The following is a 288,358-nucleotide window of genomic DNA, read 5'->3' as shown; positions in this document are numbered from 1 at the left end:
ACTGGACTTTGGCAGTGGCGATCCCTCAAGGTAAAGGATGATTCCTTTCATAGGTTTTATTTTTTATGGGTCTTTTGGTGATTGAAGAGTCTGATCCTTGAGCCACAGGCTTGTTGGCAGATGTTGCAGTTGGTGTTGAAAGTCAGGGTTGGGCCATGATTGCTGCGTGACAGTTGTCTGTCCTTTCTTTTCTGGCATTTTTCTGTGACCAGGGCAAGGCAATTTTCTTTAAAAGTTGACCTTCCTTCTCTGACAAGTCTTTGGCAGTTATCCTTATCCTGAATGACTGTCTCCCAGTGTGTGGGGTCTATGCCATGTCTCTGGGGGTTTATCTTGAGGGTGTCTTTAAAGTATTTCTTTTGGCCTCCCCATTTCCTTTGATGAGTTGGGTGTACAGCATTTGTTTTGGTAAGCATACATCAGGGATGTATCTGCTCCAACTCATCTGGTGCTGAATAATCAGGGCTTCAATACTGAAGTGTTGGCCTCTGTGAGGCCATTAGTGTGGTGATCCACCCACTTTGTGTTAAGGATCTTCAAAGAAAGTGCTGGTGCTGGCATTCCTGGTTTTTCAGGTGTTTTCTAGAGGTCACCCAAGTCTCTCAGCTGTAGAGGAGAATCGGGGTTACCACTGCTTTATAAACTAAGTCTAGTGTCTGTTCTGATGTCATGATTGTTAAACAGTGCTTGTTGAACATGGGCCTTACACTTATATATACATCATCAGTTGCTGTCAAACAGGCTGCAAAAGAGATGGTTCAATATGTCATATTAAATGGAAATCATTTCAGTACAGAAGAGGGTATTTTGCTATAAAATGTATCACTAATCAAGGGTCAAACCCTGCCGTCTTTACTCAAGCAAAATTTCCACATAATTCAATGTGAGTTTTGCCTGATTTAAGATCGAGTAAGGCTCAGTCAAAACAGAGAAAAAGCAAATAGAAAAGTTTTATGGATGACCTACAAAATGTGTTTAAAAATCTCATCTCTCTATGTACATTTTTCAAGGGCTTATCACTGTGGTTTCTATGTCATAAACAGATAAGTAAGAGTTAATAGAACAGACGTACTTCATGTCTCTTTTGCCTGTAAAGGGTTAACAAAATCAGTGAGCCTGGCTGTCACCTGACCAGAGGACCAATCAGGGGACAGGATACTTTCTAATCTTGAGGGAGGGAAGTTTTTGTGTGTGGGCTGTTAGTGTTTGGTTGTTGTTCTCTCTGGGGGCTCAGAGGGACCAGACGTGCAACCAGGTTTCTCTCCAATCTGCCTGATACAGGTTCTTATAGATTCAAAATAGTAAGTACTAGGTAGATGAGGTGAGTTAGGTTTGTGTTTGTTTTCTTTATTTGCAAATGTGTATTTGGCTGGAAGGAGTTCAAATTTGTATTTTGCTGAAAGGATTTTAATTTGTACTTGTATACTTAGGCTGGGAGGGTATTCCCAGTGTCTATAGCTGAAAGACCCTGTAACATATTCCATCTTAAATTTACAAAGATAATTTTTACTGTTTTTTTCTTTAAGTAAAAGCTTTTCTTGTTTAAGAACCTGATTGTTTTTTTATTCTGGTGAGTCCCCAGAGGACTGGGACTGGATTCACCAGGGAATTGGTGGGGAGAAAGGAGAGAAGGGGGAGAGAGAGGTTAATTTCTCTCTGTGTTAGGATTACTTTCTGTCTCAGGGAGAGTCTGGGAGGGGGAGAGAGAAGGAGGGGGGAAGGTGGATTTTCCTCTCTGTTTTAAGATTCAAGGAGTTTGAATCACAGTGATCTTCCAGGGTAACCCAGGAAGGGGAAGCTTGGGAGAGGCAACGGTAAGGGAAAGGGTTTACTTTCCTTGTGTTAAGATCCAGAGGGTCTGGGTCTTGGGGGTCCCCGGGTAAGGTTTTGGGGGGACTAGAGTGTACCAGGCACTGGAATTCCTGGTTGGTGGCAGCGCTACAAGTACTAAACTGGTAATTGAGCTTAGAGGAATTCATGCTGGTACCCCATCTTTTGGACGCTAAGGTTCAGAGTGGGGAATTATACCATGACACATTGAATGGAAAGATGAGTTTTTGTTGGTAGGGTGGTTTTATTGGTTTAAGCCTTGTAAGAAGGCATTGTGCACAAGACACTATGGAGCCACAGAATAATCACAGAAGCTTTTATAACTTACTAAATAAAAGTACCTGAGTAGGGCTGAATGCTGCTGTTAGAGACAAGTGACAGTAGAACATGTACCACTATAATGGAGTCCTACCAGCAAGCAACTGGAGGAATTCCATGGTGAATCAAGCCACTTTTCCTCATCTATAACTTATGATTTTGTGACCCTATATAATTAGGCTTAGCATTGCCTAGCAATTGTTGAAATCCAAGATGCTTAGAAATAAAGGGCATGATTCTTCTGTTCCTTACAGAGGGGGTAAATTAGGAGTGACTATCAAAACCAATGGAGTTACACTGATGGTGTAAGTCAGAGGAGAATCCAGCCCTTGGACAGACACTCAGAGTTTGGATATACATCTGAAAATGGATGTGAACTGATTCACAGATCTTGGATCTGTGTACTTAGTTATCTGAGCCTCAATCTACACTATAAACTTAGGTTGGCATAACTATGTTGCCCAGACGTATGGAAAATTGACAGCCCTGAGCAACGCAGTTATACTGACATAACTCTCTGTGTAGATAGCACTATGTTAATGGGAGGGCTTCTCCCGTCGACATAGCTACTGCCTCTTGGGGAGATAGAGTAATGTCACGGAAGGGAGAACCTCTTATCAGAGTAGGTAAGTGCTAGAGGAGCACACCTGCAGCACTGAAAGTGTAGCCCTGAGCATGTCTACCATGTACATCCCTGTGGTGTCTGGACTTGAAACTTCAAGAGAATAGGCTGTATTAGGAGATTTCCATTATTTCCACCTTTCAGATGGGTTTGAAATGCCAAGAGAACAGCAGTACTCACAGTAGCTTAGCACATCTGAGTCACTCATAGCTGGAACTTGGAAATGCAGCGCGTGGGTTTCACATTATAATGAAAAACAAAAGTAAATCATTTTTTTTCCAAACTTAACAAAAAAAAAAGTTTGGGGTTGAGCTTTGTGTGAAAGCTTTTCTCTGAACCCATCCCTAGCATTCACCAGAGCAAAGAGAATGTGTTCTGTTATCTCCATATTACTAGTTCTAAATGTTTCACTGTACTGTTGCTTTGCTTGTAGCCCTTCACTGTACATACTTTGGATTGTTTATTCAAACTAAATGACAGCCAATGCTAAATGCATTTACAAGAAGAAATATAGTAAATCAAAGTCATGGCAGCAGTATCGCTGTCACTATTAAAGGAGTAAGCTTGCAACCATATCTAAAACACAGTCAACACCAAAACTAGAAACACATGGTTAATCAGTTACATGGTGTTAGTTGAGTGATGGCCTTAGTTACTTCTATTCACCCATGGCTCTTACATACAATCTCAATTTTACATTTCGAATTCAGACTGTTTTCACTTCTCGAATTAGGATTTTTTCAATATATATCACCTTCATGCATTAGAGTTTTGGACTGTGGCTTTGCAAAGCAAATTCTGGATGCTTTATACATATTCATGTGGCTGATCTTACTGTACCAACAACAGCTTGTTGACCAGGGCCTTATTCCCTAACTAGTTTTTTAAACAGAATATTACCCACAACTGTTACTGTTGCCTGACTTGCTGAAACATTTTTCTGGTGGACAGTTGGTTTTCTCCTACACATCCCTTCTTGTGAGCAACTGGGATGGAAACGTGTCTCGTTTCTCTCCCCCTAGAGCCTGCAAATATACCATCACAAAGTTAATGGATGGAGTGGGGTGTCATTTCAACAAGGAAATGAAATTTCGAAATAAAATTTTCTAGGGCTGTCAAGCAATTAAAAAAAATTATTGCGATTAATTGCAGTTTTAATCGCACTATTCAACAATATTAGAATACCATTTATTTAAATATTTTTGGGGTTTTCTGTATTTTCAAATATAGAGTCATGGCTCAGGGCTCTGGGATTCAGCCCCTCTTGGGGCACAGGGCTCAAGGCTCCAGCCCCCCTCGGAGAGCAGTGCTCTAGCCCCTCTGCTGCCTGGAAAGCTACAGGCTGGGGCTGCTCCAGCCTTTCTGCCCACAGGTATGTGATTAACATATTTTTTAAAAATTAACACAATTAATTGACAGCCTTAAACATTTCCCGTTTGACCATGACTGGCCACTGACATGATCATTGGCATGAATTTCATAAATATTACATAACCACACATGTGATCTTTAGCTCAGCAATCACCTGGCATGATCCTGCCAAAGTACAGAAGAAAGCAGGCTGGATACCTAACACATTTTAGAGATAAAATTATGTGGCAGAGTTGTTATTAGCTGTTCTATGCACAGGTGCTAGCTTTCTCATTTCCCTAGGGGTGCTCAACCACCACTCCACCCCTGGCCCTGCCCCCACTCCATCCCTTCCTCCAAGGCCCCACACCTGCTCTGCCTCTTCCCGCCCCATTCTATCTCCTCCCCCCAGTGCCTCCTGCATTTATCTGAACAGCAGTGGCAGGCAGGAGGCACTGGGAGGGAGGAGGAAGAGCTGATCATCCAGGCCTGCTGGTGAATGCTGAGCACCTACTCTTTTTTTCCAGGGGTGCTCCGGTAGCGGAGCACGCACGGTGTTGGTACCTATGGTTCTATAGAGATACCTTACACAATTTAACAAGGAGACCTAAAAATAATGCAGATATTTCCCCTTAAAAGTGCCCTCTCATTGAATTCCATCTGCTAGGCCAGAGTGGCACTACACAGCAAATAATAAAGTCCTAGGACTGATGAGAATGTATCCAAAGCCTTACTAAAATCCAAAGTCTGATGTCTACTGCTTCCCCTCATCCACTAGGTCAGTAATCCTATCAAAGAAGGAAATTAAGTTTATTTGGCATGATTTGTTCTTGACAAACCTGTGCTGACTACTCTATGTAAACCTATTATCTTCCAGGTGCTTACACACTGATTGTTTAATAATTTGCTCCAATATCTTACCAGGTATTAAAGTTAGGATGACAGGTCTATAATTCCCTAGGTCATTCTTGCTCGCTGTTTTATATTGTGGACATAGGTGCTGACTCCACTGGGGCTCTGGTCCCTTTTAAGGTTGCTGAGGTGAGTGGAGTTAGAGCAGTAATTCACACCCCTCTTTTGCCCAGCCAGGTACACTCGAAGTATCACGGGGAAGGCTAGTGGTGATAGACCAAAGGGTAGAGATAGAGAGACTGGGACAAATCCTGGTGCTGCTTATGCTTAGTCTAGTGCCAGCAGAGCTGTGGTCAAGTGCCAGGAGTAGCAGGAGTTAGCATGGTCAAGAACAGCAAGGTAAAGGAAAATGGGAACTAAATGAATTATGTTTGTTTGAAGAGAAGGAGAATGATCTAGCAGAGGAGAAAACATCTAGGGAGTTGAGGGCAAGAGGTGCATTGTGCTGCTGAACTTGATTTGCACCTGAAGGTGTTTTTTTGGGTCTTGCTCCTGAATTCACAGTAGATGAATATTGAACTGTACATATACTATGTGACAATGGTACAGCTTGCTTATACTTGTCCTTCACTAAGGCCTTCTTCACTGTTGTAGCAAAGATGGCTTACAGACTGCAAATGTCCAGCTTCTGCATCTGACCACACAGGAACAAAAAGCAAATGTCTGGGTTTTGGCAGTAGTGAGAAGAACGCCCACGTATTGTCAGGAGATCACATACCGAGCATGTGAACACATCCAAAAAAAGTCACTCAGGACTATTAGATCTTTGTCTTTAAGAAACAGAAAATGCATTGAACAAAATGGAATACACAAAGGTACTGTACTGTGAGGGATACAGTTGCTCTCTCTCGATTCTGTTGCAGTTTGCTAAAGAGAACTGTTGGCGGAAATTACTTAGACAAACGAGCTCATTTAAAGAAAATGTGGTTTTTGGGCTTTCAATGGGTTCAGAAATAGAACTTCACCTGGTGCAAGCAATGTGTACATACAACAACAACAACCACCTCCTAAAGGAAAACAAGTTTTTTTCCCCCTTCTTTAGGCTCTGTTCTGCTGTCAACAAACAACTCCAAGTCAATAGGAGTTTTGCCTGCACAGAACTACAGCAGTAGGCCCTGTGTATAACAGTAACCTCTGAAAGGTGAACATCTGATGACGATAACCAGACTGATATCAGAGATGCTGTGGTATTTTCACTATTGTTAGAACAGGAAATCATAGAATATCATAGATAACTATGGGGTCTCAGATACTGTCCTGTGGTAAGTTTTTGATAGCTGCTGATTTTATTTATTTAGATGTGGACCTCTGAAAATGGCTCTATTTAAAAGTTGTTAAAAAGGGGAAGAAACCCCCTCCTCTGCCTTAGTTGTGAATAGCTGACTTATTAACATTGGACCATCTACTGAAAGACGGACTTCAGGATTTGGCTTATGTTATGATGGTGGTTGGTGGTTAAATTTATATTTACATACACAACAGAGCACGTTTCATCTGAAGGTTTGAAAATCTAGCAGTGAAATGTTCTGGTTCTTATCAAAAACTAACCACAGAATACTTCACTGTCTGGAAAGGAGCTGAGGTGAAAGAGGAAATATTGCTTATATAAAAGACTCTGCAGGGTGCTGATGAACCAGAATAAGCTTCTTATGGGATTTCCATGCCTATTAAAACTTGCTGGAGGTGAGTGGGCATGGGTGGTATCTTAAGATGGAGTGCCACTGAACTAGGTGCTAATGAATGTCCTAAGGCTTGTTGGAAGTTCTCAGAAGGTTTACAAAGTTGGAGGGCGTTATCTTCCCTCCTAGCCCGAGTCCCCTGCTTTCTTCAGTCTCCCTGGTCGCACACGCTACTGCTGATCTCCTAAAGGTTGGATGAGCCAGGGTCGCTTTGTGTTGATCATGGGAGGTGCACAATAGAGAGTGTGTGTGTGCTCGTGCTCACGCATGCAGGGGTGGGAGCTGAGCAGGAGCTTTGGGAATAATGCACCAGAACAGTGATGCATTTCCAACCAACTCACCCCTCTAGAATATATGAATCCAATAAACTTAATTCAGTTGTCTCCCACTGTCTCTCTCAAGTTAGGATTTAGCTCCTCCCTCTAAAAAAAAAAGGAAACAAAAGAAGAAATGCTGTAAGAATGTTCTAGTTGTAGTGAATACCATTTTTTAATGTGTCTTAATTTGTCCGATTCATTTCAGCTTTGGTGGGAAAGTTCTTCTTATTTTCATTGTCAAGTTTACATTTTGAGGTCAATCTCAGCAAGGAAATAGCTAGACATTTTTAAACTGAAATCTTGGATCTCTTGCAGTTATTTGATGCCATTTGTTAAAATTGTTTGAAATGATCCACAAAGATAGTCCTATTTCAAATATTAATATTAAGAACTCTTTAAATTAGAGCTAATAAATCGCTGTTTGCTTTTGAGCTCTGCACGTCAGTTAGAGTCCAGCCTTTTTGTTTTTTGATTAAAGTGGGGAAAATATATTTTGAAGTCTACCGGACACCACTATTTGGTATCATAATTCAGGAGCTCCTTGTTCAATTCTGTGTTGGTGGAAAAAACCTGTTTTGGCCCTATGCCTAATTTACTAATTTTGCAGCTATGATTTTTACTGTGGGCTTATTATTGAAACCCATTGTACCTTAACTATAGAGTGGCTGCTACTGCTCCATAATAGATTTAATTCTACATATTGCCTACACTAGGCCAAATTCTGCTCTCAGTTACACGGCTGGAATTCATCATAGTCAGCGTAGATGCAGGAGTAATGCTCTTGAAATCTACCATTTGGTTTTAAACTTCCTTTTCCCAGACAAATTCACTGAAAAAAGTGTGGATAATCAAACTCCAACGGCACATCAGCTAAAATACTGAGCCCTTCATGACTGGGTTTCAGATTAGATCATGGTGTGAAGATAACCCTGGATGGACTGTTGGATTCTGTTCTTGTGGCTATAGACAAAGGACAAAGTTCATGATGCTCAACATGTGATCAGCTATTGACACAATTCTATCAACCAGATGTAAGAGAGGATGGAGTGCCACTGAACTAGGTGCTTTCATTCCTCTGAAAAGATCCTAAATGGTCGTGATGGGGGATCCTGCTTATCCTCAATATCTTCACATGTATAGTCCACATAGGATTGATCTATGTCTGTGCCTTTTAAACCTATTCGGGCTCAAATGCTACCAAGGTATTGACAAAACCCAGCTTCACAGCTTTTCCACAGAAGACCTGGGAAGCACCATCACACCTAGATGAAAAGCAGATAGGTCAAGCTAAACCTAGAGAGAATGGAAGTTGTGCTTATAGAAAGCGAGACACACTGTGAGGCAGGGCCAGCTTCAGGATTTTTGCCACCCCAAGTGGAGAAAAAAAAAAAGAGACAAAGCCATGATTGCGATCGGCGGCAGCTCCACCATGCTGCTTTCTTCTTCTTTCCTTCCCTCTGATAGGGACCGAGGGACCCGCTGCCAAATTGCCACCGAAGAGCCTGATTTGCTGCCCCTTCCGCTTGGCTGCCCCAAACACCTACTTGCTGAGCTGGTCCTTAAAGCTAGCCCAGCTCTGAGGAGCTAATCAGGACAGAGGGTCAAGATGGTACAAAACCTGGAGTTATCAGATTCTTCACTGCTTCATGAAACTGATAGAAAGAGTAGCAAAACATGACTTCTTGCCAGACAATTACACCTTGGCATCTCAAAAACTTAATCAACATGATCCATACCTTTGTCACTTCAGGGCTGGATTACTCAGAACAACTCCTTGACAGTCCTCCCTAGGTGAAAGAACACAAACTCCAAATGGCATAGCAGCATGTGGCATCTCACCTCTTCAACAGAAAAGGCTGTTTGTTGCATATGATGCCAGTGCTCACTTGCCACCTTTGGCTTCCTGTTAACCTTTCAAATCCAATTCAAGGTTATGATCATGATCTTTAAAGCCCCAGTTAGATTGGCAGTAGGTTATATCCTAGACCAGCTCCCTTTTTTTATGACCCACAGAGACAGCAATGCTCATCAGAGAAGCTGGAGCTATTGGGGCTCAAGAGGAAAACTTTAGGAAGCTGGAGACCTCTGTCTGAGAAATTCCCTTCCAAATTAGAGGGGCAACGTAGTCCAGTAGATATAGCACTGGTCTGGGGATTCTATTTCCAGTTCTGCCACTGACCTTCAGCAGATCATTTCACTTCCCTTGTTTCCCCTTTGTCTGTACATTTCAAGTGTCAGTTCTTCAGGGCAGGCACTGGTTTTAACCATGTATGTACAGTGCCTAACAGAATGAGGTTCTCATTTCAGTTGGGTTTCTAGGTGCTACTTTAATTAAAAAATAGATTACATCTAGTAGAGTGCTAGACTATCATCAGGTTCCATTGCCAAACCTTCCTCCTTTGTGTTTCTGGAATCAGAAGAACCATGTGGAAGGGAAGAAAGGGGGTAAAATAAAATAGCTCATGCCGACCTGGCAAAACCTACTTAGAGAAAAAGCAGGGTTGGTATTCAAATATATGCTAGTATAAATTTCTCTACTCTAGTATCCAGATGCTACAATAATGGATACATTATAATGACTATATATTTGGATAGAAAAGAAAGCAGAATTTGGCTTATATGCCATGATATGTGTAATATTTTGTTATATACAGTAATTCCTCACTTAACATTGTAGTTATGGTCCTGAAAAATGCTACTTTAAATGAAATGATGTCAAGTGAATCCAATTTCCCCACAAGAATTAATGTAAATGGGGGGGGGGGGTAGGTTCCATGGAAGTTTTTCGCCAGACAAGACTATATTACACACTCACTCACTCACTCACTCACACTCTCTCTCTCTCTCTCTCTCTCAAGTTTTAAACAAGCTTGGTTGAGGCGGTGAAGTCAGAGGGTGGGATATTTCCCAGGGAATGCCTTACTGCTAAATGATGAACTAGCACTTGGCTAAGCCCTCAGGGATAGTTAACACATTGTTGTTAATGTAGCCCTGTACTCTATAAGGCAGCATGAATGGAAGGAGAGGAGACAGCATGGCAAAGAGAGACAAACACACACGCCATGTGAGAGAGAGAGATGCACATTGCCCCTTTAAGTATGCTGACCGCACTCTAAGTACAGCAAATTGAGATAGCAGCTTCTGCCAGCAAGCACTCGCCATCCTGAACCCGGTTGTGTCCCCCACCCCTCACCTTCTGTGAAGATAGAGTACAGGAGTAGGGGGCATGGGGACACCCTATCATTAGCACCCCTCTTCCCCGCCCCCCTGCACAGCAAGCAGGAGGCTCCCAGGAGCAACTCCAAGGCAGAGGGCAGGAGCAGCACATGGCAGTGCTGGGAGGGACAGCTGAACTGCCGGCAATTGATAGCCTGCTGCATGGCTGCTGCACAGGGAACTTAGGGGAGTGGGGATCTGATGCAGGGGGCTGCTGATCCACCCTGGTTCCAAGCCCCCACCAGCCAGCTGCAATGGGCGGCTCTTCCTGCAAGCCAGTGGACAAAGCAGGTGGCTGCCAAACAATGTTATAAGGGAGCATTGTGCAAATTTAAATGAGCATGTTCTCTAATTGATCAGCAATGGAACAACAAAACAACCTCAACCGGGACAACTTTAAGTGAGGCGTTACGGTACATTTAAAAATAATTAAATGTTGTCCGTCCTGCAGGAAATTAAAGCTTGTTGTATTATCATAGGCATAAGATGGCATACACTATATGTGCTATTATAATGTTAGCAATATAAATTAACTCTTTGGTCAAGGCCTGTTCTCACTTGCATCTATGGTGAGATGTCTTATTAACTATAGTGGGGTTGCACAGGTCTAACGGAGTGGAATATTTCTATCAGTAAACTGCTGGTAGGGGCAATGGATAAACAAGTAAGTGAATAATATTCTGACTCCTAACTTTACCTCCTAAATATTTTTAGTTCTACCATAAATGTCTAATATTAGAATCTGATGCTTATGGCCGGAGCATGGTTGGAATTTGTTTTTTAAATTATCTGACATAAAAATATTTTGTTGAGCTTATTACTGCAACATATTAATGAGGGTCATAGAAAGATCATGTATTTATCTGAAGAATAGCAGCATCTGCAATTACTCAAGCTAGAACAAAAAATATCTCTAGGGCTATTACCCTTCATGCTTCAGGACATAACTGAGCAAGTGGCGGAGTCAGGAAGAATTTCCCCCCTATAGGATAAGCATGTTGCACAATTCAGTGCATTATGGGAGCTTTAGGCCTTTGAGGTGTCTGGTTTTGGCTGCTCTTGGAGACAGGATACCAGACTAGATGGGCCACAGATCTGTTCTGGTAAGGCAATTATGATGTGCATACACAAATATAGCCACAATAACATTCCCGGGCTGTGTTAGGCGTCATGTGGGTGTTAAAGTCTGCGTCTTCATTCTCTATTTTCCATCTGCTTTGGATAGCCTGAAAATTAGTACCAGCTGAGACTGTGGTTGGATCCAGTACCAACAGCTGGCCAAATTGGGAGACTATGGAGGTGCAGCAGACCGTGTAATGAATAAAGATGTACCACAACAGTGTTTACACCTTAGACAGGATTCACTAAGTGGTGACCATCCTCTATGAGAAACGAAAGATGTCAGCATGGTTTTACCAGAATTTTAGTATCCTTGTCAGCCATTAGGAACATCTCTGTGCTTATCACGATGGAGAACTTCCAGCACTATATTCACCAAAAACAAGGGCGGAACAACAAAAATCTAGCTGGTGGATATAAGTGACTGGTGAAAACATTCTGTGGGCATGTTTGAATAAAACTGTCAGGCCCTACCCTCTGGCTCTGACAGTCTGGCTCCCTCCTCTCCAGGCCTTCCCCCTATCCTCTCCTCTGTTCTGCTCACTCTCTCCCCCTCCTTGATGGCCCTAGCTCCAGCTGTGCTGAAAAGCACCAGGGAAGGACAGCCAGGGATGGAGCTGACTTACAAGATGCTGGCATGCACAGAGCAGACTCTCCCTGTAGCACAATGCCAGGGCCCTATGGACTCACCTTACCATCTGCCGCTGGGCCCTAGGGACTCAACCTCCTGTAGGGTAGCCAGGCAGTTCAGCACCAAGCTGGCACCACTGGAGGCAGTGCTTTGCCTGCGTGCAGGATGCTGTGCTCAAGTGGCAGGGCAGGCTCAGATTTGGGCAGGCTGAGACTTGTCTAGCACTAGTCGTTAATCATGCGGATCACTCAATTGAGTTCAGAGGGATACGCTGCATGAGTAAGAGCTACAGGGTTGGTGCTACTCATTTTGATCTGAGCTGATAATGCAAGGAAATCAGAGAGGAGGATTTCAGTCTGTGCTAGCTTTTTCCTGTTATGCTTAAGCACCAGAATGCATATCTTAGGATTTTATACTGCCACCTATTACCACAGAAAGGTGCTAGATCTAGATGTGAACTTCAGTCATGTTGTGGGGTGTTTAGATTTTGTTTAGGGTCAAGCAGATCTCTCCCAAATACCTGTGCCTTAGTTTGCTAAATTTAACTTGAGTAACCTCTAAACCAGAGAGATAATTTTAGCCGTAGTCTGCCTTCTTCACCGTCTAACCTGTGCACTGAGGACATGAGCCAAAGCCCGTTGAAGTCAATTGGAAGATTTCCAATGGTTTAGAATAGTGAAACTGATTTATAGTGAAGTCCTTTTTTTCTACAAAACTTCTTCATTCTAAGTGGATGTTCACTGGGTCTCTGGATTACTATAAGTGTATTGCAAAGTTTAGGACTTTCAGTAAAATTCACCCTGTTTAGATGTCCATCTAGCTCCAGGACTATTCACCACTTAAACCTTGTTTTGAAGACTTGTGTAGCATGTAGCACTTTTGCCCGCCTGCTCTAGAGAGATGAATTTCAGCTTTGCTGCACAGCCCCATGAATGGATGTAGTAGTGCAGAATGTGTCCACTATTTTTAAAGCTATAGAGTTGACCAGTTTTATGCTATAGATAATTGTTCATAGTGATATATTCCAATTATTGAAAGTGGTCTTCCTGTGATAGAAGGCCACAGGAAAGGAAAGCAACAAAGGAAAGCAAACGAAAAAAGGATAGTTGTGAAGAATTTGTATGTTGACTATTTCTTCCCAGTGGCTTCAGTGAATGGAACTTGAAGAGGAATTCGAGAAAATTTTAAATAACCATATAAGCTTTATTGGTCATAAATAAAACCATTCTGCACTTACCCTAAAGCATTTACTAATCTTACCAGTAAAGCAGTTATAAGAGTTAAGAAAATAATTTCCTGATTGGTTCAGCATTTTCTAGATTTCCGGTAAATATTTTGTGACAAATAGCTTTTTATTTTTCCCTCAATAATCACTGCAGGAAATGATTGGTAGTCACTGTCAGTAACCCATAAGATATATTTTAAAGTGATTTATTCCCTATGTTTGGATTTTTCCCCCCTAAATGACAATTGACCCCAAAGCAATGGACATTGTTGCACAAACTGTGGATTTCTCCATATAGTTAGGAGAAAGGATTGAGGAAACATAATTGATGCCTAAAAGGATGTGTGTGCAGTCACCCTCATTCCCTCCATACCCCCAAATGGAGAAGAACTATTTATAGTGGAACTATCTCAAGTGGCAAGAGGATGAAATTTGAAAAAGGGCAATTTTGGTTCGACAGCTGAGAGTCCTGATAGATTATAGAATTGTTTCCCAAATCAAATGATATGACCACCTCCTGACATTCAAAAATTTGGCCAAGTGGTAAAAGTATATATTATAGATAACAGCCCTGCAGTAGTAGGGACGTGGACTTGGGGATCTAGTAGCTCTTCTCATATCCTGTTTTGATGATACTGTGATGCACAGGGTTTTAGCAAATCTTTCTCAGAATGTCTACAGAATAATAAAAAATGCACTAAGTTAATTAAATGGCATGGGCAATATTCATACTGATCCTTATGGCAGAGTTCTGGGTGGAATGAGGCCCTTAATTACATTAGTTTTTTATCCATTGCATTGCACGTGAGTAATAAAGAACTGTGTCCCCAAGGAGATGCCTTTGGCTCTTAATATAATTCTAGGAAATTACTAAAACTATGAACTAGCATAGAAAAGTGATCCAATGGAAATCGTAACAAAGGGATTAAAAGAAGGTATTTTCATTTAAGAATTACAATAGATGCACTGTAGATTCACATATTATCTTTTGTGAACTAAAATAGGTTATACGTTGTGACAAAGTTCCGAGCCTGTATTGGTGGGTCCCACGCTTCCAAGCAGACTCAGTGGCCTCAGAAACCCACTAAGGCCCCAGTGTGACCTTCCTTTCACAGTGTAGTGGCAAGAGCCACAGTCTATTGAGTTACTTTCATCACAGGCCAGTTTGGGGGTTGGGAAGGGGAACTACCCCCAGGGCCGGCTCCAGGGTTTTTGCTGCCCTAGGCAGCCAAAAAAAAAAAAAGCCACAATCGCTATCTGCCACAATTCAGCGAGAGGTCCTTCGCTCAGAGTGGGAGTGAGGGACCCTCCGCCGAATTGCCACTAAATCCCTGAAAGTGCCACCCCGCTCCTGAGTTGCCACCCCAAGCACCTGCTTGATAAGCTGGTGCCTGGAGCTGGCCCTGATTACCCTCACAGTCTCTCTCACTCCATAGAGCACAGTAGGCACAGTTCAGCCTCCTGACTGGTCCAAGGCCTGCTTCCCCACTCCAGGGGATCTCTGTAGAGCATGGGGAGAGGGGGAGGCCCACCTTCTACTTCAGGTTCCAGCCCAGGGATCCTAATGGTAGCAGCTGTTGGTAGATTTCCCTACACCACTGCAGCTGCTTTGATTCCCTGGGCCACTTCCCCCATGGTCCCTTTTCCTAGCTTCACCCTTACCTTCAGCTCCTTTCACCTGGCCCCGCTCCCCACCCCCAGGAACTGGAAAGGAGAGCTTTTAAGTAGTATGAGTGAGACCTTGATTGGTTCCAGCTGTCTTCATTAGCCTAACAGCCTGAGCTGACCCTTTGCCAGTTAATTGGGGTCAGGTGCCAGCACTAGCCTAATGCCCTTAACTGGTTAAGTGGCATCAGGTGTCTTGATTGGCCTGGAGTAGCCTTTGTTTGGCTATCCAGGGAACAGGGACCTGCTCATTCTAAGGCTGATATACCTGCTGCCTTATCCTTCTGGTCTGAATCTGTCACAGTGTGAAGAACAGTCCTGCTTAAATAAGAGGTGACGATGCAATGTGTAAATAGCACTTCTTTTGTTTGTTTTTTTTTAAATAAAGTTAGCATTTTGTCATTAATTGAACTTTTCAAACCGTGTCAGGCGTCGGGAAAAGAAGAAGCAGGGATAACAAACAAACTAGTCAATTCTTTTTTCTTAATATCTTGGGAATATATTGTTTCATCCTGCATTCAGTTTCCATAGTGTCCCGCTCAGCTGTTCTACATTAGCTGCACACCTCTTAACCTTTGCTATTCCCAACATTGGTGTGTGTGTGTGAGACTGAGCGAGCATGGGATTGGAATGGTGGCATTCTTAAAAAAAGCAGCACTGCCTGAGATGGGGCAAGAAGCACAAGTTGGAACACATCATAAATCTGTAGAGATAAGAATTTATGAAGCTGTGGGAACAAAGCCTTGATGCACATAAAGTATATTCTGCATGAAGTTTTGCTATCTAATATCATTGCTTATGTAAAACATGGCATGCAAAGATGAGCCTTACCATGACATTTCACCACTCACTGTTTACATGGAGCACCTTGATTATCATATCCTTCCTGTATTTGTGAGACACACTTAGGTTCTGAAGCATCCTAAAATATTAACAGCCTTAGTTTCTACAGCTTTTATTTGCTGTAATAAATTAATGTTTCAAGACCATCCTGTGTTTATTGCTTTTTATTTTTTATTTATTTCCTAGCTATAAACTCTGAGGCTTAAAGTGTTTATGCAACTAAATACAGTACGTAGTATCAGCTGTTCTTATTTATTACTTCACTATTTTAGTGATGAAAGGGGAATACGCCATCAAATAGTTTGGGACCAAAAATGCATATTTTTTCGAAGGGCAAGAATTGTTTTGATAGTAATAACACATGTTTCCATGGCTGGCCTTTTTAATAAGATCAATGGAAACTGATTTTAAACATTTCTCAGCAGTGCTGGAAACCCAAATCAAAGAACATTGCACTAATACATGACTGACTCAGGCTATGAACTTGCAGACGCTTACATGCATGCATATGAACTTTAAGCATCTGAGGAGTCCCACTGGCTTCAAATTTAAGCATCTCTGTAAATGTTTGCAGAATAATTTAATTTCAGAAAGGGGAACTACACAAAAATGAGGAACTTAGTTAAACAAAAATTAAAAAGGTACAGTGCCAAAAGTGAAATCCCTGCAAACTGCATGGAAACTTTTTAAAATCACCATAATAGAGGCTCAATTTAAATGTATACCCCAATTTTAAAAAAAAACATAGTAAGAGGACCAGAAAAGAGCCACCATGGCTAAACAGCAAAGTAAAAGAAATAGTTAAAAGCAAAAAGTCATCCTTTAAAAAGTGGAAGTTAAATCCTAGTGAGGAAAATAGAAAGGAGCACAAACTCTGGCAAGTGAAATGTAAAAATATAATTAAGAGGGTCAAAAAAGAATATGAAGAACATATGAATATGAAGAAAAGACTCAAAAAGTAATTACAAAAATTGTTTTAAGTACATCAGAAACCTGTGGGACCACTGACACCAGTGGGACCATGGGGCAATCATGATCCTAAAGGAGCACTTAAGGCAGATAAGGCTACTGCGAAGAAACTAAATCAATTCTTTGCATCAGTTGTCACAGCTGAGGATGTGAGGGAGATTCCCAAACCTGAGTCATTCTTCTTAGGTGACAAAACTGAGGAACTGTCTCAGGTTGAGGTGTCATTAGAGGAGGGTTTGGAACAAATTGATAATGTAAAGAGTAATAAGTCACCAGGCCAGATGGTATTCATCCAAGAGTTCCTTCAGAACTCAATGTGAAATTGCAAAACTACTAATTGTGGTATGTATCCTATCATTTAAATCAGTTTCTGTACCAGATGACTGGAAGATAGCTAATGTGATGCCCAAAACTGGGTACATGCTGTGATGCAATGTACCCCTCTATTCACACCCTACATACTATTGTAATAATCTTTGTAGAAAGTACATCTTATGAGATATAATTTGCTGGTCATTATTGCCTTGGCAAAATATGTGTGGCAACATTGTATGTGAAATTATAAGATTTCCCTGTGTTGTGGTGTTAACATATGTTCCAAACCACAGCCTGGCCCAAGCAGAAGTTGGCAAACAGGTCTGTCCTAAAACAAAGATATCTGTGCTCTGCTTAATTTGCATTTAAGCAGTAAACAGGGTCAACAAGCAGGAAGGGGAGGCAAAGGAAACAATCACAGGTGGTGGAAAAAACAGCCGAGAATACCCTTTCACATACTCTTTGTCTCCTGAATCTCATCTGGAAATGTTTTTGAAGAAGGGGACTGAAACTATTAAAAAGGAGGCACTTCTCTTGCTGCCCATTGTATTTACAGCATCTGAAGTGACAAAGGAAGTGTTTGTTGGACCCCTTTTCCCAGAATCCTAACCTAAGAAGGCTGGTCAGTAAGACTGCTGAAAGCACGTGGAGACAACTTTGTTTGAAATTTAATATAGTTTGTTAGGCACCAGTTGTGTTTTCTTTTATTCTTGCAACCGTTTCTGACTATTCTGCCGCATCACTTGTACTCACTTAAAATCTCTCTCTTTGTACTTAAAAAAGTTGTTTTATTGTTTTATCTAATCCAGTGTGTTTAAATTGAAGTTTTTTGGAGAAGCTCCACTTAGGTTGACAAGTTGTGTGCATATTATTTCTATTAAAGAAATAACTGATTTTCTATAAAACATGTTTTGTCCAAGAGAGGGTTGTGTAGTACAGGTTATATGTATCTTTGGGGAAAATCTAAGATGGGGGTGTATTGTGGTCACCCTGCAATATAACCCAGGCTAGTAAGAGCCAAGGTGAGGCTGGCTGACCACACCACACACCCAGACATACTGGGAGTGACTTGCATGCTGGAGGCTGTTTGTGAGCAGTCCAGGCTGGAGTTTACAGTAGCAAAGTATTGTAAAAGGCACACCAGGCTAAAAGGCAGGGGTGACACAACTACTCATTAGTCTGGATTGTACCCTGGTATGTCTCACACATGTGGTCATGTCAGTTATGAGAGACAGGTTTCTGATGTCAGCTGCAGACCATTCTTCATGCCACATCCACATCATAGAGAAATCTGGGCAGGGCAGTGGGCCCAAAACAGGGGACTCAGTGACAAGCGTGCACTGGGGTGGTTGGAGAGGTCAGTGTATACAGGTAGGATTAAGTTTACCCTCATCTTCTCAACCATTCTGGCTGTAACCTCCTCACAACAGATGTGTGGAGGAATAGTGTTGTTTAACACAGGGCGGCACAGTACTGGCAGGGCCAGCGCTTTCATTAGGCGACCCTAGTCGGTCGCCTAGGGCACCAGGATTCAGGGGGCAGCATTTTGTCCACTCTCCACAGGGCACACAGGAGCTTCTGGTTCTGCTCCTGTCGCGCCGCCGAAGAAGGAGCTTCTGCCAACATGCCGCGGAAAACAGTGGCAGGCAATTGAGCAGCTCAATGACTGCCACTGTCGCCTGCGGCATTTCGGCGGAGGGTCCTTCTTCAGCGGCGCGATGGGAGCGGAACCGGAAGCTCCCATGCGCCCCGTGGGAAGCAAACAAAATGCCTCCCCCTGAATTCTGCCTAGGGTGCCAGAAACCCTGGCTCCGCTCTTGAGTACTGGTGTGGGTCGAATCATCCCAGTTACAGTACATAAGGTTGAATTTAGTGTGTCAGCCACCCTGACATGAGACAAATGAAGCCAGAGTGGATCACAGTATTCTGCTGCAGAGTAACAGAGATCTTACTTGGATGATGGAGAGTTTGACTGTTTGCTCCCCATAAAATGCTGGCTAATTTGCTTAGAAAGTTGTTACATGTTCTCACCTTAGCTGCAGTTTTCCTCAGGTGGTTAAAGTATGTGAGATATCTATCTAGAGTTATTCTGAGATTGCCTGAAACATGAATCCCACTCAGTCTATGTCCACTGAGAAAGATATTCAGTTCTGAGTCTGCTTTAGTGTGGTAAAGATGGAACACACTCGAAACTGTCTTGGTCACACTTGGTTGTAAATGCCACTGCCTACAGTATTCAGCCTTCTTAATCAAGATGACATTTAGTGTGTTTTCAAGTTCTGCGAATGACTATGCTTGGATGCCTAAACAAATGTCATCTATATATGTGAACCTGAAGGACTGGATGTGCAGAAGGCCATCTGTGTACAGGTTGAAAAGCATTGGTGCCAGCGCAGAGCCTTGGGGTAGACCATTGGCTTGTCTTCTCCATGCACTAACTCTGTCTCCCATGTGTATTCAGAAACATCTGCTATGGAGGAGGAGGTCAGCAACACTGACTGCCTGTGATGGGACTTCTTTTGACAATTTGACTAAGAGCTCTGTGTGCTAGACCATGTCATATGCTGCTGTCAGACCCAGAAATACTGCTTCCGTCTTCAGTTTTTTCTGAAAACTATTTTTGACTGATGTTGTGAAAACTAGCACTTGATCACTGGTGTTCCAACCTCTTCGAAAGCCTGCTTGCTGGATGAAGAGTATTGACTCCATTCCTGGGGAGATGCATTGAAGAATGAGACACTCCAGCACCTTAAATGGCACATTGAACAGAGATATTAGTTGATAGTTTGCATCATTATGTAGGTCTTTCCCTGGTTTCAGGAGAGCAATGACTTTTTTTGTGTTTGCCATGTCTTTGGAAGTCACTCTTCATTGACCTCTCACATGAAAAACTGTGCCAGACACTGGTGAGCGGGAGTCCTGAGTTGCTCCAAGAACTCTAGAGACATGTTGTCATAACCAGAGGCAGTGGCTGTGACCAGTGGCTAATACAGTAACCAGCCAGCTTTCATTTAAAAAAAAAAGTTTAATCTTAACAGTAAGGATATGGCAAAGTATAGGAGATACTTTTTTTTAACACAAAAGGCTTATACACAAATATCTTTCTTACCTATGTGCCTAGGTAGCTCTAGCTTACTGTAGACACCCTTAACTCCAGGAGTCTATGTTAGTTTACCTCCAACCCCTGTCTCCTTCTTCAGGGAGTGTCTCCCCTTTTAAAACCAGCCAAAGTCCTTTGTTCTCTCCTCTGTTTCTTTAGCCTTGTTAAGTCAGTTTGGGTGCTACATCGGAGTCAAAAATAGCCTTTGAAGCTGCTTGTTCTGCCTTGATTCAGGTATTTGTGGATCAGGTGTTATTGAGCCTCTGTCTTCTTTTCTGCAAGTAGGTGCAGTCAGAACCTTCTTGAATTAACTCCTTATACTCATGCAGTGAACAGCTCAATATTTAGACAAGCAGAACACATAACATTCATAAGTTTTTGACAGAGGAGCTCCAATAACAATATGCATAGATAGGATGCCGGTTGGGAGTAGTAAGTAAATGGATCAGTTATGGATTTTACTTCGTTATGCCAGAACAGGCATAGGCATATGTCTCATCCGGGACTAGCAGGTGTGTGGGATACAGTAGACCCCTTTCAGCTTTCAGGAAATGAATAAAGTAAAAACATGAGTATAACCTTCACAGTAAAAGTCCTCAGGCTTTTCATATCTGCCTTTTCAAAGAAGGGTTCTTTTCAACGAAGAATCAGACCTTGTCTGTACTACCACATTTAAACCATGCTATGAAAAATTCTCAGCTTAAATTTGTAATATCGCTAATGGGGTTTTCTGCACTATTGCTCTGCAAAGAAGAAGCAGGAGTGTGAGAGAGCTTAGCCACTTTTAAAAATGGTTTCCTATACACTATTCATTATGATACAAATTGTTCTCAAAACCTGTGTCATGTAAACTGTACTCTACACAGTGAAGGATTTTTTCCCCCTAAAAATTGCCCCTGTGCTCCATCAGTGGCACATCTTCACCAATTATAGCAATCATGGGAACACCAGTGTAAACAAGGCATGGGTACTTTTACCACCGTGTTGTCTGCTCTAATCCTGCTTAGAATAAGTCTAGATGATGTAGTGGAAAGAGTGTCAGTGACCACTGTTTCCTTGTATACACCACTGTTCCTACTTGTGCTTTCATTGGCAGAGCTGCACTGGTGATAGTCCAGTGGCAGGAAACTTGAAGAAAAAAACCTCACTGTAGACGTAGCCTTAATAATTTTCAGTCTACCAAAGATCACAATCAGAAATGCTAGCCCTCTAAAAACTAGGGCCAAGCAAATACATCATTCAAACATTTCAGCTATATTTGTACTAGAGATGGTTTGAAACCAAAAGCCTGGGTCTGAGTACCTCCATACTCTGTGAAAGTTTGGATCTGAATCAGATCCAAATGCTGAGGCAGGGCCCTATCTCTATCTTGGACTGAACCAAAATGCTACATTTTAATACATTTTGTTTGGATCATGTTTAGATTCACATCTGAATTTTGCTACTAGGCCCATTTCTTGTTTGTACAGATGAGACAGAAAATCCCATTATGGTGATGGGTTGTATGGGGGAGGGATGGGGGGAATGTCCATTTATTTCTTGGACTATGCTCCATGGAATAACATGTGGTATGAGGAGGAGGAAAATTGTGTACATATTGATTCTGGGTTGTGGGAATAGTGCGGGGGGGGGGGGGGAAGGCAAACTGTACTCTCTTTTAAAACCAACTGGCATAAATTTCACAGTTTCCAGAAGTAATGTAAGTTACTAATGCATAAACATATTGCGAATAGGCCCCACTGTGTTTATTTCTGGTGGAATGATGAAAAACATTGAATGAAGGCCAAATGTCAATCTTACTCAGCCCCTGTGTGGTGAAATAATGCAGTTTGGCTGGTCGTACTGAATCCATCAGTCATTTGTGCCTTCCCAATAATTAAATATTTAATAACCTTTGTTCCTCTGCCACAAAGCATCTGTGGCAAAGCAAAATTAAGAGGAGCAAAATCACTTGAAATAGAAAAATGTTTTGGGTGATGTTTTGAAAAAAATGAATTCCTTGTTGTTGAGGAGTTGGTTTTTTTTGTTTTTTGGTTTTTGCAAAGCTTGATTAAGAAATTTAGGTGTACCAAAACTAGCACCTTCATGCACTTCTGTGCACCGACTACTTTTTCTAAATAAGCACTGTTTGATCGATTATAGCTTCTAAAGGGCTCATAAAGTCTGCATCAAGAATCTGTAGATAGCTTGGACTGTATACTGGGGTGGGGGGAACCTTCCTAAGTAGGAGATCTAGTAGATTATGGGGTAGGGTATCAAGGGAAATGGTGGAAACCCAAGGGCTTGAACTGCCAGAGGGTTCAGAAATGAGAAAGGACAAATGGTCAGAAAATATGCTACATACTTCATGGGTAGGTGTGTAGGATGGTCTATGCTGTTTATTTCCATTTCTAATGTCTGTGATTCTACTACAATGAAAATATCTTCTAGATTTCCATTTGAGATCAAGTCTTCTCCAAAGAAGCCATTATAATCACAGTGGAAGGATTATATATAATATAGACTGAACTTCTATTATAAAAGCAACCCAAATGGAACCCGATAAGGACATCACCTTGAGATCCTCAGATAGAAAAAGGTTCATCTTTTTTGTGCTCCAGGTAGGCACTCCTGTTGCACACTAACTCATATAAATGGGAGAGAACTTCTGTACAAATCATTTTTAATGCAAGGCAGCCTTAAATGGGCCATATTTTCTGGTTTTTCATATGATGCCTTGGTGATCCTAGAACATTTTCACAACAGCTGAAATGTGCTTGTTTTTCATTTCATCAATCAAAATATTTTGTGTGCGTGTTTTTTTTTAAATATATATAACTACAAATTTGTTCTTCAAGAAAACTTGCAATACTGAGTAGTTTGCTCTGTAAGGGGAGGAGGAAGTGAAAGAATTGCAGGTGGATTGAAATCTGGGTTTACTGGAGAGTTGTGTGGGAAAGAACCTGTTAGAAAGTTCCAAGTCTGAAAAGTGTTGATAGAAATGAGGGGGCAATGAGAGAATTACACAAAAATAAAGAAACCATAGGAAGAGGAGGGAATCAGGGAGCTGGATTCCTACTTGCAAAAGGTTTGAAGATGAGGTTCCCACTGCAACACCATCCCCTTTATGTGATGGAAAAGAGGCCTAAAAGCCACAGTTCCAGCTGTGGAAGGTTTTGCATATCAAAGGCACTGCAGAAGACAGCTGTAAGGCTTCCTTCTGAGGACCCTTTTGCAAACCCTGGGGGCATGCTGGGTCCAGGGGTTGGGACAGGAGAGGCATCTCAGGGACAGGGCTGCAACAGGCTGTGCTGTAGACCTTCTGAGCAGCACTGTGATCCTTAGGATAGCCCTGGGAGGCTGCTGTAATTTAGGCCCCCAGGGCTGTCTAAGTTAAGCTAAAGGCCCCAGAGTAGCCCATGATTGGATGAGCACAAAGGTGACTTACATGTCACCTTAGCCCCCACTCCCAACTGCTGTGAGGTTCTGTGCTGCACCTCTTAAAGCACAGCATGGAATTGCACACCTGGATACAATCTGGAGAATAAATGAAGGTTTCAGATTCTCTCTCTTTTCCAAATGACTTTGCCAGCCTTCATTGGTACCATGGTTTCCGCCAGTGCTCTAAGGGGAAAGTTTCCTCCTTTTTAAAACCTCTTCCCTTTTTCTAACCAGCTGTGGTGAACATGTGTGAATGGCATAATCACTAACATGCCTCAATGCACTTTGCTCAGCGTTTCTGCCTTAAAGCAATACCAAGCCATCACCACAATTTGAGCAGAATCATTTTATGGCTCACAAATTTCCTATGACTATATGGCTATCACATAGATTGACAGCTCTGGAAATTCAGCAAGAATCCCCAGTCATCCCTGCAAAACTTCATACTTAGACCACTAGAGCAATGAGGAAAATATACCAAAATACTTCCTCAGCACATTTCCTTTCCTTTTAGGTAACCACATGTGGGTAGATGACTCCTTCACTGCTTTATATTTCAGATTAAACAAAACACATTTATTTCACTTTTTGCCTAATGTAAAGAGTTCTAACTAATTTCTTTCTTTTGGAGCATAGCCAAGATCTATTTCCTAGATTACTTAGTTATCATTTTTCCCTTCCCTCCAGGGCTTGGACTGAGGGCTACGGTACTAACACTAGGAGCCCTAGCTTTATAGGTTGAGACATGGGAAACAGTACTAAAAACATTTTTGTCACACTTAAACATTTCTTTTTTTAATGACATAAATAGTGGTTGTGACAGTGGGTGTGATATAAAGTGCTTATTGGTTCTCATTTTAGATTGCCTGTGTAATCTAGCTGATTAAAACCTTTATACTAGGCTACACCATCATGTGTTCTCTCTCTCTGTACACACACACACACACACAGATGTGCACACACATATATGTGTATTCTCATACATACAAGATATAGGTACACACTAAGAGTTTAAAAAATGACTAGAAGTCTTGGGTGTTGAGCTTGATCTCTGCCAGGAGCACCCTTTCTTTAAGGACCCAGGAAGGAGTCACCAGCCATTTTTGAAATTTTTAACCATAGATTATACAGAAAGAGATGGAGAGACAAAGTGCTCAAGTCTTTTTTGGCTGACTGCAAATAAATGGTGTCAACCTTAGAAATCCATTTAAGTAATTCCAGAGAGGAAAAAGACAAATTCTACTTCTAATATCCCAGTATATAATGATGTAAAAATTGATACTGAAGAGGGATTTCTTAAGTAAATAATTGAAGCTTATGGAATTGTTAAAGTTTCTCTTATACTTTTTTTAAAGCCAATTTAGAAAGCAAAACACTGAGACATACCTAGGCTGAGTGTACATTTCTCTTCCCCTTTAGACACATTTTCTTGCAGGAGAAATGTATCTTACCGGTTTGCATAGACAAAAGCTATTCACCAACTAAGGCCTACTTTTGCTTTGGAAATAGAGCTTGAAAGGGGTCTTAATTAATTCATATGATGTGTTCAGGCCCCTTTGCACTCTAGTAAAGTTCAGCCATGATAAATAGCATATTTTTTCTTCATAGTCTTTCTTCTGTCTAATTTAGGAAATGTTGGTTCATATCCCTCTTCCATCTCCCAGAGGAATGTCTTAATCACTAGACTATAGTCATTCTCGCTTGCTCTTTGAGCCAAAAAGCATTTAAGTATGTATATAAAATGGAACCCTGGAATACCTTATAACCTGGTGGCTAGCACATTTAACCGAGTCGGGGGAGGCTGAGTGCAATGTGTCCCAGAGTGGGGATTCAAAAGTGGGTGTCCCACATCCCAAGCAATTGTCCTAATTGGCCTAAAAGTTATAAAGGAGGGGCTGCAGAAAGACCGCTTGCTGGCCTGAAATGGTGACAATGCTAACAAATTCTGAACGCTTTTGCAACCAAGCCAAATATTTCCCCTGACTTTTCAGTTGTCTGGTGAATCAAAAAAATCACTTATTAGTGCAGCTCTCCTGTTGATAACCATTCCCAGTGCAGCCACTGACTACATTAACATCAGAATTGATAAGATACATTAACCATAGAATATCAGGGTTGGAAGGGCCCTGAGGAGATCATCTAGCCCAACCCCCTGCTCAAAAGTAGTTGTCATAAACAGATAGTTAAGGGTTAATAGAACAGAAGTATTTCATGTCTCTTTTGCCTGTAAAGGGTTAACAAGATCAGTGAGCCAGGCTGTCACCTGACCAGAGGACCAATCAGGGGACAGGATACTTTCAAATCTTGAAGGAGAGAAGTTCGTGTGTGCGCTGTTAGTTTTTGGTTGTTGTTCACTCTGGGGCTCAGAGGAACCAGATGTGCAACCAGGTTTCTCTCCAATCTCTCCGATACAGGCTCTTATAAGTTCAGAATAGTAAGTATTAGGTAGATAAGGCGAGCTAGGCTTATGTTTGTTTTCTTTATTTGCAAATGTGTGTTTGACTGGGAGGAGTTCAAATGTGTATTTGGCTGGAAAGAGTTCAAATTTGTATTTTGCTGGAAGGATTTTAATTTGTACTTGTATACTTAGGCTGGGAGGGTATTCCCAGCATCTATAGCTGAAAGACACTGTAACATATTCCATCTTAAATTTACAAAGATAATTTTTACTGTTTTTCTTTCTTTAATTAAAAGTTTTTCTTGTTTAAGAACCTGATTATTTTTTTTTATTCTGGTGTGAGATCCCAGGGGACGGGGTCTGGATTCACCAGGGAATTGGTGGGGAGAAAGGTTAAATTTCTCTCTGTGTTAGGATTACTTTCTCTCTCAGGGAGAGTCTGGGAGGGGGAGAGAGAGGGAGGGAGGAAAGTGAATTTTCCTCTCTGTTTTAAGATTCAAGGAGTTTGAATCACAGTAATCTTCCAGGGTAACCCAGGGAGGGGAAGCCTGGGAGACAATGGTGAGGGAAAGGGTTTACTTTCCTTGTTGTAAGATCCAGAAGGTCTGGGTCTTGGGGGTCCCCGGGCAAGGTTTTGGGGGGACCAGAGTGTACCAGGCACTGGAATTCCTGGTTGGTGGCAGCGCTACAGGTTCTAAGCTGGTAATTGAGCTTAGAGGAATTCATGCTGGTACCCCATCTTTTGGATGCTAAGGTTCAGAGTGGGGAATTATACCATGACAGTAGTTATTAAAAAAAATCAGTTAAAATGACTATTTTTCTAAACATGCATGAAAATCTTCTGACTTTTAATTTTTTCAGTCATTATTTTTGAAATTTTGGATTTTTTTCTCTTGTTCTTTCCCTTATTCCTGTTTGCCATTAAATTCAACAGACTAAATTGTGTCTGTTTTTTTTAATTTCTCTTCACTTTTTCATTTTACTTTTTTCCCTTTGAAACTTTATAACTTTTCTAAACTTCCTCAGTTTTGGCAAAATTAGAGAATGGAAGAAGGAAACTCTAACTGGCGCTCTGTAACTTTTAGAAAGTTGGAGAAGTTTTGAAATGTAACAGAGTTGCAGAGTTGCAGCTTAATTGTTCTCCTTGCAACTCTGTAACCTTTGAAAAGTTACAGAACAGTGAAAGGAAAAAAGTGAAATATAAAAAGCTTTAACACTTATTTATTGCACTGAGGGGCAAAAAGGAAAAAAAAATTGGAGAACATGGAAAAAATTCATTTTTTTAAAATATATTTGAGAGAGAAAATTTCTTCAATTTCAATCCCTGAAAAATGGAAGCCACTTTGAAAATTTAAATTTTTCATATTGTTTTCTTTCCCATATTCAGCCATCTTTAGTAAATTTACTTGCTTCCATGATGATATTATCTTTTCCCTTATGTTGAAAGAGTTAGATTTCCTAGATATTTTTAAGCTTTCTACTTCTTTTCAGATGTCTTCCTATCCCCTAGATGAGCCAAGTGATATTAACCTAACAGTTTATATCCAGTGAATCAACCCCCCCTTAATACAGGTTTTATACAATGTGCATAATCCATCTGTAGATTGGTAGGCTGCTGGAAATTGGATCCATGCATACCTATGAAAGGGTAACAGTAATGCCAGACAAAACTGGCTGTTTTCCTTCATGCTCAATATTAGTTTTTCTTTCACGAGTATGTATACAATAATACTGTCTCTACTGAAACCATTCAATTTCTGCAAGTGGCCCGGATCCTTTCTCAGGTTGTGCCATGATTAACTACACAAAGAGAGACGTTCTTTAGAAACAAAAATGAGCTTGCAGATTTTTCTAATTTCTTGCAGATGTAAAATTTTGTGATTTTGGAGTGGATTTTCCCATCGTATTTTCCTAGTTATTTATATGCATTGTGATGGGGCAAGGCCAGATGGCTACAGTAAAGTACTGAGGAACAGGTATGTTAGCCCCAGGCTAAACAAATCCCTAGGACCATGGTAACCAAATGGCAGTTGCTCCAGGTTAATCAAGGCACCTGGGGCCAATTAATCTTTCTAGAAGGCAGTGGAGATAGTTACTTTGATTAGAACACCTGCAGCCAATCAAGGCAGGCTAATCAGGGCACCTGGGTTTAAAAAGGAGCTCACTCCAGTCAGGCAGGGGGGAGCCAGAGGAGAAGGAGTGTGTGTGAGGAGCTGGGAGCAAGAGGCACAAGGAGCTGAGACTGAGAGGGTGCGGGGGATTGAGGAATTATCAGATAATCAAACATTATCAGACAGCAGGAGGAAGGTCCTGTGGTGAGGATAAAGAAGGTGTTTGGAGGAGGCCATGGGGAAGTAGCCCAGGGAGTTGTAGCTGTTACAGGAGGCACTATAGACAGCTGCAATCCACAGGGCCCTGGGCTGGAACCCAGAGTAGAGGGCGGGCCCGGGTTCCCCCCAAACCTCGCAACTCCTGATCAGACACAGGAGGAGTTGACCCAGACTGTGGGTTCCACCAGAGGGGAAGATCACTGAGGTGAGCAAATCTGCCAATAAGCGCAGGACCCACCGAGATAGAGGAGGAACTTTGTCACAACTTGTATATTTTTCATTGTTAATAAAGTGAAGGAAAAGTTACAGGGGATTGAGGAGACTGTGGGTGCTGGAGCAGAACTGCATAAATACATGTATGGTGTTCTGTCTTGTTAACATGGCATAAATGCTATGCTTACTGTGATGGTTGTGATTTTTAATTGATCATTACTACTTATACAACATATTTGTTGTTAGTTGTGTTTTCTTTTAACATCTAGTAAAATGTCAGGTGGATATTCTTATGAGGCTTCCAAGTTGAAAAATGTCTTAATCTTCCATAAATCATCACACACACAAAGACATTTCCTTCACCTATTCAGAGAGTATTAAAGTGTACATAAGATATTGGTCTATTTGGAACGCCCAAAGGGCTGCTGATTCTGCTGTAACTATGGGAGCAGGGTCTATCATTGACTGACTGATTCATCCAAAAGACCACTCACATGTTGTCACAGCAGAGATAATCCATTTCTGTGAATCATGAAAGAGAGATTGGGTTTTGTTTTCAAAGACAACTGCAAAGAAGATGAAAGGAAAACACAAAGTCGAGCTGATTGACAAGGTGACAGTATTTCCTATGCTGTTTGCATAGCAATTCACAGGCTGTAATGTTAATCTTGGAGATGCCAGTGGTATTATACTATCAGTAGAAATGACAGCAAAATACCAGATACATACCTCGAGTCAGGTGAAACCTGCTGAAGCCAGCCATTCATTTTGTCTATCCTCAACAGCTACTCATTTTTTTCAAATGGATGAGTATCAACATTATACAATGCCTAAATTCTTCAGAGACCATTGTGTGTGTGTACACATACACAAGTAAATCCCCCATCCAATATATATCACAGACAAAAATATCTGGTGGGAAATCTACTTTCAATAATCAAGAGTTATCCAAAGAAAATCTACAGTTCTCCCTATTTCTAACTGTCCTCAAATATACTGTCTGTAAAGTCCTCATTTATGATGACAATAGGTGGCTTTTAAAACTTATAAAAGAAACAATGTTCTTTATTGATGATAATAGGTGGCTTTTAAAACTTATAAAAGAAACAATGTTCTTTATTTTTGAATAATTTATCTCTTCTCCTCCCCCCCCCCACAACATGTTGGAATTATTTAGAAAATCCTTCTAATTGTCCAGGCTACATCCATTTATATGGTCATAAATGTAAAGGAAAATGTTTGGAAGCAAGAATGGAAAGCCAACGCAAAAGCTTTTGTTCATGTAAAAAGAAATCACATTGGGACAAAAATGTTAAGACAATTATAGAGGTAGATGGGGGGAAGAAAAGAAATATTTTTTTTCCTCTATGCTATAACAGTTCCCATGATTTACCAAAATGTTTTTGTCTCCTGCACTGCATACACTGAAACTAATATTCCCCACAAAGTTACAGAAACTGCTAAAAAGCCGGGGTGGTCTAAACCCTGGCACACATGAGTTATTCCAAAAATTTTGAATAAAAGTGAATGCATATGTGTCACTGCTACCACAGCAATTTATATACATTTTATATATTTGTATACAGCATTATGCTGTACTCAGAAGATGATGGATTATTTTAGGAACAGCTAGATCATGCAGCATTTTTGCAATTTGTGAGCAATAGGTAACATAGGAAATTAACAGGTGTCTGTGCAGCCTGAATTCTTCCCATTTGTGTATTCATCTTGGGTACTGAATGAGGCTGGGGTCTTGTGAAAAAAATAGCATACCATCACGTGATTAAAGACTGTATTATAATGCATATACACCAGGGGGCAGGTTTGCTCACACAACTTTAATTCTGGCATTTCTTAACTTTAGAGTTCTTGACTTTGCAACCTAAATAGTGTTCTTTGAACAGTGTGGTGTTTTTTAGGAAAAATAGTAAAAATCTAATCAACTGTAACAAGCCATCCTGCATTCTCATCAGGATTTGAACCTTGTGCCTTCAGCACAGGTTATTACCATGTAAGCTCTAGGACTAACTGTTAGCTAGTATGGTAGCAGGAGAATGCTGTTAGCCCAGAAGTGGGGATAGGCCCCTAATGTTACGTGCTGGGTTCAGGAGGCTGATTGGGGAATCCCAACCAGCTTTCTCTCTCTTTCACCATCCCCTCCTTGGGAGTATAAGGATGCTCCTATCTGTGGTGCTCAAAGAGGGGGATAGGACCCTGAGACAGCATATAGCGTTGCAGGTGTGAGCTGAGATCAATGCTTGCCATCCTTCCACCCCACCCATGCTGCTACAACTGCTCTGGCAGCCCCCTCACCCCCCAGGTTTCCTGGTACAGTGTACGCTGAGGCAGAGTAGGCCTAGCTTTAGCATATTTGTGGTGGTGTTTTGGCATGCTACCAAATTTTTGCTGACATAGAATCATAGAAGATTAGGGTTAGAAGAGACCTCAGGAGGTCATCTAGTCCAACCCCCGGCTCAAAGCAGGCCAACACCAACTAAATCAGCCCAGCCAGGGCTTTACATTACAAGTGACAGAAGTGAAGTGGCTTTTTGGAATAGTTTATAGCTCAGTCTGACATGAATGGAATTTCATGGGATAAAGCAAAAAATACTTCTTTAGCCCCAGGACTTTGTCTCTGCTGAATTTCATAGGCCTGATGCAAAAACTGTAGGTATTACAATGCCTTAAAAAATACAAGAACTGTTTTTTTCCTTTTTAATGGAAAGTATTAGGCAACCTGAAGATAGAGGTCTCTACCAGTCTCTCTTCCCTCCCCTACCCAAATATACTTTTTAAAAAATAAGAGTACAAAAATGAGAGTCATGCTGAGGTTTTTAATTGCAACATTTAAAGGAAACTATTATTTTGTCCCCCCATTTTATCCTTCTCCTTATTGTATAATTTACTCCTTGAGAGCCAATATGAGGGGTTTCTACTTTCTCGGGGCTTACAAGATCCGCATAGATAGCCCATATACTCAGGGGCAGCTCTAGGCTTTTTGCCGCCCCAAGCACGGCAGGCAGGCTGCCTTCCACTGCTTGCCTGCGAAGGGTCCGCTGGTCCCGTGGCTTCAGTTCTCCTGTGGAAGGTCCGCTGAAGCTGCGGGACCAGTGGACCCTCCGCAGGCAAACCGCCGAGGGCAGCCTCCCTGCAGCCCTCACGGCACCGGCAGAACGTCCCCGCGGCTTGCCACCCCAAGCACGCACTTGGCGTGCTGGGGCCTGGAGCTGTCCCTGCATATACAGAGAAGTGTATAAAACTTAGTAGCAAATTATGTTCTTTCTAAATATTTTTGTTTTAAACCATTGTACAGCATTTTATTGCCATGTATAATTCTTTTACATTACAGAGGAGAGTTCAAAAAGCCTCTTCAAAATTTTTAGCTGTCTGTTAAATCATACAGGGACTTTTTCTTAAGGGATTTGATGTGTTCTTATTAAAAAATGTATTTCTACCTTTTTTGTATTCATTTCATACTTGGATTCAGATCATATTCAGGTCTGAAACTGGACCAAGATATTAACTCCCTGAGTAGCCGGACTGAGTGGGAGAGATATGTAGGGAGATCGGCTCAGATTCAAATGCAAAGTACTGATCTAGTAATAGTTCATACTGAAGAATCAGAGATGTCAGAGACAGAAAAGCACTTAGTCAATCATCTAATCCATAGGAATTCACCTAGCCCAGTATTTCACCTCCAGTGCTGACCAATAAATGATGCTGCAGAGGAAGGTGAAAAGCCTTAGCTTAAAACAAACCTCATAGATTAAATAACGTTAGCTTGCAAGACTGACTTGGTTGGCAAACCCAGCATCTCTGGGGATTTACATGGGAGCATTCTTCTTTTTTTTTTATTTTTAGTTTAGCTGACAACTGATTTCTAAACTCAAATGTCTTATCTACTTGCATAAACGTTTTTCTTCACACCATGTGCTTTGCCCTGAAATCTGTCTATAGAAACCTCCAGCAGGAACAGACGACCTCAGCAGATGTATTCAATACATAGATGAGTAAATTCAAAGTTGACTTAATTTGCTTCTCCAGGTGTTAATGTCATGTGAGCTTCTGTCATTTTCTGGTTGTGTTTCTGTTTCTATCTTGAAGTGCCCTCCAATTACAAAAAAATTGCGGTATCTCATGAAACAGAACATTTACTCTTATCCACCTGTCAGTCCTTTTATTGTTGCAAAACTGAGATGTCTTTTTTTAATCATAGTGAACAATGAACAGACTTTATTTAATTTTTTAAAGACCCACTGCACCTGCCTAAAGGGCCAGATGGTCATAGCAAATTTGTCAGCACAGCATCCTAGAATGCATTCCAGGAGGTTGCTGGCCTCCTAATCCCAGAGTTTAAAAAAAACTGACTAGAGGGGTGAGGAGAGATTTGAAGTAGATGCTTTAAAGGTGCAGCTTTTTTGAATAGTAATGTGCTAAATGATACCATTGAAAACAAAGAAGGTTCCATCTAACCCCAATGTATTCCCACCCTCACCATCTTGTGTCTATGATTTTAATCCATTCAAATCTCCACACCTGTCAATAGAAGTTTTCTCTAAAACCAGCTAAATTGGCTGCCTCTTATAGTCAGGAATTCAAACATAGTTCAGATTTTAATTCATCATATGCTTGCAGATCTTCTGTCAGGGATTGAAATTTACACAATATGGACTGGTCAAATTCTCCATCAATCCTTTTGATTGACAGAAAATTGGATTTTTAATTAAACACATTTTTCAGAAAGTGTCTGTGTTCCACATAAAATTTTGTCTTTTCACTGAAAATCCAAAAAACTTAAAAGTTTCAGTTTAATCCAAAAACATTTTCTATTTTCACCAGAAAGGCAAAAACTTCTGAAGTGGAGGGTGGAGAGCAGGAAGAAACCCATATTCTGAACAGCTCCAATATATAAGTAATAAATATTTTCTATTCACAGTAGAGACAGGCAAATCAGTTTAGATAAAATTAGGCGTCTCCAAAACCTTCTTGCAAACCATAAACATGAACTAAATTTGATTGAGTTTCAAAATCAATTAATTTTACATATAGACCTAACCCAGTCCTCAGATTCAAACACCACCTATAATGGAAGCCACTGGAATCAAATGCTTCCTGTGAAGACTATTGAGCATTAGCGTGTTTGAGAGCTGGAATCAGTTTTGATGTTTGAGTTCTTCTGTTGCTGTTTTTCATTTTCAACTTTCACACTTTGAGATTTTGGTTGGTATCAGAAGAGCTGAAATACCATGGCCTAGGCTGCTCTTGTGATATTTCTGGCCTGAATGGAAGTATTAGTAATCTCACAAAATAACTGGTTCTCATGAGGTTTCCAGCCTAATTTTGAGGACACCAAATATTGCAAGATGTGATAAAACTGCAAGAGTTGGCAACACTGTTAAATGATTGCAGTATCAGAAGTGCTGGTTAAAAGTTGTTGAGGTTGCACACCTCCAGAAGGGCCATCTTCTAATAATATATCATAAGGCATGTCGACATAGAGATGTATAATGTTCAGTTATTTTGTGGGTTATTCATGCATTTGCTAAAAGTGGGTCTGATATGACGTAGGGAATGCTTAGCCATGCAAACATAGTTGGAATCTATTTGTAGATAAGATCAGAAACTGTTAGTACCAGATAGGGCTTTGCTTGTTATTTAAATACCCCACAAAGGATCGGGTATCTGACTATGATCCTAAACCTGCAATTGTATGCACACAAGTGCAACTCAGTGGGACTTTTCACAGTGATCCAGTAATGCCTGTGCAGTTGCAGGACTGTGGACTAAATATACTGTTGTTTCCTTCCCTGTATTATGTTAGACACTGTCTGTATGTCTTTTGTAAAAGTGGATTGCCAACAAGGGGTTAACTAACTTATGTTAAGATATGGTTAGCCCCTGTTACCTTTGATTAATTCTCTCAAACACAGTGGTTTGTAAAATGCCAGTTAGTCTGTCATTTGTTTTCTTTATACCCTTATTTTTTCTGTGTCTCTGGAGGTTTTTCTTTACACTATCCCATCCATATTTGTTTTCTTACTGGTTTCTGCATGTTGTTGTTGCTGGATTGGCTCAAAGGTAGTTTTTTCTGGCAATACGCCCTTTCTTCGGGGGCTTGCACTTGTGTTGTGCTCGTAGGAGATTTTCCTTCATTGCAGGCGATTTCATCTTTGGTTTCTTTGAAAGAAAGAAAATTAATTTGGTTGTGATTAATATATTACTGTTTTGGTATATTTAAAAAAATACTTTAGCTTTGCTTTTTTTATAAATGAAAATTTTAAACAGTGCTTTTGTTTATTTACTAAGTGTTAGAAAATTTGTTTTGAACACATTTTAAGTCCAAGGTTTGGTATTACTTAATGGAACCAAATTCTTACAAATTAAGACTGATGAGGAAGGTAAGATTGTAGACATCCTCCTGAAGAATATGAATGCTGAAAATTATCAGTGTTAATTACTGATTATTCTAGAATTGTAGAACCATATGGTTAGAAGGGCTCACAAGGGTCACTAGTCTAACTCCCTGCCAAGATACAGGATTTGTCGTGTCTAAACCATCCAAGACAGATGGCTATTCCTTCTCCTTTTGAAAATCTCCAGTGAAGAAGCTTTCACAACTTCTGAAGGCAGTCTGTTCCATTGTCCTACTTTTTGTATAGTTTTTCCTGAGATTTAATCTAAATCTGCTTTGCTGTACTTTGAACCCATTGCCTCTTGTCCTGCCCTCTTTGGCAAAAGAGAACAACTTTTCTCCATCTTTTTTTATGGCAGCCTTTCAAGTATCTGCTGACTGCTATCACATCTCCCCTTAAATTCCTCTTTTCCAAACTAAACTTATCCAGTTCCTTTAGCCTTTGCTTATATGACGTATATTCCATCCCTTTGATCATCTTCATCACTTGCTTCTGGATCCTTTCCAGTTTCTCTACATCCTTTCTATACATGAGTGATCAAAATTGGACACAGTACTCCAGCTGAGGCCTAACCCATGCCAAGTAGAGTGGTACTATCACCTTCTGTGACTTTCATGCAATGACTCAGTTAATACAACCGAAAATTGCAGTTTTTTGCAGCATCAGCATCACACTCCACCATAACTCCCAGATCCTGCTCAGCAGTGCTGCTGCCAAGCCAGTTTGCTCCCATTCTGTATTTGTGCATTTGGTTTTAATTCCCTACATGCAGTCTTTGTTGAATTTCATTTTGTTGTTTATAGCCTAGTTCTCTAATTTATTAAGATCCCTCTGAATTTTATCCTCCAAAGTGTTGGCAATCCCCCGCCCCCAGGTTTGTGCCATCTGCAAACTTGATCAGTACGCTCTCTATTCCTACATCCAGGTCATTAATAAAGATGATTCTCTGAAGCACATTCTGCAAATCTTTACTTATAAGAATAGTTCTTCCAATTAATACAGTTAAATAAGTGGTTTTAGTCACATGACTAGGGACTACAGTCCTCATCTAAGTAAAGGTTCCTCGGATTGGGACTAGCATTATTACGTAATACAGATAATATGACTATTATGTATTGGCAGGGACTATGATGTTATGCCTACAGATAAAGAGTAAAGCTGCTACCAGATTCCCCGCCTTTTCCAAAGATTGGTTGATGTCCTAGAGAATAGATTTTATGTGGAACTGTTCAGGGTTATGGATGCACAACAAGCAGTGAACCTTAAAAGGGAGGAGGCCCATCCTACTCGGAGCCATTGCTCACTTGTAGAGGGGAGTCTGCACTCTTTAAAGGGAGATGTTTTGACTAGTTTTCATGCTTCCCCTTCCTACTGGGCCGTGCAGAAGCCTCTCTCTGGGTTCTTTGAGGTTCAGCCTCTGTGGACCAGGAAGGGGGTAGGCTGGTGGCAAAGCAGAGGAACCAGCTGAGGCTTTAACAACATGTGTTGGCTTCTCCATCCATGCTGAGAACCTCCCTTTATGAGACTCGGGGGGAAGGCATATTTAGGGTTGCTCCTGGAAATGTACCTCATGCAAGACACCTATTCTTCAGGAGCCATTGGGGCTTGGCAGTTGAGAAAAGGCAAGGAGTACTTGTATTACTGTGGATCTCCAAGCTCCATGGGTGACTCTTCCAGAGCTTCTGGCTTCTTCCACAGAGGGGAAAATCCCAACCACCAACCAACAGGGCCAGCTCCAGACACCAGCCTACCAAGCACATGCTTGGGGTGGCACCTTGGGACGGGGCGGCGCTCGGGGTTTGTTTTTGTTTTTTTTGTTCAGCCGGGTGGGGCTGGGGGGGGCGGGGTCTTGGGCAGCACAATGTTCGGCGGGGGCAGAGACTTGGGCGGGGGCGGCACAACGCTGGGCGGGGGCGGCAAAAAAGTTAGCCAGCCCTGCCAACCAAATCAAGAGGAAACAACAAGTTGAAACTCACACATAGGAGAGAATACAAGGTTTGGAAATTCAGGTTTAGTTGGAAAAAGGGCTGTAAACATTTTTAAATTTAAAGAACCTTTTCTGAGTTATCTAAACCTCTTGTCTGCAGAACTGGGCTGGAGATCTCATCAGAACAAGCTTTCTCATGAGATCCTTCCCAGCACACTCTGGGTATGGCTACACTTACAGCTGTACAGCGCTGGGAGTTACAGCTGTCTTCGTACAGCTGTGTAGGGAAAGCGCTGCAGTGTGGCCACATTTGCAGCATTTGCAGCACTGTTGGGAGTGGCTGAACAGGCATTCTGGGATACCTCCGAATACCTCTGGAGGCCAATTACGGCGCTTTTGGTGGCCACACTGGCGGAGCAGCGCTGCATCACCAGTGCTGCAATCATTATACCCCAGGCAGAGCAGGAGTGCAGCCAGCGCTGCAGCTAGGGAGATGCAGCGCTGTATGTGCCTTGCAAGTGTGGACAGTGGACAGTGGCCTTGCAAGTGTGGACAGTAAGTTGCAGCACTGTAAAGCCACCACCAGCGCTGCAACTCTCTAGTGTAGCCAAGCCCTCTGCTTCCCAGCAGGCCTGAAAACACCACATGTAGAAGTTTTCTCATGGAACTGCAGCTTTAATTATATCAACTGCCTTCAAACCTCAACAGTTAAAACTAGATCACCTTGAATTGCCCCTTAGAATGTGTGCTGCTAACTATTTATGACAAACTATCTGTTTGATCTTGTATTTAACTGTGACACTCTGAGAACCTTTCCTAAACCTGAGGAAGAGCTCTGTGTAGCCTGAAAGCTTGTCTCTCTCACCAACAGAAGTTGGTCTAATCAAAGATATTCTACCTCATTCACCTTGTATCTCTAATATCCTGGGATCAACATGGCTGCAACAACACTGCATACAATAGCTATTCTGGTCAATTTCCCTCATCTCAAACCTTAAATCTCAAACTTTAATCTTATTTTAAACTGATTCTTTACCAATTTCAATATCAGCAATAGGGCATTCTTAATCTAAAGTAAGGATCCACAACAGGGGGATGCACAAATTGTTTTCTATTCTGATTTAGTTAAACCAGTTCTCAAACTATGTGTAGACAAGGCCACAGTATGTATCAGGAAACCTGTGTTCTACCTATTTTTCTGCTCTTTGACCTTGGACAATTCACATGATAATTTCTATATGCCTCAGTTTGACCGTCTATAAAATGAGAATAATAGTGTTTCTTTAAGTGCTTTGAGATCCACAGGTGAAAAGTGCTGTATGAGTGCAAGATATAACATGTTATGAGAGTCAGATTTTAGTGACAGAGAAACCAGACAGTCTCCAGTGGTAATGTAATGGATTTTTATGGAAGGTTTTGGGAAGGAAGCACAGCATTTGCTTAGTATTGAACAACCTCAGAGTTTCTTCTTCAGCGCTACTTTGAAACAGGACAAAGGTGGCTATAAAGCTATGGGTAAATGATACCAGATAGATAAAATGGATTGTAAGTCAGGTGGTGGCAGAAAGATCTGTGGTAAAAATAAGGGGGAGGGAGCAGGGGCTGGGGTTGGGGTTAGACTTGCCCAGAATACTGTATAATCTAAGGCTAGCCACATATGCATTTCTCTACCATGTGTGTGTCATTGGGAAACAAGTTCATGTCATCTCAGTCCACAGTTTCCTGTTGTTGTTTTTTTTTTTAATGTCTTAGCAGAAATGATTTATTTATTATGCAATCAAAGAAATTAGAGAAGGAAAAGAACTATTAGTATGTCTTGACTTCCAGCTGCTGGAGGTTCTCTGCTAACAGTACATTTTTATATTCTTTAACATATGTTCTCTGTGTACATTATTGTACAACTGACAAATAATATACTATACCAAATGGATTTTAATAGACAACTTAAAACATATTATATGTACCATGCTGCACTACTGGGTATATGTATAGTATGGAATTTGCATCTAAGGCAATAAGGAAAATATAGTTTGAAGATGAAAAATGTAGTGTGTCTGTGTTCTGGAATGAAGATGATTTGCAATCCAGGGTTGCGAGTTCAGTCCTTGAAGGGGCCACTTAAGGATCTGGGGCAAAATCAGTACTTGGTCCTGCTAGTGAAGATGGGGCTGGACTCAGTGACCCTTTAGGGTCCCTTCCAGTTCTATGAGATAGGTATATCTCCATATATTATTAGGTAGGTATAGGTAATGTAGTGAGATTTTACTTCTCTTCAAAGTTTTAAAACTGATCAGAAAGAATCTGACCATCTTCAAGGGCACCTACAAGCTTGTTAAAGAAACATAAGTGTATAAAATGACTGAGATTTGATATATACATCCATATATAATACTATATAGTAATATATACTACTAATAATAATATAATGTGACTGCCCAGGTCAGTTCTAGACACAGGGAAAATGTTCCAGGTTTCCTGAATCCATCTTGTGCTCTATCCTCTCGACCATGCTACCTCTCTGTAAAGAGTAACTTTCCGAAAACAGTACAGTAAATGTAAACATAGAGAAAATCCATGGTGGTGATTGGTGAACCTTAAATGAAAAAACATCAGGCGTGCTTTGGATAAACAACTACAATTTCAAGGGTGAAATCCTGCCCCAGCTGAAGTCAAAGGCAAAACTCTCATTGACTTCAGTGCGCCTGGATTTCACCCCAGATATTTATCCAAACTAGCCAATATGCAACACGCTCGGGGTTGAAAAACATGCTGAATGAACAGCCTTTCTTGTGAAATTTCAATTGTGCTGGAACTAGGAAACAGGTAAGACAAGAAAAAAAGAAAAGTAGTGTTGGTGGGTGGGAGAAAGGGGAAAATAACTAAACGTGTAAGCCAAGATTTTTCAAAAGTAGTTGCTCAGCACATTATGTTGAAGTGACAAAGATTAAGAAAAGATTTCTCTGCAACCATGAATGTTAAGTATATGTTAAAGTGGCCTGTTCTCGAAAGGATTACAAAGCAGCATTCAATGTAGGATCCCAGAAAGTCAAAAATAGATGTGTTCACAGTATCCCCTTCATTCTGCAACACTAGAAAAGATGTATGGGAGGTTTTCAGAGCATGAGCATTGCTGAATTCATTAGGTAAACCAAAAGTGTTTGTGATGGCATGGGGGAGGAATTGTTAGCATGGCTAAAGGCTGCAGACTACAGTGATTAAAGTGGAATCTGATCAGCAATTGCTAGAGAGTTATTTGCAAACCCACCCACCCCTCCCCAATCAATTCTCCAGTCCCAAGGCTGTCTGCTGAGAATGAAAAATTATTACCATTTCTCTTTAACACAAATGAACAGCCCTATTTCTTATCAAAAGGTATCTTGGTTACCCTGATGGGCCTCCTCTTTATTCCAGTTTGCAACATGAAAAGACAATTCAGCGTGGCAAGAAAAACTAAAATAGATCTTAAAGGAGACCCCCTTATAGTCAAGATTTTGAACTCTTTGCTCGCTACCAAAGTGACACTGTGTAGACATAATACCACCTAAAGCAGCGGCTCTCAACCTTTCCAGACTACTCTACCCCTTTCAGGAGTCTGGTTTGTCTTGTGAACCCCCAAGTTTCACCAAACTTAAAAACTACTTGCTTACAAAATCAGACATAGGAATACAAAGTGTCACAGCACAGTATTACTGAAAAACTGCTTGCTTTCTTATTTTTACCATATAAAATAAATCAATTGGATTATAAATATTGTACTTACATTTTAGTGTATAGTATATAGAATAGTATAAACAAGTCGTATGAAATTTTAGTTTGTACTGACTTCACTAATGCTTTTATGTAGCCTGTTATAAATAAACAAGGCAAATATCTAGATGAGTTGATTTACCCTCTGGAAAATTCTACGTACCCCCAGGAGTACATGTACCCCTAGTTGAGAACCACTGACCTAAAGGACATTCTTGAATGTTAAAAAAGTAGCAGTTATCAGCTGTATTAAAGAACAGCTTCATATAATCCACTGAAATTTTCATTAAGGTTATATCTAAACTGCAAAGGAAAACCCATGGCTCCAAGTCTCAGAGCCCAGGTCAATTGACTTGGGCTCATAGGACTCGGACTGTGGAGCTAAAAATAGGGCTTGGGCTCGAAACCCAGCATGTGGGGATGGTCTTGGAGCCCAGACTCCAGCCCCTGTCCAAATGTCTACACTGCTATTTTTACCCACATGGCCCAAGTCCCACAAGCCCAAGTCAATTGATGTGGGCTCTGAGACTTGGCACCACAGGTTTTTCTTTGCAGTGTAGACATATCTTGACAGACAAAGTAGATGAGGTAATATATTTTATTGGATCAACATCTGCTGTTGAAAGAGATCAACTTTTGAGTGCCACAGAGCTCTTTTCCAGGTCTGTGGTGCTTGAAAACTTGTCTCTTTCAACAACAGAAATTGGTTTAATAAAAGATATTATCTCCCCCACCTTGTCTCTCTGATATCCTGGTACCAACATGGCTACAACTACACTGAAATCTTAGTTGGCTGACACTAATGCCTTTTTGTATGAATATTTGCACAATTGGTTTAGGAGTGTGCTAAAATATTAGAGTTGCTTGAATTCCCCCCACCCCACAGAAAAAACAATTTTGTGTTTTTTTTGTGAAACATTGAAAACTGAAATAAAATATTTTGGTCATAACCCAAAGTATTTTGATTTGGAAGATCTGTTACCCAAATCTCATGGACATGGTAGGATGGGTGTTTTTTATGTCCCCATTCTCCTCTATAGGTCAGATTCCCTGGTTAGACTCCTTCTCCCATGATGCACCATGGTCTTCTCTCTTGGTGAAGGGAAGCAGTGCACCATCAGAGCCCTTTGGGGTTCAGCCCATAGAGGAGAATGAGCATATGAGGCATCCAAACTACAGCTCCCATGAGGCACAGTGGAATTTCAATGTTTTTAAATTGAATTTGGAATTTCAATTTTTGAAAGAACTATTTCAGGGTTTTTTTACCAAAATATTTATTTTTCAGTTATTGATTTTTTGATGGAAAATTGAATGTTCCTGCAGAAAGTGGACACATTTTCCCCAAAAACATTAAATTAGTCAAAATCCAAATGTTCTGTCAAAAACCCATTTTAATGGATTTTTTTTTTACTAGCCCTACTAAAAGTGACTTTGGGCAAGATACGTGGGCATTGAGGAGGTATTTAACACACACAATATCATGCTGATGGGGATGGGGTGGGAATGCCCAGTGTGCATTTTTGACATTTTAAATACATTTAGGTAGATAACTAGTGGGATTTTCAAAAGTACCTAGGCACCTATTTCCATCTTTAAGCACCTAAATACCTTTAAAAATCTGGCCCTTAGTACTTTCAAAGGGAAGTATTGACAGCCTTGGAAAAAACAAGTACAAAACAGGTACAAGATGAGCATCAACAATTCAAGGTACCATTTCAGCATGGTTTCCAAGCACATCTCAAAGCTTCCCAACCTGTCTTGCCAATGTGCTTCAGTCCTGACTCAGAGTTATGGATGCAACCATTTGGAGGGGCAAGAGGGACACGTCCCCCACAACTGTTTACTATATCAATAACGCCCCCTCAAGATTCCCCTCAAGTGACATCAGGACTAAGATTCTTCTCCTGTGTTGCATGGGGCTACAGGTACTTTTGGTAGCTGCTTACAACAGACTCAATGGAAGTCAACAGAACTAAGAGGCAGGAGGGAAGAAATAGGCATTTTAAAAGGAAAGCAGAAGTCAAATATCAATCTCTAGATCTAGTGGGAACTACTTAGTGTTCTCTTCTGGGGGTTGAGGCAGCATCTCCTCCTGACAGATACTTAGACTATGTCTACACTACCACTTACGTTGGTATGGCTTATGTTGCTCAGGGGTGTGAATAAGCCACCCCACTGAGCCACGTAAGTTACACCGATCTAAGTGCTGGTTTATAAGGCTCCCTTGCATAAGACTAATGAGGGAAATATGTGTGCACCTGAGTAATTCACTCTTATTTTTGGAAACAGACCTCACTCAAATGTAGCTCCCATGTTTCCCAAACCAAATGGGAGTTCTGCAAAGTCAAACCACCACTTCTCAACCATAGTAAACTAGCTGAATGTGCCAGCACTATTTTATGTTAAGCCACTGTGCTGGCACAGGTTTCTTAATTCTGGATGGAATTTTCCCAGGCAATTTTGCTGATCTGGATAGGTTCCCAGCACACACAGTCCACATATTAAAATATACTTTGAACAGTTAAGATTTGGGGGGATGAAACTGAAACATGTTCATTTGTCCCAAGTCTTTTCTGGAGTATGTTTTTAAATGAATGACAAATCAAAAGACAGTCTTTATTGTATTTGGGAGAAACATGATATTTTCTCTTCCCTCCCCCTCCCCCCCACAAAAGGACTAATTACAATGAAAAATAGCTATCAAGGAAAATGAAAAGTCAGTAAGTTTGGTAGCAGTGGATATAAACCAAGTACTTTTCCCCCCTTGACATTTCCCACCATTACGATCACTAGTTAGCTCAGCTGAGGCCAGCACCCATGGGAGCAGTGGTGTAGATGATAAGTGGCTGCTGTATTGTCTATCCCTGCTAAGAGGAAGATAGATGACAGATATTAAAAACACCAGCCAGTGGTGGGGTCCATCCACATTAACACTCCCACGGTTACATCTATAGCAGAAATGAGGAGGAAATTTTAGAGAGAACCTAGTGTTGTAGACTAATTCTTAGCAAGTTTTGCATTGGTGACATTTAGAAGTGGTGCTGTGGGTAAAGTCTACAGCACCTATCCTGCAACTGACTCTGAACCCATCCATCCATATGGAATCAGTTGCAGGACTGGGGGTCTAAATAAGGAGAAATGAATTAGTTCAGATACAGCCAGAACCAGCCTTCCCTGCTGTTAAAACTCAGACTTGAACCATAAACATTTTTGAAGTTCCCAAAAGTATGATTAAAGGGACAGGGTCAATTTGAAATTGAATCTCATTGAAAATATGAGTTAGAAATACTTTCAGGTATTACACTGAATTCCTCTGCCAAATTTTGTGGTTTTATAATAATATTTTCCTATTGGGAAAGAAGAAAATACCATCAAATTCCTCTCTCTTCTTTCTGATACTGAGTGAAAGACCCACACAAATGAAAGAGGGAAACGACTAATTGACCATTCAGGAGAAACAGTTAAACTGACGTATAAAGTTTTGTCACCTGTGCCATGTAAACAAATAAAAAACACAGGAAAAAAAAGCTTAATTTTTTTTTCACTTCACTTAACTGGTGCTGAATTTCTTGTGCTAGGGAACAGGAGAGAATGGGTCACAGTAAAAGTTAAGACATGTCACATGGCAGGTCTTTTGGTTTTGAGCCTAAAACGTAACTGAGGCCACATGTGCACAAAACCTTGCACCTCTCTTGGTTTTCACACCTCAACTGCTAGAACAGGGCCTCATCCTCCCTGATTGAACTGACCTCGTTATCTCTAGCTTGCTTGCCAGCATATATATACCTGCCCCTGGAAATTTCCACCACATGCATCTGAAGAAGTGGGTATTCACCCACGAAAGCTCATGCTCCAAAACGTCTGTTAGTCTATAAGGTGCCACAGGATTCTCTGCTGCACCAGTTTAGTTAACTGGTGCAAATACCTGTATGGATGCTTATTTCAGTTTGAGTGGCTTATTTCAGTTTAGCTTAAATCCATTCCTAAAGTAGAAAAGTCCTAACTGATTGAAGCTAAATTAAAATACTCCTGGTTTAAACAAAAATAGATTCATAGTTTTTAAGGCAAGAAAGGACCATCTCATCACCTGCTGTATAACAAAGGCCATAGAATTTTATCATGACTAAAGCATATCTCCCAGAAAGGTATCCAGTCTTGATCTGAACACTTCAAAGGGTGGAGAATTCACCACTTGTTTTGGTCATTTGTTCCAGTGGTTAACACACCACTCTTAAAAATATGTGCCTTATTTCTCTGCTTGATTTAAACAGCCTTTTAGTATCTGGTATTTTCTCCCTGGGAAGATAGATACACTCTCTTATCATGTCATACCTCAATCTTCTTTTTGAAGAGTTAAACAGATTGGGCTAGGTAAGTCTCTCATTGTAAGGCATTTTTCTAGCCCTCAAGTCATTTATGTGGCTCTCCAATTTTTCAGTATCTTTTTTAAAATATGGACACCAGAACTGGACACAGTCCTCCAGTTTTGGTCTCGTAGTGCTAAATGCAGGTGTAAAATTATCTCACTACTACCCACTTTATGCATTCAAGGATTGCATTAGTCCTTTTTACCACATCATTGCACTGGGAGCTCACGTTCGGTTTGTCCGCTATGAAATAAGTGTCCACATAGCCTTTTGCACTGGTTTAATTAAAGTTGTTTAAAAATCATATTAGTGAAACAGGCATAAATTGCTGTGTAGTCAAGTCTTGAAATTCCATTTTCAAGCGCCTTTATCCTGATGATGCCTTTGTTAACTTTAATTGAGCTAACCTGAGGCTCCCAAAATGGCAAACATGGAGAGCTTTTTATTTTTATAAAAATAAGCTGAGATTGTTCCCTTGATTTTTCCATTGTTTATCAACTCTAGTGAATATTTGTGGGTGTCTCTATTCATGAAATATTTTATATTTTCATAGGAGTCTCTCCCCCCCCTCCAAAAAGAGAGAGAGGAATATCTGAAACTCCAGCAGCAGCAGCCAATATGCTGAGTCCAGAGCAAACTGTAATATTCATCTTGTGGGGTCTGTTGTTTTTCCTGTCCAACTTCCATTGTCTTTTCTCTGCCTCAAGAACAACATTCATAGTTAAGACAAAGCATTGACCATGCAGTTCTGTTTGCAAAGATGATTGCAGTTTACTTACTGAACAGTTGAACGGGAGTAACCCATCTAGTGGGAAGCAGCCAGACAATCCTTATTAAAGCAGAGATGATAGGAAGGTTTGAGTGGGTTGGGGAACTCAGAATGAGAATACCTTGCTTCTCTTCCTGTCTGTGATATGGACCTCCTTTTTTTGACATTGAACAAATTACTCAGGGCTAAGTTTTCCAATAGTTGCATGCCACATAACTGCACTTTAGTGGACTTTTCACACCCTGAGTATTTCCAAATAAGAGTGCAGTTGCAGCATAAGTGACTTGCTGGTGTTCAGCATTGTATTTGGCATAAGGGGCATTCATTTGGAACATGGCCATGAAAATGCAGCTCATGGATCTTTCAGTAGGGTGCACCTGGCCTGGGTACAAGTGAATAAGGAGTTGGTCCTCCTTCCCCCTTGTTTCAACTGTTTTGTGGGGGGTGGGAGGGGTAAGGCAGTCTCTGAGCACCCCTACCGGATCAGGTTCCCCTATGCGAGTTAAGTGGCTGAACACTTATTTTCCCCCAGTTCATGAACTGCAAGCCAAGACAGTTGTCTTCCTGTAGCCCAGTCTTAAGTTCTGTCTACACTAGAAATGCTAGAGCAGCAGAGTGTAGTGCTGTAGTGTAGTCACTTACTAAAGCAACAGAAGAGGCAGTAGTTAGGTCAATTGAAGAAGTTTTCTGTTGACATAGCAGTGTCTGCACCAGGGCTTAGTTCATGTTAATTAGATCATGCAGGTATGAGTGATTTAGTTAAGCTGACCTAACTTTGTAGTGTTGACCAGCCCTTAGGTGCTGACCTCCAAGAGAGGGACAGGGCTTAGCATTCCACCTCTCTGGTCAGCGGCTCCCACTGGCTAACTTAGATGATTCCCACCTTGTGCGCTGGCTTTGTGGAGTGCATTCTAAAGTGCCTTTTCTCCCTATTCATTGTGTCGGGAGTATAGGTGCCTGACTCAGGTTTTGTGGATCTCAGTGGTGTTCCTGTGATTTTCTAGGCACCTTAAAGCTAGGAGTTACAATGCTGAGCATCACAATACCTAAGTCCCTTTTGTGGATCTGGGCCACTGTTCCTATCCTGCAAGAAACGGTGCTTACCCCTTAAAGACGTGGCTCCTGGCTTTTGGTCTAATCTATATGGAAAGTCATACTGTTGCCCAGCAAACCACCAGGCAGCTATGTTTGACAGTGATAAAATTCAATGTTTCCAATTTAAATGGGGCCACCGAAATCACACCTCTTACAGATGAAAGCAAGCTCCACCTTGCAGCTGCATCAGCCAGCTGTAAAATTTACATCATGACTTGGTCTGCATCCACCCCTCTGATTGTATGGATACATGGACTTAATATGCTATGTGCAAGTGGAAACAAACTAGTCATGAATCAGCCTATTCCATCCTGTGGGATTTTAAGGTCATCAGACATTGTTATAGACTGTGTGGCTGAATTAATATGTAACATCTCTTATCACATAAAAACATGGGAACATTCAATGAAAAGCAACAAATTCAAAGAAAATCCTTCTTTACACAAAACTCAATTTAGCTGTGGAACTCCCTTCTACAGGATATATTGGAGGTCAATAGCTTACCAGTACCAAACCAGGATTGAACATTTATATGGATAATGAGAACATCTATAGTTACGTGAGAGAAAATAAAACATTATAAATGTAGAAGGGATATAAATCCTCATATTTCTCAAAATTAGTCAATCACTAACTGTAAGGGCTTTGGAAGAAACTTCTGCTATAGGAAGATAGTTCCATAATTGTCTATTACAGAGTTTCATGCACCTTCCTCTGAAGTATTTTATTCTGACCTCAGTTTGAGACAGGATACTGAATGAGATGGACCACTGGTCTGAACTGGTGTTATAATTCCTAATTACTGCCACATCTTTTGCTTTTGTGATTGTTCAGTTGCTTTCATTCTAATGTATCTTTTATTGTTGAATATTCTGTTCTCCATTCAGAAGTGCCCAGAGTCTAGGGGTGAAATGCTGACTCCGTTGAAGTCAGTAGGAGATATACCCCTGATTTCAGTGTTGCCCAGGATTTCACCTAAGGCAGCTCCCAGATGTCTATGCCAATCCTGCCCACTAGGACTGCCAGGACTGCGTGCTTATTTTTTTTCCCTCTATTTCTTTCATTTTTCTCTGTTTCCTATTGCCTTTTTACTTTGTTGTTTTATAACATTATGGGGGATTTGTTGGAACAGGAGTTGAACAGGAAACTCCACACACTCTGTTTACATTTCAATGTTTATTTGTTTTCCGGTGTGCCCGTTTTTTTAATTAAAAGTTTTATTGTGCCATTTTTGTGTCCTATGTGTTTTCCAGAAGTTTCTATGGCATAGGCAATACCAGCCCAGTGAAGGCTGTTATTAGGCCTGTTGACAGGACATAGCTCTGCAGGATATTTGTTAATACAGGAATGTACAGGCCACTTGTCAGCTGGTCCCTGAAATGTGCTTCTCTCAAAGGATCCCTTCTTTTTAACACACAACATTTATTTTCCAGGTCAGCTACTGAATAGTAAATAAATGATTATCACTTATCTTTCTTTCTTAGTTAGCTTAATACTTGTGAGCTCAATATTTCCTGATCAGCATGGTCAGGAGCTCCACATCACCTGCAGGACAGTTGTCGAGATTCCTGTAACATGCTCTGGCTTCTCTGTAGTGTGGCCCCTAACATTATGTGGGCTCATGCTGTCTCCAGTTGCCTGTGGAGTTTTTTTAAAAAATGCTGGTGCTATTGCTTGTGAAGAGTGCAGAGCTATATCCATTTCTAGAACTGATCAGAAACTGGGATTTTTTTCTGTGGAAAATTTTGATGAAATGAAAAAGAATGGTATTTGTAGAAACTTGCCATGGAAATTTAGGATTTATTTATTTATTTATTGGGCCAAAAATCAGAAATAGAAAATTTTGGTCTGAAAACGTTGATTCGGAAATGCCATTCTGGTACCTAATTGGAGTTGTAGTTCGGGATGCTTCCTGTCTCTGTCTACTCTATGGGCCTATCTCCATGGCTGAACTCTGTCTGCCATGGTGGCACATGGGCTGCCTTTTTGATAAAGTCACTGTTGTGCATCATGGGAATCCCTAGTCACGGTGCATCAAGGAAGATGTGGGCTGCAAGGAAACCCAAACCCATAGAGTAGAATGGAGACAAAAGGCACCTGAGCTATAACTTTCACAAAGCACCACAGTGGTATTTCCAAATCAGAACTTCAGGTGTTTCAGCCAAAATGTTTAGGTTTTTGATGAAAAGTCTATTTTTTCCATGTTTTAATGTCATTTAGTCAAACCTCCACTCCTTATCTTTTTTGTCAAAAAACAGTTTTGAAGGTAAATTTCCTACCAGCCCTACTCATCTACAACTTTTTTCTCTGTTCATTTTTCTCTCTGAATTTTGGTGGCCCTCCTGTGCATCATCATCTTCTCCCTCCCCATGAAACTGCGAGCAAGCTTACTTATGAGCTTTTCCCATCTGCAAAATGGGCCAAATAACAGCCTTACAGGAGTTAGTGATGCTAAATTAATTAATGTTTGTAAAGTGAACTAGGGTTCTTATGTGGAAGTTGGTGTATAAATGTAATTTTTTATAATGTTTTCACTTAAGGAAACCAACACTGGTAAAAAGCAATGGGCAACATTCCTCTTCAGAGCCAGGAATAAAAACAAGTGTTACTAATTTCCAACATTCCTCTGCTGTCTAGCAAATAGTGGTGTAAGGTATTGTCACATCCCCCTCTAGGGGATGGTCCCCATAGAAGATAACAGACTACTACTGGTACCAGTCACTCCTTAGCTCAAGTGGATGAGGTCTGTGCCGTGGATCTAAGTTCCTGTATTCCATCTCTGCTGATCACCTATTGGGGGGATAAGGAGGGGTCAGCATAGTTCCGCATGATGGTATTTCTGTGTTTTCAATTTGCTTTTAAAAATGTCTAGGAAATTACATATGAAAACTATTACAGATTTGTAAAGTCAAATACAGAGAGGTGAAATGACTAGTCCCCCAGTTACACAGCAAATCAGATTGGGAATGGAACCCAGGCATCCTGGCTGCCAATCCTCTTCTGTGAACATGAAACAACTCTGTTTCTCACCTCTGACTGGACATTTTGTATACTTGGAATGTAAATGAATGTTTTGGTCTATTAGAAAGACAAGGTGAGTCAGGATTAGAAGTTGGTCCAATAAAAGATATTACTTTATCCACGTTGTTTCTCTAACATCCTGGAGCCAACATGGCTAGAACAACCCTGCAAACAATGCTTTGGTGTATGTCTGTTTAGTACATTTTGATTGAGCATAATTGTTTGAAGCAAAAAGCAGTTTTAAAAGAGCTTGAATTCTATTCCTCCTGCATATTTTGTTCCCCTCCAAACTTTTCTCCAAATTCCTAATATTTGTGGCTCGGCAGTTGTCATTCGCTCCTTCTCAGGCTCCCCTGAGATAGCTGTCAATGCAAACAGCCAAACATACTAAACCAGAAACAGTAAGTCCTGTTCTCATAGTGATCCCATTTACCAGCATGTGGTTCTCATTAGGAAAGACTGAGAGGAGCAGTGTTCCCGTAAGAGCTCCAAATAAAAACCATCTACTTAAAGCTAAGAAATAGGCGGAGAGGTGATGTCCTTGGGATTTTTTTCTGCCAGAAATGGTACAAAAAGATGCATTGATTTGCAAGCCTAATCCGCCATAACAGGATGCAGAAGAAGGCTCGTTGCTCACTGCGCTCCATGAACATCTGAAGCGTCTCTAAGACTTTATGTCTGAGAGCATTGGCATCAGGGAGTCACTGGGGTCAGGTTGATTGAGTACTCTTAGTGAAAGTGAAATGTATTCAAAGACTGAGTGTTCTGATGTGCTAATTAAGTATAATATTTCCCAGGTTGCTACCACACATGGAAACACTAAAACTATACTCATCTAATTTAGTGATCTACTGCCAGGAAGCAAGTTACAACCTTGTCTAGGTTTTGGATGTGACTGTAAAATCTTAATTTATTTGTATCATTCCAGTATGCTTGTTTCTGTTTGACTTTACTACATGTACTGTAGACTCCATCATAATTCTGAAAGCTGTTCATAAATATTGTTTAGTATAAAGGGTCTAAATATATTTCCTGTGCATCTAATGCTAATACAGAATCTAATGCATATTGAGTATATGTGGTCTACATTAAACGCATTTTTATTAGTTAGTTTGGGCCTTTAAGTGTTTCAAGTGGCTGGTTTCCTCCTAGGTCACAGGACTTGGAAAGCAGGAATCATGTGACTCAGAGCTACGCCTTTTGGGGTATATAGGGAGCTCTGGCTTTGGCTTTGGCTTTGGCTTCTCCTTAAGGAAGCCTGAGAAAGTCAGGAACAAGGCCTGATGTGGGACTGAAATTGTAGGAAGTAGCCCTGGGAAACAGTAGAGGAAGGTAGTCTTGGTATTAGGATAGATTATTTAGGTTCCCAGGGTGGGAGTGTGTAGTGGAGGAATGGTGTGGGCCTCTGCTTTCGTGCCTCCTACAGGTGGTGCTGTGTAATAAAAAGGATTATGGAAACTTTTGCAAGGTAAGAGGAAGGGCTTAGTTTAAGGGTAGTGAAAAACAACTAGACCTGTTACAAGGAAAGAAGAGTCCCTGCCCTGTGGGAGAGAACAGACTATAAAGACTTTATGATCCTTTACCCCCAGTAAAATGAATGCAGTCAAGGACTGTTTTTGTTTTCTGCATACAATAGGATGTACAAATGTCACACAAGCTAACAAAGAGTTGGGGGAGCCTGAAAACCCAATTAGCCCACCTTTTTGCACTTGGAGGGCATGCAGGCTTAATTCAGTTTCAGACCCAGCTGAAGAGGAGCTGGGTGGCTGCCATTAAGGAAGGAGTCCAGAGTAGTAGTTGGGAGAAACTGAGGGGAGTGAGGAGACCCTGTGTCCCCACCTAAGGAAAAGGGCTAGGGTAAAGGCAAGGTTGAACTTCTCTTCTGGATGGAGAGGTGGACCCACATAGAGGTGGGAAAATAAGAATAAGCTATGGGAACCAGGTTTAACTTCTGTGATGGGCCCCTAAAGAGAAAGCCAGTACTTAAGGAAATGGCCCTGTGGATTGGTATCCTGATGATAAGACAAAAGACAAAGGGGAACCAGGAAAGATTGAAATATCAAAACTGAAGGGATGGGAATGTGCTGGGTTTTGCTTTGCTTTGTGTGATGTTACTTGTAGAGAAACTGGAATTAAGTCCCCAGGTAGGGCAGAAGACTTTTGGGTTTGCTACCTGCATTTAATACTCATGAAAGACAATATTTAGGACATTAAGGACACTGATGCTCTGAGAGGGATGGGGCTCCAGAGGGATATGGATAGAGGGCCAAGTACACCACTGCATGAGATGGAAGATGAGCACTCTATGATGGTGAGTTACAACTGAGCCGTAAGGGGGAGCCCTAGTGTGGTAAGACCATCACACCACCACCTGCTATTTCTTTTAAAACTCATAGACTTTAAAGTCAAAAGGGATCATCATGACCATCTAGTCTGACCTCCTGTACATCACAGGCCACAGAACCTTACCTACTCACTCCTCTAATAGACCCCTAACCTCTGGCTGAGTTACTGAAGTCCTTAAATCATGTTTAAAAGACTTCATGTTACAGAGAATCCACCATTTACACTAGTTTAAACCTGCAAGTGACCTGTGTCCCATGCTGCAGAGGAAGGCAAAAAATCCCTAGGGTCTCTGCCAATCTGACCCAGGGGAAAATTCCTTCCCAACTCCAAATATGGCAATTAGTTAGATCCTGAGCAGGTAAGCAAGACCCACCAGCCAGACACTTGGAAAGAATTCTCTGTAGTAACTCAGAATCCTACCCATCTAGTGTCCCATCACTCTAAGTCTTCAAATCTTCTCCACCTTCTCCAAAACTTAGAGAGTAGCAAAAGGAAAAATGAAGCATTCTCACTTTGCCACTCTCATCAACATAGTTGTGAAAAAATTCAGATAAATAAGAAAAACTTCAAATGAAAACTTTTCATTGCAATTTTTCTGTGGATAAAAATAAGGTCGGGGGAGCTCTACTGGTGGGCAATACTCTTTAATGACAGTGGAGCACTAGGAATGTGTTATCCCAGTCCTGTTCCTAGTACTCTAACAGAGGCCTAAACTATCCTGCCTTTCTGCTGTTTAGATGAATTTGTAGCGTAGGTGGAAAGAGGTGTCTGCACACCAGCTGGGTAAAATTTTTCAACTGAAACTCTTTTTTGGTAAAAAAAAAAAAAAAAATGCAGATTCAGCAACACTGAACCCCTTCCTGAATTTGTGTCACTTTTTTCAAATTGTTTCATTTGAATTGTGGAGCGGGGAGGAATCAAAACTTTACTTTGGAATTTGTAAATGAAATGCGTAGCTTTTTTTGTTTGAAATGTCTTTTAATTTTATGTTGTTAATGCATTAATCAATGCTTAAAATCAAAATAGCTTTCTTTACTTTTCAAATCAATCATTTTGAAAATGGTTGTGTTTTGGTTCAACCTGAAATGAAACTTTTTCTCTCTCTTTCTGAAATAGGTAAACCCACATATCCATTATTCGCACAGCTCTAGTCTGCATCCTCTTCTCTCTCCCTTCCCAGCACACTCAGAACATTTCACCAGGTTTAACCAAATCTCCTCAGGGAGAGGAGGATGAGGATGGGGGAATGGAGCTCTGTCTGATGTTATACTCTTGGTAATATATTTGTTCGTTTACTGCAGTTCCTTTGGATTTTTGCCTTGTTTCATGTGTTGTGAATGTTTGGATTGTTACACAGGAAATCAATAATGAGAGATTTTTTAAATGCAGCAATGAAGCCATCTTCTTCCATGCTTGAGTTATAATGACATTATCTAGTGTAACATAAATCTTAAGAATAGGAAGGGGAGTCAGGTGTTATCCTATTTGTAACTAACACTGCCATAATTCACACTAAATACTGTTTCAAGTTGGCTGACTTTTTAAAATATCAAAACACAGAGCAACCTATTTCCTGCAAGTAGGTGTCTTTGTTGGCAAAATTCAGATTTTACTGATCATGAGTGTGGGTTCTGTGACTGAAAACCAGCCTGGTTTTGAAATCTCAGCTGTAAACAACGTTGTAAGGTAGAGCACCGCATGTTCATAATATACACTTGGTTATTCCAGGTTTGTGTTCCTCATACAGGCATACTATAAAGACCTAACATTTTTTGGCAGAATAAGTCATAAATCAGCACACAGCACATGAATACAACTCAATATATTTTATAGAATCCAGGCTTGAAAATTAAGAGCACACACGATACAATTAGTGTAATTGTATGCTACAATTAGTGTAATAGAAATACCTCTGAGATCCTATAGTCAGCAAAGATAGGAAAAGGTTACCAGTGTTGTCAATGCTTTGACAGGCTCCTTGCGGTCACCAATGCAAACAGGCCTTTCCGTTTTCTGAGCACTAAATTAATCTCATTTCTAGAAGTTGTATTTTAAAAAAATAATTTGGGAATTACCAGAGCTGCTTGATACAAGGTCTGAAAAAAAAGTGTTGAGGCTTGGGAATGAACCATTAAGTTGATTGTTCGCCATCTGCCTCAAAAAATATAAACTTATTATACAATTTCCTGTGGTTTATTTTGGCTGGAAATGGGGTATATGTGCTATGTCCTCCATAGACTTGTAATGTATCTTTTTGCATTTATTTTCACTTGTGTGTCATATTTTCTGTGCACAGTACAAAAGCTAACATCACAGCATTAATAACAGTGTATCAAAAACATTGTGTACGTGGGGGGACCCCAATTCCAGACAAAATCAAATACCAAAATACATAGTAGAAGTTGATCAAAGGCTGTGGGGAGGATGGCCTAATGGCTAGAGCAAGTAAATGAGAACCAGCAATTTAGACCCAACTCTACTGCTTGCAATACCTTAACCTCTTCATTTGTTTACCCATCCATAGTATGTGTGCAATCCTATTTACTTTCCTTAAAGGTGTGTTGTCAAGGGCTTTGAGACCTTGCAGAATTTCAAATCTTATTATACATGTCTAGTGTTCCTACAAGAGGAATGAATAAATAAACAAAAACATAATTCACCCTGCTTAGATGGGCCAATTTTTAGTGTGAGGGGATGCACCTCTCAGCGGACTTCAGCAGAGCTATATCTGCTAACACCAGGTCAGAATTTGGTGCATTGTAGGCAGAGACTTTACACTCATTTGGCTGAATTTATTACAAAAATGTGAGCAAAGCATTTTGTGTTTACTTCATAACGGTTCCCCCTCCCTGCTCCTTATAGCACTATGCCAATCATCTTTGTCTGAGGAGGTCTGGTTGTGGCTTATTTCTGAGGCTCATCCGTGCCATGAGTCCTGGGCAAGAGAAGTTTGTCCAAGAACAGTGTTAGTTGCTCTCTCTTCTTCCCTCCCTGAAAGTTGAACATACTGCTCCTCTAAAGCTAAAGACTTGTAGGTTATTGTTAAGATTCCTAAGCCTCCCTTCCATAAGGGAATGAAACATTGTTCTATTAGGGGAAGGAGGGTTATGTATGTATCCAGTCTACCTACAGGAAAGCTCCATATCCTGCAGCTCTTCCTTATGCAAAAAGATCCTATTTAAGTGATAGTGACTTACAGATATACATACTTTCCTTTGCACTGGAATCCCCCTTGTGCCAGAGGGATACTAGGTGCACAAGCACTTCTCTGTAGCCAGAAGGCCTGGTTGTAGCCATCACAGTTTTGCGAGCTCCCATGATTTTTATCACAACTTTTGTAATGTTGGGATGTTTTTCTAACCTGTCTCATGAAAATATGATGAAAGGTGCCAACTCACAAATTTACCATTATTCAAAATGGTTGCCATCTCCTATTGCTATCAGTGGGGCTCAAGCTGGTAAGATGGCTGTGGTCCATCTGCATGTGGGAGTGAAACAGCACTTCCTGCCATTGGCTGCCACCTCCTGCTGTTTTCAATGGGACTGAAGGCACACCCACAGGCAAAAGGGCTGCCACTCCATGGTCCGGGAGGCTAGGCAAGACTGTGGGGAGCAGCATACACACTGAATGTGGCTGGGGAGTGTTAGCGGGAACAGGGAGCAGATTTGGGGAGTGCTGGGGAATTTGGGGGCAGGAGGGAGGCTGAGGGGGGCACAGTGGATAGGTGTGGGAGATGGAGGGGATGGGATGGCAGCTCTTCCAGCCAGGGGGCATTGGTGGGGAAGGGGAATCTCATCCTAGCAGCCAAGGTAAGACCATATTTCCAGTTCTCAGGAACTGGTCACGAGTCAGGGGATTTTGGCTCCATGACACAAGAAGCGCCTCCTGTTCCTGTGATTTTTTTCAGGGTTGGCAACATTCTGTGCAAGAGCCTCGGGGCTGAGGACACAGACCTGCCTTCGTGTACAGCCCTAGAACAGAGAGATTGTCCTGGGGCTCCAGGATGCAGTGGAGGGGGAGTCAGGGGAAAAGCCGCTGCTGCAGCAACACTCCCTGGCTTCTTGCTACTTTGGGACTTTTCCTCTGCCTGGGAACCAAGCAGAGGAGAAGCTGTGGGGGGCAACAAGGTAGGGGAGGAGAAGAGTTGAGGTGGTGCTGTTTCTGGGTCCAGGGAAGAGGAGAAATCCCGGGGTGGGGGCCAAGGATTAGGGGTCAAGACAGTAATAGGAAGTGAATGGCAGTTTCCATACCTTAGGGTCCAGGATGGGGTACGTAGAGTCTCCATATGAGCAGCCAGGGAGAAGTGTGCATTTTGTGTGCATTACAGGTTGGTTTTTTCCACCTGAAATCATCTCACACACATGGTTTGAGGTTTTCAAAATCTCCTGATTCATGGGAGGGTCTGACTCATGATTATTGATCTCTTGAGGTTGGAAATCCTGTCTGAGTGAATGAATCGAGTAAAGGCGAGTGAGCCACCATTCAAATTTATACAAAAATAAAAACAAAAGATCAGCTCAACATCAGATAAATTGGTATGTAACTGAGCTCAGTAACTTCTGTTGAGTGGAAGGCCATGGATCATTTCAAATGAATAAAACCCTTATGTTGCGTTTGTGGGCTGCATCCTTGATTCAGCATCTTTAATTAAAACAGTACCGCTGTAGCTTGTTTGTTTCATTTAATTTAACTAGGCAGCTTCTCTTCGGTTACTGACATAACAGATGGCATTTCATAAACTGTTCAGGGAAAATTTCCATTTTTATTGTAATGGTAAAAAAAAATGCTACTTTCAAACTCTTGTTTTTTTATTATTGTTAAATGTTTATTGCATTTTCAGTTATGGAAGGGAACCAAATATGCTCAAGCATCACAAGAAACTGCAACAATAGATTAGCACCTGGACAAAGTATGTGCAGGTGAACACAAGAGAAGTGTGCAAAATCTTTTTAATAAAAAGCTGTTTGTTAAATGTCATGGCTAGACTGGCAAATACCATGTATAGCCAAAATATGCTCACCTTAGCCATATAAAGTACCCTACTGACTGCATTGCATGAATGAGACAAGTAGGAGTTGGGGTCAGATCCAGCTCCCACTGAAATCAGTGGTCAGTCATTGACTTTAATGAGAACAGGATCAGGCCCTTTATCCCACAAGGTGAAACTCCATGATGTGCAGGGGAAAAGCACAAGACCCATTTACCAGTCCCTCTTAATTCTTCAAAATAGGATTTAAATGGTGTATATGTCTTATATTGCTACTCTGAACAGGGTTCAATTTCATCCATAGGGTTCAGAGCCTTGGATGGTGTAAATCAGCATAGCTCCATTGACACCATTTGAGGAGCCGGCTTCATAAAGATTAGGAAAGCTAGGTGTTCAATTATCCTGAGGTCTAACAGTAGCGCTTGCTTCGTGTTAAAATCATCCACCAGTGAGATCTTCCCCACTTTCCAGGGCAAAACCCCTCCTCAGTGTTTGAAAAGGAGTTTTACAAAGCCCTTCAATGTACCATTGGAATGTAGAGATGAGTTTGAAAGTCTGATGAAAGGTTTTAAACAAAATTGGGAAGGAATTTGTCACAAATCTAAATTTATAGGTGTATGCATGGAGGTGTTATGTGGTGCAGGGGGAAGGGAAGGATAAATTTTTTTTTAAGTAAAATGATAAGGTACTATATGCTCTACTGTCTTGAAAAAAAATGACAAGCACTTTGAGCTCCCCACCATTCAAACAGCAGCAGTGGGGTTTTCTCTTTAAAGATGTCTTCCAGAATTTTCCAAAAGTCATTAGCCATTTTTAAAGAACCCGCTGCAGTTACAGCATCAGCTGAATGTAAAAGAGCCTGCACAGTTTCACTAAAGGTAAACTTTGAGGAACCGCTGTTACCATTTGAACGTTCCACTAACAATTGTATGTTAAACAGTACAGTGTCCTTTTGGGAAATGACATTTAATACCAATAACTAAAACAATAATCTAAAACACAACAGAATCAGGGTTTGTATGTATTTTATCTATGAAATTCGTATGTGAGAATAAGAGCCTGTGATTGATGGTTCATGTTATGGTCATTAAGACTTAAAAAAAAAAAAGCCATATGCTTTAGGTGGAAGAAGATCCCAGAAGTCAGTATTACTAACTTTGTTATTAGCACTATCTGACTATTTGAGTAATATTATACTGCAGGGGCTGGCAACCTTTCAGAAGTGGCGTGCCAAGTCTCCATTCATTCACTCTAATTTAAGGTTTCACATGCCAGTAATACATTTTAATGTTTTTAGAAGGTTTCTTTCTATAAGTCTATAATATAGAACTAAACTATTGTTGTATGAAAAGTAAATAAGATTTTTAAAATGTTTAAGAGGCTTCATTTAAAATTAAATTAAAATGTAGAGCCCCCCAGACTGGCCAGGACCTGGGTAATTCAAGTGCCACTGAAAACCAGGTCGCGTGCTGCCTTCGGCACCCGTGCCATAGGTTGCCTACCCGTTATACTGCTACAAAATCAATCAATGAGTTAAGTCTTAGGCCAACATTTTCAAATTTGTGTGCCTAAAGTTAGGCATATAATAAAGGTCTAAATTTAGGGATGCTGAGTAGAGCTGTGCAAATAACCAATTTTTCCACTTGGTGGCCAAGCCAAAAAATTGAAGTAAAGTTTGGTTTGGGGGCAATCAGAAACAAAACCTTGTCACTTTTTCTCGTGGGGGGAAAAAGAGTGGGGGTATGTGTGAAAATGTTTTCGGTTGATTCAAAATGAAATGTTTCATTTTATTTTTGAGGGCTTTTTTAACCTTTTTTAAAAATATGTTTTTAATAAAATTGTGTGAAATTCTGAAACAAAACAGCCTTCCAAAGTGAAACTTCAGTGTTTCATTTCAGAAGCTCTGAAATAAACTGTTTTGACATTTCCATAGTGTTGTTATTTGATTGAAACTATTCACTGAAATTGACCCTAATTAATGAATTGTGTCGGTGGACTTGAATCTGCATTTTTTAGCCAAAAATTATTCATAAGAAAAAAATTCCCCAGCTCTCCAGTGCTGTGTTGTGCCATTAAAGTCAATGAGTAGTGCATATGGTTTAGCCTCTGAATATTGGACTATTTATTGAGGTGCTTAACTTCAGGCACCCAAGTCTGAAAACTTTAGCTTTTGTTCCTTCATGTGCTTATTTTTGCTTTCTTTTTTTCTTTCCCTTTAGTTCTTTCCCTCCCAGTGCTGATCTGAATTCTGTGTTTTATCATAATTTTATCAGTAACATCGTGAAAGTTGTTTCACCTCACTGTCAAATGTCAGGAACATTCTGCATTCAAATGTGGGGAATAGCTAAAGCAAAGGAGTATTACACCATTGGACCAGATCCTCATCTGGTTTACACTGGTGTAGCTCCTTTGAGTACAGCTATAGGGTCTGACTAACTTTGAACCATTGGTCTTCCATGTTGACTCAAGCCCTGCTTTAGCAAAGCACTTAAGTAAATGTCTAAAGACCAGATTTTAAAAACTATTTAGGCATTGCTGCCATCACCATCACAACGCCTTCCTGATTTAGGGTTTAAATCTCACTTTCAAAAGGGATTTCGGTATTTAGGAGTCTAATCTCATCACTTGTCTAAATCCCTTTTGAAAATGAGATGTAGGCTCCTAAATCAGTTAGAAGTTGTGATGCTGAGCACAGAAATGCCCGAATAGCTTTAAAATCTGGGCCTAAGCGCTGTGTTGAATTGAGGCCATAGATAGCTACCAGCTAGGCACAGGGGCATCTTCTCAGATGATGAAGAGTATATGTGTTACTGTGTAAAACATAAACTACTAAAAGGAAAACAGCATTTTCCTTCTGCACAGAAAAGTTTCAAGGCTGTGTTAAGTCAATGTTCAGTTGTAAACTTTTGGAAGAACAATCATAACATTTTGTTCAGAGTTACAAACATTTCAGAGTTGGGAACAACCTCTGTTCCCAAGGGGTTCATAACTCTGAAGTGCTACAATAACACATGAAGACATGCAACTGAATATTGACAAAATGTACAAGTGCTTATGTAAACTTCTAGAAGTTTAAATAATAAGTGGGTGAACAAGTGTGCCTGGCATTACATGAGGATATTGATATTATAAGTATCATGGAAATTTGGTGCAATTAGGATAATCAATAGGATGTGGTAATACTAGGGTATACAGGAATGATAGCGTAGGTTGTGCTGGTGGGGGAGTGGCATTGTATGAGAAAGGAAGCATACAGTCAAAGTAAAAGTAAAGTAAAAATCTTAAATTACTCAAACTGTACCATAGAATCTGTACGGATAGAAATTTCTAGGGCTGTCAATTAATCACAGTTAACTCAAGCAATTAGCTCAGAATAAATTACTGTGATTAAAAAAATTAACCATGATTAATCGCAAATTTAATTGCACTGTTAAACAATAACAAAATATAAACTGAAATTTATTATAAATATTTTTGGATGTTTTCTACATTTTCAAATATATTTATTTCAATTACAACACAGAATGCAAAGTGTATAGAGCTCACTTTGTATTTTATTACAAATATTTGCACTGTAAAAAAGAAACAAAAGAAATAGTATTTTTCAATCCACCTCATACAAGTACTGTAGTGCAGTCTCTTTATTGTGAAAGTGCTATATACAAATGTAGATTTTTTTTTTTGTTACTCCTTCACATAACACAAGAACTAGAGGGCACCTGATTAAATTTATAAGCAGGAGGTTTAAAAAACAACAAATGAAAGTATTTCTTCACACAATGCTCGTTCAACCTGTGGAATTCATTGCTGTATGAAGGCCAAAAGTATAACTGGGTTCAAAATAAAATTAAATAAGTTCATGGAGGATAGGTCCATGAATGGCTATTAGCCAAGATGGTCAAGGGTGCGACTGCATGCTCCTGTTTCGTTAAACCTCTGGCTGTCAGACGCTGGGTCTGGTCAACAGGAGATCGATCATTTGAAAGTGCCCTGTTCTGTTCATTTCCTCTGAAGCATCATGCACTGGCCACTATCAGAAGACAGAATACTGGGCTAGATGGACCATTGGTCTGACCCATAATGGCCATTCTTATATTCCTTGTCTTTGTACCTTTGGACTCCTGCTTTTTAGCTTGATGGTGAATGCTATTTATTAGATTATGGTAATGACAGAATCACACAATAAGAGAATCTTAGATGTAGAGTTGGAAGGGACCAAAAGAGGTAATCTAGCCCATCCCGCTTATACTGAGGCAGGACCAAGTAAACCTAAACCAGCTCTGACAGATGCTTGTCTAACCTGTTCTTAAAAACCTCCATTAAGAGAGAGAATGTGCTGACTTTTAATATTGTTTCACTTTAATTGAAGATCAGAGAAAATTGGATCTGAAATCTAAACTGAGCTCCTATGTCTATCATGGCTTGAACTAAACCCCTGCATACAAATATTTCCCCACCCTCCTTCCCACTCCTCAAAACAAAAACAAAAAACCAAAAAAATCCACTTTGGCAATGTTTGCAGCCAATGGCAGATCTGAACACTAGAGATGGGCTTGATTTGCCATTTAAAATTTCAGCTAAGGGTGCAGTTGAAGCTATTTGCATTAATCCACCTTCCTCCCTCATCTCCTGTGCAAAAGCCATCTTGTATATGTAAAATCTTATTTTAGAATTAATAGATTTTTAAGGCAGAAGGGACCATTATGATCATTTAGTGTGACCTCCTGCATCCCACAGGCCACAGAATTAAATCCAGTAATTCCTGCATCAAACCCATATCTCTGGCTGAGCTAGTGCATAAGAGGGGAAAAAAAAACAATCTTGATGTAAAGAGTGAAACCCTGGTCACATTGAAGAAAATATCCAAGCTCCGCCCCCTACGTACTACCAAAATTGTACCTGTTCCGGGTAAGTTTGCTAAGCTGTTGACTGAGACGAGTTTCAAGTAGTAAAGTTGAGTGTTGCAGAGGTACTCCATGACATTGTCTGCGTATCTTTGTATTAGGCATCCCGAGCTATGCTGGCTGATGGTGCAGGCACTATACAGACCTTTGAGTAATGCATTATTTAGACAAGAAGTTGCTTCGAACTAAGTGTATGGGCTATAATCTTGGCAGTAACCAACATCTCTTGCTATAATAAAGCAAGAAAGCAAACTGGCTTGGCTGTATGAGGAACAGCTGATTCAGTGTTTTGTAAGTGAGGAGAAAATAGACCTGAAGTGTGTTAGCATACCTTCAAATAAAGTTTGCAGCACACTAGAAGTACATACATACTTTGAAATGAGTACAAAGTACAAAATTTACAGATGGAAATGAGTGGCAATGTAGCCAGGGCTGGCGCTTCCATTAGGCGACCCTAGGTGGTTGCCTAGCGCGTCAGGATTTGGGGGGCGGCATTTTGTGCGTTCCCCACGGGGCGCATGGGAGCTTCTGGTTCTGCTCCCGATGCGCTGCCGAAGAAGGACCTTCTGCCGACGTGCCGCGGAAAACAGCAGCAGGCAATTGAGCAGCTCAATGACTGCCGCTATCACCTGCGGCATTTCGGCGGAGGGTCCTTCTTCAGCGGCGTGATGGGAGTGGAACCGGAAGCTCCCGCGCAACCTGTGGGGAGCGCACAAAATGCCGCCCCCCCCCCCAAATTCTGCCTCGGGCGCCAGAAACTCTGGCGCCGCTCCTGAATGTAGCCTCTGGTAGCATTAATCATTGTGGTTATTATTTGTGTTACAGTAGCATGTTGGGGGGTGGTTGTACTAGGAACTGCACAAGGAGAGTCATAGGCAGTTTCTGTTCCAAAGAGCATACAATCAGAGACATGACAATGGATGGAGAAAAAAAGATAATATGTAAACACCAGGAAGTTCTGCTTAAAAACTGACACAGCCCATGTGGAAAAATAAGATCTGGGGCCTGATTCTAAATGGTATGGAGGCCCATTTACACTGTTCTGGTGGCATAATAGTATCTTCAAGTAGGCATAAATTCCATTCACAGTGTAAAGATGCTTTAGTATAACTGAGGGAAATATTACAGCCTGAATTACCTTCTGAATTACAAATCTGCTGTGATATGAAGGATGGTTTTATACAGAATCACTGGGTTAAAAAGCAAGTCTTATGCCAGGAAAAATGTCTGTCGATCTCTTAGCTAGGATTTCCCTGCTGCAATTGTTTTCTGTACACAGCTTGTCCTCTACTTTTCATTTACAATAACAGTGTACTGCGGCTTGCCATCTGTATGGCCACAGATGACTCACTGCTATAGATCTTGCATTAGTCACTATTCAAATGGATGAGCAAAGGATAACTAACTTTCCTGCGACATGCATTTCACACACAGGTCAGAACTCTCATTGGCAAGCCCTCAATTTCAAAACTTCTATCTACAACTGTGGGAATCTTGGTTTTGAAGTAAATAAGTAATTAAAATTGAAATCCCTTATAAGTTGATGTACACTAATAATTTCTCTTTACAATTACTGACCATGGGTTTCTGGAACACACAAATGCACACCACAGCTTTTTGGTATGAACAATGGGCTTGCCAGAATCTTGCTTTTATAGTCCGTGCTGCCAGTCGTGCCCTTTACTGGATACAGGGCTTCAGAAGTCATGGTCAATAAAGGCAAAATTCACTCCCTGTGTGGTGAGCCCACACATGTGTTGCCTGTATCTTTTATGGGCTCAGTCACTGCATGGGGTGAATTTTACCCAGTATAGGCAAACATATATTGACTTGTTTAATTCTTATATTTTGGATCTTGAACTTGTTCCTGATTCATCCTTCACAGAATAAGCCAACCTGCTGGCTTTTCACAATATATGGATCCACATTTATTTCCTTCTGATGATAATCTAGACCGTTACATCAGTACTGATGTCTGGATTACGTATCTGAAATTTGATCCTCTCCCTACTCATAGAAAAAATCTCATCATTGAAGTGACTGTTGTCTTGCCCTTCAGATCTCTATCTCTAACTTCTTATTTCTCATTCCCCCAAGAAATCAGCTAATAAGCATAACTCTATGTACACCTGTATCTGGGGCCAGCTATGTACTTGTCTGGGCTTTAGGTGTAAATCACAGAAGCCTGGTGGTGGCCAACCGCTTGTCTCCACTCTATTCACAACTTTGAAGTACAGAGTAAGGCCCGTCCATTTGCTCATGCCTCTACCTGACCCAGTCTGGAAGTGAAAAGTTGTTTTATAGGATTGGTACAGATACATGGGCAGAGAAATTATTCTAGGGACTGTTCTGATGCTGCCACAATGTCATTACTTTCAATTCTAAATGTGTTTTTTATTGAGGGACATGCACCCAGGATATTAGGGAATGGGACATTTTTATAGATATTTAAATGTACATGTCTTCCTTTGACTATTAACTAAGTCTTAAGATAAATGTAACTTAGTATCATAGGTCCACAGGAACTGTGCTATGCCCCAGCTTTTAAACGGTCTCTTGGAGGAACCCTGTCAGCGTGCCAGACCTCTAAGGGGTCTTACTCTTCTTCAGGGTAGGCCCTGTGGTGTCATCGCCTCCAGAACTGAGCCTCTGGGCTCCAGCACCTCTGGCTTCACACCATGAGCTCTTCCTAGTGAGTCCAGCAGAGATCGATGTCTAGTCAAAGACTTTTGCACTCTTCAGGGACCAATGCACCTCTGCAAAGATTTGCAGTGACACCAAGCAACATATTCAAAACTGCATAGGGATTATTGGTCAATTGGAACACAGCGCTGGATGTCCTGTAGATTAGCATAGATAAATAAGACGTAGTCCATCTGGCCAAGCCAGAGCAATCCACCAACTGAGTTGTAAAGGACTCCATTTCAGGTTTTGTGTCTCTCTGACCTTTAGTCAGTCGCAGGTGAGAACAAGCAGCCTCTTCCAGAAGCCAACCCTTTATCCCCTGCCAGTCACTTCTCAGTCCTTTGCTCTCAAGCTGGCCTGTGCTCAGCTTCTCTGATGAAAGTTGGGAAGAGGGGGGTTGGGAACATTCTGGTCATTGGTCTTCATTATTGATTGCTGGGTGTGAACATTCTGGTCACTGGGCCTTCCCATTGTCGTTTTCAAATTCTGTATTGGTCTGGGTCGCTTTCAGCAGGTTCCAGCCAGTTTCTGAATGACCCATTCATTCCAGCCCAGACTGCTGGGGACACACACCTCTCAATACTCCTGCGCTGCCTCAGGAGTAGACTTGATGCTTTTTCTATCACTGAGTAGCAATACAAAGTACAGAGGGAACGTGAGGTGCACATAAGATTCATAACAATATTGCAGGAAATTCCCACTTTGTCACAATTAGTATGTAAGAACTGTTTTAAAGTTGGGGTTTACCCTCATGAACATTATAGCCAAGAATAGCACTGGGCAAAGTATGGCTCTGACACTGAAACTTCCACCTAGACCCATAACACCATTTGTATTCCACTTCTTCGTGTCTTCCAAGCAAAGGCTGCAAGTTATGGCAAATTACCTCATGGTTTTGTGATGTTATGGACAAACGGGGATTAGGATGAAACCAGTAAATTCATTTGCCTTTCCAGACAGGTGCTCTAGTGGTGAAAAGCTAATTTGTGATGTTCCGGAGTACGTCTTAACCACATATTAACCTTCTAGGGCCAAATTTTGTCCACGGAGGTGCATGCAGGGTACTATTAAAGTCAATAGAACTTCACAGGACATGGATTTTCTAAACACTTCCAAGGCAGAATGTGAACTGTTAGCCTTCCTAGAACAAAGGGAATTCCTTTGGTTTTCCTCTGCCTCTAATTAAAAGAAAGTGATTGTTAAAAACATAATTGAAACTCACTATTATACACGCATGAAGCATAAAATGTGAAAGTACACTCCACAAAGCATTGCCAAAAGTATACAGGAAGGAACAACCCTGCATCTTCAAAGGGATGGATGAAATGACTTAATAGGTTTCTTCCATCTCTGCTTTCTGTTATCCAAAGGAGGAATGGCAGCATTATTCATTCGGCAGCAACTGGTACAAGTTCAGTATTTCAGAGTGTCACAGGCTCTATTTGGACCCCAGTGGAAAATTGAGGTGGAGTGAAAGAAGTGGGTAGAAGGTAGGGAAAGTTGCACTAATGGATGCCATCAACCAATGCTGTATATGTATCTCCCTTGTGACAATATCTACATTTTCCACTGGAGAACCAATTCAAACTAAAACAAGACATGGAAATATTTCTGGAATTAAGCAGACATCATTGCTGTTTTATTTCTAGCACTCATGCAATACAGGCTGATTTTCTTAAACAAATAACATCCACAATTATGCTAGGATTAAGAAGGAAAATATGATAATACACTTCTTATGCTTGGTGTTGTGTTTCTGTTGCTAGTCAAAGGCAAAGTTGCATTATAAAACAATTTCTGTTGATCTTCTGTGGCCACCTTCTGCAACATTTATTTAATTCTGTTGTAGGAGACGTGGAATGCATGAACTTGAACTGTGTGTGTTTTCAAATCTCTAAAAAAATACTCTGAAAGCTTCTGATGTATAATAAGAGCCAGGATAGTGTCTGGGTGAGAAATGTATGGAGGGGGCACTGGCTCAGGCTGGCTGAGGGTCAGTGGCATTTGAGCCAGCTATTCCCAAAGATCTGCTTAGGTGGTGGGGATTGCATGACCTGATCTTTACACAGATCATGGTGCCTCTCACCCTTCCTCACTCGGGGCCAGATGCATAGCCCTGGAAAGGCACACCTGCAACAGATCTCAGCAAAAAAAGTGTGTGTGTAGGAGGCTGAGAAGGATGAAGGCCTATTTGATTTAAGTTGTGATGGACACTTCTATTTTTTTTATTACTGCTTTCTGGTCTTGACTACTGCAACTTTGCTCCCTTCAAGCGTATTCAGAATGCTGCTGCTAAAATAATTCTGGCTTACCACTCTAATCACATCACCTCTTTAGGTCCCCTGCACGTCTGCATAAAAAACAAGTGTCCTGCTTTAAGACCCTTCGTTACTTAGCACCTTACAGCTAATTGAGTAACCTATTGGGACATTGACCCCCGCATCTTCTTTCTGCCAGTATTCCCTGCCTTTACTCGCCACCAGTCAGCTTTTTCCTTAACCAACCCATCCTTTCAGTGCTTAATTTGTAATGGAAGGGGTGTCGGGGCTCAAACACAAATTAAGCAATGCATGGGGGAAACTCCCTGATAACTCAAACAGTTGTCATCTTACTCTCGTTCAGATCTCTCCTAAGGACTCACCTCTGCCATGATGCTTACAAAACCCTGCTGGCTGACCAGCTGAAGAGGTGACAGGTGTGCTGCCTTCTTTTTATTTCCTCCTTACCTCTAGCCCCAAGTAAAATAAACAAACCTAGCCCCACAATACATGTAATTAACAAAGCTGTCCCACTTTACCATACTCATTCACTTGCGGGTGGTATCCACATCCCTTAATCTCTTTTGATTGGAAAGCACACAATGCAGAGATTGTCTCTGATCTGTGCACACACAGTGTCCAGCACAATGGGCCCTCAATCCAAGCCGGGGCTTTGGGGCATTGCCAGGATATAAATATTTAAGAAGAAAAGCTTCTGGGTTCTAACGGGTACTGTAGATGTTTTCAGCAAGATTTTCAGCTAAACTAACGAGATAAAGTGTCATATGCAGTGGAGTTGTAGCCTGGTTGGTCCCAGGATATTAGGCACACAAGGTGGATGAGGAAATATCTTGTATTGCACCAGCTTCTTTTGGAGAGAGAGAGATGGTGTAAGCTTGAAAGTTTGTGTCCCTCACCAGCAGAAGTTGGTCCAGTAAAAGATATCACCTCACCCACCTTGTCTCTGAGAGAGCGTTTTTTTTCCACAGTGTATCAGAATGCAATTAAAATCTCTCTCCAAATGAAATGTAAGATTGTAAGCCAGCTTGATTGGACTGAGATTTCTAGACAGGATAGCCTCAACTGATGATCTTTAGTGATCTCTCCCTCTTATCACATCCTTCTTTAAGAAGTGTGTGTCTCTCTCTTTCTCTGCACGTTCTCAGGCCTGCTTTTCCCCTTCCGGCCCTTTCCCAGCTATTTCTGACACACTGGCATCTACACAACTCCATGTGCTATTTTCATGAGACCTGCATGTGTTGTGTGCTGTAGATCATACACACCTTCCATGGCACTACTGAAAATCTTGAGTGGGAAGCATTTCCTAGTATTAGCTATTTTCATGATCATTTGCATGGTGCCAGCAGCGAAAGGCAATATTACAATGTCCATCTGGTACAATCCAACTATCACAGCATTCAGTGCCTTTCAAGGCGTTCCAGTTGGAGCCTCTGATGCTTTCAAAGTTTCCCTGAACACATTTTGCACACACGCTCTGAACTCACAATCCCTGGGTTAGGATGTTGAAAAGTCTTTAAATCATTAGTTTTCAGGCACCCCCAGAGTGAACATAAAGGCAACCACAAACGCCAATGCTCTGTTGTAATCTGTTGCCGTCAATGTGTGGATTAAAGAAAATATTAAACTGTAGGGTATCAGCCAAGCCTTGAGAGGATCTATTGGTACAATGAATGAAATCAAAAAAATCTAATTACATTTTGCGTAAAACTTTACTGCATAAAATATACAAAAGGAAAATCATCTTTGTTGTGGTTAGAATTTCCTCATCCTGTCCAAATCTGCTCCTAATTTAGAAATATATTTTGGTTTCTGCATTCAGATTTTCATTAAATATTGGTTAGACTTCCTGGATCCAGGGATGGCCTCAGGACTGCCCACGAGTACAAAGGTCTCTTCAGACTAAGAGCCACAGCCAATGTAACACATAGGGTCAATGCTGTCCCTGGTGTATTGACGGTGAAGTCAGTTTGGACCCTTTAGGATAGATCCGGAAGGAGATGTAGGCTACTGAACACGTTTCTGGACCTAGGAGATGTAAACTCTTGGGATTCAACCCATTCATGTGTGTGTCACTCTCTTTTCCTCTCTTCCTGCTCTCCCCTTCTCTCAGCCTCTATCACTTTCTGTACTTCTCTTGGAGCTCTATTTCTTGCTCTTTCCATGGCCACTTTTTATTCCCTGCCTTGCTCTCCCCTTTACTCTCCCTCCTTGTTTTTCTCTCCCCTCCATTTTCTGCCTTCAGGGCCCCTATTTCCCCTGTGATTTGTCTTCTGATCCCCTTTCTTTCTCACCCATTGTCTTTCTAACTCTCTCACACACTTCCTTGGTCTCCACTTTCCTCTTCCTGTGTATTCTTTTCAGTCTCTGGACTCCACCCTCTTTCTGTCCCTCTGCCTGACTTTTTCTCCTCTTCTCTAAACCTTTCTTCCACCTTTCCCCTGGTTTCTGTTGCTCTCATTCTTTTTGTCATTCACTTTACCCATTGCTCTCTGATTTACTCATTTCACCACCCCCACCAATTCCAAAAACAAAGAGCTCTTTAAAAGGCAGCAGCTCCATGGTTAAGCTGGGTGGTGCTTTAGGCTAGGGAGTGAGCTCCCTCTCCATGCTTTCAGTGCTAGCTCTGTAACACTAGGAAATGTGCAATATAGACAGAAGGGAACAGGGCTCCCAGCTGTGGGATATGAAAAGACCAGTGTTCTATGCTGAAGGTGTTCAAGCTATCCCCTGTGAAGACAGGGGATAGCTGTTAGGCTAGTTCAGTGTCTGACACAAGCAGAGTGCATTTGTTGATAGAGCGGCAGAACATACATGGTACCTCTCAACACCCATAGTCTGAGACTTGTATTTACTTCCAATCCATTCAAGCATGGAGATCTGTCACTTCTACTGAAAACCTTGTGGATCGTGCATATGGAGTCACAAAACTCAGAATTTGGACTTTGTCACTTATCCTACAAAACAGTGGCTCGCAAGGTTTTTTCCATGCCATAAGTGCCCATATTACAAAGTATTGGGACCCCACTCCCACCTAGCCACAAAGAAAGGAAGGATGGTTGCAAACCCCTCCTTGCCTCTTCATTGGAGCTGTTTGTGATTCCTTTGGGTCACAAGCTCCCACGATGAGAACCCATGCTATGGAGTAATCTCCTGTTTACAGATTCCGGCACTGTTTTCCCTGTGTCCCTTATTGTTGGGTCCCGCATCTGGGCCTCAGTGTAAAGCCCTGGGTACAGAAACACTGCCTGTGGATCAGCTTTGAGTTAACAGGTGTAGAACTGTTCTCTTGTGGCGTGGTCAGACAAGGGTTTGTCAAACAGCAGTCAATAGCCTGGGAAAAGTCTGACTGGAGACGGGAAAGTTGGCATAGGGCCTCGGGTGTTAGCCTGGACTTCGGAAGACAGGGTTCAATTCCCTACTTCACCACAGAATTCTGTGTGACCTGGGGCAAGTCACACAGTCTCTCTGTGACCCAGTTCCCCATCTGTAAAAGGAAGGTAATAGCACTTTCCTATCTCTTGTCAGGGCTGTTATGAGGAAAAATACATTGAAGATAGTGAAGTGATCAGACACAAGAGTAATAGGGGCCATATACATATCTAGGATAGCTAGACAGGCATAATCATGGGTGTACTTTTAATGATGGAGTGAACCTCAGGCTAGTGAGTTAAACCCTTTATTTATAAAATAGTTTAAGAGATACTGATATACTTTTATATGCTGTATACTAGAAATTTTACACTTTAATGAAGTTGCAGCCTTTCCCTTGAGATAGATTAATCTTAATGGGTTGAGTTGTAGGAAAGTTATTTCAGAGTATCCATGGCATGAGGGAGTGGACATTACATCAGAGTGAAGTCATGCAACACACAAAAATCAGTAAGAAACTTTACGTGCAGCACTAATATCAAGAAAAAAAGATGCTCTCCGGTGAAAACAAACCAACAGTTGACTAGTTTACTAGGAAGCATTCCATCGTTCATACACTCACAATGGATTCATCTATCAATGTAGACTCTTTACATGTGCCGTGTAGTATTTCAGCAGTGACATTGGCCATAGGACAGGACCTGTGACAAGATGTGGGAGAAGGAACTTGAGAGGGGGGTCATTGTGCAAATATATTTGTTTCTGCTATAGCTAAAAATGGAGGGTTTTTTCCTGCTCTGTAGTTTGAGGTAGAGAAATATGTTCATTTGTTTGCTGAATGCTTCCCACATAAATCCTTATTTAAGAAAAAATGCCATCAAATAGTGGAGCTTTTTAAACAAAGGACATATTTTTCACTTGAATTGAAACCATTCAAAAGGACAAAGTATACAATTTTTATCACTAATTTACTGTAATCAGTGAAATGCTTCAGACATCAATAAATTTCATTATTTTCCATTTAATGTCAAAGTAAATTACTCCAAAATGACATCAATTTGCCATCTTAGAGAAAACAAAAGTAATAGACCTTTTACTTCCCACATTAAAAAGCCAGACACCCGTTCTTAATATAAAATCTAGTTATATAATACCCTAGTGTAAATATTTTAGATGGACATCTAAATTCTTTGTCAACAAAGATTTCTTAATCTCCACTAATCCACCTCTTATTACCTACCGTTAAAGGAACCCATTAACTAAATAGCTTCTTTTTAATGTCAGACCCTGGACAATTTTACATCTCTCTCACAATGTTTTCCACTAAATGGCCTTTAATATTATTTTGATTCCATCTGCAACTGTCTAGGAATCTCCACCCTCTCCCTTTGCTATTCTCGTTCACTAAGAATATGTCTACATTGCATCTGGGAGCATGCTTCTCAATGTGAGTAGACAGATGTGCTAGCTCTGCTCAACCTTCCATGCTAAAAATAGCAGTGTAGCCGTGGCAGTGACTTGGGCTAGCAACCCGAGTATAAGCCCAGACAATCACCTGGGCATGTATGCAGGTGGCTAGTGCATGCCACTGTGGTCCCATTGCTATTTTTAACATTGTAATTCAAGCTGAGCTATCGCTCCCAGCTGCAGTGTAGACAAATCCTTGGTGTGAAACCCTGGTTCCACTGAAGTTAATGCAAGTTTTGCTGTTCAGTCCAGTGGGGGTAGGATTTCATTCTTAATTTTTAATCTTGTCCTAAATCATCTCTTCCTTCTGCTCCTACTGTTGTGCATTGATGTTTCTCCTCTTGCCTTATAGCCCAATTTTGCATTTGCTACAGGGGTTACCATTCTGAGCAAACATCTAGTCACCAATCCTGCAAAAGGATCCATGCAGGCAGGTTCTTGGGGTCAGCTACACGTTGACTTGAAGGTGTGAATTCCAACTGGAGGAGACATACCCGTCCTATCTTTGACCAAGCTAGTGCTCTACAAATAGGTAGCCACTGCCACCTAAGCACTGGGAGGGGCTAGCCGCCCCAGTACACACTTTGCATCTTGGAAAGATATGTATTCAGTTGCCAGGTGTGAATGGTGGGAGGGACTAGCCTCCTGAGCACATGCCTGGCATCTTGCATGGGTATGTACTTGGGTGGCTAGCTCTGGGGCAGCTGAATAGGTACCCGACCAACAAGCTAGGCATGTACTTGGGAAGCTAGTCCCTCACCCTGGAGAGTTACTCTTCTATTTTTAGAGCACAAACTTGATCAGAAGTTGTGCAGGTATGGCTCCTCAAACTGGAAATTACACCTCCAGCTCAAAGTGTAGACATACCGTTAGACCTATATGGAGTCCCAAAGAAGTCACTGGTACTCTGTGTGGGCCTAAGGGTCTATCAACATAGCTCCCTTTGTAAGATCAGGAACATGTCTGGTTACAAAGAGAGGGCTCAAGCTTCATCTGCATTTCTCCAATTTGTGGATGTACAAGTTAAGGGTCTAAGCTTGTCTCCAAATAGATATATGGGCCAGCACTGAATTTTCCTGATGATCAGGTATGTTATCCTGGGTTTTGCTTTGTGCTCAGCTCTAAATCCAATTTTAAGAACTATGTATTATTTATAATAGTTCAGTTGCAGGACATTAAAACCAAACCATGGTTGTGGCAGGGGAATATTTACATGACTATAATCCCTAAGATTTTTGAAATAACTTCTGAGGTTTTAGTCATGGAATTTCATAAGAGTCATGTTGTTAGATCCCATACTGCTCTTTGGATATTTTGGATAATGATCATAACATTTATTTAAGACTTTAAAAGCACCTAAGACTATCCTTCAAACAAGCTGACTCGAATGGCCAGTGAAAAATTCTTACCCCTGTTTTTGAAAAAAGTGTCATGGAAATTTCTATGGAAGATGGTTCCATTGCATATACATAACGTCTCTTCTGAAGAGCACAGTCATTTAGAGTCAGATTCCTACTTACAAATGCTATTGTTAATCACACTGGGTCCAGTCTTGCTGAGCTTTCTTGAGAGGTGTTGAGTACTTAACACCTTCCAGAACTGAGCCTATTATTTTTACGTATATACCTCAGCTGTGCATTTTACAGACAAGCTGAGGATCTAACCCAAAGTTTCTATCTGGAAGAATTTACAATGTAGAAAAGACATGAACTAATATAAGGTGAGATGACAGTCTGCAAGGAACCCGGAAAAAAAGGTGGTTGAAATGGTATAATGTCCAGTGATTGATTGTAGCCACACCAAACATCATTGTGTTTTATTCTATATTTGTTAAATTATTAAATGTTCCTATTAAGCTGCCTCATGAGGTGTGTGGAAACCAGAGAGATGGGGGCTGTCTAAGAACTTTGATTGGTAGGTACAGAGTGTGGGTGATTGCTGGAAAAGAAGTAGGTTTGGAGGAAAGATTGGAAATGATTTACTTCATTAGCCTCTGTTGTCTCTTAGAGGCTATTCACGTCATAGAATCAAAACAATGAGAACAGGTTTGATAGCATACTAAGCTTTAATCTAAAAAAAGATTAAATTCAAAGTTTAGTATTATAAAAAGATATCAAATTTTGAATAAAAAATGCTTTTACAAAGAAAACACACATTTGTCCCCTCCCCCGAAAAAAACCCCAAAACACCGTAGCATGTTCTTTTTAAAAAAATTCCAATGTATGCACAGTCTTGTAGCAATATTTCAGCATATATTCACATGTGGAATTTAAATGAAACTTTTGTTTCTGTAATAAAGATTTTTCATATGTGAGTCTGAGCCAGGTCATCCTTCTGACTAGCTAATCTATATATTGCTCCTAAGGCAGGTCCTACACAACTGCTGCTCATTGCAACGTGCCCAGCCCTCCATATTATGGTTTTTAGATGCCAGCAGTCCATTTATCACTGCATTGATCAATTCAATTACTTATAATTCATTTTCAAGGTCTGAACCTTTTTTCAAGTTCTCTGCTAGTTCACATCTGCAAGTTCCTGTTCCCTTAAGGCACTCCAAAAAAAAGAAAAGAGAGAAAGAGGAAAACATGACAGAAAAGGTATGAAAACTTGTAGGAACTTCTTCCAGAGAGCAAGAGAATGCCCAAGGCAGGGATTTTTCTGACTACACCTCCTTACGGCAACTATTCATAATTTGTTCTGTGATAGCTTTACTGTCTCATGGACCCTGCAGCACCCCCCAGGAATGGATGGGGGTTCAGCCAGGTGTAGGGAAAACAAAAGACAGACAAGTCTGTTTAGCCTTCTTTGTCTCTTCATAATTAGATTTACAATACTGAACAACTGTGTCCCTTTGCTGCCTTATGCTGACTGCAGGAACATGCTCTAGGACTTGATAGAGGCTAACTTGATGGTACTGCTTTTCAGTTAGTTGCATGACTAATTCAGGCAAAAGGGCATATCCCCCTCCCCATACATGAACCCAAAAACAAACAAACAAAAATCTAAGTCAAATTTATAATGGAAGGCACCTCAAATGGATAAAATACATTTTCCTACAAGAGCCCTAACCATAGAATAGCTGTTGGAATCCTTTAGTGGTTGCATTCTCATTGCATTATCTTTGGAAAGCAAAATAATAAAAACAAAATGTTACCAGCGGGGAAATATCCATTCATTTAGAGGCTGCAAAAATGAGTCAACAGCAATTTTCACACCTCCCTTGGACTTGGAAACATAAAATCTCCAACACTGCTTGCACAAAATTGTCAATACAGTAGATCTTAAGCAGTTTTTCAGCATAACTATGTTTAAATGACTGTATTGGTAAAGAATAACAAGGCATACTACTGAAACCAAGATACCTAGAGTCAGGTTTCTATATTAATGATTGCAAGAAAGCTGCTTAAAAAAAAAGTTTAAATGCAAACTTTTACATCTCCAACACATACAGATTTCATATGACAAAAGAAGGCACATACATTGTATGTGATAATTTTTTTCAAAACTAGCTGTTACATTTTCACAGATTAAAAAAACAGTCTGTTTAAATATCTCATTTCTACAAGGTGAATTTACATTTTAAAGTACAAAGTGCAAATACTATGGTTTGTTTTTTTTTATTGCCTTTTGGTGAGGAAATCTCCCACATGTCAAAGAGATCTGGCTTGGATATGTAAGCTGTTCATCCTTGCTTCTTTGAGCTTTGCTGAAAAGATATTTTTGTAAAAGGTTATATTATTAGTCATGCCTGCAAGTAATTTAATGCACATACCAATGCTTATTATTTATATTCCAGTGCTGTCCATAGTCCCCGGTCAAGATAATGGCCCCATTGTGCTGGATGTTGTACAAATACATAAAAAACAAACCTGGCCCCCCAAAGAGTTAATCTATTTTGCTGTCCATGTAGACTGACAAAAGCAACATCTTTACAACCTTCTACCTATGGCATCCTTGGGTTCTGAAAAACACAGTTCTAGATAATAACAGCTGTGATGGGGCAGGACCACGTATATCTAAACCATCTTTGATGGGTGTTTGTAGACTATCCAGTGCTTAATTACCTTTACAGTTGGAAAGTTTTTTCCTAATATCTAACCTAAATCTCCCTAGCTGCAGATTAAGCCCATTACATCTTCTCTTACCCTCAGTGGATGGACATGGAGAACAATTGGTCATGGTCCTCATTATAACAGCCCTTAACATATTTGAAGATTGTTATTAGGTCCGCACTCAGTCTTCTTTTCCCAAGACTAAACATATCTAGGTTTTTTTTAGCCTTTCCTCATAGGTTGGGTTCTCTAAACCTTCAATCATTTTTATTGCTCTCTTCTGGACTCTCTAAAAATCGGACGCAATACTCCAACTGAGGCCTCCTCAGTGCCGAGTAGAATAGATCAGTTACCACATCTTACATATGACATCCCTGTTAATATACCCCAGAATATTTGCCGTGTGTGTGTGGGGGGGGCGGGTGATGTAAGGAAGCTGATGTAAGGAAGCTGAGTAAAGCAAGTGACATGTGGCTACTAACCTAATTCTTTGAACTCTATTAATGTTTTATTTCAGATTGAAAAGTCACACATGAGACTACATCGACTTTGGTGTATGTGCCTATATCTATATATTCACACAATCTACGTTTCTCAATGTGGGGTAATGCTTTGTTCACTCTTCCAATTAAAAGAGGAATTACTAAGGAAAATGATCCAGTCCTTCCCATGATGATTCTTGTTCAATTGCCCATCTTCAAAGTGGCTGATTTGACTATTCTCTTTTAGGCAGGTGGTTTCTTCTGAGCAGCTCCTAACCAGATTATTTAATTTCCAATGGCTTCCTTTCAAGTCCAAGCTTTTGTGACGAAAGCCACCTTTTCCATATGAGGGACATTTGTAGCTTTGCATTGTTATAGTGTGTGACTGCCAACAGATGGCTTGCACAGCCAACCTTTTAAGATTCGAGGCTATTGTTTCTCTCCAACAGCTTAAAATAATGGATTCTGAGTCAGCAAAAAAAGTAAAGATTTTTTTTTTAAAAAATAGAAACATTCGGGCTCTTTCATTATAGATGTTGCATGTTAGAATCAGATTACAGGAAAAGGGAAGGGGGGGCATGTTATGCTCTGAGCGTTACACACGTGCCAATATTTGCTATGATGTAATTAAAATAACCCTTTGAACGTTTTTTGAGTTCCGCCATAGTCATTGTTTTCAGGCTGCCCTGTTTGAAGTGTAAGTGATTTGCGGGCAGGATTTGAAAAGTTAAGACTGCGAACATTTGTTTAAACAAAGGGAAATTTATTACATCTCTGTAGCTGTGAGAACGTTTTACATTGCTCTGGCAAAACCCACAACAAATGCAGAGCTTGCCTTAGGAAGTGTGCATCGAACATTAAACAAATCAAGAGATAAAATAAATAACAAATTGGCTAGTAGCAATCAAAGACCTTTGCCTTAGCTTTGGGGAATGCTATAGCAATTTCACCCTGTATTTGTTTGTTTGCTTTTTGACAAATTAGGCTCTCCAATAGACAGGAAGTGGTGTTTAATTAACCATAATTATGATCATTCTGTCTGGTTTAATGCTGCTGTTTAATCCCCTAGATTGTTACTTTAAATAATGTATTTTCATTAGTCATTTAAAAGCCAATTCATCACCTGCTTCTGTCTCGTGTACATTAATAATGGTTACATGGCAACTGTCTTGTGGTATGCCTGATATAAAAGTAACCAGCAGTTCTATCCATGATGCCCTCCAGAAGTGAATTGTTAATTTAAAATTATATATAAATATAAATCCATGCCAAAATAGCAACCTTCAATCCCTTCCCGTGGCCTTCCCAGTGCATCCTATCTGTTCAATGTCTGTCTTGTTTTGACTGTAATGTCTCCTGGGTAGGGAGTCTATAACTGTGTCCTGTACAGCACCGAGCACACTGACTCTAATAAATAACAATAGAAATCTAGGCCCCATTAATACCCTGATTGGTCTTGTCTTCACTAGGAAAAAAGTTTTTTCTTGGCATTTGTTATAATCCTACTGAAGAGAAGGCAAATTACAGTTTTAATGTGTCAGCTAATCAAGGTAAACCCGTGATTGCCAACTAAGGTTTACCTCAACCAGCAAATGTGTTAAAACTACAACTGCTGGGGCTACTTTAGGTAGGTTAAAAACACATCTTTGCACTAGTGAAGACAAGCTCTAAATGGGGGATAAGAGGTGCATAGGCTTTGTGTGGGCCCTCTGCACAAGTGAGAATTTCAACCAGTCTGAATAAACAGGCTGTTTGCTGAATATAATGAATCCTTCCACCCAGGTCACAGTGTCAGATGACCCTGGCTAGTATGTGCAGCCTTCAGGATGAAACTATAATAGCTGAAAATACAGCATGAAGAGGCAGAATGGAAAGAGCTCTGTCCAGTACTTACCTGCCTGTTGGACGAAGTGCTTTCAGGATTATTTTTGGGGGCTGGTAGAAGAGAGGAAAAAAAGTCATGAGAATAGCTTGCATGTTGTTTCTGTGCAATACTGAGTATGTTTTTCTTATTGTCAGTGGATAAACGATGTTTCCCTATTACAGAAATAACACCTAAAGTGCTTTCCACTTAAAACCACTACCGTAATATTGTAATCAGCAATGTGCGGCACGTTACTGCAGAATATTGCAATGGTTGCTCAATAAGGACTGGAGAATGCAGCTGAAGTGGAATGGAGATTTTTCTGTGCCATCTGCCTACAGTGTAAAGCAATGTAAATTTGATCAAAGAAAAGTCACCACAGTGTAAAATCTTGTGTCCATGCTGCTTGCTGCTTTTGAAGAATCTAGACCAAATCTGCATTTCTTGTCCACTCCAATGGCACAACTGAAATACAAGAACGGGCCCACTGACGAAACCAAAATGCAGTGGAATGTCTTATCTAAACTGGCAGCATTGTAAAAATACCCAGTGACACCAACAAAGTGGGTGGGAGGCAGCATCTCCTCAGAGACGCCAGAAAACCTGTGTAGAATCCTTGGTTTTAACTGATAGGAACTGCTGGAAATGGACCATGGTTCTAGGTGTTTATAAGACATGAGCAATCATTAATGAAATGCTCTGCATCACAAACTTTCCATGAGGCTAGATGGTTGCTTTGCCTACAAGACAGACTTGATCATTGATTTTCTGTTAAGATGGACTTAGACAGAGAGGCAATGTGGTGACAGCGGCAGGGGACACCTGCTTACTAACACCATTGTTACATCAACTCCATGTGACCTTGGACAAATCATCTAGTGTTCTTTAAACAACAGCATCATGTGGTGACTTTTTCTCTTGTCTGCGATACTATGATTAGTGATAAGGTTACATTTAGTTCCAGATCTATGGAGATTAGATTAATGAACTTCCATTAGACTAGTTCAATAAGGTTACATGAAAATGTTTTCCCTTTGGTTTGCCTAGTATATTTTCACTTGTATTGCTTATGGCAATAATAAGAGCATTCTAGAGAACAGGAAGCTCCTAAGAATGACATTTCATAATAGGGGCAATATAACTTAATATTTTTTCATAAGTGAGATCCTCCATTTCAAGCATCTCACTAAAAAGTGCATTTTCTGCTTTCCCCTCCTAATAACAAAGCTGCCTCTTCATTGGAGTGACTTGAAAGCTGAATAACTGGATTCCTTCCCAGTAAATATCTGACATTTGTTCAGTGAGTGTTGTCATCTATCAATTAATGTTGGACATCTCAAACTCATTTATTTATTGCTCTGGATTTTATTCTAATCTCCGTCAAGAACAAAGAGCATGGAAAACGGATGGCTGTCTGGAGGCGTTTCCTTTTATTTTTAAACACTACCCCACAGCGTATGCCCCACCACCAAGCAAGGATCATTATGATTTAATGTATAAAGGGGAATTTTGTCACTTGCCTGTGAGAGGCTATGAATAAGCATATATACGGATTGCTAATCTGAATGCAGGGAGGAAAGCAGGCTTCATGGAGTCTCAACTCCCACTGCCCTTGGAAGTGACTAGGTGGAGGGGGGGTACGGAGTAGATGGAACCTTAGTTTTGACTCCCAACATGCTGACCAGCAGAGTGAGCTGGTGCAATGGGGGAAGAAACATGTACCCTGTAAATGGCTGCTGGAAACTGCTTCCTGCTGGAGCCAAGGGGAATCAAGGTAGGAATTGTGATTCTCTGGTTTTATATCTGTTGATAGAAGAAATGGTGCCCATATGGCATGTGTTGCACCCATTCAAGATTATGGAATCACCTGTACACATCAGGCCTAATTCCCCTCTCTTACACCAGTGTAACTCTGACTTCAGTGAAGTCATGCCCATTTTACACTGGAGTAAGTGAGAGAAGAATCAGGCTTATCAGTCAGGACACGTTCCCCAAATTGTACAAACTAGGAATTTATTTCTTTTTTAAATTTTAAAGGTGAACCTTTAAAAAAAAACACACACACACACACACTAAAAATGATTAGGGATAGTGGGGAACTTGTTTTCCCCAGTAAAAAAATTTCAGTGGCTTTTTTTATTTTTGTCAAATTTTCTTTCACATTTTTGATTTGACAGAAAACCAGCAGTTTCCAGCAACCAAAATCCATTGAGTGGTCCATTGGGCAGAGCATAGGAGACTGAGTAAAGAAAGCTGGATTTCAGTCCAAGTTTTGTCATTGACTTGCTGTGTGTCCAGGGTCAAATCACTTAGGGCTTGTCTTCACATACAGTGCTACAGGGGCGCAGCTGCACTGATGCAGCTGTAGCACTTTAGTGAAGACACTCCTATACTTGGGAGAGTTTCTCCTGTCAATGTAGTTAATTCACTTGCCTGAGAGGTGATAGCTATGTTGACGGGAGAATCTCTCCTGTCGACATACCTGTTTTCACGGGGCTAGGTTAGTATAACTACATCACTCAGGGGTGTGGATTTTTCACCCTGAATGACACAATTATATTGATATAGGTCTGAAATGTAGACCTGGACTTGGGGCCTGGTCCTCATTTAAACTAAGTCTGCTGTGCACTGCCTGGCAGTGCAGTGGGGCCTTAAAGTAGATGTAAACAGGTAAATTGTTACATTTGCACCTTTGTACACAGCCAAAGGCATGTACAGCAGCCTTAGTGTAAATGAGAACCAGGCTGTTAACTTTCTATTTTGATCTCTGTTAGGTGGGAATAATGATACTTCTGTACCTTTGCGCAATGATTTTTAGATCTGCTGTATAGGTGAAAAGTACTCAGTATTATTATTATTCAATCCACAGAAAATATGTTGGATTAGATACGTTTTACAAAATCCATTTGTTTGCTAATAACCAGTTTCCTTTATGACTGTAATCTACCACGGTTACCCTATTTTCTCTGACTACAATGTCTGGTCATGAATAAAAGCTGTATGGGGAACAATTTGTTTTTGACAGAAGTTTCCCAGTCAGCATGTTCTTCTCTTTCCTTATCACACTTGTGATAGTTTTGTTTACTGGTCTTTGACTGGGGTCCCTATTCTATGTTCTTAAAAATATTAAGCAAACTGTACAGCTATTCTCCAGTCACATTTTAATTACAGCCTCTTATAATATAAAACAAGTGTATAAACAGAGACTTTGTCTCCCACTTTCCAGCATTCTCAGGGATGATGTGGGTGATTTCCCCAGTGCTCCAAAGATCTTCAATTATTTGACTCCCTCTCCATCAATTCTCAAAGTTTCTGTGTACCGGCAACCATTCTATCCGCTTAATGGAGGGAGGGACAGTCTTTCTTCAGAGCCATTCAGTGGTGCTCTAGAAATGGCTCGAGTAGCTACTAGAAAGTGAACTTCCTTCCACAGCAAGACACCAAAGAACAAGCAAATGTATCTTCATTGTAGCCATAACATGTTCTGCTGGAGTGACTCTCTAGTGGAAATTAGTACTAACTTACCCTTTTTGCCTTCCTATCATGCAATAATAACTTCAACAGGTTAGTATTTGGTGATCAGAGAGAGAGGCTATTGCCTTTGTTGGAACTTGAACTGTTGACCATCTGATACAAAAACACCAACCCTACCACTTGAACTAAAGAACCTCTATTAACTAGTCATAGTTGCCATCACTGTTTTTATACCTTTTGCAGGATTCCCAGAAGCTGTGGCCTATCAACTATAAACTTAATCTCTGCCTGATCAAAAAATCTAGTTAAAATGATAGTTAGAAAAGGTTCTTACTGTGGCGTTTCTTTGTGTCTGCTTTACCGTCTTCTTTTGTTACGCCCAGACAACCCATTAATTCTTGAACTGATAAGGATTTATCATTGTTCACATCACAGTATTCTACAAACTTCTTCACACATTTTTTGGGCTTTGACTTTTTTCGTAGGAATCTCTTGAACGGCTTGATTTCCTTTTTGCCAATATCGCCACTGGAATTTTTATCAAGTTGTTTGAAATACCAGTGGACCACTCTCTCTTCCAGAGTATGATTTGGATCAGGTTCTGAAAGCCTGCAATGCGAACAGAACATTACGCTTTACATTTGATCACACAGTCCTCTATGTTACTTATGAATTGTTAGATTAGTATTAGTAGATAAGGGTATTTTAGTGAGGTAGGGTGACTTGAAAAATCATTTGTGACTAACTTCTGATGTTCTGAGGAGTCCAGTTTTACAAGAACTGAACATGAATACCACTATTATACAGTGATCACACTTAAATAAACACTTGAAAGTTTTTAAATGGTGAATCAGTAAAAATGTTCATATTGATGCAAACATTTTATAAATGACCATTATAAATCACACATCCCTACCACTGGTGAGCTGAGACTGGAATTCTGGTTCTGCTGCAAATTCCAAGTCTCTGCCACCTAAACTAAAGAAGACTGTCCACAGACCTAATAGCAGGTCCCTTATATTCTGTGATGCAGCAACTAGAGGGCACCATCGCACAAATACACACAAAGCCAATCATGATTCAAGGATGCTGACATGAGCCAACATCAGAAAGAAAATGCAGGCAGGCAGATGAGAATAAAGACAAATATGCATAATTTCCTGTTTCTCTGGGAAAGATGATGATGCTAAAATATCTTCTTGCCATAACGAAGGGGAAGTACAGGAATTAATAATTCTTGTCTCTGTTATGATTTAAATATACAATCACAGAAGACACATGGTTACCACAGAAAAATATTGAGTGTGTGTGTTGTGGAATCCAGAGGCTAGAAGCCATGGTGTCTTAGAAATAGCTCTGTCTTCTCCAGAGAGAAGAGGAATGGTCACAGCATGATTGCTCTGCTGAAAAACATATACGAGATATATGGATGGAAGGACATTACGTTGTATTAAAAGAAAGGAAACAGTATTCCATTCGGCATAAAAGCCACTTCTAAGATTTAGGAATTGAAACTTCTCATTTACAAACTTTACACTGAGAAATGGAAGTTATTGTTTTCCTTCCCATAGCTTTTTTAAAAATTCCAATTGCAGAGATTCAAATGAGGTGCTTAATTAACTGTCTTTATTGCTTTTGACCATTATATTTTTAGCATCTCCCACTCTCATTGCTATTTCAACATGCTGAATGCTAAATTCTAGACTGAAGATCAGAGTCTGTTTCAGTTACATTTTTGGAAGCCCTGTTGAAATCAATGAGGTAGCCAGAGTATAACCAATAACATAAGAACTGCCATGATGAATCAGACCAATGGTCCATCTAGCCCAGTATCCTGTCTCTGACAGTGGCTAGTGCTGGATGCTTCAGAGGGAATGGAAAGAACAGAGCAATGTCAAATGATCCATCCCCTGTAGTCCAGTCCCAGCTTCTGGCAATCAGAGGTTGAGGGGCACCCAGAGGAGCATGGTGTTGCATCCCTGACCATCTTGGCTACTAGCCATTGATGGACCTATACTCCATGAACTTATCTAATTCATTTTTGAATCCAGTTATAGTTTTGGCCTTCACAACATCCCTTAGCAACAAGTTTCATAGGTTGGCTCTGCATTTTCTGAAGAAACACTTCCTTATGTTTGTTTTAAACCTTCTGCCTACTAATTACATTGGGTGACCCCTAGTTTTTGTGTTACGTGAAGGGGTAAATAACTCTTTCCTATTCATTTTCTCCACTCCATTCATGATTTTATACACCTCTATCATATCACCCCTTAGTCATCACTCTTCTAAGATGAACAGTCCCAGTCTTTTTAATCTTCTCTCCTATGGAAGCTGTCCCATATCCCTAATCATATGTGTTGCCCTTCTGTGTACCTCTTCCAATTCGAATATTTTTTGTGAGGTGGGATAACCAGAACTGCACACAGCATTCAAGGGGTGGGCATACCATGAATTTACATAGTGGCATTATGATATTTTCTGTTTCATCATTTATCCCTTTCTTAATGGTTCCTAACTTTCTATTAGCTTTTTTCATACTGCACATTGTTTTCAGGGAACTATCCACAACAACTCTAAGTTCTTTTTTGAGTGGAAACAGCTAATTTAGACTGCATCACTTTTTAATTTACAGCTGAGATTATTTCTTCCAACATGGATTACGTTGCGCTTATCAATAGTGAATTTCATCTGCCATTTTTTTTCCCAGTCACCCAGTTTTGTGAGATCCCTTTGTTACTCATCATAATCAGCTTTGGACTCAACTGTCTTGAGTAATTTTGTATTGCATACAAATTTTGCCACTTCAGAATTAAACCTCATTTCCTAATCATTTCCCACTTCCCATTTCCACTATTTACCACTTCCCATTATGAAAACTGACCATTTATTCCTACCCTTTGTTTCCTATCTTTTAACCAATTACTGATCCATGAGAGGACCTTCTCTCTAATCTCATGACTGGCTAGTTTACTTAACAGCCTTTGGTGAGCAAAATATGGTCCTAATCCATTAATTTAGTCTAAAGCATATAAAGGAAAATCTGAAGATAGAACTAAATGGGTAAAGGATAGCACCATGGAGAGGAGAAGAACATCAAAACACAATGGCTTACTGGATCAGACCCTCAGTTTAGTTCAGTATCTTGACTCCAGCTGTGACCAATGATCGATATTTTAAAAGAAAGCATAAAATCCCCATAATGTGTTTGAATAGTGCAATACTATAAATTTATTCCTGACTCCAGGTAGGTAAGCAGCTTGTACCCAGAAGCCTGAAGATTGTTAGTATTTAGGCATTTTAAATCCTACCTACTGTAGCTGCAGAGCCCTATTTTTATAAGAAACAGACAAAATTGAAAGGAAAACAGCCCACTTTCTTCAAGTGAAGTTTAGTAAGAAAACAAAAATTTGGAATGGGGTGATTTATTTGACCTGATTCTGTACTGATGATGAGAATTCAGACACCAAAACAACAACAACAACAAAGGCTTTAAGTTTCTGCCTTGTGGATACAGCCCATGATATTTTTTCAGGAGACATTCCCTAACAGTTCTAATGGAATCTGTTTTCACTTCATGGAGACAGAAATAAAATTGCTTTTTAAAAGGGTTTTGTTTTGTTTTTAAATTTCCAAATGCAATCAGAACTCTTTTTAAAGGCACACACTACAGATCTATTTCCAATCACCCAAGTAAAACCCACCTGCTGGAAGACAACGATGGATCGGAGACTGCGTGGACCATATCGGTGGAGAGTGCATCCAGAACACTGGTCAGGAACTCATTCTTCTTGGCCCCTGGACAACCTAGGAGGGAAACAGAGTTTCCTTTTTCTTCTGTTGTATTTTCCACATAACAATTTAACTCCAAAAATATTTCTTTGTTAGAAATGGACCTGAATCAGAACACTATATTTAAGCCCTCCACACACTTTGGGCAAGTTCACATCCTGGTCTAGGTCGAAATGATGGATCAGAACCAGAACCAGAAAACAGATCCAATGACCCTTGAAGTCAGGGAAGTCTGCATTCAGATCTACCCCCCACGGTTTGGATGCTTCCCCTTTTATCTCAAGATTTTTTTTGTTTTGTTTTTTAACACAAGTTTTCTGTTGGTGTGATACATTGGAAAAAACAAGTTATTTGCCATTTGTCAATCAGACAGCTTGACAATGCAGGGTACAAGCCAAGCAGCAATACCTTGGTTTTAGATGTCCTCTTTTGCTACTCTTGATCACCACCACTGCGGTCTGCAGTTAATCTCTTTGTGCCTCATTTTGCCATTTGTGAAATAGGGATAATACTTCTTTTGTCCCACCTTTTGCCTGTTTCATCTATTTAGATTGTAAATTTCTCAGGGAGGGGGACTGTCTCCTTTACAGCACCTAGCAGAATGGGACCTCTAGGTGCTCCTGTGATACTACTTAATAATAAAAAAGTCACTGCCTCAAGGAGCTAATGCTCTAAAATAGATTGACAGCACAGTTCAGAACTTCAGGTGCATAGTTCACCGGACAAAAATACACTGGAAAATTCAATCTCAAAGCAGTGCATCTGGAGTGTAGGGATTCAGCTGATAATCTGACAGTTGATGGCAGATTGATTTTTCACTTACACAATCCACCTGTTTCATTCCCCAGCCCTCCCCCACTCCCAGGATCTTGATCCAAACTTCATACTTTCTCCTATCTCTGTAAAGGCCTGAACTAATCTCCAGCATGAGCCAAATACCCACATACTTTGCAGAGGAGACAGGGGACTGAAACCTATATTTTGCAACTCAAACCTATCTTTAGTATATTAATGGTAAATACTTCAATGGAGGCCCAGTTACTCCAGTGTTTTTCCACAAAGCAGAAGAGGGGAATGCGTAGAAGGCTTGTGAGGAAGGAAGATGAGTGTATCAGTAGGGATTCATTACTTTATTACACTTCACAATGGCCCCCCAAGAAGAAGGTGGAATTATCTGAGATTGAAAAGCTCAACCTTGTCTGGCAAGTTATTGTCTAATATGTCCTGTGTTGATACAAGCAAGTGAGCTGCTGTTATATTAGCCCTGAGCAGTGGCACAGTCAGAATGGGTTAAGCTGTTTTCCTGTTGTGTGCAGCAGCAGAAGCCACTGTGTATTATGTCTAATACATTTATGCAGTTACAAATTCCCTGTCTTATATATTTCCCCTTGGCACTGGGGCTATTTTATTAATGTAAGATGCATGTAACAGGAATTCACTGAAGCAAGTTGTGTTGTACTAAAGGCACATATCTAAAACCAAATGTGACTCTCTTAGAAGAGTTTCTCTTTGCTTTAGTCATTCTCTACTTTCCACTGAACACAATCTGAGAATGGAGACAGTGCTTATGGAAAATAAAATCACTAAGGAAGAAAAATTAGCAGAGTAAACAATAGCTTGAGATGACTTGACCTCCGTGTGTCTGTCTTTCTTTCTCTCTCTCTTTCTTTTTGGCTTATTTTTAATATCCAAATTGGTTAATTTAGGAGCCACGTTTCAATTTTTTAATGTCACTTTGTAACAACTTTGACACATCAGGAAGAAACAAAGGTTATGGGTAGGAATGTTTTCCAGTAGCTATCTATCCTGCTGTCAGACACACATAATGTACACACACAAACTGAAAAATCAGATGTTAGCAATTCATATGAAGCAAAGCCAGACAAGAAAATAAATCAAGGTCTTAATTCACAAGAAATCACAAAAACAAAAAAACAAACAAAAAAAATCCTCTCATAGTTACAGGGCAGTTACAGGCAATTTTGCTTAAAATGAACTGGGGTTCCTAACTGTGTGTTTCATAAAATTGTGAGAGCAGTTGGACAGTAATCTTTGTAAAGAAAAAATCTTACTGTTAAAACAAACAAACTGTTGCTGTGAAACATTTTCAGTTATAACTCTGCTACTTAACATGAATTGAAACCACACAAAATCCTCACCACTTAAGCACAGAGCAAATATTCAGTTTCTCCCAATTATAACTTTTGCTGATGTGAGGGCAGTTACACAGTAATCACAACATAGTCAAACCTCTGTTCTCTGCAGGTGTTATCAACTCAAGAATAATTCTCTGGGGGCCTCATGCTGTGCTTTAATTTCCCACAAGCTTGTGGCAAAAATGGCAGAGCTAGGGGGACGTTTTGTTGGATTGTAATGAATAATTCACTCTCAGTGGACTGCATGCCGAAAGGGGAAGGCTAGTTTGTTTTGAAGGTCTTATGGCTTTTACTATGGTATACTTGTTTCAATTTCTTTTTGTACTGCTGCCTATAGTGTGTGGGTTTGACAGCTTACGTAAATAATTTGTTGTTAAAGGACTGAATTTGAAACCACATGGTGTTATACTCCAAGGTTAGGCCTTGGAGACAAGAGTTCAGAGATGTAACACAGAATTAAGTGTTTACTTTAGGGATAGTTTTACCCACAATTACGTTCTCCAGTCAAATATAGAATAGTCCTTAGAAACCTTGAACCATTCAATACGTACCACACATGACAGGAACACACAAACACCTCACTTCAGCTAGAAACAACAATATAAAAGCAATTAAACAAAATGTATTTTATATTTATGCATACACGCATGTGTGTGCACACATACACACATCTCTGTATAAATATGCCTCCCCTTAGAATTAGCTCTGTGGAGTACCAGCCTTAGTGAGATAAAGTAGCATATTCTCAATCCCAAAAGAAAGGCTTCTGCAGCACACTTACAGGAATGAGCAGAAAAGTGTGTTTGTTCAGTGCTGTAAAAATGTCTAAATGGTAAAAAAAAAAGATAATTAGAGAGGGGAGTCATTTGCTGTATTCACACTAACCCTCCTGGTGCATCAGCAGCCGAGGAAATTGTATCTTGAGTTATTTGTCTCAAGTCTGATAGCATTTAACTTGAGCATGAGGATTTTTTATTCCCTTTTGTTTGTTAATATTAACATTGGGCTAAATCTTGTCCCTAGAAGCTAGTACCCGACACTTACTGAAATCCCTTTGAAGATTATAGATGCTTTTCCATGTGACAAGACTTAAACAACAGGCCAAAGGCTCTTATCACTTGTACCTATGTAGCCCCCTTGACTTCAGTGGGTTTGCACAAGTATAACGCAGAGTAAAGTTCGGCAGAGCATGCTTGTAGTTTTGGTAGTTTTATATAAAAGACTGGAGGTTTGCTTTTGTTCAGGTAAGTAATGGAAAATTCCGGTCTGTCTAGGAACTCTGTGTGACCTGTATCCGTGTGGTATTTGAGCACCTCCTAATTTGTATGTCTTGGTTCAATGCCTTAACCACAAACCCATCCTTCTTCCCTTTTGGTGAAGTTCACCTGTAGTGCAGAGGGACAGGTGAAGTCATTCTCAGCACTTAAACCCTGCAGAGGGGTCATGCTAGAGGTGGGCTGGACACTGTTGAAAGGGTCTCTGTGCCAACCTCATGTGGTCCAGTGCATAAGGATCCAGTGAGATAGGATGGGGATGAGCCAGATGAAGGCTATAGATCCACTATGCTTTAAAATTCAGTTGCCCCAGTATCTCATACACATGGCACAGACAGGCCAGGCTGCTAACCCTGGGCTGGGAGGTAGATTTCAACTCTCTAGTAAACCTGTGTTTTTGCAGGTTTTATGTGAATTTTCTTTGTCTTAATATAAGAAAACCAGAGAGAATAGTAAAGCGAGAGGTAGTAAAAGAAATATCTTTTAAGCTCATATATTAAAATCCAAAATATTTAGCGCTTGGAATATATATGTCTAATTTTGTTAGTCCAAGTTCATTAGACAGACTACTATGTTACTTATATAGTTAAATACACTAAAATTAAGGAGTAATGGGAATAACAGAAGAGATGAGCCAATGAATTAGTTTTTGCAAGTGATGAAATGTTGAAGTTGGACAAAGACATTTTTGATAATGGCAAAAGCAGTTTGCTGAGAGTATATTTTAGCACTATTATTATTCTGGTTATGCAATAAAAGAAGAATCATTAAAATACAATATAAAGAGCGTGAAAAACTGTTTTCTTGCCTTATATGGTGTTGAAGGTTAGTGATGCAACTGTCTCTGACTTTTCAGGGATGTAATTTTGAGGATAGAGCATAGGTGAATGGGACTGAAATATAAGACGTTTCTCAACTGTCATGTAAAATTCAAAGCAAAACTTGAAAAACTTTGGCTGACTTTATTTGTAATTTTTTTTTTTGGCGCACTTCTGTTTTCCTGGTTCTAGCTGGAAATTGAAGCAAAAGCACTGACCGACTCAGAGGAAACATTGTTCTTGCTTTACTCTATGCCTGATTGGAAACAGGGTGTTTTAGAAATTGTCTGAGGCAGTGACTTCCTACACAATATCCAGCCCAGTTTTGCAGTTCTCAGGGGTCTGGATTGTTTGATGAAGCATCTGATATTTTGAATGCTTATGTTTAGATAATATGAACCCAAGCTCCTGACATTTTGAGGTTCATCCAGTATTAAATGGAATATAAACTGCAATCCACCCACATGGATCCAATTGCAGGACTTGGACTGCAGTTTATTTTTCTGAAGCTATAGCATGGTGAGTAGGTCAGTAAACAGAGCAAACGTGATACAGAACAATCATAAGGCCCAGGAAAGAAAAATAACTAGGTGCCATTTTTACAGGATTACATTTGTCGGATATACTGTATTTCAAAATCACCTGTCACTGAAGTATGCAAGTGCCATTTCTGATCATAACCACACTTTGTCAAATTCAGTTTAATAAAAGCACCTCAGCTAGCTGATCCTCTGTGTTGTCACTTAGAATGTCAATTGTTAGGAATGTCAATGTTATTTTGGGTGTTGCAATACAGTAACTACATTTCAATTAAAAACAATTTACTACTTTTAAGTTACTTAGACATTTTTGTCAGGTGGCTATTTCCTTTTAGGAGATGAGTACAAAATATCCATAACAATAATAATAAATTACAACAATTTAAATGTCCATCAAGAAAGAAAAGCAATTACAAAACAGTATGTTGTTGTAATTCCGGAAATGACATGAGTAGCAAGGTGCACAGTTCTGTAGGGAAATGGAAAAATGGAAGTGTAAGGAAATGCTTAGTGGGGATGATTTCCACATTAATTAATTAGTTTAAGCAGACTACTTCTTGGAAACCTGCAGGAAAAATGTGCCCTTTGCTGCAATGTGATATTGTACTTTTACCTCCCTGGATTTCTCTGACTAAGCGAGACGTTTTCCAACTGCAGATGTGAGAATCCCAACTGCACCCACCCTTTGCTAACACAAGCCACAAAAGACTGTATTCAGATACTGGTAATCATCTGCCTTTAAACCAACAGGATGGAGGAAGTTCCAAATAAAGTTCTCAAACTGATTCAGCCCAGAAATATTTGCAAAGCTGGTAGCTTTGCTTCAAGATGTGCTATCTAGAAATGTGTCCTGGGCAACTGCTGAACCCTCCTACTAGACTATGATCCCCATGTGTTGCAGTACAGTACAATGTGGCATGTAAAATCAGCCACTAGTTAAAGAACCTTGCAATACCTCAGCAGTCTGGGGCGGGGGAGGGTGTTTTATGGATGTTTTCAGACCCATATAGGAACTGCCTTTTTTGTGAATGGAAATTGGATATGGGGCAAACCCTGCCCCCACACCACAAATGGGGGGAGTTCCACAGATGCAGCAAAATGGGTGCAATTCTGCTGCTAAAGTGGAAGCAGAAATTTTTGGAACCAACAAAGAATGTCTTCACACTTTGTGCCATGTGGATTCCAAACACACTGTTGGACAGGAGTAGGGTGAGTTGGTGCAGGAATTGGGGAAATAGATGTGAGACAAGAGGTATATGGTAGCCACATGGTGCCCTGGGGGTGGGAGAAGGGAAGGATAGATACCATCCACTTGATAAACTCCAATACCCTGCCAACTGTCTGTTTAATTTATGTTAAAATGTTTAAAGTAGCCAAAGTTATGAATCAATTCCTCAAATTCATGTTTTAAAATTGAAACCATTTCTACGACCAAAAGACATCTGAAACTTATTTCCCACCAGTTTCAATTATAGTACAACTGTGGAGGGACAGGGGAGGAGGGGAGAGACACACTGCTCCCAGGCCAATGAGTTATAGATTGAATTTTACTCCAGAGTGAGTTTTTGCAGCACTAATTAAAACAAGGATTTACAAAATGGAAATGCTGACAGAAACTGAGCTAAAGCAAGAGCTAGCAGGAACCACTAAAATGTTATTTTACCATGGAATGGGCTAATCCTTGGAAATCTGAAGTGATATAGCCTTAGCTTGGAGCTGGCATTTGTGTTACCTTCATGGATACCTGATACTACATTCGACAGCTTGTGGTTTCAGGTCTCAGTGGCTAAACTTTAGTTAAAGAAAAGAAACTGTGAAATGACTAAAACAAAGGAACAAAGAAAAGTCCTACAGTTGCTCAGTGTAGTGGTTTTACAGGATGGGATCTTATGCAGTATTGAGAGTACCTCAACTCCCCCTGGGGTCAAAGAGAGTTGAGGGTGCGTTGGCATGTTGTGGGATCAGGGACTACATCAGTACACAGAATTCATTTGAAAGAAAATGAAGATCAACTAACTGATCAGCATCCAAATAACTACTGCAGGGCACTAACTGAGGTCTGGGTAACTGTGTTGGGCTTTCAAACTAGCCTTTGAAAATCGGCATATGTGTGGAATGGATCCCTGGAACCAAATGCAATATAGTGTATTTTATTGAACAATAAAGTGATGTTTGCATCACATTGGGTGTCTGACTTTTACCCACAAAAAGCAGGGAAATTCTGAGTTAAATCTGCCACTGTCCTTAGCCTGGAGACTGTGCAATAAGAATTAAATAAATGGATACATACTATTTGTCATCCTGCAATGACAGAAGCACAATAAGGTAAATTACAGATGGAGATGAATGAAATTATGGTTCTAAAGTGTATGTCTGCCAGGCTGCAGTGCCGCTGACTTAATGTGAAGTAATTTATGGCGTGCAGTTTATTAAATGTCTCAGATAGTATTACAGTAGGATGATCCAATTACATGATGGCAATCCATTACGGATGACTAGGATGCTTTCTCCATTAGACCACTAATCTGTATGTTAGGTTAACTGTGCCTCCTTGCATCTTCTCTGTGGGAATGTCCTTCAGCAAAACTAATTGTTGCATTTATTCTTGCATGTGTGCACAATAGCGCCTTCCCAACATCTTCAGCAACAGTAGCAGTTTTAAAACTGGTGGCACCTTCAAACACAGTGATGCTGGGCAGGTGCAACATTCAACAGTACTGAGGGAAAGGAAGTGAAGAAAGAGAGAAAGGAGAAAACTGAGTTGGGCATACTGTGTGGGAGTGGAGGACAGAGAAATCATGAAAGAGTGGCACACTCATTTCAGTATAAAATGCTTTTCATTTAGTTAACATTGACCCTTTACCAACTTAACTAATGAATATAAAGGCATTTTACACCAAAATAAAAGTAGCCACACAGATTTAAACTGAAATAACTCAGGGTATGAAATTATAACTGATATTTTTGGTTCCATTCAGCAGGTACATAAGCCCTAAATTACAAGTGCATGCTAAACCAATACAAGCCAGGTTTAAATTTCAGTGAATGTTTACGCACAAGGTTGTGGAATGTCAAAAGTTAATCTACTCCTTGGTCAAAAACTGAAGGTGCCAGAAGCAACACAGAATCAGCAAAAGCCCCTAAACCTTTAAACATGTTTAAGCCTGACTTGTTTCAGTTTAGCTTGTGCCTGCTAATTACAGGAGATATTTAAGAATAGATATATTCATTGGCACAACTACTGGAGGAGATGAGGGGAACATGTCTCTTCACATTTGTATCATCTTGATTTCCCCTATGGGCTGCTACAGTTCTCAGTACAAGTCCCCATATTTTTTTTTGTGTAGATTCAGGTCCCTATTCAAATACATTCATATGGGGGAAGGCAGTTACTGTATCTTACCTAATGTACAGGTAACTAGCTTTGTATGTATTCAGTCCTTTTGATTTAAAGAATTTCTAAAGCTTTATAGAGTCAGGTCCGAACGGTCAAATGTTTCATGAAGTTCAGTCCTGATTTGAAATGCTTTTATTTGAAATCGGGAGTCCAGATGTAATAGACCCATTCAGATAACATTATGATGATAAGAAATACATATTTCTTTTCTCCAGTATACTGTGGTTTTATTCTCTGCTTTCCTGGGGAGATTTTGCATGGGCTGACCTTAGAGAATCAGACCACTGTGCATCTGTTCACATTGCCTCTTCCCTCTCCAACCTTCCACATGAAGTGACTATTAAGTGAAGTCTGCCTGCACGACACTCCACAGCTAGAGATGAATGATAGCTAGCAACAATAAAGCATTCACCCAGATGCTTAGTGAGGTTTCTAAGCTCAAAGCACAAGCAGCTGAGGAATTTGAAAAAACAAGGTTTCACTGTAGAATAAGCAGCCAGTTTTTATTCTCCCAGAACACTCGTGCTTCCCAAATGACCCTGGTTTCACCAAGCCACCTGCCTCTGTCAGGAAAATTAATGAACTTCAAAAGTAAATACAACTTGAGATGAACAGCAAGCCCTGTTTTTATAAACACTGGAAATGCCAGCACCACAGTAGTGCATTTTTTCTTAAACAAGCCATAAAGAGAGCTATAAGTAAAAACATGGCTTCTGGACCTTACATTCACTGCCACTGTATCGTCCATTAATCTTTTTTATAGATTCAGCTGCCAAGTTAGCTGTATGTCTGTGCAATACAGGAATGATCCAGCAGTTTCACTCCCATAGAACTGTGTTTACTGTTAATATAGGAGTCAAGATGTGTATTTCAAAAGATTAATTCTTACGAATACTTCAGACAAATAATTTATGTAGTTCCTACTGGGTTAAACATTTTGCAAGGACAACGTATTTCCTGAACAAAATCTTCCATATCCAGTGAGCTTAATCTGCACAGCCCTGCCCATAAAACATTTATAGATCCTTTCTAAAACATTCATGTAAATTAGATATGCAGAATGGTAGAAGGTAATGAACTGGCCACGTATGTGAGTTTGATGGCTCTGTTTACCCTAATTCTTAAAAACAAAAAAACAAAAACAAAAAAGCAGCAGCAAGAACAAAGTGAGAAGACAGCTAGGGACAAAAAATTACAACAAAGAACATGTTACAAAAAGAGGAGTATTGCTGATACATAGAAATATATGTTTCAACAATTGTCACTACAATTTATTGTCCACAACAAACAGTAAGTAGGTCGACCCCACTGTTTAGAGTGAGAAAACATGTTTCTTTTCTCCTGAAAAAAATTAGGAAGCGAAAAAAGGAATTAAGGGAACAAAAACTGATTTTGGTAGGAAAACCGAGGCATGTATCTTGATTTCCATGGGAGCTGGATCAAGCTGACAATTTGACATCAGGGTTGTATATTTAGTGCTAATTATTTTTATCTGTGACTCTGGTTAAAATCAATATGGCCATGTCAATGCCAGCTAGGGCATGAACTCTCCTTAGGTGCTGTTTATGTAGCTCCGATAATCTCAGTCCCTAGGATTCCAGAGCAGTTATGAAAACTTTTATCCCATTAAATGACTAAAGAAGGACGGTTATAGTTATGAGAAATTCCTAATTAGCTGAGTGCCAAGAGCTTAGTCTGCCCCATGTTCTACGCACACATTCTTCCTTCCAAATGCACAGATTATTATTAGAAGCATCAACTCATATTTTTAGGAAGAGAAGTTCCTGACTTTTAACCAAAAAAAATGTTGGAAAGCCACAGTGATGACTGGAAAGTTAAATTCACCTTCACACTTAAATATGCCAGCCTTTGTTAATTGGTTTCTACCAATCACACTGTACTTTGTGGTGGATAAACACTAATGAGACAGATTCATCCCTGCAGAAACAAGTGCAGAAACATCAGTGTGCACCCAATGGTGCCTACAGGAAAGCTGTGCCTATAGATGATATTCCTATGCCTTCCCTGGTGTGGAAGCATCTTAAATTCCCATCTGCAGTTCCATGGGAGCTCCTTTGGTTGAGGTTCCCAGGAAGATACAGAGATCAGTACGTCTCTCAGACAACCTGGCCTTGCTCACTCCTAGGCTGGCCTTAGCCATATTTGGAGCAAGTGCTGGCTGGCTCTAAGCTCCGTGCTGTAGCAGGAGCTGTGGATGGCTTGTACCTCTATAATCCCACTGCAGGCAGACTTTCCACTGTTAGGGGCCAGCAAGCTGATTTCTGCTCAAACAAGCTGGCAGAACCCACAGAGTGAGTCTGGCACACTATATTTAAATCTTGGAAAATTCAGTGTAGATATTCCAAACTCCTGCACCACCACTGCAAATAAATAAAATAAAAAATTAGCAGCATTTTCTGAGGCATTGTTTGCTTTGTACCCTTCTAATTCTGGACAAACGGTGCCATTGGAGGTTCACAAAATGATCCCATTTATTCCTGGCCTTCTGTGAGTATTTCACTGTTAAAAATTGATGCAGATACAGTCAATATAACAGTCCTCCACTGTTTATAATTGACTCTTTGTCGGGAGGGCTGCATATGCTGGGCCAATTTCTGCTTTCATTTACACCAGTGTAAATCCTGAGCAACTTCACTGACTACAATGGAATTATTCTCAATTCAGAGCAATGTAAACAGAAGCAGAATTTAGCCTACACTTTTTACATTTCTATAACTGTGGAAATGAATAAGAAGATTATACAAATGGGGTGAATTATATAAAATAAAAAGCAAGTAGCTACCAACCATTCCAATAAACCCATATCTAGTGAGCTGATTACAAAGCCACTGTTGAGAGAGAGTGTGTATATAGAATATCAGGTTTAGAAGGGATCTCAGAAGTCTAGTCTAGTGATCTAGTCCAACCCCTTGCTCAAAGCAGGACCAATCCCCAGACAGATTTTTGCCCCAGATCCCTAAGTGGCCCCCCTCAAGGATTGAACTCACAACCCCGGGTTTAGCAGGCTAATGCTCAAATCAATACACACACATGTCTACGTATATTTTATAATCATTTGGATTTAGGGCCTAGCTAAGGTGGTAACAATAAACGGAATTTCTAAGAATTCTGAGGTGATGGTGGATTTGAGATAAGGCAGTGTGCTGAGTCCACTTCTCTCCAGTCCTGGTATGGAGTTAATAAGTAGGACAGCTGCAATACAGAGAAAACTAACATATATGGATGATCTGGCCCTTTTGGTTGACAGCAAAGAGGAATCGGTAACTATGTTATCTGAGTAGGCATCTGTGTTTGAAGATCATGGTTTAAAGGTAAACACAAAGAAAACTGAACTTGTGCAAACAGAGAGGGTGGAAGAAGAGATCTTGATTAAATCATTAGAATCATAAAAAAAAAGTAGTGCTGGAAGGGGCCTCGAGAGGTCATCAGGTCCAGCCCTCTAGGATCAGGTGAACCTAGACCATTCCTGACAGATGTTTGTCCAGCCTGTTCTTTAAACCTCCAGTGATGGGGATTGCACAATTTCCTTTGGAAGCCTATTCCAGAGCTTAACTTAGGTTAGGTTAGATCAGGGATCGGCTACCTTTAGCACACAGTCCATCGGGGAAAGTCCCTGGTGGACTGGGGCAGTTTGTTTACCTGTAGCCTCCGCAGGTTCGGCCGATCGCAGCTCCCATTATAATAACCTATCAGAGGTATAAAGGAGAAGCCTCTTAAAAGGAACAATATCTTATTGTGTGACTCCCAAGAAATTCTAGCGAGGCGTCAGGGATCATTTTTTCATAATGATTACCACACTGGTTGATTGAAATATTTGTATTTTTCCCTCAAGCCACATCAGCTTTTCCTGCCATCCACTATTTGGCAGCAAACATTCAATCTGGACTGCATCATCTTTTTAGCTTTCACTGTTCCCCTCCCTTCACCCATGAATTGCGCCCTAGTTGCCCCTGGTTGTTAGGAGATACCTCTCTCATGTCTTCACTGTACCAGAAATTACAACAGTTTTTCCTGCGTTTCTCAAAGCTTAATAGCTGAGGAGAAAGAGTGTCAAAGTTTGTTCAGTGGGGGGTGGGGAAATATTTTAATCTCTTTTTGGTTCCAGTATGAACCCAGTATGGGTTCTGCACTAGGATTTTATGCCCAGCACAGACAAGACATCAGTATCTACAGTCATATTTCCAAGCAGCTGTTTCTAAGGGCTCTGTGGTCCTTTAACTCCCTAATACAGACTTCTTTCAAAAGAAAGCAGCCATCTTGATTTTTCCCATAACCTCCTCTGAGACCTTTTTTCCTTTTTTTTCCTAAATCAAACACATATCATTCTGCCCTCCCCCTTGGATCCCTTAATAATTTTTAGATTCCCCTATAGAAATAGTATGCAGAATTTCATTTCTCCTTTTCCTGTATTATAGGTAAGTGATGACTAATTTAATGTGCAGGACAAGTGAAGGGCAGATCAGTGTCCTGAATTTTGAAGCTTCTTTGTCTCCAGAGAGATGCAAGTGCTACATGCTTTTAGGCAGCTGAACACTTTTAGGAATCTTTTAAAAAGTCAACAATATTTCTGCAGACTCAATACTTGTCATCAGTAAACAGTGCCAAGTGGGTTCCAAGAAGTGCTGGTTTGGGGGCAGTGAAACCCAAGACTTCATTAGACTAAATGGTACTTGGGGGACATTATTCTTTTTTTTTTCTTTTCCCCCATAGCCCTTGTGTAGGCAATATGCTTTTTCTAAAAAAGAGTCACAGCTATACTAGTGTATTTTTCCAGTAAACTTTAATGGCTTCTTTAGGTTTACTGGAGGTATTTCTCCACTAAAAAAAGCCTCATTGGTGAGCTAGCTGTTTACTATTCCTCACTGGACTTCTGCAAGAAGAGACATTGGCTTCAATCCAGCTCCCACTGAGGTTCACTGTTTTCAGTAGGAACACCATCAGGTTCTCTCTTATTTCTTGTGACGTATAGTGAAGTTAGTTTTGATGATCTCCTCCTCTAGTGATCATTCAGTTACATAGACTGAAAGTTCCTTTTCACCCCTTTTCAATGGGTGTGGATGTTTCTTTCCTTCTCTTTTTCTTGAATGTCATTTGTTTTTTCATTTGTTTCACGGGTATTTTCAGATCCTTTTGAGTGCTGCTAAGCCGGTAATGTACAATATGGTGCAGCTTGTGGGGGTTGCTGATTACAACCTGTTGTTGTTGACTGACTTGCCATGGCATTATAATGCTTTTATACCATTGTGTGATTTGGATGTTGATGGTAGTGTTCATTCAGATCTAACAATTAAATCAGATTACTCAAACTGATTCTTACAATGTGATTCTTGTGTATGTAAGTAAGCAGCTTCTCAATATGAAGCAGAAATTAACAGAGGAGGTTGAAAAGTTTCAAAAGTTCAAATATCCCCTCCCCCCTCAAATCAGGAAAAACTTGACACCTTTTTCAAACAGCTCTAAAAATGGACATCCCCATCCTGTTTTCCAGGAGGATATCATTTTAGATGTGTACAGGCTAACAACAAGAAATCTGTTCCTGTACTGTTTTCTAGTTTCTGGATTTAATGTATTACGTACACCCAGAAATTTCCCAGAATTATGCTTTGTTGTTTTGGAGGGTGTGTTGTTAGTGGGGTTTTTTGTTGTTGTTTGTTTGTGTTTGAAGTTATGCTTTGGTTTTATTGCAAAAGAGGCTTCATTTGGTTTAGCCCAGGCTTCTCACCAAGGAAAAATAGTAATATGCTATATATGTTCATTGCAAGACCTTTATCATGGAAGTCCAGAACCACTGAGTCCTCTCCCCCACCCAAAAATGTTAGGAGGTGAAATCCTGGCCTCATTTAACTCAATGGCAAAATTCCCATTGACTTCAGTGGGGCCTGGATTGCTCCTTAGGTCCACATCCTTAATGGCTGTAAATCAGCATAGCTCCATTTACTTCAATGGAGTTTCAGTGATGTCCATTTGGCCCTTTATTTTCCAGGAATAACACACTTTTACTTAACCATAATTTGGGTACTATACCAAAAATACAACCAGAAACTCATTTATCAGAGGGTCGGAGAGAGGATGATGCAAGGGATCACACCTGTAGACTTGCTGTGTACCAGATTTTAAAGGGAGACTCTTCCATTCTAAGGACAAATAAATGACTGAAGGCTTCCCATCTTAGCACTCATCTGTTTGTAAGGTCACTTTCCCGCAACTATATTAGTTGCCCTCCAGGATAGACACATTAAATATGGAATAAAGCAACACACACTTGGGAAGACTGCAGTATTCAACAGGAGGTCCAGTATGAAAAGCTCTTATGGGAAGGTGGGAGGGCAGAATTTATAAACTTTTCCCTCACGCCATACAAATACAGTTTTTAAAAATATGCTGGAAAGCAAATACAGTCTGAATTTACTGCTCCCAATTTAGCCCTTTTAAAATTTACATAACATTTAAAAAAGTTATTAATTGAGCAGTGAAGGAAATGCTGTGGCCAAGCCAGTAATATCACATTTTAATTAGCCAGCTTTTCTCTTTTGCTGCCATTGGCACAGCTCTGTCTTCCAATGGTGCTTTACTGCTAGCTGAATTGCTTTTACTGTAAAGTTCACTTAGTATTATTCTGCAAACTGTCACTAAACTGGAAGCATTAAACAGCTCTGAGTTAGTTAGGGTTTTGGTGATTTTTTTTTAAATAGTCAATGAATGTTAATTGTGGTGATATGGCCAGGCCAGCACTGGCTAAGGGGATCAGGACAGGATAGCCAGGAAGCAAGAATACTGAATGAGAGTTACAGAGCCTTGAAAAATAACTACAGGCTTTGGCTTCCTGTATAACCTAAAGCCTAAACACCTAAAGTGTTATATTGCTATTACAATCCAGGTACTATATCAAAAAATAGTAACACTTTGTTCTATTTTGTTTTGTTGTTGTATTTTCTGTTCTCTCTCTTCTTCAAGTACTCCTCCTTGATCTGCCCATGGTAAGATCAAGAAAATAATGATCATCTTAATGAGATTAGAGCCAGATCCTCTTCCCAGCACAAAGCCCAGCTAAACAAGCATAGGCTGATGAGGACAGAATCCTCTCCCCTGATTCAGTTGCTCTGGAGCTACTATTGCAGACTCAGAGAATGTAGGGCTTATGGCTGCTTCAGTCCCACACTGTGCTAGGGTGTACGGAGCCTTGCTGAGCAATGCTCAGACTACTCCCCAGGAAGTATGGATGCTCTGTGCAGATTCTCCATGTCCTCCCCACCCTCCGCAGTGAAACATTTATTCTACTGCATTCAGAATTTCCACAGCCCTCATTTGCCTCTGCAACCAAACCACATATATCTTGCCCTATTGTCTTCAGCATTCTAGTCCAAACTCGCTGTTCCTGTGATTTGTACCCAGTTTCAATGTGTGCAAAGGATAGCGTTGTCACTTTGTATCGCTACATGCTATAGCTGTGGATTCAACTTTTAAATAAATAGACGGGTCTCAAACAGAGACAGCATTTATCAGTTATGCAAGTTATCGGTTCTTCTCTTGCTAAGAAGATAGGTATAGGTCTCAGGAAGACAAGTATAGAGCTCAGGCAAAACACTCATCAACTTCACTGGCTGTTTTGCCAGGGAACTTCTAGATTGGGCCCCTCAGAGCTTAAGACTTAGTAACAGAAATGGATATTTAAAATATTACCTCAGTCACTAAAAACGTTGGTTACATCATAGAATCATAGAATATGATAAAAACATAATCCTCGTACATTCACAATTCAGTGGAGAAAGAAGTGTGCCAGTCGAGCAATTGCCTTGACAATCAGAATCTCATAGGAATATACTCTCTGTTCAGAAATATTCACTTAATTGATGCTTTTAAAAATAAGCAAAGTACTAAGCATTAAAACACTTAAGAACGTGTCTGAAGACTGACTGCCATTCAATACTGGCATCATTCTACGTGGAGAGGAAGTGAAGACTAACTTATCCCTGTGAAACTATGGGATGAAAATGAATTGCCAACAACCAAAAAAATCTGTACTTAGCTATGCCGCATTCCTACAAAACTCAAATCATGAGTTTTGTTCTGCACAGTATAAGCTGTTCAGGGCTAGGACTTGAAACACCACATTAGAACAGTAAAGCCAGTGAAAAATTGTACGCCAAGAGTTGTCTTTTCAATTAATATGGATTACTGTTTTTCGGCCCTCATCAGAACATATTGTTCCCTTGTCCATATTTCACTTCCAAACTGTGAATTCAGAATTTAATCTAAGGGAGAACTTTTAAAAATCTAAGGGAAATTTTACCAGCTCAGATCTCTCTTATGCTGTGACTTTGTATGAACTTCACATATTAAACACTAAACCTTTCAGGTGCCAGTTAATCCACTTATATCGAGAGACAAATATTGATCTTTTCTGAGAAGTGTCATAGGATTCTTTCCTCAAACTAATCTGATACCTAATCAGGAGCCAATATTCTAGCAGGAAGCATCTGGAGCTGGTCTTTTAGGAAAGCCAAGGTACAGCCAGGAAGGGTAAAACTATAACAGGTGAAATACTGATTTCATTTAAACCAATAATAATCCAGAATAATTGAAATGAAGTTAGTTGAGCTAGTCTTGATTTCTACTGGTGTAACTGAGATCATCATCTGGCCCTAAGGAAATATTTGGAAATGAAGAATTAGATTAAAATATTAAAGCCCAAATCAAAAAGGCACCTTCAGGATTTTTTTAGCACATGGATTTACTACATCTCCATGTGAACTCAAACCAGTAGATTGTATCACAGTTTGAGAATTACCCTAACTAAAATTTCCCCTCAAAATAGCCCTTGCTATGAGGAGAAGTATCATGGCTATACACTTTATAAACAGTGTTAAAAAAATGGAAATTTAAACAAACCAAAATTAAATGTAAACAATATTAATGGTCTTATTTAAAGCCACAAAACCAAAGAAATTAAGAGTTAAATCTGAAAATCCAGGTTAATTATATTTCCTAGTTCATGCCTGTGTGCCTTACTATTTTTCCTTCACAAGATAATGTTACTTCCAGCTAAGAAATGTAATCCTGGCCCAGACAGTCTCTCTCATAGTGTACCAGCTTGCTTGTTAGTTTTCAGGTGCCAATGATGAAGTCAAAAAAATTTCCACGGAAAACAGATAGTTTTTGTGGTTGTGGGGAAATATTAGTCAGATCCAATTTTGTGACCAAAAAAAAAAGGTGTTGATGGAAAATTTTCAGCCAGCTGTGTTCAGAAATATCTTCCAAATCATCGAGTATTGTATTTCAAGTTAGCATATGTTCACATAGGGTGACATTCACTAGTATATAGAGGACTAGTACAAGGACTAGGCACATCTTATGTCCTACATAAGTCCACACGAAGATGTGGAGTGTGTAGATACATGTATGAGATAAAACTTGACCTCGTGTTGAGACTGGCAGATAAGCAAAACTACAGCACTTTGTACAGTTTGAGTTCTGTACAAAGTTCATTAAAACCAAAAGGCTCCTGCCACCCAGATTTTGGCAATGAGCATATTGAGCGCTCATTCCCCATAGCAAAACTCAGCTGTAATGTCATACACCTGCCAACTTTGAAAGCCAGAATATTTGGTACTGGAATCTGCCACACAACAACTTCTTGATCTACCTTTGCATTACTGCTCAAACCATTCTCCCAGCTCCAATAAGTGATAAATGTGGTCACCCCTGCAACTCCTATGATATTGTGAAGAACACTCTGGAAATGGGTTTTCCGGGAATAGAAAGTTACAACACTGCTGCTGCACTAGTTCATAAAATCACCCAAGGAAAACATCCTGAATGAATTAGAAAGTTAACACATCTATATGGGTTATCATTTGTTCTTTTTCTTTCATTATCAGATTCTGAAACGTTAACTTGTCACATTTGGAATCTATGTATCAAAAGGCTTTGGGGCATGTAATGACAAACATCAGGGAGGGAGAAGAGCTATTTAAGCTAAAGGACAATGTTGTCATAAGAACAAATACAAATAAACTGGCCATGAATAAATTTAGGCTAGAGATCAGAAGAAGGCTTCTATCCATCACAGGAGTGAGATTCTGAAACAGACTTTCAGTAGGAATAGTGGGGGCAAACAACTTAACTAGTTTTAAAATAAGAGTTTGATACATTTATGAATGGGATTATACAGTGGGGTTGCCGGTGACTGCAGGGGACTGGACTCAGTGAGCAGGAGGTTCCTTCCAGTCCTATGCCCCTCTGACATCAATACAAGTAAAGGCAGGACATTCTTGGATGAAATGGTAATACATTTTATAAAACTGTACACAGGATTACAGAGTTTCTCTGATACTCACAAAGGGCCCAGTTCTACTGTTGTTACTCTGAGTAGCACTTCTCCAAGAATAATTCCATTGTGTTCAGTGGGAGTATGCTTCTGTGCAAATTCTCAGTAAGTGAAAGGATAGCAGACCTAGGCCCTTAAAGACCAGCTACCTGCAGTGATCTGGCACTAGCTCAATGCACTACTAGATCCAAGTTTGTGTCTCATCTAAGTACTTTTCTTCCAGGGTGGTAAGTACAGAGACAGGGCCAGTATTATGAATAGACAACTACATAAGAAGGAAAATCTGGGAGGGCTGGCAAAAGTGAGCACCCATCGCTGGGGCAGCTGGTATCATGAGAGTCTCTCCGTGTTGGGGGTTGTGGAGCGCTGTTGCCTATTGCAACTGATTGCAGAAATGGATTAGGGACAGCAAGAGTATCTGCTCATCTTTGACCAACCTAGCCATATATGGTAATCCCAATGACGACATCACTTCCTTGTTTACATGAACTTTGAGCCTAAGCAAATTCTATGCTTGGTCAAGGTACACTACATATGCTTCTTAACAGTGGGTGGAGAAGATGCTGAAATGTAAGAACTGGCATTCTTTTAGGAAAGCATGAGTTTAACGCCCTGGTTCTAGATACCATCAGCCTTATGCTGTTGCATGCCTAGCCAGTTTGAGGCTTTGGAATGGTGTAAATCAGCATACCCCCACTGACGTCAACAGAGCTATCCTGATTTATTCCAGCTGAGGATGTGGCCAATTGTTTCTAACAGAAGTAGAGAAATAATGAATAGTAATGCAGCTCAGGGGTGGCTCTAGACATTTTGCCACCCCAAGCAGGGCAGCATGCCATGGGGGGTGCTCTGCTGGTCACCGGGAGAGCGGCAGGTGGCTCCGGAGCAGCGGCACCAGCGGACCCTCCGCAGGCATGCCTGCGGGAGGTCCACCAGAGCCGCCTGCCACTCTCCCGGCGACCGGCAGAGCGCCCCCTGCAGCATGCTGCCCCAAGCACACACCTGGCGTGCTGGGGCCGGGAGCCGCCCCTGATGCAGCTGTTAAAATCTTGCTAATCAGCTCTTAAAATCTTGCATTGTGAGTAGTTGCACTGACTTTACCAGGACTACTTGTCTTTAGATTAAAATAGTACAAAGCACTTGAAAGTCAAAGGTTATTTAAGGGTAAGCAACATAAATATAAGCAATCGAATATGTGTCACATAGAATTCATAGTAATTATGAGTTCACATTGCAGCAGTGGTTTGTGGGATTAAAGCTGATAGAATGCAAAATACTGTAGGGTGGAAGGAAAGAATCAAAAGCTCACTGCCTACTAAACCAAAATTACTGGGTGGAAGTTTACAGCATGGAAAGCTCTCTTAAATAGTCTCACTGGCAGAAAGTTCCTGTCTTTGGTCAAATCTTCATTATTGCACTGTATAAAAACACTGCCGGTTTGGGTAAAGAAGAGAAGTGTGAAAGCTGGCATTATCCCCCCTGGCAAAAGTTTCTTCAGAGATTTTTGCTAGAGATCAGAATAACCAGAGGCCACCATACTCAGCACAAAATATAAAATCCATTTCTTCAGCTTAGCTATCCAGAAATATATTCTTTACACACAGACACAGTATGCAAAAGACCCACAATCAACTAACTATTCAAGTTTTATACCTACAAGCAGAGAAGGGTGAGAGTGTTGTTACTTCAAATTGAATTTCTTGGGAGTCTCTAAATACTGGAGTAATTTGTGTCTTGGCCCCACTGAAGGCAATGGCCAGTCTCCTGCAGGCTTCAATAGGGACGGGATAGTAAGTTATGGGTCAAAACAATTCCTGGTGTAACTATTGACTTCAGTGGAATTACACCCAGGATGAATTTGGCCTATAGGTGAAATTCACCACTGTGAAGTAGGTCAGCCCAAGGCCTATTAACTACTTAAGTCCTATTTAAGCCCTGTTTGAGGCCCTTGTGCTGAATTTCAATGTTTATGCTATGTGGCACTTAGATGCGCCCATCTAAAAACTGAACAATGCAAGCCCATTTTCATAAAAGAAACAGAGACCGGGCATTTTGAAAAAGTCATGAAATTCATACTCCAGGCTGAAATTTCAGTAAAAATCAGGTTTTTGTACCATAGAGAGATACCATGAATGTTTTAAAAGAACACACATTATATACTTTCTTCCATAAAGAGCATAACATATAATTACTTATGGTCTACCCAGATATAATTTGCGTTTGTTGCTTCTATTTCTTTTCAAATTATACTTTGCAATTACATTTACTTTCTAGATAGGCAGTGCTAATGCACACTTTAATGAAGATGCCATTCAATGTTGATGTTTATTCTTGACACAATAAGCATTTAGACATTTCTGTGGATGGTGAACAGAGAAGTTTCCCACAGCACATAAAAAAATAACCCTCCCAGATTATTTGCTTGTTTCTGATTTCCTACTTTTGAATGATCCACAATTTCCTTTTTACAGCAGCTGATATCACAAAACCCAGTTGTCTAGACCTAATGTTTCACAAATACTACAAAGGCCTGATACTGAATTGGTGGAAATACGTGTATTGATGTCACTGTCTGCAGAATCAGGACCTGAGAAAGCAAATCTTACTATATCTTACAACATGTTTACACCCTTATTTACAGCCCCCTCAGTTTAGGGTGACCAGACAGCAAGTGTGAAAAATCAGGACAGGGGGTGAAGGGTAATACAAGCCTATATAAGAAAAGGACCCAAAAATCGGGACAGTCCCTATAAAATTGAGACATCTGGTCACCCTACCTCAATTAAAAACTCCACTCTCAGGCTTCAGTCAATGACCAATCAATGTAGCAACACCCTGGCATTTATTTATTTAGGCCATTGGTAAGGAACTCCCCTTAGTTATTGCAGTGGTTAAACACCACTGAAATGTGTGCTGCAAAACTCATCTGTTACACTGACCTTGAAGCTGGCGTCCTTTGTACAAATCCTTTGTTTTGGTTGGATGAGCTCTGGCGCTGTTATCACACTTAGGTTGTTCATACCTACGGGGAAAGCAAAGAGAAGAAAAAACAAACTTAAATCAACTTAAATTAGATTTGTTCTTCTTTCGAACTCTATATGGTTACACTGAAATTATACCTCATTTGTTCAGAGCCAAAACTGTGTAATTTTATTCTCATTACAGTCGTACACAAGGATATAGACAGAAGTGAAATGATACATAGTGCTGATATTTCAAAGACCTCATTGCAAATATTAATTCATTCATCCTCACAACACCACAAAAGTATGAGTGAGCCCATTATACTGATCAGGAAACTGACGAAACAAGGCAGCGAAGAAGCATTAGGAAACCTAATACAAAAAGAAAATTAGGTTCCTCCCACCTACCAGAACACCGGTGTAAAAAGCTGTAAACCATATAACACATTTGGCAGCTGGCATGTTATTCAGGTTGTTCCTGAAAAACAATTTTAGCCCCACCCTCCCCCCCAACAACCTGGTACTGTGCTTGGTAGATATTACAGTACTAAAATTGTATTATGACTGGAACAAACATTAGCTTATGTAAGAAAGGCTGACCTCTAATCACTAGCAGTTACAGAAAAGTCTGGAGAACGAGGAGATGTGTTGGGATGGCTTCAACTGGAGAGTGGAATGGACTTAGCTGATCTTCAGTTATTGCTTGATACATGATATGTCTTGTCTCTTTCTTAGACATTTATTTAATGCAAGCCTGTGAGTCACAGATGGTAACAAGAAACCCTGTGCTATTTGTATCGCCTCTACAATTAGACGTATCAAATGCCACCAACTGTGCTGTCTTCCCCATGATCTTGTAATAGATGCTATATAATGAAGTATATCTATTCTGCATTTACAACCCCATCCTCATCTTCAGATGCAACACGTTGTGAGTCTTTATGCTTCCTGCTGCTACTACCAATTTATTAGCACAGTTACAGGTGACACAGTCTTCACTGTAGGAGTATGTCTTAGCAGGAATGTTGTAAGCAAGAGACAAGAAGTAATTTTTCCACTGTACTCAGTGCTGATTAGGCTTCAACTGGAGTATTGTGTCCAGTGCTGGGTGCCACATTTCAGGAAAGATGTGAACAAATTGGAGAAAGTTCAGAGAAGAATAACAAAAATGATTCAAGGTCTAGAAAACATGAGCTGTGAGGGAAGATGGAAAAAAATTGGGTTTGTTTAGTCTGGAAAAGAGATTACTGAGAGGGGACATAACAGTTTCAAGTACATAAAAGGTTGTTAGAAGGAGGAGGGAGAAAAATAGTTCTCCTTAACCTCTGAGGATAGGACAAGAAGCAATGGGTTTAAATTGCAGCAAGGGCAGTTTAGGTTGAACATTAGGAAAAATTTCCTGTCAGGGTGATTAAGTACTGGAACAAATTGCTTAGGGAGGTTGTGAAATCTTCCATCATTGGAGATTTTTAAGAGCAGGTTAGACAAACACCTGTCAGGGATGGTCTAGGTAATAGTTAATCCTGCCATGAGTGCAGGAGACTGGACTAGAAGACCTCTCAAGGTCTCTTCCAATCCTACGATTTTATGCTGATATTTCAAATGCCAACAATATTTGTGTCGCGAATGTGATGGCTACATTGTACTTAAGTATAGCTGGATCTATGCCTCTGCCACCACCAGCTTGGAGGGCATGCCAACAATAAGAAGGTTCAGGGCAAAGCAAACAGTCAGATCCTGGCCACCACTGCTTCTAGTTGCAGGTGATATAACTTAGAGCAGCTCTGTAGCTCAGCCCCTGTCTAGTCCAGTAACAGGAGACCAGAAAGGTGGCAGTGGCACAGAGCCACCTTCCAATCCTCCATCCCAAGCTGTACTGTGTGTAAACTTGACACACCTGGGGATTGATCCCACCCAATTTTATCAGCCCTCACTCTCACACTGCTCACATCCTTCCAAAATTCAGAATACCATCCTGGTGCAGCCTCTTGTGTGTCTTAAACCAAAACTCTGGAATAACCAAAGAAGATACAAAGCATGATTCATTCCTGCCTTGCACATTTTGCTACTATTCTGAGTTGTTAGCATTGTATACTGACTTGGAAAATAAGTGACAATACTAATAAATCCACCCTGTGTTTTGCACTGAGGCCAGTTTAGTGAGTGCTTGCAACAATATTCATACAACACAGAATGGTAAACTGTCTATATTTTATGAGCCTCCCTATGGAGTCTCGGTGCTCTGATTTAAGAAGTTCCCAACAAATGGATAGGGACACAACTAACTGGTGAAATATCAAACAAGAAAAGAATTTCCATCATACTCAATAGGAAAACTGTGTGTACTCGGGCTCTGTAACTACACATTTGGGTCTTCCAGTGCTACTGGAATTGCCACAAGAACTGAATGTGGAAAGCACTGTTGCCATGTTTTTAAAACCAAAAGAGGGACTGGTTACACTATGGTGTTTACAATAAAGCTATTTAATTTGTTGCCTCAGAGTGTATGGAACTATCAGCATTCTGCAGGTTCGGGGTTACAATTTCCTCTCTCTGTCTCACACACACATATATATACACTATCTCACACACACACACATACACACAGAGAGGACCTGATTTTCCATTGCCTTGCACCTTGTGTAATCATTTATACCTGTGGAAAGTGGGGGTAAAACACTACCAGATCAGAAAAGAAGAATTTTACACCTGCTTTGCACTGGGTACAACGCAGAGAAGAATAAGGTCTTCTGCCTTTTGGTTCCAATCCTGTGATTTTATCAATCTATTGTCCCTTCATTAAACATAAAATGCAGATAAGAAACTTGTCTAAATTCTATTTAAAAGAGGATCTCTTTCTGCTTCCCTTTTACCTGTCTTTAACTCTTGGAGTGCCATTGGAATCCCAACAAGTGAAAGCTCACAGACAATGTAAGAAAATGGGGCTTTGATCACGCTGCTGGCTGCGGATTGCATATCAGTGTCAGACCTAATTCACTAGCAGTTACTGTGAGATTTAGTCCCCCTACACTAATGACAATCCAAGAAATGCGAGCTGTGGCAAGAAAGACGGCTACTTTTACCATTGACTGATTAGGAGGAATGACACTTGGCAACCAGTCATGATGTAAGCTCTTTGGTCCAAAGCTGCTCCCACAGTTTAAAAAGCCTGTTTCTCACCAACATACAGTACATAAGACAGGGTATTTCAGCTCCGCATGGTGTTACACAGCACATGGGAAACTCTCACCACCCGCATGGTGATACAGCTACAGCTGCTTGGTGCCCTATATGTATTAGTTTGCAAAGGTGGCCAAAATAGAGATGAAAGATGCTAGAAGCTATAACAGCTCAACCAGGTCTAATAACTTCATTTCATGCCACTTCATGGTTTGCTTCTCAGGCATATTCCTCCCAAAAATAGATTATTCCAATGCCCAAGATTTTGACTGAAATATTAATCAGTCATATAATGAAATATCATAGAATCACAGAACTGGAAGAGACCTCGAGAAGTTATCTAGTCCAGTCCCCTGCACTCAAGGCAGGACTAAGTATTATCTAGACCATTCCTGACAGGTGATTGTCTAACCTGCTCTTAAAAATCCCCAGTGATATAGATTCCACCACCTCCCTAGGCAATTTATTCCAGTGCTTAACTACTCTGACAGTTAGGAGTTTTTTCCTAAGTCCAAACTAAACTGCCCTTGCTGCAATTTAAGCCCATTGCTTCTTCTCCTATCCTCAGAATTAAGAACAATTTTTCTCCCTCCTCCTTGTAACAACCTTTTATGTACTTGAAAACGTCCCCTCTCTGTATTCTCTTCTCCAGACTAAACAAACCATTTTTTTTCAATCTTTCCTCCTAGCTCATGTTTTCTAGACCTTTAATCATTTTTGTTGCTCTTCTCTGGACTTCCTCCAATTTGTCCACATCTTTCTAAAATGTGGTGCCCAGAATTGGACACAATACTCCAGCTGAGGTCTAATCAGCACGGAGTTGAGTGGAAGAATTCTTTCTCGTGTCTTGCTTACAATAGTCCTGCAAATACATCTCAGAATGATGTTTGCTTATTTTTGCAACAGCATTACATTGTTGATTCATATTTAGCTTATGATCCATACGTTGTGGTACAGTAAGATAGGCCTTTAACTGAACCCAAACTGAATCTTTATTGAGGCTCATAAAAATTTGATAACTTTTTTCTGCTCTCCCCCCCACCCCTTATGGGAAGCCCCTAGAATTGAATAGATGACTATCACTTTTCTACTTTTTTGTTTGTATTATCCTATTGAATTTAATAGAGAACTATTCTCCGGCTATATAATTCTGTAGGATAGTTCACAAAACCTCTAGAAAATATATATTCAATTAATTTCAGTAGAACCTCATTACATTTCTACAGAATTCTATTGGCTTCATCCCTATACTCTATAGGGCTGTTCTGTACATGTTTCTTTTCATTTCTATGTTCCACTCCACCTTTTTGTTTCAGCTGGTACATGGAGGAGGAAGTACAAAGGGTCTTTAAAAAAAATCAGCATTTATAGCAGTTGCATGTGTCTAAGATCACCTCATTGGTTCCCCATGGTCAATATGGGAGGCACCTTTAGTACCTGTGTGATAACTGTCACGTGTTGACATTTTAATGGTTTCTAACACTGCATGTTCTCAGTAGATTTTCAGCACCATTTTGTGATCAAAGAACCTTTTGGTGCTTTTCTGAATTGAACTCACAAACACTTTTTTAGATTCTTTCAACTATAGTCTAGTTGTTTAAAAATCTCCTACAATTGGTAAAATCCTTTCATCGTGTTAGAAGTTCTCAATAGTTATAGGCTTCAATCTTGCAAACAGTTACATGTGTGAATAGTCCCATAGACTTCAGTAGGACTACTTATGTGAGTAAGTGCCAGCATGTGCATGTGTTTGCAGGATCAAGGCCATAGGTTGCAATGACAAGGCATAACAAGGTTTAATATTAAAGTTGCTTCACCTTAATTCATAAATCCCATTTTTTGTTAGTTTATATCTCATCCATTTCACTTTGTTTTTAAGGGGACATGGTAAGGTTAAAGTTCATAGTTTTAAAAAAAAACACATTAGTCTGCAGAAGAGAAGAGTGAAGGGGGATTTGATAACAGCCTCAACTACCTGAAAGGGGGTTCCAAAGAGGACAGAGCTCCGCTGTGCTCTGTGGTGGCAGATGACAGAACAAGGAGCATTGGTCTCAAGTTGCAGTGGGGGAGGTGTAGGTTGGATATTAGGAAACACTATTTCACTAGGAGGGTGGTGAAGCACTGGAATGGGTTACCTAGGGAGGTGGTGGAATCTCCATCCTTAGAGGTTTTTAAGGTTAGGCTTGACAAAGCCCTGGCTGGGATGATTTAGTTGGTGTTGGTCCTGCTTTGAGCAGGAGATTGGACAAAATGACCTCCAGAGATCTCTTACAACCCTGATATTCTGATTCTATTACTAATAAGCTCATAGATTACAATTAATTTTTAAAATCTACTATGTTTTTCATCTTTTACTGTATGCTCTATGTTTAATTTTTACATTTCACTCAGTTCAGAGAAACTAGATGAGTGCTCTTTTCTGGGGAATTATACTTTCAGATTCTCACGAATTAGTTCAAATCTGCAGCATCTGAATTTACAGCGCTTCAGGGGATAGCTTATATTCTAAACAAATGAGTGCCTTTTTATATAAGGCTTTGAAAAAAACCCCACTCTTCTACCTCCCCTGTCCATACTTGCACACATTCATTCTGTCTCCCTAAAATTTTAGATGTAATACTACATATGGTAGCTCAACTTATTAGAAATACCTATGTTACACATGCTCCCAGTGACCATATATACCCAATTATATCTTAACATGTCTAACTGAAATGCATTTATCTGATTTTCATCAAACTATTCATTTTAAAAGCATCACAAACTTTGCAACGTCTTGAAGCTCTGCTAGCCACGAGAACAACACACAACTATTCTGACTCTTCCTTATAGGACAGGATGAAACAGTGAGACATTTTTTCCTCTTCAGTGCTTAGTTTATCTTCACAGTATCTGATGAAAGTTTATTGAATTGTTCAGTGGCCAATCAGATAAAGTTTTTGCTCCAGGAAGATGCAATGCAATTTCATGCCCATGTGAGTGTGTCTCCTATGAATGAAAAAGGCACTTTTTTTGAACAACAGGAATAGAAGCTGCTTTGATGGCAAGCGTAGAATTCAGCTATCTGATGGATGACCTCTTCTATCAGCCAGGGAAAGAGTGAAAGAGAAATCTTTGAGTGGTGCACACTAATGTAGTACCTGGCAACCAGCCTGATCCCGGATTAATCTGATACCCCGCTCTGCATTTCCTTCCTCCTTCCCTCCCCTTTATTATTAGTGCTCTGTGCCTACACTTTCCCCTCCGCCATCTGTACTTTTGCCCTATTGGCTTAGGTTTATCATAAATACAAATGCAGTACATCATATATAATCTAAATCTATAAAGCAAAATAGGTGTTAAAATACTGTAGCATGAAAGGTCTGACTTTAACCCTGAAAGGCAATAAAACTGTCATCTTCTTTTGTCAATCTCTCACCAAATGTCCCAGCTGAGCCTACAGAAAAGTAGCTGGACTGAGACCCAATGAAAGAGGAGATTAAATACAAGAAGCTGGGGACAACAGGGTGGCAGAGGGATAGAATGACAGGTTTATATTGGAAAGGGGACATTGTCAGGCTAAAAGTCATAAATTAAAAAGCACTATTCTGTTACTCACATGCTTAACTTTAAGTAAGTGTTTGCAGGGTCAAGGCCTTTTTTCACTGTTTATGATATTTGTTTTCTTTTATGTGAACTTTACACAATGTAGAAAATGTAATAGTGTAGTCAGTTTCCCATTTGCTTACAGTCTTTTGTTAGTCCCTTTCTTTCAGGTATTAGCACAATTTTTTTTTAATGGTCGGGTTAAAAGAACATTAGGGAAATGTTTATTTGTTTAAAAAATAACCCCATTTCCACTTGGTTTATTTATTTTTTAAACCAGAGACATTTCCACTGGTCTTAAGTTTTGTCCTAGCAGGTTTTTTCATGTTCAGCCTCACTGAGTTCTTTTGCACTTTTTTGCAGCAGACTTACTAATGTTATTGCCAGGAATCTCTTGTCTTTAATTTATTTTGTTAATTTCCCATTCCACCCAGTAGCGTAGTCAAGGGTAAATGAGAAATGCATAAACTCCCTTTATCTGCACTTGAGGAACATGGAGTTTAGGGCAGGTTAGTTTATCTACTTTTTTTTTACCACTGATTCCACCATCTTTTTTTATTTCACCAGTGCTACCTCTTTTCTGGAACGCTTTCATTGACAACTGATCATTCCTTGGCTTCAAAATGAGGGGGACAGCCAATTGTTGGGAGCAAGGTGCACTTACCCCATCCTTTCATGTTGTCTGACAGATTTAATGAGACCCATTATTAATTGTGGTGACCAAAGTACTCTAGGTGCATTAGATGTGAAACATTTAAGCACTCATTCACACACTCTTATATTCATATCACAAACAAGTACAGCATCAAATTGCTATGCCAACAACTGCCAGCTCTTGTGTATTCTGTTATTCTCCACTAACAACTCTACAGATTTTCAAAGAGTGTTTTTCTTTCTTGTCTACTGTCCTTGATATTAGTCCTTTGTCTTGGATTTCTATTTTCTTTCTTATAGTCATTCCTCCAATTTGCATTTTCAATGGAAAGATTTGATGGGAAGATCAAATGCACCATTTTTCACAAGTCCTTACAACTCATCTAGTACCATGCCGCAGGAAAGAGTTCCTGAGTTAAAAGAACATTGATTTCAAACCCTCCCCCCACCCCCCACCCCCGCAACTCCAATCAACAGAAAGAAAATCATGGGATAAAGAAATCTGCCTGCTGTTCAGCTCTTATTAATCATGTTCAGTGCTCACTTCATTGAAGACTCCCCACAGATCAATGGAGGAAAAGGATCCCCATCTCTCAAACCGTCAGTTCTGCCAATTCTCTTCCCTTCTTTTCCAGAGAGGCAATAGGACAAACGTTGATATGAAAGACAAATTTTGTACCAAAACTCTGAGCCCTGGGCGAGGTGCAGGGGTCGGGGAGAGGAGAGATTTGCATGAAATGTTTGGCTACAGTAAAAAATATAAAATGAAAGAAAGCAATATGAATAAAATGTAACTGCTACCCTATGAAGCAGAAGTCAGATGAAGCATTACCAGAAAGATCCAGCAAAGATTAGGTTTGATTAATCCAACTTGAAGCTGTGTAGAAACTTCAGTTTCTGACTGGAGAGAGCAATAAAGAAGGTCCTTGGAAATGGACTGTACACATGAGCTGAGGCAAAGAAAGCTGCCCTGGCCTCAAAGTTAAAACAGAAATGTCACCAACAAGTGGATCAAGGCAAAATGATTTTTTAAAGAGAAACAAAGAGAGAGAGACCAGGAGCAGGGCTGTTTCTAAGCAGACTACAGGTTTACAGGTTCTGTGGGAACATCAGAAGTGCTGATCATACAGTTTCAGGGCCAATCTTGGTAATTCAATTTGACAGTTTAAGGATTGTAGCTTGCAGAGGATGAGAAGTAGGAGATTGCTCCCTAAGAATGTAATCCCAGTGCAATCTTTTGTGTTCTTGGAGCACTGGTTTATTAACGGTGTATCAAGTTGTTCTGATGTCTGTTTATGCAATAGACTGCACCACGCCTGCACTGTGCAGACACTTAGCCTACGTAGGAGGAACCTACGGTCATTGGCAATCAGTTTTTTAAACATTGTTCTCCATGCATCTTATGTAACGGTCAAAAAATAACTTTTGACCAAGCCATGAAAAGGTCAATGCTTGCATCAGGCTGTACACATTGCCCTGGCTTTAAATGAGCTTTCTATAGCCTTCCTGCAGGAGCCAAACCTCAATAAGTGGCCTAAATATCTTCCTTTGGAATCTGATATTCACCCTGAATGCCTCTGCTCGATGTGGCTCAGAACACTTTACCATGTATTCGGCTCAGCTAAGAGGAGTGAATTCCAAGCTTCTATTAATAACATACTAAAACGATATTTCCTCTCTCTAGTGGCTTCAAGGCAATTGTTCCATTGAAGCGTGTCCGATGAAAATAGCTGGGGGGACTGCCAGAGAAACATTTCTGATGTTGGTTTTGGTTTCTTACATGGACAATGTCAACTGGCTCTTTCATCATCATACTGCAAGAAAGCGGGGCTTACTCTGTGCTGACTCTTTCCCAGCTTCCACCCTGTAGTTTCTCAGCATGAATTAAGAGGAATGTAGGGGAAGGGAATAATGGAGATACCCATATGCTGACCACGACATTGCAGTCAGAGTCAGCAGCTGGACACCTAGTCTAACACTTTGACAGTTCTTAATCCAGAATGCCAAATCCTTAGCTGGTGTATATTCAGTCTATTTCCATTGCCATTGGAGCTATGCCAATATATGCCTGCTGAGCTTCTGGTCCCATAAGCCTATCCGGGGACGTATGAAAACATTACAACCCCTAATACCTTACCTAGTTGATGTACCAGGGATGGGACGTCCTGTGTCTACAAGAACACACCAGCAGTAGCCTGTGGAAGGATGACACTGCACGGGTTTGTAAAGGCCACCCTGAGCGCACTCTGGAATGAACACATTGTCTTTTTGGGGTTGTTTAGCTTCCTCCAGTGCTGACTGAAGTTCTTGATCACATGACGATGCTGTCAGAAAGAAACAGGTGAAATGTTGATGAGGATATGGAAAGCACCCTCAGGATTAATAGAGTGATGGATAGATAAACCCCTAGCTGTGTGCTATTACATGTAAGGATTTTACTTGATAAGACTTGTTGCAATAATACTTTCCATTTCCTGGATTCAAATTTCAGATGTGTTATGCACTCTGGCTTGCCCCCTCTCACCGCTGGCAAGCCCTCTCCCCACCTCAAACCATGACAGCTCTACCCTACCCTAGGATTCTCCTTTGCTAGGGGGAATTTTGGATACCCAATTACTGCCGCTTTCTTTGCTACCTTTTAGAATGTTTTTCGAGGGGTGGGAAGTGAAAGTGGGTAAAATTCTCTTTTTACGGATCAATGGGAAATGTGCCAGAATCAAAATTTTAAAATTACATGTACATGAATTCACTTCTTTTGTAATTTTATATTCTGCTTCTTGATTTCAGCTAAGGAATGAGAAGAGACACTTAAAATACATTGCAGATTTTTTTCTCTCTCTTGTTGGTGAAAAGTGATCTATTAGCAGCCCTGGAGACCAAAGACCTCTGGTTAGCCACATAAGAATTAGAGGCAGTACAAGCCTTCCACCCCGCACCAACAAGACTTCTTCTCCGGAGGGACCACACTTTGGAGGAATATGAGGGTAGCTCTGTCTTCAAGCCCATTCAGTCCTTGGCCTTTCTGCTGCAACTGTGAACGAGGGGGCCTATGGTGGGTGTAGTTTCTGGACAGCTGCTCAACAGGAAATGCACTAATATCACCAATTTATTTCATATTTGCCATTACAGAGCCATTAGATGAGAATGATTTTTGATCACTACCAAACCGGTCCAGATTCAGACTTGAGAAATCAAAATATCTCGTTGACAATAACTTGAGCTATTCAGTCCCCCAGGAGCTTTAAAATAATGCTGTATTTTGGAGCATTATCTCAAAGTTTAAAGGATTAATAAAGTATTAGTTCTGTGATATTCCTGTCAATCCAGTGAACAAAAACTAAACAAAATGAATATGTTACAATGCTAATGACATATGTGGTAAATGCACTACAATCATAGGAATTCCTGATAAAATCGATTGAAATTCTAACAATCCTAAACTAGCTAATTATGTCCAGTGAAATATCCAGTCACTATTCTAGGTGGCCACAGAAATCTAATACACGGTAAATTATTTTTCCTTTTTCAAGTGAATTAGAAGACTGAAGGACACAATTCTTGAATCTAAAGCAGACTTCACTATATTTTTACAATTTAACCTTCGACTGCTGTAATTAAACCCTTGACTGGATTTTTGAGCTGCTGACAATGGGTTATGACTTCAACCTAATCTCATCTAGCATCATCCATTGTGTGAATGAAATGCTTTATCAACTAGAGGCACAGTCCAGAGAAAGTTGGCACCTGTGGTTCAAAATGCTGTTCTTCTAGCTCCATCACTGGCCTCCTGCTACTCAGAGCCACCATCAAGATATGCTTTGGCATAGTGAAAAAGAGGCCAGCAAATTCTGTTTATATCTCACCTTGATACCCTAAATAGCAGGCATGTCTAGCTTTGAGACGGTCATGTTCCAAAAACACTATGAATCATTTTCAGGAAGTGTGAAAAGCTAAAGCTGTCGACTTGATTGCATGGCACTGAGGTTTATTTTAGTGCTGTGATCAAGGGCCTTTAGGTGTGTATGGCATGTCAACAGGAGAGCAGGAGGCTCCTGATGCTCTGATTAGTTTTGCACGCCCTTTACTAGGTCTAAACATTAACATAAAATGATATTAAAAAGTTTTAAAAGTATTGAAACTCGAACACCACACCATAATTAGAGGCTCTATACAGTGTGGATGGAAGGTCTGTTTAAAAACTTTGCAGTAGGTAACAATCCCCTGATATATACTTGGACAAATTCACCAATGTAAACTTGGTGTCATTCCATTGGCTACAATGATTTCCCTCTGGCTTTATACCAGTGTAACTAAAAGCAGAATTTGGCATCTTCCTGGTTAGAACAGAGGATGGAGTGACAGATTTCAGTATTGTCAACCCTGTTTAGAGCACAGCTAGAATACTTGAGCTAGATACTCAGGTGAGCCAATTTGCTGAAATGGAGTAGTAGGCTGAGATCATAGGTGGCTTTCCATCACCAATCCCAGAGGTAGATGTGTGCTAGTTCAATTGAAATAACAGATTAGAGCAACTTCAGGGTTGCTCTAATTTCCATGGGCTAGAATGGCACCAAATGGTCTATACCACCAACCCAGAACCACAGGAGTGCAGTGCATTCAGCCATATCCCTTCTCATCCCTGGCATGCTCATGAGACATCCTCTGCATTGTGAGGTCCAGGAACAGGTCATGCAGAGGTAGGGACATTGTCTTTATACTCCTGGGATTCTCAGCTGCCTGTTCAAGACAGTGCTCTATCTGCTTTGCACTGAGAGGAGGTTAGGATCTGGTCTCTTTGGTCTAGTTTTGGATGCCCATAATACAGAAAAGCAGTGATAAACTGGATAAAGTCCAAAGAAGGGTTACAAAAGTGGTGTGAAGTGTTAGAAGCAACATTGCATAAGGAGGGGCAGACCGAGAACTGTGGATCTTTTCCTGGAGAAGAGAAAAGAATGCCACGATTTAAAATTGTCTCACACATAGTAACAAAGGGAATGGGAGGAGTGAAGCTGGATTTCAAACAGGGAAAGACGACAGAGGGCATTAACCTACAGACAGGAAAAACAGAATTCATGGCAGATTTTAAGAATCCTCATCTAACAAGGAGATGACTCTGGCAATATAATAATATGCCCTTGAAAGGCAGCATCACCATATGTATAGATGTCCCCAGAGATACTTTCTATCCCTAAAACATATTCATCTCGTACACAATATGAAGATGAGAAGTTGTAGGAAGAGAATGAATTAATAATCATAAGATCATAAGAACTGCCATACTGGGTCAGACCATGGTCCATCTTGCCCAGTAATCCTGACTTTGAAAATGGGGTGTTTGAACAGAACAGGGCAGTTATGGTAATCCACCCATTTTACACTCCTAGCTTCTGGTAGTCAGAGGTTTAAGGTCGCTTTGAACATGTGGCGTGTCCCTGACTATCTTGGCTAGCAGCCACCGATAGACCTATTGTCCATGAATTTATCCAGTTCTTTTTGGAATGCAGTTATATTTTGGTGATCACAACATCCCATGGCAATGAGTTCCACAGATTAGCTGTGCATTGTGTGAAAAAGTACTCTCTCTTGTTTATGCTAAACCTGCTGCCCATTAATTTCATCAGGTGATCCCTGATTTTTATATTGTGTAGAAGAGTAAACAACATTTATCCACGCACTTTTTCCATCTTTTACCACTTATGATTTTATGGACCTCTGTCATATCCCCCCTTAGTCATCTCTTTTCTAAGCTGAATGACTGTAATCTTTTTAGTCTTTCCTTGTATGGAAGCCATTTTCCATACCCTTGATCATCTTTGTTGTCCTTCTCTGAACCTTTTCCAATTCCTCTATATCCTTTTTTAGATGGGGCAACCAGAACTGGACACAATATTCAAGGTGTGGGTGCACCATGGTTTTATATAGTGGCATCTGGATATTTTCTGTCTTATTTTCTACCCCTTTCATAATAGTTCCTAACATACTATTAGCTTTTTTGACCACTGCTGCACATTTGAGTGCAAGTTTTCATAGAACTATTCAAAGTGGCTCAAAGTTCTCTCTCTTGGGTGGTAACTGTTAATTTAGAATTCATCACTGTACATATATAGTTGGTATTGTTTTTTACTAGTATGCATTACTTTGCTCCTAACATTGAATTTCCTCTGCCATTTTGTTTTCCAGTCACCCAGTTTTGTGAGATCCCCGTATAACTCCTTCCAGTCTGCTTTAGACTTAACTATCTTGAATGATTTTATATCATCTGCCAACTTTGCCACTTCATTGTTCACTCACTTTTCCAGATCATTCATGAATATGTTAAATAACGCAGGTCCCAGTACAGACCCTTGAGGGACCCCGCTATTTACTTCTCTCCACTGTGAAAACTGACTGTTCATTCCTATCCTTTGTCTCCTATTTCTCAACCAGCCGGTGCTCTTAATGATTTGTTGGACAATTTGTAATTATTATATTCTTATTGGGTAGGAGGGGAATTCTGGAGGTGTCATTTCTGTTTCTATTAAATAGCTAAACCATATTTAAAATCTACTGCCCCTACTTCAGTTTTCTTTACCAAATGCCCTAGAAATATTATTTCCTTTGCTTACATAAGAGCTAATCTCCCTGTGATGGGACAAGCTCAGAAAGGACCCTGGGAACCCATTTCCCACAGGGAACAATGACCTTGCTCAGGAGTGGGGTTTCTGGAAGAGACCCAAGGATGAGCAACATACAGAGCCAATGGACAAGCCCAAGCTACAAGCTAGCTGATTACGTTCCCCCACAATGCCAGATCAGCCATCAAGCAACTTGGGAAGCAACTGTCCCATAGACAGATTCTAACACTGCTGGTTGGGTAGCTTTGACACCTCAAGGGAATTTGTTGCCGCCATTATTCCTTGTATTCCCCCTGTCCTCCTACCATGTAGTGCTGCAGAAGTGAAATCAATAGCACCACAACATTTTTCATCCATTATCCTGTTCCCCAAGACCATAGTTTTACTCCTCAGTTTAATTTCCTCTTTGAAGCAACTATTCATTTCCCATCCAAATGTATTCTTCAATTATTCTAGCTATTAGAACAGGAGCACTTGAAGGATTCCACTCCAGTCTCATGACTGGTTAAGGGCTTCTGTCATATAATTAACATTATTTCCGATAATTCTTGTCATAGTATCAGAGGAATATAGTCAACAAACGTTAGTTTGCTAGCAGGATCAGTGATAAATGCCAGTAGTTTACAAAGCTCTGACAGTTTGTCCAAACAGTCTGACAACTACTGGGATTAAGGACTGCAACAGATGGATGCTAGAAAATCATAAAAAGAACATCACCAAAAAAATCTATACAACAGCAAAAGTAATATAAATACTTGCATCATTACTGGAACTAGTCAAAGATGCCTCGACAGAACTGTATTCCTCTGGAATATGTAGTTGTGTTGAGACTGAAAGCTTTAACAAAAGCAGGTTGATTTTGCCAGAATTTTGTTTTGGAAGGCAAACCAGGGGAGGAAGAAGAAAATAAATCAGATAACATCAAATGGGTTGGTTCTTGTTGCCAATCATTAATTTCAAACACCTAAAAGCAGTATGTCAAATTAATGCAATCAGCATGCACATGCAAACCTCTTCATAGCCTGATCCTGTAAAGCCTTTTTTCATATGAGTTAGTCACTTTGAAGTCAATAAGGATATTTCATGTAAGCAAGGATTATTCACATGAGTAAATGTTTGCACACTCAGATATTAAAATAGGAAAAGAGCAGTGCATCATTTCTGAGTGCATCAGTCCTGGGGAAAGGCTTATCTGTCATCAGTCTTTAGTAGTTCTGAAGTCCCTATTACTGCATTATCTAGATCAGGGGTTGACAACATATGGCACGTGTGCCAAACATGGCACGCAAGCCAATTTTGAGTGGCACGCTGCCACCTACCACAGTCCTGGCCCCTAACCCGACTCAGCCCTCCTGCCCACCGCTCTTCCCTGCGGGGGCAGGAGGCAGAAGCTTGGTCCTGTGGCAGCCAAGCTTCTCCCCTCCCCCGCTTCTTCCCCCAGCATGGAGCTTTCCTGCCCCTCCTCCTCTCCTTCCCTGCGCCGATCAGCTGGTGGCCCTAGCGAGGGGGACAGGAAGGGGAAGAGCGGCAGCATGCACGCTGCTCTGTAGAGGAGGCAGAGAAAGGTAGGGGTAGGGACAAGGCCTTGGGGAATGGGGTGGAACAGGGCATATCCCTTCCAGCCCCCTGCCATGAGCTGCTCAGGGCAGGGGGCTGGGAGCACCCCCATGAGCTGAGCACCCCAGCCTTCTTCCCTGACCCCTGAACCCCCCCCAAACCCAACCTTCTGCGCTGCACCCCCACAGCCCCCATCCCTCTGCCCTGACCCCTGAAATCCTCCATATACCCAGCCTTCTGCCCTGCACACCTGAACCCCACCCCAGGTCTGGGGTCCCAGCCACAGGCCCCGCTCAGCCTGCTGCTGGCCTAGGTGAACAGAACCCCAAGCTGGCAGTGAGCTGAGCAGGCTGGCGGTGTAAGATCAGCATTTTAATTTAATTTTAAATGAAGCTTCTTGAACATTTTGAAACCTTGTTTAATTTACATACAACAATCATTGAGTTATATATTATAGACTTATAGAAAGAGGTCTTCTAAAAACATTAAAATGTATTACTGGCATGCGAAACCTTAAATTAGAGTGAATAAATGAAGAATTGGCACACCGTTTCTGAAAGGTTGCTGACCCCTGATCTAGATGTTTATATAACACAACATATTAGCTTTGTAACACTGGATATTTCAGCCTTCCCTGCCCTAAGTTTTCATTGGTGATGAACCATCCCCCACCAGAGTTTTCTATGAGCATATGGGGTTCTCCCAGTTGCAAACATGCATGGTTTGCTTCTGCTTGAACATGAAATGCTGCATGCACATATGCTCGAGTTTAGTGTGTTCTACAGAAACGAGTTGTCAAATCTGCAGAAAATTACAAAGGCACCTGTGTTCTACTTTTACATTTCCTGCTGCTACATAAACACTTCCTCTTAATTTCCTCGACCCCAGCAACATATACTTGACAAATGGAATCCACATCAAGAAATTCTATTTTCAGTTGATACCCCCGCCTTCTTTTCTCATTACTGTAATGGGCCATGAAAGGGCAATTAGACAGGGATGGTTTCCAGAGAAAAAGGATCTTTTATTGGGCCTTGAAGCTCAATGTGCTTCACATAAAGCCAGTAACAAGAAACCCATGAACAAAAATTCCCTGCAGCGTGATACATGTTAACCACTCTTGAGTAGTGCGGTATTCGTACATCTAGCATTCAAGAAAGTGAGTTTTGCAGTTCTCTGGTGTTTCCCTGGTGATATACAGAAGTCATATTTCACAGGTAATTTTCAGTACACAGTCTCATCAAATTTCATAAAAGCTAAATCCTGCTACTCAAAATGGTATCAAAATAATCAAAATGTTCCAGTCCATTAAACCTAATTTAGTTTAAACATTTTAGTACACTTTATCTATTTACATCTGATTTAATGCTAGTATATTTCTAAAGTCTTGTGTATGATGGGCCAGGTAATCTTTTCATTTACACCAGTGCAGCTTCTATTGCAGTCAGCTGTGACTGGGACTAATTATAACTTAATAAGCCAATTTTTTATCTTCTCTGAACTGATGGAGCTAACATAGAATCATAGAATATGAAGGTTGGAAGGGACCTCAGGAGGTCATCTAGTCCAACACCCTGCTCAAAGCAGGATCAATCCCCAACTAAATCATACTGTACTGCTGAAGCTGATTACAATGTATTTTGATTTTATAATCTTATTCCTGTTTCACTGAATTCATTTCCATTTCATGTCTTAATCTTCCAAATCTCATTTCTATCTTTAATTGAAATGTTCACTTCAGTAGGGCAACTGGATTCAACACACTCTGTATACAAGCTATAGTCCTCCTAAAGGTGAGTCTATATTGACTGGATTGCTGATCTGAGAGAGAAAGAGGGTTCTCACTCCAGATAGGAATAACAGTTGAGGAAATTATTAACTCCAAAAAATGTCTCCTCAAGATAGAAGTGTAGATTCCCCCCTGCAACCCAGCCAGTTGCATATCCCAAAAACTGTGTCCTTGACATAGGGTAGCACAGCTGAGGAGTTGCCCTAAATTATGGTAATAGCCAGGGCCTGTGCTTCCATTTAGGCAACCTAGGCAGTCGCCTAGGGCACTAGGATTTGGAGGCGAGGCATTTTGCCACCCTCGGTGGCAATTCTGCGGCGGGTCCTTCACTCACTCTGGGACCCGCCACCAAAGTGCCCCGAAGACCAGGAGCCGCAGAAGGACCCCCCCACCGCAGAATTGCTGCCAACGACTGAGAGCGTGGAAGGACCCCCGCCTAGGGCGCCAAAAACCCTCGTGCCACTCCTGGTAATAGCATAAGGTCCCTAAATGATCTTATATCAGTGAAGGATAAGTGTACCTCCATTCCCCAAAACCCACTTTCTACCCTCGACATGCCCCTTCCCTCCCCTATGTCGGAGATAGAGGGGGCAGCTGGTATAGGAGCTGGCTATTATGCCTCTGCCAGCTACATGCCAGTGCAGAGTTCTTTTATGCAGGGAAAATTTGCTGCCACCTACCTTTGGCCAGGATATGGACATTTTGCACCACTTCCTTCCTAAGAATTATGGCTTTAATTCTGCAAGCATTTGCTTGCATTGACCCTTATGACCATGTGAAAATACAATTGCCTACAGTGGAACTCAGTACAACACAATGCGGTCAATAAATGAACAACTTTTCTCATGAACAGTCCCTACTGGAACTACTTTGGAACCTTTTATTTATAACTGAATGGGGACTACTCCTGGGCACCGTCTATTATACATTGAAGACAGTGGAATAGCTCCTATTAATTTCAGGGGTCATTGGATCAGGCCTCAAGTGAGTAAAGCTACATGCATAAGTGTTTTCAGGATCAGGCCCTATATTTGTACATGGATCAAGTGTCAACTGTGAAGGACAGTTCTTTTTAAAAAAATGAATAGATAAAACAATCAAGCTCAGTTCCAATACTGAATTACAGTGTTAATACTCATATGGCACCATGTTTTGATTTACACCTATGTTCAAAGGGTCATCAGCTGTGGGGTTCAACACAAATGTGTATCCATCCAGTTTTGTAGCAGGTTGGATATTTCCCTACCCATGCTCATAATTGTTCGTGAAAACGCATGGGAAACAAACTGTCAAGGCCCTGTTGTTTGTGTTTGCAGGGTATTTCCCCTGTGCACTTGGTCACTATTTTGCACTTTTTGAACTTATGTGCATGCTTGTGGCTTATGGCTTCAACACAGCCCTGAAGGCAAATTTATGTACTACTTCACTCCACTGAATGAAGGGGACTAAATCACATACAGATGTCATTTATCTATGCGGTTTCATATGCAGTGATATTGCAGTACATAAAGGCTGATCATCTGGAACAGCACTGAGCCTATACAAAGTGCTAAAAGCAGGATACTCATAACCCACATTAATCTCTTGTTGACATCACATAATCACTCCCACAGGGTGACTTCCTATATAAACTGCGTTTACCTCCAGTGTAACTTTGTGTGTGTGTGTATGTATCTAATGGCAGTAGGTCAAATCAAAATTTTCACATTATATACATTTCTGTACTACCCATGGTCAAAGATTTTGGGGCCCTTCAGACAGAAATCTTAAATGAGAATAAGCCAATGTGTTCTTTGCCCATAATCCAAGCCCACATCTCTAGAGGGATATAAAAATGGGTTCATCTAACCTATTGTTTTCTTTTTTGCACACAATGCAATTTAAAATTTCAGCCAGAAGTTGAAATATCAGAAATACTGTGAGAGAGGCTATTACTGTAATGTTTCCAAAATGGAGGGAACTAGGAACATTGTACAATTTAATGCACAACCCTATTTTTGAGAGATTTCCAGCTCTATTTCTAGATCAAAGATATTAGGATAAAGTTTCTCAACATTTGAAGCATCTGTAAAACATCTTTTACAGATCCAGACAAACACGGCTACCCCTCTGATACTCAACATTTGAAGTTTGTCTATCACCATCTATCATTAATTTAAATTACTAATTTTAATGATCTCCACTTCCCTTCAGAAGTATGGTTTCTCGCTATTTTTTCCAGAAGTTTTCGCACTGTAGTATGTTACTACAATTTGTAAGAGACCAAATTATCTATTACATTGACTCTGTTCTTAAACAAAAAACAAAAATCAAAGCCAGATTCTGCCACCCTTATTTATGTTGAGTGATTGTTTACTCTGTGAATAGTCCCACTGAAAATGATGGAACCACTCTCAAAATAAGCTACTACTCAGTGAGAGTAAGGATATGTAAGAAAGCCCCGTGCAGTTCTTTCCCCAGATGGTGGGAAAACCTGACCATGCTCAGTTATTTGCAGTGGGTGGCTCCAGTGCACCACCCAGTTCCTTACTACTTATAAGAGGGGTCTGCCCTTCATGGGCCTTTCTTAAGCCTCTCCAGATGGCAGATCAAAACAAAAGTCACAAACCCCAATACGTTCAAGGAAACCCTCTTCCCAGGCTTCCTCAAAAGTGTGGGGGAGTCCACAGTACTGCCAACAATACAGCACTCACATATCAGGTTTTAAGAAATCTCCCTGGTTGGGCTTTTGAGTCAGGCTTAGTGAATCCAGCTTGCCTTGGGTTTTCATTACCCTCTCTACAGGGGCAGAGTAAAAGTCTCCAGGCTGGGTGTTCCTGCTATAGCTTCAATAGTCACCCTTGTACTTTGCTGGTTAAGGTAATCCTGCTTTTCCCCACCCCCGGCTGACTGCAATTTCCTCCCTTTTAAAGGTCTCCTCCCTATCATATATGATTGATAGGGCAGGAAGGGTGGGGCTAGCCCTGCCCACAGGGCTTCTCTGGCACCTTCCTCATCCATCTGGGATCTATATATCCCATTAGAGGGTGGCCTGACTTGGCTCTGATGGTTTGGAAGATTATCATTTAATACAATAGTTGAAAACTTCAAAGTGTTTATAAATTGGCTTATACATCTGATCTCTTTCAAATAGCCATTTTGCATTAAAGTAGGTCTTATGTCCTGAAGATCTGAGATCAAGCTTGTCATATAACATTTCAGAAATGAAAGGAAGTAGTTCATTTTTGCCAAAACTTTTTTGTTTGCTTTTTTGTAAGAACAAATTGCAAACTAAAGACAGCTTTCTTGATAGAGCAGACGAAATGAATCAATATTAATTAGATTATAAACTTTTGGATCCAAGGGCTGTGTATTTATATATCACCAACACAATGGGGTCCTGGGAGGCTACCACAATACAAAATAAAATCATCATCATAATGATAACACATTATTTTAGGCCATTGGTCAATGATGTGACATCAGGCTCAATAGTGATCCAAAGGAGCTGAAAAGCTCTCGCCACAAAGGATTCTTTCTTATGAGGAGATGGGCATCTTCAATCCCCTTCACTCAGTGAGATCAAACCCGAGATAAGCAAAGAGAGAATTATAGTCTCCTGGTGCTCTTGTACATCATGAGTGTCGTGGCACCCCAGTATATAAGCAAAGCCAAATTTTGCCCACACCATTGACTTGTACAGGCAAAAGTGAGAGCAAAATTTCCCTCATTTTGTGAAACCCAGTTTCCCATTGAACAAATAACAAAGGAGAGGTGGTGGCTTCTATGGGTTGCTTGATACAGCTGCATAACTTTTTCCCAAATTGAGCAACCATATAGCTTTCCAGTTGGGAAAACTACAGCAAATGAAAATGATTGACTTTTTCCAAACACAATAGCTAGCTGGCCAGTTAGTTGCCCATAACAGTCTAAAGCAGGGGTTCTCAAACTGGGGGTCAGGACCCCTGAGGGGGTCGTGAGGTATCAGCCTCCCTCGCCAAACCCCGCTTTGCATCCAGCATTTATAATGGTATTAAATTAAAAACACTTTTTATATATTTATAAGGAGGAGGGAGGGATCACACTCAGAAGCTTGCTATTTGAAAGGGGTCACCAGCACAAAAGTTTGAGAACCACTGATCTAAAGGTTCCTTCATTAACAGAAGTTGTGCAAGGCTGCCATGTTTACTTTGCAAGTCTATTGACCAGTAAACTTCGGAGTTTTTTCCACAAACCTGTGAAACTGGAATTCTTTGTCAGGTAAGCTGGTGGTGAGAATGTGAGTAGTTTTACCAAAAAATACAGTCCATATTTAGGCACTTACACAAGCAACTCAATTTACAGGAATGCTGAGCAACCACAGCTTCCGTTCAATAAAAAAGGAGCATCAGTGGAAATCAGGCTACGTAAGTGCCTGAATATGGATTTAGGGCCTAACTTTAGGCACCTAAATTATTTTAATTTCAAACGTGCCTAGAAGCACCACTTACTGTAGCTGGTGCCACATTTCTGCCATCATGCTACAATTACCCAATGTTTTCCAGCCTTCTTGCTTAGTTCTAATCCAAGCATTCCATCTACATTTTATCTTCTAACCATCACCGGCTTTCCAAGGACATTGCCGACAGCTCTTCCAGATAGTCAGTTACTGAACATTACACCTCCCTCCACATTACAAACAGCAAGTTCTGGGAGGCACTGTCTCCCTTTGAGTGCTTCTCAACACTCCTCATGAAGCAATGTGTGATTCTGTATATAGGGTGAATTTTGTCTCTCTGCAGGTTTATGTGAAATTAAATCCTGCAGAAGTCTTGTGCTAGCCCTCTGCACGGGGATGAATTTCACCCATAGTGCATTGTCTAGACCATAGGAAGTTAGTGATCTTAAATGTAGAGGTAGGAACATCAACACAAGCTGGAACCAGATTAGGATGAGCGACTGATTTTGGCAGAGTTCTGTGTCCAGCCACAGAAGAGCAAAGCCAGTATGAATAGTCTAAAATCACTTCTTTTCAGCTCCAGCATGTTTTTATATAATTTTACGCAGTCTATTTTTCATATATTTATAGTCAGCTCAAATGGCTCATCCTTGTGTTTTAGTTTCTCGAGCAAAGCCAGACCTTTGCCTTGGCTCTACCTTAAAACATTGTGAGTAAAACAAGGGTAATGTGAATAAAAAATCCCCCACACTACTTTCATCTTTAACTGATGAAAAGAAGGAACATTGCATTGTAGTCAATGGAGTTTTATGAATGCACAAGTATGGTACATGTCAGTATTGACCAGCAAACTTGGTGCATCAGTAAAACTCCCACGTTCTTTTGAAGGATGCCAGGTCACTAAGCTATTGAAGATCTTGGGCCATATTTGGTGGTGCAAATTGGTGCAATTCTATTGACTACAACAGAGCTGAGCCAACTTGCACCAGCAGAAAATTTGCCCCGTGACATGCACTGAACTAGTTCTCAAAGGAGTCTGAGATCAGACATGGCAGCTGGGTTAAAGGCTTCTTGAATCAGTTAAATCATAGCTTTCAAGGATGCATAACCACTATGCTTAATCCTTTACAGCCCAGTGTTTCATATGATTACACTAACCGCTCAGACGATAATTACTTTTAAGTGTTTAACCAGCCACGGAAATAACTTGTATCAATGGAAAAAGCCCTACATAAATAAATACTTAATAATCTATGGCATATGAGGGTAGGGAGCATATTTCAGAAAGTGCTACGTTTCTATACGTGTTTGCTGAGCACATTTCCCAAAAATGTTTTCATCTCTCCCACGTTCCTCCTCCCCACCGCCACCTACCCCAGAACTCCGAGTCATGTGTTTAGTTTGAAGCCCTTTGTGACAAGGAGAGAAAATCCAAAGGGCTGGTTTTGGCAGAACTCTTCAAATAAAACAGATTCTAAATATTTAACTTTGCCAGATAACCAGCATCACAGGAAGCAGTGATGCTGGCCTTCAGTCCCCTAATAAGGCAACGTTTCTATTACAGTTTATGTGAAGGCAGCTCTGTAGTTCTTTCTATCTATTACTTTTTGTGTGTTGTTTTCTGTTTCATTTCGGAAGATTAAAGGTTGTTTGATAAGTTTGAAAATAAGAGGCAAAAAATGAAGCACATGCTGCACATGACGCTCCGAGGAGGTTAGACAGTTCTGAAACTAGAGCCTGTTACAGATTAAACCTGCATATTGTTCTAAAGAAGTGTGTGCTGGACTGATCAGCCAGTGATAGAATTAATGAAATTTGCAAAAGCCTTTAGCAGTGGGACTATTTCCATCAGCCCAAAGTGGGATAGAAAAGCCTGTGTATTTGCAGACCTGCTTGTCTTTGGTCTCAGTTGCGGGCAGTGGCGTATTATCGCCTAGGCCAACAAGGCCTAGGCCTAGGGTGGCAAATTTGCAGGGGTGCTCATGACCCCTCCCCAACTCCGCCCCTTCCCCAAATCCCCAGCCCGCTTCCCCTCACAGGTGCACAGTGCTTCCCTCTTTCCACCTCCCTCCCAGACTTGCCGCGCGAAAGCGCTGGGAGGGAGGGAGAAGCGAGTAGCGGTGCACTTGGAGGAGGCAGAGCAGAGGTGAGCTGGGGCCCGCGGGCACAGGGAGTAACCCGGGGGGGCCGGGAACCGCTCCCTGCCCCAGCTCACCTCCGCTCCACTGCTGCCATCACCCAAGCACACCACAACTCTCCTTCTCCCCCCTCCCTCCGAGGCTTACCACAGGGGAGCAGAAGTGAGCTGGAGGGGGCAGCAATTTTTTGAGGGCCTAGGGGTGCAAAATTTGTTAATCCACCACTGGTTGCGGGTAACTACAGCACAGTTCTACCTGCAGCCAGTGCCATGGGTTATCTGGGAGTGTGCCTTACTAGTCTGATTTTACCCAGAAGGGGATAGCACAGAAGAGAGCCTTTTTAAAGGCTCTATTTCACATGACAGCCCCATCCTCTGATTTGTCTGTGGCCTTATGTATCTATTACCTCTCTCTACTCTACATTAAATGCAGTTTTCTGGAGGTGGGCTCTTTGAAGCACTCAGTTGCAAGGGAAAGGGGTGAATACTGTGTCATAATTTATCTGAATGTAACAAAAGAAGCAAGACAAAAAAGGAGAAACAGCAGATGAGAGAAGTTGAGACTGAGACCCACACAAAGGTAGAAACAGGTATATTCTCCTCACGTCCCCTCCCATGTTAATTAGAAAGTCCAAGAGCATCCACAACCAAAACACAATTACTTCCGTCAGATCAGATCTCACAGTCTTCTCTGCTGCTAGAAACCTAGACATTTCACTCAGTTTCATACTCTCTTGTACTTTCAATATCATCCAGGTTTATAAATCTGCTTACTGTTATGTTTGATACATCTCCTGTACCAGATATGATCTCAGCCACTCCTCTGCTGAAACTTATACTCATGCCTTCATCAATCTGTCCAAACTCCAGCTGCGCTCCCAGAAGTAGTGCCAGGATTAGCAATCAGGAGTGACTGGCTACATGCCATGAACTTAAGCCATTGGACCACACTGCTTCTCTGCAGTAGTTAATGTCAGAGGCTTTCACATATCATGCTTTGTAAGCTGCTTAAACTTTCTCATCAATGACTTCCTGAAGGAGAAAAATTGGCACAGGATCTATGGTAAAGATGTATTAGTGATGGGCATTTCTACTAATTTTATTATTGTTTCATATTTATATGACATCATAGAGGTTTGCATAGCACTTTACAGGAATAAACAGAGAGAGTGATTTCCCCTAAGAAATTACAACTTGAAGGCACTGATTCAAATGGAGTCAAAACTTGGACTGGGGTCTCTCCTTTTCCAAGTGAATGCCCTAACCACTTTGCTAGTTGGGAAGATTAAAGAGTACTTGATTGTTTGAAAATAAGAGAAAATTAAGAACACACAGCACATTACACTCCCAGAAGATTGGACAGTTCCAAAACTGGAACTGGGGATGGTGGGGGGTCTGCCCTCTCTCACACTTTATCCTGTTCCCTTCCACCTACCCTGCCGCCCCCCACCCAAAAAAAATCATGGGCCTGAGAGGTATTTTTGTTTAAACTGATCTGTTTCTGCAAAACACTCCCACAAACCAGCAATTTTTGACAGAAAAGAATTACAGCAAAACATTTTCAACCAGCTCTTCTCACACTGACAGCTCCAGAGCAAGAACCACCAGCACCAAATAATGTTATATGTGGAAAAACTGAAAAAAATAACATCACTGAGGTGGGGCAAAAGTATCCAAGTGTATTTAAAATGCACTTCCACATTATTACACCTCAGAGGATAAAGTTGTTTAGGAAGGCAATAAAGAGGAAAGTATCAGGCTCTGTTCTCTCTGTTGGAGATACAAGCTAAAGGTCAAACGGATGGTAGGCAATACTCCTCCTAAAGTCAAAAGGAATTGTACCTATGCAGTGGGCGCAGGGCTGGGCTATGTATAGGCACCATTGCTGATCCAGAAGAGTAATATGTCACATATTAGTTGCTTGATTTAGGGAAATTGGCTTGACTATGTTTGAGGGACAAAGGGAAAAATCATTAAGAAGCCTACATTTTTTATTCTTTGCAGGTCTGCTCTTGTCTCTTCCTAACAGTGGTGATGTACACCAATTTCTTTTGTTTACCTGAAGCACTGATGTTGAATGTGTCTTAGTTGCTCCTGATAATGCAAAATTTGCAGCTCAAGGAATCTGCAGGTTCATAAACACCTTGAAAATGTTATTAAACGTACCTGGGCAACAAACATTCTCAGACTGTAAATTAATCAGGTTACTCAATAAGCATTTTGGTAGCACCGAGAAGTGAGTTGAATACCTAATATTTTGAATACCTTTATTCAAAGGAAAAGCAGACAGAAATTACAAAATCTTTGGGCCTGATTCTCTTCTCATGTCATCAGTTTTACAGTAGAATAAATTCGCTGCCTTCGATGGAGTTACTCCTGATTTATCCTGATATAATTGAGAAGAGAATCTAGCCCATTGAAACTAAACAGTCGCCTCTAATAGTCATTTGCTATTATTACATTAAACTGTTTACTTTATGAGCATAAACTAAGGGATGCGTGATTATTTTAAAGGGCCCTGTTCCATCATTCTGGTGCTTCAGTGATAGGGAAGAAGAAACTCTTCAAACAATTGATATTCATATTGACATCTTCTGCTCTTCTCTTTTTCTAATGGCATCCACACAGAGAAGTGGGAAGTAAAGCTCCCCTGTGTTCATCCCAGTAATTGCTACCTAGATAGTGGCTCCAGTTTGGGGGAAGTGAGATCAGAAGTTACATGCTCAGTACCATCCCCTGTGAACAAGTAGGAGGGGAAGTGGCAGCCTGGAGTGCAGAGTGGGATTCACACTGGCTGCACAGCCAAACCCCTTCACTAGCTGGAGTAGCTGGCCAGGAATCTAGGGGCAGTAAGCTGCATCCTGAAATGGGGTGAAGTAACTTAGACTATGTCAGTAAAACTTTTTTCAGTCAGGGGTGTGAAAAAAACCCACACTCCTGACTGACAAAAGTTTTACCAAGGAAAAGCGCTGGTATGGACAATGCTTTGTTGGTGGGATACACTCTCTCGCCAACCAAGCTACCACCCCTCATTTGGGGTGGTTTTATTTTGTCAGCAGGAGAGCTCTCTCCCAACAATGAAGAGTAGCTACACTGCGTACCTTACAGGGGCATGGCTGTAGCGGCCCAGCTGTGCGGCTGTAAGGTGCGCATTGTAGACAGCCTTAGTTGTCCCGAGACAAAGGGGGCAGCAGGGAAGTACTGACACCTCTTTGAGACACAGTCCCTGCCCAGAGCTCCCCTTATACCAGCACAGCTGCTCACTGCCCACACCTCTATCCCCGGCCTAAGAGATGAACCTAGCCTTTAACTCCAGTGGCAGCTGCAGATGCTCAGCACTTCTCAGGATTAAGCTCTGAGTAAGGCCTGCAGGACTGAGTCTCAAATCATTTTCTCCTGTACATTCCTGCCAGGACTGAAGTTCTAGTTTTGCTGGCTCAGGTCCTGAACTGTGGCTGAGAAGTGGTCAGTGCATCTCAGAATAGGCTTTAATCCACCTGAACACTCTCCTGCTCCCAGACTGGCTGAATGCCGGTACAGTCTCTCAGCATAACTTCTAAATTATGCTGGTTGGCAAGGATCTGAGGGGGGCAGTTATGGCTGCCAGAGATTCCTGGGGAACAGGAATGTCTGCTGTGCCAACCACATGGAATGAGAATACTGTAGGAGCCACAGTGTCAGCTCTGTAGCACTGGAGGGTCCCTATCTGTTGTCTTTATGGCTGTCACAGTGGAATGGCACAAAGCAACCTCAGTGCAGGGGAGGTTCAGGGCCTACTTCTCTTCTGAAAGGATTGGTAAATGTCACAAACACTGGAAGCAGTGTAAGGAAAGCAGCTCTTTATGCTGCTTGAGTTGCTTGTGTGACACCATCAGTTCTTCCAAAAGATGCAAGAACTGCATTATCAGATAAATAAAACCTTTTGGCTTTCTTTTAAAATAAAATAGCATACTATGGCACCATTTCCAAATGTTTTCTGTTAATGGTTTAAGATCTTACAGATTTGTGGGCTTAGATTTTCCTTTCAATCCACTTTAGACTACATTTTAGTATCTCTTCAGCCCCCAAGAAGGAAGTTTTTAATAAAAGGCAATGGAAGTGAAAAATTACTCTAAATGGTTAATTTTATTTAAAGTCAGGTTCTCACTGGAACCCACAAAAAACAAAGAAATTCACTACTTGGGTTGATAATCTTTCCTAAACACCACGGAAATCATTAATGATATTAATAAGATTAGTTGAATTTTTTGTCAAAACTGTTTTTAATGGAAAAATTGGGTTTTCAACTAACTATTTTTCATTAAAAGTGTCTGCCTTCCATGAAGACAATTGACTGTCAAAAAAACTGAACTCTAAGTTTTTGTTTTTTAGCTGTAAGCAGTAATGCATCACGGGAGATGTAGTCCAACTAAATAGTCCAGCCCATGAAGGAGAATGCAGGCAGGAGACATCCAAACTACAACTCCCATGAGGCATCATTGAGACACGTTTGGGGCTAAAAAAGTAGATTTTCAGCTGAAAATGTATTTTTTTTTTGCCAAAAAGTCGAAGGGTGTGTGTGTGTGAATTCTGACCAACTCTAGATATTAGTTTTTGTCTTTTCTCTCTTTCTTTATATGTTTTGTACAACAGAATTTAAGACCAGAATTTTAATTCACATTCTTATTATTTTTAAAATGTGATTGAATGTAGAAATTTGGATTTCCCTTTTTAAACTAAAACAGATACCAGAAACAGCTTAATGAAAAACATTAGTTTTACTCTTCCATCTCTGCTTTTTCTCCAGTAACAAAAATCTAGTGCAACCTGGCAATGGCAGCTAATATTATTTTCAGGCATTGTAGAATGCAGGAGCAATGCAGAGTCTAGCATTTATGTGGAACACAGTTGTAAGGAAAAGAGGGAGATGGAATGGGGTCAGTGGAGGAGAAAGAAGACCACTAATAATATAACGATATTTAGCACCTACATAGCACTTCCAGCTGAAGATCTAGATACAGTTTCAGGGCTTGTCTACACACTACAGCAGGAGTCTCAAACTGAAATCACCACAAGGGCCACATGAGGACTAGTACATTGGCCCGAGGGCCGCATCACTGACACTTATTCATACAACAATACAAAAGTATAGTCAAAAATGAAAAAAAATGAAGAGTAATATAGTATGCTATTAAAAGTCAGTGTATTAACTTTTTTAAAACGAAGAGGGGTTTTAATAAAAGATAAACACCTGTAACTATTCCTTATGTGGTCAATAACACTGATGATGATCTACACTAACAGTCTATCAACAAAGCTGTAATGGCAGGAACTTTTTAAAGTAACTATTCATACAAAACACATTGCCACTTTTAACAAACATTATTCCCAACTACTCACAGCAAAGAATCATACATGCTGAACTTAATACCTCAGACTGCATATCTAGTCCATGAGACCCTGCCCTGCCTCTTCCCACCCCTTTCCCATCCCCATTCCAACTCCTTCCTCAAAGTCCCCACCCCAACTCCGCCCCCTCCCTGCCCCTATTCCAACCCCTTCCCCAAATCCCTGCCCTGACCCCGCCTCTTCTCTGCCTCCTCCCCTGAGTGTGCCACATCCCTGCTTCTCCCCCATCCCTCCTAGAAAGTCCTAAGCGCCACCAAACAGCTGTTTAGCAACAGGAAGCACTGGATGCGGTGCACTCAGGGGGGAAAGGAGGAGGGGGGGCCAGGGGGTGAGGGGAGCTTGGCTGCCAGTGGAGTCAGTGCCTATGGCAGGCCACAGGAAATAACTCTGCAGGTGGCGTGTTTGAGACCCCTGCACTACAGCAATGCACACTACGGAGGTGTGATTCCTAAAGCTCACTAATTTGTTGCACACTAATTGGTCAATGTAGACCCTGCTGTTCTAGAAGATCCTTAGCATGCTTTAACATAGTGCTGTTTTGAACAGTTTGAAAATTTTGGCCTAAGTCTTTTGCCCAAGAATGCACAGCAAACCTTTAGCAGAGCCAGGGTTGAATACAATACAGTCCATGCCTAAATACATATCTCTGCATTAACACATGCCTTTTGTATCTTTCTATTAAAACATAAACAGCTAGACTGACATGCAGTTTGGATTTATGCTGCCTAACAAAGCTTTTATGATTATGCCGTTTGATGTCTGGTTAGCTGTGCAGGGCTGGGATGGGGGTGGAACGGACATTCATCTGAAAATGAAAGAACTAAGACATGGCTGCTTTGTCATTAGTTGCTGCAGAAAGCAATATGACATAATTAAAAATAGTTCAGTGAAGATTAGTATCTTTTGGCACCAAATTTTAACATATGCAGTAAACCAGAAATTATCGACCTGGCATAAACCAGACTTCCCCCCACCCACCTCCCACTGTGGGGGTCCAATAAAACTGTGGAACATCCTGAACATAGAGGATATCAGCTGGATGTAAAACAGAACTCGTCTTCTTTTTAATGGTTTAGGATGGGAGGATCTTTCTCCATGGTGGGAGGAAGAAGTTGGAGATGCCAGAACTTCGGGCTTATATGTGTTTTTAGCTAATATGTAAAATTAAAATGAAGATAAATGAAAATGCTTGTAAAAGAAGGATTATTAAAGATAGGGTAATACTGTAATGGGTATAATCCAGCAGACTGTAATTTAAGAATGTGTCATAATATACAAGCTCTCTGGGGAGGTCTGGAGAGGTTTATCTTCCTGGAAGAGGCTGAGAGAGAAGGAAAAAAAGAAACACTGATTTTCCGTTACCAATTTAGGACTTTTAAAAAAACAAACAGAAAAAGGACAAAGAGTAGTTGTCTTCACTGATCAGGAAGCTGGAGAACGTTATGTCCTATTTGTGTAATAATCAAATGAAAGCTAGGCCTGCATTAAAAATTGCTAGTGGCAACTGGGATAATGGTGTACCACTAAGAACCCATGGTGACCAATTTACTGCCTTGCCTTAATGGCACATTAGGTCGGAAGTTTCTGCTGATCCATTCCCAACTCATTAGCAAGCAGCTTGCCTTTCAGCTGGCAGGAGGTATCTTGGGACTGGACTTTTTGATTCTGAAACCCTTTTGATTCTTGACTGAAAGCTAAAAACAATCCCCAGAATTTCAAAATAATTCACCATACAAATGTATAATAACGTCTGAGGTATAAGAAGATAGGAGGGTGGCTCCTACATGCCACCACGGTTTCTTAACAATGCTGACTTTACAATAAATAAGAGTCATAAATTATAATATACCTCAAGTAGATCAGTTAAATCCAGGTAACTGTGCTGTATGTTACCAGCCAGAGCCAGCATAAGGAATTTGGGGAGGCTGCAATGCAGTTGTTCTTGGAAGCCCCCAGTCTGCCATGATCTCAACCTCTCCTCCTCCACAGATCGCCTCAAAATCATTCTCTCTTCCACCCACCTGCAGCTGCCTAAGCAATGTATACATGAATCCGTGGTCTTATAACAGCCATGAGTTTCACCAGTTCCTAAAGCCAAGATGGTGGCAGTCCCAAAATGTTTTTATTTCTGCCATGTCATGTAGAAAAGAGAAATGCTTTGTGTGTGTGTGGTTTAAATTAGAGATGGGCCGAAGCGTCAAAGTTCAGATGTGTTTCTGGATTTGAACTTTTCCCAAGTTTGGCATTGTTTGGATTCTGGGTTTAGATTTAGGCTCATCTCTAACAGACTGCAATCCCATTAACAGGATACATCTGCAGGCTAAAAATGATAAATAAATATGTTTTAAGAGGAAATTGTTTAAAATAAGTATCTCCTTCCTCTACTTACCTGCCAAGACCTGTGTTCAGGGCCTCAAGGTTTTAAGTTTCTCCTGCTACAGTGGATGGCATCACTAACTTATAATGTAGCATAGGGAATGCAGCTCCCTACTTTGGCTATCAGTGATGTCATCAGCTGTTGCAAGGAAACAAAACAACCCAAGGTAATCCAGGTATTGGCAAAGAAAAAAAAACAATTTATTTTACATTTAAAATACATTCCTTTGCAACTAATGGGCCAGATTCACCAGGACAACTCTGGCTGTTTCGTATTGCTCTTGAATTAATAGTAAGAGCCACATCTGGAAAATGAAACAATATGTGAGAAGGAGTAAAAAGGCACAGAACTGTTTTTCATTTTCCTGTCTACTAGTTACTTATTTTCCTGATGTTTCTAGAGGAGTGGCCAGTGGAAATGATTAGATGGGGCAGAGAAACAAGCTCTTAATTTCAAAGGAAATAAAATGTTAGTTTGGGTCTTATCCTGAAACCCTCAAACCTGCAAAGTTTTAGCCTCATTACAGAAGGGGCCAGTATAAGAACTTAAATGTAGCATAAGTTTTGTGGGGCCATCTGTACTGGAGTGAATTTTACCTGTGGAATCAGGGCCTTTGGGCTTTTCTGTAATAATAATCAGCACAAAAAAATTCAGTAGCAACCAGCTCAGCAGCAACCAGTTGCATAAGTGTTGCTTAACCCTGGAGAAATTACCAGTTAAGGAAAACTTTGTACAAACACTGTAATACCCATCTGTCACATTAATCACACTCACTGACAGCCTCTACTAGTAGTCTCAAACTGGACAGGCAGGTAAGACAAGCAATTATCTTATCCTATATATATTTAAAATAATCTCAGTCTTGATCACAGTCGTGCTGTTAAAGCAGAACATGTCATAGTACATCTTGTAAGAAAGAAAAACAAGTGTCAAAAGTATGTGTGCAAATTAGCCAGTTCGCTTATATTTCACTCAACTCATATATATAGGGTAAGATAATTGCTTGTCTTACCTGCCTATCCAGTTTGAGTCTAAGACAAGCAATTCTTACCCTGTGTGTGTGTGTGTGTGTGTGTGTGTGTGTGTGTGTGTGTGTGTGTGGAATGAAACATAAGAGAACTGGCATAGATAGATAGATAATTACTTGTCTTACCTACTTGTGCAATTTAAGATAATTCTCTTACCCTATATATATATATATATATATATATATATATATATATATATATATATATATATATATATATATATTATACATACACACACGCGCACACACACAGAGTAAGAGAATTGCTTGTCTTACCTGCCTGTACAATTAAATATTTATTTTTCTACATGTAAAACCCTCATTTACAATAGAAATCGTAACACATCTTTTATGTACCATATATTGTAGCTGTACTATGCGATAGAGTTTCATGAATGAAGCTGCTGTAGGATTGAGCCCTCAATAGATGATTGATATTGCCTTAGAACATAAGAACGGCCATACTGGGTCAGACCAAAGGTCCATCTAGCCCAGTATCCTGTCTTCTGAGAGTGGCCAGTGCCCAGTGTCCCAGAAGGAATGAACAGAACAGGTAATCATCAAGTGATCCATCCCCTGTAGCCCATTCCCAGCATCAGACAAACAGAGGCTAGGAACACCAACCCTGCCCATCATGGCTAATAGCCATTGATGGACCTATTCTCCATTAACATATCTAGTTCCTTTTTTAACCCTGTTATAGTCTTGGCCTTCAGACGATCCTCTGGCAAGGAGTTCCACAGGTTGACTGTGCATTGTGTGAAGAAATACTTCCTTTTGTTTGTTTTAAACCTGCTGCCTATTAATTTCATTTGGTGACCCCTACTTCTTGTGTTATGAGAAGTACTAAACAACACTTCCTTATCTACTTTCTCTACATCAGTCATGATTTTATAGACCTCAATCATATCTCTCCTTAGCCATCTCTTTTCCAAGCTGATCAGTCCCAGTCTTATTAATCTTTTCTCATACAGAAGCCATTCCATACCCCTAATAATTTTTGTTGCCCTTTTCTGAACCTTTTCCAATTCCAATATATCTTTTTTTGATATGGGGCGATCACATCTTCATGCAGTATTCAAGATGTGGGCATACCATGGATTTATATAGAAGCAATATGATACTTTTGGTCTTAATAGCTATCCTTTTCTCAATGATTCCCAACATTCTGTTAGCTTTTTTGACTATCACTGCATATTGAGTGGATGTTTTCAGAGAACTATCCACAATGACTTCAAGATCTTTCTTGAGGGGTAACAGCTAATTTAGACCGCATCATTTTATATGTATAGTTGGGATTACGTTTTCCAACGTGTATTACTTTGCATTTATCAACACTGAATTTCATCTGCCATTTTGTTGCCCGGACACCCAGTTTTGAGAGAGCCTTTTGTAGCTCTTCGCAATCTGCTTGGGACTTAACTATCTTGAGTAGTTTTGTATCATCTGGAAATTTTGCACCTCACCGTTTACTCCTTTTCTCAGATCATTTATGAATATGTTGAATAGGACTGGTCCCAGTCTAGACCCCTGGGGGACACCACTATTTACTTCTCTCTATTCTGAAAACTGACCATTTATACCTACCCTTTGTTTCCTATCTTTTAACCAGTTACCAATCCATGAGATGATCTTCCCTCCTATCCCAATGTCAGCTTACTTTGCTTAAGACCCCTTGGTGAGGGACCTTGTCAAAGGCTTTCTGAAAATCTAAGTACACTATATCCACTGGATCCTCCTTGTCCACATGCTTGTTGACCCCTTCAAATAATTATAGTAGATTGGTGATGCATGATTTGCCTTTGCAAAAATCATGTTGAGTTTTCCCCAAAATATGTTCATCTATGTGTCTATTTTGTTTTTTATTATAATTTCAACCAGTTTGCCCAGTACTGAAGTCAGGCTTACAGGCCTGTAATTGCCGGGATCACCTCTGGAGGCCTTTTTAAAAATTGGTGTCACATTAGCTATTCTCCAGCCATTTGGTACAGAAGCTGATTTAAATGATAGGTTACAGACTATAGTTAGCAGTCCTGCAATTTCACATTTGAGTTCCTTCAGAACTCTTGGATGAATACTGTCTGGTCCTGTTGACTTATTACTATTTAGTTTATCAATTTGTTCCAAAACCATCTCTAATGATTCCTCAATGTGGGACAGTTCCTCAGATTTGTCACTTAAAAAGAATGGCTCAGGTTTGGAAATCTCCCTCACATCCTCAGTGTTGAAGACCGATGCAAAGAATTCATTTAGTTTCTCTGCAATGGCCTTATGGTCCTTGGGTGCTCCTTTAGCATCTCAATTGTCCAGTGGCTCCACGGTTGTGTAGGAGGCTTCTTGCTTCTGATGTACTTAAAAAAAAATTTCCTATTGCTTTTTGAGTCTTTGGCTAGTTGTTCTTCAAATTCTTTTTTGGCCTTCCTAATTATATTTTTACACTTCATTTGCCAGAGTTTATGCTTCTTTCTATATTCCTTACTAAGATTTAACTTACATTTTTTAAAGGATGCCTTTTTGTCTCTCACTGTTTCTTTTACTTGGTTGTTTAGCCACGGTGGCTTTTTTTGGTTCTCTTACTATGTTTTTTAATTTGGTGTATACATTTAGAAATTTCAGATGTCTATTGCTTTGAAATTGACAATGTTATCTTAAAGTGTATTGATCAAATACCAGTGCATTATTTCGGAAAATGAAATCAAATGTCAAACATGGTCTTTTCCTCCCTGTGCATACGTAAAACTAATAATGGCCCCAAGTTAAGCAAATTGGGTGAAATCCTTGATCCAATGAATTCAGTTAGAGTTTTTCCATTGATTTAAATGAGGCCAACATTTTCACTCATTACTTCAATGAAACTACTTATGTGCTTAAAGTTAGGAATGTAAATCAATGTCAAGTTCATTAAGGGGTGAAAAAATGTTAAAATTTCTTTCAGGAATCTTTTTTTGTTGATAGTACCAAGCTTTGAACAAAAATAATTTTAAATCACTCTATAAAAATTCTAGATTATTCTACTGACTAAGGTACACCTAAATGCATATGCTAACAATAAACCACTTATTTCTTAATTAAATCCAATACAAAGTTATTACTATGGATACATAAATAAAATTAAACCTATACATTTATAAGACTGTGGTTTTGTATCTAAGGACTCTGGTGACATATTATTTGGGCTTGACTCTTCCAATTTGCAGTGCATGGCTCTTGATGGTCTGGATTCAGGAAACAATATAATCATGCACTTAAGTGCATTCTTTATTCGGGAGGTTTTTCTGAATTGGGGCCTGTGAAATTACATGCAGTTGGGAGTCATTTATTTTTACTTGTGTGTGTGTATGGCACAGCACACCTGAATTACTTAATAATTTGAGGATTTTCTTATAGGCGTTAATAATATCCTGCGCTAAATCCCCCTTCCCAGAGAAGTGTTCCCAAAAAAGACTATGGAAAATCTTTCCTCACTAAAAGAAATCTAAACAACAATTATGAATCTAACCAGGTGTGTGCTAAACTTCACTAATTCACTCCCACAGGCTCTCAGTCACACTTCCTTCTCCTGTATTTTCACACATAAAACTACATACTTCACACAAGGAGTGTGATTTTTGTTTAATTCACAATAAGAGTGTGATCATCCACTGATGTAAACTGGCATAGCTCCATAAAAAGTCAATAGAGCTACTCTGATTTAAACCAGTTGGGGATCTGACCAAAATATCTTGGAATTTGCTGTTTGACAGCTATACATTACAGAATATGAATAGCTATAGTAAAATATTGTCAGCCCGGTTCTCAACTATTGTAAATTTTCTTCATTGGAGCTGCCCTGGTTTACAACAGCTGAGGATCTGACCTTTAATATTTTGGTCAATCTCACATAGGAAAAAAAACATTATTTTTAATAAATGCAGGAAAAACACATGAAAAGACCTTTTCTTGGACTTTTTATAAGGCCATGGAAGGAAATTTGAAAAACATTTAACCTCAGCACATACAAACTTCTTTAAAAGTTGGATAAATGCCACCAAGCAGGAAAATTATGAAGAAAATCATTTTTGAAAATAATTTGCAATATAAAAACACAGCTAAAATGGAAATATTCAGATGTTTCTAACCACAGAAATCATTCTAATCGCAGTCATCATCAAGACCTGATAGTAATGGTTTTCTGCAAGGAGTAACATTTTATCAACAAAAGTTAATAGACTAAACATTAATTCGCAAACACCTTTTTTAACCAGCTAAGGTCCACTTGACCAAACCAAGAGACTGAAGGTGCACCAGAAACTGTTATAGAATACTGAAATGTAATCCAGTAATTTCATGCTCAGCATCTGTAAATCTTCCAGTTCTTTGTGCTAAAATCATTTAGACTTTTTAAAATCAAAATTATTGGGTAACTAATGTAAACTGGAATTTCCTGAGCCATTATTTTCAATTCCCCAGTTACTAAAAGCCAACACTGGTTTTATTGGTTAATTATAAGTGGCAGGTCACTTACAGAACAGCAAATGTTTTTAAAAGCCAGTTATGGGTGAGGTACAATAAATACAATGTATTCATTTGTAGTCCTTAACCCATCAAAAAAGTGTTGGTACTTTCATGCAAAGAACGGCACTAGATTTTAAAATCACACATGCTTACATTATAATAACAAAATTTATGAATAGTTCTCTTGTCAAGGCGAGTTTATTTACTGCCATATATCTTCCACCATGACACAGTAAAATACACGTGTAAATACAAATATATAAAGGAGACAAAACACCACAAACTACTGACCAATACAGACTGTAAGTAGAAATTTGGATTTTATCAGATATTTATATTTGTATTCAGCATAGATTACAATTTTACTGAATTTTCACATAGGAGGCCAGATTATTCTGTCATTTACACCAGAGCAATATCATTGAGGCCACTGGAGTTACACTGTTACAATAAGGGATAATTTGGCCCATTACTGATAAAAATGGATTTCACCTCATTTTATAGGGGGAGAGAGAGAGAGAGGCTCAAATCCTGCTCAGTTTACTCAAATGGATTTCAACAAGATTTTTCATATAAGTAAGACAAACAGATTTAGACTCACAGAGATTGCTAAGCAAACTGACTAAATCAGAGATCTATATTTAACCTTATGCTGCAGCTGCTTTTCCTTTGCATCTCATTGGAATCAATCATGTGGCCATACCCAGTACATTTAGTAGTGTAGAGGCAAATTCCTCCTGGAAGTACCTGAATAGTTTGAGACCAGTCAAGGAGTTAGACTCAAATCCTGTTGAAATCCATTTGAGTAAACTGAGTAGGATTTGGGTCTCTCTCTCTCCAATTTACCTATAAAATGAGGTGAAATCCATTTTTATCAATAATGGGCCAAATTATCCCTTGTTGTAACAGTGTAACCTTAGAGGCGGGGGCAAATTAATCTATATTTCTAGGGATCTGAGAAAAGCTCACTACTGGAGTGTAGTATACGCTCAGTCTCCAAATGAAGGCAACATAAATAATTTGGCCACCTAGGGTATATCTTCACTGCTGAGTTATCCTAAAATAGTCTAGTCTGCGTGAAGTCTCACTACTGCAAAGCCCTATCTTGGCTAGACCTGTGTGGCTGCATTCACAATACTTCTATACTAGATCATGTGCTAGGATGGATTTCTAGCAGGATATTTCATGATTCTTAGTCATGCATTAAACTGGGCCACTCTCTGAATTCATCTGCAGTGTATTGTGGGAAAAATGTGTCTGTCCTTGCAGGATTTCTGTGTGGAAATGCTCCTGTGGGTACTCCACAACTTTACCAGAAGGCTGGTGTCAGCTTCTGGCCAACAGGCAGCACAGGAAACAGATTTCTTGGAGGACATTTGTTCAAATGCTGTGGAAGTACAGAAGAAATGGAGCCGCCAAAACTTGGGGCTAAAACACAATGCAGAAGAAGGGAGGAGTTAGACAAGAAAATAAAGCCGAGGTGGAATAGGACTGGAGGACCAACAGCACTGCAAGTAGGTAGGTTGCTAGCCCGGGCTGAAGTGAAACCTATGCCCATCCTATATCCACAGCCTGGTGTGCTAGCGTGGGCGCAATGCACCCTCAAACCTAGGTTAGAGAATATTTTGTGTGGAGGGGCAACACGCAATCTATAGCCAAGACTAATTCTGCAGTGAAGACATACCTGTGCTGTGCTGTGTATAGGTGAAGGCTAGAACAATGACAATACTTAACACAGCTAATAAGTATGCTAATTTTAAACAATTTGAAGTGTCTCCATCAGTACGATCATATTGTACAGGTAATAGAAGCAACAACAGAGATAGCTATGTTTCCTTCTAATTTAGATGCATTGGGTTTCACTGTTCATGAAGGACTCTCCTTAATATCCAGTAACATTCATCAGCTTTTTCTTTTTTGAATTCTGATGCTTCTTCATGTTTGAATCTTGAATCACTACTATTTGTTCCAAAGTCAGTAACTCTTTTGCTTTGGCCCTAATTGGTCTCCAATATCATAAAAGTGAAATAAATACACCTAAAAATGAAGTACTTGTAGAGACTGTTTTTGTTTTGTTTCACACTTCCAGAAGAATTTTGCTTTTTCTGTATGATGTTACATAGAGAAACAACAAAATAAATCTCCAGCATGGAAAGCATTTGCTTAGAATAGTGGTATGCAAACTTTTCCAATTGCTCCTCCACCCCCATACCATTCACAAAATTTGTCACACCCTTCTTCCATTACTTGTAATCTGAAAAAAAGTGGGTTTTTTTCTGGTTTTTTTGCAAGTTGGTGGAAGAAATGAAAAATGTATATTTATTACTAAATTTATAAGACTAGGTAAAGGTTATTAGGAAGTAGTAAACACAAAGTATTACAAACTGCAAACATACACAAACAGTTCACTTGATACTGACTGTCTGAGGCCTGGTCTACACTAGGGAGGTGGGATCAATCTAAGTTATGCAACTTCGTAGCTGAAGTCAACGTACTTGGATCGACTTACTGCGGTGAGTCGACTGCTGCTGCTCCCGCATCAACTGTGCTTGCGCCTCTTGCCGAGCTGGAGTACAGGAATTGATAAGAGAGCACTTGGGAATCGATTTATCTCATCTAGACTAGATGCAATAAATCGACCCCTGCTGGATCAATCATTGGCCCCTGATCCAGCGGGCAGTGAAGACATACCCTGAGAGTCTTTGCTTGGCACTTTTTATGGCATTATAATTTGTGCATTGCTGAGTAGATTGGGCATGCACCAGACTTGAAGGTCACACTGGACGGTGGAGGGGAAAAAGAGATGAGGTTATTCATTCCTTTGGTTTACTGTTAGAGCATCTGACTCACTTGAGGGGTCCTGGGCTCTCATCTATTATTATATAAATTGCCAGATAAGGTCTTTTAATATCAATTATTAATCATTAAATGAGTTTTAAAATTAATGAGAATCAAAATTCATTTTAAAGGCATCATTGGCCTACTGTAGTTATGAAACTTAGCAAATTGTTGAAAAAAACCCAGCCTGTACTTTTATTTGTCTGTTTGTTTTTTACAAGGTCAAAAGGATGAAATTTATTCCCCACACCATCCCAGGAGGAACCTCTTGCACCCTCTTGAGGGAACATGCCCCCAGTTTACACAGCACTGGCTTAGAACCGGGAGGTTAAATTTAAGCCTATTCCTTTTTAAGTCTTTGTGATACTCTCTTGGAGGGAGAGAGGAAATATTGGAAAGTATTGTTTTGGTGCTTTGAATAAACCATAGAGTTGATTTGTGGGGCCCTACAACAACATACACGTTTTTCTTTTGAGCACTGCTCATCTTCTTATATCCACTTTGGCCCCAATTGAGCAAAACACTTTAACTTGCTTAATTTTAAGTACATGCTTAATTTCCATTGGGACTTAAACATGTTCTTAAGTGTTTTGCTGAATCAGAGGCTTTATTAACAATACCTCAGTTTTGTATAAATCCTTTGTACCAACTGAATATCCCTTGCTATTTATCTATTATTCATGCACAGGGCATTACCTGACATAGGAGCTCAATTAATGGCTGAAGTAGGAAAATAACGTATGAGGGCCAGGCAACTCAGTGAGGGAGTTTTTGGCGAGTTTTCTACAGATCCTCCTATCATGGGGGCAGGATTTGTGGCCCTCCGAAGCTGCAAATTTCTCAACACTTGAGAGATTTCACTGTGGGTCTTAGACATTTGCACAGAAGCCCAGTTCCACCCTTCTGAAAGCTCTCTTGTGATAGACTAACAGACAGAGTAAGGTCAAACTTTAAAAATAAAATACAAATCAATGTCATCAAACCTATATTAAATGGGTCCTTGACAGTTAACACACAAATCATCATAATTTGGCAGATGGCACATTTATAAAACAAGAAAGAAAAACTGAGAAATCTGTCTTTCCAGTTTTCTCTGAGCTGACACGCAATTTCTAATGGCATGTTTGCTCCCATTCAGATCTGTCTCATCCAGATTTCCCCTCACACATATGCCCTACACCATCTTTTTCTAAGTTCATACTTACTATTGTACCAAATCAATTAAAAATACATGTTCCAAACAAAAAAACAAAATATTAATGTAGATGAGAAAAATAAATGTGCCAGATCTGCAGCTGTTCAAATTGTCACAGCTCCCTCGAGGACTTCAAAGGAACTGTGCTGGGTTCTGCCAGCTGAGGATCTGGCCAAAAGTATAAAAAGGGAAAATATAATAAACATGTTACATAATCTCTACATTACATCACAAATCTTCAGGACACTGTTGTGGTGGGAAGATGGAAGTATAAGCTCTGGTGTTTTAAAATGATTTTTTCACTTCCACAACTGCAATTTGAATACGACTTTAAAAAGTGCTTCCAAGCAACTTTGCAAAGCAAGACCACATATTCTTACCTGAATTTTTGTTGGTTTTGTTTTGCCTACTCTTTACTTGCTCAGTCCATAATGTAGGGTAACGAGAAGCTATATCTAAAAAAATCAAGCATGACAAAATTTACATTATTATAATTTAATAAACTAAAACAATCTGTAGCAAACAAACATTAAGTGGTCAATGAACAAGATAAGGCTGACAACATATTATGGTACATGTCTAACAAAGAAAAGGACACATTGCAGCACTTTAGAACAGCTGCATTCATGCATATAGCAGCAGTGAAAAAATATGGTACAAACTGGCACCTATGTTTTAATATCTTCACACCAGATTCTGCCATCCTTACGCACAATGAGTAATAACTGACTTTGAGTGTAGGCCCAATACAGCAAAATAGGGCTGATGTGGCATGTAGGCATTGTGTTGGCCTTCTGCACAGGGCTGAATATCACCCAATGTGAGGAAGTGTGGCAGAATATGGACCTTACCCTGTTGTCAGAGGGGATGTATGGGGCATAACGAGGGCAGAATTTGGACTTTAACATTTGAATTTGGCCCTTTACGCTTTAAAATTAACAGCTCAAGTTTGAAATTGCAGCATCTTCACTCTGAAAAATGACTGTGAACATGGCATTCTGGGATTCCATAGTTATTGTGTCTCTGGGACGTCCCCATGAAATTTGCTCACTTTAAAAGTATGATTGCTGTACTCTGACTGTCCCACTTGGAAACAGGTACAGCAGCTTTCAGCCTCTTGGCAAATCACCAAAAGTGTGCTAAATCCTGTAACATTTGGGTGCCTTTCTCTAAGGTAGCAGTTATGCTACAGTATCTGGTCATAATGTGTCATTCTGGCATGACTCTGTTACCATTCCTAAAGTTGCTTACCTTCCTCATCACCTTGAGGCTGAGTCTCCAGCGCGGGAGCTGAGGCATCATCTGAATTCAGAATGGAAAAGATTTGCAAGGAGACTACAATTATGAGAGTAAACTAAATAAGTGTACATATATAGTTAATGCTAATGATTTGCACATAGCCCCGGCCGCTTAACAAACAACGTAAGTATTATATGACACATATAAAATACAGATTATAAATCTATGGCATTTAAGGTAACTGTTTGTGTATATGAATGAATTGACTGCAAGATTTTTGAGACATCAGCCAGTGAGTCGTACACTGCCAGGGATAAGAAAAAATACTATGCATTGATTCCCCTAGAACAAAATTAATTAAACAAATATTTTCAAAAGAAGAAATTGATATAGACGTAGAAAAGGTAAGCCCTGTGAAAGCAAAAGCAATCTGGGCAAGTGAGTGGATGTAGTCCTTCTACAGCCTAAAAAAAACCAGGGTTTCTTTTGGCCCAGCAAAATTCATTTGATACACCAGCTGTTTTCACAAACAAGATCCTTAGTTCAAAGAACCAGATAATCATTTGCATTGCTCCCATCCTTCAGTCAGCCATCCCCATCCCCTGCAACCAACTGCCACTGCAAGGGAAGAAGGAGTAAAATGTACTGGAAAGAATACAGTAAGGATAAGGGTAAATCTTCAACTCATTCAAAAGCATTGCAAGAAATAAATGTAGCTAGAAAATCTCACTATAAAAAATAGTTCAAATGAGCAAGCTTTGGGAAACAGTAGTATATATTTTCAATCCAAAGACCAATTTTTAGCAATTTGAAGGGGTGGGCTGTTTATATGTTTTCATACACTGAATGAGCCACAGTATGCAATATAACTTAATAGTCCATATCAGCCAGTTGCTGGCATTTTTTGTGAAGCAGAACTACTTCCAACATTATGGTGCCTCACCAGAAACAATATCCTCTGTGCAGGCATTTGGCTAGAATTCCTTGAAGTCACCACTTCTGAGTCGCAATCTTGTTTCCAGATTGTTTACCCAATATTTTGCATAGAGGTTATAACAGAATATAGCTTTTTCATGTACCTATTTTTACTAGGATGATTTCAGGCAACAGTGAAAATGGACTATACCATCCACCTCCTTGCCATGGCAACTCAATAGCTGCCTCTTCCTGCTCCCTTGTCCCCACTACACAGGCTGGCGCTCTTGATCATGCAGAGGAGTGAAAAATAATCTGGCCTTTCCCAATACAAGGCCACAATTTACTCCTCAGGAACATAATACTGCTGATAAGTACTAGATGGATAGCCATGCTATCCTAAAGTCCTCTCTTTGCAGAACAGGTAAAACAAAGCAGTAAGAGTGGAAGTTTCCCAACCAATATGCTTCAACCTAAACTTATGGGGTACTTCCTCTTTAGATGAGCAAGTCATTCATTCTCCATATCCATTTAATATTTGGCCACTATGTTGAGATGGAGGACAAGAGTGCACATTACTGTCAGTTTCACCAGTGTTTTTGTAATATTCTCTGGAAAGTGGACTGAAGCCACCAACTCATTTCAGACAGGACACCAAACACATGTAATTACATATACATTCAAGATTTACTATCAGATTGTCAATCACTATCTGATTCAGAAAAATATCCAGGTTTTGGAGGGGAGGAGGGGGCAAATAATAAATAATACAAAGAAATTAATTTAATTTGATTATATTTTCTAATTGTATTCTACCATACACTTTCACTAGATAGGGCATTTGTTCTTGGAAGTGATATTGCCTATTACTGGAAACCTTACAGACCAGCAGCCCAGTGAAAAATATTCTAGTGGCAGCATTGTTCCATTAATGAATATCTTTGTTCAAGCAGCATCTAACATTAGTCCATGACAATATTTTTTTAAAGAAGCTAAGGTGCCAAAAAGGCCTTGTCCAAACACTGGCATAGGGTTGGGAAGAGAGAGAAGCTTGTTGCTGGTAATTAATGAATCAGGTCTTTGATCTGAGGATATCCATATACTCTGTAAAAGATTAGCTCTGCACAGAACTGGGGGCAAGTCAAGAGGCACACCTGAGGCATACCTAACTTGAAGGGAAGAATCCCACTGGGACACCAGTAATTTCCTGTTTTTGCTCTTTCAGATCCACCTGTTTTTGAACAAACATTTAGTGTTTGGAATGAAGATATGCAGTAATTCATTCTTCAGAATAAGAACCAATATGGCATCATCACTATATAAATTCAGAGCAGTTCTAATTTAACTGGTTTACTAAATTCATGATATTTCGTGCAGATCACACTGAATGTATATGTTTAAACACGGTTCTGGTACTCAGATATCACTTATTCAAAACATTGCAATGCCCCTGGCTAAAATCAGAGGAAGAGGATATGGCCTTGATTCAGATAACAGCATTCTTCAGCTAAGATAGACTTTTTTTTCTCCTGAGTGGGAAAGAGGTTACATTTCTGGATTGTGAGGCCACTAGGAAGGTAGACTAGGAAATGTCCCTGAAGCTTTTTTCCCTACACAGTTTAAGAGCACTGCAGAAGCACAGCTTCAGTCCAATAGAGAGCCTAATCTTCAAAGGCCTGAAAGTTTGCTCCTGCAGTGCTTTACTCTTGGAATAACCAAAGCAGAAGACAAGCTTCATTCGTGTGGGGCTTAGAAATACCACAAGAATCTTGCTGGCCATCTATGTGTGGCCTGTCAGCTATTCTATTCTATTCTATTGATTCTGACTCTTCAAGGAATTCCTGGAAGAAGGGACTCTCCCAGAGTCTACTGTATGAATTGTAAAACCAAAGATGGATCTGATATTCCTGTAACTCATCTGGTAGTATAATTATGTAGTTCTCCCTAGATATGTTCTGATATTTTTGACACTGCTACTTAATGCAAACTGCAAGGAAAAGACAGCTTGGAAGAATAGGACGCGGGGCATTCAGCTACTGAAAAAAAGAATCAGGAACCTCCTGGGAAACAGGACATTTGGACTTTGTGCTGCAGTTGAGCTGGTGAATAAAAACAATGCACAAGTCAACTGTAACTATGTAATGTCAAAAGCAAACATTCTTGATGAAGAAGGCAACATAACACATGCACTCTGTTCATCTTTGACCCCTGATGATATAGATGCTGTTCATTCAAGCTTTGCAAACAACTCAGCTTTCACACACGTCCTCATCAATAATCATTAAGCTTCTGTCATTCTATGGCATTGGCTTTATGGAATTTAAAATCTGACTGCCACCTCACAACAGAACATCTCCTAGGTGATGATAATACCCATGAGTGCATTAGGTTTTTGAGGGAAGTAAGCAAATATTATATAATATAAAACAAAGATGTATCAGTAGATCAATATTCTCCTCCCCCCTCCCACCAGAGCCATGAAGAGAATATATTCATCTCTGAAGGGAAATTTCACTCTCATGCTGAGAGGATTTTGCAGGGTTTAATGGCTATAAGTGGAAGATACTCTGCAAGGTTGGCTCATACAAAATCTTAAAATATGAAAAAATGTTGATTAAGAACATTCTGGGCATGATTGAGAAATAGGACCCCAAGATATGTCTATAATAAGGTATGGAAACTAAAAAAGGGTCAGACCTCTTTAGCCAGATAAGTACTGGCAGATGGTTGGCCTCAATGGCAAATAACACAACTGAATGGTTCAATGTTCTACAACATTTCTCTTCATGCCTGGTTTCAGCCCATATATATATATCAGGCAGAGTTGAATGTAGACAGGAAGGCTCATTTATTTAATCTTTACCACTGCTCAGCTCTCTGGAGAAAGGCTCACAGACAAAACCAAAAGGTTTCCAAGATCCAAGCAAGTTTTTTACATGGTACAGTTCACATCCAAGAATGAAATCCATGACCCAGAGCAAGCTTTCCTAGCAGTCTGTGGATAACTAGAGGTCAGTGGAACCCAGAAGCTATCTAGTAGACACATGATGGAAACATTTCCTCTGCTGATTAACGTATCTTTTAATAACTAACTTTCAAACAGCTACTGATTTTCTCAACATAATAGCACCACTTACATTGGTCATATTAAATTCAGGCTAAAATTCCTGCAAAATCATAATTCAACTATAACTACATTGGGCCAACTAGTCTTTTTATTTATGCTGGCATAAATCTGGAGCAACTCCTTTAAAGTCCATTTATACCAGCATTACAGAGAGTATAATTTGGTTAAATATTTTCATTTGCCTTTAGAATTGCTACTTTTTAAATTTTCTTTTGGTCTTGACTTTATTTAAGATAAGGGCACAAATTCATCCCTGATATAACTCCTCCAACCTCAGTGGAGTCACATAACACAAGAATTTGCCCCAGGAACTTCAATTATTATAGGATCTATGCATGAGGATGTATCTTTAACAGCAGCAACTTTTTGGCTATGAATATAAGTCATCAGCTGAACTCATCACTGTAGAGAATAAAGTGCCAGGCCTTAGATGAGTCAAGTTCAGGTTACCATGGAGATGAACTAATGGCACCAGTTTCCTGGATCTAGGGGCTAGACAGTGCTGGTTTTACCAGACAGACAGTACAGGCTTCCATCCAGGGCTAGAGAATATTTGGGGCAATTAAAAACTTAACAACAGTTTACTGGAAGGGTAGCAATGGGCTGGGAAGGGAATTCATTTTCCAGTTAACCCAGGGCAGCAAAATCTCTAGGAATGAGGCTGGACAAGTAAAAAAAAAAAAAATAATAAAAAATATGCACTGACATTTCAAACTTAGGAAAGATCAAGGTTTCAAATCCTGCAAGTTTACTAGTTTGCATAGTTTAAAAAAAAACACACAACATTCTAAGACATTTACCTGTATTTCCTGCACCTTCTCGTTGTGGCAACTTCTCAGTTATAGACCCTGGAAGTGGAAAAAAGTATAAACCAAAAAAAATTACTTTCATTATCAACTCACCTTCGTAGTGACACACTTTAATCTAAATTATTCCCCTCCGTTTGTGTCAGCCATAAATACCAGACATTTCTTCCTTTGTAAACCAAAGGATTTTGGCTTGGCCCGGTACTGACATTTGCTCATGATCAATTTAGGGTGAGGTGTTTGGTTTTGGTCACCACCATACCTAAGCCAAGGAGAACCCAGGCACAGTAGATGAATACACATGCTTATGCGCACCACAGTCATAGGCCATATCCTGCAATCAGATCCATACTGCAGACTTTTACAGCTGTGTGAAACTCCACAGACTTCGACAGGGCTCTGCCTGGGTACAGGAGTCCCCTCACATGGCTCCATTTGCAAGATCAAACCCTTTATATCAATAGTTTGTTGTCCATGGTTTCTCAGATCTTCCTGGACACAACAGAGAGGGGCGACTGATAAGAGCCAATCAGGGCTCCCTGATCTCATTTATTCAATCCTGTCATATGTTAAAGTAGCAGGAGGCAGCTTTAATTTATATCACTTATGTAAGCCCCCACTCCTGGGACTTTATGCTGGTGGAGAAATGGGCATAGCAGAGCATTACTTCACCATGCCATCTCTCTTCCCCTCTGCCATGCTGCCACTCTGACCCCAACATACCCTCGCCTCAACACAGCTACCTCCACTTGCTTTACATCAGTTCCCCCTACGCCTAGGGGACTCTCCAGGACAAATCTCTGGCTGCTTTAAGTACAACATAGGCATCACAAAGTGAATTTCATGGATTGGTGACTCCAGGACCCCATATTGACAGTCGTGTATACTTCAAATAATTACATTTAATATATGTAAATGAGGAAACAAAATGAAAAATTAAATACAATAATTTTTACAAAAAATTTGCAAAGATTTTTTAATTGTTGTGGCATTTAATATTTAGACTGGTTTGTTCATGTTCAGTGTCCAGAAATCCCATATAACACACTTACAGCTACACTTTCAAATATGAATGCACTTAAATTGTATCTGTAAATTACATAGTTTGGTGGATCAAAGTGTATTTATCTGCACAACTCAAAAATAAGAAACAGCAGATTGTATTGCACAATTATCTATTTTATGTTGCAACTACTTTTAATTGTTTAGTTTAATTTCCGGTTTAGGCTTATTAAATTGGAGGCACAATTCTTGATCTTTGTCATGAAATTCCTTGGAAATTTTGTGATGGCAAAAATTTGATAAAACTGAAAAACTGGTTGATTAAAACAGGCAAAAGTTCTTTTTAATCAAACATCCATGTAATAAAAATGAGAAGAAGCCTTGCCCATTAAGAAGAAATAGGGGCACTGGATTGCTAATGAGATATGGAAACTTTCTGGCCTTAAAATCTATGAATTTGTGAATCTATGAATTGTTTACCCTAGATTAATGGCTGAAATCTCTCCCAGACTGATAGGAACAGAGGGTACGTCTAGACTACCCGCCGTATTGGCAGGTAATTATCGATTTCTCGGGGATCGATATATTGCATCTCATCTAGACACGATATATTGATCCCCGAACATGCTCCCGTCGACTCCGGAACTCCACCAGCGCAAACGGCAGTAGCGGAGTTGACAGGGGGATCCACGGACGTCGATCCCGCGCCATGAGGACGATCTAAGATACTTTGACTTCAGCTACGCTATTCACGTAGCTGAAGTTGCATATCTTAGATCGATTCCCTCCCTCAGTGTAGACCAGCCCTAAGCATCATTACTAGCTGAATGAGGCATGAGTGCAGGGGAAAAATAGTATGTTATCATCTAATTACAGACTGTCATAATGCTTACACAAGGCGGAAAATTAAGGTTGCACAGGCAACCTTAAGTCTACCATTTCCTAATTTTTGAGTGCTTGACTTTGCACCCTTAATAACAACCTAAATAACATTAAAATCTTTTTTTAATGTAATATTGCAAATAACTTGTTCAGTTATTGAACTTGTTACTTGTTAAAATACTCATACCATAACCTTAATCATAAGTAAAAGAAAATATAATCAGATCCTGTGGCTCTGAAATTTTATAACCAATTATAACATCTGTTACTATGGAGGCTAAGAGAAAGATAAATCTCATGCTCCAGAGTGTTAACTGATGGCCAGTGGGGTCAGGAAGGAATTTTCACAGACACATGTATAACCTTTTATAGTTTGGCCACATTCACATTAGGGTGACAGTTCCAGATTCCTCTGAAACATCAGATAATGACCGCTGCTAGAGAGAGGGTACCCCAGTGACTGCATGTGATCTGTTACAGCAAATTCTGCAAGTAATTAATGAAACAATTCAAAATTGTTACTCCTGCCTGTTGGTTAGTGTGGTGTCATTGATAAACATTGACATTAACAAAAGCAGAAGGAGGCCCTAAAAGGGTTCTGCCCTCTAAAGAATTAATAGCAGACCTGTGTAAAACCTAACTTTCGCCTCAAAAAGCCCAATATGAAGCATGTGAGAGCTGGGGATAACACAATTTTAGTCAAGGGGATCTAGTTGTGAAGCGAACTTCCAGAGCACATTAGAGAAATCCATAATCGATCATCTTTAGGAAACACTGCAAGGCCTTTCTCTTTGAAAACGCCTTTCCTCCGTAGCAAGAATGACACTAACAGTATTGACAGCTCCATCTACCCAAATAAACAGCCCCTCCCCCAGTTTTTTAACATTAAAAATAGAAGTAAAAACCTGTAACACAAACAAATTAACCAAAAGAACCCAAAATGAACAACAAGCGAACATACATACCTCAAGTACAGTTTTTACCATGAAAAGAGAGGCGATTCAGAAGCTCCATGAAGTCCACTACAGACCTTTCTATTGTTACTGATTTTACATGGAAATTACTTAGATACTATGGTGATGGACAGCATTAAAAACCATAAAGTAAACAGACAGTCTTTAAAAAAATCCCATTAATTCAAAGAGTTTTGAATCATGCCGTACATCATTCACTGAACACTAGCTAAAGATTATTAAATGCTTTATTATTGCTCGTCTATAAAAATAGTTTCAGAACAAAGAGATTTCTTTTTCTTAGTATCAGATTAAATATACATTAAAAGCAAGAAATGGACCAGTTCATTAAGAGCCATTATCAGAACATGAGGAATTATTCTGTTAAAATGTTATGCAAAATGGGGACAATTTCAATTAAAATTAAGTTATGATTTGATGGTTTTAGTGACTTAAATATCTATTGTATTATTACCTGGCAGAAAACACTGAGAAACTGCATTTTCAGCAAGTCATACTGCAGAAACTAAAGACAGATTATTATAGATCGGTAGTAAAAAGCTTGGAAAGTAGAATAGTTGGAAATTTATAGCAATGAAACCCCAAGATTAGAACATGATTTTTGCCTAGTTTGGAGTATTATAACAACCCTAGGGGCAGATTGTCAGCTGCTGTAAATGGTCATAATGGCATTTTCCCAATAGCAATGTTCAGTTTTAAACCAAACATTGTCAATTTTCAGCCAAAAATTGTCAAGTTTAGATTTTTTGCCTGAAAGTCAATTTTTTGGTGGAAATTTTGCCAAAATCATTGTTTTTAATTTCATTGAATTTTTCAGTGGTAAAATAACTTTTTCTGACCAGTTTCAATGTTGACTTTTTTTCATAACCACCTCGAATTTCTGTGCAAATTCATTTAAAACCTAAGATCAAGAGCTCTACTTAATGCGGTCTTTCTGAAGCAATGGAATGTGATGCTGAATTAGTCCATATGTGATGCCAATCTAATCATATTTCAGAAAGATTTATGTTAATGTTTGTTTGTTTTTTAAGACTGGAGTCTGGGATTTGTGTGCCCCTATCCTACTCAATTTTAATGGGAGTAGGGTACCTGAATCCGTTAGATATCTTTGAAAATCCCAGCTAGAGTTTCTAGCAATTACTACCAGTGGTGCTACTGTGATTGCAAAAAGCAATATGAAGTGGATTACACAGCTGTGAGGTTTGCTCATAGATTTTTAGGCCAGAAATTTTTGAGATCATCTAATCTGATCTTTTGTAGATAATCTAATCTGATCACAGCTCATTAAATTTCACCCATTAACTCCTATGTTAAGCCTAATAACTTGTGTATGGGTATATCTCCCAGAAAGGCACTTGGTCTTGGTTTGAAGATGTCAAGGCTACATCTACAGTGGTATGTAGTGTATGTGCAGCTACATGCCGCAATGAAAAGCAGACTGCGTCCACACTGCATCCAATGCTGACTCAGCCTTTCCCCACTGCTGGAGCCTCTCTCTGTGTCAAGGGAAGGATTCTAGTACTGGGGAGCTGGCAGAGCCTTTTTCCTCTACCAGAGTCTTTTCCTGTGGTAAGGAAAGGTTGCACAGTGGGTAGCTGCCCATGCCTTTCTCCACTGCATCTCACCTGCCATAGTCTTTCTCCTCTGGAGGATTCAGCAGCAGGTAGGCAATGAGACAATACACAGCTAAAAACAGCAGTGTAGACAGGGAGGCACGGCTTGGGTGAGAAGAGGGAATGTAGAGTATGTACTTGCATACATACCCACACCCTTCAGTCTCATCTTTTACTCCATTTACCTAAGCTGTGCCCTCCTGGCTACAGTGTTGTTCATACCCTTGCTAAGGGGTCTATGCAAGTATGGATTCTACTAGCCACCAAAAGAAGAGTACAGTGTGAACATACAACAAGAGATGGAGAATCTGCCACTTTCGTTGGTAGTTTGTTCCAGTGGTTAATCACCCTCACTGTTCACAATGTGTGTCTTATTTCTAATCTGGATTTTTCTGGCTTTAATGTCCAGATATTGGTTCTTGTTAGGCCTTTCTTTGCTAGATTAATAAGCCCTTTAGTACCCAGTATTTTCTCCCTGTAAAAGCATTTATACTTTATGATCAAGTCACCTCTCAATCTGTTTTGTCAATGAAATATAAAGCCTATCACTTCTCACCAGTTCAAATCTTGTTACCCAGGCTGATGGTAATGAAAAATCATCACCACCTGATAACTGTTCAGCAACCTATATGAAATGAGTTGGTTGTCTCAATTCAGTTCTCTTCAGAAGTGCTAAATTCACTGAGAATTAAGATTAAATAAAAAATCTTGCAGAATGTTTTTGTTGATCTAAAATAAGGATTTCAATAAGTGAATCACTGCATCAAAAGTCTTGTTTACCATACTGAACTGATGGCCCCTTCAACATGAAGTTTAGACAAGGAATTTTGCCAGAGAAAAACTATCTGACATCACAAATCTGGAATGCAGATTTGAAAGCCTAAAACAGAAAATAAATGGCTGAGCAGCAAACTGCCATTAGGTTCTCAAGAGCTACAGTTTTAATTGTTCATTTTAGGAATACTGGTATTTTTAGGTATTTGGAATTTCTGGTACTGTATTTTTCCAGCATCATGGATAAATCACTATAAACTCTATGGGCTTAACAGTAGCTGCCTCAATAAAACATAAGTGCAGAAAAAGACTCTACCATCATGGTAGCTGGCATAGCCAAGGTAGTTTTGGAAAATCTCCGCTAAACAGGGTGAAATACTAACCAAAGCTAAAGTCCATGCTATTTGATCTGTAAAGGCAGACTCCCACTTCCACGCCATGCTCTGTTGAAGTCAAAAGAGTTGAAGTCAATAGGATTTTGAATGGGAGCAAGCATCTTTCTGCATGAATCTGCTTACAGGATTTGGGTCTACTTTGGATTCAAGTGTCAAAGATCACAGGTGTAAACTGGTGGGGGTTATTACACTGACAGTGTGGTCAGCACTGTATAAAAATGAAAACAGAAACAGTAGTTGCCCAAGAAATTTACAATCAATACAAGGTTATGACAAGAGCCCATGGGGAGACTCAGATGGTGAGAGCATAACTAATGTTACTAGCTACAGAGAGGAGTGGGGTTGGCAGTATCATTAGGTGTTGGTTAGAGTTTTCGGCCTTCAGGAAGAAGTACAGTAAGTTTTCAGGGAGGGTTTTAATGCAGAGGGTGAACCCTGGAGCACTGAGATAGGGAATGTGTTCCAGCTTTAACTGGTGACACTCACTGAAGAATGCAGAAGAGGTGTGTGAAAGAAGGAAATGAAAGGATCAGTGAGGCTGAACTCATTCATGAAGTGAGGAGGGGAAAGGGATGTAACAAGAAACAAGAGCAAAGATATAGACAGGTAGGATGGAGGGTTGGAAGATGATCCTCTTTACTGTTACGTACAAAACAAGGGGATCCACCAGGGAGAACCAAAAGAAGTGAAATACTTTACTCAAATATATAACACATAAGACGAAAGAAAAAGTTCAGGATTGGCAAAGGCCACATCTAGAATACTACAGGCCTGAGTAAGGACTACCCTGATTTAAAATTGTTATTTTATGAGCTGGTTAAACATATAAACAGAAGCTGAAAAAAATAACAATGTGAAAAAGCAAATATCAAATACTTCAAAATTCATGCTCTGTTTGAAGAAATATAAATATGAATAGGAATGCAAGACCTTTCCTAAGGAATGGAGAAAAAAGTGTTCTTTTGTTCAGGACTCCACATCTAATATCCCACCACAAAAGATCAAACCAAGAGAGATATATACTTTATGATATTAAGCATTTTTGTTTGGAAGCTGAATATTCATGTGCAAGTAAATCCATGTATCAAATAAACCCATACCCTTAAATAAAGAAGAAACACATCTATTAGCAAAGGTTCCATGAAATAAGCCATGTGAGATAGCAGGTAAGAGTGGTACCATACAAGCACTCATAGGAAAGTCAAGGTGATGAAGCTGTATGTGTAAATGTTAGAATAACCAAAGACCTCCTTGTAACCAACCACAACATTCTGTCCCCAGAAAAGCATAGGCAATGGAAGAATATATGACCATTCAGTTGTCAGATTCCACTGCTGTAAGATGTGCACTTGCAATATCAAGTAATAGCAAGGGAATTCTTGAGGATAGGCCAGAAACTGCAGTTTATCAGTTTGGCCTGGTTGAGAGTCTGTGATATCCCAAAAGAACTAATTAAGACAGAAGCAAGTATGAACTCTGTGTAAGTAATGATATTTTGGGCATCATTCCTGTGCATAATGATAGAAAAGGGGAAAAAAGATAAAAGCAAATAGTAGATGTAATGGAAAACGTCAATGTTCCTTCTGGAAAAAATCTCTCCAGTCCTGACAGATGGCGATTCTGGAAACAGACTGGAAAACAGACTAGAACTGCAGCTCTACTTCATCAAGAATGACATTCTGCAAAATTAGCATTGGGGATTGTGTTATTTCACTGCATAACTTTTTGTAAAATTTGTGGCACTGTCTCCTGTACAAAGAGGTGGTTGTGTAGTCCTCTTTAAGTAAGATTGAGTTCTTCATCACTAGCATTTCAAAATCCTCTCCCAGGTATTTGAGACATTACGAGCTGCACCCACTGATATAAATGGAAAAACAATCATTAACTTTAGTGGTGCAGAATCAGATCCTATGCACTGGTTTGGACCCTGATCTCACAAAGACTTGCACACATGCTTAGCTTTATTGCACTGAGTAAACTCATTGACTTTAGTGGGACTACTTGATGTGTGTAAAGGTAAGTACATGCATGAGCCTTTGCAAAATTGGGGCCTTGGTCCTGAATACAGAAGAAAGATGGGTTTCTTGTGGATATAGTCTGGCTCACATTCTGACTTTGACTGAACAAAGCAAAAGACTTTATCAGTGTAAGTGAAGAAACTGAACAATTTGTGTCTTGATTAATCAAGCATCTGAAACTAACTACATTTTTTTCTTGATTACATTCAACATGAAAAATGCCATGAATTTGCTTGTCCAGTAAGTAATTCAGCAGAACTGTGGACCAGAAATTAATGCCGCACATTGTGCAGAGATATTAGACAATTATTTATTGAGATTTCAGCACATGTATCATCCTTTTTTGTTGAGGTTAGTGAAATTGAGGGAGCTACTAGGTTTCATGATCACTGATATTGCAAAACTCCTGATGGAGGCTCTAATTAAGTAAAGCACTTAAGCACCACTTAAGTCCATCCCTATTTAGGATAACACTTAAGTATTTAAATATGGTCCTGAATCAGGGTCAGAGTTTGTATCAATCATTACATTAAAATACACTTATGTGCATATTATTGAATCTTAAAACTTGTGAACATTTAATGTGGTTCTTGGCAATTCTGACTCCAAAGTGACTCTTCTGCATTTATGCTAGATTGGACTAGATCGCTGGACTAAACTGAACTTTATGGATCTTGGGGCAAAATCTACTGTAGGACAGGACACTTGCAAGGTTCTCCACACCATTTAAGTCACATAGGGCTTAAAAGCAGCCTGAAATTTTGATGTTCTTTTGTTCTTACATATTCACGTCTTCTCTGGTCATCTCCCTTCTTGTAATTATTATAATAATAATAAAGGTTTCTACTCTGAAAATATTGCTTAACTACAGGTAAGGGAGCCCCACCAGAATCCATATCTCAGTTTCTTCAACTCAGCCAATCTTCCAGGGAGCCAAGGTGTCAATTAATCCCACCACTACAAGAAGTTTAAAGTGCAGGGGGTACTGCTGCTGCAGGTCACAAAGCTGCAATATTGTTAGTGCTCTCTCTGTAGAAACGGAGCAGTTGTATTGACCTGAAACACCTAGAAGAGTAATTGCTACAGTTGCTTGTACAATTCTGATTTATCATACATTTTGACATGTTTGAAATGAGGCTAAAAGGCAGTCTCTAAAAACTGGTTAATTTTTCGTATGCACTGGTTTAAGGTAAAAGCTTGTGGGAATGACAGTTTTTATTTGTTTTTGTTTGTTGTTCATTTTCTGCAAACAGTGGTTTAACGTTGATGTTAATGCTACTTTTCATCGTTATTGAAAAGAGTGTCTGGTGGTTTGTTAACCCTCCTCCCCAACCCTCCAGGTTTGGCTACTGGTGAGAATTTTTGTTCACTGTACCAAACCTTGAACAGTGTTTGTTTGTCTTTTTTAATTATTCTTAATACTTAAAATGTTTAAAAAAAGTAAAACTCGATGGTATGTTTGCAGTGAGTTTACCAGAAAATTATAAAATATAAGAATAATCATTTCACAATGCTGTTGCATGGCACCATATATTGGCACATAGATATCATGTCGATGAGCACTGTACAAACTCCTAAAAACTGAGACAGGGAGATAAAATAGATGAATGTCACTGATAAACTAAATCATTACTTACCTGGACACCGTGGAGTTTTATGTGCTACAGCTGTACCGCTGATTGGACGTCCATTGGGAGTGACACACCAACAGTATCCTGTGTAACTATGACACTGAACCTGTCAGGAAATGACATCAAGTGAGGGAAATCTCTGAAACATGTGTTGACCATATTGAAACGTTCATAACACATAGAGTATATATTTATATATGTCTCCTGAGTACAATGGAGTCCTCCAGTCGAACATATTTTTTACGAGATCAAACGCCTTTTTCGGTTTCTAGTAAGATAATCCATTAATAGACCATAATTCAAGTCTGATGAATATCCTTAAAGCATAAAAGCAGAGCTTCCCTCAAGTACTCTACAGTAGGTGCTGCAGTGGAGAACTGAGGAGAAAGCTATTAATGTGTGTTTGCTTGTTTTATGTCCTATACTGAAAGAATAAGATACAGGCATTATGAAAAGCTCCCTAGGGGACATGTGGATTGAATGTCTCTGTTCCTGAAGTAAGCCCTCTCTAGCTTTTTTCCAGATAGACAACATATCATCTCTCACACAGTAACAACAGATACAGCACTTTTTCCAGCATTATTCATGTGCCAAGCTCTCAGAGAGCAAACTACTGGAATGCCTACTTTAAATTAATTGCTTTATAAATCCCAACAACTTTAACATCTCCCCTGGAGTCTAATGGCACTTTCTCTACCATACTGACATTTATAAATAGTAAATGTGCACTATTAGCTACACTTAAAAATGACTACGGTAACTTTCTACATGACCCTACCTTTTAAACTTATTATAATGGTAACAGAAGACAATCCTGCTTAGTATGTATCTGACTGTGATAAAGATTTCACATTGCACCCTCTTGGATTCTAAATCTTTGCCTGAGTAACTCAGTCCATGATGCCTGAACAGAGATTCAGCAGGGGTTAGGGAAGATTGCTGTCTTACTCATGGCATTGGCAATAGGATATGGACTCTTTTACCACAAGATTACTGGTTTGGATCAGGAACAGGACAGAAATCATACACATTTTACGAGCTGATGACTTGTCAGAGAGCTATGAGAAATGAGTTGGTTGTCTCACTCTAGTGGAATGGGGTGCACATCACAATAGCCAACATCACATTCAACTATTTTGTTGATCATTTCTGAAGAGAGGCCAAGGCTAAATTGGTACAAAAATGAACTATTCTCTAGGGTGACCAGATGTCCTGATTTTAAAGAAACAGTCCCAATTTTGGGGTCTTTTTCATATATGGGCACCTATTACCCTCCACCCTAGTCCTAATTTTTCACATTTGCTGTCTGGTCATCCTACTATCCTCGCACTTCTAAACATCAGTGTTAATGTAATTCCCTCACTGCATCACAACCCCCCAAGCATGCTGAACAGTAAGGCATACAAATACTGAGCCAAAACTTTTCAACCTGGCTGTATGTGCCATCATCATTGCACTCGGGAATGAAAACTTGTTGAAGCTCCTTGCGGGCTTGTTCCTGGGTATATTTCCTCTCTGCCACACACCTGGAAACATCTAAGGCAAGGGAGAAAACAAGCAAGATTAATGATGCAACATTAAAGAGAGTACAGGTGATAGCCCAAAGTATAAACAAGGAAGAAGGTTCAGAGACCCAAATAAAGAAATGGAACCTTTCATCCTGGATGGTGTATTGTTACCTGAGTGTTTAGAAGTAGGAAAAAAATGAAAGAAAATCCAAAAAGTTATATCCTCACTGCTTCTCTTTGGTTCAATCCTGTGTATACATCTAACAAACGTATCTATTTTCTATCAGGTGTAGTATGTCTACCAGCAGTACAGCTACCATTAGGTCTATTTAGACTGCAAGCTGTTTGGAGCAGGGATTCTCTCACACACTGTGTTTGCACATTGCTATATTGCTTATCACAACTAGGCCTTACTCTTAGTGGCATCTCTAGGTGCTTCTGTAATACAAATAAATAATAATAATCTACTGTACAATATGTAGACTAATTATTTCACTTGCAAGGAGTAAATAGAAAACATTTATTAATTATTATATCTCTAATTTCTATGATGCTAAAAATATAGCTAATAAATCAGCTGTGGTTTATGGGATTTGAGAAAAATGACACGTACTTTAATTCTGGCAAACTTGAATGCCCCAGCCGTGCCCTCTTTTCCCTTGACCCACCCTCTGTGCCAGAGGCTCGGGGTGGGGGAATGGTGTTAGAGCCACCATACAGGCTCTATGGAACAACAGAATTCCTGAATACAGGACAAAGTCTTCACTGGCCAACATCCACCAAGTTTAGGGAAGCTCTGTGCTGGGAAAAACTTTTTGTCAGGGTGGTTAAGCACAGGAATAAATTGCCGAGGGAAGTTGTGGAATCTCCACTATTGGAGATTTTTAAGAGGAGATTGGACAAACATCTGTCAGGGATGGTCTAGACAGTACTTAGTTCTTCCTTGAGTGCAGGGGACTGGACTAGATGACCTCTCAAGGTCCCTTACAGTCCTACAATACTATGATAGTAGCGCAAAACTGCCATAAAAGGACCAGAGAATCTGGCCTGGAAAGTGCTAAATAAGTGTAAAGTAATAGTAGTTATCATCTGAGAGCAGGCCTAGAAATTAGGCGTCCCTTAGTCTTAAACTTTGCTCTCATACTGGTTTCCTCCCTGGACTTGGACAAGTCACTTAACTTCTGTGTATTAGTTTACCTCACTGTAAAGTGGAAATTATAATACTTATCTCATAGGAGTGTTGGGAAGATTAATCAAGTTTGTAAAGTTATTAGAAGCGAAAAGCATTCTGACTTTGTAAAAAGTTAAGTATTAAGATTGAACATTGAATCATTATAATGTTTCAGAAGGGACATTTGCAGAAACCCAATATGTTACCTAGCAAATGGACAGAAATTTCCACAGATACATAGGAAAAGTTAGTTAACAAGAGGCTAAATTGTTTTATATATGTACTTTAATTCTGTTAGATTTTCACCAAGGGAACTTGCACCTCCATTCTGGTTAATGTACTGTGTAGCCAGGGCTGGCTCCAGGCACCAACCCAGCAAGCAGGTGCTTGGGGTGGCCAATGGTGATGGATGGCACGTGCGGGTCTTCAGTGGCGGGTCCCTCACACCCTCTCGGAGGGAAGGACCAGCTGCCGAATTATGAAGCGGCGGCGGCAGAGCTGCAGATCGGATCGCAGCTTTTTTTTTGCGCAGATTGGGGCAGCAAAAACCCTGGAGCCAGCCCTGTATGTAGCTTAGGTAGATCTTGTTAGTCATGCTCTGCCAAAGTTAAAAACCAAAAGTATTTAATCTACCTTCAGTGCTTTAAGCCTTATTATGAGCTTGGTTTGGTTATACAGTACTTATTTACATGTGGTTTTAATGTAGCCAATGTTTTAAACTGAAAATAAATCACTCCTTTAGTGGAATTCTGTCCTTATTTTTTTTAGCACAACATGTGGTTTAAATGTCTAAAAGGAAAAGTGATATAAATTCCAGCACATAAGGTCTCTACTACAATACTGATAATTTATAACTCTATCTCTAATATTTGAATTATCATAAAAACATGCCAGAGAGAGATAAATTCTCCAAACAACTTGTCCGTCACCCTGTTCCTAAACATCTCTGCCTTCTAAAGCCTTCATATTTGCAGTCAATTTAATACTCCTAGACTTCACAGTGATCAACTTTAATGGAATAGAAAACTCAAGTTTGACGTGTACTGTTTCTTGGATTATTTAGCTATAGGAAGCATTTGAAGGTTAGTGGCATGGAATTACAGTGCCTCTCTAAACCCTAAAGCAAACCTGGTAGAAAGCTCTCTTATCAAGGTAAGCAGCTGAAACAGTCAAAATATTATTCCAGATACATCCTTGTAAATTATTCTGCTTGATTGATTTATCAAGATTTACTATAGCACATGGAAGAACTGTGATTCAGTTAAAGCTAGAGATGTGATACAAACTTATAAAAGTGAGGAAATATGATTTATTATCTTACCTGTCCTTTTATATCAAAATATCATATCTGTATTACTAATGACACATTAGATTATCAAAACAGATGGGCTAAACTCATCCCAAGTGCAACTTCATCAAAGTCATATTATTATTCAATTTTTAAAGTGTTCTTATGGTAAAGCCTAGAGGCCTCAGCCAAAAAGCGGGTCCTGTAGTGTAATGCGCACATAGTGAGAGTCAATCCTTACCACAGAAGGGCAATACTTGAGATAGACAAAGAGTGAGAGCAAGGATGTATTTTAGCCCCATTTACAGAGGGGGAATTGAGGCACAGAGAAGTCAAATGATTTGCCAAAGGTCACACAGGAAGTTTGTGGCAGAGCTGGGGTCTCCTGACCCTCCCCAATCCAGTGTCTTTACCCCAAAATCATTCTTTTGCTTGAGCTATAAGAGGGTGATTTTGGATTTAAACATTCATCTATCTTGGACTATGAACTTAGGTTAAAATACTACCGTAATTACCTTGCAGGTGCATTCTGAGGAGTAATTACAGTGAAACCCCGCTATAACGCGACCTTTGGGGTCCAGAAAAATCCCATCACGCTAAATGCGGGGTCACAGTATAGCGGGGTTTCAAATCAGTCAGGTGGTCCCCAAAGTGGTGCATTGAGATGCACCACCTAGTACCCCGATGCCTAGTGCCCAGCAGAGGAGAGGAGCTGTGGCCCCCTGCCTGCCGGGGACAGAGAACTCCAGGGCTGCGGGCGCTGGTACTCTCTGTCCCTGGCAGGCACAGGGCCGCGGCTTCCCTTCGACTACAAGAGGAGCAGTGGCTCCCCACCTGCCAGAGACAGAGAACTCCGGGGCTGTGGGCGCTGGTGTTCTCTGTCCCTGGCAGGTGCAGGGCCACGGCTTCCCTCCGGCTACAAGAGGAGCTGCGGCACTCCGCCTGCCGGGGACAGAGAACTCCGGGGCCCCGGGCACTAGTGCTCTCTGTCCCCGGCAGGGGCAGGGCCGCGGCTTCCCTCCTCTTAGAGAGTGCCAGCACTCACAGCCCCGGAGTTCTCTGTCCCTGGCAGGTGCGGGGCCGTGGCTTCCTTCTGATTACAAGAGGAGCCGCAGCTTCCCGCCTGCCAGGGACAGAGAACTCCGGGGCTGCAGGCACCGGTGCTCTCTGTCCCCAGCAGGCGCTGGGCCATGGCTTCTCTCCCCTGCCATGGTGTTGGGGACCATTGGTACAGTATCATACTGTATTATACTGTACCTTAAAGGGGAGCCAACCTGTGATCGTGTTATATGCGATTTCGCGTTATGGCGGGGTTTGACTGTACTTCATAGGCCTGGTTCTAATCATTGTTACATCCTGTGTAAATCAGGAGTAACTCTTCTTACGTGAATGGTGTCCTACTGGTGTAGAATAGTATGAGATCAGCATCAAGTCACTGTCTGTGAGGCACGTGGAAGATGAAAAGCATCATATAATTCCAAGTAGCATTTTTAGACAAGTATTGCACCCTCACAATGCTATTGTATTTGGATTTCCAGCTCTACAAACAGAAACATTTTTTAAAAGTATCTGTTTTCACTTAACAACTCTGAAAACATTTAATGAAAAATTCTCTCAACGCTAAAGGTCTAAATCAGCTGCTGGTTCAGGAGTGGTTTCCCACTGAACTCAGTCTAGCTCCTGTCTCATGTATGGATTGGGAACCAATCCAATAGCAATAGACAGGCCCAAGTTGGAGTTCAGTATGTGGAGTGAGTGAACGATAATTTGGTTCTAGCCCCTGTAAAATGCTGAGGCCTTATCTGCCCAGATTTGGACAACTGAAACCCCAATACTGCAAACAGTTTACGCACACGTGTAATTTTAAATCAAACAAGTTGCATCATTGAGTGTGATTCTTATCTCTGCTCTGGCCCCTGTACATGAGGTAATGGGCTAGAGCAGCATAAAGGCTGCCTAAAAGCTCTGGTTCTAGCTGGGGGAGAATTCTCCCAGCCCAAGAACTGAGAAAGACAGCAGCAGGCTGTCCTTTGAGCACCCCTTTGCAAGTGTGGTGGGGAGCAAGAGGGGCAGGTTGGGAGTGGGCAGCAGCACACAGTGCTGCAGAGATTCCAGGCAGTGCTGGAATCCATAGGGCAGTCCAGGTAAGCTGCCATAACTTAGCCCACCAGTGCTGTCTAAATTACCCCAGTGACCACTCTAGCCCCTGGAGCAGCCCAAAGTGGGAGAGCACAAATGGCTTAAAGCCACATTAGCCTCTATTTCCCCAGGTCTCAAGAACAGTAGTAAGCCTCTTAGGATATGTCTACACTGCACATTAGGCCCAGGCTCTGACTAAGGTTTGTGCCCAAGTCCCCCTCTCATCCACACACAGATCAGTCTGACTGGGGTCAGAAAGCACTGAGGACCCAGGTTCTGAGACTCTGGTAGGGGCCTGGGTCACAGCCTAAGTCCTGCTGAGAATCAAGTTCAAGCCCTGCCATTTTTCAGTGTGGACACAGCTCAAACTACAGACCTGAGCCAGAAGGTCTGTGTAGTGCAATATGGATGCATAAGCATGGTTATAAGACCCAGGTCTAACAATTGTTAACCCAGGTTTATAATGCAGTGTGGATGCTCAAGCACAGGCTTGGAAGCACCATGTCCACAAGCCTGGGTCCCACCAACCTGGTTTACAACATAGTGTAGGCATATTCTTAAAAGGCGCAGCATAGAATCTCACCCCCTGGGTTCAGTGGAGCTACTCCTGTGAGTAAAGGAAAGCATGTGCATCTTTACAGAATTGAGGACCAAATTCTCTTAATTCTTTGAAAATTAAAAACATAGGGCCTTATTTTTCATTCCTTGTGCAACCAAAATACTACTGAAATCAATGAGAATTTGAAGTATGCAAGGAAATTCTTAATGTAGGATCAACTGTATAGTTAACAGAGGAATTACCCAGACTGGAACAGATTGCCATCCCATCTAATCCACCTTCCTGTCTCCAATAAAACAGTGTTTGATGCCTGCAGTCTAAGAGGAAGGGAAAAAACTATCACCTTTAATACAGCTGGCTAATTTTGCTATAATGTATCATAGAGAGAAAAAACCTGCCAGGGGGGAAAAAAAGAGGTTTATAATGGAAACTATGACACAATCTTAACTGGGATGCAAACCCTATTTCTATAACTACATCCAATATGAATTACATTTACAGCAAGTTTTGGGCTCCACGGGAAGATCTAATCCAAATTCTCTCACTGGAAATTAAACTGATTGCCAAAATAAGTAAATAAATACATCTTCTGCAAATGGGGTTTAATTTAGTCAATCCTGTATTTTTCTTCATTGTTGGATGGTAATATGTGTGTTAAGTAAGATTAACAAAAATGTTACTTTCCTAATCCACTGAGCAGCCTTCGCTTACTTTTAGGGGAGCGGACTGTGTTTGATATGGGTTACATATTTATACATAAAATATTATAATGGTTTATTTAATTTATTCTAGACTGAAAATTCCACTGAACAGACAGTAACATTTATCACTTAGAAAATGGTTAAACTTAATTATTTGTATTTAAAAAGCCCTGAGGCCTTTGCATGGTGCTTAACTGTTCTTGTGCTGAACAGAAAGCTTTCCTAAATCCATGCAGATTTGAACAAGCAGGTTTAGCATAGAAACATATAAATCTAGATAACGCTAACTCTTATTGAAGGCTCCCATTTCTGGCTCTTGCCATCTTGCAGAGTGCCCAGATAATCTGACTTTTCCCTAAATAGTCCCCTGTTTGTCATTTGAAAGTGTTCAGTATATCACTATATAGACATCAGCAGCAACTGAGGCCCTAACTGAACAAGGTACTTAAGCACATGCCTAATTTTAAGCATGTGAATAGGCCCATTGAAGTTAATTGAACTACTCAGATGCTTCAAATTAGGCATAAAATTATTCATCTCACTGAACTGGGGCTGGAATGAAGATGTTATTTCTTTTCATTTTTCTTTCGCTAATTGGTAAGTGCATGCATTATGTGTATCTGGTGTACTTCTAATTTTGGGAGAACATGCATTAATCAGTGAATATAATATTTCTGTGCTAAAAGTGTTTTCAGTGTAACAGGCTAGTCTTTGGTACGTAAGGGTATATACTGCCCTCAGTTCATGCAGGAATCTCCAATGACACTGGATCTAAGGGCATGTCTACATTATGAAATTAGGTCAAATTTATAGCAGTCGGTTTTTTAGAAATCGTTTTTATGCAGTCGATATTGCGTGTCCCCACACAAAATGCTCTAAGTGCATTAAGTCGGTGGAATGCATCCACAGTACCTAGGCTAGCGTCGACTTCCAGAGCCTTGCATTGTGGGTAGCTGTGAGTAGCTATCCCACAGTTCCCGTAGTCTCCGCTGCCCATTGGAATTCTGGGTTGAGATCCCAATGCCTGATGGGGCAAAAACACTGTCGCGGGTGGTTCTGGGTACATGTCGTCAGGCCTCCCCCTCTCCCACCGCGAAAGCAACGGCAGACAATTGCTTTGCGCCTTTTTTCCTGGGTTATCTCAGCAGACGCCACACCACAGCAATCATGGAGCCAGCTCAGCTCAACATCACTGTACGTCTCCAGGGTGCTGGCAGACGTGGGACTGCATTGCTAGACAGCAGTAGCTCATTGCTTTTTGGCAGCAGATGGTGCATTACGATTGGTAGCCATCGTTGTCATTTCTGGGTGCTCTTTTAGCTGACCTCGGTGAGATCTGTAAGGGGCGCCTGGGCAGACATAGGAGTGACTCAGCCAGGTCATTCTCATCTTCTGCCGAGCATCCAGGAGATAACGAAGACTTGCAGTAGTACTGCACCATCTGCTGCCTGCCTAAGATGTAAAAGATAGATGGATCAAAACAAGAAACTGACCCAGTTTGTTTTGTGAAATCAATGGCCTGCTAAAGCCAGGATTTTGAGTTCAATCTTTGAGGGGACCATTCTGTGTGACAGGTGTTTGTGTTTCTCCTTGATGCAAAGCCACCCTTTTTGTTAATTTTAATTCCCTGTAAGCCATGTCTTCAGTCGCCCCTCTCTCCATCAGAGCAATGGCAGACAATTGTTTCGCGCAAAACCAGGCGAGGAGGCAATGGCAGCATGGTGATAAGAGGGACATAGTCATAGACTTCTCACAAAGTATGGGCTGGGCAATGTGCCCCGGCAATGTGCACATCATGCTGATGAGCTCTGCATGAGCTCTGCAAAAATACTGGCCAAACAGGAAATGAAATTCAAAAGTTTGCAGGCCTTTTCCTGTCTACCTGGCCAGTGCATCTGAGTCGAGAGCGCTGTCCGGAGCGGTCATAATGGAGCACTCTGGGATAGCTCCTGGAGGCCAATACCGTCAAATTGTGTCCACACTATCCCAAATTTGACCTGGCAAAGGCCGATTTCAGTGCTAATCCCCTTGTTGGAGGGGGAGTAAAGAAATCGATTTAAAGAACCCTTTAAGTTGAAAAAAAAGGCTTCCTTGTGTGGACGAGTCCAGGCTTAAATCAAAGTAACGCTGCTAAATTCAACCTAAAGTCATACAGCTCTAAGAGCTGATCACCACTAGGTTAAAAGACATATATATCAGTATTCTAGAAGGATATGAAATATGTAACAAGTCACTTGTGCTTGAATCTCCTTGTTTCAAAGATCTGAAGACCATCCACATTTTGAGAGTGAAGAGGTGGTGGATGTTTGCAGAGACATTTAACATGACACATTCACAAGATAAAGACTTTGTACTTGGTGGTAATGATCATCCGATGATTTCTTTCTTTCAGTTTTATTGCTGCATTCTGGATCTTAACAAGAAGGCAGCATTATCTTCTTCTCTTGGCATCTAATGGAGACAGACACTGTGTTTTTCACATTTGCAACCACCCAGCCACTTAGATCGTTAAGCTTTAAGATAAAACAAGGAATGCTGTGGTGGAATCCTCCTTGGCACAAAAATATTCCTCTCTCTTTTAACTAAGTCTCATTTGACTAGATACAATGTGCCTAGAGGCATGCCAAGTATTCACAGTAAAATCCGAAACAGAAATCAACCTTAATTTTGGGTTTATTACAAACCCAAAACACAGACCAGACCTTCTGAAAGGGGCACAAAGGTTCACAAATGTTTTGAATGAGCCTGACCAGGTTAATATGAATATGGGCCCATTTATGATTCTGCATCAAAAAAAAAAAATCACAACTAGGTGTGCTTTCAAGTCTTCAGTACTGCACTGGGACTTCAGTCCTGGTAGTTTCAACTTAGTTTTGCTTTGAGATTTTAATTTTGTACAGAAACAGAGTGAAATTACATGGATTGAGATCAATAGAAAGTATGAGCACAAACCTCTACTAAGTGGAACTGTTGAACTTTGCAGAGTTGTGGCTATGGCTGAAAGTGTATTTGAGTATAAAGAAGAGTTTTGTTCGCTCCCTATTCCTGTGCATTCTGACTTTAACAATCTTTGCATGAATTTATAGTATTATGAAAAAGGACCAAGAACAGAATACAAATTTTTTGTGATCTTTTTCCAGTATTTTTTGTTTTTCATTTTGTGACACACACACACACCCCATTTTCAAAAACTGATTTCCCCCTCCTCGCCCCCAAAATTTGCTGGGTATGGGAGAAAGATGAGAGAAACAAGTAAAAAGAAAAGAAGGAAAAATGCAAGATGTGAAGTATATTACTTGGTCCAATAAAGCCTGACTTGTTTGACCTACCAAGCCAAGATGCAAGTTCTATCTTTTTAGTCAGGCTGTTAGCAGAAGGTGAAGGATTGGTAAGGTGGGATGGCTCCACCCAAGTTTAAAGTAGTAGCATAAAATTCACATCCTCAGAGAAACACTCAATAGTGATATCCTGCTTTCCCTACATGTAGGGAATGTCACGGCTGAATAGTAATATTAGAATCTGAAGAGAAAAGTTTACCTTACTGAAGTGTATGTTGTAAATTTCCCTGTGTTTGGAGACTTGCAAGGAGTGCATTCTACAGCTACTAAGTAAGAGTGAAACTTTTTTCACCACTACTAGGAACTTTAATTCTTTTAATGTTATTGAAATGCTGTATATCCATCTTTCTGAGAATATAGCAAAATATTTTATGTGAAATTCCACACATATTTTTATATGTGTTTCAATTCTTTATGTGAATCTGAAAATGAAGAGAGTACCCTTTGTTATGTCTATGATAGCCCATAAAAGGAGGACATTTTTAAACAGTAAGGCTCTTTAAGATATCATAAATTAGTTAAGCTAAACATCAACTGTATAGGGTTTCCCATAGAGAAAGGGATCTACATCATTACAGAGAAATAGCAATGATATTATTTGTGATGGATGTCTGGGTTGTGCTTACTTAGCAGTGAGACACTGTAGGTATAGCCTTTGTAACGAATGAATATAGCTATACTTGCTATGCTTGGAGCCCAAACTACCACCTCATGGGTGTCGAGGAATTCCAGGACAGAGCTGAGGCACATTGGTAGGATTGTATAGGCACACTTCCTTTGCCATTGTCCAGAATGAACTTGTGAAACGGATACAGGCTATTAGTCAATCACTATCTGTCACATTAACTTCAAAATAAATGGAAAGAGGGGGAAAAAAGAATCTTCTTGCTATTATTGAAAAACAAATATAATTATTATCTTGGGTGCATAACTCTGCAAATCTTGCAGCTCCTTTTCAAGTAAAAACGCCTATTAAAGCCAATGGGAGTTTGTCTGAGTAAGCACTCCAGGACCTGGCCCCACAGGAGCTTGCGTGTACCATCGCTGACAACTAAACTGAAAGTTCTGCTGGTGTCCAGAATGCAAAAGCAAACATCGCATACTCTCTTCAGCTTCCTCAAGCTTAGAGCCTTACCAAATTCAGGGTCCACTTTGGTCAATTTCATGGTCATGGGATTTTAAAAATCGTAAATTTCATGGTTTCAGCTATTTATATTTGAAATTTCACAGTGTTGTAATTGTAGGGATCCTCACCCCCCCCCCAAAAAAAAAGGAGTTTGGGGTGGTTGCAATACTGCTATCCTTACTTCTGTGCTGCTGCTGGCGGTGGCACTGCCTTCAGAGCTGGACAGCTGCAGCTGCTGGCTGGGAGCCCAGCTCTGAAGGCAGAGCCACCACCAGCGGCAATGCAGAAGTAAGGGTGGCAATACCATGACCCTCCTAAAATAACCTTGCTACCCCCTGAAAATCCCTCTTGGGGCAGGACACTCAATATGGGGAATGCTGGTCTCCCCCATGAAATCTGTATAGTATAGGGCAGGGATCAGCAACCTGTGACACGCATGCCAAAAGGTGGCACGTGGGCTGATTTTAAGTGGCACACTGCTGCCAGCCGGGGTCCCCACTCAGTCCACTGCTGACCTGGATTACGGAACCCCAGACCTGCTGGCAGGGCAGGCGGTCAGAGCCCAGGCCGGCAGTGGAATGAGCAGGGCCGCCAACCAGGACCCTGGCTGGTAGGGGTAGGCAGATGGAACCCCAGACCGGCAGCGGGATGAGCAAGCTGGGGTCCCGGCCGCCGGCCCCGCTCAGCCCGCTGCCAGCCTGGATAGCAGCAGGCTGAGCGGGGCCAGGAACTGGGACCCTGACTGGCAGGGGCCAGTGGACGGAACCCCAGACTGGCAGCGGGCTAAGTGGCTCATCCTGCTGCCGATCTGGGGTTCCATCCACCAGCCAGGGTCCTGGCCGCCGGCCTTGTTCATTTTGGGGTTCCATCTGCTGCCCATGCTGCCGGTCTGGCACACAAAACCTTTTACTGGCATGCAAAACCTTAAATTAATGAAGACTTGGCACACCACTTCTCAAAGGTTGCCAACCCCTGGTATAGAGTAAAAGCACACAAGACAAAATTTCATTGCAGTAGAGTGGGGAGACCAGATTTCATGGTCCGTGACGCATTTTTCATAGCGGTGAATTTGGTAGGACCCTACTTTTGCTAAGTTTCCTGAACCTTCCAGAACTTATGCAGAGAGACCTTGAATATTTAAAGAACACTAAACTGATGCAGTCTGAAGTAAAATGCTACTTGTTTCAATCCACCCTTATAACATCTGTAAAACTGAAAAATGAACTGCTGCTGTCAATTATTCATTATTCTCTTGAAAATACACCAGAAAGAAAAAGCTGTTTTTTCTCACTGGACACTTCTGTTTTAGATATTGCTCACTCTGAGACAAGATACAGCAGCCTGACAGAGTTTGGAGACTTGATACTTGAAGAAGCCGAGATGTGAGATGAACAGATGTCTGTCAAGTACTAAAATGTTCATTTTCAATTGACATTAACAGTTTCTGGTCTCTGAAAAACAAAATATTATTGATCTTCTCACAACAGAGCAAGATTCCCACTAATCTACTTATGACTAAGGCTGAGTGTTTGACATCTCCAAAAAATGGAAAAAGAAGGTTTTGTAACAGAAACTGTCTCACCCCACTCAAATTTTAGTTTAAATACAGTATTAATATACATGTATTGTTTGTCACAGAAAATTATGAGAAGTCGTAAAATATATATATTTTACAATACAAATTAATTGAATAACCTAAAACCATTTGAAAACCATGACACTACAAATATATAATCTCACATTTTCAAAACTCATGGATGGAGCCATGTTCAGTAATGAGCTAACCAGAGTAATAAGACTAATGCAAAAGTCCTATACAAGATAATAGAGATGAAACCAATAGCTCTGTAGAAATGATTCTAAAACCTCTAAGAATCTAACAGAGAATTTGCACAACCTTTGTATATATTTTTGAATCAGGAAATAGATAATCATATTTCTGCTGTAAAATTCTACTAAATGCTACAGGATGGTTCTAAAAACCTATAGGACTTTTCTTTAAGGGAAAGGCCATGATTTTTTACGAAAAAAATTTTGTCACAGATTTTATTATATAGCACAGTTTCTGCCACAAACATACAGCCCTATGTATTGTCAGATAAATAAATAAATACAAATTAAATATCAAGAATAAGGCTCTGATCCAGCAAAGCACATGCTTAGTTTGAAGTATAGGAGCAGAATAATTGAAGTCAGAGGGTCTACTCATATGCTTACAATTTAAAATGTGATTAAGTGTTTGGCTGGTTCTGGGCCTAGATATCCAGACTCTAAAGACCAATCACCAAGTTTTCACTTAGGCAAAATTCACTTAAGGCAGTGTTTCCCAAACCTGGGATGCTGCTTATGTAGGGAAAGCCCCTGGCGGGCAGGGCCGGTTTGTTTACCTGCTCTGTCCGCAGGTGCGGCTGATCGTGACTCCCACTGTCCATGGTTTGCAGCTCAAGGTGCTGGAAGCGGCGGCCAGCACATCCCTCAGCCTGCACCACTTCCAGAAGCTCTCATTGGCCTGGAGTTGCGAACCGTGGCCAGTGGGAGCCGCGATCAGTCAGACCTGCAGACGGGGCAGGTAAACAAACTGACTTGGCCCACCAGGGGCTTTCCCTACACAAGTAGGGAAACACTGCCTTAAGGCAATGGATGTTTTGCCTGAGTGAGGACTAAAAAGTTCAGGTTAAGCCCCACTATACAGACTCGGTCATCCAAAACTCTCAAAACAATTTATACACATTAATGAAGTCTCACTACATCTGTGTTAGGTACTGTTAAGTGCCCATTGTACAGGTGGGTAAAACAGACAGACACACAATGTCATACTCAGAGTAGATGCAAATCCAGGAATAAAATACAGAAATCTTATCCCCAGTCCCATACTCTAGTTACTAGACAATATTTCTTCCTTTAAATATAAAGCAGGAAGAAATGGAGGCTTGGCGTCCAAAGGCTGGAGTGCAGTGCATAGAACCAGACACAGCAGTGCGAATTGGAAGGAAGGCATTACTGTCTAACATCAGATTTTTCTGGATCCCTCTGCTTCCAACTGAACCTGCCTCAAAAATCTCAGGATTTTTGTGCCTCAACTGTGAAAATGCTATTGAGCAGAACAACGCAGGATTAGAGAGATAGGGCCTCTCCAAGCAACCTGAAAGGAAGTCAGCACTTGAGCTCTGGAGATCCATCACTATCATGAGTCACTTACATTACCCTGATTTATGATTTATTTTTCTGATTTATAAAAGGCAAAACATATTTATGTTGTGTGTCTATTTGTTATGTGAAGAAAAGCCTGAGAGAGAGAAACGGAGGGGTCAGCCAAGCTGAAAAGTGTCTCATAGACTCAAGGACTGGAAGGGATCTCGAGAGGTCATCGAGTCCAGTCCCCTGCCCTCATGGCAGGACCAAATACTGTCTAGACCATCCCTAATAGACATTTATCTAACCTACTCTTAAATATCTCCAGAGATGGAGATTCCACAACCTCCCTAGGCAACTTTTTCCTAATGTCCAACCTAAATCTCCCTTGCTGCAGTTTAAGCCCATTGCTTCTTGTTCTATCATATCTCATTGTAGGCAAACATAGAAGAAGGCTAGCCTAGGCTCCCTCCTCACCTTCCATGGCAGCATGGCTCTGGTGGATTTCTGATGCCATGGGAACCCACCTGCAAATCTCAGGGGGGCTTCAGTGGGTGGAGAAAGTATTCATGCAGTCTAATGCAGAGGAGTTCTGTTCAGGATTGGTAGGGGAGAGAAGGTTTCACATAGCCCTACCCCCTTCTTCCATGGCACATTTTCACTCCTCAGGAGCCATAGAGCTCCAAGGACAACACAAAGTCTTTGGGAAGTTTATGAGGGGATTAAAGATTTAATCAGTGCAACTCCCCAATTCCACATGGGCCGGACACTTTTGATCCCTCCACAAGTGCAAACAATAGGGGATGATCTGGGCTTAGTTCTTAATTGAGCAAAACCCCCATTAACTGCAAGATTTTACCCTTTGGCAGCATCCTGACAGCAGACGCCTGTGCTGTGCAAAGTTCCACTAATTATAAAGGGGCTCTGCATGACTCAAGGGTCCAGATGACAGGATCTGGGGGTTGTTTGTAAACAATTATGTGACTTTTCTATTCCAATTATTTTTAAGTGCAGTATCTGTGTGTACTCGGGTACTCATTTTGATCAAGGTCAGGAAATTTTAGCTCATATGGTTCATATTTATCTACAGAGCATCAAGAGTCAATCTTGTAAAAGCACTGAGCACTCCTTCGAGGTTCCAAGACTCCTCAAATCACACTGACTTCAACAGAAGTTGAGGCACAGCAACCTCACAGGATCAGCACCTCAGAGGATCAAGCCTCAGAGTAGAGTTCCATGTTAGACCAGTTATAACAGTAGGCTTAAGTAAAGTATAACAGGACAGTCTTGTGAATAAGGCCCTGGATTACTGTCCAGGAAATCCAGGTGCAATCTCTGGTTCTATGACAGACTTCCTGTGTGACCTTCAGCTAGTCACTTAATCTCACTGTGTTTCAGTTTTCCATCTGTAAAATAAGGATAACAATCGTTCCTTTCACCCACTCTTGTCTATTTAGATTGTAAACTCTTCAGGGCAGGGGCTGTTTCCTCCTATGTATATATACACATTGGGACCTGATCACGATTAGTGCTTCTTAGTTCAACTGTAACACAAACAATGATGCTTCTCAGCTTGCACCAATTTTCTTGCACAACCAAATGTCTATGTCTAGTGAGGGAAGTTCAGAGTTTAGGTTTGGTTTGGAGAAGCATCCAAAAATGTGGCTGTTCATCTAAAGTTTATTCAAACTAGCTGAACCTCTTGAAGCTACAAAAGTGGGCTGGAAATATTACAAGAATCAGACTTCTCACAATGTTTCCAACACTTTGGCATCTGGTTCCAGCCTTGCCGGGAAGCATAAGAGTGCACAAAAATGAAAAATAAGAGAGAGAAAAATGAATTGCAGGGTTGTTGTTTTCCTTAAAATTAAAAGAGTCCATTAGGTGTGTTCTAATTTTGGTCAAAGGTGGGTGTAAGGCTCACGACTGACCTGTTTTCAGACCAGTTCATCCTCCCTTAACTTTATTATCTTAAAAACCAAAAATTCACACACAGCTACAGGCATGAGGGCACAGGGGACAGAAGTGGGAGAAAGGAGATGGGGATTAAAGTTCTGTCAGTAGGTTTTATTGTTGCATTTAAAATCCAAACTTAAAAATAGATTTCCCCCCCTGGTGTTAAGGAATTCCCTTAAAAGTCAACTTTGTCCTGGTAAATGAAACCTAAATAACAAAAACAAGAGAGAAAACAATAAGCCCTTTAAGACAATGGTATCTCTGTAATTCCAGTCTTTTGACAGTCTCAAAATAAATATATCAAGCAAAGATTGATAACAGAATTGGACAAAGAAGAAAGTCACTGTGAATTCTTGGCTTTTGTGGGAGGAGAGATCTGTCTGGGGCTAATATTTGGAGAAAGGAATGTGAGGAGACATTCATTTGAATTTGATTCAAACTTTATTGTGTATGTAAAAATATCCCAGTTTTGATTGTGTAAACAGGCATGTAAAAGGCTTCAGAGCAAATGCTGACTACAAGTTATTCAGCGAGGCTAGATGGCAGAAACTGCCACAAGAGCTCAGTGTATATGCTGACCTGAAACCAGAGCTGGTCACAGCATTTTGGACAAAAATGAAATTGCATCAAAGCCAAAATATTTCATGGAGATGTATCAGTTTTGCCAAAAAGTTTTAATTGGGAAGTTATTGGGGGAGGGAGTAAGAGAGACTCAGTCCCTGCTCTGCCTGATTCAAAGTAATCGGGGATGAAAAATTCTGTTCAGAATCAGGCATTTATGGATTTGAACCTGAATCTCCCCCGCTTCCTGAATCGAGACACTCAGGTTTTGATCCAAAAAACAGACATGTGAACAGAATTCAATTTTCATGAAAATGTTCTCAGTCAGTTCTACTAAAAACCTCTGCTCTTTAACTAATTAATCCATCACCCGAAACAACAAGCTCCGCTCCTCATAGGCAGTTGGCTGAAGTGGAGTCTCTCTCAGCACCTTCAGCAGAATGTTTGATCAGGGTTATCAAAGGTGACAGTGTAGCAAGATGGGATGCAAAAATTGAAACTGCAGTGAGACCAGTTGGCCTCTCTTTTTCTGTGCTCAAACTTGTTTTCACAGCCTGAGTTATTTCAGAGGATTGCTGCCATGGGCAGGAGTGAAGTGGCATGTCTCTGAACACTCCAAGGGTGTTTTAATTAAATTAAATATGAAATTAAAAGTGAAAATAAGAGTAGTCTCTTTCTCACTGATATTCACCAGGTGTACAAGTGGCACTTATGCCCCAAAGCAATATAACATCTATATAGAAAAATAAAAAGTTGAGTGAATTTCATGCTCATTGAACTGAGAGACAAAAAGCACCATCTTGAACGGTGTGTGACAACTAACGGTAATATTTAAGCTGCCCGAGTAGAGCTGGGGGGGGGTCAGATGCCAGGATTACAATTGTGCTAAAATGTTATAGGTTAAAATGTACACAGCAATAAAGTACTTCTGTAAACTTTATATATCAACCAATCGCAGAAAAATTTTGCAAGCACTGCTAGAGCTGATCCCCATAAGCTTTGCATAGGGAAATTCTATACATTTTTATAGGGGAGGAAAGAATTCTGTAGTTGCCATTGTCAGTGCATTTGGTAAATTGCATGGAAAAATAATTAAGAAAAAAGTATGCATAACACTTCACTTCACAGAGTGCCTAGTGTTTTAAATATGTACAGTGCACTAACACAAAGTGTTTACAATAATTCTTCCTGTTGTCAGTGAAAACAGGCACTTGGGCTCAAATAACTCCATTATGTTTTCTTTGTTCATATAAGGAAGTAGATCCATCAGCTAATACAATGCTAGCATGATGTTTCGTCTAGGGGGAGGAGGAGACAGAATGTCTCTTGGTGCTTTAGAGGCTTGTTGGAGCTAATAGAGAGAGATGAAGTTGAAAATTGTCTCCAAGAGGTTGAGTCTGTGTGGTCTCAATCTTTTTGTTGTTATTAGAGAGTAAGGGAAGGTAAATCTTTGTGATCACCGCTATACTTATATTTTTAAAAAAACAGAGCACTGAGCAGAAAATCAAGCCCTGCATTTAAGAGAGGAAGCATGTCATCATTTCTATGACTAGGATTTGGAAGAATGAAAATGTGCATGGCTTAGATCACTAAATAATGGTATTGAAATGTTGGGACATCTCATTGCCAAGTGTCTATGAACTTAGGGGAGAAGGAGAACTAAAAGAACAAATGAAGAAACTAGGGAAGGAGAATGAGGTTTTGCTGCCATCTGAAACTATTTCACTGGATTTCAAAACTAGCAAAAATTTAAAAGACTTTTTTCTTGTCATTTAAGCCCACAGATTTACCTCCTCGGTGATTGTTTTTGTTTGTTAAATTGAATCAAGACAAATATTTTTTTTCTAGCGAAAGGAATGTAATTAAGGAGTAGAAGAATGAGCCTGTCCACCTCAATGGAAAGTACTGAAGGCAGTAGGCAGGAAGCCTCAAACAGGATTCAGTTTAGTTCCTATTTCTGAGGTACACACAGGAAAATCCTAACTGTGGAGCCAGTCCAGCAAGGACTGGATCACTCTCCATTCTCATTTACTTCAGAGGGAATTGTGGATGCTCATCTCTTCACAGAATCAGGCTTGAAGAGAAGTGCACTTATATGTCTAAATAAATATGCATAGTGTAAGAACACTTGCTTCAGGAAATTGCAAAGAATTGGAGGGAAATAAACAAAGGCCTCAATCTTACAACATCTTGCACATAGGCAAACTGCTGAGGCTACCCACAGCCCTACTGACTTCAAAGGGGGTCTTTCCAAGCATGGCAGTCCACCCATGCACAATAAATTGCAGCAGCAGGCCAAAGAAAGTAACAGTGAGGATCCAGTCCAACTCCCATTGAAGTCAATGAAAGTTGGAGCAGGCCCTAGATGAAGAAATGATCACATGATTGAACAGGTCACCACATAGGGACCATGGGTGGTATTTCCAAAAACACCCAAGTGACTTAGGAGTGCAGTTCCCATTCATTTTCAATGGGATATATGCTCCTAAGTTATTTAGACACTTTTGCAAATCCAACTCTAGAAGAAAGCAATTTTGTCTCTAAAAAACAGAGATTATTAAGAAAAAGATATTTGAATTAATCTAACAAGAAAACTCAATTTTGTGAAACAAAAAGATGCTCAGCCCAGCCAAACACATGGACGCTTGAGATGCCAGAAGATCACCAAAATACTGGTGCCTAGCAAAGGAGGGTTCTCAACTAAAGATTTAACCATTTTGTATTGGAAACTTTGGGGGATACTTTTGGGTGGCTGCTTAAGACAAATATTTACTCATGGAAATGGTCCTTAGTGAATTTTTCATTGTAGTACAATTAATGTGAAGATTCATCAGCCAGTAAAACACTGGAACAGAGGGCCTGATCCTGCAAGTTGTACTGCATGAATGGACATCTGCACTTGCAAAGGACAGCTTGCAGAATCCGGACCAAACATTATAGTATCCCTCTGATGCAATAAATAAAAATCAATTGCTTTGTAAGAAATTGGGTTTATTTTATTTCTGTTGTGCTGATTGATGAATCTTTGTATATAATATCATTATAATAACTTGCCCTAATAGAGTATCTTTCAGATGAACATCTCATCACTTCACCAACTCCCACCCCGCCCCCCCAATGGGAAAACCAAGCTACACTTGAACAAGATCACATAGCATGGGCTGGATGCAAAGCCCACTGAAATTAACAGAAAGACTGCCATTGACTTCAATAGACTTTGCATCAGGCCCCAAATCAGTGGCAGAGTTTAGAATAGGATCCAGACCTTCCATTCTTACCATACTTAGAGATATTTGAGTGAACTCTTGTCTAGTGAGGTGAAACTATTCTCTTAAAACCCCACTGTTCCTGCTGATTATCAGAGTACAACACCCCTAATTTAGTTTAATTTTCTACATTAGGAATGCACCAGGCTTTTCAGTGCTTACCTTTGCAGTTGCCCCTATATGCAATTTCCAACTGAGGATCTTTGCATTTTGCTCGTTGAAATTCACAACGGGACAGGAAAGTCCTTCCATCAGAAGCACAAAGTGACTTCTGAGGGGATCCTGCACAATCCAGACTGCATTCTCGGTCTTTGTCTTGGTCCACTCTCAAAAACTAGAAACAAAAACAAAATGGCGTAAGACTTTGGGAAGTTCACTCCAACAGTCAATGGTCATCAATAGCATGAAAAGCACTTTCTGATCTCCTACTCCAGAAAATATAGGCAGGTGTGCTCCAAAAATGTTTAATTGTATGCTAAATAATTTGGTGTTTCTTGGTTTTTGATGGTTCAGCAGTTAATGTGAAATACTAGTCATTAAAACATCTCTGCAGTGCATATTTAATTTATTATTTTAATTAGGGAAACTCTGAACATTAAACAATCACTCTGGAGAGAAAGGAGCTTGCTCAGAGCCTTTACAGGCAAAAATACGGATATTGAAAAATGGAAACTCCCTTCAAAACAGAAATGAGGATTTACTGTGATCCATTAGCTACTTATTGTAGCCATGGGTGAGCCACAACACTTTGAAAGGTCCAGCTTCAGTCTGGATACTTGTATAAAACATGAGCTTCATTCTACAATAATGAACTAGTGGTGTACCTGAGTGATAATGGCTGGACCTGCCTCCATCCAGCATGGGAGCCTTGATGTTACTGGCCGCTTGTGCAAAATCCTTTCATCTCTGTGCAGAATGGTCAGCACAGACTCATGTGCCAGCAACATCCAATGTAAGTCCTCAAAAGAGTTATGTGATTCTTAAGTGGTGCGTGCAGCGGTCTTTTTCTGACCCTACTGCACAGAGATGAATTTCACCCAGAGTAAAATGTCAGGCTACTTGATGCAGCATAAACTCCAGGATATATACCTGCCAGGGTTGAAAAGAGGCATGTTACGGTTGTGACTTCTCCCAGCCCCCACACACCCTTTCCTGCTCTGCAGAGACCTGCCATCCACCCCCCCATTTGGAGTGAAGTGGCTTCTGCAGGCTTCTGCAGGCACATTGGGACCCTGCTTCTGGATCATCCAGCTTTCTCCCATAATGGAGGTAGAGGAGAGAAAATCTAGGCCATGATTGAAGTCTGTCAGGTTTTTCTAGCTATGAGTTACAACAGGTTAGAGAGAAAAAATATTTCTCTCTCCAATTTAATTCCCCAGTCACTTTGAACATGCTAAATGATCATCAGTTTGGATTTTAGTTTCCTACCCACTGCATATAAGCTTACCGTAGTTCCTGGAACTGAGAAAAGCAGGATCTGGTTGCACTGAAACACATTTCCCTAACCCTAACTAGTTTTTATGCCACTTTCACTTTCAGACAGAAATGAGCCCAAAAGCATTTTATTTTCCAAGCATCAGAAGGGCTGATGCCGTGGGGGAGGTGAAACCACTAAGTCCTCAAACAATTTTCTCTATCATTTAACTCTTTTCTGAATAAGCAATAAGATATGAAAGGCATGTAGTTACCAGCAGATAATCACCCTCCTGGGCATTACAAGTCACAGAGAAATGGATCTTAGAAAATGTCATCAACCAGCTGAAGTGCTGCCTTGGTTTTACAAAATGTGCAATGATGCTTTATTACTATTAATGTCCAATACAGGAAAGTTTAAAGCTTTAGGTTATGTATGCAGGCTAATGAGAGGCGAAAGCTTTGAGCAAGGAAGAGAAATAAGAGCAGAATTTGTGCATCCAAAGTACACAAGCCTCCAGACTTGCATACCTTCCTTTTTTGGAGGAAAGTGTTGGCTATATATAGCTCACCTTTATTTTAGTGAAGAAAAAGAAAAACAGTCATAAATCCTCTTAATTGTCATTCTTAAACTGTGGTCTGTTTGCATTTCCTAGCACTTAAAGTGAAGAAACGCAGATGTCTTATGGTAAGACGTGATAATTATCATTTTCTGTAAATGGAGAGACAACCTCACAGCTTCCATTTAAAAAACCAAACCCTAATATTCATACAATTGGAATTTGACTGTAATTTTCACATTTGAGCAGCACAGGAACAAACAAGAAAACCATTCTTTTCCTACTCACAACACACTTTTGGTTTGCTTTTTCCTTTTAAATAGTAATTAGCTTCAGGAGCAGATGAGTCAGCTGACGGAGAAAAATCTATGGCGTATGTCTGCATTTTAGCTGTTTTTCCCCCCCTTGTAGTCGTTTGTGTGTGTTTTTTTCTCTTGAGGGATGCTCAGATATTGTGATGACAGAGAGAGTCACATAAATACCTAGATAAATAAAGTGGGAGCTGTGGAGACTTTATCTTACTCTATTGACTCACACCAAAAGCAGTGGTAATGCAAACTTCCTCCACCCTGACGAGAATACAGATGAGAGGTTACTTTGGTCTCCATCCTCATCCAGCACTTGATCCCTTGAAGTCAATGACAAGGCTTCCCAGGAGAAAAAGAAGGGACTGGGGCTTTTGAAGGGGAAAATCAGTCGATTTTGATTCAAGCCCCTGCTCTGCCACAGTCTTCCTGTGTGGCCTTGGCAAAGCCACAACAATTAATCTCTGTCCCGCAGTCCCTCCATCTGTAAAATTTGGATGATAAGACTTCTTTTCTCTATCTAGAAATCTCACATGCCCCCCACCACTGTAACATCTGAGTGCATCTCAAGCTTCACTGCCCCCCTGCTACAGGGAAATGCTAAGTCCCCATTTTACAGATTAGGAACTGAGATGTAGAGACCCAGACCCACAAAGGGACTTAGACATTACAATGCTGAGCAATATCTAACTTTTAAGAGCCTAGAAAGTCACAGGAACAACACTGCAAGCCACAAAGCCACAGTTAGGCACCTAGGTTACCTATACAATGGATGGGGAGACATGTGCCTAAGAATGTGAGCCACAAAAGCCAGAACACTAGATAGGAACTGCCTAAGCTAGCCAATGGGAGATGCTGATGAGAAGGGTGTTTACTAAGCCCCACCCCCCTGATGGAAATAGGCACTGATGATTGGGCTGCAGTGATCTACAACCAGGAATCCCTCTTCTGGAGTCTGGTAGCTTGGGCACCTAACCGGTTTCTTGGGAGAATGAGCTAGACACCTGCCTTGCTCTACACAAGTGAGCCGGAGGAGGAAGTGATGCCCAGGCTATACCTTTTAATCCGGTAGTGAGAGCTGTCACCTGGAACATGGAAACCTGGGTGTAATTTCCCCCTCTACATGTGGGGAAAGAAAGGATTTTAGCATAGTGGATAAACAATGAAAGAGTCACTGAACCAGGGAGAGGGCAAGAAAGACTCTGAAGCTTGATGACCTTTTTTGTTATCAGTCTTTGAATTCATTTGGAACGTGAAATGTGAAATCTTCTAGACTTGTCACTTGATCTTTTTTCTTGTGCTTCCCTGTCTTTTGTCATGTTCTGAAAGTTTAGAAATAAACCAGGAAGACAATGTTTCCCCAACACCATCACCACAATCCATCCCTGGAATATTGCCAAAGTAAATGTGTTGAGAGCAAATTACATGGATGTCTTTGGAAATTTGTATCTTAACTGGAGTCCAGGCAGATCAAGACAACCATCCTGTTGAAAGCAGTAAGGCCAATATGCCCGATTATAGCAGGCAGACATCAATTTCACAACACTGAACTAGACTGAAAATCTCCAAGGCTGTTTAAACTCTGAATAACAGAACCCACCCTCTTGGAATATTGAGTGTTCACTGATGAAGTTACATTCTGGAGGGCATTCAGCCAAAAAGTTCAATATAAACTCTTTATTATTTCAAAGCATTTAGATGAGTTTATGATAAATTATAGGTTCAAGGATACTGGAGTAACCTGGAAAAGCAGAGGATGAAGAGAAACCCCATGAGACAAAGCCACTTGAATAACTTGTTGGGTAGCCAAACCTCAGTGGAGAATTTGTATTGTACACTTAAACAGTTTCCACCAAGCTAGCAAGCTAAGGGATTTAAGAGTTCGGAAGACAAAAAGACAAAAAACAGCCAGAAAAGATGGCTTATAGGAGGCATATTAGTATGTTTACTTATGGTCTGTTGAAAAAAAAGGGTAAAAGGAATGCACAGACATTAGACAGAACACACTGTAGCTGTTACTGTAGCAGTGCAGGATGGTTCAACCCTGCATCCCTTACTCAAATGAAGCCAATAGAAATATTGTTAATAAATATTGTTGAACCCAATAGAAATATTTGAGTAAGGGTTATAAGATCAGGCCTTAAATTAAGATTTCTGCCCATTTGCCTGTCTTAATGGGTGAGACAGTACCACAGAAGCTGGTACCACATTTATGTGCAAAGAGCTAGATTGTATATCTTATCTTGAGTGGTACCTTACTCTACAAGTAGTGCTGTTGTTTTCACTGGAACACCTTATGAAGGAAGGCGATACTAGACACAAGCAGGGGGACTAGAAGGCCTAAGCGGATTACTGGCAGTAACTGGAGGCAGTTGGATCATCTATCGCTAACTTTAAGATGATTTGAAACCAAAACAGTTATTATAAAATCATGTGATTCACTGAAAGACAAGCCTCAACTAACATTTTGTTAAAAATCATAATTTTAAATAAGGATTATTCTGTGGCAGTTTCTTCACAAGAAAAGCTCATGTTTTCAGAATATACAGTAGCCACATTTGTAGAGGTCCAACAGTTTTCTGTTGCTTCATTTCAGTTTGCAAGGAATTGGGAAGACATGAATTTGCTCTGCGAGATAACGTGTCCCTGTATTTTTCTGACTCCTTCACAATAATCTCTGCAATACAGTACTTTGACTCCTGTGAGGCATGGGAGTTACTAGCTGGTTTGATAAGAATTGTTTATAACTTATTACTAGTTATCATTTGTTGAGCACAGATGATGCATAACTTAAACTCTTGCTTTAAATATTATGATCCATGTATTGACTCGTTGCATAGCAACGTATGTGAAAAATACAGTCACTGCCAATATGGAGGGTAAAAAGACATGGTAGAATGGGTGCGAAAGGAATTCTCTTTGATAACCAACAGATTTTTTTCATTTTTCTTAACCTGAAGTAATCCTGAGATGTGCAAACTTTACCATGTGGCAAAGACTCTCCCTGTAAAAGGAACTGCTTGTTACAGGAAAGGACAATGAAAAGAGACTGATTATATAGAGAATACTATATTATATAGTCCACGGGGATTGATGGAAAATGTACCAATATATGTATTTTATCTTATTCTATATTGCTCAGTTATTTGTAAATTGTGTGTTTTCTCATGCAACAACATGGCCACGAGTGACATAGGAAACTATTGATTACCCTGCACGTCCTTGTTATTTAGAGCTTTCTATAACAGCAGCACATATGGCCAACCACTGGGGTTTTCTGTACCTGAAAAGGTAGTTAGGGTAGTATCTTATATTGGACCTACTTCTGTTGGTGGAAGGAACACGCTTTTGAGCTACACAGAGCTCTTCAGATCAGGGCAGGGAAGCAGAGCATCTGAGCTAAGCACAAATTGGGACAGATTGTTAAGCAGAAGGGGCAACACATAATTGGAGGTGGTCACTTGAAGTGGGCAACTGAGTATTAGAATGTTATTCATAAAGGGTCTGAAGTGGGCAATATGAATTTCAGCTTTGAATCTCACACCTCACTTAAAAATGTAGGTGACTAAGTGGCCACTTGTTGTTTCTGATTGGTCAAATTGAAATGCAGTTATTTTTGACCAGTAAGAGAAGGAATTTAATCCTTTTGGATTGGTGACTATGGTTAATCTCTCCTTATACAGACAACTAGGCAGGGTGGGATTTTAACAGAGTCTGTGTCCTGCTAATGTTAGCATGGAAGTGAGCAGTAGTCTAGTTCCAGCAATAGGTGTTTGATTATTTTTAGCCTTTCTCATTTGTGCTGTAGGTTAACAGATCCAACTCCTTAAAATGAGGCTGATTGTAAATTAAAAAATAGCAACATGAGAAAATCATTTTAAAATATGAACTTTTTTAATAAAAACTTTGTATCTGAATCTTCAAGGAAATAGTGTCTCATCCTTTCCATTATGTTGTATTTTACAACTTAACATTGCCAAGTATACGAATATTCTACAGTATGCATTTGCTACAAAGGAGTAATGATGAAGATGGTCCTAGATCTGGAGAACTCTTAAGTCTCCTAGTGTACCTCAATTAATACATTAAAGATCAACTGTCAGAGTGAGATATTTTAGCTTAAAATTACTGTAGCAGAGTGCTGGTGCAAAGGCCCCTAATTAGCCCCTGCTCAGCCAGCCCCAATCAGGGGAAATAGATTGGGGCTGGGGAGAAGTCTGGTGCCTGGCCTTTAGAACTGGCTACACCTGTGAGCCTGAGGGTTCAAGGGCTATAAAGGCTGGCTGGCAGCCAGAAAAAGGGGGAAGGTCAGTATCTAGGCTGAGGGTAGACTCTGTGTAGGAGAGGAGATTGTCAGGTCTGCAAGCTCTGTATATAGTATATCACTGGTGGTGGGAGAACATGGTGTAAATAAAGCCACAGGTGCTGCACAACTAGAAGTCTCTCTGAGCATTATTGGGGCAGCTGGTGGACCCCAGGAAGAGAGGTAGGTAGAGGACCTTGTCACAATTGCATTTAAGCATTTTGTAAATCTGAGCAATGACAAAATGCTATTATTTGCCATCTTGTATCCCCAGCACATGGTATGCCAATAGAACTCCCTCACTGTCTCTTGTGTTAAAAGTTCTTAATGCTGGTTGTAAATTGCTCTCTTCCAGTGTACACAGTCCTGGTGATTTTTTTTTTTTACTGCTGTGATTCAGTAACATTAGAACTGTAGGCTTATGGAACTGCAGATACACAAAACCATACTTTAAACTGAGAATTATTTCTACATCTGCATTTCCTGCTCTGCTTTATTTCTCAGTTTGGTTCTGTAACCCATGCTTGTCAGTGGTCCCACAGCTGGTCTTTGGAAGGTGGGGATGCTTATTTCTTCGGCCACAAGCAGCATGTCAGTCCATTAGAAAGATTTTCCAATAACTCAAGGAATAGGCATTAAGTTATTACTTGACTGTGCTATTAAACTGTCCAGTGAGAGACAAGTTCTCAAACTCATTAACTGTGACTGGTGTCTCATCATGCATATCCTCTATTTAGCTTAGATTTTCCATACTCGAGATGGAATCCTGTTTCACTCTTATAGGGACACCACCTGCCCACAGCTCACCTCTTGGGCCCAGAAGATAGTCAGATGCAGCTGAGTTACTACAATTCCATTGCTCAATGAGAGTGGGCTGCAAAGAGACCAAGTATGGAGATTTCACACACCTTATACTCTGCAGGGCAGTGCTATGCAGCAACTCTCACTAGGGTAAAATGGAGGAGGAGTTGTAGAGAATCTTCCGGGGTTGCCGAGAAGTGGTACATGGCCACAATGAGTCCACAGCTAGGTGCATCCACTTGTCAAAAGTCCCATGTGCAGAGAGGTCAAGGCCAATATCATAGTCCCTGGGCATGGAAGCAGTTGCAGGATACTCTGCATCTTGTAGGTCAGAGCAGGAAAAATAGCAGGAAGGCATAAACTGAAGTGTAAAGATTAGTCATGGGATCTGGCTCATGTTTTAAATTGTAACTGGAAAAATTCTACTCTGTTATGTGAGATTATTTTAGGAAGCACAAATACCTTTGGGTTTAGGAGCTGCTGTTGTCTGATTCTGAGGGCTTGTCTACATCAGAAAGTTGCAGCGCTGGTGAGGGAGTTACAGCGCTGCAACTTTGAGAGTGTCCACATCTGCAGGGCATCACCAGCGCTGCAACTCCCTGTTTGCAGCGCTGGCCGTACTCCCGTTTTGTCTCGGGTGTAGAGGATCCAGCGCTGGTGATCCAGCGCTGGTAATGCAATGTAGACACTCACCAGCGCTTTTCTTGACCTCCGTGGAAGGAGGAAGCCTCTGGTAATCAAGCTGGTTTCCTTTCCCGGTTTGCTCTCTCGGTCCCGGAGCCAGCCAGCAAACCGCGGGGAAGGAGACCTGCTTGCTCGGGGTTCCGGGACCGAGAGAGCAAACCGGGAACGCCGCGGTTTGCTCTCTCGGTCCCGGAGCCAGCCAGCAAACCGCGGGGAAGGAGACCTGCTTGCTCGGGGTTCCGGGACCGAGAGAGCAAACCGGGAAAGGAAACCAGCTTCGCCGCGGTTTGCTCTCTCGGTCCCGGAACCCCGAGCAAGCAGGTCTCCTTCCCCGCGGTTTGCTGGCTGGCTCCGGGACCGAGAGAGCAAACCGCGGCGTTCCCGGTTTGCTCTCTCGGTCCCGGAACCCCGAGCAAGCAGGTCTCCTTCCCCGCGGTTTGCTGGCTGGCTCCGGGACCGAGAGAGCAAACCGCAGCGTTCCCGGTTTGCTCTCTCGGTCCCGGAACCCCGAGCAAGCAGGTCTCCTTCCCCGCGGTTTGCTGGCTGGCTCCGGGACCGAGAGAGCAAACCGCGGCGTTCCCGGTTTGCTCTCTCGGTCCCGGAACCCCGAGCAAGCAGGTCTCCTTCCCTGCGGTTTGCTGGCTGGCTCCGGGACCGAGAGAGCAAACCGCGGCGAAGCTGGTTTCCTTTCCCGGTTTGCTCTCTCGGTCCCGGAACCCCCCTTGAAGCCGCCCAACAGCGCTGCAGTGTGGCCACATCTAACACCACTTGCAGCGCTGGTTGCTGTAAGTGTGGCCACTCTGCAGCGCTGGCCCTATACAGCTGTACTAATACAGCTGTAACAACCAGCGCTGCAAAATTTTAGATGTAGACATGGCCTAATTTGAGCTAGGCAGGGGAGAATGTCTTTTTTTCTCAAGCCTTATCTACCCTAAGAAAATGTGCACCAATTTAACTAATGTGATTTAATTACAGTAGCCTAAACCCTTAAAGTCAATAGGCTATGCATGAACCCATTAAGGCTTATAGTGGCACACCTCACAGTAAGCCTTTCATGTAGGCAAGGCCTTAGACAGAACCAGCTTCTACTCTCACTGACATCAAAATTCCCATTATCTTTAATAGCAATGGGATGGAGCCTGTCCTTTGGGGAAAACAGAGAGCTGAAAGTGCACAATTACATGGAACTGAGTTTGTCCTTTAAGGCATAAAATAAAATTCAATTATGCCTAACCAAAAGGCTGGCAATTTGTCTGCAGGTGGAAAACATGAGAATCAAGCACGACAGAGAGAGATGTGTCTACTGTTTTCCTTGGAAAAGCTTACCATTCTGTAGTAAAGTTTTGAAGGCGATTTCTTTATCCTGCATCTGTTTACTGTAGGATGTTGAATGGAATATTCTGACTTCTCCACTCCATGCACAGGAGATCTGTATTTGTACTCTGGATAGTGTGTTCTAAACTGATAGAAATCAGGGCTCTGTGCCATTGAAGACTGCAGTTGATTGAGGTAATCTCAACAGTCTTGATAAGCATACCTGGGAATCTCCAAGCTAGCCATGTTCTGTTCTCTCTAGGCTTGTCTAGACTGAAAAATGAGTGGTGTTTTAATATATATTAACATGCATGTGTTAATAGGTTTTTAAACACCACTGAGCCTTCAGTGTATATGAAGACAGTGGTATTTTAAAATGTCAGCTGGTCATGGCCTACTCTAGGGCAATAATGACCATATAACTGTTTTAGCTAACGTGCTTAAAACCCACTCCTTTTCCTAGTGTAGGCAAGCCCTTCATTTTATCATTCACCTCATAAGTGATGAAGTGCTAAAACACATCTACACAACAAAGAACCTCCAGATTGTTTCTCTGCCTAGGTTTCCATACTAGGGTAGCATCTCAGGCTCACAACCTCTAAGATATTTAGGTACCTAATTCCCATGAGTCTCAGCCAGAAAGGAAGCATTCCATAATACTCCTATAATATATTGTCTACAGTATGGACATCTAAATTCAGAATTCACTCCTAGGGGCCAGAAATTAGGGTCACAGTTGGTTTGTCTTGCTTTTACCACAATTTATTTTCATTACAGTATGATCTAGGACAGTATTATCACAGTTAACCTCCAAAATGCAGGCTCCAAGTAACTGCTGGATTTAACATATCTTCCATAGAACAGCTGATCTTGAACAACCCCTCTACAGCTACTAATCCTTCATGAATACAATGGTAGAAAACTCAGAGCTAACTACTGTAGATAATAAAATGCTATTCTCTGTCCACACCTATAAGACAGCTTCTCTAAGGAGGTCCTGTTTAGAAAGATGCCTCTCTGGTGGAACATAAAAAAGTCAACTCATAGGAAAGAAACTCTATGTAAAAACTATTCTGCTTACCTGTAAAATGCCAAATTCTTCTGTGATCACACACCAATATAAAGTCAATGGAGTTTATGTGGATTTACAGGTGCATTAGTGAAAAACCTAGACCAATAATTTTTGTATGTCTCTTCTTGTTAGAACACATTCTCAGCTGATGTAAATCAGCATAGTTCCATTAACTCCCATCACCACTCATGTGACTAATAAAATAGACCACTGAGTAATTAGTGGAGCCAGGCCAATTTATATCAGCTGAGAGTCTGACCTCTAATTTCCTGTTATTAGATAGATTGGCAAATGAACATGTGTTGCCTGCACAATCATTTGTTCCTGCAGCTCATACAGGACCACAAATGAAGTCATAATTCACTGTTTATGGCATCATCATAATCTACATAGCAACTAATGATGATGCAGCAAGCACATGAATATGATTTTATAAAGGGCAATAAGCAGCAGCTGAATTCTTAAGAAACACAGATCCTATTACAGCAATATGACCTGACTTTGGCATTAGCTAGACAGGGTAGCACTTGCTCATGTATTGTTATACTAACTAGAGTGAAATGCAAACCAGAAATCAAAATCTAAACAGTCCTGTGGATTTCACAGGCTAGGGCTCCTGAACTGAAACCTGCAACCCAAACTATGAACTTGGGAGAAATGTGGATCTGAGCCTCACAGTTTAGGCCCATTTCTAATATTAATGTGACCACATGCTCCTGTGGGATACATTCTAAACACAGGAAACATATGATGCCCCAAAAAATCTAGATTTTATTTTAGAAACATATTGTTAGAGAACAACAGAAGGGCACAAATATTTCAGACACACCAGGCTCTAGTTTTCTAACATGTGGGATATCACCAGCCCTTAGAAAGGTAGGAATCCAATGCTTTCCCTAGGAGCTACTCCCTAAGTGCTTAGTCACCATTCAGCTCTCAGGGAGTATGAGGGTTTCACCATCTGATAAGAGCCTTTCCCAGCATGCTTGGTTTAGAGCTGATCCTTTAAATGCAGGAGAGAGGAGCAGCTGCAGGCCTATGGTTGCCATTTCGTATCTGAATGCTGTAGATTCTCTCTCATCCCTCAAACAGTGAGTATCCTTGGTTCTTATCATGCTTTTCTCTTTTGTTTATTCCTGAGGAGGTAGCACACCCCTGTCAGTCATTGTTCTTGCAAACAAGCCCCTGAAGTGAAAAAGACTGCTTTTGCAGCACAATATGGCTTTTCTGGTCTAAATTGCAATGTGTTAAATCAGTTTCCATACTAAGATCTCGAGAAGAAAAACAGAAAATACACAGTTATTCCTGAAGAATCATCTTTTAACAGAATGTTTCCAGGGGTCTCCATAAGTTGTCAATGGCTGGTCTTTCTAGTGTTTGCTGAAATGTGGCCTTGCTGAAAGGGGCCCTTTTAAACCTCTGAGCACAGACCCTCTTTCCCTCATTACATTACATGTAACTTCAGAAGTGACTTACTCATCGGCCCTCTTTCCAAGCGAGCTGGGTCAGTGATGGTTGAGAAACCAGCTACAGTATGCAATTTCATTTAGTCAAGATGGTTTTGCAGAGCAGCCTTGAGTCTGTGCCCAAGGTCAGCTCCAAGTTGCCAATCAATTAGGACCTTATTTTGCTTCACTTCATCAGTGCCTGCAGTTCAGGGATTCCAGAGGGGCTTGTTGCATTCCTCTGGCATTGAAAATGTACTAAACTACAGTATCAGCTTGTTGAGTCCGGCACAGTAAATTGATTGTTAAATAGGGCTCTGCTTTGATTGATATGTTATGCTTTGGTGTGTTATTTTAAAAAATGTTTATTGCTTCAACAGGCATTTAGTTAAGTGAGCTATATTATGCTATACTGATGGATGTATAGCTAGTATGTATGCCAGCAAATCCATTTCTTCCCATGTTGCTGCTCAGCAAATGTGTAAAAATGGCCAGGGCTCTGGCTTCCTTATCCATATTGACCAGATGCATGGAGCTGTACCCCAGGGGTCAGCAACCTTTCAGAAGTGGTGTGCTGAGTCTTCGTTTATTCACTCTAATTTAAGGTTATGTGCCAGCAATACATTTTAATGTTTTTAGACAGTGTCTTTCTATAAGGCTATAATATATAAGTAAACTGTTGTTGTATGTAAAGTAAATAAGATTTTTAAAATATTTAAGAGCCTTCATTTAAAATTAGATTAAAATGCAGAGCCCCCCGGACCAGTGGCCAGAACCTGGGCAGTGTGAGTGCCACTGAAAATCAGCTCATGTGCTACCTTCGGCACATGTGCCATAGGTTGCCTACCCCAGCTGTACTCCAATCAAACCTAGTGACATTTGCTTTTTCAATCCTAATTCAAGAAAGGAACAAAAATTAACTATTCATCAATCCACACCCAGTTTCCTGCAGTCCCTCTTCCCTCAAAATCTTCATTGGCAACCCTCACTGAGTTCAGGGGGTGTTTTGGATGTGCAGGGATCTGACCTATGATTAGCAGTGTTCCCAGTCTCTATGGGGGAGACCTTGCAATGAGGAAAAGAAAAGTGGCACAAGCAATGGAGGAAAACATGGCACATTTTAAAAGGTTCAAAAGTGCCACTTAATCTCATGATTCTTCTCCTATTTCTGCTTGTTATTGCTCTGTTTAAGGCAGAATTGATTCCGTTCTGTTTCTGGTGGGTTAGATAAGCAGTCTGAAGGGGGGAATATATACAGAAATATGGTAAGATGCTATAGAACTATTAAAGTAACAGAGACCACAACTATCTTTTATTGATTTTTGTCCCAAGTTTGGGTTCACAGTGTATTAATAGTCCTTGCAGTTACAGTAGGTTCTGTTCTTTTGACCAGAACAGTTTTAGGATCTAGTCCTGCCTCCACTGAAATCAATAGCAAAACTCCTATTGGCTTCACTGAGAGAAGGATTAGACTCAATGTATTACCCTTTCAGAAAGATCTTTCACTCCCTCCTGTCCTATGCTTGTAGGATATGATTTTTAGAAGTTCTGAGTGCCCACTTCAAGTGAAGTCAATGGGAGCAGCAGAATCTGAAAATCAGGCCCATGCTGTGAAATGTTTGCTGGTATTGAACCCATATTGTTGAAAGGAAACAAGTTATAAAATATAGGGGGAGCCTGAGTTCCACAATGTGATGAACACCTATATCCACACTAAACGTTTGTTAGATGTGTCGGTGTTCTTATCAGAGCTTCCCAAATTCCATTAAGTCACCCACATTTGAAAACTGGGCCTCGTGTGCACACAGTAGGTGAAAATAGCCTTTTTGAGTACTGCTATTTAAAAATACCAGCTAGCACAATGTCTGGACAAATTGACTGTGCAGTGTAAGTTTTTGTTGCCAGAAAGTCTAATTCAGTTTTTCTATGATCAGAACTTCTTCCAGGTATTATCTATTTTATTATTTTGCACCATTGTGTGACTTAAAGAATTCGTTTGTGATTTACACCGTTTTTTCTGGGAAAAAACCCAAACTGTATCCAAACTGTTGGCATGCCAGCAAAACTTCAGCCTGCCATGATATGCTGCCTGAAAATTAAACTGTGGATTAGGGTGGAAAGCATGACAGAACCTTAAGTACAGTGTTGCAATGCAGCACTGGTATAGATGTGGTGAAGAAAGAGGCCAATTTTTATCCGTAGTGATGTCCTTTGTATGCATAAGCAACCACTAAGTGGGGAGATTCTGACCTTTTTATTTCTTCAGCAAATATATAGCATTTGCTTATATATTTTTAGATCAGTGGCACTCTTACTTTGGTTTTGGATTATTGTCACTACAGTAGAATACTTAGGGATAATGAGATCATGGCAGCCACATAGCTTCTATGGATGAATGGGTTTTGGTCTACTGTGGATAAAACAATCCATCATGCACTGATATTGGAACTCAAGCCAAAACAGTTTTCAGACAGGAAAGTATTCTAGTTTGCATATATCATTATTTGCTAGCTCCCTACGCAAAGGGAAGTGTCATGTGAACACTGAATCATAATCTCCAAATCACTGGTAATTCTGTGCCCTTTCATTCTTGTGATATTGTTCTTCATAATTTATTTTCTTTGCCAGGTTGTGGTCATTGACAGTGTCTTTACTTTCACTCTGATTTCTGGCAACTAAGAAAACAGAGAAACAGTAGGCCACATTGTCTTCATACTAGCTCACTCAATCTTTTCATGACTCCTGACCCGTCCTTTAGAATACGGCTGGATTCACACACACACCCCATGAATTGATGTATTCACAGGTGGGATAATTTGTTTATGCTGCCTCTATTTCCCAACTATTATGATTTTAGAAGACTGACACTCTTGATTTCTAAGTTTTGCCCAAATCAAGATATTCTAAGTCTGTTTAAATGATTTCTAAAATATTGAAAATGTTACTTTAAAATATTTTTTTTTAAAAATCCAGTGATCAGAACACAATATTTACACATAGAATGTTTGTGCTGGGACAAAGGAATAGGCATACCCTGTTTAAGAAAATGTACCACTAAGAGTAATAAGATGCAACTGAATATAGGAAACAGTAAGCTGAAAATCATCAAAGGACCAAAAACATCCTTATCCACTGACAGGGGATGTCCAAGGAAACCTTAAAGATCACTTTCCAGATCTTGTCTCAAACCATTCTTCCCAAAGATAGGCATGAGAAATGTCCTGTTCCCTTCCCACCCCCCAGTGCTGCAGTTTCCTGGGATCCATGGAGAAGGGGCCTACTCACACACCTATTGTGGCTTTGCCTTCTTTCCCACCCCTACTGCCCCTCCTGGCAGTGTTGAGCTATGCTGCCATTGGCAGAGTCCCCTGTAACACTGTAGTAGCCATTGCAGAGGGGGGCCCAGCAAGAGTTAGCAACAAGCAGCCATGTGTCCCCATTGGGTCTGTGATCAGAAATCCATAGTGCCAGCAGGAGATGCTGATATGGAAAGTATCTGGTCCCCTGCTCCACCAACTTGTGCCACTCCCCAGAGGAGATGGAGTTTTATCACAGAAGCATCCATGGTTTCCAAAAGTGAGAGAAGAGACTAGGTTGGTACCCTTTTTCTCTCTCCTGACTTTGTATCTGCTAGCCTTTGTTTCCCACAGAGCTTTAGGGGACTGCTTAGTCCTAATTTCCTACTGACGAGCTCTATTGGACTATGGAATCACTTACTAGTGGAAATTGTGAAAGTCTCATCATATGAGAAAAATAAAACTAGACTGGACAAAGTGCTTCAGAATTGTAGGGAACAAATCCTTCATTATTTCTCTGTGTGTGTCTGTTTACTGACTTTCAGAACCTATTGAGCAACTGGCCACACTAAACATGGCTGCTTGTCCTCTCTCTGTGAGGAAGTGAAGGGTAGAGAAGGCATCTCGGATGAAGAGAAGATCCCATATGTGACAATATTACAATCAAGCTTTCTTAAAAAAAAATTGATTTAAAAGAAAAGCAACTGATTGATTCATGCAGGCAGAAACTTGAGACGGGAATTACATTAGAGGACTGAACCCCCACCCATAATGCTAGGTCACAGAATAGAACTGTAGATGACTTAAGTTCATATTCTCTTCCACTAATGCTGCCATTGTCTCTCAGGACAAAGTATGTTGGAATGCAGACAACACAAAGCAGCAGAGACAGAAATTATTGTGGGTTAAGCTTACAACTATATATTGTGGATGTGAAATACTGTCTTATGTAAGAGAAAATCTACACTGAAATTACATTGATCAATATACATAACACTCTTGAAAGATAAGTGTTCTATAGTCTGGTCAATAAACCCCTTTCAATTAGGGATGCATGAGCCTGGTCATGTCTGAGGTTTTGCAGAACCACTGAAGGTTTTATTTCCCTTCAAAGTTTTGGTTACATGGAACTTTTTTGTGTGGCACAAAACATTTTTCCTCATTAATTTAAACCATTACTTTTTCTTGGAATATAATTAAAAAGCCATCTAATTCTAATGAAATTGAAGCCCGTGCTTTTGCAAAACAAAAAAATCTTGTATTTGGAATAAATTCTTCTATTTCTAGAACTGCTAAGCATTGCAAAACAGAAAAACATGCGGCAGCCAGAACTCGCACTTTACCAGAGCCTCATACCTCAGTTTTTGAGTTGTGCTCTAAATCTCAGCTCTATCATTTTCAAATGGTTTCCTTATCCCTGCTGCACTGTTCATGCTGCCAGGCTTGAAGAAATAGGCTGGCCTGTTGCTTTGAAATCTTGAATAAGTGTTCCCTAGCGATATGAAAGAAGGCGAAAGAAACATAACATGGCAGCCTATTCTATTCCTTTTGCATCATGATCCACCACAGATGAGGCTTGGCCTTAAAAATAGTATGTAGGGGAGTTGATTATTATATGACTTGTGCTAGCATCTAGAAGCCCTTGCTATGGATCAGGATCCCATTGAGCTAGGAGCTGTACAAACACAGGACAGAAAGATGGTTGAAAGGTGGCCTTTAATACTCCAGATAGCTTTGTTCTTCGACTGGTATGTCCTGGTTCTAATCATTCTGGAAATACCACAAGAACAGCCTCTCTCACAGTATTTTGTTAGGGAATAGATAAAACTCTCATGATTTGGATTGGATAATAATTAACATAAGTGGTCAGGTACCAGAAAAATATTTATTAGGATATCTATAAAGATTGTTGAACACTGGAGGGGGGAGTAAAATTATTTCTCTAGTAAATTATTTTGGAAAATGGCACTGTTTGAAAAATATCGTCAATAAACAGTCTTCAACTAGCTCTGATAGTCAAGGATTCTGTCATTTGAGATATTTTTCGACATGGATACACACACAGACGCCACTTAAATTCCTGTCTCCATTATAAATAATATCCAGATGAAAACATCTACCTCTCCTTGGGCCTGTACGAAATTAGTCATCTTTTTTTTGAAGACTGGGGACTTGAGGCTTGCAAGCCAAATTTTCTCTCCCTAGTCACTCTAAGGATCAGGAAGTCTGGGCTGGCCACAGACCCATTTCTGCAAGTTCTCTAATTGTTAGAAAGGCCAGCATTGAAATCCCTAATCACTATCCCTACCCCCTTAGAGTAAGGGAAGATCACTGAAAGACTTGCTAGAGATCTTAACCTTCACTCCTTGTCCCCTGAAATCCAGAGAAGGAAGCTTGTGGGGGCAGTAGGGTAGCTGCGAAGGCATTCTTTACTCCCCTCAGGCTGTTGCCTGGAGAAGAAGAACTTTAGGCAGCTGTTATGAGAGATTCCCTCAATCCCCTCCCTCTGTCTCTGAGATCATATGGGAGATGTGCCCAGTCAAGCAGAACTATAAACAATTAGTGAGCAATTTTTGGCTCCGCCTAGCCAACTGGGATCCTAGCTCAGGTTTACTGCTGAGAGCAGCAGACTAAGGAATGGTCTAGATTAATATCCAGCAATAGAATATTTTTGGAATGATGTTTACAAATATTTGACAGGGAAATATAGCCAATAGTCAGGCTCTTTGGCAAGTGCACTGTACAATTCACCCATTCTTAGTATGTTTATACTTGTTTGCAGTACTGATCCGAAAGAGTAATGGAAGTGGGGCACCCATTTCAAAGTCTTTCTCTGTATGGAAAAGTTAATCAAATGTTGACACCCGAAAGGGGCTGAGTTTGGGGTTTGTTTGAACTTTGAGCGAAGGTTCACTTCTGTTATTTTATCCAACTGAGTGGAACCGTGCTGGCCCCCCAGATGGTCCAGAACAGTGGGCCGAAGGTTGAGAACCAATCAGCAGACAGCTGCAGCCCATGTGACATCCTCAGGGATATACAGGTAGTATGGGATGAGGCCCACAATGGTAAATAGGTTGAGAACCACTGGGCCAGAGTTAGGGCACAGGACTAGAAACCAGGAGATTTGTGTTCTCTTATGGGCACTTGCACAGACTTCCTGTGAGACATTGACCAAGTTCTAATCACTCTCTGCCTTAGCCCGCCTTACAGCTTATAACCACCATCTTCACAGGGTTATTGTGGGGCTACTTTAATTCACATCTGTAAAATGCTTTGAGATCCTCAGAGAGACGAAGCTGCCAAAGTGCAGATTATTATTACATAGCTCTATTTTTACAGTGATATTTTCCAGTAAACTTCATTTATTAAAAGAATCTGTTGAAAATTGGTTACAGATTTAAATACTTTTCATATCAATCCAACTTTTAAAAAAAATCAGAAGCAAATAATATTATTTACCTTTTACTCAGGCGTGAAAAAATAAACTTGATCCAAGCATTTTAACTACAACCAAAAAAACCACCCCAAAACCACTATACGTATGTAGAAGATATTGGGATGGTCACTGTTACCAAAGAGTCCGACTGCCTCATAAACATTAATAGATTTACCAGACTGTCAGTTCTTTGGACAGGGATTTTTTTTGTTCTGTATTGTACAGCACCTAGCACAATGGGGTCCTGGTGCATGATTAGTGCTCCTGGAACCACTACAATACAAATAATAAATAACAACTTGCCTGTGAGGAAGGAAGTTCCATTATCCCCATTTTACAGATGGGGAACTTCATCATACAGAGACTGTGCCTTATCCAAGGTCATTCGAGAAGTCTGTGGCAGTGCTGGGGAATGAACCCAAGACACCCAAAAGCCCCATCTACTGTCTTATCCACAAGACCCTCACTACAAAGGTTTTCCCCTATGGAAAGGTTAGCCATGGCTGGACAAGGCCAGTTTGTTAGCCAAGCTGAGCAATGGCAAGAGTCATAAGTTTCTTTCAAAATTGGCATGAAGATTTTCCTGTAAAAAGTGCCTAGGGATGTTTTGTAAACTAAAATTAGGATCTTTGGTCTTCCATTCTTTGCAACAATATGTTTTTAATGGGAGTAGGACTGGAGTTCCAAGGGAGAAGCAGGGACTGAAGTAAGCTGCTGTGAATCTGCATGCCAAAGCATTTTTTTATTTTTATTTTTAAAAAGTGTTCTGATTTTTTTTTTGACATCTCTGGCTCTTTCAGGGAGCATCTCCAGCAGTGGTGTTGGTTCAATGGCTTTCAGCACCCCCACTACAAAATTGTTCCAAGTTGTAAACCAGTATATGATGGAAACCACTTCAACCCTGGGGGTGCTCTTGCACCCTCAACATCCCTAGTTCCAGCACCCTTGGTCCCCAATTCAAGATTCTATCTTAGCCACACAATTCTTCTCCATTTTTGAGCCACAAAAGAGGATAAAAGACCAGCAGTGTATATGTTTTGTATGTATAATATGTGTTTTGTAATGTACTTCCCCATTGATAGGAACCACTGTGATTCAGAAAACACAGGACTGGAGTCAACATTAGAAGAACTGACTTCTCTTCTTGGCTCTGCTATTAATTAACTCACTAAATGCCCATGGGCAAGTCAGTTCACCTCTTTGGTCCTCGGTTTCCTCACCTGTAAAATCAGGATTATTATACTTGACTACCTTTGTAAATTCTATGCATGGAAAAATGCTATCTATACAAGAGCTGTGCATTATTTAAGTGAGTGCTAAAGCCACAAGTTTTTGTCACCCTCTGGATAAGGCCAAAGACTTGATTGAAGTTTGTGTTTTGTCAGGATTATTTGTTGCTGAGTGGTAAGTGACTAGAATTTTCTGTGCTAGCCTAGTTCAGTGTTTTATTTGATTATTGGGTTTTATGAGCCTTAAGAAAAGTTCAGCGTTCACTTGTGTTCTTTCTGTACTATTCAAGAGTCTTTGGGTCATAGCCATTTAGGTACAATATTGTTAATATTTCCATCCAATCAAAAACAAAACTTGATGTAACTAACACTATTGCACAGCTGTTATGGAAATGTTGAGGCAGAAGGTATATTTTGGTGTGTCTTCAAGAAATATTTGTTCCAAGCCCTAAAACTCACCTAAAGTTGTCTGTATATGGTACCATGCTGCTTCTGAGTAGCTATGTCTCAGATAAATTTTCCTGCCTGGAAAATGCAAAGGTGATTAAGAATTTTCCATGGTTCCAGACAGAAAAAATTCAAACTTCCAAAGATGTATTTTTTGGCCTGCACAAATACTTTAATCCCCTTGTCTCTTCCATCACAACAGTGACTTAATAATTTTATCTTTTATCTCTGATTGCACCTGGATTGTAATATCAGACTACCGGTTAGCTAGTGAAAACAAATAACAGTGGAAAATCTGCATTTACTCACCAATTTGCAATATGAGAGTATATAATTAGTGTCTTCGCGTTAACTGCTTGATGAAAAACGCAGCTCAACATTATTTGAAGTCTTAATCTCAACTTCAGTTTTGTATCAAAAGTTTTATAAAGGAAGCTGGACTCAATTTAGAATTGAGAAGATTTTGTACTTTTAAAAAAAAATGTTTGAACCACAATAGGATCCAAGCAAACAAAACATGGAGTAGGATATGTTTTTATACACCAGCCCAAAATATTCTGTTACTGATTCATAAGTGAATTCTGATTGGTTTGGATATGATCTTAACCAACCAATGTTGGCTTAGTGAGGTGAAGTGACCTGAGCCAACTCTGAAATTAATATGATAAATAACAGTTCATTTTTACTGCTAAATATGTCCAGTGAAAACTCTGCTCTCTGCTACAGTATGTTTCATTCCGAATATTTCTGAAAGAGCAATCCAGAAAAGCTTTTCCAAGCATTGCACCCTTGCATATATGAAATTGCAATATTGTGTCAAGCTTCCATGCACACTGTACACAAAAACAATACCAACAGGCAGATACGCTACTTTTCCTCTTCTGTCTGGGTAGGAACATCATATTTATGATGTTGTTTGAAAGTTGGACTGAATCTTCCATGTCACTAGATCTTCACCCAAAGGCCCATTTCTCATGCCGAGAAGCGGATCAACCCAGGGTTGTTCCAACCTCTTTCAGGGGAGGCACAAGCAAGACCATGGAAAATGAGACTACAGGGATGCTTTTCTTAGGACTTGGCAAAACTAGAGCCAGATGCTGGAGTTTTGAATAGTTAATATGAATTCTTATTATAAGATAGAGAGGAACATTAGTACCTTAACCCCAGTGTTCTGACTGGCTGACTACGAGGCAGAACTTAGTTAACATAATATTTAACTAGAGGTGCCCCAGTTTTGATGGGATGACTACAAACAGACTTCTGCCCAGCCATTTCCACAGAAGAGAAATTCTTGGCCTGAGGGAGTGCACTGTATTATCTCACTACCACAAATGAATCATCTAATTTAAGAGGCACTGGGATGTTTACGGAGTTTTCCCGTTTGGTGCTCAAACTCGTCTTTGTGGTAATGTTCCGTATGTTAATTTCATTTTTTTTTTTACAATGTTCAGATTTATTTTGCTTCAACATAAACTGCAATATTGCTTCTAAGGTGGGCATTTCTCTGGTGAAATAGAAAAATAACAAGGATAAAAACTGGAGGCCAGGAACTTGCCTTTCCTGTGGTGTTTTTTTTTAATAGGATTTGGGAGATGGAAGAAAGAGTTGATAATTATCACTGGCAGGAGCGGTGCCAGGGTTTTTGGCGCCCTCGGCAGGGTCCTTCTGCGCTCCCAGTCGTTGGCGGCAATTCTGTGGTAGGGAAGTCCTTCCGCACTCCCGGTCTTCTGTGCACTTTGGCGGCAGGTCCCAGAGCGAGTGAAGGACCCGCCGCAGAATTGCCGCCGAAGACCCAGCGCGCGGAAGGACCTCCTGCCGCCAAATTGCTGTCGAGGGTGGCAAAATGGTGCTCTAGGCGACCGCCTAGATTGCCTAAATGGAAGCGCTGGCCCTGAACACTGGGCTGCGCTAGGTTCGCCACAGGCATCCTAAGGCTTTACTAGTGGTGTATTTTACTGACAAAAACAGAATTCTGAATGTTCCTCAAAGATTTACACTTGGTCCAAGTTAGAGAAATCTGCCATTCTTAAGGGAAGGGAGTCCATGATAGCTCAGCCTGGCCTTGTGCAAAATGACTAACATGTCTGAATGGTGAGTTTGAGAGGAGTCGTGACTCGTAGTTGCCAAGCCAAGTCCCAACGCTTTCATACTTCACTGAGGAAGAAATGTCTACAGCTCCATATACCTCTTTGGCTCCTATTTTATTGGATTTATTGCCCTCCTGTAGCTGTTTGGCTTCCAATTCCTCCTGGACAAAATTCCAGAACAAATAGTTTCAGTGGCCTGTCCTGTGGTTTTATCCTATTATCCCTTTGTAGATGATAATCTAATTCACACACTAAATATTATTGTTGAACAGCTCCTGGTAACGTATCCTGAAGTGCACAGATTCTGCCCTTGTTTCATCTCATTTTATATTGTCTTTGGCTGGTGCAACCAGGGATGCGTTGTTGCTGATTCCCAGTGGTGCAAGTTAAACTCCTGTCCCCCTCTGTGAGAACGCCAGAAAAGGGCAACAGTGCAAAGGCCCCCTATTGTAACTTGGGAGTGAAATCCCATGGGGTGCAGCTACTCCCTGCTGGGACCAGGAGGTTGAAACTGTACTTCTTATACTAACAATGATGAATCAAGACCCCTCGATCATTTGTACTTCCCTCTTTTATGTCTAAAGTAAAGAGATGGTGAGGGGTAGGGAATTCACTGAAGTTGTGATTAGTGAGATGTTGATCTCAAAATATAGATGTTCCGTTTCAGAGAGTCTGAAAAACCAGGCATGGACTCTTGAAAGAAAATCTTTTCTTTCAAAATTTCCTGCTTCTGGCCAGGACAGAAATACCATGAAAACAGCCACATTTTAGCCAGAACTGGATGTGCATGCAAAAGTAATGGAAAACCAAATAAGTTATGCAAACTCTAAATCTAAATATCAGAGGGGTAGCCGTTTTAGTCTGGAACTGTAAAAGCAGCAAGGAATCCTGTGGCACCTTAGACTAACAGATGTTTTGGAGCATGAGCTTTCGTGGGTGAATACCCACTTCCTCAGATGCATGTAGTGGAAATTTCCAGGGGCAGGTATATATATGCTAGCTAGCAAGCAAGCTAGAGATAACGAGGTCAGTTCAATCAGGGAGGATGAGGCCCTGTTCTAGCAGTTGAGGTGTGAAAACCAAGAGAGGAGAAACTGGTTCTGTAGTTGGCAAGCCATTCACAGTCTTTGTTCAATCCTGAGCTGATGGTGTCAAATTTGCAGATGAACTGCAGATGAACTGAAGCTCAGTAGTTTCTCTTTGAAGTCTGGTCCTCAAGTTTTTTTATAGTGTGGCCAGGGAGGCTGAAGTGTTCTCCTACAGGTTTTTGTATATTGCCATTCCTAATGTCTGATTTGTTTCCTCTCTACAAAGGAAAAAGGACTGTAAGCTGTCTAAACTCCTACCTGCCACATGGGGCCACAACCGTGGTACCCCTAACCCACCCAGCAATATCGTCAATCTGTCCAACTACACACACAACCCAGAAGAACAGTCTGTCCTATCTCGGGGACTCTCTTTCTGCCCTGCCACCCCCACCAACATGATACAGTTCTGTGGCGATCTGGAAGCCTACTTTCGCCGTCTCCGACTCAAAGAATACTTCCAGGACAACACTGAACAGTGCACTGATACACAGGTGCCCTCCCACCAACAGCACAAGAAGAAGAACTCCACATGGACTCCTCCTGAGGGTCGAAATGACAGTCTGGACCTATACATTGAATGCTTCTGCCGGCGTGCACAGGCAGAAATCATGGAACAACAACATCGCTTGCCTCACAACCTAAGTCGTGCAGAACGCAATGCCATCCACAGCCTCAGAAACCACCCTGACATTATCATCAAAGAGGCTGATAAAGGAGGTGCCGTTGTCAGCATGAACAGGTCTGACTACCAAAAGGAGGCAGCCAGACAACTCTCCAATACCAAATTCTACAGGCCACTTCCCTCAGATCCCACTGAGGAATACACTAAGAAACTACAACATCTACTCAGGACACTCCCTACACTAACACCAGAAGAAATCAACATACCCCTAGAGCCCCGACCAGGGTTATTCTATCTACTACCCAAGATCCACAAACCTGGAAATCCTGGACGCCCCATCATCTCGGGCATTGGCACTCTCACTGAAGGACTGTCTGGATATATGGACTCTCTACTCAGACCCTATGCCACCAGCACTCCCAGCTATCTCCGTGACACCACTGATTTCCTGAGGAAACTACAATGCATTGGTCACCTCCCAGAAAACACCATCCTAGCCACCATGGATGTAGAGGCTCTCTACACAAACATCCCACACACAGATGGAATACAAGCTGTCAGGAACACTATCCCTGATGATGCCACAGCACAACTGACTGCTGAGCTCTGTGCCTTTATACTTACACACAAATATTTCAAATTTCATGACAATATATATCTCCAGATCAGTGGCACTGCTATGGGCACCCACATGGCCCCACAATATGCCAATATCTTTATGGCCGACCTGGAACAACGCTTCCTCAGCTCTCGTCCACTCACGCCCCTTCTCTACCTACACTACATTGATGACATCTTCATCATCTGGACCCATGGGAAGGAGACTCTGGAAAAATTCCACCACGATTTCAACAGCTTCCACCCCACCATCAACCTCAGCCTGGACCAATCTACACGGGAGGTCCACTTTCTTGACACCACGGTGCAAATAAGTGATGGTCACATTAACACCACCCTATATCGAAAACCTACCGACCGCTATGCCTACCTTCATGCCTCCAGCTTCCATCCCGGACACATCACACGATCCATTGTCTACAGCCAAGCACTGAGGTACAACCGCATCTGCTCTAACCCCTCAGACAGAGACCAACACCTACAAAATCTCCACCAAGCATTCTCAAAACTACAATACCCGCACGAGGAAATAAGGAAACAGATCAACAGAGCCAGACGTATACCCAGAAGCCTCCTACTGCAAGACAAACCCAAGAAAGAAACCAAGAGGACTCCACTGGCCATCACATACAGCCCCCAGCTAAAACCTCTCCAACGCATCATCAAGGATCTACAACCCATCCTGGACAATGATCCCACACTTTCACAGGCCATGGGTGGCAGGCCAGTCCTTGCCCACAGACAACCTGCCAACCTGAAACACATTCTCACCAGTAACTGCACACCGCACCATAATAATTCTAGCTCAGGAACCAATCCATGCAACAAACCTCGATGTCAACTCTGCCCACATATCTACACCAGCGACACCATCACAGGACCTAACCAGATCAGCCACACCATCACTGGTTCATTTACCTGCACATCCATCAATGTAATATACGCCATCATATGCCAGCACTGCCCCTCTGCTATGTACATCGGCCAAACTGGACAGTCTCTACGGAAAAGGATAAATGGACAGAAATCAGACATTAGGAATGGCAATATACAAAAATCTGTAGGAGAGCACTTCAACCTCCCTGGCCACACTATAGCAGACCTTAAGGTTGCCATCCTGCAGCAAAAAGACTTCAGGACCAGACTTCAAAGAGAAACTGCTGAACTTCAGTTCATCTGCAAATTTGACACCATCAGCTCAGGACTGAACAAAGACTTTGAATGGCTTGCCAACTACAGAGCCAGTTTCTCCTCTCTTGGTTTTCACATCTCAACTGCTAGAACATGGCCTCATCCTCCCTGATTGAACTGACATCATTATCTCTAGCTTGCTTGCTAGCATATATATACCTGCCTCTGGAAAATTCCACTACATGCATCTGAGGAAGTGGGTATTCACCCACGAAAGCTCATGCTCCAAAACGTCTGTTAGTCTATAAGGTGCCACAGGATTCTTTGCTGCTTTTATAAATCTAAATAAAGACTTTAGTTGGAATTCAACTGGAGTTCTGATTAAAATGTTTTTTATTTCCCTTAGAGGGGAGGTTGTGGAGTGAAGATCAATATTTTGTCCTATCTGTTCATCTATCTCTAGTTCAAATGTCTTCCAGGAGGCTGGCACTCTTGTTCTGATAAGGCCTGCACGCACTGGAGTATCTAGAGAGAACCACCAGCCATGATGCTACTTGTAAAGATGCACAAACATTTGTTCCTCCTGGGGTTTATGTAATAGGCATATGCCCCGTTTGTATGCTAATCTAATAAAAGCATCACGTAAAAAACAATCTCACAGGTTTTTGGTTTTTGTTTTACACTGGTGTAATTCCATTTGCTTCCATGGAGTTACTCCTGAATTATACCCATGTGAAAGTAGAATGAGACCCAAAATGTGCACAGAAATTCCCTGCACAGCTGGGATTGTTTATGCACACAAGATGAATGTTAATAATATCATTTGATTAAGGAAAAGTCCAAGCCACAGAGTTTAGATCTGCATCCAAACTTTCTGAAAGTCTGGGGGTTTTGGGGTCTGGGGTTTTGATTTGGACCCACCTCTATATCCCTGTAGTAATTCATAGTATGCTGTGATTTATACTAATATACCCTACTGTATAGCCAACATCAAGTTGTTAATATACAGGTTTTGTGGTAACTGGTAAATTAGATTGTGGGAAAATATACAGTAACTAAATACTGGATTAAAAATATGGAAAAGAAAGAGTTGTCAAACTGGAAGTTGCCTTTAATTTCCAACTGCAGTACCAACTTTCACTGTTTTTCACCGGGAGTGTCAGGCAATGGACGCTTATGTGTAAGCTATCAACAGTATCTTCATATAATAATTAGAAAACTCCATTATTCTAGAGCTGAACTTTGGGAATTGCAACATAGAATGTGAAGATCTTCAACATGGTATAGACCTGGGTGAAATTGTTCAGGCCAATGGTATATTTCCCCTCGCCCCCCACCCCAATGAAGTTTTGGTTAATCCAAAACTATTATCAAAAGAAACACAAATTTGCTGAATAATTTCAGCCAGAAAAGGTGGAGGAGTTTGTGGTGGTGGCAGCTCCTGTCTAACTTTAAGCCCAGTGGTTAGGGCATCCTCCTGCAATGCACAAAACACAAGTTGGAATCCCCTGCGAATATAGGCAAGGGGGGGGGGGGTTGAAACCAGGTTTCCCATATCCCAGATAAGCAGCTTAGTCACTGGGCTAAGGGTTACAAAGGAGGTGATACTACTTCCTCCAGCCATTTTGGAAATCTAACTGTTCATTGCCTTTGCTTTTATTTTTAAAGCCTTGTCTACGCAACCTTGGTACGCCAGTTACATAAATAATGTAACTAAAGTCAACGTAGCCTGGGTCAACTTACTGCGGTGTCTACACTCCGCTGCGTCAATGGGAGATGCTCTCCAGTCGACTTACCTTACTCTCCTTGTTCCGGTGGAGTACCGGAGTTGACCAGAGAGCGCTCTGTCGTAAATTTAGTGGATCTTCACTAGATCTGCTAAATCGACACTCACTGCATCGATTGCAGCAGCGCCAATCTGCTGGTAGTGTAGGCTTGGCATAAAAGTGCCTGAAAAACTAAATGTTACGGGTTGAACAAAATGTTTCATTCGAACCAAAAAGAAATTTTTGTTGACCTTTCCGATTTTGCTGAAAATTTTCAGAGTTTTCAGTTTTGGTTTTACCCAAACTGAATTTCTTTTCTTTTTTTTTCCAGAATTGCCAGCAACTAGAAAAATCAGTTATTTACTCAGTGTTGGGTCATGGTAAAAGTATTAGTGCAGTAATAACTCCTAACTATTTAGGATCATACTTCTTTTTCTTTCAAGTTTATCTGTTAAAATATGTGTGGTTTTGTTCTCTGTTAACCTTATTAGAATCTGTGACCACATTCTTTCTGATGGCTAAACTATATATATAGAGTGTGTTTGTGTACATAATCAACTGTAGGCATTAGAAAGGCAAATATAGAATAGATAGGATCCACACCCAGAATACCTGTTCAGTGACATATTCCATACAACTTGAAACAAGTTAATAGCCTTTTCAGTTAATGGGTTTTGCTTTAATATTTGGCTGGCAAAGGTCCAATGGCTGGAAGTTGAAGTTAGAAAAATTCCAAATAGAAATAAGTCCCAATTTTTTAAGGGTGTTGATAATTAACCACTGGGAAACCTCACCCAGGGAAAAGTTCAACACTTGGAGTCTTTACATTCAGATTGCATACCTTTCAAAAAAAATAGATTTTCTAGTTCAACTGCAAGTTATTGGGCTCAGTAACACTCACTCACATAGTGAGAAGAATAATTCCCTCCATTGCACAAATCACTAGGTGAAATTCTATGGCCTGTGTTATGCATAAATTAAATTAAACCTACTTTGAGCCCCCTTTATACTGCCAGAGTCATGTATTGGGTCTTTAGCATAAATGAGATGAATAAGGGCTTATGAATATGTAAATATTTTCTTCTTGCCATAGGCAAATTCTGCATGAATAAAAAACCTTTACCCTTTTAGGTAGAACACTCTTTTCCTTAATATAATGCAGTGTTTCCCAAACTTGGGATGCCGCTTGTGTAGGGAAAGCCCTGGGCAGGCCAGGCTGGTTTGTTTAACTGCCGCGTCCACAGATCCGGCCGATCGTGGCTCCCACTGGCCGCGGTTTGTCGCTCCAGGCCAATGGGAGCTGCTGGAAGCGGCGCGGGCCAAGGAATGTGCTGGCCGCCACTTCCAGCAGCTCCCATTGGCCTGGAGCAGTGAACGGTGGCCAGTGGGAGCCGCTATCGGCTGGACCTATGGACGCAGCAGGTAAACAAACCGCCCTGGGCCACCAGGGGATTTCCCTGCACAAGTGGTGTCCCAAGGTTGGGAAACACTGATATAATTGACTAGCCTTTCATTTTTTTGAGAGACTAATGTTTGCATCCAAAATATGCAGTTAATTCTGGGAAGGAACTCTTTGCTGGAAGTCACACTGGGATTTTAAGCTTGGGAAGAAAGTGCATTTCCATTAAGTGAAAGGTGCGCTCCATTGGCTCCAGCCAGCAACTTTTTGTCTCTTGACAGGAATGGGAATTGCTGTCACCAAAGTCAGAAATATCAGGACCATTGTGACTGAGACTCTAAGGGTTTCCATTCACTCTTTTGTTCATTGTTATGTTGATCTAGCTGTTCTGGGTTTTTGTGCACCAAGCTAAAAGAAATTAGGACTTCCCTCTTCCCTTGCCAAGTGTAACTGTGGCACAAAACCAAAGCCACGTGTGTTGGATAAGAACATTGAAATGTATCAATACCAAGCCTCCTAATTTTTTGTTTGCATGGGAGATAAATGGAGGAAAATTAGCTGGAACCATATGTTCTTCTGCGTTTACACATTGATGGCAAGAGTTGTTCTGTGAGCCTTGAGCATACAGATGGGAAAACTGCCAAAGCCAGAGTTGTTCCCATGTATCCATAAACTAAATCTGATTCCTCAAATTAATCCATCTTAAGAAATTTTGCTTTGCCAGAGCCTTGTAAATATTACCTTACCTGTCTCTTCAGATGCTCTTGTTTGTTTTTGTAACAATGAGCTGATAGTTTTAAAGCTGGGAAGCCATGTTATGTGTTTCATTTTGTCTTTTGATGTAAACTATCAGTCTGTGTGTGTAAATGCAGGTTTGATCCTTGCATCCTGCATTGCACTGGAATCTAGTGGACAGGTGTCAAAATATGCTAAAGTGCCATCATAATGGCACTTGTAGGGGGCATCTCAGAAAAGACACCAAGGACTGAGCAAGCATGGAGACTGAACTACAGATACTGGGTATGTTTTCTGAGTGAGGGTTGAATCGAGTTGTCTACACAGTGTATCCCCACGCTGTGATTTTTATATGACTAAAGAGAAGAATTTAGTCTCCAAGCCTGTCAATTTGTCCCATCGGTAAATTTAATTTAAAAAATCTGTGTTCCTCCTACATATTTATTGTATTCCTACTGATCTTCAGAAAAGTGATAATAGGTTGGGTTGCTGGATATGTGCTTTGCAGCAGCAGTTAATCCAGCAAACTGAGTTAATTATCTGAGTCAATTGCACATGGGTTAATCACAGCATATGTAGCTACTTTGCTTCTTGTAGACAAGAATGGCTGGCTTCATCTAAGATAGATACTTAGCTGAAACTATCATTCTGCTCTTGCAGAGTTTCATTAAGAATCCAATACTTTCAATATTGAAATTAAAAGCAATTTTGACATCAACTTCCGTGTGAGCAAGATGGGGCCCAGTATCAACCTGGGCATGTCTACCAAGATCATCAAAGAAGCATAGATAAAATACTGGCTCCTGGAAATGGTTGAATCTGACGTTTCTGACCTGCAGCTGTTTGGAATTTTCTTTCTGTGTTTAAATGTGATAAGCATTTGTTAAGGAAATCCAAATGGCTTCTTGATGATTCTTCAATCTGCCATAGAGGGCAGGCTCTTAATACTCCTATTTTTGCAACTGGAGCTAGAATGATAAATTCACACACTAACAGTAAATGATTGAGCAGAAGCCTGTTTGTGATCTATTACTGATGACTCACAGGAACAGGGAGCTGAATTCCCAGCTATGTTCATGATTGATGAGTATAAATTACATTTTGCAAAGCTTTATCAGTATTCCATGTGTACAAATACAATGCTGAAATTAAACCGTCCTTCTGTGTTACTGCAAATTGGTGGCATTTTTTATTTTTGAAATATGTGCTACTGCTATTGTCATGATTTGATTAAGAATCCTCTGATTTAAATGTGTTTGAGATATTTGGGCATTTGTCATATGCAAAAGAGCTGATGTTTTGTCAAAATTGAATAACACACTTCCAAACATAGTGGGCAAAAATGATCCGCCACTGGAAATTCATTCCTTTGGGTCTAATTTTTAACAACATGTTATACTATGACAGAAAAACATACATTAAAGCTCTAATTCTTTTTACATGATGGTAACAGTTTTTTTCTTTGCAAAATACAAAAGTCCCAAGCAGCACCATAGAAAATAGCCCATTACTCAGGAAGTTGTGTTTTGGCCTAGGTAGCTTAATTAGCTCATTGGCTGCTATGCTAACCTGGTTTTGGAAACTGACTAGTAGTCTTCATTGTGAATCAGTAGCTAATTACCCCAGATTGATGGGTATGTTCTTTGGTGCATGATTTACTAATTTAAGGCAAACATCCCAGCTTCGGAGGCTTGATAGCTCAAGAGACTTTCACTTCAAGGTCAAATGTTCAAATCTTCCAGTCCAAAACAATGACCAAAAGTTTTTGCCATCTGATAGTTGAGTGGCTGATGAGAAATGAACTTGTGTCCAGGTGGACAAGTGTTAGCATCACAACCAGCTGCCTTGCTGGCCATCACACTAGAGGTCAAGAAATTAATGTCTATGGAGAATGACCTATCCCCTCTCTCTCTCTGAGAGTAGGTCCTTCTCTGTGCTATAAATTCACAACATAGGTATTCCTTTCATTTTTAAAATATTTAATTGTTATAGAGAATTCTGTTTTTTAAATCCTTTCTTCACTTTTATATTACCATTTATTAGTGATAAGAGGTAAATAGCTACTGTGAACATTGTTCGCAATAAACATAATGCACTGTGAAGCACAGGTAGGTTACTTAATGATAGTATTGGATTTGACTTCATTGTGGACTTGAGTTTGTGCTATAACTGTGTTCCAAATGTTAACATCTGCAAAACTAACTCATTCTCCTCATTTCACACCCCTTCCCCCCAAAAAACTCTTTTACCAGGATGTCTACAAAAAAACTTGATAAGTCAGGCTACTGATACGCTGAGTCCACTGCCTATCTTGCTGACCAATACAGTCTTGTTGTTTCCTTATACTGCCCCATCTGTTGGTTTTTTGTCATACTTAGGGTGAGCTTTTGGGGGCAGGGACAATCTTTGTTCTGTTTGCATAGCACCTAGCACAGTGGGGTCCTGATCGAAGACTGGTGCTATGGAAATACAAATAATTAATAATAATTAATAAATATCAACTTCAGGAACTCCACTAGCAGCCCAGGAGATTAAAACATAATTTGCTATTTTATCCGGTATCTAAGTCTTTTAGATTCTACTAACGTAAAAGTGTGCTGGACAGAATCCTAGTGTTTTTCTGAACTCGTGAACCCAATCCAGTTTGTAAAAGTCAGTAAAGTGTTGTTAACAATTCAACCTTGATTTTCAATAGCTAGGATCTTCATGCACCAATTAAATGTGCATCTCTGTGGTAGTTTTAACTGACAGAGTAAACTGGAGGGGCCAGTGATGCTTTCAGAGGACTCATTTGAAATGCAAGCCTCTGTGGACTTCATTTCATAATCCCAAAAGCAGTGAACACAGGCTGGAATGTGTTATCTGTCTTTCCGGAAGCAATATATCTTTCAGTTAAAGCTGGACACTTCATCCTGAAATGGTTTAAAAAAAAAAAAAAAGTACACTGTTCTACAGTAAAAGATCCCAAACATTATAGTCACCTTATAATCTGTAGTGTTTGGGGGAATCATTGACGTAGAATGCCTTAGAGTGTTTTTACATTATTAGTTTGATTTTCATTCTTGCAGCTGAACAATTTGACAACAATGTGAGGATTGTGGGAGGTACATCATGATCCACTCTTAGAAGTTTTCCTTGGAGTATACCCTTTTTATATAAAGGCATCAGGTTCAGTTCTAACAAATAATAAATAGCAGATGTCAGTTTACTACCATTGTTAGACCATTTGTTAGGTCATAAGCCAAATTCTTCGCTCAGTTACGCTCGTGCAACCACCCTGCTTTCAATAAAGTTGCACCGGTGTAATAGAGAGGAGAATTTGGCCCAATATTATTAAACTGATGCGTGTATATAGCAGTTTTAGTCATGAAGGATCTAAACGATGGAGCCATGTCGTGGCATCGATTTCTCAGCAGAACTACCCAGGGATTCCAATTGAGATTTCTGCTGAAAAGCAGATGGAATGAGACAAATCAGCATACATACAGTGCCAATGAAATACAGTCAGGTTGGGAGTAAATGGCAGCAACTTGAGCCAAGTACATATCTGCCCGCACTGCACTGCAGACAGGGAAAGGCAATTCTGGACAAAGTCACTCCTGCGTAACAGGGTTAGGAGCTCTAGAGTTCTAATCCTGAACCTACCACTATTTCATTGGCTGGCCTTGGGCAAGTCACTCCAACATTCTTTAATAGCTTCCCCATCTCTAAAATGGAGTTAATATTTACCCAGCTACTTCTCCACAGGGAAGTTGAGAATTAATGTCTGCCCAGTGCTCTGGACACACAAATTGTTACAACAATGCCAAGCATTCTGACTTATGAAAGTTCTCTAATCTTTAGCCTCCATGCAGAGCAGATGTAATCATGGTTTTAAAGTCATTTTTGTAATACCTAGATTTGTGCTTCTTAGAAGGCGCAGTTCTATGCTATTCTATATAAGTTGTTTCTTATATCACCCTCATCACATGATATCTGAGTGCCTTCTGCTAGTGCATTAAATGATGTGACTAAATACTTCTCATGTATGATTCTCTCTCTCATCAACTCCCCACAGGGATAACTGTCTATGCAGTGGTGTGCTTTGTTTTGGAAGGGTATTTTTCTTCCATATGTACACACGGTTGTGTGTTTTGAGTTGGTCAGAGTGTGCCTCACATTTAGCATAGACAGTGGTGAGGTTTGTAATGAGAGTTTGCTTCACAGTCTCACACTGTCACCCAAGAAAGCGCTGTCTCTTGTACAGACCTGCTTTATTCTTGTTGTAGGCTCAGTCCCTGCCCCAAAGACAACCACTGAAGGAGACAACCAATAGGGAGAAGGGAAGGTGGTGAGAAAGAGAAGGGTTACAGCAATACACTCAGATATTGAATACATGCAATCACTGAATAGCAAAGATAAAGATAGATAAAGCCATTAATACTCAGGTTCTCATACAACAGACCTATGAGCAATGGAGTCAATTTATGTACCTCAGAAGAATGAAGGGCTGAGTTAACCTAGCCAAGATTTCAGCATGTTTTAAGGGAGCCTGAATGTTTCCAATTTGATGTTTTTTACATCACTAAGCTACAATCAGGAACTGGCCTGAGGAGGAATAACTGGACTCGAAAATTCTTCAGTCATGAATTATTCATGGATGCACAGTTTTGCTAGTTCTGTACCAGGGCAGATAGTATTTTAATGGTATGTACAAATGCATAGCAACATTTAAGGCTGCAGCACCTAGATAACCTGTGTTCTGAGGGACACATCTCCCATGGACTCATATTGATAACAGAGCAGTAGCTCCCAGTAAAGTAAGCTTCTCAACCTCCCTGAGAGGTAGGTATTCTCTCCATTTTTCAGATTAGTATAATGAAGAACAGAGATTTAAATGCTATGTTCAGGCCACAAAGCAAGTCAGTGGCAGAGCCCAGAATAGATAAACCACACATCCATGCTACACATCTCATTAAATAGGGTTACATGTTAGCATAAGCTCCTGAGATTCCTCCAAGAGAAATGTATCTGTTTTTAGTGAACACAATCATGACTGAATAATTTGCCTTACCTCTTGTACCCGAGAACTACCAGTTATGTTCACTAGCAATCCATATTTTTCATCTTACAGTTTTGTGCTTTTCTGCATCTTAGAGAACTGTTCACAATTTATCAGAGCTGAGCAAGATATCATCATCTTTGCATGAATCTACCTACACGAGGAGTTCAGCAATAAAAATCATTCCGTCCCTTCCCCATTTTTCCTTATCCATGGGAAACTGCACTCCTGATTCAACACAAAACATCTGCAAAAATTCAAGGTGCCATTACTGGGCAACCATGAGTTTTGACAGCTTCTCCAAGAGCAGATAAGTTAACAGTGTAATATGGAAAACTCATGGGCTGAGTTACTCCAGGCATGCTCATCCTCATCCCAGAAGTAGGGCCAGATCGACTGTGCAAATGGCCTTCAAAAGCAGCAAATAGTTGACTTATAAGGAGAGGACACTTTCCATTATGCCTAGATCCATAAAAACCTTAAAGCTAAGCTCTATTTCAAGAACTCTTGGACGGGCTAATGAAATAAGGGGGAAGTTGGAGGACCCTATTTCGGTTTTAAGCACACTAATTATAAAAAGAACCCCATCTTGAAAACAGAAATGATTACTTATTGTTTCTACGTGAAATGTTGAAAGTCACATTCTTTTTTCCATTCCTTTTCTAACCTGAACACTTATGCAGTCAGAGATCACATGCTGCTTAGAGTTTGTTTATGACAATCATTAGCCAAAAGCACTGTACAGGGATAAAATGCCTCCTTTGCTGATATAAGCTGCCTTGTCCACAAAAACTTCCCTTTCAAGCTAGTCTCCTCTCCATCCATCCAGCGCACCCTCCCTGTCCGTCCAACCGCCTGCCTCTTTGTCTCCCTCCTGTCTGCCGCTCGCCTACCCATTTGCCTCCTCGTCCCATTCACCCACCCGCCCACTTCCCCACCCACTGCCTCACCTGAAAATCAGGACAAATGTCCCAATTGTACATCGATCAGGATGCAGAACAAAGGGCTAAATATCGGAACAGTCTCAATTTTATCAAAGTGCAGGGCCCAGGGCAGTCACCCTGATTCACCCTACCCAAGGGACTGCTCTGGACACAGCCCATAGTATGGGGTGACATGTTGCTCTGCTGCCTAAGGACAATCCCAGGAAGGAACTGTGTGCTTTGATTCATAGATTTTTAAAGCCAAAAATGGACCATTATGATTATCTAGTCTGATGTCCTGCATAACATGGGCCATAGAATTTTAACCAGTAATTTCTGCATCTACTCTATGATCTCTTTTTGAGCTACAGCATTTCTTTTGGAAAGACAGCCAGTCTTGATTTAAAGACTTTGGTCCGAGGGGTAACACTGGCCTACAACACCAGAAAATTACCACCACCCCCGAAATTTCATGGAGAATCCTGGGAGTTTCCTTCCCATCATTTTACTAGTCCAATCTGAGTCCAGCAGATGCTGGATCTGAGTTCATGACATCTTTACTGCCAGATCTGCTGATAGTTAATCCAAATCAATATGCAAATACTTTTCATATAAAGAGTTCCTTGTGGAGGGCAGGAAAAAAAGTGAAGAAAATCTAAGACCAAATGTGGGAAAACATACTTTTCAGAGTATAAGCCAAGAAGTTGGAAAGGATTTATTTCGTTATATTTTTTATTTTCTTTTTTTTGGTGGTGGAGGAAGTGGTCTTGATAAATCATCTTGTTGTCTCACAAAAGACAGAGCTGGCAAGAATACTTTATCTCACTAGTGCAGCTGTGAAGTTTGAAATTCAATATTTCAGTGAGTCTGCAAGTTTAGACATCCCTGGAGGGGTTTGCGGTCCTCTGAATACTCCTGGGGAGGACTTTCAAGATCTTGGACATTTGTCCCTCAGGCAATCACAGGAAGAAATTTTCAAAGCAATTTTTTTGGAAGTTGTATTTGTGTGTTCTGCCATTTTTGTCTTCATTTACATGTTTGAAAAGCTTCTCTGTAGCACTGCTGATAAGGCTGGCCCTAGGCTTTTTGAAATATTACACACAGTGCACAGACTATCTATCCTGCCCATGCCACCACTACACATCACACATATAAGATAAAACATATACAAGGTCACTTCCTGCCTGCAACTTCTCTGATTATGTCAACCCACCAGGCATTTATAAGACTCTATTGCCTTTGACCGTTCCTGTGAACTGGAAAGCGGGGTCTGGAGCCAATGGGCAGTTTGCAAAAAGAGGAGAGTAGCTATTCATTTCCTGCTGTAGGTCACTGCTGATGTCAGATAAAACTGTGGAAGGGTGAGCCTTGTTTGAATGCTAGCTAGCATGTGGGGTGTGGTCTTGCATATCAAGATGGTTTCAACAGTACAGTGATAGGTACCTTAGAAATATGTTCTTTGGGATGCAGGGTCTCTCAAAGACAAGTGCTTTTTAGCTACAGAGGTTGATTAGGCTGAAGCATGCAATTAACTACTCTCAACAAATGGCTATAGCCTTCTACCCCAGATGTGGATGAATTCCAGCAGTGAATTGGTGATTCCTATACAGCAGTGTTTGTTTCTCAACCTGGAGGTCGCAACCCCCGGGGGGGGGGGGGGTTTGCAGGAGAGGTTTGAGGGATCACAAGAAGGGCTGGCGTTAGGGGGTAGGAAGCAGGGCAATTGTCTGGGACTCCTTACCACAGGGGCCCCTGTAAAGCTAATGTACATGTTTCAGCCCCACGCCCCGAAGAGGGCTGAAGTGCAGAGCCCTGTCTTCCAAACTGGGGGGGGCTGAAGCCCTGTATCCCAAGCTTAAGGGAATGGGTTGCAATTTTGGGGGGAGGTCACAATTTTTTTTAGTCCAAAGGGGGTCGCCAGCACAAAAAGGTTGAGAAACACTGCTCAACAGGTTTTATATGCACACAATACAGATTTATTTTTAAAGTGCTTGCAGAACATTTATATGAATTGTTTTATCTTTGTTTGATGTTGAGCTCATTAAGTTTGGCATTGTGTCCTTTTGTATGCATGTACAACTCTGAGCAAAGTGTCCTCACTCAGTAATGAAATGAATAATAAAGCACATTCAGATCACCCAGAATTAAATATGATATAAAAATAAGTCTAGATTCTCCATTACCCTGCATGCTGTGTTGTCCCTTGCAGTTTTATAAAGTGTGTACAAAGTTGATATCTTAGGGGTTAATACTGATGCCCATCACCACAGTATCTGAACACCTTCCGTGGAAAATCAAAAGTGAAGCCACTGTGGCCTTCACATAGTCCCTGGCCCATCTTTCTTTCTAGGCTCAAAACTCTGCTTGGGGTAGTGGTGTCAGCGAGTGTCTTTGCACTGGTATAAATGACTACTCAAGGTAAAAAGCAGTGGAGAATCTAATTCCATAATGTGTAGCCACTAGCCCCCAAAATGATTCTGGGGGCTAGAATGGGATGAGAATTCAGTGAAACATCCTTTGTATTAGTGATAGGGGAAGAAGTTCATAGATTCATAGACTTGATGACCTCTCGAGGTCCCTTCCAGTCCTAAAGTCCAGTCCCCTGCCCTCATGGCAGGACCAAATATTGTCTAGACCATCCCTGATAAACATTTATCTAACCTACTCTTAAATATCTCCAGAGATGGAGATTCCACAGCCTTCCTAGGCAATTTATTCCAGTGTTTAACCACCCTGACAGTTAGGAACTTTCTCCTAATGTCCAACCTAAATCTCCCTTGCTGCAGTTTAAGCCCATTGCTTCTTGTTCTATCATTACAGGCTAAGGTGAACAAGTTTTCTCCCTCCTCCTAATGACACCCTTTTAGATACCTGAAAACTGCTATCATGTCCCCTCTCTTTTCCAAACTAAATAAACCCAATTCTTTCAGCCTTCCTTCATAGGTCATGTTCTCAAGACCTTTAATCATTCTTGTTACTCTTCTCTGGACCCTCTCCAATTTCTCCACATCTTTCTTGAAATGCGGTGCCCAGAACTGGACACAATACTCCAGCTGAGGCCTAACCAGCACAGAGTAGAGCGGAAGAATGACTTCTTGTGTCTTGTTTACAACACACCTGTTAATGCATCCCAGAATCACACTGTTGACTCATATTTAGCTTGTGGTCCACTAAGTTCAGAGGTTTCATTTCTTTAAGAACACAAACATCTGCATGATTACCACATCTTATCCAAACTACACACACACACACATATATATATCTTGGGCCTGTAAACTTGGAGCAGGACAGCCTCTCTAATGACATTTCAGCATTTCTACTGCTAGTCCAGATCTGAACCTGGAAGAGCAGAGAGGTATAAAAATAAGAAATAATGTTTACAAGTTAACTGAAGCTTTTAAAATGTCAAAAGAGATTCTATCAAGTTTGGGAAAAATGCTTGCAGGGGTGAAAGTGGAAGGGAAAGATTTTATTTTACATGAGCGGATTTTCCCAATCGTGCTATTTATCTATAGTTTAGACTATTGGTAAAAAGCTTAGGATTGATTCTGTGGGAAGACCAATCTTTTTGTGCAGGTAGAATTGCAGTCTTTGTGCTGCAGAGAGTGCAGTGACTGCTCTCTCCCTAGTCCTTTGTGGTCACATGGCACCCCAAAGGTTGTGGGGAGCAGGCAGAACCAGACTGACAGGTAGCACTGCTCTTCATAAAGGACTGTTCTGCGGGTTTGACAGGGGAAGCATTTATTGGGGGGAGGGTGTCACAGGCAGGGGCACTCAAGTCAGTCTTCACCCAGGAGACAAGTATCTTTAGGAATCCTCCATCTGGAATAATTTAGAGAAGTCCTTGGGATGTTCTGAAATATGCCAGGGGCGATTTTGACCCCTGTTATCCCAAGACTCAGGAGAAAGTAAAGGTGGCTTTCTTCCCCCCACCTCCACTTTTTAGTGCAGCTGAGGATCTGGTCCACGCTGTGTAGCTTTGTCTAACAATGATATCTTGGACCAAATTCATCTCTGGTGTAAAGCTACTAAAACCATTGGTGTTACACTATGGATGATTTTGGTGCAGCTTCACTGACAGTAGCAAGGGCAAGAATATTAAAGCAGGCAGTCTGTTGGCAGTTTAACCACTATGTTGCCTAACCCTGCTCAAAGCTGGTGTGGACACCAGTAGCTAGAACACTGGTGTGCCAGTGGCCACCAGCATCTTGTCTACACTAGGTTAATAAAACCTTATTTCACTCTTTTCAGCCAATGGATGCAGAGTGCACAATAATCCTACACTATATAACTTGAACTGCAACCAAGGAAATAAGTAAAGAATAGAGGATAGGGTGAAGAGTAAAGTACCAATGTCTTATCCTATAATCATGTTATATACCATGATTAACAAGCATAAGGTGTGCTTTTTAGATCACCAAAATAATATTAACAAATAATATCAAGGGCCAGACTTTTCAAACTCTGCACAATGGCAGAGCCATGCAAATACTATGTACACCTGAAGTCTGGGCAAACTCCCACAACTATGCACACTAATATTCATCTGCACATGTAAGACGGGTAACTGCCTGCACAAAGTCCTGCTTATTCACACAGTCCTCTAGATTACATGCACAACAGTGGGATTTTACCTACACATCAGCTGAATGTGCCTTCTGAGTGGCGCTCGCACTGCACAGAGATTTGAAAAACTGGCCCCAAATCTCAGTAATGGAGGCTACTGAAGCGCATGTATGGATGATCTCAACGTACTGGCTTTTAAAGAAAAGTCTATGCCATCTGCTAAATCCATTATCAGAGGAAGAGAAACTTCTTATCTTCATTTTATCCCAAACCAGAGTGGTAGCATGAATCAAACTGTGGATGAATACTCTGAAGGTAAAGAAGAATAATTGAGGAAAAAGCAAAGGCAACGTTATCCATGCTGGCAGTGAGTTCTGGTTTGCTACTGACACAAGATGGTTTTGCAGATTTCTGGGAGTACTTTTTGAGCTAAAAAGGTTCACAAAACTAGGGAGTTCATGAAACTTTTCTAAGTATGTTAACAACTATGTAGTTGCAGTAATTGACATACCACAAAACCACACACACAACTACAAGTAGCCTATATGTCCATTTGTTACTTTAAACATGAAAAATAACAAAGCTGGTTGAATTGAAGCTAAAAAAAAAATCCCCACTTTCACGATTAACTCTAAAACAAACCCTTAGTGATTGTACTTTATAGAGTACTGTACAATGTACATAATTTTGGGTTTTTTTTTGAAGAATAGCAACATTATGGACTTACTTATTTCAGCAGATTTCAAAACTGATGGGGAAATTTTCAAATGATTTTTTTCGTATTTCAAAAAAGACCATTTTGACACATTTTTCATGACAATAATACTTATAAAAAATTGTCCAAATTTTGTTCCCTGTTTAAAGCTTGTTTGCACTTAGAAAAAGGAACCAGGCTTTGACCTTTAGTTGGAAGATGCTGGTGCTATAAATCAACAGATATGCAATACTATACCATTATTGATTTAGCTAGTGAACTTCTCTTTATGTGCTCAGCTTGTCTACTGTTTTCTATTTCAAAAAATGTTCACAATGCATTTATGATCATCTGGTTTCTGATTAGCTGTAGTTTTATGTAATTATTATTAAAGAAAACATTTAGCTGTCCAGCTAAATCAGTTTGGTTGGTAGAAATTCCATTTGTTATGTTGTTGATACAATTATGCTTAAACCCTGGACAATAAAAAACCTCTTATCCAGGAAAGTAGAGTATTAATTTAAAACAACAATGGAAGTATATCATGCATGTACAGGATTTGAACAAGAGGTGAACTTTTTTTCCCAAAGAGCTCCAGGGTAGATGGATATCTTGTATATGATTTTAATTAAAACATGTTTTTCTTATGAATTTCTTTGATCCTTCAAGTAGGTATGTATGTATTTTTGACACCTAGAATGACTCCTCTCTCTCTCTCTCTCTCTCTCTCTCTCTCTCTCTCTCTCTCTCTCTCTGTGCTCAGCCCATTCCATGGCAGATGTCTGTGGCTTTGTCTCACTGGACATCAGGTAAAGGTCTCAAGGACCTTTTGGCAAACAATTATCTTAAGCAAGAGGAGCATCCTCAGAATCAAGTCCATTTCCTCTGACTTCCTGCTGAATAGAAGTAATTCAAAACTAGGTAGTGAAGCAGCTCTTGCAATACCGTGGATTTGTTTCAGTTCCATTAGTGGGCTTTAGGCCTGTGTAGTGGGACAGAAATGTTCTGGTAGTAGTCATTGATGATATTCTAGTGAGGGGTCAGAATCATGTAGATCTATCCTTTTTTATTAGTATGAACTGTTGTTGACATGCATGCAGTTCCTAACATAGTTACAGAGCTGCTTTTACCACTACTGCAGCCTCAATAGCCTCCACGGCCCCAATGTACCCCCTGCATGGAGCAGGCGGTAAGGATAGCAGGATCTACGGAAGTGGGAAAGGGAAGAACTGGAGGGTCCATTAGCAAAAGGTCCTCTGGACCCAGACCCATCTCTCACAGGGCTGGCTCTGGCCCTGTGCTAACTCATCCTCTGTATTTGGACATTCAGGAGGACCTGGCGGTGCTGAGCTCTGTGTCCACAGAGCATGTGCACTCCCCCAAATTCAGCACCTACTTTGCACAGTGGACCTACATTGGGTCTGCTGCCAGCAGGCAGCTTCCATAGCCACAGAGAGGCAGGGGCTGGACACTCCCTAATGGCTTTGAATGATGACTGTATATGATCATAAGGATTACAAATTACTAGATTTAAATTTTATTAGGTGGTGAGCAGGGGGAGGGATAACATCTTGATTCTCAGCCAGTCTACACCTGCCTCTGTTTGATTCAAGTGGCAGCACATTTGAAAAGCTCTGTTTCAGTAAAGCAGTTAAATGGATTCACATGGCACAGTTCCTACTGTAGCTGGAAGATGTACAGGCAACAGTGCAAGCGTTCACCTTTGACATGCAAGCCGTGCAAAAAATTAATGTATTTCAGAAATACAGCATATGCTGTACAGCTGTTTGAGAGAGGCAAAGCAACTGTCAGGCCAAGTAATTAGGGTGACCAGACAGCAAATGTGAAAAATCGGGATGGGGGTGGAGGGTAGTAGGAGCCTATATAAGAAAAAGACCCAAAAATCAGGACTGTCCCTATAAAATTAGACCATCTGGTCACCCTACTAGCAATATCTGTGAGAGGAAAGGCCACAGCTCTCATGGAGGTGCAGCTTCAAGTACAAAATGAGTCACCTTTGGAGTAACAGACTCTTCCCTTATTCTATTTAATGTTTCCACCAATTATAGTGTCAAGTAAATTGACCTGAGAAACATTTACATTGCTAGATTAAATAATGTACTGTTAGCTATTTCAGTGCATTGTACAGTTGCAGGGGGGAAACAAGCTGTGGGAGATACAACACTTTAATTCTGATTATTACACATACATCAATCCTTTAGTCCATAGAGTGGATTCTCAGCTGGTATAAATTGGCATCACTCCATTGAATTCAAAGGACTTCCGATGAGAATCTGGCCCAATATCTTAATTTAGGTCAGACTGGATTTCAGGATATGCATTTGGGCAGGATTGCCATGAAATGGATGGGTGCATCTGAGCTGGTTGTAAGTGGGTTTGAAAATTGAGTTTGTTGTGGAACTAAGGAGTCTTGAGTGTGTTTGGGCATAATGGAGTTTTGGGAGAACAGTTGTTGCTTGAGTGTTCGTGATGCTTTAAGTGGTGATTTCCTTGATATTTTTTAGTTATTGCATTGATATGTAATACCATTGTGCAACCTTAGCTTTAAGTTAACTAAGTTTTATGTTAGGGGAATTAATATAGTTTTGATATAATATAAAGAACTTGTAATAGTTTGACTTTAGGAAGAAAGCTCTATAAAAATTAGTTCATTTTATTTGGGGATAAGCAGGCTGCTTTGGAAAAAATAAGACCTGGATTGCTTTCTTCCAAAGTTTTGGAGTGGCTGGCTGCAACTCTTTTTTTCCCCTTCCATAGGCCCTGGTTCCTCTCCTCTTCTCACAGCTTCTTTACCTTTGAAGATCTCTACCTGGGAGGTGAGCATCCCTTGTTCTGTCTCAAGCTACCAACCTCATATGTCACAATATTTGGGGTATATGGTGTACTCTGAAGCACACACATTGCCTTGCACACTTAAATTCAGGCATAGCCATGACCTAAAAGAGACTCTACCATTGCTGTTGGGGTCAACAATGGGATCTTCATTGAAAGTTGGGCTGGGCACCTTAGAAGTCATAGCTTTAATGGAAGTGGGATCTGGACCCTCAGTTTACCAGCTGGCCAATAATAGAATAAGCTGCATTTGTATTGTAGAAGGAAAGGTGGATATCAAGTGTCATTTCATCAGACCGGAGTTTGTCTATCATTTCAATAGAAAACCAATTCAATTTCCTTTCATTTGTTTACAACTGCATGATAAATATTAACATGATATAAGAATGAGTCAAAGTGTATATCATTGGACATCAATAATTTCAGAATATTAATGCCAGTCTATAGAGCGAGGCGAAGGAGTCTGATTCCTTCTATACAGTACATGCCAGACTAGCATTTTGTTGTTGACTAATATTGTCTCCCAGATATATAAGTACAGGAGGCTGATAGCAGGTTTCTATTTTTATTCCAGAAAATGAGTGTGAGCAGACCCACCAACTATATTTTACATAACTCACAGAGACTGCTAAAGATCTTGTCAGTGCTAGAAATTAGGCTTCCGAGGGAAACTATTTTTCTTTCATTATCAAAAATGTCTTTGTTTAGCTGTGAGTTGTTTAAACAGGTTACACATATTTAATTGTTTTACTCATTCATCAAAAGTCAACCCTTCCATATGCTTAATCATTTCTGTGCTCTCCTCTTTCAATTCTCTTTCACTTGTCACTATCTTTCTAGTAAAGAGGTGACCAAAACGGACTGCATTATGCCACGTTCCGTCTTATCAGTGCATGTAGATAATACTAGAAGGGCTATCACCTCCCAGGTCTGTCACCTGACACCACTGCCTAAATAGCCCACGTTTGCTCTGGATTTTTCTTCCCCAGCTCATATTATTGGAAGTGCATATCAAAATTGCTGTCCATTATCATTTCTGAGTCTCTTTCTTTCAGCATTACCACTTTCCAGGTGTCTCCCTCCAACTAAATGTCTCTTTGGATATTTCTCCTCTGATGACTTACTCAGGAGTATCTCCATGTTTAACTTATTTTTATTTTTCCCCTTCCCATATCTCATACATTCAAACTCCCTTCTAAAATTGTTCTCTCTCTTCTCACTAGTATTTGGAATACACCAGCTTAGTAATACCCTGAAAATGTAATGATTATGCTTTTTCAGTTCATCACCCCAGGACTTACCTCCCACCCCCAAATCAGAAGTGTTTCCATTAGCCTTTGCTTACAATCTTTTGATTCAGCAAATTCTCAGTCCATTTGAACAATTCTCATATCAAGGCCAATTTGAATTATAGATTCTAATATCTTTGCAGCGTTACAGCTGAGGAAGGAACTAAATCATCTCACAAGTTTATCTGCTTTCAGATGTCAGTTACTTCCCAAATGGACAGCTTCCATAGTCCAGAAGTATATGGTTAGTTGGTTGCATTTAAGGGGACTGATTGTGCAGGGCTTGCACACACCAAACTCTCATTGACCTCCATGGGCATTTGGGGTACACAAGGAACACAGGCTTTAATATAAAAGTTTTGCTGAGTCCATTCTAAACAAAAGGGAGGAACTCAAACAATTTTCATTGCAATGCTGCAAAATCTACAGCACTTCCTCAAACTCAAGTATCTCCATCTGTAATTTCTCTGCCAAAGCCCACTTCCCATTAACGGACTGTTAGAGAATTCCTACTTTAGACATAGCTGCTTGCTAAGCAGCATTCAGATGCATGGCACAAAACACCAGCAGGTCTTGAACAATATCCAAGCTGAGAATACAGAATAGTGTGTGCATGTGTTTATATATGAGATCTTCAGGCCACATTATAATTACAAAGTACTGAAAAAAGATTAAATAACTGGTTACCCTTCTTCATCTGCAAAAACTTCTACAGGGAGCTACAATAAATTGCAATATCACTGGCAAAAAAAAAGGTTTAAAAAATGCTAATAGCTTTAAAAATCATGAAGCAGTTCAGAAGAAAGGCCAAGCAGGGAAGTAAATATTAGCTTAGCACTACCTTTCTCAAACATGAGTGGAGTAGCACACCTGCTTTCCCTCTGCCTAACACTGCTTCAGGGGTCTTCCTGAGAACACATCCTGCATGCCAGAGACTAGCTATGGAATATGAACTATGACCTCTTAAACTCTGATGACTTGACATTTCACTCAGGTTTTCCATCCATCAAACATGCTCTTCTTCCATGTATGTCCCTCTGTTTTATACAAAGTTTCCCTCGGGGGGACTGAACCTAGCATTTGCATGACACTGATTTAACTGCAGCCTAATGAAAGTAATGAGTTTTTACCTGTGGTTAGACTTATTTGTACCCATCTAATTTTAATGAAAACTTTTAATTGCTTCTTGCTTGTATTAAATAAATATTCTTTCCTGCCACAGTTGTAAAACAAACCTCACTTTGGAGCTTCCTCACCCCCTAGGTATTAAAGAGACAAACTAGCTTTCAAGAGATGATATATTTTGCAGGCAGACAGGCAAACTCTCTAACTTTTGGCTATTCCTACAGTGTGATTCATGGTATCATACATTGCATTGTCCCAGACATTAAAACAATGTACTGTATTCCACTCAGTGGAAATGTAGGATGGTGGACAAGCAGGCTAATGTAATAAGAACTAAATGTTTAATCTTAACCTAATCGGGAAGTTAACCTGATCTGAGTTTTTGTTTGCTTGGAGGGGTGAGATTGGGCAGTTTTTTAAATTTCAGATACCTCTCTGCAAATTTATCAGCTACGAAATACAACAGCCCTTGCAGTATTTCCAATGTGGCTAAAACCTGGATGCTTTCAAAATCCTGTCAAATCAAAACTATTATGCGATTCTTATACCAAAATGTTTCACATAATTTGGATGAACTTCTCCCCAAAAAAATCTTAAATTCTTGAGTTTTGCTGAACTGAACCTCTGAGCCTTTCTTGGGTTTTCCGTCCATCATTCTTGAAAAGCAAACTGAGGCATAAAACTTTGCACAGGAAAGTAGAGGTGAAATATATGCATAGTATGTTCAAACCTAAATTAGGAATCATTGTCCTGGAGAGGATACATGCTATTAGATGACAAAGGATAGCAGATGTTATTTTGGAGCCAGTGGCTCCTTATATGAACAAGGGGATATGCTTTTTAATAATACTTGACTTCGCTCAGAGATCGGACAGATCACATCCATGTAATGATTAGGTTGAGAAATCAAGCTCTCAGAAGTTGGAAAAACACACAAGGGTGAAATCTGCCCCTGTGCAGAGGAGCTAGCTCAAGGTTTATGCAAAACTGATGTCCCACTTAGCCCAGAAATGTGACTTAATCCGTGTCCAGGCCTTTTGCTAACGCCTCTGAACAGGGCTGAATCTCTCAGAAAAAAAATCAACTAGCTGGTTTGGAAGAGTCTTTCAGGGTACATCTTCACTTGGTGCTGCAGGTGTAATTTCTGGCTTGAGGAGACAACTTTGGCTATGGAAGACACTATGTAAGTACTCTGTAACCAATGTTTTGGAGGCAAATTACCACTGTGAGCAATTTGCACTCCTCTCTGCCTGTCTCCCCATGCCCTGGAGGTTTTTCTATGGATGGCAACCTTAAAATCTGGCGAAGACTCTGTAGAAGCCCCAATAACAAAAGCTGCCTAGAAGAGGAAGTAGATCAGTGGATCCCACTGTCTACTCCTGGGCTAGACCTCATCTGCACTTGCCTGCTACAGACCAGCAGTGGATTAGAGGCTACAGGCTGTTTGAGCTGTTGAACCTACCAGTCCAGGTAGATTTACCATTAGTAGGGACTCGGGCTAGATTTAGTTCAGCTATCTGTAATTCATCAATAAATTCTTTATCATATGGTATAATCAAGTTCACCATCAGTAACATATTCAAAACTTCATCACAGGAAATAAAAATACCAGTGATGGCTGCGAAATGAGCAAAGTAACCTCATATTCTGTATTCAAGGCTTAAAGTGAAGTGGTTAACAGGCTTGGCCAAAAAAACAAATCTATTGCTTTGAGCAGGGAGGAAATCAAACATTGGCAGGAGGTTGGTGACACGGTAGAATCTGGAATGGCATTCCTCGTTGGCAAAAAGGGACCACAATGCTGGTCATTCCTTCACTTGGATTCTTGTAAATTCCTCATCGTCCAGGACAGGAGGGTATCACCAATAAGGATTGGGATTTGCATTAATTTATTGTTGAAAATAAAATGAGTGTATTGCTTTTGATTTGTCTGCTGATTTTTTGGCACACTCTCCATTCATTGTACGAATTTGGGAGCCCCAGTTCTAATTCCACAGTGCTGCCTCTGTGGGTCTGTCCCAAGCCATAGGGACACACAAATCAATCCATAATAGGATGGTTCAAACTATTTCACCTTGGTATCAATTCTGCTTCTTCTATCTAGTGTTAAGGACCTGGTCTGATTCTCTGTCGCCCTGCACCAGGAGTTCCAGTGCCTAGTGGGTGTAAAATACTACCACATCAGACTGGTGGAAGTGGTTTACACCCATCTGACACTGGTGTAAATGACTGGACAAGGTGCAGGACGATGGAGAACTGCGCTCATTACATTTTGCCTTTCCTCTTTTGAAGGAAATAGCACTGTCAGTGCTTGTATGTTGACCTATAATTGTGTTATGAGGTTCTATCATCAGGTAATGACACAGACATTGCTTGGAGAGTCCTTCAGCATCTGCTTATGTCACTGTCTGTGTAGTGCATGACATGACAAGGAAAGGGAACTTAAACAGAGGAAGAATTTACCAGATGAACTCCTCTTTCAAAAAGCTTTGTTTCTTCAGAAATGTAATTTATGACGCCTCTTTGGAAAAGCAATGGAAAGATAAACTCTCCTGTGCAAAGTTCAGATTTGCAACTAAATCCACTCAGGCTGAAATCCCTAAAATGTTTTGACATGCTTGAAACCTGCCTTCCTGAGATAATGCTGCTTGAAACATAATCCTATTAAATGCAGTGTGGAAAATAAGTTCTCTTTTTCTCTTACCACACTCAAAGTCCTGTAAGTAAATGCTTCAAAACGAACGCCAATTGATATATGCAATAAACATTTTATGAGCCACCCACATGCCTTTTCAATAGGTTGAACACCTCAAAATGTAGCACAGTATAAGGGACAGCTCTCAGTTTAGCCCATAATTCTCCTCTGTGCCATACTAGCCTGCTGTTAGCTTATTCTTATTACTGTAAATGGTTCATGTTCCGGAGAATCGTGGCACTAAAGTTACAGAAGTTCTTCTATTTAAAGAGAGAAATCTCAAATTTTTAAGATTCCTTTGATACTGTCTTTCGTGTGTCCCACTTGATGATAAGTGGAGCTGCAAGTACTGGGCACTGAGGTTCCCAGTGAGGTGTGTCTCTGGCACTCCTATTGCATGGTGGAGAGAGGAATTTTGACACTGTCACCCTCCGCCCCAACACAGATGACTGAACTGATCAATGTTGTTCTTGGGTTCCCTCCAGTGGCTGATTCATGAAGTGCCATAGAGGTTGGCCTCAAAGGAAGATGTGTGTGACCTGCCTGCCCTTTAGGATGCTAGATGAGTGATACCACCTGGCTATACAGAGAGGATTTTATCCTGAGTCTCCGAGGTCTTTGACATCTACCTCCAAAATGAAATCCTATCAAACATAGCAGAGATACATAACATGACACATACGCATGTATGTTCCAATCACAGTCCTCTGTGTTTTTAATCCCTATGCATACTTTAAGGGTAGTTTTTTATAATGTGTATTATAGTATATGTACTGTAATGATAACTGACTGGCTAATGTTCATCTAAACATTTGATAAATTGACTTTTAAAAAAAGATCAGTATAATTAGTCTCATATAATCTCAGCACATGTAATAGGCACATTCTGTCTGGACCAAGACTATGCAGCACCATTGGGGCAACACAGTGTGTCCATCAGGGCAGTATTTCATTAACTAGAACCCTGCAGAGACCATAAACCAGATATACTGGAGTTACTTTGGAATTGTACTGGCCACTGGTGTGAATGTGTTTGGAATCTGGCCCCATGTAGATTAATGCACTAACCCTACACTTGAGAAGGCACTGTCTTATTCCTATTTGGTTTCCCGAAACAAATGTGTTTTTTCCCTTTTGCTCTCAAGATTTTAGTTTTTTGTGCATTTTAAGTAAAAATTACTCAACTAAGTGTATTTGGCAGTTCCAAGTGTCATCTGAGACTTGGATAGCAGGACTGCTGTTGAGGAGGATTTAAGTCCGCTGTTGGAGCTGTCTAGCAAAGCTTTCCAGTGTATCTTCTTTAGCCATGCCTGGCTTTAGCGCTGTCTTTTTTTTTTTTTTCCTTTCAAAAGCACTAAATTCACTTCCAAATCTCAAAAAGGAGAATAGATGTATTCATATAACAGTAGGAAATGAGAAAAGCAAATAAAGCATAGTTCTGTCTGTATGAAACCTATTACAATGGCTTTACTTTAAAAAAGATTCTACTTTTGAAATTCCCTGTGTTGGAACTTTAATTCCAATCTCAAAGCATTTCTGGTATGTAGGCAACCAAACATTTACATCCAGTATTCAGAAAATAGAGCTCAGCTTACATTGGTTACATGCACCTTCCCCATGCTGAGACAGTTCGGTACATGTGCACTGGGTAAATTCACTTCTCTTTACAGATGTGGATTACGGTCAAATGGGTTGTGAATCCAAAAAGGTGTTGCCCGTCTCTCCTCCTCCCCCAGAATAACTTCTAAGCCTAACCCCCACACCCCATCTCCTTTACTCCCTCCTAGATAGGAGTAGAAAATAAAGAAACTCCTCAAGTGACACACACACCTCACATCAAGATGCAGTTGTCTTTTGTGCTGCACCCTGCCACTCTGCTTTTGATTCACTAGTCCATCTCCCACAGCTCCTATTGGTTGGGAATGGAGAACCGTGGCCACTGGAAGCTGTGGGCGGCTGTGCCTATGGACATAGGTGCCAACTTCTCCGCTTTCCCCTGGGTGCTCAACTCCCTCTCTACCTCCAGGCCCATCCCCACTCCACTCCTTCCATGAGGCCCCGCTCCCATTCCAACCCCTTCACCAAAGTCCCTGCCCCAACTCCACCCCCTCCCTGTCCCTATTTAAACTCCTTTCCCAGATCCCTGCCGCAGCCCCAACTCTTCCCCGCCTCCTCCCCTGAGCGTGCCATGTTCCCACTCTTCCCCTTCCCTACTAGAACCCGCTAATGCTGACAAACAGCTGTTTGGCAGCAACCAGGCAGGAAGCGCTGGGAGATAGGCAGAGGAGCAGGGACGCAGTGCGCTCAGTGGGGGGGAAGGAGGAGGTTGGGTGGGGGGGAGGGGAACTTGGCTGCCAGTGGGTGCAGAGCACCCACTAGTTTTTCCCCATGGGTGCTCCAGCTTATGCCCAAATAAATCTGTTAGTCTTTAAGGTGCCACCAGACTCCTTGTTGTTTTTGTGGATACAGACTAAGGTGGCTACCTCTGATATGTTAGTCAATGTTTTTCTTGCCAGAGGATGCTGTAAAGACCAAGCCTATAACCAGATCCGAAAAAGAACTAGATACATTCATGGAGAATAGGTCCATCAATGGCTATTAGCCAGGATGGACAGGGATGTGTCACTAGCCTCTGTTTGCGAGATGCTAGGAATGGACAACACGGGATAGATCACTTGATGATTGACTGTTCTGTTCATTCCCTCTGAAGTACCTGACATTGGCTATTGTTGGCAGAAAGGATACTGGGATAGATGGACCTTTGGTCTGACCCAGTTTGGCTGTTCTTATGTTTCTTGTGGCCCTAACAATGATTCTGTGATGCCATTTCTACTGTCTTGAATCTTCATCAGCTGATAAAATACCAACTCATCATCTCTGAAAACTAAAATTGAAAATTAAAAAAAAATTGTCTTAAGTCAGTTTATTTACTTAAGTTTACGGTTTGCAAAAAAAAATCTATTCTCTAAATGCTGATTAAAATTTCAGGCTGCTAATTGCACCCATGGCACTAAGAATCTTACTCTAGTGATTCTGTGCCAATGAGTGGTGCTGTGTTACCTATTCTTCTTTGGGGCTGTGATGTCAGGAAACTCAGACCATACCAAGTGACTAGCTGGCCATATCACACAAAACGCCGTATCAATTGACATAGTTAATGGATAACCTTGACAGTAAGGCCAAGGAATTAATGGGCATGGAGATTCCACTAGCCTCTCTTCCTAGATGTGGCCCCTCTGGCCTTGGCTACATTGAGAATTTGCCCCCATTTCAGCCATTATTGCCCTTGTAACCAAGTAGGATTGTTTGCTGATCTGTAATCTGCACAAATATTTCTAAATTTTTGCTGTATTTTCAGTCATCTTTCCTTGTCTTTAGTACTTATTATGTCATGTAATGTCAGCATATAACAGATTGCAAGCTTTTCCTAAACTTTTTCTTTTTTCGAAACAATAATCACTGTCAGTATGTAGAAGGTGCTTTCAGTCCTGCAAGTGAAATGAAAGGGGTGGGTGCCGGTCAGGAAACAGAGCTAGTCAGAGAAACATTGATGGAACCAAATTCTATTAGAATATGATATTCTGTTGTGTAAACATTTTTCAAAATTGGGTTAATATTGACCGAATTTCATTGTGTGTCCTCTCCCCTTAAAAAAAGAAAAGTTCTCACAATATTGCAAATCCTATTCTGACATGATAGTCAAAAAGGTTTTTAGTTTTGAAACTACCTGTCATTTCAAAACATTTTTATTTTATATATTATAAAACAAAATCAAAGTCTAAATCAAAATGAAAGGCTTTGATTGACAAACAAATTTTGCAGAGTTTTCCTATGCAGAAAATGTCCAAACTTTCAGTTTTTGTTCCTAATCATAACAAAACCAGATTCTGAAATCCCTAGATCCTTCGTGAAACACAATTTCCACCCTCCACACAGCTCTATCAAGAGCATATGAAGCAGTTCAAATAAAAATCGATACTCCTGAACCAAACTCAAACCTTCATTTGCAATCTAAAAATAGTTCTCTTGACTCCCTAGGTTGGTTATTAATTTTCAGGTCCCTCTCCACTTCCTGGTCTTGAGCATGACAGAAAGGTGAAGTACCAAAATATCATGAAAACAGCTGCTCTTGTGGTAACTCTGGCCTGGCCAAAATACTGGAAACACTAGCAAACTCCTGAGCAAGCGAGAGCCTGAAGAGGTTTCTAGACTGGTTTCCAAACCAGTGAGGTTCAGATAAGCTTTGGATAAGTATCTACATTTTTGGATGTTCCTCCAAAATGAACGAAACCTCCAAAGCTTTGGAGGTTTGCCCACAGTTAAAAAGAACACACTAGTGCTATGACTCCTTTTGACTACCTCTCAGGACAGGGAATGAAAGGAAGCAGCAAAATGGACTGGAGGGCCTTTCATAAATTTATCTTTCTATATATGTTTTTTTCCCTGTAAACCGCCCCCTTCAGTTTTAAAACATTCCCAGTATGCAGTCAACCTGACATCTACATTATTCACTTCACATTAAATGGGACTGTGTTTGTTGGCTGCGTGCATAAAAATGACTTCTAACACAATCTAAAGTTCCTCTGACCTTTTTAATAATAACCCTGTTGTTAGTTTTTTTACAGTGAGAAGTGTCTTGAAAGTTTATTGTAGGGAGGCACTGTTGAGAGTGTTTTATTTTTGGAACTGATGTACCCTTTGTTGCATCAATGCCCATTTGCTCTAACAATGCTGTTAGGATCTGGAGCCACTTACAGTTTTATTTATGGTCTTGGTTTTGAGTCACAATTAAAGTAACTTTTTTCCAAATGTTTGGGTTTTGTAGGCGCCATCCAAATGAGTCCCTAACTTGGAAAGCTTTGATTGTGTTTAGCTTCCCTCTATTCAACTACCTTAGTGGTCCATCTTATATTGGTGAGTGTTGTGGAACCTATCCAGGGCATTAAATGCTATTGAATACTCACGAAGCATGTGCCTAGGGAGAAAAAGAAAACGATTGTTCCTTGAAATATTCAGCATCTGATGAAAGAAACTTTTGACAGGCCGAGGTGTACATTTCAGTAAGAGATTTCTCCAGATGCAAACAAGAATTTTCTTTTCTGGTAGGCTCTAAAATTGATATTCAATTGAAAGACAAACATGATTCTGCATGTCTTTTGGGCATAAAATTAAATATTTGTGGTACATTAGGAACAATGCAAATATTTTCAAATAAGAAACACTTGCATCCTATTAATACACAGACACACAAAAGTCCAGCTAAGATATAAGCTGAACTGATAGTTCTAAAAACATAGCATTAAAGATGCCCCGTGTTTTCAGTTCAGGATCCTTGCAGTAATTTAAGTGTTACTTAAACTAGAGAAAGATGGAGTGTACATTTAAGCTTTGTATTTCAACGCAAAAGTACCTAGATCCATAATATGTGACTGCCCTTACTGGAATCATGCCAGCCTAGTTCTGTTCTCTCATCTACCAATATATTTCAGTAAGGAGATAGATATAGGTATAGATAGGAGATTAGTGACGCTAAATAAATATTATATGCCATAACAAAAGTAATAAACCATGAAAATATTCTAGTAATGTACTGCAAGAGTTGCAGAATCCCACCTGTCATTCCATAGAAGTGTTTCCAGAACAAAGTTTTAGTTCTTTTTAGAAGGTAAGGACTTTGTATAGTGGTGTTTGACAGAGGGAAAAGGAGCTACATTGGTTACAACCCCTCCACATTGAACAATTTCTTATCTAGATGTTCCCTAAAATAGTGTACTTATGAAATAGCTCCCACCCCAGCTTCCCAAAAGGAAAAGTGTTCTGCTTCCAATGTTTGTTCATAAAAATCTCCCCCCAGCCCAATGGCTCAGCTAGTAGTTGACAGTTTAATAGGATAGATATTCCCCCCCACCCCTTATTCATACTCAGCTGGCACTGCAACACGATGTTTCACAGGAGATGAGTTCAGGAGAAACCTTGGCACAGGCAGTCTTAGAACGAGAACAGGCCAAGAGCTCGGCAAGATTGAAATAATTTTAAGGACCAGATTATAACTTTGGATGCAGTGGTGGTCTTTGACTCCTGTGCACATCAGAAATCAGTTTGGCTGCTGGTGTCAAGGCATTCGAAAGCCACATAGTTACACAATGACTAGAAGCCAGCCGTGGCTCAGCACTGGAGCCACAAATGAGGTTGGTTACCAGGGACTGGGGAACCCACTGGAGTTATGAGTTGTGTGAAACCTTTAGAACTTTTCCCTTTGGGGTTTTGTGAAACTTCAAGTTTTGCAAAATCATTTTTTCCATTTAATTTAAGCCCTGGGCTTTTTATTTCCCCTAAGGGAATTTTAATTGAAGAATGTATTCCTAATTAAATGGAAGCAGACAATAGACTCTTGTTTGAAAGCAATATTTGCTCTGCTTCTGGGGCTACCAGGGAAATAAGTTAAAACAAAAAACCTAGAATTCCTATTTTGTCAGATCCAAACATAAAAACTGACCCTCGACACTGTCAAATTCTCTTTTAAATCTAGAGCCTTAAAGCTGTTAAATAAGAGAGAGTGAAAATTCTGATCCATGGAGCCACATTTTTAAAACTGGCCACTGATTCTACATGCTCTGATTTTTGTCTAAAACACCTGAGGCTTAATTATCAGAAGTGCTGAGTGCACTCAGTTCCTGCTGAGTTCAATGTGAATTGTAGGTACTCAGCTCTTGTGAAACTCAGGACAATGGTGTGTCAAGTTACATACCTATAATCTGTGGCCACTTTTGAAAATGTTGGCCTTTGTTAGTTACTCCCCCAGCCGTGATGTTGGTGGGCAGCTTTCATTTGCCACATGGAAAAGAGATGGGTGCCCTATATGCAGAGGAAGATAACCTAGCATTGTAGAATGATGCAGCGAGTAAAAAAAAAACAAACCACTTCCCTTCATGCCTGTCCTCCACTTCCCTTCACTCCCATTCACACACATGTATTGGCCCAAATATCCCAGGTTCGGTTCACACACAACACTTATTGACATTTCTGAGAAGTGCTAGAGATGAAAATGCATGTCTTTGTATCAGTACCTCAGGGAAGTCAGTGTCCCTAATGTATTAAGAAATAAGGAGTGAAGAGCACATAACTGGAGAAAAATAACTAAGGGCTTGGCTACACTGGAGAGTTGCAGCGCTGGTGGTGGGTTTACAGCGCTGCAACTTACTCATTGTCCACACTTGCAAGGCACATACAGCGCTGCATCTCCCTGGCGGCAGCGTTGGCTGTACTCCTGCTCTGCCTGGGGTATAATGATTGCAGTGCTGGTGATGCAGCGCTGCTCCGCCAGTGTGGCCACCAAAAGCACTGTAAATTAGCCTCCAAAGGTATTTGGAGGTATCCCAGAATGCCTGTTCAGCCACTCCCAACAGTGCTGCAAATGTGGCCACACTGCAGCGCTGGTAGCTGTCAGTGTGGCCACACTGCAGTGCTTTCCCTACGCAGCTGTACGAAGACAGCTGTAACTCCCAGCACTCTACAGCTGCAAGTGTAGCCATACCCTAACTATCATATTGATACACTCTGTGAACTACAAGTCAAATGACTGTAAGGAAGAATACAGAATGATTTAGGATTGAGCTACCTGTTGCTGTGATATTTCACTTTCCATTTTAATAAGGAATGTCTCCAAATATTTTGTAGGAATAACACACACATCCCCTATGTGGTACCAAAACTGAAGACCCAAGGTTTATTTTTATGAGAAATTTTTACAAGATTAACATTTTCTGTTTGCAGACTATGTGCAGCCAGGCGTTTATTACTGACTTTATGGATTAAAGGTTTCTAATGTAAACAGTGACATGTTTGGTGGCCAGCTCTGTGAGAGCACATCCACAGGGAGTGCTGTGAAGAACTGGCTTAGGTTCACTTCCTCCAGGAATGAGCACTGTTGCAGCTATACCAGAGCAGGTTGCCACCAGTGAGAAGCCTAATGTAGATCAAACCTAACCATCAAGTTTCAAACTTCAATACCCCTCTGGAAGCACAAGTTCAAATTCCTTCAGAATTGACTAAGCTTTTCATCCTTCCAAGGTATATAAATTGAGTGCCATACAGTTTATTTGGGAGAGGGAGGTCTTTCAGGTGAAACCAAAGTTATATTTGCCTTATATGACACATTACATTCACATAAGACAGTGATTTATCCCAATCTCCTTGGCGAAACTTTCACTTCCTCCACTTCAGTAGAGCTATCATCCATCTCCCCAGAAATGGCTGAATTTCATTGACAGTGTATCCTTTGGGATGAAAGATGTTATATAATAGAAATTGCTGTTACATGGAACAATTAAGATTGGTCATCATTCTACTTCACAATCATTTAAAATGTTTATAAGAAAAGAAAAACTTTTTTCCCCAAAAATCCTCTCACCATGAGAGGGCAGTTTAAAAATCAGTCTTTCCAAGTGGTGTTATGGTACTCCACTTGATTTCATATGTTCTGTGCTTGCAAAAGTGGAGTGAGCTTTGTGGTTTCAGTTAGCAGTTGCTAATCTACAAATAATTTTCAATAAATTAGATAGGGAGACAAGACACCTTATGAAGAATTTCAGGTATGAGCAACATCTCCAAGCCCCTGAAAATATCACTGTGTAAAATTTACTATCTTATAGAAACATTCATTGTCTGAAAGTCTAAGATAAAAATAGAATAATCTGCCTTTGCAAACCTTCAAACTGAATATCCTTAACCCAAGCACTTCACTGCCTGAAAATGGGTATGCTGCCCTTTGTTTATTCAAGCACTCATTTAAAAACACAGTTAATGAATATGTTTTTATTTCTACAGATTGCATTAATTATAGTTTTGCAAACACTACAACCTCTACAAGAAGACTGAACTGAGCTATTAGCTGCAAACCTCATGTCTTGGCTAGAGAAGCAATTATGGCTTATTTAGCAATCCTAATGACTTGGCTCACCTATCCTTATACATAATCCCATGTTTAGCATCAGGGGCTTCAGAATAGCTAAGGAGGGCCATTTCATGGGGCTTTATACTTTAAAAAATAAATGGTCCACCAAAGATAATCCACATATTTCCAAATGCAGCCTTCAGTGCAACGTTATTCCTCTGCAACATAATAAAGGCAATAATACTAGACTAAAGCTCTGTGGAGACCCCCAGTAAATTTCCATTTAACTGCAATAACTAATCTTGTTCCTTGGAAAATACAAATGGTACGTTTCATGGAGTATTACCCCTGGGTTCTGTGTTGTACAATACACACGAAGACAACCATTGAAGAATTTTCAATCTAAAATAGATACAAGAAGAGGGAAGGTTTTATTTCTTCTTTTCCCCCCCGCCATCACTTTATCTTGTCTCAGAGAGGCTCAGAAAAGCGTTTCAGCAGCAGCAAAGTTACCTAGCACATTACAAGCAAAGGGGAAGGAATTTGTCTTGCATGGCAGACGGTACAATATGACTGATATCCGTCCGTCTTCATCATTAGCCAGTGAGTGCTCCTGGCTGGCCTCGGTAAAAATGGGAATGACTCCCGGTCATCCCCGGCAGATGGTACAGAACAGCTGGTAACCATCTTCATCATAGCAACAATTCAACCTGTATGCCTACCTGATCTGTGGCTAAACTCCAGCGCTGAATTCTCTTGTTACTGACCTACTAAATCATTTCCCCTCACACACTTTGCCCATTCGAAATCATCCACTAGCAGGTTTCTTATTTAGTTTCTCCAGCTTGCATCTCTCTCTAACCAGTGCTCGTTTTACGGGCAAGGTGAACAGCAATGCAGTGCTGTCTTTATTTAAAGTCAGCTTCCGTGATCTCTGACAGGGACTGTCAGCTGGAAAGGGGTGGGGGGAAGGGGTCTTATTTTTTCTCTCTCCTCCGAGTTACCGAAATATATAGCAATGCATCAGTCCTTGTCCACATAAGACAGGCTGAGAAGGTTTGGGCTCAGGAACTAGAACAGGTTAGAGAACCTACATGGGAAGTGTCACCTGGAGCCACTCTCTAAGACTTGTACACTTCATTCAACTCCGTATTAGCCTGACCTAGGAGGGGAGAGAGGAGGAGATCAGGTCCAGGATTTGTTGTTTTCGGGGTGCGCCCTACGCGCCCCCAAACTGTTCACACTCGCTCCCGGCGCTGGCCGCAACTAGGGAGCTCCGAGGATTGTCCTTGTCTGGTAAGCCCACCTGATGGGAGGGAGAAGAGGGGAGCGCCTGCCTTACCGTGAGCGCGGAGAACTTCTGAGCCGGCACCAGGAGTAGCAGCTCGGGGAGCAGCAGCAGCAGGAGGAGCCGCATCTTGATCCGGAGTCGGGACAGCCGCAAAGTCGCTGCTGGCGGGGGAGGAGGGGGACTTTCCTTGGGCTCGCGCTTCCCCTCCCCCTTCTCTGGCTCCTTTTCAGTCTCTCCTGCGGGGAGGTCCCTTTGCCCAGGGCTTCTTTCCCCACCCCCTGAAGTGCGCGGCTGGGGGACAGTGCGCTCCCTCCGCTCCTCTCCCCTCGCCGGCTGCTCGAGCGCTTCCCACCTCTGGCCGGGGAGCTGCCTCCCCAGCCTTGGGGCGGGTTCCCCTGCGATCGCGCAACGCGCTGCGGGGAAGCTTCGCCTGCTGCTCCCGGGCCGGGGCGTGCCGCTTCTCGGCTTCCCTGGAGCGGATCCGATGCTACCCCGCGTCTCCGCTGCGCTTGGCCGCCCCTCTCTCCCTTGGCACCGGAGGGTCGCCGGGCGCAGCCACGGGGCAATGAAAAGCACAGAGAAAACGGGCAAGGAGCCTGCCCCCTTTCCTATGTGTCTTCCCCGGGGCAGCACCCGGCGACACCGCTCGCACGTGCCCTCTTGCGCTGCAGCAGCTGGCGGGGTTGGAGCTGCAGGACACAGCCCGGGAGCTGCTGATGATAATGTCGTGTGAACCGCCCCAAATCTTTTATTTCCCTTTACTCTGCTTTTTGCCTTTCACTTCTCCTCCCAGACTCACTGATCCTCCGCTGATTGATTGATTGATTGATTGACCCAGCCAGCTTAGCTCCAGGGCACATAGATACATACACCAATCATCTTCGTGGCCACCAGAGCCTTTGAAAATAAGGTTTAAGGGGGAAATGAGAGGTTAGGGGGAAGGAACACGTAGATTTTATTATTTCTGGTCCGCGTTCAGCGCTGAGGTTTGCAGCAGTTTTTTGGAGACTACGCAACATGTGCAGATAGGCGAGCGTGTGCATGTTGGTTTATACGCGGTAATGAGCGCGACGCAGAGGGGTAAGGTGAGCTCAGGTAGTTTCCCCCGGGTATTATCTGCTGCCCAATTCACTAAGTTCAGATCCTCTGGCCTATTTTCTTGTTGCTCAGTACGTTGCACCCTGACGCTGGAAAGCATCGTTTTCAATACATTGCTGAAATATTTCAGCTTTGGCTTGTAACGGAGGGTGGAGGGGGACCCGAATCTGGCTGGCTCACACAAACCCAAAGCTTTACTTTTTTCCAGCACAATGAGGCAACTGCCTGGCGTGTTACTTGAAAGGCCTTATACCATAGAGGGGAAGAAAGTATTTGACCAAAACATTTCTTGCGTGGATTTTGGTATGTGTTTCTGGGGAAAATACAGTATAACTGCTTGGTTATCAATCTGTATTTAATAAATGCCTGATGATTAAATTAAAATAACAGAGTATTAGCTTTGCATTCTTGTAGGTTATCTTTTGGGAACCGCATAAAGGAATGTTGTTTATTGTCTCCTACTAAAACCAACAGAGGATTCCTTACTGAGGATTGGGTACAAGAAACTGTTCCAGCCATGTTTCTTTTCATGGAGTGATTCCATAGTGAGCAGCGGTTCTCTGAGCTGTACAGCTGCAGATATCTCCATGGTCCGGACACTAATTGAAACAATAAGCCATTTATAATGATTGCTGACATTCTGTTAGCATCTGGAGTCTCAATATTCTAAGCACTGTACATGCATAATATACACAAAAGAACTACCTTAAAACAGCACTAATAAGGTTGCAAAATCAGGCACTCAAACATTGTGAAATGCCAGAATTAAGAATACCTGTGCAAATTTAATTCTGTCCCCTTGTGCATAAGTATTATGATCATCTTTAATTGTATTTTCACATTCTATTTTTTCCCTCAGAACACTGCCTCATTTCCTGCACAGGACAGGCAGTGCTCAGCTAATGAGCAGCTATTCAATGTTCTGTTTTTCTCCCCATTGTTCAGGGTGTGGCCCTGAGCCTTATTTACTGCACAATATTCAAACCTTGCTCTGCAGACAGAATTAATAATATCCTCAGGGGGGTTTCTGTAGTGGTCATCACCCTAGTATCTGAGTGCTTCACAAACACATTTATTTTCACAGCTTCCCTGTGAGATGCGTGTGTCTTATTGTCCCCATTTAAAGAGAGGGAACAAGGGCATAGAAAGATTGTTGTAAAAAGTATCCATGAATGCTAGGTGCCCAATATGAAACATGAAGGAGCTGACTTTTCAGGGTAATTACTATGGCATATGTTCGAAGCACAGCTCCCACTGACTTCAGCTGCAGCTGTGAGTGCTCAGCACGTCTGCACATAGGTCTCAGAGTCCCAAGTCAGGCCCATACAACTATCTGTGAAAAATGTGGGTTAAGCAACTTGCCGGGCATCACAGAGGAATTCTGTGACAAAGGCAGGGACAGATTCTTGTTCTTTAGGTCAGCCTTCATCTGCCTTAACCTTGAGACCCTCCTTTCCCTTCCTGTAGTTTCCTGCTTTATTCACTACACACCTTCCCGCTTCTGCAACAAATGAGACAGAGGTTCTATAGACAATAGCCTTTTTTTTTTTTTTTTTTTTTTACTACTCAGCCCTTATTTATCCTCAGAGCAGGTTCATCCCGGGCACTAAATGAGGCAGGGCTGGGAGGGAAAGAGCTTGTGATGATATAATTGAAGAATGTATTATAACACACATGTACATGGGGCCCAAATTAAAGTTGCACAGAAAACCTTAATTCTGATATTTCCTGACTTGTGAGTGCTCGACTTTGCAAACTTAATAGTGTTCTTCTAATCAAGTTTTTGTGCGTGAGAATTCCTAGTTTTTTTAAAAAGCAAACTGAAAACCAGAAATGTCATCATGTGTCATCCTGATTTCCATTTGGGTCATCAGCAGCGTTAGAACCTTTAGAGCAACTACAAAGACCTCTGCTACTTAAGCTAATGGAGTAGCTGATAGCACTGATAGGTCACCATCCTCAGTGTGGCTTAGCACTAGAGAGGGTTGAAACACTTTTCCAGTGGGCTTCACAGATAATACTGACAGGAGAGGAATGGTGAGACTCAGGAATCTTGGGTTCCATTCCAGGATTGGAAGGGGGGAGAGTGGTTGAGTTGGCACAGACTCTTCTACACATTGCTCCCTAGCCAGGGGCGGCTCTAGCTTTTTTGCTGCCCCAAGCACGGCAGTCAGGCCACCTTTGGCGGCACGCCTGCGGGAGGTCCCTGGTCCCGCAGATTAGGCAGCTTGCCTGCGGGAGGTCCACCAGTCTCCCAGCTCTGGCGTACCTGCCACTGAATTGCCGCCGAATCCGTGGGACCAGCGGACCTCCCGCAGGCAAGCCACCGAAGGCTTCCTAACTGCTGCCCTCGCAGGGACCGGCAGGGCACCCCCCGCGGCTTGCCACCCCAGGCACACGTTTGGAGCGCTGGTGCCTGGAGCCAGCGCTGTCCCTAGCATGACCCCTTCCGGTATTGTCCCTTCAAACCTGTTTCTGGTCCCAGTCCTGTCTCTTTCTCACTCCCGGTTCCTTCTCTCAGCACCATTCTCATTACGTAGGCTGTCCCAGTCTGCACTCTTCAGGTTTCTGACTGCAGTCCCAGTTTCTTTGTCCAGAAAGTCCTACTCTTGCCCCTCCATACCTTCTCCTGGTCCCAGTCTCCTTTTCCAGCCAGTCCCAGTTCCCTCCCTCCCAGCTCCTCATCCAATCTGTCTTTCTTCCCAGCCCTGATTTCCAGTTACCACTCCTATCCACGTTCTCCTTCAGCACCAGCTCCCAGTTCCAATCTCCCTCCCTGAGCTCCTTCTCCAATTTATGTGTGCTTCTCCCCCAATCCTTGTCCCAGAATCCCTCTGGCTCCTTATCCAATTTCAGTCTCCCCACCACCTACTGGCTTCTGCCCCTCCTCCTTTCCCTCTCTGTCTCCCAATCTCCTTGCCCAGCCAGTTGCAGTCTTCCCTCACCCCAGCCTGCAGTCCCTGTCTCCACCACCCATAGTTCCCTGTCCCAATTTCTCTCTCCCCGCTGCCAGACTTCAGTTCCAGTTTCTGCCCCCCATATCATGCTCCAAATTCTACCCCCACCCAACTCTTGCACTTGTCCCCTCTGCATTTGAATCAGACAGCCTCATCCTCCACACTTCCAGGGCCCGGCCAGGCAGTCATTCAGGTGCCCAGAGCCAACAGAACCTGTAGGAGCCCAGAGCTGCAATTGCAGGAAAATTCCTACTCAGCACCAGGCTGGAGCATGCTCAGTGCAAACAGAATCGTCAGGGAATTTAGCTGCCAAAATCTAAGTTGTGTCTACTGAGCACATTCAAACAGCAATTTTTCAAAGATTTATAACTTGGATAAATTTGGCCATCTGATACAAAGGCCACTGCTGTCAGATTTCAAGTCCGTGCTCCAACAAATGGAGGTGCTAGATTTTTTCAAAGAAAAGGTCACCAGAATCCTTGGAAATGGCTGAGCCATTTGGTCTGAAATTTTCTAAATAAATAAAAAATCAGCCTGAGTCAGATTCCTGACATGGAAAATTTTAGCCCAAACAGACAAAGTTATAAGTAACTGAAAACAGTTCACTAAAAAATGTTAGTTTCCAGTTGACTCAAAATGAACCAAAATATCAGTTAGTTGCACAGCTGTGAATTGCATCCAGAGCTGCTGAATCCTAGTCTCATGCTTTAACCACAAGGCTATGCTTTTTCCTTTCCTTCTCCTGTCATTTCTGGACTGCCCATTCAGAAATCCTGTTGTCTTTCAATGAGTCTTATGCTTCTAAGACACTTATGTGCTTTTGAAACTCTCACCCTTCGGTTGGATTTTAGGTGATTAACCCACTGCATTCTTATGGATTAAAATCCTGTCAGTTGTCTTAAGTTTTCTCACACTTTTATGATGCCCTCGTACAAAGCTATGGGCCTGATCCTGCTTGGTCAATATGAGTTGAAGGCACACAGCACACCTCATTGGTGCTGCTCTGTAGCTGGCAGGATTGGCCCATATGACACCCTAGTTATTAATATGGGCTCTGCCAATAGTGCGAGATGTTATTTTTCATTTCTTAGTGGGAGATGGGCTATTTGCTACATGTTTTTCTGATAGATGTTGCATTTTTGTCACTGCTAATATATTCATCCTAAGGTAAATTCTTCTCTCAGTTATACCAGGGTAAAACTGGTGTAACTCCCTTGTAGCCGGTCGAGCTCCTTCATTGCAGCTGTGTGCAAACTTAAGCTCACAGTGATTAGCGTCAGTAGCAGGCCCTGAAAAATCAATCAATGAATGATTTAAAAACCATCTGCAATGTGAGGCAGGGGGAAGAACTGTTTGAAATATTCCAAATTCAAATTACTGCCTGACAAACTTTAAAGAAATGTGTCATTCTTTACAGCCTTTAACCCTTCTCTGTATGAACAAATCTCTTTGTATGGTCCATTCTACTGAATTGTCTCACCAACCTGTACCTTTACTGCTAAAAATGGCAACAGACACACAATTTGCCAGGAGCACTTGGCAGGATGGACCACACAGATGCAATTCATACAGGCAGAAAAGTAATGAAAGGTGATACTGTAATAAAGAAACCTTTCAATTACACTGAGCATTTCTCTCCATGCTGCCCACACACTTAACATTCTGGTCCACTCTCCTCCTTTAGTGCTGAGGTCAACATTGGTGGAACATCAGATGCATAAAGATATGTGGTATAAACAGGGCATATAAGCAGAGGATGTGCTATCAGAAATTATTTGTTTAATATCACATTTATCTAAGTATTGTTTATTTGCCGTGACATAGGGTGAAATCTCCATCCAACGGAAGTCAGTGGGAGTTTTCCCATTGACTTCAACAGGGTAAGGATTTTACTCATGGAATTCAAAGATGGAAGAGACACATTTCTAGTCCATTTTTCTGTCAGTGCAGGATTTTTCTCTAAAATACAGTTTCTAGTGCTGTTTCCAGTCTACTTTTAAATTTCCCTAGCAAGGGACATCTCTCACTTTGCTTGGAGAAGATTTCCCAGTTGAATAGATCTAACTGTTTAGTTTGTGTAAAAATTGCAGTCTCTAGGTGCAAAATACCAAATATCATAAATACATTTCACTGCCCAATTTATTTATTTATTTGGTGTCATTTAAGTTGCACTATTGAATGTAATTTAGAAAATGATGCCTGGATCAGCATGTATTTGTGATGGTGTCTTCACTGTTGTGTATGGGTATTATTCTGAGACATGGAGATTTGTTTAAATGTCATTGGCAAAGATATAATGAGGATGCTAAAAGTGAAAAACATGTTTACCAGTTAGCAAAGTCATAACTGTTCATGACCCACTTGATTTCAAGTCATTTATGGAAGTTAATTTGGGATAGTAGGCTTTCTTCTTATTATTTAATTTTACAGCACTGCCGTGAAGCCCCATAACAGATAGGATAACAGAAGCAAAAATAGAAAATGCAGAAATGACTGAAGTAATAAATGCCTTTTTGTTTCAGTTTTCACCAAAAAAATTAGCAGTGATTGGACAACTAACATAACGAACATCAGTGTAAATGGGCTAGGATCTTAGGCTAAAATTGGAAAAGAATAAGTTTAAAAATTACTTAAACCAGTTAGATGTCTTCAAGTCAGCAAGCCCTGATGAAATATATCCTAGAATACCTAAAGAACTGGCTGAACTGATCTCTGAGCCATTAGCGATTATGTCTGAGAATTCGTGAAGGTCACGAAAGATCCCAGAGGACTGGGAAAAGGGCAAATATAGTACCTAGCTATTAAAAGAGGAATAAGGACAACCTGGGGAATTATAGAACAATCGGCTTAACTTTGGTACCCTGAAAGATAGAGGAGCAAATAATCAAGCAATCAATTTGTAAGCACCTAGAAGAACATAAGATGATAAGTAACAGTCAACATGGATTTGTCAAGAATGAATCATGTCAAACCAACCTAATACCCTTCTTTGATAGGGTAATAGGCCTTGTGGATAGGGGGAAGTAGGAGATGTGATACATCTTGACTTTAGTAAGGATTTTGATACTGTAACACATGACCTCAAAAAAAACCCAACTAGAGAAATACAGCCTAGATGAACCTTCTATAAGGAGGGTGCACAACTGGTTGGAAAAGAGTACTCAGAGAGTAGTTATCAATGGTTCACAATCAAGCTGGAAGGATATATTGAGTGGTGTCCTGCAGAGATCCGTTCTGGGTCTGATTCTATTCAATATCTTAATAAATGATTTAGATAATGGCATAGAGAGTGCATGTACAAATTTTGTGGACAATACCAATCTGGGAGAGGTTGCAAGCACTTTGGAGGACAAGATTAGAATTCAAAATGATCTGAAAAAAAATGGAGAAATGGTCTGAAATAAATAGGATGAAATTCAGTTAGAACAAATGTAAAGTACTACACTTGGAAAGGAATGGTCAATTGCATAAATACAAAATGGGAAATGACTGTCCAGGAAGGAGTACTGCAGAAAAGGATCTGGGGATTATAATGGGGATCACAAACTAAATATGAGACAACAGTGTAATACTGCTGCAAAAAAAGCTAACATCATTCTGGGATGTATTAGCAGGAGTGTTGTAAGCAAGATGGGAGAAGTAATTCTTCCAGTCTACTCAGCACTGTTAAGGCCTCTGCTGGAGTACTGAGTCCAGTTCTGGGCACCACACTTCGGGAAGGATGTGGACAAATTGGAGAAAGTCCAGGGGAAAACAACAAAAATAATTAAAAGTCTAGAAAACATGACCTACAAGGACTTATTGAAAAAAAAATGGTTTGTTTAGTCTGGAGAAGAGAAGACTGAGGGGAGACACAATAACCGTCTTCAAGTACGTAAATGGTTGTTATAAAGAGGAGTGTTATAAACCACTGAGGACAGGACAAGAAGCAATGGGATTAAACTGCAGCAAGGGAGATTTAGGTTAGACATTAGGGAAAACTTCCTAACTCTCAGGGTAGTTAAGCACTGGAACAAATTACCTAAGGAGGTTGTGTAATCTCCGTCATTGGAGGTTTTTAAGAAGAGGTCAGAGTTAGACAAACATCTGTCAGGGGTGGTCTAGATAATACTTCGTCCTGCATCACTGCAGGTGACTGGACTAGATGTCCCTTCCAGGCCTACGTTTCTATGATTCTGTGATAATGTGCGTCAGAGATAACCAGTCCAGTCATTACACATTTGACTTTACTTCACATGGATACAGCAACTGGGTTATTTAAAATGCTCTAAAAGTAGGTAGGCCAGTTTTTCAGTTGATGTAAATTGGTGTATTTCTCCTGACTTCAATGGTACTATGCTGAGTTATACCCAGCTGAGAAGCTGGCCCAGTGTCTCTAGGTGTGACTTGTTTGAGGGTTTGGTTGGTATTTTGCTATTTCTGTTAAACCAGTGGTTCTCATACAGTGGTCTGCAGAGCACCAGTGCTCCACACACGCATTGCTGGTAACCTATACAATAAAACATTCTGAGAACCAAATGTGTGGGTGTGGAGTGTCAGAAGGGAGGTGAGTCAGTGAAAGAATCTCTCTTATGAAGTGGTCTGTGGAAAAAAAAGGCTATGGGAAATGACTGAATTAGTATGTACGCAGAGTTGTTGTAGCTGTGTTGGTCCCAGGATATTAGAGAAACAATGTGGGTCAGGTCCTGAGGAAGAGCTCTGTGTGGCTTGAAAGTTTGTGTCTTTCACCAACAGAAGTTGGTCTAATAAAAGATATTACCTCACTCACCTTGTTTCTCTCAATTAATATACAACATTTTGTTAAACAGGGGCCATATGGTCCCCTACATGGGCTATTCCTACATGGGGGACAGGAAACTCTGAGTTTCCACTTGTGGAGTTTGTACAGAATTCTTCTCTTGGAGACAGAGTTTCTCTCCCTGCCTTCCTCACCCAACAACAACAGTGGGAGTGACTGGAAGTTTGGCTCCCAGAACCACTGCATCTTCTGGTAGCAAAGGCCTATCTTGGCACTAGTAAAGGCTCTACCAAGACTTATCTGGCCCTTTGATAGTATAACTCCTGCTCTCCTCAAGCTATTGCCCCCTCAAGCTCCCTTCCTCCCCAAAGAGAATTTCCATAAGGACTATGAGTATGTTAATGCTAACAGTGTCAATAGGATCTATACATTTCCCTGTTCTGCCCATTTTTGATCTAGTGAATACACTCTTTGTTACAGCCCCAGAACTAACATGGGTGAAAGTTTTGTTTGAAAAAAGACAACCATCCAAATCTCCAGAAAGAACTGGAGAAAGAGAGATAATTTAAGAAGCTGGGATTTATTTTGCTGTCAGTCTAAAAATAATGCTAATTCTACTGTAGAATCCAATTTATTTTCATTAATTACCAAGATACTCTGTTGATTATCAAGTTTTGTAAATTATCTGGTCGGCAAACATAACACATAGAAAGCCACCTAGAGTAATGCAAACATGAATGTGGGTTATTAACTTATTTTGATGAGCAATTTGCTTTTATTTTTGATGGTATTTTTTAGCTCTAGTGGACGTACTCTTGCATATTTGTAAAGGTAATGAAATCTTACAAGAATGACTTATCTCTGCGATGCTCCTTTATTAAATCTGTTCTGAAAAACAGGGTGAGACTGACAAGATTTTTTGTTGTTTTTGAGAAGGATCAGATTTGTGGATTAGCAAAGTGACAATTAGGGAAGTTCTACTGTACATTTCTGGTATATATTTATGGTGATACATTATTTAAAAATATATGTAATAACAGATGCCTGTGTATGTATTTGTATACATTATCAATATGGCTAAATTAATCCCTGTTGGAGCCCTGGATTTGCACCAAGGATAAAGATGATGCAAAAATATTCAGGAAATTATAACCATTACATGAAGTAATACTGTAATACTCTTTCTGAATACTAGTGGGGTGGCTCAATCTACACAGAGCACAGATGGAGAACAGGGAGAGGAAAAATAAAACACAAAATAAAATGATGACTTTCTGACCCCAGGATGGTAAGTTACGGAAAGATATAAACTTGAGAAAAAATGAACAGACAACATGGAATGTGCATATTTCATATAATGATTTTTTAGAGTTTATCAGCCTTCTGTCATCATCATCATTGATCTGACATAGAGCTGGTCATCTTTTGGAGGATGTGGGTTTAACTAATTTGTATTAAATGGAGTGTAAATAGTGGATTGAGTATAAAGGTACAGATGATCACAGCAAAGACACAGGACAATTGTCAAGTACACACAGCCTCAGCACCCTACATACATTCCTCCCTTCAGAGTAGTACAGGGGGTGAGCTGGGGCTCAGCGGAAATGGCTTCCACTACAATGACATTTTGGTAGTAGAAAGTTATTGAAGCCCCAAACGTAGGGTATGAAGTGGCTGTGCAATGTACATGTATATTTGCTCTTTTAAATCCCTGTGTTAACATATATGTTACATAATTGGTCCCTACTTCAGATCTGTAAATCCGGCCTAGATCTTTTAGTAAAAATCATTACCATCTAATGGTTGTTCATTGGACTTATGTAAGATGGCCTTGACCAGTCTCATGGGGACAAGGACATTTGCAAAGTCTCTGACCACAACTCACCCCTTTGATTGCAATCTCAGCACAGGTGCCAAGGACTACACGAGCATAGGCACTGAACTACATCCTCACCACGAAGAGAGCAATCCAGGACAGGTTTGAAGCACATTGGCAGAGTAGTGTGGGGAAGTTTCCATTGCCACTACCCATACTGTACCTGTTCTGTGCATAAACAGCGGTCTTCAGTCTCCAGGGCTGTTAATCTGGCCTCTTTCACAAATACTAATTCACTAAAAAAAGTGTGAAAAACAAACAAACAAAGGTTAGCCCGGCCCCCTCAAAACCGTAGTTAACCATATGGTCACACAGGACAGTAGGGCTATATTTTATTCTCCCTGACCTCAAAGACTCTCCAAACAAAGTGGAAACAAATCAGCTTTGTCAGATAGGAACGTAATGCAGGTTTGTGTCTAGCAAACAATAGGCTTTGCTGAGGGTGCGCAAGGACAGTGGAGAGGAACGAGCTGGTCATAATCCTGTTGGGGAGATGCAGGCACTTTTCTCTACTGAGTCCCCTTGGGTTCTAGCTGCCTGAAAAGGGATGGGAAGGGACCATGTAAGGCAAGGCAATGGCAAGTTGCATTCTTTGAAAAGGTAACAGAGTTGTACTGCAGTGTGGACTCCATAGGATTCTAGGAGAAATTCTGTTGCAGTGAGAAAAAAAAAGGGGGGGGCTCACCATTGGGTCACTTTATTCTAGTCACATCTTTTTAGGATCAGAGCATTCTAAAAATACGCAAGAGCAGGGTGAGAAGGGGAGGAGGTCAAAGGAAACACAAAGGGTTGTACAGCTAGAGAGACTTGGATTTGCACCAAAACGGCCTCTATTTCTCAAGTATAGTGCGCTGTTAGGGTTCTGTACATTTTACAGCCATGAAATTTGCTCCAGTCTCCACCCCTTCTGACAGAATTGTGCTACCAAGTCTAGATTTTAGTTCTTTCAGAGTAAGTTTGTAGCTCTTACAGTAGTAAATTAACCCACCTAATCCTGTAAAGCTCTGGGAGGTGTGAAGTGCCCAGCTGATATCTGTATGTTAACTCTGAAAGTTAAAGATGACTATTTAAATGCCAGCATTATTAACTTATTGCATTTACATTCATTATCAGGAAGAGTTAGTGTGTTTATTCCCAAATAGCCTCCCATACTTCCTTGGATGTCAAAAGGTTCCAATTTATCCCTACCCAGCTGCCTGAAGCTTCTATGTGTTGTCCATACAAAAATTGGTGGCACAATGAAAACAAAAATGTGGGGTCAGTGTAAAATAAATCGAATAGCAAAATAAATAGCACGTGGTCTACAGAACTTATTGTATTGTCCATTTCCTATTTAATTAATTAGAATCCTCAAATGAGAGTAAATGGAATTTAGAATTAATTCCAATGAAACTGCAGTGGACTTTCCTGTGTGACGCATGGAGTACATGGGGCTTTGTATAAAATGTGTAAAGGATGTGCAATTATTATTTTTATATAGCATTATAGAGGCTCCTAGCAATGCAATATGGATAAAGAGCTCGCTGTGTAAGTATGAGAACAGGAGGAGGAGACGATGACAGTGGGAGGTATAGGATGAAGAAGAGGATAGTATAATTATGTCTTCCTTTGGGAGGCTAATGCATGAATCTCAAGAGGACAATGTGAGGAGGACTAAAGGTAGGACTCCTACTGAAGCCGATAGTAGTCAATGATTTCAATAGAAACAGAGTAAAGGCAATGTTGAGTGCTTTTGGAAATCCCACCCTACCTTCAAAGTGCAATGGTTGCAGAAGCCTCTAGCTGCAAACTGTAGGTATTGAACTGATGTATGTGTAGTACTGTAATACATTTACAGGAAGTGAGAGCTCTGTATTGTAGCTGTTGAGTGGCCCTTGCCTCTCTACTCCGCCTCTGATATACATACTACTCTATATTGCTTGTTAATCTCTCCAACTAATTGTAATCTATCTAAATCAGTAGAAGAGCTGGTCAAAAAATTTTCACACCAACTTTTTGTTGAAAGTGACTTTTTTTTACACAAATGAAACTTTTTACAAGAAGTTGTCATCAGTATCAAAATGTTCTGGTTTTAGCAAATATCTTCCACATTGTTCTTTACCAACATTTTTACAAAATCCTTTTTGAAATTAACAACATTTTTCATTCACCACGAGCCACGTTGCCTTACTGGATTTTCAGCAAAGGAAAAACTATTTTTTATCAAAATTTCGGTTACTGTTTCAGGGAGCGAGAAAGTAGATTTTTGTGAATAACGGAAAGTGGGTCAATTCTGAATTGTACAAGATGGAAATAACTTTGAAATTTTTCACTGAACTGTTTTCCTATTTTTGACCAGCTGTAATGAATAGTGAATATAAGCCAAGTGACCCCATCAGAGGCAGGATGAAGCCTGTTAGCCAGGGGCACTGTGAATTAGTCTCTCTTTCCACTTCCTAAACTGTACTTGCCCTTTGGATTAACCAGTTGCTTCAGCCTCTACGGCCCCATCAAAAGCTCAGTGAAGCCAATGGGAGTCTTTCCATTGACATCAATGGACTTTGGATCAGGCACCCACTACCACCCGTTTTATCCCCATCACTACATTATTTAAAACAAATCATACTTTTAAGAAGAGCATGCTGATCAGCCCCAAGCTTTTTTAAGACCTTTAATAGGGTCCATAACATAATGTCAAAACATTGTTTAAGCATGTGATATTTTACCACTTTAGAGCAAAACCAATATTATTTCTTTATTTTGTTTTAAAGTAAGGCAAAGAGAGGAAAGTTGCTATAGTTTTTGGTTGCCTGGTCTGTGCTATTGGTTGAGTTACTGGGGAACTGCTGGCTGTGTGTTTCTCTAAAGCATGCCACGGTGAAGGGAAAAGAGGGTAGTAAAGAGAAGCATGTATGGCTAACAGAAAGTGGAAAAAAAGTCACAAACAATTGAATGGGGACATGTCTGCTTAGATAAACAACCTACCAAGAGTCTCTCTTTGCTTGGTTTGATGTTAGACAAAAGGTTGGTTTCCACCTTTTCTTCTCTGTGTGGTTTTAAATCTCTGACAGGCTCCATAACCATTAATCCATAAGGTGTTTAAAATGGTGTGCCTTAGCAAGGATTTGTGTGTGTTCTGTGGATTGTATTTATTGCTGTGGAGTGACTATGGCATGAAAAAGAAGATTCTTGCTTTTGAAGTATAAACATTGGCAACATGAGAGAGAGAGAGATGACTTACACTAAATATTTAGCAAATGTTTGGTTTCCACTGGAAGAATAAAATACTTTGCATTGAGAGAAATACAGAAAAAAGAAAGGGAAAAAAATAGTTTCAAGACTTATTTCCTCTAAAAGAATGTGAAACACTATTGGTAACTGGCACCTTGTATTCCTTAGGTCATTTGGCCCTCCCTGTGCTCACAACAGCTCTCATCAGCTGTTCTGTTTCACTGCTTCAGAGAAAGTCCACAGGTTTCTCTGAGTCTGTGACCATATGTTATTCCTCCAGTGGGACCTGATAATTTATTCCTTAAGGGGAGTGCAAGACCCAGCAACTATCTCAGATAATTGTCAAATATCCGATTCAGTATGTCTTATACCACTGGTTCTCAAACTGTGGTCTATAGACCACTGGTGGTCTACACAGAACTTGATGGTGGTCTGAAGGGAGCTGCTAGTTGTATTGCTCAGCCTCCTGTTTGCTTCCAGCTGTTAAATTCCATTAAAAGAAGCTAAAAATATATTAAATCTTTTCCTAATATTTTTCCATTAAATCATTAGTGTATTTCCTGCATGGATGTTATGTGATTGCTAGTGGGAGGCAAAAAGGCTCTGGTGATCTTCCATGGAAAGGGAGGTGGCCTGAGACAATAGCTCTGATAAGATGTGGTGATCCAATCTATGGTCTACACTAGAAACTTTTGCTGGCATAGCAGTGTCAGGCAGGGCTGTGACTTTTTAACATTTTTGTACATGCAAAAAGCCCTAATGTAGACACAGTTATATGGGCAAAAATTCCTTTTGTTGGATTATCTTATTTCATTTTGGGAACTGGTATGTGCTATGCCAGCAAAAATGGTCTTTTGCCAGGATAAGCTGTGTATCCACTGGGGCCAGGAGGTTTGCTAGTATAGCTTACTAGCAAATGGAGTTGTGCAAATAACTGATTTTTGTTTGTTTGTTTGTTTGCTGGCAGTTCCAACAAGTTCTTTTTAAAAACAATTATTTGGGGGCAAACAAAACAATTTTTAAAATAAAATTGAAGGAGATTTCAAAACCAAAAGTTTTGAACTGAAACATCAAACCATTTCCATACTGAAAATGTCAAAACAAAAAAAAAACATTCTGGCTTTTTTACTCAAAGAAATTGGCAAATTCAACACAAATTCATGAAATGTTTTGTTCGACCAGAAAGTGCATTTGTTGCCAAAAGAAAGAGTCTTGGTCAAAAAATTTTGCCCAGATTTACGAGCAAACCCTTTCTACTGTTGAGTAGGCCTTTGAAAAACTTTGAGAACACCTGGCTTAACCAAAAGAAGTTTTATGGTCAATTTTTCAGAAACAGAGAGAAAACCATAAAAATCAGATGTGTAAATGCGTTACACACCTAGATTAATACTATGGCAAGCTCTGCTAGAGTTGGGCTGACACTAAAGTTAGTTACAGAGGCAAACCACAAAGCAAAATAAATCATCTCACAGACCCTTTTGCAGCCAGCTGCTCCCATCTGTAGCCAGTATCCAAATGATAGTTCAGAGAGAGAGAAACAAATTCTGCTCTCCCTTATCCCTGTCCATCCCATGATTTCATTGTATTGCAGTGGCATAACTGAGAGCAGAATTTAGCCCAAGATGGTATGGTCCTGCTCTTTAACTCATAGGTTTTCCTTCTTTCATGTGGAGGAGATGAAAGATGGTTGGTTCCCCCTTGAATCAAAGAACATACTCCCTTTCTGATATCAGCTACTGCTGAACAAGGTCTCTTCTGTTCACAAAGGGATGTGGCTATTTGAATAGCTTGTATCATTTGGAAATATTCATTTCCCCTAAATCTTGAACAGAGGTCTGTCACCCACTCTGTTCAAGAGCTTGTGACTCTAAACAATATCTTAATAGAATTAGTGTTATTATTATTTAAGTAACATCTATTGCCTGCCAAAGCACTCAGGGCATTGTACAACCCAAAGGAAAATAAATACAATACACAAAGAATAAATACCATATAATGGAAGCATAATAAAATACAAACAAAGAAATAGTTAAATGGCCATTCTGAAAAAAAATGAAAAAAGTTTTACAAGGCTTTTTAAAAGTATGGAGGGATGAAATAACATGGATTCCCAGGGGGAAAAAATTCCATGCTGTTGGGCTCCCTATTGGAAAAGTGTGATTTGATGCTGATCCAATGATGGGGTGATTTATTTTGGGAAGTGGCAGCAGCGACCAGAATCCTTTCAGTACAAGAGTCAAAGAGAAGGTCTTGAATGGTCAAAGACTAGGGTCAACTGCAAGGTCTTTAAAACCCAATAACAACTTTCTAAAAGCCAAGCCGCCACCTTATAAGAAGCTAGTGTAAAGAATAGGGGAACAGGCATGATATAATCACAGTAGTGCAAAGCAGCAAGAAAATGTACCGTCCTTTTCTGAACATAGCTACAGGTGACAGAGCTGCCTTGCAAAGAGTGAATTACAATAGCTGAGCCTCTTGGTCATTACTCTATCCATGTATCAAGTGCTAACAGTGCCACAAATAGCTTAACAGAAAAAGCATGTCCATACTGTAGTCCACAAGAAAGGCTTCTGTAAACATTGTCCCAAGAACAGTGTCGGTGTGATAAATCAACATCTTCAATGTCAGATCGCGAGGATGCTGCCAAACACTGAACTGCTGTATACAGATAGGACAGTCCTTTGTACCTTTGAGGATCATTCAGTTGTCCTTGGGCTCACAGTGGCTCTTGTTACTTCTTTATGCTATTCAAAGCCATTGCTCACTCCTGAGTCTGCCTTTCCAGAAGGCAGAACTTAGCTTTTCTCTCTAAGCAGCCTATAAGCAACTGGTTCTCAGACCCTTTACGAACAGTTATTCTACAGAAACACAGAGTGAATTAACAAGGTGAGGTAGAAATGAACACTTTTCTACAAATACTCTGGAAAGCATCTTCGGACTGGCATTAAGCTTAGTTACCTGTGGTGGTAATATGGCTTTTTTTTTTCCCTCTCAAAGCCTAATGCTGTCTCCTTCTTTTAGTAATAAAAGACAAATCTCATTCTTTCTGAAATATCCATTTCAACTGTCTTATTTCTTTCCGTCTCAAAATGCATGAGCCTAAGGAAATGTTGTCTGGGATGATCCATTCCTTCTTGTCTACACTATTGCCTCACTTCCTTCTCTCTTTGATATGCTTAGTCATCAGTGGTTTCTTGTAGGACTAATTACCATGCTCAAAGAGGGAAGGCCTTTGCAGGCAGACTAGCTAGAGAAAGCCAAGGACTGAAGAGTAACATACTATTCAGTCTTGTACCTCTGAGAGCTTTCAGCTCTTATATCTCAACCTACTTTACACTCCTAGAGATGGCAGAAATTCCAGGTTTTTGAGGTCAGAGCCAGCCTTTGGGAGCTCTTGAAGCCTGCAGCCACAGGCTCCCCCTACCTTCCATCTCATTTTGGAACTAGAAATGTCAGGAATCTTTTCAGCTTTTGGTCTCAGTTTCTGGCCCTTCTCTTTGTGAAGCTATCCTTAAAAATGTGAACTGACTGGTAGAGTGGAAAGTTTGTCATTAATTTCTCTGAAAGATTATGGATTAATTCAGTCACCTTCAGTCACCTAGAGCTTGCTTTTGGGTCATGATAACTGGCCCCTTGTCAGATTTGTGACTATGGGAGGAGTGCCACCCAGTTAGGGTTATGAGGGCTCTGAAAGCTCCTTTCCAGACAGCTTCTCTCCTGAGCGGACAATGTGATCTCTGGCCATGAGGGCACAGAATGGTTTAGTGGACCGAGCAGAGAACTGAGAACTGAGAACAGAGCCCATATTCTCAAACGTATGTAGCCACCTAACTCCCAGTGATCTCAACGGGTTAGGTATCTTTGAGGATCTGGGCCCAAGTGACTACTATACACTAACCCTGTCGCTGATACTGACTCCCTTCCGAGGTATTAGTCAAATCATTTAACATTTCTCAGTTTTCTGCTCTCTGCAATGTTAATAATACCTGTCTCTTAGGGGCATTCTGCTGATCACGTAGGTAATGTATAATGTGTAACAGCTAAAATTCACTAGCATGCATGTGCTTCCCACCAGTGACAGAGGAATACTGACTCCCAACCCTAGCTTCTTTGGACAATTGTCCATTCAATACTTTTCAAAATGGTGGCAGCTAAGCCCAGACCCAGCACAAGAAGTTGGGCTGCACTCTTCCTGAAGCAGGAAGCTTTAGTTTACCTGAAGATTCTGGCCCTCACCTCCTCCAACTTCTTTTTATATTAAGAGGAATTTCTCAGATAACAAGGGTGAGGAACATTGGTGTATAAAACTAGAGGCACATAGATAAAATAAGTCAGTAATCTGTGGGTGCCCCAATGCATCACCTTGCCAACCTTCCCATAAATCATCAGACCCCCTTTATAGTGGTGTCATCCCAGCAGACAGGAGCTATTTATGTTTTGAGGGGAGGGAGAGTAAAATATTGTCTCAACAGCTCACCCATAGGGGGCAAGCTTGGCTCTGCTTGCAGTGACACATGACCTAAGTTTCCTGTAAGGTGCCCCTCCCCTGACCCCAACCTAGACCAGCCCCCAGCCCGCCCCTCCCCCATCCTGAACCCAGCCCCAGCCCAGTTCTGCTGCAGCAGGGAAAGGTGCTTATCCCCTCCAGCCCAGGTGCTGCTGGGGGGAGTCCTCTCTCCCCACCGTAGCCCTGGGGAAGCCTGCACCCCAAATCCCTCATCCCCAGTCCCACTCTAGAGCCCGCATCCCCAGCCGGAGCCTTCACACCCCCGCACCCAAGCCCTATTCCCCACCCGTGAGCCCCCTCCCACACTCTGAACCCCTCAGCTCCACCCCGTCATGGACTCACAGATCGTGCCCACTCTTGGCCCTGTGCGGTCCGTGGGGGGTGCCCCTTTCAGTGAGACAGCCCTTCTCGGGGGTCCACTCTCTCTCGGGGTCAGGCCCCTCCACGTCCTGGAGCCGCACCTCTCTGAGCCTCAGCACATCTGTCTCTGCCGTGGGCCCCCTCCGGGAGTCCATGCACTCTGGACCCCCGGGCCTCTTCACCCCGAAGGGGCTGATGCAACCCTGTTCTCTAGACCAGAGTGACTCTCAGCCAGCATAAAACAGGAGGGTTTATTGAGAGTTGAACACAGCACAGGTAACTCTCAGGGCCTCAGGCCTGGCCTCTCACAATAACAGCACATCCCAGTCTCCCTGCATCCAGGTGTGCTCTGCCTGCTTCCCCTCTCCAGCCCCAGCCCCCCTGCTTCCCAGCTGGGCCTCTGATATCCCCGGCCTCAAGCCCCGCCTCTGTCCATTATCTTCTCTCCAGGTAAACAGGGTCGTAAACAGGAAGGCCTGAGTCCCCTCTCCTCCCAGCTCTCCTCTGGCTGGAACCAGCTGGTCAGGTCACCGGGGTCCTCTCTCTGCAGCCCATTGTCCTCCCACTGGCCAGAACCGGTTGTCTCCTGGGCTGAGGTCCCGAGTCCCTCTCCGGTCCTCTGTAACAACAAACTCCCTCTCCCCTCACCTTGTTAAACCAGCAACACCCGGGGACATTGAGTCCCACCCCCTGTGCATGCAAACCCTGGAAAAGACAGAAAACCCCAAGAAAAACCCCCCACTTCATCACAACCCCCACTACGTGAATTGTGTTATGTGCACCGATATGTAGGTGATGTGTCCACACATCACCTGCATATTGGTGCACATAATAAAATTCATTCCACAATGTGTGGGAAAAATTAGAGGGAACACTGCATACAACATCCATTTCTAGTGTTGGCATATTGCGAGATATCAGCTCTTAAAATCACAACAATATGACTTTTAGTAAATATATTTTAGAAAATGTATACAGACTTTTAAAACATGTTAACATTCCCATCATTTGTGATAAGGTACTCAGATGTCCTATTTGGTGAGGGTGCTACAAATAGGTCACAGACACTAAATATACTCTTTTATTTGAAAAATTAAGACTGTGTGTGTGTCTGTGTGTGTGTGTTTTCAGTTTGCATGTTCTAGGGTTATTAGTTGTGTTTTATTTCACATCTGGAAATGCTATGGAATGAAGTATACCTGCAGAGAGAGAGATACAGCTACTACTAGCACATAGACTAGCAGCCCACTTTTGCATCCTCCACAGCTCAGAAGTATTTTTACACACCCCTAGTTTGTTCATCTCCCATTGTTTTATATCTCTCACAACAAAACTTAAGCATAACCAAGAAGAAGAAGGAAATAACTCAAAACGAGCAGCAATTGTCACATCTGATATGCATGTGTTGATTCAAAAGGATATTTAAAAGATTGTGGTGATCTCTCAAACTGAAAGATTAGATAAGTCAACATCCCCTTTATTCAATGATTTAAAACCTCATCAGTGACACACTCCTATATGAAACTTGACATCAGATTTCATCCAGGGAAGGATACAGAATCTGACAGCATTTGAGTTTGGTTTAATGGGATATGAATCTTTTGGGGTTTTGTTGCTTTTACTTTTTGTTCTTTTATTTTGTATTGGTTCTTTTGCTTTTGTATTGTATTTTACTTATGTTAGAAGCAGCAGTCTGCCAACAAAGAGAGAGAGAGTAGCTATCTGCTTTTCATTCTCCTCTAGAGTTAGACAGAGGGGGCCACGTGGAGCAGTTTGTTTATGTTCATCGGGATGTCCCATGAATCCTCTGTAGAGATCTCTAGGAAACTTCTATGGAGGTTGTCATAAACAGATAGCTAAGGGTTAATGTCTCTTTCACCTGAAACACCTGACCAGAGAACCAATCAGGAAACCGGATTTTTTCAACTTTGGGTGGAGGGAAGTGTGTCTCTGAGTCTTTTGTCTGTCTGCCTGTTTCCTCTGAGCTTTGGAGAAGTAGTTCTATTTTCTAGTCTTCTGTTTCTAAGTGTAAGGACAAAGAGATCAGATAGTAAGTTCTATGGTTTCTTTTCTTTGGTATTTGCATGAATATAAGTGCTGGAAATGCTTTGATTTGTATTCTTTTTGAATAAGGCTGTTTATTCAATATTCTTTTAAGCAATTGACCCTGTGTTGTATCATCTTAATACAGAGAGAACATTTGTATTTTTTCTTTCTTTTTTATATAAAGTTTTCTTTTAAGACCTGTTGGAGTTTTTCTTTACTTCAGGGAAATTAAGTCTGTACTCACCAGGGAATTGGTGGGAGGAAGAAATCAGGGGAAAGCTGTGTGTTGGATTGCTAGCCTGATTTTGCATTTCCTCCGGGTGAAGAGGAAAGTGCTTTTGTTCCAGGATTGGGAACGGAGAGGGGGACTCACTCTGCGTAGTTTCACAGAGCTTGTGTCTGTGTATCTCTCCAGGAGCACCTGGAGGGGGGAAGGGAATCAGGATTATTTCCCTTTGTTGTGAGACTCAAGGGATTTGGGTCTTGTGGTCCCCAGGGAAGGTTTTTCAGGGGGACCAGAGTGCCCCAAAACACTCTAATTTTTTGGGTGGTGGCAGCAGTACCAGGTCCAAGCTGGTAACTAAGCTTGGAGGTTTTCATGCTAACCCCCAAATTTTGGACGCTAAGGTCCAGAATCTGGGAATAAGGTTATGTCATGGTGTGCAGCGGCGGGATATAGACAGAATCCAGAAGCCAGTAGGAATATTATATTTTTCTTTTCTCTGCTAAGGGCTTTTTAGCAGAGAGAAACAGTTTGGTTTTAAAAGGGAACCAGAGAGAAATTTTTTTTTTCTGCTCTCTCTAGCAGTTTGTGGTTTGCATGTTAAGCGAGAAGACTGTTAAGGGTCTTTTGTCATGCAATAGCCCTCCCATTAGGAGGCAAAGTACCAGCACTTATATGCATGCAAATAAAGTGGTTTTTCTGGTTTCCCTTCATTGAACATTAGCTAGAGAGAGAAAAGGAAAAAAGCACTGTTGCTAAGCAGACTTCAGGAGGCAACAGAGAACCTGCAGTTCAGAGGATAAACACCGGAGGGCACCCCAACACAAGAAAACAGGAATCATGACTTCTAAGGCAAAAATTAAGGCCGAAGACCAATTCAAAGAAGCTGAACACAGGCGACAACTGGAAATAAAACAAAAAGAGATGGAGATAAAAGAAAAGGAAGAAAGCATCAAACAGGCAGCCCAAGAGGCAGCACACAAAAGAAAACTAGAAGAAGAAGAGGTGGCCTACCGAAGGAAACAAGCAGAAGATGAGGCAGCCCACAGAAGACAGATAGAACTCCAGAGGGAAGCCCACCAACAGGCCATGGAATTAGAAAAGGCTAAGCAACAGACTCCAGCCAATCCTAGCAACCCATCGCCCATTATTGCTCCACAGCACAGGAAATTTCCCACCTACAAGGCAGGTGATGACACCGAGGCCTTCTTGGAAAATTTTGAAAGAGCCTGTCTTGGGTACAGCATCCCCGAAGACCAGTACATGGTAGAATTAAGGCCACACCTCAGTGGACCTTTAGCAGAGGTGGCAGCTGAAATGCCCAAGCCGCAAATGAATGACTATAAACTTTTTCAAACCAAGGCCAGATACAGGATGGGGATAACCACATATCATGCCCGTCGGCGCTTCAGAACCCAAAAATGGAAACCAGAGGTGTCATTTCCCAAACACGCCTACTACATTGCAAAAAACTATGAGGCCTGGTTAACAGGAAACAACATTCAAACCTTGGAAGAAGTGAACCTCCTCATACAAATGGAGCAGTTCTTGGATGGTGTTCCTGAAGACATCACACGGTACATACAAGATAGAAATCCCAAAACTATCGCTGAGGCGGGGGAGATTGGAGCCAAATGGATGGAACTGGCAGAAAGCAAAAAAGCTACTGTCAAGGGGAACGATTACCCCAGGGGGCACACAGACCATAAACCCTACAACCGAGGACAGCCAAAGACCCTCCATACCACCCAAGTAAAGCCACCAATACCCTACTCTTCAACCTCACCAGTCTCCAGTAACTCACCTCGGCCCAGTGACCCATCAGATGGAAGATGCTTTAAGTGTAATGAACTGGGACATATCAAGGCCAACTGTCCCAAGAACACCATGCGAGTGCAATTCATTACACCACCATCACACCAAAGATCCCCAGGCCCGGATGCCTCTCAAATACCCTTGGAGCGAAGGGAAAATTTGAGAGTGGGCGGAAAGAAGGTTACTGCGTGGAGAGACACGGGGGCACAAGTGTCAGCTATCCACCAATCCTTCGTTGACCCCAAATTCATCAACCCAAAGGCCAAAGTTACAATTTACCCCTTCATGTCACAAGCTGTAGACTTGCCTACAGCTCAACTGCCTGTCCAGTACAAAGGCTGGTCAGGAATGTGGACTTTTGCAGTCTATGACAATTATCCTATCCCCATGCTACTGGGGGAAGACTTGGCCAACCAGGTGAGGCGGGCCAAGAGAGTGGGAATGGTTACCCGTAGCCAAACCAGGCAAGCTTCCAGACCCATTCCTGTTCCTGAGCCGTCCACAGAAGCCCCGTCTGTGTTACCAGAGACCCAGACAGAGGCAGTGGACCCGGATTCCATGCCTACCACTGAAACAGCCACAGCATCTCCAGTCCCAGGCCCGGAACTGGAACAGCAACCAGCACCAGCAAGTGCAACCACATCTTCAAACTCAACGCCAGAGGGCGCCAGCAAGCCAAAACTGGCAGAAGCAAAAGACAGCCATACCCAAAAGGCTCAGCCAGAGCCTGAAATACCCTCAGGTGCACCAGCGGAGAGCGGTTCACCAGCAACGGAAACAACCCCATCACCTACATCGCTTCCAGAGGGACCAAGCCCAAGTCCACAGTCTGAGGAAGAACTGGTGACCCCAACCTCAAGGGAACAGTTCCAGGCTGAGCAGGAAGCAGATGACAGCCTTCAGAAAGCGTGGGCGGCGGCACGGAGCACCCCACCGCCTCTCAGCTCTTCTAATCGATCCCGGTTTGTTATAGACCAAGGACTTTTATACAAGGAAATTCTTTCTGGTGGACACCGGGAAGAATAGCAGCCGCAAAAACAGTTGGTGGTTCCAACTAAGTACCGGGAGAAGCTCTTAAGCTTAGCCCATGATCATCCCAGTGGCCATGCTGGGGTAAACCGAACCAAGGACCGGTTGGGGAAGTCCTTCCACTGGGAGGGGATGGGCAAGGACGTTGCCAAGTATGTCCGGTCTTGTGAGGTATGCCAAAGAGTGGGTAAGCCTCAAGACCAGGTCAAGGCCCCTCTCCAGCCACTCCCCATAATTGAGGTCCCATTTCAGCGAGTAGCTGTGGATATTCTGGGCCCTTTCCCAAAAAAGACGCCCAGAGGAAAGCAGTACGTACTGACTTTAGTGGACTTTGCTACCCGATGGCCAGAAGCAGTAGCTCTAGGCAACACCAGGGCTAACACTGTGTGCCTGGCCCTAACAGACATCTTTGCCAGGGTAGGTTGGCCCTCTGACATCCTTACAGATTCAGGGTCTAATTTCCTGGCAGGGACCATGGAAAAACTGTGGGAAACTCATGGGGTGAATCACTTGGTTGCCACCCCGTACCACCATCAAACCAATGGCCTGGTGGAAAGGTTCAATGGAACTTTGGGGGCCATGATACGAAAATTCATCAACGAATTCTCCAATAATTGGGACCTAGTGTTGCAGCAGTTGCTGTTTGCCTACAGGGCTGTACCACATCCCAGTTTAGGGTTTTCACCATTTGAACTTGTGTATGGTCACGAGGTTAAGGGGCCATTACAGTTGGTGAAGCAGCAATGGGAGGGGTTTACGCCTTCTCCAGGAACTAACATTCTGGACTTTGTAAGCAACCTACAAAGCACCCTCCGACACTCTTTAGCCCTTGCTAGAGAGAACCTAAAGGATGCTCAAAAAGAGCAAAAGGCCTGGTATGACAGACATGCCAGAGAACGTTCCTTCAAGGTAGGAGACCAGGTTATGGTCTTGAAGGCGCAACAGGCCCATAAGATGGAAGCATCATGGGAAGGGCCATTCACGGTCCAAGAGCGCCTGGGAGCTGTGAACTACCTCATAGCATTTCCCAATTCCCCACTAAAGCCTAAAGTGTACCATGTTAATTCTCTCAAGCCTTTCTATTCCAGAGACTTACAGGTTTGTCAGTTTACAGTCCAGGGAGATGATGCTGAGTGGCCTGACGGTGTCTACTACGACGGGAAAAAAGACGGTGGCGTGGAAGAGGTGAACCTCTCAACCACCCTGGAACGTCTGCAGCGGCAACAAATCAAGGAGCTGTGCACTAGCTTCGCCCCATTGTTCTCAGCCACCCCAGGACGGACTGAACGGGCATACCACTCCATTGATACAGGTAATGCTCACCCAATCAGAACCCCACCCTACCGGGTGTCTCCTCATGCCCAAGCTGCTATAGAACGGGAGATCCAGAACATGCTACAGATGGGTATAATCCGCTCATCTACCAGTGCATGGGCATCTCCAGTGGTTCTGGTACCCAAACCAGATGGGGAAATACGCTTTTGCGTGGACTACCGTAAGCTAAATGCGGTAACTCGTCCAGACAACTATCCAATGCCACGCACTGATGAGCTATTGGAAAAGTTGGGACGTGCCCAGTTCATCTCTACAATAGACTTAACCAAGGGGTACTGGCAAGTACCGCTAGATGAACCTGCCAAGGAGAGGTCAGCATTCGTCACCCATGCGGGGGTGTATGGATTCAATGTCCTTCCTTTCGGCCTTCGAAATGCACCCGCCACCTTCCAGAGGCTGGTAGATGGTCTACTAGCTGGACTGGGAGAATTCGCAGTTGCCTACCTCGATGATGTGGCCATTTTTTCAGACTCCTGGCCCGAACACCTACTACACCTGGAAAAGGTCTTTGAGCGCATCAGGCAGGCAGGACTAACTGTTAAGGCCAAAAAGTGTCAAATAGGCCAAAACAGAGTGACTTACCTGGGGCACCAGGTGGGTCGAGGAACCATAAACCCCCTACAGGCCAAGGTGGATGCTATCCAAAAGTGGCCTGTCCCAAGGTCAAAGAAACAGGTCCAATCCTTCTTAGGCTTGGCCGGATACTACAGGCGATTTGTACCACACTACAGCCAAATCGCTGCCCCATTAACCGACCTAACCAAAAAGACCCAGCCAAATGCCGTTAAGTGGACTAATGAGTGTCAAGAGGCCTTTACCCAGCTTAAGGCGATGCTCATGTCTGACCCTGTGCTCAGGGCCCCGGACTTTAACAAGCCATTCCTAGTAACCACAGATGCATCTGAGCGTGGTATAGGAGCAGTACTCATGCAGGAAGCAACAGATCACAACTTCCATCCTGTCGTGTTTCTCAGCAAGAAACTGTCTGAGAGGGAAAGTCACTGGTCAGTCAGTGAAAAGGAATGCTATGCCATTGTGTACGCCCTGGAAAAGCTACGCCCATATGTTTGGGGACGGCGGTTCCAACTACAAACTGACCATGCTGCACTAAAGTGGCTTCATACTGCCAAGGGGAACAACAAGAAACTTCTTCGTTGGAGTTTAGCTCTCCAAGATTTTGATTTTAAAATTCAACACATCACAGGAGCTTCTAACAAAGTTGCTGATGCACTCTCCCGTGAGAGTTTCCCAGAATCCAGTAGTTAAAAAGTGTTCTTAAAATGTAAAAGTCTGTTAGTTATATACTTAGTAGTATATGTAAAGGTGCATGTGTTGTATTAATCTGTTTATTTTCAAGTTCTAGAAGAAAATTGCCGCCAGTGAGCTCCCCCACTGTCTGCAATTTGGGGGGCGTGTCATAAACAGATAGCTAAGGGTTAATGTCTCTTTCACCTGAAACACCTGACCAGAGAACCAATCAGGAAACCGGATTTTTTCAACTTTGGGTGGAGGGAAGTGTGTCTCTGAGTCTTTTGTCTGTCTGCCTGTTTCCTCTGAGCTTTGGAGAAGTAGTTCTATTTTCTAGTCTTCTGTTTCTAAGTGTAAGGACAAAGAGATCAGATAGTAAGTTCTATGGTTTCTTTTCTTTGGTATTTGCATGAATATAAGTGCTGGAAATGCTTTGATTTGTATTCTTTTTGAATAAGGCTGTTTATTCAATATTCTTTTAAGCAATTGACCCTGTGTTGTATCATCTTAATACAGAGAGAACATTTGTATTTTTTCTTTCTTTTTTATATAAAGTTTTCTTTTAAGACCTGTTGGAGTTTTTCTTTACTTCAGGGAAATTAAGTCTGTACTCACCAGGGAATTGGTGGGAGGAAGAAATCAGGGGAAAGCTGTGTGTTGGATTGCTAGCCTGATTTTGCATTTCCTCTGGGTGAAGAGGAAAGTGCTTTTGTTCCAGGATTGGGAACGGAGAGGGGGACTCACTCTGCGTAGTTTCACAGAGCTTGTGTCTGTGTATCTCTCCAGGAGCACCTGGAGGGGGGAAGGGAATCAGGATTATTTCCCTTTGTTGTGAGACTCAAGGGATTTGGGTCTTGTGGTCCCCAGGGAAGGTTTTTCAGGGGGACCAGAGTGCCCCAAAACACTCTAATTTTTTGGGTGGTGGCAGCAGTACCAGGTCCAAGCTGGTAACTAAGCTTGGAGGTTTTCATGCTAACCCCCAAATTTTGGACGCTAAGGTCCAGAATCTGGGAATAAGGTTATAACAGAGGTACTATGCAATCCTCTGCTGAAGGTTTCTGGGGAGGGGTGCCTCATTTCTGCTGCTGCAGTAGGACACTTTCCCACACACCACTCACTGATCACTTCAGTAGGCACCATTGCAGTGCACGGGCTAGCAACATATGAACCTGAGCCAGGGCCGGCTCTAGCAATTTTGCCACCCCAAGCACGGCGGAATGCCGCAGGGGGCGCTCTGCCACTCGCCGGTCCCGCGGCTCTGGTGGAGCTGCCGCAGGTGTGTCTGCGGGAGGTCCACCGGAGCTGCGGGACCAGCGGACCGTCTGCAGAAATGCCTGCGGCAGCTCCACCGGAGCCACCTGCTGCCCTCCCAGCAACCGGCAGAGCGCCCTCCACGGTGTGCCACCCCAAGCACGCGCTTGGCACACTGTGGCCTGGAGCCGGCCCTGACCTGAGCGGCATCTGGATGCTAACAGCAGCTCTGCTTCTCTGCCTCTGTTACCCTCAGGAGTGAGATATCAGCTAAAATCACCACTGCCTGCAGAAAATGGTGCCAATATTGGTAGAGACGCTGCGACAGTTAGGGGGTACATAAAGATTATGGCAAATACCATACTACTGTGCCACTGTGACCTAGAACACACACACCCTTGCCACTGACTAAACCAAGAAAACCCTTCTGGTCTTCTGCCACAGTCCTCCTTGCAGAAGTTAAGGACATTCGCAGAAGATGGTCTGAAGCCTGGGTGGCTGCCGACATACCAAATAAAAATGTAATTGATGACCTAAGGTGCAAATGTCGGCATCTCCTTTCCATGGCACATAGGGACAGCTCTAAACCATAACTGCACCCAACATGGAAGATGCACATACTTTCTCCATAGATGGAAAGTGAGGGAATTGAACTGCGACTGTGGTGTGGTGCAAACTATTGGACACATCACGGAGGATTGCCCAATCCATGCTTATCCTGGAGGCGTTGCAGCCGTTCATATGGCCACCCTCTCTGCTCTGGACTGGATAACAGACCTTAAGATCCAACTACAGTCATACCATTGCTGTCACTGTTCCACTATCACCATACAAAAGAGGAAGAAGTGCAGCTCTCCTTTTGGTGTCTCTGACCTGGAGGGGTGAGACGAGCTCACCACACAGATCTAGGAATGTGGCCTTGTGCATCCGAAAGTTCTGCAGTCACTGCTCATCATCCCCAAACTGCATGACAATGCGATCCCGGCAGTCAGTGCTTGTTTCTGAGACCTGGAACCAGTGCTAGACCATCTGCAGCTGCTCCGTGAAGGCGAACGACAACCTTGAATTGTTTCTTTCTATGTCCCATAGCAAGCTAGCCTCCCAGGAATCATCATGTTCCCAGTGGTTCTCCTTGCAGCTCTGCACACACTGCAGGGTCGAACGTCCTGTGCTTGGACTGCTTGTGACAATAGTGCACAGCTGCGCAGGCTCCATGCTTCTGTCAGAGAGGGCAGGCACTGAGGAGGGACAAATGGATTTGCAGGGATTTTGAAAAGAAGGTGCAAAATATAGTGGGATGGAGAGCATAGCATTATGGGAAGTTGACCCCTTGCTCCCTGTTACCCCCACGTGACTGTTTTGGTCCCATCAGACATTGCAAAAACATCCCAAAACACCCTGGGCTGGATAATGGCGAGTTGCACAGTGGCATACCTACCCACAGTGCACTGCACTCTGCCTCAAACAAATGCTCCTGGTGAGTACATGCACCGCCAACACAAGAGGCGTAGTGTGCGTAATAACAGTGGCGTCTGTTTGACAATGTAAATTAGGTTGACATAATTTTGTACTGTACACATGTCCTAGAATATATTTCAGGAGTGGGCAAACTTTTTGGCCTGAAGGCCACATTGGGGTTCAGAAACTGTATGGAGGGCAAGTGTAGTGTATTAAATTGTTCCCTGTAGGAATGTGCTACTTATGGTGTACTGCTTACAGCTGCTAGTCCTGGTGCTCTGAGTGGCATGGTAAGGGGGTGGGGAGCAGGGGGGTTGCATAAGGGGCAGCGGGTCCCAGGGGCAGTCAGGGGACAAGGAGCAGAGGGCTGTTGGATAGGCGTGGGAGTCCCAGGGAGCCTGTCAGGGGGTGGGGGTGTAGATTGGGGTTGAGGCAGTCAGAGGAGAGGGAGCAGGGGGGGCTTGGATAGGGAGTGGAGACCCAGGGGAATGGTTAGGTGCGGGGGGGTCCCAGGAGTGGGCAGTAAAGGAGCAGGGGGCTTGGATGGGTCGAGAGTTCTAAGGGGGGCAGTCAGGGGGTGGATAGGGGGTTGGGGCCAGGCTGTTTGGGGCGGCACAGCCTTCCCTACCCAGGTGTAGTGTATTAAATTGCTATCCGTAGGAATGTGCTACTTAGCGTGTACAGTAACTCCTCACTTAATGTAGTTATGTTCCTGAAAAATGCGACTTGAAGCAAAACGATGTTAAGTGAATCCAATTTCTCCATAAGAATTAATGTAAATGGGGGGGTTAGATTCCAGGGAATCTTTTTCACCAGACAAAAGACCATATATATACACACACACACAGTATAAGTTTTAAACATACAATTTAATACTGCTACATAGTGATGATGATTGTGAAGCTTGGTTGAGGTGGAGGAGTCAGAGAGTGGGATTGTCATAAACAGATAGTTAAGGGTTAATGTCTCTTTCACCTGTAAAGGGTTAACAAACAGTGGACCTGGAACACCTGACCAAAGGACCAATCAGAAGACAAAATACTTTCAAATCTCGGTGGAGGGAAGCCTTTGTTTGTTTTTTTGGGGGGGTTGCGTTGTTCCCTCTGGGTTCTGAGAGTGACCAGACGTGCAACCAGTTTTCTTTCCAATCTCTCTAATACAGTCTCTTATATTTTCAAAATAGTAAGTACTAGGTAGATAGGGCAGTTTTAGTCTTTTGATTGTTTTCTTTGTTCGCAAATGTGTATTTTGCTGGAAGGATTTTAATTTGTATTTGGGCTGGGAGGAGGCTTCTCTCTAGTGTCTATAAGCTGAAAGACACTGTAACATTTTCCAACTTGATTTTACAGAGACAATTTTTATTTTTCCTTTCTTTTATTAAAAGCTTTTCTTTTTTAAAAGACCTGATTGATTTTTCCCCTTGTTAGGCTCAAGGGAATTGAGTCTGTATTCACCAGGGAATTGGTGGGAGAAAGGAGGGAAGGGAGGGGAGAAGGTGAAATTCCTCTGTGTTTTAGATTCACAGAGCTTGAATCTGTATTACCTCTTGGTGAGGGGAAAAGAGGAGGGGGAAGGTGACATTCCTCTCTATTTTTAGATTCAAGGAGTTTGAATCACAGTGATCTCCTAGTGTACCCAGGGAGGGGAGGATCTGGGAGGAAGAAAGGAAGGGAGGGGGAACAGTTTATTTCCCTTTGTTGTGAGACCCAAGGAGTTTGGGAACTTGGGGTCCCCAGAGAAGGTTTTGGGGGGACCAGAGTGTACCAGGCACTGCAAGTCCTGGTTGGTGGCAGCACTACAAGATCTAAGCTGGTAATTAAGCTTAGAGGAATTCATGCTGGTACCCTATCTTTTGGACGCTAAGGTTCAGAGTGGGGGTTATACCATGACAGGGATATTTTCCAGGGAATGCCTTACTGCTAAATGATGAACTAGCAATTGGCTGAGCCCTCTAGGGTTAACTCTCACAGTCTACAAGGCAGCAGGAATGGAGGGAGGGAGGGGAGAGTGCATCACAGACAGAGACAGAGACACACAGTGTGTGTGTGAGAGAGATGCACTTTTCTCCTTTAAGTACACTGCCTTGTTAATTAGATCAGCTTACTGAGAACGCAGCTTCTACTGCCAGCAAGCTTCCTCTGTCCTGAGCCTTGTCGTGTGTCCACCCTGCTCAGGGCTGGCTCCAGGGCCCAGCACGCCAAGCGCGTGCTTGGGGCAGCATGCTGCGGGGGGCACTCTACTGGTTGTCAGGAGGGCGGCGGGCAGCTCTGATGGACCTCCCGCAGGCGTCCCTGCGGAGGGTCCGCTGGTCCCACAGTTTCGGTGGAGCATCCGCAGGCACGCCTGCGGGAGGTCCACCGGAGCCAGAGGACCAGCAGACCCTCCGTAGTCACGTCTGCGGGAGGTCCACCGGAGCCGCGGGACCGGCAAGCAGCAGAGCGCCCCCTGCGGCGTGCCGCCGTGCTTGGGGTGGCGAAATGGCTGGAGCTGGCCCTGCCCCTGCTCTATGGAAATGGGGTAAGCGGGGTGCAGGAGCGGGGGGAAGGGGACACCCTGACATTAGACCCCTCTTCCTTCCCTCCCCCCCCCCCCACAGCAAGCAGGAGTCTCGGGGAGCAGCTCCAAGGCAGAGGGCAGGACCAGCATATGGCAGTGGGGGGAGGGACAGCTGCAATTGCTAGCCTGCTGGGCAGCTGCTGCACAGGGAACTTAGGGGAGCAGGGAGCTGATAGGGGGAGCTGATGGAGGGCTGCCAGTCCCCCTCGGTTCCAAGCCCCCACCAGCCAGCTGCAACAGGCTGCTCTTCCTGCAAGCAGTGGACAAAGCAGGCGGCTGCCAAACAATGTTAGAAGGGAGCATTGCACAACTTTAAACGAGCATGTTCCCTAATTGATCAGCAACATAATGAAACAACTTTAACTGGGACGACTTTAAGTAAGGAGTTACTGTACTACTTTACGGCTGCCAGTCCTGGTATTCCATACGTAATTAACACATTCCTACGGGGAGCAATTTAATATACTACACCTGGTAGCTCTCACAGCCATGCTACCCAGCAGGAGCTCACAGCCCCACCGCCCAGAACGCTGACAACACAGAGAGCTGAGGCTGCAGATGAGGGGGGACAGCAGGGGTGGGGCCAGGGGCTAGCCTTCCTGACCGGGAGCTCAAGGGCTGGGCAGGACAGTCCTGCAGGCCATAGTTTGACCAGCTCTGATATATTTCATGGTTCATGAAAGTTTCAGCTAATAAATTAAAATGTAGACAGTTGATTGGAGCTGCATTAAATTATTCACTGAGGAAAAAAATCTGAAATTGATAGGGGTTTCTGAGCATATGAGGTTTTGGACTTGAGCAAAGTTCTTCCGTTGCTACCAAAAAGTCCAGTTGCTTTTTGGCTCAACACCACTATCATTGTTACTACAAAAAAGGTGGTCACCTGCTAAGATTTATGATTTTGAGAAAAAGCATGTGGTGTTATGGGGGTGGGTGGTAAAACAGTGAAATGTTTTTACAAAACCAGTGAATTATCATTGACTTCGTCATTGCAGCAAATGTTTCCCTGCCTGCTATCATAAACACACCAAAATGGTCTGATTGTTTTTTTACAAAGCTATATAAAACCAAGTCCTGCACCCATTGAAGTCCATGAGAAGGTCCTATTGGCAAGAGCTAAGCAGGAAATGCCAATTATTTTTCTTGGGAAATATTGTTTAAATAATGTATTTCCTGTGCAATGTTTCTATTTTATCACTGAAAAAACAAAACTTAAAATTTTGGGGGGGAGGGTTGAAAGCCAAATGCAAAAAGCATATATAAACAGCCCAACATATATGTATATATACAAACATATATAAACAGAAAATATCAACCAAAATGAAAAATTCCCACCAAATTTTTCAATTTGGCCAAAAAGCCATTTTTAATCTGGAAAAAAAAATTCAGACTAATATCTTTCAAGCAGCTCTGCTGTGGATGTGGATGGTGCAAGATTGATTCTGTGATCCAATAAAACTCTGTATAAAGAAAACTGTTTACAAGTCTGTTAACGTGACCCCACCACCTCTCATTCTTACTGTTGGATAACATGTTTCTGGGATTTTGTCATTTTCTGCCAGAGGGCAACTGTTTTCTAACAGAGGCAGCTTGTCTAGTCAGTTAAAGAGACTGGGAGTTGGAACTCTCTGGTTCTGTGCCCATTTCTCTTCTGTTGCTGTCTCTGTATGTGATGCTGGACAAGTAACAATTTCTGTGTAGCTCAATTGAACACAGCAGGACTGGTCCTGGGCAGCAGCATGGGGAGATTAGTTTATTTGCTGAATATTGAAAATGCAGCTTCCTAAAATGGCACATCCTCTGTGATTTTTTTTGGCCTTGTACCTAATGCGACTGACTGTGAGGGATATTCTTCTCCTGAAAGATGAGCCTTGAAAAGGGCAAGAACTATATTGTCCCCTGACACCACAGTGTCCGTTCTAATTGCCCCTCATGTTTGTCATTTGCTTTGGAAATACATTTTGACATGTGCAGAGCCCGGGATTGGAACCTTTTGAGCAGTAGCATAAGGGAGAAATGGAAACTTGTCACTAATGTCAACAGTGGGATGAGAACAAAACATAGGGAGTGTCCCCTTTGCCACCAACAATCTACAATGTGACATCCCTTGCAAAAGACAACATTTCTGCAAGCTGAGCTTTGTCTTATCAAAGATAATAACATTTCACTGACAAACTACACAAGCTTGGGCCTGGGCCTGAGACTGAGCAGCGGGTCACTGACCTATGAATCTCTGTGATCGTTTTACTCCAGGACCCAAAAGGACGATTGCAGATAGGCCCATTGCCCCAGAAAGGCCTTTTCACCGCTATCTGTATCATAGCCTCTGTGGGCTTGACTTCAATGGGACTTGTGTTTTAAATTAAGCATATACTTAAGTGCTTCACTGGAAGAGGCCAGAGCGTTTGGCAGCTTGCAGGATCTAATTCTGTGTGAGCAGGGAGTGCTCTGAGCAACTGTTCTATGTCTCCCACATGGAGCTGCTGAGAAGAACCCTCCCATCTACTCGCTTACCTCCCTACGTGGGGGAAGCGAGAGCCACTCTGGCTTCTCCTTCCCAGTAAGTGAGCAGTACTGCCAACGCCAAGCACTTAGAATTCATGGGCCAACCAGGCCCCCCAAACTATGAGATCAGCTTTAAAAGATACGCTGTTCTTTTAAGAGCTGCTTTTTATTCCCCTTGGTTTTCTTAATGAAAACTGAGGATCTAATATAGTCACCTGAGCCCAGGAGTTGGGGCATCAAGAAAAATACCAACTATCATGAGACTCACAGTAAAATTGCAAGAGTTGTCAATACTGAATAAAAGTGGGATAGGCACACCACTGGCTTTGTCTGAACCCAGCTAGTGGAGACGTAGTTGGCTGCTGAGCCTCTTTGTAGTGAGTAGAGAGAAAACAAGGGTTTTGGCCCATTCCAGAAAACAGGGGAAATAACTATAACTACCCCACAGGGGGTTAATTAGACAAGTTTTCCAGGACAGTGTACAGACTTGAAGTTCTGGGTGTTATTACTGACCTGCAGTAAGGAACTGAGGGACACTGTCAAAAATGCCTTCCTCTGCTACGCACACCTACACCAAACAAGGGGACCATTGCACTCCCATATAAAGTAGTGGCCTCTACTAAATGACCTAACCACCACTAGCCTGCAGGCAGAGGAGTTTTAAACAGGTACTATAGATATTAAAGAACATTGTTTATACGTTCTTATATTTTGACCAGCCTAGCTCATCCTGCTTTGCAGCAACAATGAACAAATGCAGAGATCTTTGCATTACATTAAATTAGAAGCTCTATATGCTTTGGAGCATGTTAAACCTTTCAGAGTTTTCTTTAGAGAGTATTACATATTTTACTAAGTAAACAGATTACTTAGCATCTTGTGGTATGAAAACAAAACCTTGAAAGATGCCTTATATATACATTAAAAAACTAAACTTGTCAATATGTGATAAGTGCAATCTCCATGATGCCAGGCTTTGCAAAAATAATAGAAAGTCTGCGACATTTTTGCTTATTTTTCCTATGAAGAAGGGACTTAAAAGTAACTGAATTGATTGTTTTTAATTATGAAAAAAGATGTTTAACTTGGATTCTCGAGTCTTCTGAAAAAAAATTTTAAAACATTTTGATTATTTAAAGCACTATATATGAATATTAAGTGTTGTTATTTATTATTGGAAAATAAAGGGGGAAGTACATTTAGTATTATTCACCACTAGAGACAGGATGTTTGACTAGTTAAACAAATGGCCAGGTCTGGTATAACAACTCCTATGTAGTCTTTACATGCAAGCAAATTAAGTAACAGAATATGTTGCAAATTATTGCAACGGTGTTAGGAAGGAGGCATCAAAAGGAGCAAAATCAATAAGTCCAGGAGACAGTTTAATGATCTTTAATGCCTGTACTTCTCCTGTCTCACACTGAGCAACAGCCCTTCCTCCTATTCTCACAGTTACAATCACCAGCAGTGTCACAATTTTATTTGGGTAGCTTTGTGCTTAAGACTAACAGCAGGGCTCTGAAACATTTGGCAGGCTTCAAAGTCCTCAGATACTCTTTCAGGCACTAAGTGCAGTCAAGGTATCCATTGAATGTACATGTAATTCTCTGTGCTGAACAGCAACAATGTTGGTTAATGATTTTCCCCTTTATTCATTGTTGTGACGTCTTCCATGCTTTGCATAGCACTGAGCACTCTTTTGATACTATGAATAATAAAAAACGATTAACTGCGGATTTCAGTTGCTGGTGAATTCATACAAGCAGCAATTTCTATTCTTCTATTAAGAAAGGTAAACGCAAAGCAAGCATGGTTGCATTTTTTTTTCAGTCTCATGGCAAGTAACCAGTGCTGCCCTTGGTGTCACACAGTATTGTGGCCCCTGCCATGAGCTAATTAAAGACCTGAGCCAAAGCCAATGGAAAGACTCCCATTGACCTCGGAGAGTTTTGAATGAGGCCTCATAACTATAAAGATCAACATTAATGCAATCATGGTAACAATGAGAGGGAAATGTGAAACTAAATGCTAGTATTATCACCTTATGAGTTATTTAATAGAGAGCAGTTCAAGGATGTCTATTTTATACATGCGGGCTATTTTAATTCTTCCCACTAGGTGTGCTCCTGTGAAAAGGGTGCATGGTGTACTGCCTGATGTATGCATCTTAAGCCTCTGGTACCACTCACTGACTGATAAAGAGGTCAAAGGGGAAGTCTGGGTGATGACAGTGGAAAGAAATGTTCCAGAAGAGGTCTTACAAAAGGCCATGAACTGTGGAAATTCACTCTCCACTGTCACCAGCTATTAATGGGATCATCAATAAAACATAATCTAGTTATAGCAGACTTAGTCTGTAGGTTACATTAACCATTGTCTTGCATCAGTAATGACTCTACTAGAGGCAGGAATGGTAAGCACCTTGTGCTATTGGATGGGAATATCCCTGCAGAGCATTACCTTCACTCTGTCTTGCAAGGGATAGAGAGAAGAGAGAGATGACAGATACCCTTCTACAGCTTTCACTCCTCAGGAACTTCCCCCGCCCCCCTTCCGTTCCATTAAGTGCTGTACCCAAATGTTTTGACTCTCCTGCCTCTGGAGGCAAAGTTCAAAACAAAGTAGATGGGAGGGGAGATCATTCTGCATACAGAAAATTTGCAGATATTCTCTATATGACCTCTGTTGGGTAAAACTCAAGTCACCTGCTGTTGTTGCCATTCTCTGATTGGATAGCTTTTATAACTAGCACAGCATGGATTTTTAATTGCAAGTTCATTTGTACAATCTGCACTTCTCAATTTGTACCATGTTGCTTATAAAACTATCCAACACATTTTGAACAGTCAATTTTAGATTTTACAACTGAATGTGCCAGTTTCAAAATTTACTCTCAGTGAACATGTAAATTAAAAAATTTCAAGTTTTATCAAACTCACAGGTCAGTGAAAAAGCCAAAGACAAAAGGGCCATTAAATGACTGATTGAAATTTGCTTTCAGATTCAAATGAATATTTGAAGATATTTGTTCCTCTATTTGCCTGGGTCTAAAATTGATAATACACCAAGCCACCAAATGATAGTCATGTCTCTGAACTGCAGATATTTTAAGGTTCATTTCTCTTTGGATTATTTTTAAAAGTCTTATGGGAGAAGTGTGGTTTCCTTAAGAAATTATTTGGGGACTGGAGGGGAAAACCCAGATCACTGAGTCCAATCGCCTGCTATCACAGGCAACCCTGTCATATAATTTGAATGAAGACAGGATTGCCATTTGCCAAACAAGGAAAGACAAGTATATGGTGGAAGGTCCAAAGACAAGATATAGGACAAGGATACAGAAAGGACACCATCGGAGAAGCATAGAGATTAAGAGTGAGAAACTCTCTGTGGTTGTAATAGAGATATTTGGCCACTTTTATACATTACAGAAATCCACTGAACTCAATCATGTAACGATCCCTGTATCTCACACCCACAGTTACTTTTTTAGTCCTGACTCACTGACATTAATGAGCTGGATGAAAGTGTAAAAACTGGAAAAGGTTTGTGAGAAAATTACGTTTGGAACTTGTTTGACCAGCTACAACTGGATTCTCTTTTGGTGAGTATAAAAAGCCCTGTTAATATGTTTAAAATGACAGAACATAAGAGCTGGAAGAATAATGCAAAAATCTTCTATAACTGATGTGAAATGCACTCACCTTGGCTATGCTTCTGCATTCCCCTTAAACATTGCAAGCCTTTCCTTAAACATTCAAAGGATCAAGTTTCACTGGCATGAATATGGAGAGAAAGTGAATTTTAAAGTTGTCTGTGTGAGTATTCTCACACTGGCTGAATTATAAATGTGTACATGCAACAATTCACCCAGGAAGTGTGAATCAGGGGACTGAACTAATACCATGTGACTTAAGTGACCAGTAACAATTAGGCAACACAGCTCAAATTTTGAATAGAAACAATCAAGCCATAGAATAAAACATTCAAAAAGATATTTTGCAAATAATATTTATCACTGAGGAACCTGCGGTCATCTTGTGGTAATTCTGGAAATAGAAAAAAAAAGGTTAAATACATCAAATAAATTAGTTGGTGTGAAATATTAGCTCAGTTCTACAAACAATTAGAGCTGGTCAAAAATAGCAGAGAAAACTAAGTAAAACTGTTTTCAAGACCCCCTTTCCCCCGCCCCTGTATTTTGATTGTAGTGTCAAAACTCAAACTTTAATAAAAAATGAGGGTCCACCCACTGCAGGAGGTGGGGTGTAGCACCCAGATCAATTACGTCAGGGATCTGTGCCACAAACCAGGTATGCTCTCTGACTCCCCCTTCCCCCTCCCATATAATGCACCTCAACAGGAAGAACCACTGGGCAGCTCTTGAATAGGGGAGAACAGAGGACAATCCAAATGGCAAATGATGCATCTGACAGATAGTGGAGACTCCTGTGTATTTTACCAGAGAGGGAGAATTGGAACTGAATGGGAAGAACTGGTTATAACATGTGGCATTGCTCTTTACATGTCTCGTTAGCTTATCAACACCATTCCCTCTAGACCCCCCTCTCCCACCTCTTTGGCACACTAGGAGAAGGACAAGGTCTCACAATAAACTTGCTCTGTGTCAATGTCACCAATCTTTGGCAAAAGAGATTAAAATAGATCAAAATAGAAAGGTGAAAGTGACTAGTTTTGGTGGTTGTCCTGGATGTTATCATGGTCGTTGAGGTCCTGACCTGAATATCATTGCATTGTCTTGTGCAATGGCAAGTGGTATGGGATAGAGAATGGAGATGAGGAAATGTGGCTGAAGGGAGGCAGCGTCCTTCAAAAGGCCCATAGCCAGCCAAACAAAAGTATGGACGTGCTTGTGAACACAGACCATAGTGCTGCATGGGGGACAACTCTGGAGTTCTCACCCACAGAGCCAGGACAGGAGACAGAACTAATATTGCCTTTCTGCCATTGAGATTCTAGTTCAGGTTTGCAAAATTAAGAGCAGGGTTCCCATTTTCCCAAGGAAAGAAGGGGAGTTGGAGGTAACAATTTTACTTCTTTCTCACCCAGAGGAGAAGCCAGCAGGGAAATAAAAAAATGAATGTAAATAGGGAACTCCGCCTTGGACAATTCTTCTCCATCTGCTGCTTCACCTGCTAGTGGAAAGGCTTTGGGCCTACTAAGGTAAACTCCCCAGGGGGTGTGTTGAGCATGATAAGGCACGGAGTGGCCCTTAACATGGAAATGAAAGAGAACATACTTCCAGGAATGACTGTATGACAGCTGCTCCACACATCCAGCCGCCAGCTCCCACTTCTGCTCCCAGTTCTGATTCTCCCATCTCACAATTTGTCATTTCACCAGCCATTGCAGTGACAGAAGGTAAGGGAGCTCTCCTGAGCTCACCCAAGCAGTAGAGAAGAGGAGGGGAACTCCCTTACTCGACATCTAGAACCGGGGGAGCTGTCAGGCTGCCCTTCCATGTGCTCCCTTTTGCTTTAATCTTTGCTCAGCGCCTTTTGTTCATTGCGTATTGTAAAAGCACAGGCCTATGTGAGGTCACTGGCTCAGCTCCTCTATCTGATTGGGCTGATATCAAGGGAGAGGTCTCTGTGACACTGGGTCAACATCTCTGTTGCTGTAGCTGTAGCTGGCTGGACTGAAACTAAAGCAAGACACAGGCTTTTCTGAAGTTACGCTTGCTGGGCTAGTGTCAAGCAACAACAAGAAAGAAAAGGTTGCTAGTGCAGCATCAGTGGTTCAAATAGATCAAAATAGGATAGCCACCATTCTTGTGTTTGTGTGTCTCGTCACAGTTGTTGATGTCATGTTGGGGTTGTTGAGTAGCACCTATGTTGTGCTGTTAACTCCTGCTTGGCACTCAGAATGAGCTGTTGGGAATAGGACTGGCCAGAAGTGGACTGTGTTAGTGTTTTAGTGTGTGCTTAAACAAGACACTAAACATTACAGGAGGTGGTCTAGGAGCAGACAGATTTATGCTGGGATGGAGAAGAAAAGGTGGGAGAAAAAATGAAGGTAGTCAGATAAAGGGAGAGGGGGACAGAGAGAAAACAAGAAGATGAGAACAAAGAAAGAAGAGGAGAAAGAGGAAAGGCAAAAGGAGAGATGGTGGCAAGCATGCCAACAGTGAGGGGACATGAACAGCCTTGGGAGGTCCATATGTCAGTCAGTCACCAGGGAACAATTTAACAAAAATGTTTGGTAACCATTGCCATATGGGGAGTGCAGGAAAACGGTCTGCTGTGCATTGTTTGTGATTTATTCAACTCAGGCAGGAGTAATATAACCCTGAACAAAGGTCTTGACAGGTAGGTAAAAGAGGAAAATATGTTTTACAATGTGGTTAAAATAAATCAGAGTGCACCACATGCTCTCCTCCACTTGTGCTCATACACAGTTCTTAAACCCTTTTTTAAAAAAAAATCTTTCCAATTCACCTCAGCTCACCTTTAAATGAACATTTTTTTTCTCAAAATGTCAACAAGTAAAAGCTGTCACCGAACATTAGCTGTATACCCAACATTTTGCTATTCATGGCTTATGAATAATTGCTTGTCATATGCCAGCTTGCCTTAATTATGGTTTGAATACATTCCAAGTTGATGGATTGTTCTGTTGGGAGCTAATACGATAAATATCACAAGATCTCTTTTGGCTTGATCAGGCAGAGCTACAGCTATCACAGCTCTGTTACCTGCTAGCAACCACTCATTGTGGGCTAAATTCTGTAAGTGGGTTCAAGTCAATAGAGTTAACCTAATATTGAATAAGGGCCAAAGTATTTTGACCATCGTGCAACCACTCTTGGGGCCTGATTCTCCTCTCACACTGCTTTTGTACTAGCATAACTCCATTGATGGAACTGGAGTTTCTCCTGTCACTTACCCAGGTGTAAATCAGGAAAATTGGCACCCAATATTTCTCTCTTTTCTCTGTCAGCTTGGCTCATGGGATCCTAGGAGTTAGAAATGGAAAAGACCTTCTAGATCATCATAGTCTTTGTCCCACAAGCACATAGTGGATGGCCAGATCTTTCAGGCCTTCCTTATGTAAGTAATCTTTACTCCTGTAAATAATCCCTTAAGGCTGGTCCACACTACAGGGGGGAAATCGATCTTAGATACGCAACTTCAGCTACATGAATAACGTAGCTGAAGTCGAATATCTAAGATCGGATTACTCACCCGTCCACACCGCGCGGGATCGATGTCAGCGGCTCTCCCTGTGGATTCCGGAACTCCGTTGGGGTTGATGGAGTTCCGGAATCGATATAAGCGCACTCGGGGATCGATATATCGCGTCTAGATTAGACGCGATATATCGATCCCCGAGCAATCGATTTTAACCCGCCGATACGGCGGGTAGTCTGGACGTAGCCTTAGTTTCAATAGAATTATTCCTGTGAGTACAGGTTTGCAGGACTGGGCCTCTAACCCCCCCTACTGACAGAAAACATATCAGATATTAAACTGCCTGAAGTCAAGACCACCTCTCTCTTTCTTTCCACAAGCTCAGTTGGATCACTTTTGCCAACAATCCTTAGTTTTGAAGATTTTAGGTGGCAGAGAGTTATCAGTGGAGAACTCTCTGCTGTGAAATTTTGCTTCCTTCCTTGATCTGATAGAATGGACATCTATTGACCTTCTGGACAGGGAGCGTGGCTCACCTAATTACTAAGGCCTTCTTTGCCTGCAGTGGGAAATGTGTCTAGTTTATTCTGGATGTGATTCTACATAGAGCTGACATAGATCAACAAGCTACTTGGTTTTCAAATTTGTACAGCCAAAGGCTGTTTGGACACATTTAATAAATACAAAAGGAAATACAAAATACTACATTTCACCTGAGCTCAACTGGCACAGCAAGAGCTCCCTAAAGCATGCACGTAAGGCCTTATGGGGGTGACTGACAGAAAGCCAGTATTTGTTAAAAGAAAGCAAAAAAAAAAGATCAAATTTTGCTTTTCATCCTTCCTGCCTGTCTCCATTACAAACTGGCAAATTAAAAAATCTAGACATTAAATACTGTCCACTTCGTTTGTGTACAAACAAGTCATGATTCTGTCCATTCATTTGTTTTGTGTGCAAAGAAGTTATGGTTCATAGTTGTCACACTCATTTTTCCATGTTGCCAACGTTCCCGCTTACCTTTGAGCACACACAAAACTATACTGGATTGTGGGAAAGAGAAGGGAAGGAAATTAAGGAGCAGGGAACAAGGTTAGCCAGGGTCATTGTAAAAAAGATGGGAAAAGAAGGGAAATGTGGGGTGATGTAGAGGCGTGCACCCCTTCCCCCAAACACACATCAACTTCTATGCCATATTACATGCTGGAGCACCATGGTCCTGTGTACCCCCTTGACCTTAGGCTGCATGGTGCTTGTTCACTGGGTTTTTTTTTTAATACAGTTTAATGAAATAATATGTTAACTGATGGATGTAAAACAAGCAACCATTTTTGATGCAAGCAGTCTCAATGAAGCTGAGGGTTGCAAAATCAAAGAGAGAGAATTTTATAAATGCCTGTCAAAAAAAGTGATCCTAGAATAGATACAGATCTGCAATGTTAATTATTCGTGATCCTTTTGAATAGAAGATGCAGTCTAGTGTTTCTCAACCTTTTTGATACTAGAGACAGGCTTGCTGCCTTCCTAAACTGTCAGGATGATCTCAGAGACCAGTGCCGGTTCACAAACTGGTGGTTGAGAAACATTGAGTAGTCTATAAAAAAAAAATGGAAATCAATATCATTAGAATGAGGTGCTTATTTTTTCTTTCTTCTGTTTCTGTACCATAACCAAAAACATATTTTAATTTTTTTATTTCCAGTTTATTTTTAAATGAGAATTGACTTCTCTCATGAAAGTGAACTCAACTAATGCAATTCTCAGAATTAGTCTTAATAATATGCAGATCTTTACCTTAGCTCGTAGTGCCATCTAGTGATTGTTCCTTTAAAAGAGCAATAGTTCGTGTGGTCTCATTTATTTTGTTTCTTCACTATTGTGCCATGCAAACGTACAATGCTATGAAAATTACTAACATTAGAAGACAACACTACATGCATAGCAATTTGGGAACTGTGGAGTCCATATGCAGGACATCATACTGCAAACACTGATACAAATGTAGTAAGTGGTAGTCCCTGTTTGGGCGCTATTTGTGTTACAGATACTTGGGTTAAAATATGTACAGTTCTAGGACACTCTCTTTTCCTGCACTTCAGCTTAACTCTTTTCTGAAGCACAGGCCAGAGTTCTGCCTTTTCAAGACTTTTTGGAAAGAATTACAGAGTTAAACCTCAGGGCTACTGTTTGAAAAACCTTGAATGTAGGTGCTTGTGACAGCTTCCAAGCTGGCTCCCCACACTAAAATAATTATGCTGGATTCTTTAAAAAAAAAGTCATTAAGGACCAAATTTTCTAACATAGGAACCTGATATGTGCCCTTAAAAATTGTGTGTGCATGTAAAAACTTGTAACTGCATATAAAACCAGGCAATAATGTGCCCAAAGATCTACTGGCATATGTACATGCATGCTTTGTCCACTCAGTTTTCTGTTTGCATGGGCATATAATATGCCTGTGTTTAAGGCCTTGTCTATGTAAGAAAGTTGCACTGGTCTAATTTTATCACTTATGCAAATGATGCTCCGATTTACTTCCATCTTTCCAATGATTCATTTTCAGCCACAGAGAATGTCATCCAGTGTCAGTTGTGAAATTAAGGATGTCAAAGAAGTTCCTATAATGAAACACTGGTTAAAACAGAAATGTCTCTTATTGGGGCTAAGCAGCTGCTCCATGTCCCACCTCCTGTTATTGTCACCCAATGAGGGTCACATCAAAAAGTCTCAGACACGTATTCTCTCTGATCTTTTCTGAGAGAAAAAATTCTCCACAGTGTGGCCTTAAAATGTATCTGTCACCTGGATCCTCTTGAGAGCTTAAGAAGACTGACAACGGTCTCAATTCTTTATTCTTGAATACTGTAGTCTTGTCAGCAAACAAAAGTCTGGGGATTCTCACAGCTAGCAGTGCTTCAATCTTTGGTCTAATAGTTGACTTGGCTTCTCAGTAGCTGGTAAAAGAGGCAATCTGCAGCCTGTATCCCCAGTGGGACAAGTATTGGGATCAGCATATAAAATTACAGTTTCCTGTGGATATCTGAAAGTCTGTCAATCTAGACCATTGGGCTCTGTTGTATCCCCACGAGAGCAACTAAGTCAGAGATGGATCTACAGACCCTCACTGCTCTGAGCTCTAATTCTTTTCTCTTTACCCAAGACACAATCTTAGTAGGAAGTAGTCAGCTAAAAGCCAAGTGTGATTTCAATAGACTCTGTAGCCTCAGGATGTGACAAACGCTCGGGCTCCCCTCCAACTCTCCCTCTGGGTCCATAAAATACACTGTGGTAGACCTTTAATTACTTCAACGGAGGGTGTCCCTTTTATGTAAAGTCGGAATAACTCTATATTGTATAGCAATTGGGTAATATCCCTTGAAGTAGGCTGTAATCCCTCTAGTAGGCCTCCCTGTCTCCTATTGCACTAACCACCAGAACTTAATATAGCAGCAGTGTATATAAGTAGCTAGACCAGGTATGTTTATATATAGTTAAT

The 288,358-nt window shown here is 41.1% G+C and overlaps 1 protein-coding gene across 1 annotated transcript; it reads right to left on the bottom strand.

The window, feature by feature from the left end:
• Positions 1-74,013: 74,013 nt before the first annotated feature.
• Positions 74,014-244,193, bottom strand: SMOC2 (SPARC related modular calcium binding 2). Its single transcript, XM_030556794.1, has 13 exons — positions 243,551-244,193; positions 184,541-184,712; positions 165,063-165,169; positions 163,640-163,739; positions 154,339-154,386; positions 149,509-149,559; positions 148,638-148,712; positions 116,562-116,748; positions 106,982-107,064; positions 85,423-85,525; positions 82,056-82,330; positions 78,278-78,318; positions 74,014-75,555 (listed from the first exon to the last, which is right to left on the bottom strand). Exons 1-13 carry the CDS (start codon positions 243,623-243,625, stop codon positions 75,532-75,534), a joined length of 1,341 nt encoding a protein of 446 aa, XP_030412654.1. The 5' UTR covers positions 243,626-244,193; the 3' UTR covers positions 74,014-75,531.
• Positions 244,194-288,358: the final 44,165 nt, after the last annotated feature.

Source organism: Gopherus evgoodei, chromosome 3 (genome assembly GCF_007399415.2).
Source record: "Gopherus evgoodei ecotype Sinaloan lineage chromosome 3, rGopEvg1_v1.p, whole genome shotgun sequence".
In the NCBI taxonomy this organism is placed as follows: domain Eukaryota; kingdom Metazoa; phylum Chordata; order Testudines; family Testudinidae; genus Gopherus; species Gopherus evgoodei.
The sequence above is the reverse complement of the archived record's forward strand: the minus strand, read 5'-3'. Positions and strand labels throughout refer to the sequence as shown.

Excerpts from the sequence above, each read along its gene's own strand:
- SMOC2 (XM_030556794.1), bottom strand. The coding sequence starts at position 243,625 with ATGCGGCTCCTCCTGCTGCTGCTGCTCCCCGAGCTGCTACTCCTGGTG. Across the intron at positions 149,560-154,338 it reads AGAAGGTGCAGGAAATACAG|ATGATGCCTCAGCTCCCGCG; the intron begins GTAAATGTCTTA and ends TTCTGAATTCAG. Across the intron at positions 78,319-82,055 it reads AGACACAAAGAAACGCCACA|CCCCCAAAAATAATCCTGAA; the intron begins GTAAGAACCTTT and ends CTCTTCTACCAG.